The 285,705-nt window shown below is 39.3% G+C and overlaps 13 protein-coding genes and 2 long non-coding RNA genes across 25 annotated transcripts in view; 6 read left to right on the top strand and 9 right to left on the bottom strand.

The window, feature by feature from the left end:
• Positions 1 to 1,849, bottom strand: part of LOC144655111 (E3 ubiquitin-protein ligase TRIM71-like) — a 2,441-nt gene extending 592 nt beyond the window's left edge. The window contains exon 1 of the mRNA XM_078515327.1: positions 64 to 1,849. Coding sequence (XP_078371453.1) covers positions 64 to 1,849 — 1,786 coding nt within the window. The remainder of the gene's footprint in view (positions 1 to 63) is intronic.
• Positions 1,850 to 23,888: 22,039 nt separating this feature from the next.
• LOC144653641 (uncharacterized) lies at positions 23,889 to 39,379 on the top strand. Of its 3 annotated transcripts, none has more exons than XM_078513692.1 (10): positions 23,889 to 24,081; positions 24,558 to 24,638; positions 26,520 to 26,549; positions 26,996 to 27,358; positions 28,985 to 29,002; positions 30,526 to 30,738; positions 32,940 to 33,113; positions 35,540 to 35,911; positions 36,492 to 36,822; positions 37,473 to 39,379. In XM_078513692.1, exons 2-9 carry the CDS (start codon positions 24,617 to 24,619, stop codon positions 36,809 to 36,811), a joined length of 1,512 nt encoding a protein of 503 aa, XP_078369818.1. In that variant the 5' UTR covers positions 23,889 to 24,081; positions 24,558 to 24,616; the 3' UTR covers positions 36,812 to 36,822; positions 37,473 to 39,379. The 3 variants fall into 3 exon arrangements, with proteins under 3 accessions (XP_078369818.1, XP_078369816.1, XP_078369817.1); XM_078513690.1 differs by having other exon boundaries at positions 23,889 to 24,077; positions 37,473 to 39,378; XM_078513691.1 differs by lacking the exon at positions 28,985 to 29,002 and having other exon boundaries at positions 23,890 to 24,077; positions 26,996 to 27,376; positions 37,473 to 39,378.
• LOC144653642 (protein tolkin-like) lies at positions 39,288 to 49,482 on the bottom strand. Of its 5 annotated transcripts, XM_078513696.1 has the most exons (8): positions 49,355 to 49,441; positions 49,110 to 49,175; positions 48,471 to 48,593; positions 46,666 to 47,052; positions 44,774 to 44,791; positions 44,366 to 44,572; positions 43,073 to 43,237; positions 39,288 to 40,315 (listed from the first exon to the last, which is right to left on the bottom strand). In XM_078513696.1, the coding sequence occupies exons 3-8, from the start codon at positions 48,535 to 48,537 to the stop codon at positions 39,981 to 39,983; spliced, it is 1,179 nt and encodes a 392-aa protein (XP_078369822.1). In that variant the 5' UTR covers positions 48,538 to 48,593; positions 49,110 to 49,175; positions 49,355 to 49,441; the 3' UTR covers positions 39,288 to 39,980. The 5 variants fall into 5 exon arrangements, with proteins under 5 accessions (XP_078369822.1, XP_078369821.1, XP_078369820.1 ...); XM_078513695.1 differs by having other exon boundaries at positions 49,110 to 49,482; XM_078513694.1 differs by having other exon boundaries at positions 48,471 to 49,249; positions 49,355 to 49,456.
• Positions 49,483 to 52,500: 3,018 nt separating this feature from the next.
• LOC144655109 (uncharacterized) lies at positions 52,501 to 53,090 on the top strand. Its single transcript, XM_078515326.1, has one exon. It carries the CDS (start codon positions 52,509 to 52,511, stop codon positions 53,088 to 53,090), a length of 582 nt encoding a protein of 193 aa, XP_078371452.1. The 5' UTR covers positions 52,501 to 52,508.
• A 32,186-nt stretch (positions 53,091 to 85,276) lies between these two features.
• Positions 85,277 to 87,891, bottom strand: LOC144655108 (uncharacterized). Its single transcript, XM_078515325.1, has 3 exons — positions 87,747 to 87,891; positions 87,456 to 87,631; positions 85,277 to 85,912 (listed from the first exon to the last, which is right to left on the bottom strand). The coding sequence occupies exons 1-3, from the start codon at positions 87,889 to 87,891 to the stop codon at positions 85,277 to 85,279; spliced, it is 957 nt and encodes a 318-aa protein (XP_078371451.1).
• Positions 87,892 to 93,235: 5,344 nt separating this feature from the next.
• On the top strand, positions 93,236 to 94,841 carry LOC144655107 (uncharacterized). Its single transcript, XM_078515324.1, has 3 exons — positions 93,236 to 93,353; positions 93,904 to 94,170; positions 94,762 to 94,841. Exons 1-3 carry the CDS (start codon positions 93,236 to 93,238, stop codon positions 94,839 to 94,841), a joined length of 465 nt encoding a protein of 154 aa, XP_078371450.1.
• An 8,884-nt stretch (positions 94,842 to 103,725) lies between these two features.
• On the bottom strand, positions 103,726 to 105,193 carry LOC144653640 (uncharacterized). Its single transcript, XM_078513689.1, has 2 exons — positions 104,392 to 105,193; positions 103,726 to 104,222 (listed from the first exon to the last, which is right to left on the bottom strand). The coding sequence occupies exon 1, from the start codon at positions 104,978 to 104,980 to the stop codon at positions 104,411 to 104,413; it is 570 nt and encodes a 189-aa protein (XP_078369815.1). The 5' UTR covers positions 104,981 to 105,193; the 3' UTR covers positions 103,726 to 104,222; positions 104,392 to 104,410.
• A 2,092-nt stretch (positions 105,194 to 107,285) lies between these two features.
• On the bottom strand, positions 107,286 to 109,604 carry LOC144654842 (uncharacterized). Its single transcript, XM_078515062.1, has one exon. The coding sequence runs from the start codon at positions 109,370 to 109,372 to the stop codon at positions 108,626 to 108,628; it is 747 nt and encodes a 248-aa protein (XP_078371188.1). The 5' UTR covers positions 109,373 to 109,604; the 3' UTR covers positions 107,286 to 108,625.
• A 5,159-nt stretch (positions 109,605 to 114,763) lies between these two features.
• LOC144654267 (E3 ubiquitin-protein ligase HERC2-like) lies at positions 114,764 to 177,304 on the bottom strand. Its single transcript, XM_078514349.1, has 57 exons — positions 177,048 to 177,304; positions 175,002 to 175,807; positions 174,325 to 174,607; positions 173,282 to 173,452; positions 171,430 to 171,630; positions 170,958 to 171,112; positions 170,303 to 170,448; positions 169,972 to 170,085; positions 169,448 to 169,619; positions 168,539 to 168,812; positions 167,941 to 168,144; positions 164,708 to 164,933; positions 163,290 to 163,694; positions 162,232 to 162,734; positions 161,830 to 161,866; positions 161,318 to 161,409; positions 160,435 to 160,655; positions 159,568 to 159,824; positions 158,787 to 158,977; positions 157,850 to 158,161; positions 157,025 to 157,198; positions 156,395 to 156,531; positions 155,322 to 155,826; positions 154,758 to 154,944; positions 153,887 to 154,072; positions 152,770 to 152,975; positions 151,880 to 152,033; positions 151,096 to 151,316; positions 150,347 to 150,568; positions 149,476 to 149,686; positions 148,446 to 148,666; positions 147,487 to 147,831; positions 146,319 to 146,609; positions 145,747 to 145,858; positions 145,052 to 145,271; positions 144,085 to 144,418; positions 143,306 to 143,503; positions 142,158 to 142,439; positions 140,942 to 141,258; positions 139,927 to 140,358; positions 139,504 to 139,648; positions 137,746 to 138,471; positions 136,948 to 137,153; positions 136,328 to 136,587; positions 135,212 to 135,456; positions 134,501 to 134,626; positions 134,002 to 134,273; positions 133,252 to 133,450; positions 132,003 to 132,217; positions 121,394 to 121,825; positions 120,540 to 120,774; positions 119,525 to 119,818; positions 118,939 to 119,022; positions 117,921 to 118,338; positions 117,376 to 117,614; positions 116,518 to 116,814; positions 114,764 to 115,787 (listed from the first exon to the last, which is right to left on the bottom strand). Exons 1-57 carry the CDS (start codon positions 177,126 to 177,128, stop codon positions 115,569 to 115,571), a joined length of 14,418 nt encoding a protein of 4,805 aa, XP_078370475.1. The 5' UTR covers positions 177,129 to 177,304; the 3' UTR covers positions 114,764 to 115,568.
• Positions 177,305 to 179,284: 1,980 nt separating this feature from the next.
• On the top strand, positions 179,285 to 180,312 carry LOC144655188 (uncharacterized). The gene is made up of 3 exons (XR_013571042.1): positions 179,285 to 179,375; positions 179,854 to 179,954; positions 180,236 to 180,312. It is a non-coding gene; the product is annotated as an uncharacterized LOC144655188 (long non-coding RNA).
• A 7,496-nt stretch (positions 180,313 to 187,808) lies between these two features.
• On the top strand, positions 187,809 to 200,044 carry LOC144653639 (uncharacterized). Of its 5 annotated transcripts, XR_013570784.1 has the most exons (11): positions 187,809 to 187,934; positions 188,013 to 188,128; positions 188,664 to 188,757; positions 188,936 to 189,035; positions 189,521 to 189,611; positions 189,805 to 189,934; positions 197,192 to 197,263; positions 197,488 to 197,548; positions 198,097 to 198,182; positions 198,325 to 198,390; positions 198,740 to 200,044. It is a non-coding gene; the product is annotated as an uncharacterized LOC144653639 (long non-coding RNA). The 5 variants fall into 5 exon arrangements; XR_013570782.1 differs by lacking the exons at positions 187,809 to 187,934; positions 188,013 to 188,128 and having other exon boundaries at positions 188,510 to 188,753; positions 197,434 to 197,548; XR_013570783.1 differs by lacking the exons at positions 187,809 to 187,934; positions 188,013 to 188,128 and having other exon boundaries at positions 188,511 to 188,753; positions 198,325 to 198,397.
• On the bottom strand, positions 190,620 to 196,922 carry LOC144654133 (uncharacterized). Its single transcript, XM_078514232.1, has 2 exons — positions 196,537 to 196,922; positions 190,620 to 195,320 (listed from the first exon to the last, which is right to left on the bottom strand). Exon 2 carries the CDS (start codon positions 195,288 to 195,290, stop codon positions 190,620 to 190,622), a length of 4,671 nt encoding a protein of 1,556 aa, XP_078370358.1. The 5' UTR covers positions 195,291 to 195,320; positions 196,537 to 196,922.
• A 2,381-nt stretch (positions 200,045 to 202,425) lies between the features above and the next one.
• LOC144654271 (sushi, von Willebrand factor type A, EGF and pentraxin domain-containing protein 1-like) lies at positions 202,426 to 231,733 on the bottom strand. The gene is made up of 35 exons (XM_078514355.1): positions 231,005 to 231,733; positions 230,373 to 230,534; positions 229,859 to 230,017; positions 229,130 to 229,306; positions 228,486 to 228,665; positions 227,818 to 228,006; positions 227,156 to 227,422; positions 226,214 to 226,456; positions 225,354 to 225,572; positions 224,199 to 224,428; positions 223,382 to 223,637; positions 222,137 to 222,301; positions 221,452 to 221,613; positions 220,746 to 220,907; positions 220,061 to 220,230; positions 218,479 to 218,658; positions 217,608 to 217,941; positions 216,834 to 217,001; positions 216,505 to 216,722; positions 215,592 to 215,844; positions 214,955 to 215,209; positions 213,945 to 214,058; positions 212,911 to 213,078; positions 212,304 to 212,429; positions 211,772 to 211,894; positions 211,089 to 211,217; positions 210,254 to 210,433; positions 209,679 to 209,852; positions 208,773 to 208,943; positions 208,199 to 208,375; positions 207,154 to 207,327; positions 206,520 to 206,693; positions 205,240 to 205,572; positions 203,105 to 203,296; positions 202,426 to 202,646 (listed from the first exon to the last, which is right to left on the bottom strand). The coding sequence occupies exons 1-35, from the start codon at positions 231,687 to 231,689 to the stop codon at positions 202,486 to 202,488; spliced, it is 7,230 nt and encodes a 2,409-aa protein (XP_078370481.1). The 5' UTR covers positions 231,690 to 231,733; the 3' UTR covers positions 202,426 to 202,485.
• Positions 231,734 to 240,545: 8,812 nt separating this feature from the next.
• Positions 240,546 to 282,314, bottom strand: LOC144654270 (sushi, von Willebrand factor type A, EGF and pentraxin domain-containing protein 1-like). The gene is made up of 35 exons (XM_078514354.1): positions 281,564 to 282,314; positions 278,764 to 278,925; positions 276,963 to 277,121; positions 274,650 to 274,826; positions 273,615 to 273,794; positions 272,251 to 272,439; positions 270,391 to 270,657; positions 269,401 to 269,643; positions 267,249 to 267,467; positions 266,302 to 266,531; positions 265,210 to 265,471; positions 263,976 to 264,140; positions 262,830 to 262,991; positions 262,367 to 262,528; positions 261,721 to 261,890; positions 260,939 to 261,118; positions 259,320 to 259,653; positions 258,705 to 258,872; positions 258,056 to 258,273; positions 256,909 to 257,161; positions 255,689 to 255,943; positions 255,128 to 255,241; positions 253,747 to 253,914; positions 251,895 to 252,017; positions 251,170 to 251,292; positions 249,839 to 249,967; positions 249,305 to 249,484; positions 249,050 to 249,223; positions 247,193 to 247,363; positions 246,500 to 246,676; positions 245,957 to 246,130; positions 244,599 to 244,772; positions 243,300 to 243,632; positions 241,604 to 241,795; positions 240,546 to 240,841 (listed from the first exon to the last, which is right to left on the bottom strand). The coding sequence occupies exons 1-35, from the start codon at positions 282,246 to 282,248 to the stop codon at positions 240,681 to 240,683; spliced, it is 7,233 nt and encodes a 2,410-aa protein (XP_078370480.1). The 5' UTR covers positions 282,249 to 282,314; the 3' UTR covers positions 240,546 to 240,680.
• A 794-nt stretch (positions 282,315 to 283,108) lies between these two features.
• The window catches only part of LOC144654132 (uncharacterized), a 21,465-nt gene continuing 18,868 nt past the window's right edge, over positions 283,109 to 285,705 (top strand). The window contains exon 1 of the mRNA XM_078514231.1: positions 283,109 to 283,163. Coding sequence (XP_078370357.1) covers positions 283,109 to 283,163 — 55 coding nt within the window. The remainder of the gene's footprint in view (positions 283,164 to 285,705) is intronic.

Genomic DNA, 285,705 nt, shown 5'->3' with positions numbered 1-285,705 from the left:
TTTCATAGTACAAGCAGTCGAATGGAACGAGACCGTTTCTACTTAGTTCCTTTTGGAGTTCACCTTCTGGTGAAAGAATGCGGACTCCACCTTTACAGCACACAATAATATTTCCCTGTTTATCTGATGTCATTCCACCCCAATCTTGATTTTCTTCGTAACAAATCTCTTTAATAAAGTTCCCGTTTGGATTAAACAACAATATCTTATTCATGGCTGCTACATAAATCCTTCCTGCGTTACCAATGCATATTCCACTTGGACAACTCAACAGCTCATGTTCAACAGTTTTGATGAAGTTTCCTTTTTCGTTAAATACTTGAAGTCGGTTATTTTTCTTGTCGCTAACTATAATTTCATTCTTGTCATTAACAGCAACCCCCCATAGAAGTGATTCGCCAGCACCAGTTCCCCTCCCACTGACAGTTTGCACAAGTTTGTAGGATCGATTCTTGACGTGCATGACAAGAAGCTCGAGATTGCTGACATCCTCTCCATTTACACGCGCAGTGACTTCATGTTTTCCTTCCCGTTTTGGAATACAAGAAACCTCGTAGCTGCCATTATTCTTGTTCACAATTTTAGTCTCTCCAGCGAGTGTTCCATCTTCTATCGAGGCCAACTCCACGACAACATGATCACCAGGCGAATATGACTGTTTCCCTTTGGCATTCCGAGTTAAAAGTTTAAATCGGGTTTCCAAGCCCGCACTCGCTTCTTTCAAGTCTTCCACGGTACATTGATTCACTTTTGTGTCAGTTTTGGCTAGGATACCGATTCCTGAATTTTGCATACTGTCACATAAAGCTTTGTTTTTCAAGAAGACAATGTGGAAATCGAAAGTTTCCTTGTCTTGAGTAGATGTGATCAATTCTGGTGCCGGATGTTTTTGCAGTAGCTCGCTTATGGACGCTTTTGCCCTCACAAGATCTGCAGTTGTGCTGAAGTCAATGAAATGCCTGGCTTGTGACATAGTGTCGTCAACCTTCTTGAGATGATCGCGGACTATTGTTTCGTTCTTTGTCACGCGATCTTGTTTGATCTTTGCCTCTTCTTCCACTTTCATAATTAATTCCTGCTCCGATTGTTGAATTTCGTGGATCAGTGATTTTACTAAATCCTGAATTTGTGTTATCACACAGTGAGAATGCTGTTTGATTCCACGCGATTTCGCCTCCAATTCTCGCAAGCAATTAGAGAATGTTTGTCTTTCCTTTTCTGAAGCTTCCAGTTGAGCTGCCATACTGTTCTTCACCGCTGTTGCAGTTACTTCTAAATATTCCACGTCGTGTTTGCCATGTTCAACATCCACACAGTTCTGACACACAGGGATTGCACACATTTTGTAATAAAACTTGAGTGCTTCTCTCTCGTGACCCACCTTCTGACAAAACGCCGGTCGCTTGAGAACGACTTCAACATCCTTTTCTTGAAAATCTTTAAGCATAAGGATGTTGTGATCTCTGTTTGCGCGAAGAATGTTGTGCGCCTCGAGGCAAACATTACACCAAAATCCTGCGCAATGAAAACAATACGACGTTTCTTCGCTCTTCATCTCACAATTTCCACAGGTCACTTTCGAGGTGCTGCATTCTTTGATCGCCAAAGCATCTAAAATATTTTTTGGGTAAGAACAGCTAGGCAGAGATTCCATGGTGCCACTTTCGGGAACAACGATTTCAATCTGGCAGAGCGGACATTTGATCTTGCCAGGGCGGGCGCTAGTTCTCGCTATGTTGTTCAGACATTCAAGGCAGAAAATATGTAAACATGGCAGTTGTTTTGGCTCTCTGTACGGCTGCTCGCACACAGAACAAGTAACTTCTTTCTTTAGTGTTGTTACATCCATTTTAAACCTTAGACTTGACATAAGTCGACTCTTATGAGCGTCGTATTCGCGATAACCAGCGACAAAGTTGCGATAAGCGAGTAAAACTGACTTCTAGAAAGTGTCTGTGTTCTTCTGTCATGGTTTCTCGGAAATACCGGAAATGTGCAGGTGGTGTGCGCACTATGACCGCAATGCATTATTTTGATCAATTTTCAACATGGCGGAAGATTGTTGTGATGCGAGCGGTTTTTCGGGTGAGTTTGATCATCGTTTGCACAACATTCGCTGGCCTTTTCTCTCCTTAAATATTAGATTTGGATAGGTCGGGAATAGGTTAGTTAGTTTTTTGCGTCGAAAGTCTAACATTTTTAAAAGCGTATCATGGTAAATTTGGTCATTTTCTCGAACAAGGTAAAATGGCCGACTTTTCTCTTCGTCTAGTAGGTCGGACGTTTTTGTTGAACACGGCTTTCAGCTAGTGGTGCTTGGCGTAAAATTATAATACAACAAAAGCTTAGACAATTTCCAATATGGGAAACATAATGAACCAGTATGCACCAGTCGATTTACACCGTTTCGACTGAACGAAAATGTCCCTTTTTGAGTGTTAATCGTCTGTGACTTACTTATTCCTTTAGGCTCCTGGTGGAGCAAAGGGCGTCAACAATGCTTCGCCACCGAACTCTATTTGCTGCCGCCTTCTCTGCTGCGTTCCAGCTGATGTTAGCTTTCTTTAACTCCTCCTCAGTTGATCTTCTCCAGCTCTTAGCAGGTCTTCCCACCTTTCTTTTCCCCTGCGGATTCCACTTTAAGGCCTGCTTGGTGGTGTCAGTGCCTGGTTTTCTTAGTGTGTGGCCGATCCAAGCCCATTTCCTTCTTGCTATCTCAGTTGGTATGTGCTCTTGTCCTGTCCTGCTCCAAAGTTCTTTGTTACTGATCTTTTCTGGCCAGTGAATCTTGAGGATCTTTCTGAGGCACTTGTTGACAAAGCTTTGTAGCTTATTTGATAGAGCTTGTGTCACTTTCCAGGTCTCTGAGCCATAGAGAAGCGTAGCTTTTACATTAGTGGTGAAGATGCGCAACTTGGTTTTGGTGGAAATCGAGGAGGCATTCCAGACTGGTCTAAGCATGTTGAACGCCAGTCTCGCTTTACCAATTCTGCACTTCATATCCTCCTCAGTTCCTCCAGTGACTGTGATGATACTGCCTAGATAAGTGAAACTTTCGACATCTTCCAGATCCTCGCCATTCAACTTAATTTTGCCCCGCTGCTTGCTTTTGGTTCGCATTACTTTGGTTTTCTCTTTGCTCACCCTGAGGCCGGTTGTCTCTGCAATCTGTGCCAGGTTGTTGGTTTTGGCTTGCATATGTTGTAGTTTTTGGGAAAGAAGGCATATGTCGTCTGCATAATCCAAATCATGGAGTTGAGTTGTTAGTGTCCATTGGATTCCTGTCTTACCCTGATCTTCTACCTCTCTCATAATCCAATCGACCACCATGATGAAGATCATCGGAGACAACAAACAGCCTTGACGAACTCCTGTGCTCATTTCGAAAGATTCTGTCAGCTTCCCGTTGTGAATGACTTGACAAGATGACGACTCGTATAGGTCCTGTATCAGCTTGATGAACTTTGATGGAATTCCATAGTGATGCATGAGTTGCCAGATGATGTTCCTATCAACACTGTCAAAAGCCTTTTCGAAGTCGATGAAATTCATGTATAATGGAGTCTGCCATTCGTTGGATTGTTCGATGATTATCCTTAGAGTGGCAATGTGGTCAGTGCAGGATTTATCTTTCCTAAACCCTGCCTGGTTACATCGCAGTTGTTTGTCCAGGGCGTCCTTAAGCCTTTCAAGGATAATGCGGCAGAATAACTTGCTTGGGATGGAGAGAAGCATAATTCCACGCCAGTTGTTGCAGAGTCCAAGATCTCCCTTTTTGGGCAGCTTCACCAGATAACCATGCTTCCATTCTGTTGGAACTTTCTCTGCTTCCCAGATCTTAAGGAAAAGTGGATGTAGCATTTCTGCTGTGTTGTTAGGATCGATTTTGAGTGCTTCAGGCGGAATCCCGTCTGGTCCTGCTGCCTTCCCATTCTTCAGTTGTTTCACAGCTCTAACAATCTCTGCTTTGGATGGTGGATGGATGCTGACAGTTAGAAGGGGTCCATTTGTTTCAATAAAGCCTGGCGTAACAGGAGGAGGTGGTCTATTTAAGATGTCATGGAAATGTTCTGCCCATCTCGCCCTTTGCTCTGGCTCTGTGGAGATGGTCCTGCCTTCCTTGTTCTTAACTGGCCTTGTCTGTTTACTTTTCTTTCCTGACATCGTTCTAGTTATTTCGTATAACCTCTTCATGTTACGCTGCCCTGCTGCAGTCTCAGCTTCAGTTGAAGAATTCTTTCTTGTCCTTTCTAGCACTCTTCCTTACCTCCTTGTTTAATTTCCAGTACCGTGATGTTAAGTCCCTTTGTCTGTCCTGCTCTTTGCATCCATTGATCTCTTCCTTAACACCTTTCCTCTGCAGGATCAGAGACCAAGTTTCGTTGGACAGCCATTCCTTTCGGTTACTCGCCCTTCTACCTAGGACTTCATCGCATGACTCTTGCCACGTCTTTTTCAATCCTGCCCAGTGATTGTTGAGATCGTCATCCACAAATTCAAGGGCGGAGAACTTGTTCTTTACTGTGCAATTGAACATCTTCGCTGTTTCACTGCAACTGAGATTGGGGATGTTGTATTTGCAGTGAGGTCTAGCTGAAGGGTCGCGGTATGCCCTAAGTTTCACCTTAAAGGTCCCCAGTAGAAGATGGTGGTCTGAGGCAATGTCTGCCCCTCTCTTTACTCTCACGTCCAACAAACTCGATCTCCATTTCCTGGCAATTGTAATATGGTCTATCTGATTTGCCGTTCGTCCATCGGGAGATATCCAGGTGGCTTTATGAGTGGCTCTGTGGGGAAAAATGCTTCCACCAATGACTAGGTCATTGAAAGCACAAAAATCGGTAAACCGTTCTCCATTTTCGCTCATGCAGCCCAATCCATGGCAACCCATGACCCTCTCCTTTCCGGTGTTGTCAGGACCTATCTTGGCGTTGAAGTCACCCAAAAGAATTTTGATGTCTCGTCTTGGTATGTGATCTAAAACACCTTGGAGACTACTATAAAATTCTTCTTTCTGGTCATCTGCTGCGGTGTTAGTTGGGGCATAACAGTTTATGATGGTGACCTTTCTGCCCTTGGAGTTAAATCTTGCTGTGATAATCCTTGGTGACACTGGATTCCATTCAGTCAAGGCCTTTGCTGCTGACTCGCTTAACATAAACGCCACTCCTTCCGTGTGTGCATGTTGTTCGTCTTCATGCCCAGAGTAAACCAGCTGCTCTCCAGTCGCTAGCGTAACCTGACCTGCTCCATTCCACCTGCTTTCACAGATAGCAAGCACCGCGATGTTATATTGGCGCATCTCGTTTGCCACTTGAGTGGCCCTTCCTGCCTCATACAGGGTGCGGACATTCCATGTCCCAATCCTAGTCCTGCCCTTCATCGTCAAAAGAGTCGTCGGCCGTCTGGCTTCCCGTGGGATTTCACCAGATGGCGTCATGCAGCTCTCCAAAGAGGCCTCTTGTAGAATCAGGCTAGCTGTTGTAAACATTGTTTCCGTTTCTGTAATCGCTCAATCCACTGGTGGGTGATTAGCCCAGTCAGCTTCACCAGGGTCCCCGTTGGCCAGCACGTTTCGGGGTAGGTCCAGGCAGGCCTTCATGGCTACCGTAGCGGCCAGGAGAGTGAAACTCCCCGCCATACTTCGCCCTGCCTGGCAATCCCTTACTTTGCCTGTTTCCACCTCCTACGACGCGGACGTGGGGATTGGACTTATAGGAGGCGTTAATCGTCTGTACTATTGAAGTTTCCTGCGTCGAGTTCAGCACTTTCATTCTATAAATTTCCAATGTTTTTGGAAGGTATGTTGTTTGCTTCAAAATAATTTAATTATGTGTTCTTTGGGACTTAGGAGAATCCAATTTAAGAGAAAAAGTTGCTGTAGATGATCAAGATGAACGTCAAAAGACAGAAAAGAGCACTAGTTTACAGAAGGAGCAAGCGAATTATTTGTTTGTACTGTACTGATTCTTATGTCACGGTTGAATTATAGTTCCTTTTGAACACCCAAAATAATTTTTCAGTCTTTTCCGGTTTATTTAAGGGACTGAGAAGATAATAAATTGCTATTTTGTCAGTCAGCCTTCGAACAAGGTCAAGAGGATCTTATTTTTCTAATGGCAGCTAGTAATCATGCCTACATTGTAAGGTATGTAGCCAGATTAAAAGTGCTAATAGAAACTCGGCTGATATATTTTCTGTTTAGACTTTAGCACTGATTTACTTCAGCCCAGCAGACAATTTTTAATTTGCCTAAGTGAGATTTTTTAGCATCAAATCAAACCCAAACAATGATATCAAACTAATTTACAAGAACACAATTTTTTAAATTAATTTTACTTAATAACTGTATTTTGAAATCGTAGTTAGTTTGTTGCAGGAATTATCTTTGTTGATCATTTGAAGTGTCGTAAAACCAGAATTTTCTTCGATTTACTGCTGCTAAACACTGTACATCAGTCATTATGAGAGCAAAAAATAAATAACTTTTGAAAGCTAAAGAATTTTTGAAATAAAGAATAAGAAATAAGAAACAGAAGCAAAACAATTAGGAAGATTATTAGCTTTAATGGTTAGTGAAAAGTATGCCGTGAAAAGTAATACAAAATAAATCAGGACACGTAACATAAATAACATCAACATGTGACTTACGTTTTCCTCATTTCAAATCAAGGTACGATATACTTGTTCGTAGTGGTTAATAAAGCTAAAGGGTAACCGCCTTGTGAACATTACATGGTTATATTTAGGCTTAGCACATCCTACATCGTGTTTAAATAAAGGTTGCTTATCCAACTATGTTTACAAGCATGATTCTTACCTCTATCTGGCTTTGATGCAACTCCCGTCTAGACACACAAAACCGATATTTTAAACTCCACGCACTGAAGTCTAAGAAAATCTTTGATTCCAAAGATCGAAAACATGTCAAAACTAAGATATACATCGAAAGAATCACAAAAGCGGCGTTATTTTGAACAGAAAGAAGTAATTTTGGCGTTCACAAGAGATCCTCACACGACGGCCGTCATGAGCAAATGATGCGAAACCGAAACAACTACCAGCGTGCATTGCGGTCGTAGCACGCACACCACCTGGGAAATGTGATGATCAGTCAAACAGCCATTGGCTGATTTAACTTTGTTCGTCACGCGAGAATAGGCCTTTACTACTCACGATATATTGCCGCCATGTTTGTCGTCACTTTAAAATGCAAATTAGGCACTTGTTTTTTTTTTTTTTTTCACAAACAAACAAAAAGCAACGATTTTAATCAGAAAAATAAAAATTTCAACTCGCAAAATCTTATTGCCTTGTCATACGAACAATATCCAATGCCTTTTGGCGCACTGCGGCCAAAAGGTTCATAATTCCATTGATATCAAGCTTGCCAAGTTTCAATGAGAACTGAAAAATCCTAAAGGCCGATTTACACGGTACGATTTTGCCGCATGCGACATGCTTACGGCAGGCCTACTACGCGAATTGTTTCGTGTAAATCAAACCTACAACGTGCTTACGACTGTCATAGGCGTGTCGTAAGCTTGTCGCATGCGACAAAATCGTACCGTGTAAACCGGACTTAAAAGACTGACATTGTTTATACTGGGTGCATATTTGAATCACAAGGCTCTAACATCGGCAAAAATCAACGTAATTTCGCGTCTTTCCTCTCCTTTTCGATCTCTGCATTGACTTAACCCTGCCACCATGTGTTTATGACCAGCAGCACACTGATTTTAAGCGGCAATTACTATAATTTACTGCAATATAAGGCTTTACCTTTCTTATTGCCCCCGCAGGGTTTTGGCCCAGAGGCCAAAACCCGAGTAGGCACCCTAGGACTCCCCGCGTGTATACATACAAGGACAAAGAATATTTGTTGAAAAAGTAACAAAATGTGTTTGTAATGGGGGAAGCGTTCTCGATTTGACAAAACTAGGCGCGCACGGTCGTGACGGGTAATATTTTAGCAAGCGCGCACGGTGGTGTCGGGTACTTGCAACCACGAGGTCGCGTTTGGTCACCTTCGCGTTTCGAGCTTCGCCATCTGCTAGCAGCGTTTTGTTTTCCGGTTTTGCCCTACGCGTGTTCACACATTTTTTTTGTTAGTTATACGTCGAAAGATTTCGAGCAATTGGTTTCGTGTTCTTGGCTACGTGCCGGCTACCTATGTTCCAAGCGTTACATTTGTAAGGTTTGCTTTCGGAGGTTTGTTGTATCGTATACATCTTACAAGTTACAACGAGTAATAAACAAACGCGTGAACTTTGTCATGTAGTACAAGGTACAACGTAATTCGTTTCGCTAACAAACTGTCAGATTATTTGATCCAAAGAGTGGGTTGTTTTCTCGAATCTTTGAATGTGCCATATTTTGTTACTCGTGGAATTTTTTAGGCTTTTTGGCCTGGAAATTATTGTAAGTTTATTTTGAATGTTATAAGCCCGGGAATAAGCTTGTGTGCTGTCATCACGAATAATGTGTTATGTGTTATTTCCGCTAGGTGTTATTTCCGCGCACTAGGTAATATATAGAGGATATTACATGGTTGCGCGGAGATATGAAATTTATCTTCGAGTGTTCAAATCGATATCTCACGAGTGAGCGCAGCGAACGAGTGGGATATCGATTTGAACACGAGAAGATAAATTTCATATCTCCAAGCAACCATGTAATATTCTGTTTATTATATAAACCTACTAATTACGATGGTTTTGACGATTTTCCGAAGATTGCCGACCATTTTCCGAAGTTTTCCGAAGATTTGCAAAATATCGTCCGAAGGTCGTACGAATGATTCCGAACATTTTCCGAACTTTTCCGAAAATTTCCGAAGATATCCGAAGATTGCCGAAGATTGCCGAGGAAGATCCGAAGATCTTTCGATTTAATATCGATTTACTTTGGCTCATTCAGCATTGAAACAGGGCAAACTTGTCAGAAAATGTTTCGAAATCGATATCTTCACATCTGAAAATAACGTTATTTTCACGTGTGAAGATATGATTTTTTCGTGCGAAAGATTTCCTGGTATTTCACTGATGTTTATATAATAAAATTCGACTTGAACTTGTGAATATTTTTAGGACGCAACGGTGTCACACAACAAGAAATTCCGCATGACACAGTAAAAAAGAAGCCTAATTGTGCAGTCCATCGGCATTAATAATTAAAGGCGACAAAAAAACAAATTATAAAAAGGCGGGGGCAGCTTTATAGTGAGAACTATTACTAGTAATATAAAGACATGACGCGTTTACCTGGTAGAAAGCGGATCGGAGCGTGAGAGGCGGCTGTATTCGCGGGCTAGCGAAACTGCGTTTAGAAACGAAAGTTTGTTCGCTTATATCTCGCTAAAAATAGCTTCCTTCCAACTGAAATCTTGCGAGCAAGAAGGTTATTTTGCTCTCAGCTTTAAGCTGTGACCTTAGCCTCCTGTACCACCTTACTGAATGGTTTCAGATACACTTGCGCTACACATTGGCATTGTGACTTACCTTTTGTTATTTTTCTCTTCGCAAAAAGAGATCTGTCGTTCAATTAATTGCTGCTTTTCTTTTAAATGTGTCAAAAGTACGTAAAACTTGATTGGAAGTGTGTTCAAAACTCTCCTTGAAAAGTCTGGTCAGTTGCATTTTAAAACCGGTGATTCGTTGGCAATACCCTCTAAATAGCCCTCTATAATCTCTGTTCCCGGGGGTACTCCCATAAATTTCGGATAGGGGTGTGCCGCGAAAAATGACACCCTATTCAAGGGGAGGAGAAGCGTTCCGTGACGACCCACTTATAGCGGCCAACCGCGCACGGGCAAACACAAATCTTTATAAGTTCAGTTCAGTTTTAAGCTGTCGTTTAGCTGACGTTTATTAAAGCTGATAGAATTTAGGTACCCTATCTAAGGATCACACCGGGAACAAAATGCCAAAAGGAACAAAAATGATACCCTATTTAAGGAAAAAGAACCTCAAAAACCATATCCTATCCCGCGGCACATACCTATATAGCCCATATATGGGAGTATCCCCCCCCCCCCTACCCCGCCACCGGGCGTAAAACTGAAAAATTTATGAAAGAGAATCTTCGTCAATTTTCTTTTCGATCATTGTTGAACAAATCGATAAAATCGATACCTAATAACAGAAATCGATCAAAATCGATAATCACAAGAACGCGAGTGATCGATTTCCGATATTAATCGATTGATTATATTCCAGATAAAACGCAGGAACACTTGAGAAAAATTCAAAGGACCCAGCACGTTTTAGTTTGCGCGGGAAATATGAGGCCACTCGCGCGTTCACGCGGGAACTCTACTTTCCTCATTTCTTTAACTTTTAAAGGAACTTCAATGAAATCTTTCCGCAAAATACCTATAATTAGTTCACCTAAAGAGTACTAAAAGAATAATGCTTACCTTACAAGTTTTGAACCGTGGGCATGGTTTCCAAGCACGTGTGTACAGCAACACTTTTGCCGAAGGCGAACGAGTCAGTGTTTCAATCTTTCTCCAGCAAATCCTGAAAGCAAAAAATAAAATTGTAGTAAGTCACAAAAGAGGAACTAATTTAGGTTTCATATTTCGTAGAGAAAACGTTTTTCGTAAGCGAAAAATGATTTTTTTCGTCATGAAATTACACGAATTTCTTCGATGATTTAATACACAAACATAAGGCGATGTTTTAGTCAAATATTGGACTTGAAACAATATTAAGACACTCGCATGTTTGCACCAGTGCGCTTTTGTAACTCGAAGAGTGTTGCTGAAGTCGAATTAAACTTCAATCAAGTTCGCAAAAATGGGAATTCCGAGCCGCTGCTTTCGAAAAACCTTCCGCGTCCTTTACTGATATTTTGCGAGGAATGAAAATTTTTGAAGACGGCGCTTTCCCCGTTCATCACGTGATCATAAAACTCTTCACTAATTGGCTTGTTTAATTGCACAAAGTTGTTCTGTTAGGATTTCTTATTTTTATCTCGTCATTGCAGGTTTTTGATAAAATTTCAGACACGAGACTAGAATATTTACCCTCGGACGTACAAGGGGGGGGGGGGGGGTGGATGCCACCCCCTCTCCCGTAAGGTTTTTTCCCAATTTTGAAAAAAGCATTTACCCTACAATGCTGAACGTCATAAATACAAGCATGTCTTGCCAAAAATCGTCATTTTTAACATTTTTCTTGACTTTTTCCAGTTTTTTCAAACAGAAGTGTAAGATTTGTTTATTTTTACATTCCATAAGCATTCTTTTGCATCAATTTCCGTTATTTTGTGACTTTCTAAGAAAATGTTGAAATCCAAGATGGCGGATCCAAGATGGCGGCTCTTATGACGTCACGTGACGTCATATGACGCACAGCCAATAAAAATTATGTCATCTTGTAGAGTGAGCTAAGGGCTTTCTTCTCAGAGCAAAATAATTTCGCTACGCCTTAATATAACGAAAATTCCGGGGAGGGGTTCCATCCACCCCCCCCCCCCCCCCCCTTGTACGATGATGGGGGTATGAGTTTGCTTGTACGTCCGAGGGTTAAAATATCACCCTTAGTCACGTGTGTTAGTTCTGATTTCTGATTGTAGGCTAAACTGCCTGCTGGCTGTTTAAACACCGAGCGCGTGCTATATAAAAAGCCCCCACTAGAATTTTCTTAGTTTCAATTTTAAATCGTCGTGTCAGAAACAGTCGGTCTTGGAACAGCCGAAGAGCTCCGCAAATTTTGCTTTTTAAATGCGATTTCTGTCCGTCTGTTGGGAATTACTTCTTTCGAAACCAGAAATTGAAAAAAAAAATGGCTGCATTAAATCTGGAAACGCAAAACTATTGTTGCCCACGCTCAAACACAGTTACACTGTTACGATTTAAAAAGCTCAACTGAACATATATATATATAGCTGAACACGTCAATCGTTTCAGTATTTTGTTTCACGGCATAGGTCAAGAATTCAAAGACGATAGGGATGCTTTAAAAACAATCTTTACCTTTCAAAATATCGGCAATCCAGGAGTGTAACTGCCAAAGAAGGCTGCAATCCGGTAAGTGATGATCCTTTACAGTCTGAAACCAGATAAATGCGATGTATTACAAGGGGAGCCAAAAGTACTTAAGCGTGGTTGGAACTGAAATAAAATTAAATACGAGCAACAGAAATTACAATACTAAATGAGTTCAAAACAACACAAACTGAAACCTAAATAAACGAACTACTGGGACTTACAAAAGTCACGGTGTCGGGAAAAGGAAACACACTGAATCCCTGAGCAAACTGCAGCAAAAGAAATGAATCACTGGCTCAACTGAAGAAATAACGTCCAAACTTTACAACGAACTTTCAAAAACTGTTCGCGCCTAGCCTGCGAATACAGCCGCCTCTCATTTGTTCCCGGTGGCTGTATTCGCAGGCTAGTTCGCACCATGCGAAAAAATTAACATACTGCCACACGCTTAACATACCGCACGCAAAAATACATTGTAACTCTGTCTTGATTTAATAAAAGGTGTCTAAAGATTTTGACACAACTCTAGTTCTAAAGACATATTTTTGCAAGAAGCTTTGCATGAATCGACTAGTTGTAGCTCATGTTCAACGTAAATTACTCTAATAAATCTCTTTATGAACCAAAAAGACTGCATTTACGGCATTTTGTTCAAATCATGAATTCTACCAATTTAATTAACTTGTTTACAACATGAAATAACATCAAATGAAAACAAATTTTTAAAGCGCCGGAGCGAGAGATGGACTAAAGCTTTCTAAATCCATGCATGGTCTAAAATGAACTATCAGAAAGCATTTTACATCGACGATCGCTTCATTTTCAACGAATTCGGGATTAAAATAACTAAATAATTCATGACTCAGCGAGACCATTCGGTCATAGTTCATGTCAATTCACGGCCGGAAACCCCGCATATCGAATTGCTGCTGACTATCGAATCACAGGCCGCTCTGATTGCTAGCTTAGCCAAACGGCAAAATAATCATCAAATGAAGAGAATTCTACTCACATAAGGGTTTGAAGTGATTTCCTTTCAACCATCAGCTGCGCTCTTTGCAACCTTTCCATCTTATTCACAATGTAATACCCCGGATGTGGAAAAAATCGTTATAAAGGGAACCAATACCCCCGGACATTACAACAGAATTTTTCTAAGTCTCCAGCCAAGGAAGAGTTCAAGCCGAATATCGCCATGACCGCCTTCAAATCAGCCCTAAAGTCTAGTTCCGAGTCCTAGTTGATGTGGCTGAAGACCTTTGCCGTCTAAAGCAAGCACAACGCTATTTGTACCTAGCAAAACTGTACCGAGTCAAGAGTTCAACCCGTTAAAGCTTTGTTCTAAGGTACAATAACAGCCGACGCAAAACTTGCAAATCGTTAGACTTCCACCTTCATAGGACTTAATGATGTCCTCCGGCAAACTTCCTTTAGACAGCAAAATGAAAAATAGGTCCGCAATGCGTACGTGTGCCTAGGGCTGAAAGCCACTTGTGATTGTAGAAATTGGAAGTCTCCCTCGTACCTCTAATTTGCTTTAAAATATGCGCGGATATTTGTTCGTGTACAGGATTGCTTGGTTAAGAAGCATAACAAATGATTGGTTAATGATTGCCCTTGGTTGTTACCTAAACAATCCTACAAAATTGCTCAGTCAGCTTAAAGTATCTGGAGTGTGGAACTGAGTGTAATGATTATATGTAATTTGTAATAACAAATATTTCAATAAAGTAGACTGTTTCCCAACGTTGTGCCATATCTTTATTAGGCAATAAGAATGATAAACCTAGTATAATGGTAACAAATGATTATTTATGAAATAAATGATCATATAACAGCAATGGTATATGTAAATGTAGTCGAGAACAGAACAGAATGACAGGAACAGCATGAAATAAGTACATGCTGCTGAAATAATGTACGTCTTTGATAGCAAAAACTGAGAATTAGGCAATAAAAATAATAAAATACGAGTATGATACTGAGAAATTATGATCATAACAGGAATGTTTCTTAAAGAACACAACAAAAATAACAGTAACCAAACAAAGTAAATTAATGCTGCCGAAACAACAGTGAATCAAGACACATAAAAACTATGGTACATGTAACAATAACAGGCAGTCGAAGACTGCGTGAGGATGCTGGTAGTGGTATAAAGATATTTTAAAGCAGTGACAGAAACGATCAGAAGACCGTGGTACAAAAAACTCAAAACTTTTAGCGCACCCACCCTCAGTTAACAAAATTTCTTCACCTACAAATATCTCAAAATGAATTGCTGTATTTTATCGAATTTGAATCAGTTCTCCCGAAACTTCGCGATTTTATTAAATTCAACATGGCGAATGCAATCTATTTATGTACCCTATTAAAAATGACATTCTGACCGCGAATAGTGTTAATTTCTGACTTTTGTGGCCTTGATGGAGAAAGTCAGTAACTCAGGTAATTCGAGATGAAATTATTTACGAAACACAGCAGTGTGTTTGAGCAGCGTGAAGCAGCGTAAAATTGGCTTAAAATCGTCCCTTGAACTCGACTCACGATACTTTCAATTGCTTCCATTTAACCTTCAATAAAAAAAAAACTCAATTTCCTTTTTGAAGTACTGTAATAATTCTCAATTCAAAACAAAAAGCGGCTTACCTGAAAGTAAATAACACAAGACGTACGGCTCGCCGTAAAGATGCTTATCGGCTATAACTTTTGTCTTAAATCTTATTAATAAGTTTATATATGTTGCCTAAAATTTCGAACTTTTAAGTTTAAGAGATATAGAAAAATCAAAGAAACTTGAAAGAAATTCTGTTTCAGATTTATTTTCATTCATATCAAGATAAGGAATGTATTTAAAACCGACAAAATAGCGAAAACTTGAAAGACGTGAGATTCCGCTACACAAGCAAATGTTTTGAATTTTGGCTGCTCGCGGCGGCTTTTAATAACCGATTCTTCCAAAAATTCCATCAAAATTCGAAGCAACACTGTACATTACCATTTTGCTTTGTAAAGTGTTCAGAATCCGCACAAAGTCCACGATTACGGCGGTGTCACACTTGATATTGGTTAAGAAGCTCTGAATAGCATCGTTGAAAGCAGTGTACGTAACCATCTTATCCCCAATCTTCATGAGTAGTTGAGAGGAATTTCGCGGTGATCTTCCACGAACCTTCGTCTTTCTTTTTCCCGAACTGAAATTATCTTCAACGAAAATACAGCACCTTTCGAAGAATACAGCAATACACCTCTACAAGTTTTACCAGATCGAACGAGAACGGGTCGACGTATCGCTGACGCAATGACGAAATGCTCTGTTCTGATTGGATCGATTGACAATTCTATTGTTAACAAGAATATCTTCCATCACAAAGTGGTTCGATCACATATTGCCTAGGGGCTAGGCGGCCTAGGCCCTAGGCACAAAAACTAGATCACCTCTGTTCTACAAGTCAGCGCGCGCCATTAGAATTCAAAGTTCGGTAGATATGGCGAGTTGGAGCCTGGGTAAACTAACCAAAAGTAAATGGAAGGGGGGGGGGGGGGGGGGGTAGGTAGGTAGAAGGGATAAAAGCCATGAGTATAAAATTGAAAGCACTTCATTTCCACTGAAAGTAAGCCAAATAATCTCCCATGTCCTTAAAAGAAAAAAAAAAAAAAAAAAAAAAATCTCAACCCCATTCAATTTTCTTGACAGCCAGACTGTAGCCACCTTTTATTAAATCAAGACAGAACTATAAACAGTAAAATAACACAAAAAGGGTTAATGAGAATGCGCTCTTTTCAAACGTGGCATGTTGAATTATCGTTAAACGGAACGGCAGTAAACAAATCCAATTTGAAGCGTTGTCTAAAACCTGATTCTTCAGTAAATAAATATGTACTAAGTTATTCCAGAAAAAGAATTTATTTCTTAGAAAGGCCACTAAATTTGTGTACTTGCAACGCATTTATCTAGAAGATTACCTCGGGGTACGATACGAAAAGGAATCAGCCATTGACCCGACCAGACATGAAAAATAGTAATTTTAGGATTCTTTAAAAGCTTGAGCTACACCCAGATTATTTTATTTTAGGGGATTAATTTAAATTTTAAAGATTATCCCCTCCTCCCCTCGGGGGGGGGGGGGTCTACGAGGATAGACAGCAGTGCCGTCACCTTCCAGACTATTAATTAAACTCCAGCTGGGTTATGGATTCCTGTAGTGAAATGAATAAATTGCTTTATCAGTAGAGAGGAAGCCATTTCCACTCTAGCTGGTTTTTATGCGGGTCCTTTATCCTCGCCAAATTGGAATTTGGAAATGTTGGTTTTTCGGGGATATTCTATTATTTTTCTGCATAGTCCCGCGCGCCCGGCCACATGCCACACCCGAACTGGAAAGGTTGAACAAATTATTGAGCAGGGTTTGGAACGTTACCCACCACAGCGTAACCACCACACAGTGCACCCACCACTGGTGAACCACAACATAGTGCACCTACCATACAGTGCACCCACCACACAATGAACCACCACACAGTGCACCAATTACACATGGCATCCACCACACAGTGTACCCATCACGCGGCGGAACCACCACACAGTGAACCTCCTGACAACCCGGCCTTACCAATCGATGATAAGTGATATTAATCGATATCAATCGATGTCAATTAATCGATTGATATTGGAAATCGATGACCAATCGATGATGTGACTTTTAACATGAACGATTTTCATTGAACGACTATCGCTTTATCCCGGGCGCTTTATGCCACCGCACGATCGGCAGGATCTTTTATTCTGTTTAGCGCAAACTAACAGAATTCAAGTTAAACTTTACAAGAAATCGCCGCGTAGAACACAAGAGCAAAATACTCCTGTGCAGTTAGAATGGAAGACTTCAGTGTATAAACGAAACAGACTAACTTTACATGTTGGGATCTATAAGATTTAGTAGACAGAAATTTATAATTCTTATAATATACAGGGCCGCTATGAACAAGACACCGTTTGACCTTTCTCGCAGCTTTTACTAACTCCCGCGTATCGTATGTCGTTTACCGAAAGTCACGCTACTATTTAACGCAATCTTTGTTGAGAAAATGATGGGAAATCTAACCAAAAAAATTAAAATATAATTGCAAGATTGTTTGCATGATTTAGTGAACTTTTGCGCGTTGACCTTATGTTAGGTTTTTGAAAAAAAGAGATTGCGTACGTCTTGCGTAGCTTTATTTCGAGAAAGCTATGACCTTGTTTTAGAGAGACGTTAGGCGTCGTTAAGTTTATGTTGATTGCTTCAGTTTGATTGAGCGTTTCGTTATATAGACTTTTCAGGGCAATGTTTAAGTTTTTACTCCGGCTTGTTCGTTGTGACATTCTTGCACCATTGTCTATCATACGCAAAGCGCAAGTCTGTGGGTTTTTTAACGCGTTCACTGTTGTATATGCCACTATAGTTCAGGCAAGACCATGGTTCGATCCTACCGCCATCTCAGAACATTATTTCACGTTTCATATAAGTCCGTTGACTGAAGCGGACGGATGATAAAAGAATCAAACAGACCCGGACGACTCCCGGACGACTCCCGGACGACTCCCGGACGCGCACAGACGAAAAACCTCACGGCAGACAACAACGTGAACTAACTAACGCTGATTTTCAGCTATATTTATAATGGGAAACATTACGATACCAGAACATAATAAATGTTAATTACGAAATACTAGACAAGAAACAACGTACAAAAAACAACTACTACGGTAGAACGATCTTCATGTCTACGTCTCTCATGTCATGTTTTTCCTCATTGTCACGCGAACTGTATCCTTTGTGGTGCCCAGTCCTTTTGGTGCACTGTGTGGTGGTTCCGGTGCATTGTGTGGTGGTTCATCCCATGGTGGGTACACTGCGTGGTGGTTCACCCATGGTGGATGAACGTTCCAAATCTATATGAAACAAGAACATTGAGAAGCTTGAGAAGCTTAAAATCGGGCGCTTTGCCTTGAAAGGCAGGGTTCAGTACAGCAGAAACCACGAAGCAGTTACTTAAGTAGCACTCAGTCCGACTGTGTTTGTGTAAGTCACAGGGCTTGCATGAGCTGTATTAGTGTGCATAATATAATATCTAGAACGTTGTCGAGATTGCATTATTACTTAATGACATGATGGTTGCAATTTATAAATGTATCTCACACAATACAAATAAACGATTGAAGTAGACGACTAGACAATGTAAAGTTTTAAGACTTAGCAAAGTGCAGTGTATTGGTAATACTCTAAGGTGCGGTTTCACCTAAAGGTCGTGTGCTTTTCGGTATTTTCCAGGCATTGCACTTTGATGGGACAGTACTACAACTGTTTACCGGGGAACTACTATTGTCAAGAAAATGATCACAACTTGTTGATGAATGATTGAACATTTGTTTCATACCATTACTGTAATAGCAATTGATGAAGGCTTTTAGTCCTGAACCAAAGTATAAGGACTGGGAAATACTGAAACCCATTATCAGCCACCTTAAACGGAAATATCTTGTTGGTGTTTCAAGGAATCCAAGGAAACTTCACTCATCCCATGTATCTATGTATTGCGGTATTTTGTAATTTTTTGAGTGATTTTTGGGGATGTTTGGCAGGTGATAGTTTTTTTAAAAGAATTAGTAAAATTTAGACAACTAAGAAATATTGAAAATTTAATGTGAATTTAACATTGGAATTTGAAGTTAGAAATTGGCAGACGGACACCAAACAGTCCCGTGACATCCTGGAGTGTTTTTGCATGGGGGTCAACTGTGTGATGATGTTTCCATTTTTTCTTCAATCCCCACTGATAAAGAACTGTTGTTGGTGTTATGTTGGTGTTATCACATGTCAAGCCTTTAACAAGGTATGAAAGAACACAAGGATTTAAATTATTCTGGTGCTCAATTTTTGCGTAACTAAAATTATTGTTACTCAAATTCCTGATGGATTCTGTCTTAAACTGTTACGAGCTTAGTATTTCCAAATTATTGCATGTCAATGTAAGGCAAGACAAGACATGCCTTGGTTCTTATGTAATTCTCTTAAAAACACATAAGATATTGACTATAATTTTGTCTGTGCTATGGCAATTCACAGTGGGGTGGTCTTGATGTGTCTTTAACTCGTAGACTGGACTGGACTAGTAAAACGCGGACTAGTAAAACGCGGACCTGAAAAGCGCCTCTAGACACTTCGAATTCCTTGGCCACAATCATCTTACGGCTCTCTTCAATACATAATGTCTCAAAAAAACAGTAACCTCAGAAAGAAGTCAGAAGCAAATAAGGTCGAAAGACCGAATTTGAACATATAACGGCAAATGTTCTAATGTCACGAACGTAGGAGTCGTGTAGGCCCGTCACCTTTATTTACCACATACTGCCCCCAAATTAAAACAGTACCCTCAGAAAGAAGTCAGAAGCAAATAAGGTCGAAAGACCGAATTTAAACATTTAACGGCAAATATTCTAATGTCACGAACGTAGGAGTCGTGTAGGCCCGTCACCTTTATTTACGATTGACTGTTGATTTCTGGACGGGCCCCGTTCTACCTCGTGCGAGCAATACAAACGACTGCACTCAACAGACGTCAAGTAGTGGAAAGAAAGAAACATATGCACACAACTCATAGCATCAATCCCGTTGTTTTAGTAGGGGTTTGCAGAACGAACATGTGCTATACTGCAAAAACATCTCCACGCTAAAACAGACCATAGAGTGCTCAAAAAAGCTAGAAATATGCCGTCGAAGAAACACACAAGAGCTTCAAACACAAATTGTTTCGCTCGCTAAACCGTTTAATTTTATCCGATTTACAAGCGCTTGTTTTACAAGTCCGCGTTCTACAAGTCTGTGCTTAACAAGCCCTCCTTTTACAAGTCCGCGTTTTACAAGTCCGCGTTTTACTAGTCCGCGTTTTACAAGTCCGCGTTTTACTAGTCCGCGCTTTACTAGTCCTCCTTTTACAAGTCCGCGTTTTATCTGAGTCCGCGTTTTACTAGTCCGCGTTTTACAAGTCCGCGTTTTACTAGTCCGCGTTATACTAGTCCGCGTTTTACAAGTCCGCGTTTTACTAGTCCGCGTTTTACTAGTCCAGTCCAGTCCTCGAAATACAGTATCCCAAAACTCCCCGCCCTCTAAAGATAAGTCCTTCACGGTTCTTGTCGTTTTTCGGTGCCTATTCATCTTCGGCATCTTTCTCATCCACCTCTCGTTCTGTCCTGTGTCTGTCATCACACGAAAGAAAAGCTGATTCTCAAAAAATCTGCCACAAAAGGAAATTGACAAAAACAATATGAAAACCATATATCGAAAGTTTCTTATTCTAAAATTTTATCATACGTCTTAATTCAGAGCTACAAAGAAGTTCCTCCTTTTGAGTTATTGATACTGTTCTTACAGTACCTCTTTCCACTAGCGAAATTTTACAAAATTCCTTCGCGGCGAAAAGGTAGCGCGAATCCACAACAGACTCCAATCGAGAGTGGGTTAATTCTAGATTACTATTAATTAACTATTACATCATTCATTTTTAAAATAGTTTCCCAAGCCGACTAAGCTAACTTAACGTCGAGTGTATCTTTCAGTACAAAACATGCCGTTATGACGCCGGAAATCCAGCTCACGCATACTATACCCCGTGACTCACGCAAACCTCCGACTTACGTGCTACTACAGTCATTCCTTTCTAAACATTTTTTTTTTTGACCACCACCGTACCTTTCTACCCAAAAAACTCATGAAACCCGCCCGGTTTTAACCTGTTTTAACCTTTCAAAAATTAGAGCGTTCGAAACTAAATAAGATCCGTAATCACAAACAACATACAGCCGTTTACCAGCACTCTTTAAAACTCCTGAAACCCTTCAAAATCAGGCAAAATAAATCTTTGAAATAACCTTTATCAATGTTTGTTATTTTTTATTCAGTTCTATAAAATGCCTTTCGTACACTACTGTCAAACAAAAATTTCAATTTCCTCAAAGTTTCAAGACAAAAGAATAACAAATATTTCGTGCACAATGTAATTTGATTAAGCCAATATATCACGTCTAAAAATACTTCAAGCAATTCAGTGAAAACCCGTTTTTTTTTCGTATCAACGAAAACCAGTTTCGAATAATCAATACATGAAAATAACAATAAGATCAAAAGGAAGAAAGGAACCTTTCTAATTATTTGAAGACTTTCAAAGCCGTGATATTATGCATCCAATCCGCGATAAAATTTAATTACAACAAAATCCAAGTTCTCATTTTGAAGTCCATTTTTTTCAGTTGATACCTTTATCCAACTTGTGAAAAATTCCATTCAAGTTCCTATTAATACTGTACATTCCCAATGTTTTGCTCAGGTCTTCAGAAGCGTCTTACTAACCAAATCTAAAATAATTCCAAAACATGCTGTACAAACATTCTACTCTTTGTGACAAACAACTTGACGACCAATTGTTCAGAAATGAAAATCGACACAGTTCTTCCTAAATAAAAAAAAAGTTTTACGGCGGAATCAGTCTCAAAAAATATACCGCAAGATCACACCCCCATTCATAGTCAGAAACCAGCAAACCATCTAGTTTGCTAAAAAAAAACACTGCGTGACATCAATGACGTTACCTTTTTCATTTACAAAAATAACTTTAACTTGTCAAAGTAAGTGCAATTTCACAATGGTGAATATCAGTACAGTATGGGACCCAGTTCTCGGCCGGATCCAGTTCTCGGCCACTTTGTGTTTAACGCGTTTTTTCACACTCCAGTTGAATTAAAAGAAAAAGGTAATTCCTTCAAACGATAGACTGATTCATGTGCTTTAAGTATCTTGAGTTTGATCGTTCAATTCGATATAGAAAGCTCACACGTCGAGTTTACGCGGAGGTAGGTGAATTTGCATTCCCGAAAAATTTGTTTGTTTACGGCTCCTTAAAATTCATGGATGTAGTTAAATTCGTATTTTATCCAAAAGCCCCCACCATACCAGCTAATTTTTGGCATGTGAAACGTAGAATAATTCAGCTTTCTGCTTTAGTTAACTTTTCGTTGAACCGTTGTATTTTTTGGTCTTAATTTACTTCGAAATTTTTTCTTGCGACGTTTGCGTATTTGCCAGTTCTCGGCCACCCTGCTCGCTATCACAGCTTAGCGCTTGATTTTTAATATAATTTCATCTGCTGCTGCCAGAATGAACGAAATAAATGTTTTAAAAATAAAGTTCAATCTTATCTCTAAGTTTTAAGCTGACTCTTGTCTTGTCTATTATTTCTATAACACTTAAATCTTTCAAGACCTTTTCACTGCAAAATAAACCATCTAAATGCACGGGTCACACAATGCGGTTTTGCCAGAACCTGCACATAAGCAACTAGGCGCGTTGAAATCCTTCTTTTCTAAAGTAAAACAAAGCCTCATAAAAATAATTTGGGATCGATATAACATAAATAGGTTTACAGAGTGATTTTATGACTATGAAAATTAATTGAGCATTTTTTTTACAGATAATTACGCACAAGCTTTTTAGTGGCCGAGAACTGGGCCAAGGTGGCCGAGAACTGGGCCCACAAATGGAGCGTTTATTTTTATTATTGCTCGGGCAAATTAATTTTTGACCGGTCGATAGCTTTACACCAAAAAGCTGAATAATGTAGCTAGCTCTAGGAGAAATTTTAAGTTCCTGCGGTTCTTCTGAGGTAAGAAATACAAGTTTACGTCAAAAGTGGCCGAGAACTGGGCCCCATACTGTACTTTGCCCATGGATGTAGTTAAATTCGTATTTTATCCAAAAGCCCCCACCATACCAGCTAATTTTTGGCATGTGAAACGTAGAATAATTCATCTTTCTGCTTTAGTTAACTTTTCGTTGAACCGTTGTATTTTTTGGTCTTAATTTACTTCGAAATTTTTTCTTGCGACGTTTGCGTATTTGCCAGTTCTCGGCCACCCTGCTCGCTATCACAGCTTAGCGCTTGGTTTTTAATATAATTTCATCTGCTGCTGTCAGAATGAAAGAAATAAATGTTTTAAAAATAAAGTTCAATCTTATCTCTAAGTTTTGAGCTGACTCTTGTCTTGTCTATTATTTCTACAACACCTAAATCTTTCAAGACCTTTTCACTGCAAAATAAACCGTCTAAATGCACGGGTCACACAATGCGGTTTTGCCAGAACCTGCACATAGGCAACTAGGCGCGTTAAAATCCTTCTTTTCTAAAGTAAAACAAAGCCTCATAAAAATAATTTGGGATCGATATAACATAAATAGGTTTACAGAGTGATTTTATGACTATGAAAATTAATTGAGCATTTTTTTTACAGATAATTACGCACAAGCTTTTTAGTGGCCGAGAACTGGACCAAGGTGGCCGAGAACTGCGCCCACAAATGGAGCTTTTATTTTTATTATTGCTCGGGCAAATTAATTTTTGACCGGTCGATAGCTTTACACCAAAAAGCTGAATAATGTAGCTAGCTCTGGGGGAAATTTCAAGTTCCTGCGGTTCTTCTGAGGTAAGAAATACAAGTTTACGTCAAAAGTGGCCGAGAACTGGGCCCCATACTGTACTTTGCACCGTAAGCTTTTTTCTCTGTCCTTCCGCCGAAGCAAAAAAACACAACCTGATTACACATTAACCCAAAAGTCGACCAAGTGTGCCTGCAACGATTTCCTGTCAAAACTAAAATGAAAACCATTGCGGTATGCGTCACCCGTAGCGGTTTTGTAGCAACCCCGAGCTATCCCCGTCTTTTTGGCCGCGCCAGGAGACTACGCTCTAGGACGACCAAAGGGTAAACCTTAAATCGGCCACGCCCGATTAATTATTTCTGAATTTCAGCTGCTCTTACATGAGAGAGGCCCTGGGTACGAGGCTGGTAGAAGAACCTGTTTGATCAGCGGAGATTAGCAGAAGTTGTTGGGGCGCGGATGCGGAGAATTTTCTTATTCGGGTTTGACACTTCTCAGCCAACTGCTTTGGTAAATCTACAAGCTGTTTAGATAGAAGTTGCTCCGGAAGAAAAGATAGCGGTCGAGGATTACTCAAGCTATTCTGTTAGACTCGTAATACAACGATCGCGGTGAGTGAAAATTCAGTGAAAATTCATCGCTTCAGCTGCACTACTACTGAAGCAGTTGCAAGCCTACAGATCGACACTGCACAGTTAACTTAAGCTTATCTAAAGCAGTGAAAGTTTTATGAGCTTCAAGCACAAACGATCCCGTTTGTGCTATAATTTTGTCGAAGCCAGCTTGTTTCTCCTTTGTAAGCAACTTTGCATAAATTTAATGATTTTCGTATTGTTTGGTAATAAACTTTTCAGCAGCTAGGCGACTGTCGTAGGAACTAGAATTTTTGAATCTATACCAGGTGTTTCTAAATATTTTATTATATATAGTCATATCTTTGGTTGAACACTCCGAAGGATCGGTGCGAATTATTATTAATTTGCTCTAAGTTTAGCATCTGCGTGTTGGCTTATTTATTTTGATGCTTAATTTATTTAGACATGAAATTCGAAAATGAGAGCTTATGAAAGTGGTTCTCTTTTAATATACAGATATCATTCCCGACGGAAGTTTAGTGTTCTGCAGTTAATTTTTACCATCCAGGATCACGATGTTTCTTCAACTGCTAACAGGTAAAATTATCTTCTTTCGAAGCTTTTAAAAGCTTCCCTTCTCTATAAATAATTATTGCTATTAATTTTGGTATGCAGAAAAAATGAAGTGTCAATATAATAATTTGCTGAGTCACTAAACTTATGATTAGAATCTGTGGTATTTTTAAAGATGCATAGCTAAAACTAATCAACTTTTCTGGATGACAAATTAATAAACCCGGCTTTTCATGCCACTTGCTTTGATAATTAAGTGAGTCTATGGCAGAAATTATATCCCTTGAATTGAAGGTTGGTTCACACATAATCGCCCCAATCGTTTCTATTGCCTCTGTCACTTGAAAACGTTTTCTTGAGATCAGGGCGATTGTATGAGAACATTTAAATACACAGACGGTCGCTAATGTCTACTGCAATAATTGGGGCGAGTGTGATTGTTTGGATTGCCTGTGTTCTATCTTTCTAGCTTCCCTTTCCCTTCTTCACAGTAAAACTGAAATAACTGAGAAGATAGGAGGCCACCGTTTTGCTCTTTCAATGAAGTCTGCCATTGTGTTGGATCTAAAATGATTGGTTTTTTAAGGTCTTTGCTCATACCAGGCATTGGGACGATCATAAATGAGAACCCCCGATCCCTGAAGTCTAGTTGCTTCAATCGCTTACGATCGTCTCAGTATTTGCAAATGATGGATCATATGTGAACCAGCCTTTATGGAACATTGACCTTGTTAATCATAACAATGGTTGAGGTTCAAAGTAAATGTAAGAAATGGACAGACTGTCCGTGATGAAAATATAATGGCCAATTTTGATGACGTCTAAATTTAAATTTTTATGGTGATTTCAAGGTCTTAATCAAAGTCTCTTCGAGGTACTGACTTTTTTTTTTGCATGAAGTATGAGTCAAAGGTTTATCCTGTGCATTTTTCTTCGAACTTATCATTACAGTTGCTTTGTAGTTTAGTTAAACATTTTCCTATCTTCGCGGAGGAAATGCAGCCATATAATTTTGTCAAAAATGGCTCGTCCCCGCCGGGTATTTATACACATATTCCTCAACATTACACAAATAAATAGTGCAAATTTCACCGAGATCTGACAATTCTATACTTTAAAATTGCAAGGACCTTTCAAGGCAGTCGATTGCGGCAGCGAAATTAGCAAATGAAACAGCAAAATATGCGTTTGACGCTTTTGTTTTTGCCAAGCCATATTTGAATTGTTATAGGTAGACCGCTGTTCAATGTGTTCAAGGCCGTAACGTTACGATTGCTCCACGAAAAAGCACAAAAAAATATGGATATTTCCGACTACTGTCGGAGAAAACATTGTGGCGTAAACAAATCAATACACTCATGTTGCGTTTTGTCTGGGCTCTGCGAGGGTCGGATATCAAGACAGCTTTTTCGTGAGCTTAAGAAGGATTAAACAAAAGCCATATATACAGTGAATGCTTTCGAATTATATTTGAAGATGATACAAGAACATCCATTGTACCTCAGAACCTATTTAGAGTGGCACACTAGGTTAGCACACTTTTATGTACAAAATAAGACTTCCCCACAATTTTGGCCTACCAGTTGTCACTATTTTCATCTTTTTTAGTTAAATAATGACTGTGTGCAGCATCATGTGCATGTAGGCTTTTCTTTTCAAAAAATTTCACTGAATTTTTTAAAATTATTATACAGATTTTTGAAATGTGCACGTTTTACAGTCAACTCTGGTTAAAGCGGACATGCTCGGGGCGTCGTTAAGTGTCCGTAATAGCGAGCGTCCGCAATAGCGGGGTGTCCGCAAGGCGAGAGTTGACTGTACATGTATATGGAAATGCTCACCTGTGCATAACAGTAACACAAATTGAAATATTACATTTTGTAATTTATTCTTCTCTTTTGACAGGGCTGTCGTTGTTGAAAGTTGTGCTTGGAGGTATTAGATACTTGACTTGACGTATATGCAGTATTGAGTTTTAAAATAATAATTATTTATTCACAATCTCATAGACTCACTTTAAAATTAAGTTCAATCTGTAATATTTGAATATTATCCCTCAACTGTAAACGATCCCACAACTGAAGATGATCGTTGGAACGATCGAAACATGTCTTGCAAACTAAAAGTTGTAATATATTATTATTGTACATTGTACAAATAAAAAGGTATAACTATAGTATATTCACATGTCGCATCGCCATTTAAACCCACAATCAATTTGGACCTTAGTTAGCGAATTCCATAAGACAGCTACCAGTAAACTATGTCCCTTTTCAGTTTTATAATAACACTGATTAATTTTATTTTATATTTTATCATTTATTTACTGTGTTTCAAATTAAACTGTTAACTATTTGTTATTTTTACCCATTCAATTCCAGCTTTTTGTGACAAAACATATACTTCTTCTTCTGGAAGAGTGGCACCGTTTTCAAAGGGTTCTTATGACAACAACCTGAACTGTCAGTACGACATTAAAGTTAATTTTGGCTATGGCATCAAGCTGCAATGGGCAATATTTGACGTTAAGGGTAAAATGCCAAATTGTTATGATGATTACATAGAGATATACATTGGATGTCAAAGACGCTCCATTGGACGATACTGCTCTGATAACCTCGGTAAAAACCACCTTTTCACTGTGTACTCACCCGACAACTGCTTGCGTATCAAGTTCCGTTCTGACAACTCTGGTACTGGCGATGGGTTTGAAGCCCAGTATTCCACATTCTCTCTGAGTTCTGGTAATTTTTATGAGCTTGGTTTTTTTTTACATACATGTATATATTTATATAGCAATAGTTAACAACTATATATTCACTGAAGTGGAGGTGGCTAGTAGTGAATATTTACTAAATCGCGAAGCGGCGAGGTAAATATTCACCACTAGCCACCAGCATTGAGGTTAATAGTTGTTTTAGTATATTTTAAAAGAGTGAGATAATATAGCCCAACAGGATGATTTTTGAGTAGTTTATTCCTGTCAAAGATTACTGCAGTTTTCTTGTGCGCGTTGCTCAGAGGTGCATAGCAAAGGATATTCAGAGTTTGAGTAGCCAATCAGCGCATGCCAAAAATGCTATCCACTGTTTTAGTATATACTAATGCATAAATTCTGACAGGGTATGGCCAATAAATTAAGAGTAGGCTTATTTCATCTCCATTTGGGTTGTCAATTCATCACCATTTTTTTTCCCTCCAACTTGGAAATAGAGCCAGCTTGCATACTTAACCTTTAACTGAAAGAAACCCACAAAATGTACTAGGGTTTGAAGTTAACGGTTGTCCTATTGTCCAGGGAAACCAAAATTATGATGGAGCAACCAAATTGTGCTGAGTGGCTGCACAATGGGCAACCCAATCTGCCATGGCATTAGTCCCTATTAATAAAGTTGAATAAATAAAAATTTTAACAGCTTGTTGTCTTTTAAGAGTTGGAAGGTTTTTCTCTCTCCAACTCTTCCTTTTGGACAATAGTTAATCCTGTTGTGCTTTAATCAGTGGTTGGTACCTGTAAACGTAGTCCATGATGCACTAGTGAGATCTGCTCTGTGATGCCGCCTTGTTAGTTTCTGCACTGTATCATAAGTTGTAACCGTGGGATACCAGGAAGTGTATAATCCATGGGGAGACCCCTCCTTACAATGTACATGTAGATGGTTTCATGTACAAAGAGCTGCATGCACCGTACATGTTAACATCCAAGCCAAAACTAACTTTCACAGAACTACATGTATTAATTTAAAGAATAATTTTATAAAGCCATTGAAAACAGGTCATAATCAGGAGTGCAATTTCCTTAACATGTTAGTTTAAATTGCTAATTACACTTACCGTATTTTCTCAAATAAATGCCCCCGGCGTCTATTTCAAACTTGACTTCGTGAACCCGGCGTTTATTTGAAGCCGGCATTTAATCCGGGCCCGGCGTTTATTAAAGGACTGCAATTTTCTGCCAATTTTTCAGATTGATTTATTGTTACCGATCTTCAAAACCAAGGGGCAGTTTGTCAAGGTGGGACGATTTTTCTCTTCGTTCTGCCCCGAAAAAGTGTCCCTGGGTATATATCCAAAGGTGATTATTTCCCAAAGGTGCACTATTACAGATTGGATAGTTTATGTTGCAATCGAGATTTGGGACAAACAGAATATATTTACTTGTTAGCCTGACCTCAAATAAACGCCGGTACCTCGAACAAACGCCCCCGGCGTTTATTTAAAAACTAGCAATTTTGACCCGGCGTTTAAACAAGGCCGGCGTCTAATCGGGGTCCGGCGTTTAAACGAGAAAATACGGTATCTAGTATTTCTCTTTATGTGAACTGTTTCCCACTGTCAACACTGATTGGGTTTGTTTGTTTTAATTACAGGTACATTTGGTGTCGGGGGTAAGTGGTCAAATTACTTCTAGATCAACTGGGGTAATTAAACTTCTGTTCACATTCTGTGGATATATGCCAATAATTGGCATATAATTGGCATATAATTGTAGTGTTACAATTATTGTAACACTACACAAATAATACCTGCCAACTGAGAGATTGTGAGATAATGTGTGAGATTGTTGTCTCCACCTTACTCTGATTTCTGAAGATGTTTTGACTATTTCTGCACATATACCCATGGTGATTGTTTGAGAAGTGTGAGAATGAGAAATGACGTTCATTTACTGGCCTATTTTTGTCAAAATTGAATTAAATTAACACTAAATGGGTTAAATTATGAGCAAGAAAATGATCTAGATTTGTCAGTCAGGTGTGAGCAATCTGCTCACGCATAATACGTAAGAGTTGGTAGTTCTAACAAATTCGCCTGGTACATGTTAAGATAATTTTCCTCTTTCATAATTAAATGTATCGTTGTTTACTATACAGTGTGTACAAGCAGGTCATTACAAAGTGTGAGGTAATCAGGCATGCGTTCCATTCCCGGCCCGTTAGCCTAAATAGCACTTTGATTAGCCTAAATGGCACTCCGGTTAGCCTACAGTTAGCTTACTAGGTGGCTTACAGTTAGCCTTTTTATTTGGAGTAGGGATTTGTGCCTTGCTTGCATGCCTCACTGTCTTGCCTCCCATGCCTTGCTACCTTGCCTCACACGCATAGGCGTACGGGCACCTTCGGACCTGGGGGGGCGGACACCTTATTGCCCGAAAAAAAAAATAGACTTTCTCAAGTCCGCAAGCTATGTAAAGGTAATTGCAATTAAATCAAACTGAGGGATCACGCAAAATTTGCGCAAAAAATTGACCATGATTATAGCAATTTGCGAGAGAAAACGAAAACAGATGAATGAGAAATTTGAACTTTTGAACCACAAAATTCAGTATATATTTTCAATATGTTTTTTCTATAGATGTAATTCGTTTCGAACGTAATGTTGAGATTTGTCGGCTTATTTTCTATTCTTTCTCTAGGCTTGTTGCCCGAAATCTAAGCATTTTGCCCGAAAAATTTCGGCACTGAAGGGGCTGCAGCCCCCCTCGCCCCCCCGCCTCGTACGCCTATGCTCACACGCCTTGAAACTCTGTACATTCACAAGCAGTATTTTACTGGTGAAGTTTTAGTAATGGCAGCTAAAAAAATCCTGGGGGTAACCTGCTGTTGAACAAGCAACCCATCCAAAGAAAAAAAAATAATTAATTTTAAAAAGTTTATAAGGAGACAAAAGTTTATTATTTAATAAACAATAATGTTTTAAGGTGTCCTTATTCATCAATATTTCATCTTTAAGGTACGTAATCAACTAAATCTGAGATAGGGGTGGATAAAATTTTCAAGAGTGCATGAGAAGAACCTTGTTTACAAGTTTAGCACATTTACTTGTAGATACTGAATAATAATAATGTCAACCAGTGTAACCATTTTTGTGACTATGATTATTATTATTCTGAACAATTTCATTTAAACAGGGGAATGTTCACCATACACTGAGAGGTACCCCAAGACATTCTCTTCAGCTTCTGATGTTATCAGTTCTCCAAATTGGCCAGAACATTATCCAGACTTAAGGGACTGCTATTGGAGGATTGACGTTCCAAGCCAGAAAAACATTAAAATCGCTTTCATGGATTTTGATTTAGAGTATGATTTTGGGTGCGATGATGACAAAGTGAAAGTAAAAGGTACATGTATGACAATATGATGATAATTTAAATTCTTTGATTGAAGGCTCAAATCTTACTCTTTTGTCTAGGGTAATGACTGGATTTTGTTAGCGCAATTTCTGGGATTGAAGTTGACGATTTATTTTGGCTTTGGATCTTTCTTGAGTAGTTACATGTATGTTTAATAACTTCAGTGACATTACCGTCGTTTGCACCTAAGCGTGAACACGAGCCGCCGAAACATGATCTAATTGGGTATCAAACGTGGCATGATTGGTCATCAAACATTTGAAGTTTAGCAGACCATAACGGCAACTTTCACGCCGAAACTTCAACACATTCCGGTTTCGAAACAGTCGAAATGGCGGAAAGATTGGATGTCAAGACTTCCTTTGACAAATTGATCCTGATCTATGTCGATATGCATTTGCAGGTTCACTTGAATCACTTCTGGTGCAAAGTTTCCCCTGTTCTCAGTGTTTATGGTGAGCATTTTGAGCGTGAAAGTTGCCGTTACGGTCTGCTAAACTTTATTTGTTTTGTGACGAAACATGCCATGTTTGATACCCAATTAGATCATGTTTTGGCGGCTCGTGTTCACGCTTAGATGCAAGCGACGGTATTTTCAATGAGAGTATTTTCACAAATTTAATAGAACAGAGCATTATGAGCATTCTCTAACAACATACATGTTACTGAGTGTACAAATCAAGCTGTACAATATATTGGAGAACCTGTAAAATGTTGTTAGTGGAAAAGTTAAACAGACTGATTATCGGTACGATTTTGGCATCTGAAATTTGGGTAGCCTGTAGTGCAGGTACCGTAAACACCCGCGTATAAGCCGCACCCGCAGATAAGCCGCACCCTGAGTTTAACAACTCAAATATTGGAAAAAAAGTTTTTTGAAAGTAAATCAAAGAAAATCCAAAGTCGAATCAAAAATCCAAAGTTGAGTCTTTAGGAAGTCTTCTTCATCGAACGTAAACTCAATGAACATTGAAACAGAAAATACTTCAGTCTTATCCACAATTTGAGCTCTTTAATATAATGAAAACCAACTTTGACATATTATGGGTGATCTTTTTCTGGCATTTGTTGACAGGTATTTCTTCATTCAAAGCAGTTTTTCCATAGATTTTTGTGTGACAACAACAAGAACTTGCGTTTGCAGAACGTTCGTAGCTTAGTAACCAGGCATTTGATCGGACGCGAAATATGGGACTAGGGAGATAACGTAAAGCAAAACAAGATGGCGATGGAGGCGTTCGTGTTTCGTGGCTATCATATCGATCGACAAATTAAAGAGATTTGGGAGCCATCTATTGAAGAAAAAGTTGTTGCATAATGAGATTTTCGTAATCAGTTCGACAAATTTTTCATCAAAGTGCAAAATGAGAGAGAAACAATTGGCCATCTTACTCGTGAATACTCGTGGTATTTTCTCGCTCGTAAAAGTATCAATATTACTGTTAAAGTTATAGGCCATTGTCGACACTGCAAACAGTATTGGAGCTGTCAAACTTGCAAAAGCAATGACCGGTACTCGCTTGTAGTTTTAGGTTTTTTAATTTACATAATTTTCCATAAATTAGCATCAGTTTACAAAAATTTACGGCACCTTTTCCGAATGTTCCCGCAGATAAGCCGCACCCCCGCTTTCGAGCGAAATTTTTTGGAAAAAAGGTGCGGCTTATCTGCGGGTTTTTACGGTATTTATTGTGGGTGTGATCTCGAGAGTATTAGCTCGCAATCAAGTAGTTTCGCCGCCATGTCTTCATCTTTTCCCAATCCTCTCCCTAATACAAATGCAAGATGGCGTTCACTGGATCAAAATGCGTTCACTTGCTATAAAAATACACCTGTATTGCAGGCTAAAATTTAATTTGGGGGGCTTTTTTTTAGGGTGGGGGTACAAGTTGGGATGGATTTGTGTAGAGTTGTCTATTAAGGCCCCCTGGGTCCTGAATAGTGCACCCTATACAATTGTAAAAATGTAAGTATTGTTATTATTATGTAGACCTGTGAAAAGGGGTTTGACTGCATACTTCTGTTCTTTAAAACCATTTTAAGTTTTCATGAATTCGTATAACTTTTTTTTTTTACTATTGTGTTCGGATGCATGTCACCTTAAGTTTGTTGAGTTTGAGTTTGATGTTAAAAAATAATGTTTATTATTTATATTTAATAAGTGGCTTATTTTAAAATTCTTTTTGTAGAGGGATATAGTAGTGATTCATATGATCGATCCAGCACAATAAAGGATTCAATGTGTGGCAACAAGAACCCATTTTACTTTACTTCAACTAAGAGGCGAATTTGGATCAGGTTCAAATCTAACAGTTTCAGTAGTGATCGCGGGTTTGTGGCCGGCTACATCATGTATGATACATGTAAGTGCTCCGTCTTTTTTTTTCCATAATGTTTACTTTTAAAGAAGAGCTATGTCACGGGGATTTTGCAGATTTTTGGTATTTTTAATTCGGCAATTAATGGAAGGCAACTTAACCCATAAAATCATTATCTTTGAACATCTAAACATTTATTTGTGGATAAAAATCAAGCTATGGCTATAAAAATCTATTTTTTTGAAGATGCATGGAAACATCTTGAAAAAGTAAGCCTAACTTTTTCAAGTTGCAATCTGTTTCCATCCAAGCCATCCGCAGCCAAAGATGCTCGTTAACAGCTTCGTCCCCAGGCCATACCGCGCTATGCGAGTGAGCGGAGGAGGACTGGAATCGAGTGCGATAGCGCGAGGCCTGGCACAAAATGGCAAAAAGTCCAGTTTAAAATATACGTTTTTTTGCGAGGAAAAGGGAATATATCTGGTTCACGAAAAAACTGCATTCCTTTTGAACATTTGTGGACCATTTTAGATGGCGGAGACAAACTGTTATGCCGTTTTTTTCTGCCTTGCAGAATGGTATTTATAGTCGTATTAAAGTCAAGAAAATTATTGTGTTATCATTGCTTCCGTTCACTACTCGTAGTGATACATGTATCTAGAGCAATGGCTTGCCTCTTAGAGCTGATAGGACGAGTTCCCTGTGGTAAGCAAATTACGTTCGCCAGGTACTAGTAACTGTGCTAGTTTTATTTAAAATGGGCGTCAATCTCAATGTTTATAGAGCTAGGGTCAGGATTTTCGACCTTTGTTGTTTACAATGTGTGAAAACAAAGAAACAATTAAGCTTACTTGAGAGAAGAAGGCTAATCCCCTGATGCATGTAAGCTTGTCATTGATTACTTGTAATTTCTTATTTCACCTTTTAGGCTGATCTTGGTAATACTGAGTAATAATCTAACTCTCGTAAACCGAAACTTTATTTGATCTTGTTGCAGCCTGTCTTTTTCTTGTATACTCTGGTTAATTTCGTTAGCAGGAGATGTTAATCCAAATAACATTGGATTAAGGGAATTTGGTACATTATAGAGTCTCACAAGTCTGTATGCAGAGAGAAGTTGAATCTGTTAAACAGCTGAGTTGACACACATTACAACTTGGTGTCGTCACTGAGGCGAATTGCAGCGTCTGTTTCCTAGAAAACAAACCATTACACCTGTCAGCTTTCTAACTTTCTGATAAGTAGCTTTAGTCATATATTTTGCTACTGATTCTTCGAATAAATAGTTACGACTTCACTTACCTTGAAGAAAAACTGCAAAAAACATTTCGAATTCAGCGAAGGCAAAGGAACAAAGAAAGCACACACGGAAGCTCAGTTGAAAATACTGATCATGGATTACCAGCTCTGAGCCTGTTATCTTTTCACCGCTGTTGTTGTTGTGTTAGCGAGAAGCAAAAATGCTCATCATACAACTTTCGGGAACTTTCCACGAACGGCCACTATTTTATCTCCGTTCACCAACAGAGAAATCGATCGATAGAAGCAGCTCCCCTCTGCAAGTAACAGTAAGTGGAACATACTCTTCAAGCTCTTTAGATGGAACAATTTGCTGCGCATAAAAATTGATATTTAATTATTTTTTCTACCGAGTTTACTGGCAGACATGAATGAAGGAATTACAGCCTAATTCTGTCGTGTTTAAGTTCTTCAAGAAGTTGATTGAAGTTCAATCGTTGAATAGGCTCCGCCATTTTGGATTTGCTGTTTATCGCCAGGCGTCCTAGGCGAACTTTCCCGACAAGCTTGGCGGGTGACGTCACATCCAAATTCGCCGGGGACGACTGCGAGAGAGGCTGGCTTGTTAACAGTTTCAGTGCTCTAATATAGCAATTTTTAATAAAAAAATTGACTGTCATTTTTTAGGTTACCTGTGACACAAATATAAATTTTGGCTGTTCAAAAATCTGGTAAAATGCGTGACATAGTCATATTTGTTTGGGTAATTATTATATTATTAACAATTTAAGTGATTGAAATCTTAACCATGACCATTCTGTAACAGGAAAGTAAATTTATCACATGTAACATCAGTGTGAAAATAAAGTCCTTTCTAAAAGTCCATGATAAATTATTTTTTCAGCATGTGCAATTTCTTGAGCATTGATTTGTAATAAACGGCATGGTAAACATAGTCTTAGAAGTGCAAGTACCACTTGGCTTTGCCTTGTACATGTGCTTCTGCCCCATGGGCTTCAGCAATGTTTCATCCCACATGCTGAAATAAATAAAAAATGCATCGAAATACACTTTGATGCACTACTGTAATCAACTTTTTCTTGTAAATGTTTTTTCAAAGTGATGGTGTTAGGCTTACGTACATACATGTATGTGCAGATTAGTGAAAGACTGATCAAGGGAGCAAGAAGCCATTTCAAGTAATCTTTGCTTTCTTGTTCTTATTTCAACAGCATCTTCAGGATCATCTTCAGGAAGCAGTGGCGGCAGTTCTACAGTTGGAATTGTTGTTGGCATCATTATTGTGTTAGTCGTTGTTGGCTGCATTTTCTATGTGTTTGTTTACAGAAAGAGATTAGCCAGGAGGCAGCAGCAGCAACACGCTGGTGTAGTAGCACATGTTACTGCGCCACCGCAACAAATGACTGTACATCACCCTCCTCCACCACCTCAACCAGCAGGCTATGCCCCTCCTCCACAAGGCTATGCCCCTCCTCCACAAGGTTACGCACCTCCCCCACAGCAAGGCTACATGCCACCGCCTCAACCAGGTTATGCACCACCACCCTACAGCCAGGTTGCAGGGGCACCCTACCCACAACAAGGTTAGTTGACCAAAGGCTTGTTCTGTGTGAATGTTCTGTACCAAGGATGAACATGTACTATTTATGTACAGTGTACTCCTAATCATACCTAATGCTACTAGTTGTGAATAATTATTGTTGAGGCTATTCCTCAACAAAAGTCTTCATGACAAGTCCAAGTCCACCATTCCTCTTTTTCAAATATGTAAGACCATGATGCTTGGGTAGTTTTTCATGAAAGGAAAAATCGCACGTGGTGAAGTTCTTGTGTCTTGTGTGTTTAACGCTGAAGTTGTGAATTCTTACCGCTTATACCGAGTCCTTTCATCATGTGTTTATAACGCCTCGTCACAAGGTTTCAATCCAGATGAATGGTCGACATTGGTTGTTGTGTAGTTGCATTCTCATGGACATTAAACTCGTTGTGTTTGTGAACGCTGTTCCTTTGTTTCTCCACCGCCTTATATGTCCAGCCTGGACAATTATATATTTTTTTAGGTTTTATTATTGTTTAGTTCTTAGTTGCACTTGCTGGAAAGACCTCAGAAAGCTGCATATGCACAATGACAAATCTCTGTGATTGTACATTTTCATTACACAGACAAATCTGGACCCTACCCCGCTGCACCACCAGGGGGTGCACCACCATACCCCCCTGGGCAACCGGGTGGAGTTCCTCCTTATCCCCCTGGACAGCCTGGAGCAGCACCACCCTACCCCCCTGGACAGCCTGGAGGAGCACCACCCTACCCCCCTGGACAGCCTGGAGGAGCACCACCCTACCCCCCTGGACAGCCTGGAGCAGCACCACCTTACCCCCCTGGACAACCTGGTGGAGTGCCACCCTACCCTACTGAGCAGCCACCTGGAGCACCATCAGCACCACCTCCTTCAGGGACAGCACCATACCCCCCTCAGTAATCGACCATCAAGTAAGTTTATCTCATCCCTTTGAAGGAAAAATCTTTCGACTCCTTTAACTTGCAATTAACAAACATCATAATCTAATGTATCTTTAACACTCAAGATACTAATTTTACTGATACAGGTCTACCTATTGATGTTACTTTTCAAAATGTAGTGTACTGCTACTAAACATTTGCGTTTTACCAGGAAGTAACAAGTCGATAATTTCGATAGTCGATAAAATTCGATCGTTGTCGATCGAATTCGATACTAATCAATCGACACTTATTGGAAGTCGATAAAAGAAGATCACACAATTTCTTGTGATTTGACTTGTTCGATCTTAATCAGAAATACAAAAAACGTCATATGGCGGGAGACAAGACTACAGTTGACGCGCACACTTACTTGAATGTCGTGGTCTTACTTGAAAGACGTGTCTGCAATTTTTGTCGATAAAATCGATAATCAGTTAAAAATCTTGCGATTATCGACTTTTATCGACAAATTAAACTTGTCGATTGACAAATATCGAGTACTTTCGATTTATTGACTACGTTTTCGATGATCGACTTTGATCGACTTGTTACGTCCTGGTTTTACACACAAGGTGTGCAAATTTTCCGTTTTCTTAAACGTTCAAAACATTCATTTCTTTTTTCTTATTTTATTGCAGACCGTGTTGCGTGACTGTTCTGTCATCGTGGCCGTCCATTGTAAAAACCTGAGGACTTAGAAACTATTAGGACTGCCACAGAATGATTTTTAAATACAATTTTGTTTCTTACTTTCAGTCGTGTTGAACGTGGATAAAAGAAATATTGGTTGAAACAGTCCATGTTAAACAGTTCCTTAGTTTGAGTCGACCAAAACTAGAAAAAAACGTGCTCAACACGTTTGAATATATATTGACTTGTGTCAGACATGTACAGGACCTTGTAAACTCAACCCTTAAACTTAGCTGGGAGGCAGTTTAGTTTTACTTTCTAGTGAAACTACATTTATGTAATAATCTACTTTAAAGTAACGAACGTTTGAAATTGAAACAACTGGCGCTTTGCGCGTTGGACCCTGTGTGACTCTCGGCGCACAAAAAGTCGGAACAAAGAAAATTGATTTAGATCCAATTGATTGTTGGGCTCTGCGACCAACTAAGATTTGCTCCAACAAAGGGCAACTTGCAATAATTACTACAATATTCGATGCTTCTGATTCGATCAGTTGATCTGGTCGTTTGCATTAACTATAGAAAAATAGGAACAGTATAAACTAAATTATCTCGGATTGCTGTGCAATAGGAATGTAGGTTGTTGTCAGTCTTCTTATTTCAACTTGAGAATTACAGGGAGCTAATACATGTACTTTCTTGTAACAAGTATCATAAACTATAACAAATATTAAAATCCGAAGGCGGGAGGCGTCAAGTGTTCAAATTTTTTACCTTAGCGTGATCGCCAACTTTTATACGCTCTTATCGAATTTAAATATTCTGATGAGAATCCAGGAGAGTTTTTGATCGTTTGGCGGGTATCTCTTAGCTACTCTAATCTCGTCTGACCACGTCATCAGTCATTGAGCGCACAAGCGCTGGCGTTTTTGAACCGCGGCAACCGGAAGTTTTTTTTTTCCTTTTCTTCCCACCCTCCCCCTTTGGAAAGCTCTCGTCTTAGTACTTATAGCTTAACGTTGTTGACGTCGATAGAACAAGCCATAGATGAGAACATTCCGGTTGCCGTCTTTGTCTCAAAACGCGTGACTGCTAACTCTCGCGTTGCTCTGGCCCGTACCTGACCAATTGGCGATTCTCGTTCTCGGTTGAGTTTTGGTGCATTTTTTATCAGGGACTTTCAGATCGGGGTACGAGATCGAGTACGACCTTCCCAATTCGAATTTCAATTCAGTTGCGATCCCCACCCCCCTCCTGAACCCCCTACTCCTCACTTATGCCGACCAGTTGAATACATGTAGGAGATTATCGGTGCGAGATTGGTGTGAAATGTGATAATTGAAAGCATAAGCACTAGGTTTTAAAAGTCGTACTCGTACACCGATCTGAAGCTCCCTATTGCAAAGACATTGACGGTATTTGCGTGTAAAAAGAAAAATACCTGCTGAAGTTTTATTTGTATTGTCAGATAGAGCGGTTTTCACTTGAGTGTCGAAAGTTAATTGCGTTTGCTTTGGTTTGCATTTCTACGCTTAGTGATTGGCTTAAAAATCTCGCACCACTTTCTCAGCCAATCAGAACCAAAACCAATCGTGACTCGCTCGCGCACGTTTTCACGCGCTTTGTGCCGGTTACATGTATTTGCTTCGAGTTTTGATTGGTTCACTAAATTGTTTGTGTCCTTTGTGATTGGCCAGAGTAATTACTTTGGTTTTGGTTTTACGGCACTCAATTTAAAACTGCTCAATCATCATTTGTATTGAAATCATTATCATCATTTATATTGTAACCTTGATTCATCATAATAAGAGCACTATGCTGAGATCATTTTTGTTTCTGTATTTTATTGAAATGTTTGTAGCGTGCACTTAATAAAAATTTATGCAAACGTTACAACTTTGTGCAAACTGTAACTTGCTCGATCGCTTGCTGTGAGGTATGGGTGCAGTGAACTTAATTACAAGGTGATTTTCACTGTTGAACAAATTCCTGATACATTTTTTTTAGTTTAAGCAGTGAATTTGCTCGGATGACCAAAAAAATAGCATGCCACTTACCCTTTCATTTTGTTATGGTAATTTTGACTTGATTTTAACTGAAAAATAATGTTATGGATGTAAAAACAGTTGCGATTTGCCCACCACCCGAAAGTACTGAAAGTAGTCTTCGCAGCCGTTGCTTAAAACGTCACGCAACGCTTCTTTCAATTCATTACTTGTGGGAGAAACATTGCGTGACGACCCTAGCAACAGAAAGGGACGGACCATTATTTTTTTAAGGGGGAGAAGGGGTTGGGGAATTTTTCTGGGCAAAATATTTGTTTAACCTTCAGTTTGTGCAAGTGTTTTTTTTTTTAAAGATTTTTCTTATCTTTCTTCCTCATGCCTCCACTTGAACGTTTTTTTTTTCTGTCGTTTTTTTTTCTGTACAGGATTTTTTTTGGTAATTGCGAAACCTCTCCCCCTCCCCCCCCCCCAAAAAAAAAAAATAATAATGATCCGTCTCTAAAAGTGATGATCAGATGATTCCTGGTTCGTGGTTTTCGATGATGATAGTTTTCACTGAACCTTGCTTGCCTCTTGTTGCTGCTGTTTGAAAAGTTACATGTTTTGGTTCCAGAACCGCTGGCAGGACTTCGGGCTCATTAACTGATTCCCTTGGCGTTTCCAAATGGAATTCCGGTGCAACACTCTTAACCCTGTAACGTCCTTGTGACAGATTAAAAATAGACTTCTTGTTCAATCGTCTTCTCTCTAGCAACTTTTGGAACAGAGCTTTTCCCGCAAACGCGAAGAGAATTAAAAATATGACGCCAAGCATGATGAGAACTTGAGGCTGGAATTCTGCATCCTCTGTGGAAACATGTTTTCGTAAGGATCATTTTAAAAAGTTAATAGGAGGTAATATGGAGTTCAGCGTCCAGTTTTAACGGAGTAATGGTTAAATAACACCTGCTTGCAACATGTAATTGTCTTGTTACAATACCCCCCATCATACATACATACATCACTTTCGTTTACCCTCGGATTTGAAGAGTAGCTAATACAGCTAATATCTCCGAGCATTTCACAGTAAACACAGTACATCATTTTTGCGACTTTTTTTGCTTGTTTACAAGCGAAAATAGGAGAATAGGAGTTATGTGGGGCAAAATTTGGAACATTCTTGTCATTCTTGTCTACTCTCAAGGGACTTTTTTAATTTCTCAAGGGAATATTTTAATTTCTCAAGGGATTACTTTCCGCTGTGGGTGATCACGCGATCTCGTGGAAAAAACGTGACTTGTCATTTACAAACGTTATATAACGCACGTGTGTCTGAAAGGCGATCTATAAAAAGCGTCGCACAAACAATGAATTGCGTAACTAAAACACGAATAAATAGCCACTAGCACTTACATCGTTTAAAAATTACAAACGTCAAAAATAAACCATACCAAAAAACTTGCTCTTTTCAAAGATATTATTGAAGTTAAAACAAATGCAAGAGATGGGGGCTTCTTTTAAGGCTTCTTTTTTAGGCCAAATTTGGTCGCTACAAGCGCCCATTCTATTTCGTCATCAGCCTAGGTCGTTAGGGACGTGACCTCGCGTTGACAGCAATGTTGCATCACAGGCAGACCACCCTATGTGTTCGTCGTTAATTATTGTTGTTGACATGAGACGAACAAAAGAAATTTTGAAATCTATAAGGGTTACTGAAATAAAGCTCTGGAAATAACATATCTAACTACATTTCGCTCTAAATATCTCAATAAAGTTTAATGAAACGTTTATCGACTCATGTGTTGTATTTCTTCGCCTGCGCGGGCCGTTTTAAGCACTTTTTTAACTGATTTAGCCGGCCGAAGGCCAGTAAGAGAGAAAGAGGAAACAAGGCTTGCAAGTCGGCGGCCGCCAGCAGCGACCTCCTCCACTTCAAACCGGAATTAACGCCAAACTACTGAAAATCTCACCTATCTGACGACGGCTATCGATCGGTGAGTTGTTGCTCTATCTCTTCGCCGAATTTGAACTTCATCCCTCCAATAGTTTCCGAGAAAATCCACGCTAAAATCATGTATACGGCTTTTTGACTGCACAGGATAAACCTTCGACTCATACTTCATGCAAAAAAAGTCGGTATCTCGAAGAGACTTTGATTATATCCCCCGTCATACACCATAGTCCAGAGCACAACACCGGGAACTCCATGCCCTACTCTTTACGATAAGTGTGTGGGTTCTTTTACGTCCCCTGCTGACCACAACACTGAAGATGCAGGAGACGGGGCCTACGGTTTATCGTCCTTATCCGAGAGGACTAGAATATCTAACCATTTGCAGAAGTCGTTGCAAAGGCAGCATATTCTCCTCAGTAATTTTAAGACCATGAGTGTTGGCCCGGCGAGGGTACGAAAAAAAATTTTATATATCATTTTTATATCCCCGTCATACACCATTTAATTTTTGACAAAAAAGTAACCCTTTCGTACACTTTTGATAGAAAATGGTATACCTCTTTCACATACCTACAGAAGGTATACTGCATCTCTTTTCTTAATCTTTTACTTGAAAGAAGCCCCTTAAAAATACTTATAAACAGACTGATCGGTAGTTCTGTGTTAGATATTTTGAAAGGTCATTTGAAATACCTAAATGACAGTTTTCCCTTCCTTTTATATAATTACACCCTGAAAACGTGTTCACACTTGGTGTCCGAGCACTAGTACCTCAGCACCAGGAAAAAATAGCGTCGTGTTCACACTTGGTGCCCGAGCACTAGTACCTCAGCACCGGGAAAAAATAGCGTCGTGTTCACACTTTGTGCCCGAGCAGTAGTACCTCAGCACCAGGAAAAAATAGCGTCGTGTTCACACTTTGTGCCCGAGCACTAGTACCTCAGCACCAGGAAAAAATAGCGTCGTGTTCACACTTTGTGCCCGAGCACTAGTACCTCAGCACCAGGAAAAAATAGCGTCGTGTTCACACTTGGTGCCCGAGCACTAGTACCTCAGCACCGAGAAAATATAGCGTCGTGTTCACACACAAAAAACCACAGTATTCAACTGCCCTAAAGTGCCCGACACAAGGTTTCGACCTTGTACTTGGGCACGGGCACCGTGCCCGAATTATGGAGTGGGTACTTGAAAAAATAGTAAGTTCACATTTATGCCCAGGCACGGTGGGAGGCGCGGTGGCCTAATGGTTAGCGCGCTCGACTCCGAGTCGAACGGCCCGGGTTCGAGGCCTGGCCGGGGCGCTGCGTTGTGCCTCTCTCTACCCAGGTGTATAAATGGGTACCGGCAAATTTACTGCTGGGGGGTAACCCTGCGATGGACTAGCATCCCATCCAGGGGGGAGTAGCAATACTCCTAGTCGCTTAATGCTACGGAAACCAGGATAAGCTCCGGCTGTATGAGCCTCATGGCTCGGAGACAGACTTCACTTACTCAGTACCAAGTGTGAACACAGGTTAGGTACCTCTTTCAGGCGGAGCCTCCCCGTAAAGTCTATTATAGGCATTACTACCAAGATAGCAACGGGAGTTTTAGGGGGTGTAATTTTGTCACTCTCTCTAGCGTCTGATTGTAGCTTATCTTGGCAAAATAAACAAACTATTTCTACATACCAGCACTGTAAGTGACAAATCCAGCCATGAATCCTCGATTTCCGGTGACATGGTTACTTTTGAACTGGATAAATATCGAATCCCCTTCGATTGTTAGTACAAACGGGTCTTTTGTTCCACATTCTTTGGATTTTGTTACAGATCTTCCTCGACTGAAGCCAAATCCTTGAATAAAAACGGTGAAGTTATGCAGTGGTAATTTTTACAACGTGAAATTAAAGATTTCAGGGGTTATCCTGTGAAGTTATATTTACAAGTTTTTTTGTAGCCTGTTGTGAAATTACTTCCGGTGGAAGCAGTAAACATTAAAAGTTTTTGCTTCTGTTCAGAAGTTAATGCATCGCCATTAGAAAAAAAAACAGCAACTGTTTTACTGGAAATGTAATCGTTAGAAATGGCATGTGTAGCCGTAAGGTAAAGAATAACGCGAGGAGAAGCGGCTTTTGGTAATATCCAAACGAAAATTTACTTCTCAATGTGGGGTTAAGATTGCGTGACGAGACAAAAGGTGACTCTGTCGTGCGTAACCTTTATCGGGAACCCTGCATTAAGCCGAGTAGAAATCTTTCTAACTCGAAAGGAAACAACTATTTCGATTAAAGGCAAGCGTCAAAGTTTACCATTTTTAACCAAGCCAAAGCATATGAGTCACAAAGCGCCCAGCCGTCGCGACTGACAAATACAGCATTTCCTCCGCGAAAATAAGAAAAATGCTTGAACTGAAAGACGTTTGAATTCTTCCATGATATGTTCAAACAACAACGCCCAGGATAAACCTTCTTCTCATACTAACTTCATGCAAAAAAGTCGATATCTTGAAGAGATCTTTGATTTTTTCGAGAAGGCAACAACGGCTCTAGATATTTTGTTCTCTTAAATTTTCTGAAGTTGGTATATGTTCAGCTAGTATATCCAAAAAGATACACTTTTTTAACGTTTAAAAGGCTTTTTAAAAATTGCACAAAACGGACACTTATAACGTAAAAACGGTGTTTCTGAAACCTATAGAAAAATTTTCTCGTTGGGTGCCCCTATTATTAAATATCTTTTGGTTCAATTTCAGCCCTGGTACAATCTGATATTTTTCGTTGTTTTGGGGACAGGTATATGTCGTTTTCAGGAGCGTGTTCAGTTTCAGGACGCTCGGCTCTGCAATTTGCCATGAGTGCAAGAGTACAAATTTACTTTTTGCGTCTGGCGGAAAGTTACGAATTATGGGAGATGTCATCCTTTTTCTAGTTAAATGACTAAACAACTGTACAAGTGATAATTATTTCCTTGTTGCTTATTTACCTCCAGTCTTCACCTCTAAAAAGTCAGCTTCTGCGCATGCGTCAGTTGACCTGACGTCAAAATCAAAGAACACCAGCTTGGCATGTAAATCGGTTCTGGTGGTCACGTGCCACACACAGTCCACGTACCGGGGGTAGGGTAGGGGCCAGTGTGGCGAAAATATATTTCCATGTCGTGCATTCGCGTGGTGTTCTGTGCCACAGCCATCTGAAAGATGACGTAAATATTAATTATTTATTAATTATGGAAGATAGTTTTTTCATCAATGCAGACTTATAAAAAGTTGGATTACTCTACTTTATATTTCATTGCTACTTTTAGGCAGCAAAAACTACTTTCGCCTTCATTTACAATAAAGTTGTCAACGGTGATAGGAAAACGGTAATTAAAAATGGTCGATGTACTTACGATTATTCTGAGACACGGCTGAAAGGACAAAGAAAAACACAGCAATGAAAATAAGATCCAATCGTTTTCATTTAAAATAAGTTTATTACGTCTTGGGTAACCAAACCGTCATGTTTCAAAAATTTATGAGGTTTAATGAACTAAACCATTATTAAAACCCAGTACCTGATGACAGTTTCAGTACATAGAGGACGAAGGATAATCCGAATAAGTTCATTGTGTCCAACAATTCAGACCACAAATGAAGATCTTGATAAATAGATTGTTATATTTCGGTATGAACTATACCATCATCAGATTAATAAAATTAACATACAAGCTAGATCTTAAATACTGCGAGTGAGGAGACGAAAACAATAAGTTTACTCAGGAGAATAGATAGAGTTCTCTGCTGGACTTTAGTCCATTGTTTAGGGAAGGTGCTAGGCGTTTGATATAATAAGCCTCTTTGTATAGAAGAAGATTCCAGTTGTGGTCACATTCTAATACCGTTGTATTATCACGGACAACATGGGTGAAGTATTCTTTGTCATTACTGATAGAAGGTGGAGCAATGTCAGTGTTTAAATGCCCTGGCGGCCAATCAACGTACATCGGCAAAACGGACAGAACTCTTTTCGTCCGAACACATGAACACGCAATCTCTGACAAAGAGAGCGCAATTTACAAACACCTGCGAACGTGTAACCATTTACTTTTTATTCGCGATTTATGTAATTTACCGGATAATTTAAACATTGACATTGCTCCACCTTCTATCAGTAATGACAAAGAATACTTCACCCATGTTGTCCGTGATAATACAACGGTATTAGACTGTGACCACAACTGGAATCTTCTTCTATACAAAGAGGCTTATTATATCAAACGCCTAGCACCTTCCCTAAACAATGGACTAAAGTCCAGCAGAGAACTCTATCTATTCTCCTGAGTAAACTTATTGTTTTCGTCTCCTCACTCGCAGTATTTAAGATCTAGCTTGTATGTTAATTTTATTAGTCTGATGATGGTATAGTTCATACCGAAATATAACAATCTATTTATCAAGATCTTCATTTGTGGTCTGAATTGTTGGACACAATGAACTTATTCGGATTATCCTTCGTCCTCTATAAACCATTATTAATTATGTTCATTGTTTCTGTGACACCTCAAAACGACGAGCAGGATGCCCCAATTTACGATCGACGGCCTGTTTACACCTGGCTGGAGAGAGGCACCATGTGCACGATAATAAAATGTTCCCCAGGAACTGTAACCCAAGAACGCAAGGCAGATACAGGGCTAGCCTCGAAGCATTGAGTAAACTTATTGGGGATACGATAAATTAAGAGCGACTGTGAAAGACACAAGAGGGGGGATATGTTGAATACTAGACGGTGTACTTCCTTTATACCATCAAAGTTGCAGATGTTTGTATGGCTACCACTATCTGAAATGTTGCAATATTTGAATGCATCACACGCGGGGATTCTGCCTATAGTGATATATTAAATAGATATATGGGGCGGCTCTGTTCAAAAGGGTTACCTTTTCAGGCTGTAGGTTTATAAAAAGGTAGGCATTTTACGAGCTGGAGTATAAAAGGGTATTACAAAACATCCCCAACAGATCGCTCTTTAAGGGGCTATTCAAGTGAAAAATTAAGAAAAAAATGCAGTATTTCCTCTTTAGGTATGTGAAAGGGGTAACATTAAAACAAAAAATGAAAAAAGGGTAAGGGTAAGGGATTCAAGACCACGGGGTGGAACCTCTTAAAATTGAGCTCCCCCCTTTTCTCTGTACAAACTCGGTATAATAACTCAATTTTTCACACTCAGTCTTCAGTTCTGATATTTCTTTGCGAGATGTAAACGAATAAATCACCAATTTGGTCCAAAAGGTTTACTTACGTCTTGATAGTAAGCGTTGCTTGAAAACAGCTTTGAACACTGCCCGATGTCTCATGCTCAAACCGGCTTCATTTCCGGCGTGAAGCACAATTAGGAGACAGTGATCTGAAGAATATATCACCGGAAGTGAAAGCTGACCGCAAAATCTACCAATGGACTTCGATCTGTTACAACCGAGGAACAATTCCACGTAATTTCCATCTGAGCAGTACGGCATAACAGCCGTGACGTCAAACGAAGTGAACCGCAATTCAACATGGCGAGGCTCGTCGGTTTCTGTCAGCTGAATATTCCACTTACAGGTGTACCCTGAGGAGTCAGCTTGTTTCGGGGGAAGTGCAGGGCTCGTTATTGTTCCGTTTAGACTTGTTACGTTTGTGTAACATCCTGAGAAGGAAAAATACTTTAAATGACCAGATTAAAAGATTATTTGCAGATGGTGGCTGTTTTTCAGACGTTTGTGCCCACAAAATAGATCAAGAGAGTTTTCTGTACCCTTGACCTAGTAACCCCTTTAATATTATAACCCCTCCCCCCCTCGTTTAGAAGTTTTGAGTTAAAAGCCCCTCTCACCCCATCTCAGTAAAATTTATAAAATATAGAAATGATTTTAGAGGCAACCTGTTTCCCTCTTCAGAGTTGCACTTGTCGCGACTGAACATTATGGACATTTCATATTTTCATTGTTTTTACGCATTGCAAGCCTATCAATTGTCATGTGATTAGCAGTTTTGAGAGCGACCTCGTGGTCGCCATGTTGTGAAGCTTGTGAAATAAATGGATGGTTTACGCCAATTTACAGTCCTCATTTTGGTTGTGTTGGACGTTTGAAGCGACTGCACTGTGCAATGAAATACTAGTAATTAATTAAAGTCTTTCTGTGGATGAGATAGCCTAGTTTGAGGTATTGAAATGCATATAGCCGAACTTAATAGTGTCTAAAAACTCTTTTGCGTGTAAAGCAGCTTGTAATGAATAGATCGTACTTCAACGAGAAAGCATTTCAGGTGGGGTTTTAAGAGCTATTCAGTGAATCCTTAAAGGTTCTTAAAATATAATGAGAGTTAATCACGGGCAATTGTTTGCGGAAAATTTAGCTAAAAAAGAAGTGAACGATTTATTCTTGTAGGTGTAAATGTGTTAAATTTTACCGTAGAAAATATAGAAATATACCAAAAGGAGGGAATAAGTAGCTTGTCGCACGCTCTAATTGGGCTATAATCCCAGAACCTACCACTTATGAATCTCTTTTAACTGCGGTATTGGCAAGGGAAGTCTTTTCATCTTGCATTATGTGTTAAAACGTTTTCTGGCAGCAAATAAGATTCATTTATGACAGTCTAATAACATAGGTATTCTAGTTATGACATATGTTTCACAATTTGTTTTGCAGTTTTCTGAAAACATCGCCCTTGACCATCGCCTTTGTCTTACATTTGTTTTCACAGCAAAACACATGTCCTCGTCTAAACGTTTTTTCTTAAATATTTACCGCGATTTGTCTACGAGTCCATTAAATTTCTAATTACATTGAATTGTTATCGGCAAAGTCGCAGTATCTTTTGATATTGACTATGAAAAAATGAAACTCCAGTACTCGTTGCTTCAGTTTTTGATTCAGAATTGTGACAAATTAAAAATTTGTGATAAAAACACCGTTTTAAACTGTAAATTATTTTTTCTCCGCAGATGTTCCAGCAGGCAAAGCTTTTAGTTTATCAGCTGTCAAATAAGAAGTTAGATCTTTTATGTTAGGCACACATCAACAATACTTTAGTTAGAATAGATCAAACAAATTAACATACCTTCAGTTTTGATGAAGAGCCTTGTAAACACAAACGAAAAACAACTCAGAATGCAGACGAAACTCATAAGTGCCCGCTTTCATTCAGCTCGGTGATGCTTCGTGGCAAAATAAAATTCATTTTCTAGAAAAAAGAAACTTTAATGACCTGTCAGTACTTTGCATGCGTAGGTCGTAGAAAACCATTTGAAAACAAGCTGGAACATTCGGAACATTTACGTAATTCAAGTGCCAATGTTGCCCATGAATTCGACGTATTAGAGCGAATAAATTATACCTAGTTGACGTTTAATTTGAAATGTCTTTAATTTATGTCTCAGTACTGATGCTAACCATTTTAATGTTCCAATGGGACTTAGCTGTCCTCGCTCTGGACGCTTGGTGTTGTTTTGTTTTGAAAATTTCATGGTTTATTTTTATAGTTATTATTTCTAACGTACAGCAATTTTTTTTTACTTTTTTTCCTGACTATTCGCATCTTAAGGTGTATAATAGCTCCAAAATTAAAACGTATTTGGAAGAATTAAGCTTGCCTTTGAGGCTAAATTGTTTTTTATTACAACGTATAATTCCGGTTAAGTGCGGGGAGCTTGTAAAAGAAAAAAAAATCAGTCGATAGATAAAAAGCAGAAATTCTTACCGTCATTTAAGCCACCACGATGAACTTCCAACATGTGTCAATTTTATCTCCTTATGTGTCTTTCAACTTAATCGAGAGAAAGTTTTTGATGCGAACAAATGTGCATATGAATTATTTAATGATTTTTTTCACCGGCGTCTCTGTGAATTTTTCATCAGCAAAAATTGTGTTATTGGCAATAACGTACTTAAAATTTAACGACGTCAAAGCATTCATTTTATGGTACTGTAAAGTGACAAATATACCTTTTGATGTTCTTGAGGTAAACTTTTTTGTGTTTTCGTTTTCGCGACCTTACAAGGTTGAGCGCTTGCGGCCGTCACATTTCCAAGTCTACAAAAGACGTATTTTTGTGCTTAATCGTTGACGTCATAGCGGGAGGCACTTGTTTTCAAATGCCATGAACTGAGGAAACTGTATTAAATAAATTTGCATTTTAGTTCTCCGTAGGGGTTTTGACAGGTTATGGACGAACATTATGCCGTTTTCTGAATTAAAACGTTAAAGTTTTAATACGCCTTCAGGTTAAAAAAATATTGATTATAATATAGGCAATTTGACAACTTTTCATACAGTCGAACAGTGATAGGAAAACTGAAAAATCACCAATTATCCGACTGCTTTTTTGAACGAAAATTGCAAATATTTCACGGCGTTTAACAAAGGCGCCCGAAGAGAAAGCAAATTAGCGGATGCAGTCGGTGTGGTAATACGAAGCTGAAATAGATGTTCACATATCCAGTAATTCACCTTCATTTTCAGGTTAATGGCTTTTCTTAATGGAATGCGAGTCACGTATCTAGGTCATGCCGAGCGAATGAAAAGTTTTTCCCCCAGCTAAGAAGTCTCTTCACAGCATCGAAAGCAAAACAGGAACCAGATTAAAAATTTTCTTAATTGATGCCTTTTTTTAAGGTCAGAACACAACTTAAGATCATTAAACGATCCCGCCTTTGTGGGCGTACCACCTGAAACAAATATATATGCCATTTTGTCGGCATCGGCTAACTTCATTAGCGATTTAAACTTACACCAACTAATTTAGATTCCACGAATGCAAGATAAAATTATAAAATTCTGTCTTAAGCCCCGTTTTGTGCTTCTTGGTTCGGTTCATTCACTTGGTTCTCATTCATTCATATTCGGTTCATAACAGTAGGAATCGTCGTACGCTTAAAACTTAGGACACTGCTCCAAATGCAGTAGTCTGTTGCCAGGCAAATATATCCCGCCTTCCCCTGCGCACCCAGCTTTTGTAAAATAAGAGAGAAGTCTGGAAACAAGGTAGGTTTGGAAGTTTGGTAGTGTGCTAGTCAAACTGAAACATAAAAATCAGTCACGAAGAATGAAGGCGGTCAGGAATAAAGTATTCTGCCCCATGCCTCCAATTATAAATTCCCATAGCACCTTTTGTTTGGAACTGGCATTTTCTACTTCATCCGTTTACAATGTGACGCGTGCCAATTAAGAACGAACTTTTTTCCCGAACCGACACCAAGAAAAAACAAGCTGACAAAAATAAACAAACAAATAGACATTCAATCAAACTAAACAAACAAACAAACAATTACTACTACCACTAATAATGATGACGATGATGATGATGATGGTGATGATGATGATGATGACTTTAGCTTTTCTAAATTCCTTGGCCATTGAAGTTTTTAAACTTTGGAAAGAAATATATAAGAGATATACAAGAGATATTCGCTAACATAGAAGAAAGAGGAGACAATATTTACGACATTTATGTGGTAGTTCTTCACGACATTTGTTTGATAATTTATGATCAGCAGTATTGATGGGCAATATGCCTTCCAGGTCATTCTACGATATCGATTCCACTGGAACTATTAGCCAAATACTTCATTGTCAGCACCGTGACTTTAACTAAAGTAAACCAAAGATTTTCGGCAAGAGAGGCGAGTGTTGTAAGACGGTAACAGACGATTACAATAAGGACAGCAAAATTACTAAACTATGACTACAGAAAGGAAATACGACAAATGAACCCATCAATGCCATCATTGCTTAGTTTGGCGGAAGGAATTGTTACTCCAACAAACTCGTTGGACTCACTAAACCATTAATGGAGATAAAGACAATGGAAGTCATTTAGTTGTTACGTTTCGTTAATTGCCTGCAGTAGCTTTGACAAAGCTGAAGGAAACAAACAGAAAACAAATAAGTGCTATTTATTGAACAAGAGTTCATTGCAATGTGACTTAAGAATTCCAAAATTTCGCTTTTGGAGTGGAAACCTTAAAGTTCAGCGAGTTACCAAACTAAAAGCAGCAAAGATGAAATATATAATCACATGTTATTAGAAAGGTGAGGGTGCTAAAAGTTTAAAAAAAGGTCGAGACTTGGGGAGGAATTTTAAGAAACTGACGTAATAGGCATAAAACCTGCTCAGCAAGTTGAGTTTAAATTTAGCACTGAACAACTGGCAGAGAGGAACACGCTTCCTACTGAAATTGTTTCAGTTTGTAAGATTAAAGTTCCATGTAATCCATTTAGAATCTTAGCGAAGGACGAGCAAGGATACCGCAGTACGATAACGCACCAAAGACTTAGCGCTGCAGATTTTTAGAAGATCCCGACGGAGTCAATTAAATTGTGCGAAAGATAACGGATAATCGTGTTATTCGCTCATCAAACTTGAATCAACTGTGGTTAAATGATCTGTTCAAAAATTTCAAAAATGAAGATAATTCCTTTATCTGACTCAGCCAAGAATAGATCGAAGTTGAAGTACGTCAATAAGCGATTTGTCTAACAATAGTCATGTGACGCAGTATTAACTTGATAGCTCACCGAAGACACGAAATATATAACTTCCTCCAAAAGAGATCTGGTTTTTCAAAAAAAATTATATAATAATTGTAATAATTGAATTACAACAAGTTACATTTGGGTTCCTAATAAAATGCTTTATTTTGGTATTAGAGACAAGCACCAAGATTTGGTTTCTAAAAGTCATCAGTTAATGTTTACTCTACGATGACAAAATTTCCATAACGTAATTATAGCAACAATAAATTATTATAGTTGAATGAAGTTAGATATTAACAAACTGTGCCAGAAAGCTTCAAAATATACGCCTGAGTGTTGCGTTTATAATAAAAAATAAATTCAGACAAGTTGTCTCTCTTGTAGTATGTTCATATTTTCTTGCAGAACAAAGCTTAACCACGTGAGTTCACCATGACCAAGCACATCGTGTAGTGATCATGCATGACGTCATCATTTCTGTCAATAAAACGTGGACGTTTCCACTGGCTGTCCACTTGGAAAACTTTCCATCGAAAACTAGACCGCTAAGAAACTATCAAGGATTGTCAGTTGCTAAAATTGGCTTCGTTCGCAAGGGAGAACGACAAAGAAAAAAGTGGAAAGATGTACACGAAAGACAACTTAACATGGAGTAACTGGAGTTCTACGAAGAAGCATTATTTAGCCTATTCAAGGCATCTATGTGTCTCCACGAGATCTACAAATGTTATGGAGAGTAGGCCTTCAACATCATCCAGCGATTCCGAGGGCAAGAGGTTTTTTGGGCCAGGATGTCATGGACCCTATGACGACTTCAAGAGAAGGAATTTAACGCTCAATAGACAAGTGAGCGTTGTAGGCAAAGTTCCACAACAAGTATACAAAATGGACCAGAAATTCCACAAAAAATTTGGCACCAAGTCTGAAATGATAGAAACGCACGCCTTATCACCAACACCGCATCAGGCAAGAAGAAGAGGCAGTCCAACGAATTCAGCATACTCTGGCATAGATGACGATGCAAGCTCGTTGTGTGCCGATTCTGTTTCGTCAATCGCTTGTAGTAGCATTACCCACGTGGACAAACAGGAAAAATGGAACAGAGATGTTCGTAAGTTATCTGACAAGTATGCAAAGTTTGATGCCATCGAAAAGTGGCTACAAAGTCTACCCAAACCTGGTTTAGGAAATCTCTCCAAAATGTAATGTACTTGGCTGGTTCCTAACAACTAAAGCGCAGAGCTGTACCTCGATTTATACCCTCACTGAAGGTGATTTTGTAAATCTCTAATACCCTGCGAGGCCTTGTAGCAAACAAAGCTCAGTAAATGTTATAAGGGCCTCAGTAGAAGCAAGCAATCAAGGAAAGCTGTAGGAATTAACTGGGTCTTCAAGATGGACTTCATCGAAATGATAAAATATATTTTTTAAATAGTTGTTATTAATCACTGACCGTTATTTTTAATGCAAATATGTCTTTGTATTAATCGACAAATGTAAACGTATCAATTTTGATAGAGGCTGCAAAAGTGATCTAGCTGCTTGTCCAGTTTGTAACGAGAGCGAATTAACCGTTTTTTGCATTACACTGGAGCATGGCGAGTAGAAAATACGAACTAAAATTCAACCATTAAATAAGAAGTTCCGGTATAAAAGGGGCTTGGCTTGTCCATTCACACACCCAGTTATCAATGAAGCAACAACGCGTATACAGCTGGCAAACAACCTGCTTCTCGACATATACGACCGTTATTGACCGTCGCTAAGAATGTCTTGTGATATCGTTTTAGTATATATCTTGTTTTGGTTACGGTATGTTTTCTTTATATGGGATTTTGAAACAGTTTAGTTTACAGGACGCCTGGCTGCACAACGTGTCACGAGTTCAGGAGTACAAATTTACATTTTTTTTTCGAAAGGTGTCAATATGGGAGGTAATATCTATTTTATAACGGAATTTCTTGTCACGAAATATTAAGAACCATTCATTGTCAGGTGAAAAGGTTTTTATGTCCGGCTAAATACTTCAATGTTAATGGTTATTAAATTAATCGTTTTTTAATTAAAAAAGCTAACTTTTTCATTTCAAACAGTTAAATCTCACTGTTAACTACAAATTTTGGCAATCGTTCCAAACAAGTAACGCCAATTTCTAAAGTCATGCCATTAAATGTTAGACTTGTATTGAAAGTATTTTAAAAACACGGCCAGAACTTCTGTGTTCGAGACACACGACATTATAAATCCAAGATGTCAAACCATAGACAAATTATACAAACAAACTACATTATTAACTAAAACTTATAACATAACTAAATTATTGCTATTTTTGTATATTTACATGTTGTGAAATTTAATCAAACCCTCTTAGTCTCAGGACTCAGTTAAGCTTAGATACAAAAGACTAGACTTTTGTGGCATTCCATCTCAGATCTGATTAAGTCCTGAAAATTATTCCGAGAAAGATATTTGCCATATGTTACTTGTAAAACATTTATTTTTATTACCAGAAATGAAGATAATGTACATATAAATTAGTCGGTAAATACGTCAGTAGTCAGCCAGTCGGTCAGTCAGTCAGTCAGTCAGTCAGTCAGTCAGTCAGTCAGTCAGTCAGTCAGTCAGTCAGTCAGTCAGTCAGTAAATCAGTCAGACAGCCCGGCGGGGGGGAGGGGGGGGGGTACTCAAAAAAATTTTATACGGGGAGGCTCCGCCCCGAGTTCTAACCCCTTACCCTTTTATATACCATTTTGACAGAAATTGTACCCCTTTCGTATACCTTTAACTGAAAAAAGGTACCCCTTTCATATACCTGAAAGACGTGGCGTGGACTTAAAACAGGACTTTTTCTTCTTATTTTCGTGTAGCGCTTAATAATTTAAAATAATACAGGCATAAATTGCGTCTGTTCGAAATTTTTTAATAAAAGGCCGTTTTAAAAACCTAAATGACAGATTTCTACGCCCTTTCATATACCTAAACTCGTGAAATCCCTACCCTTTTATATACCTGAAGCCTGAAAAAGGTACCCCTTTCGGGCGGAGCCACCCCGTATAGGCCATTATAGGGAGTACCCCCCCCCCCGGGTCAGACAGTCGGTCAGTCAGTCAGTCAGACATTAGTCAGTCAGTCAGACAGTCGGTCAGTCAGTCAGTCGGTCAGGCAGGCAGGCAGGCAGTCAGTCAGTCAGTCAGTCAGACAGTCAGTCAGTCAGTCAGTCAGTCAGTCAGTCAGTCAATCAGTCAGACAGACAGACAGTTAGGCAGTCCGTCAGTCAGTCGGTCAGTCGGTCAGTCAGTTAGTCGGTCAGTCAGTCAGTCAGTCAGTCAGTCAGTCAGTAAGTCATTCAAACAGTGAGTCAATCAGTCGGAGAGTCAGTCGGTTAGCCATCTGGTCAATCAATTCTCTGGGTCAGTTCAGCTAGCCAGTCAGTCAATCGGTCGGTCAATCCACAGTCAGGCAGTCGGTCAATCAGTCAGTCAGTCAGTCAGTCAGTCAGTCAGTCAGTCAGTCAGTCAGTCAGTCAGTCAGGCAGTCGGTCAATCAGTCAGTCAGTCAGTCAGTCAGTCAGTCAGTCAGTCAGTCAATCAGTCAGGAAGTCACTCAGGCAGACAACAGTTCAACTAGTCAGTCGGTCACTCATCTGGTTGGCTGGTTGCTTGGCTGACTCGCTGGCTAGGTGGTTGGTCGGTCGGTTACTTGCTTTCCTTTTTTTTGCTTTTATTAGTTAGTCATTCAATGCGGTCCTTGAGAAAGTGAAGTAATTAGTAACCCTACACACGAGGGAGCCGGTTACACAATTCCCTTTGCTAAAACTCTTTTAGAAACCCTACTCCTTTAATTACTAATCCCTTTTCTTTGCTGACTTTGTCAAAACAACTCACACTTTGACTTTCAAATAATTTTATACTGAGCAGCAGTATTTGTTTGTATACCTGCAGGGGCTGGTGCCAGTAAGATTGCGGAAAAACATTCCTGACCTCTTACAACGTCAGCAGTCATAAAGTATGTCGTCAGGTGTAGAGAGCTACTTCACATAATATTATACTTAAGAACAAAGCTACGAACACAAAACCTGATAGAGAGGAAGCTTGTAAAGGTTCTTGTGTCACAGTCTGCTGCAACACCTTTCCTTACCAAACCTCGATCATGATTTTTGGCAAATGAGTTAAGACCATTGTGTGTTTGATGATGGCTTAAAACTTTACCAACTTCATTGTAAAGCCAGGTAGTTAACTTTTAGAAAATAAGTTAGCTCAATTGCGCCAGTTGTCCTAATTGGGCATTGGTATTTAGCCAAGTGGAACACACTGAAATCGTTGCTGTAAATTTTAATATATTAAAATATCAAAGTACCAGAGAATAGAACAGGACGCCTATTTGCTTACTTATCCACAGAACATGCAGTCGAAACACGAGAATAGGTTTATCATAAAAGATTACAAAGACTTATGCCAACGAAATGTGCCTTGAAAATTACCAGGTCCAGTTTTGTAGTCAGCTTTGGTTGAGTTTTCGACTTTGTCGACCACATAGTTATCCTTCAGTTGTCCGAGTTTAGCGTCTGACATGAGTTAGTCAAGTAGAACATGCATATGCTGTCAGTTCTGTTAAATAACTTTACCTTTTAATTTTACTAAATACTATTAAGATTTGTTTAAAAGGGATACGATTCAGTCCAAGAGATGGAACTGTTGCTATATTTAATAAAAGTTGAGTTTCTTTGCAAGTTTTAGGCTGCATTCATTATGTATGCTACAGGGGGGGACAGAGGATTTTTTTTTCAGCGGCTCATTTTTTTATATCCCCCCCAAGGTCCATACAAATTTTCATAATCCCCCCAAGCAATCAGCCGAAAAATGAATACCCCCCCCCCTCCTCCCTCTCAAGAAATATCAAAATAAATATCTGTATAATAGTACACTACATATGTTTGAAATTTTTAAGATACATGTTTAATAAGAACATCGAGAGAGCTTGGACTGTTTATGTCATACCTATGCCAGCCAGTCTAATTAGCGCGAATTAGGTATAGATAGCTTGCCAGCTCGTGTACGAGTACTACCAGGAGTATTGACAGGAACCTGCATTTCACTGTCACTCTCGTTGACAAAAGCAAAAACCTCATTATCATCATCACTCTCACTATCACACTCATCCACGGATTCATCTCCGCAGTTGCCATCCTCTTCACCCTCGTTTTCCGGCCGTTCAGCATCACTCTTCTCAAGTGCGACATGTGCCATTATTCTCCTTATCTTATCATTTTTCTGAGGTTGCATTAAATGGTTCCATTTTAGATGTTTTACTTTCTATACTGTATCGAAACATTACATCTACAGGCCAGGCACACTACTTAAAAAAACTTCAAAATAGGTACTATAGTCTCTCAGAACACCGTATTTATTCCATTAAGCGCCCTGGGCGCTTAATAAATTTTTGGACCTTGAGAGTGGGGGCTCATTCGAGGTGGGCGCTTATGCGAGGCTGGGCGCTTATTAAATTTTCACTATTTTTCAGTAAATAGTAAGTTTATTTTGCAACGAAACAACAAATAACAACAAAACTTGAAGATGTACCAAAGCAGAATTATAAGTGTTCGCTGAACGTTCCTGTAAAATACTAAGAAAACACGGTCTTTGGGAAACTCTTTTAAGTTAGTAGTACTTTGTCAATTTCAATCTCATTGGGTACATACCACCTACCTTTTTTTAGGGGGGAGGGGGTGGGCGCTTATTCGAGGCTGGGCGCTTATTAACTTTTTCTGCCTTCAGGGTGGGCGCTTATTCGAGGTTGGGCGCTTAATCGAATAAATACGGTAATAGAGGTACCCTTGTTGCCTACAATCCTTGAAAGAAGCTGCTGTACTTATCATTTCTTTTTTCACTTTTTAAAACTTTTACAAAAGCTAGACAGAATCTTACAAAAAATAAGCATCCCCCCAGGAGATATTTAAACAATTTTCATATCCCCCCCTTTTTTTGCTCTAAAAATTTGAGAACCCCCCCTAAAATCCTCTGCCCCCCCCTGTAGGATACATAATGAATGCAGCCTTAGCGACAACTTTCGATCGACCTTACACAACTGTCAGTCAATCACACCCCACCCCTCCACCCCCAGGAAAAAATTGGCTTAATTGTCCAGGTGACGTACGGAAATTTCTCGTTACCATCACAGCGATAAAGAGCCATAAGTGTCACTGAATCCGGGGGGGGGGGGTACTCGCTTTAATGGCCTGTACGGGAAGGTTCCGCCCAAAAGGGGTACCTTTTTCAGGCTTTAGGTATATAAAAGGGTAGGGATTTCACAAGTTTAGGTATGGAAATCTGTCATTTAGGTTTTTAAAAGGGCCTTAATTAAAACATTTCGAACAGATGCAGTTTATGGCTGTATTGTTTAAATTTATAAAGCGCTACATGAAAATGACAAGAAAACGTCGTGTTCTAAGTCTGTGCCAGGTCTTTTTTAGGTATATGAAAGGAGTACCTTTTTCAGTAAAAGGTATACGAAAGGGGTACAATTTCTGTCAAAATGGTATATAAAAGGGTAAGGGGTTAGAGCTCGGGACGGAGCCTCCCCGTATAAAACTTTTATGGGTACCCCCCCGGGCACTGAATCTCCCATAAGTGGCTTATATATTGGTACTTGAGTTAACGACGAACGAGCCAACATCAGATAATGATTCACTTGCAAAGTGCTCTGTTTACATTCATACACAGTCTGAAGGAGTAGAAATCGTGGAAAGAGGAACGCTTTATCTCTCACAAAATACCTGCCACGGCACTACAATTTATAAGAGTTGTTTGTTGATAATTAGAAATGAATCCGAGAGATTCCGTTACAAGGAGTAACTCAAATAACGACGGGAAAATTTCATTAGACTTTTCAAGGCATCTATGTGTCACAACAAGGCTGGCAAGATCTTTCGGAAATCAGAGGCCTTCAAGAAGATTTAGCGATTCTGAAGCCACGAGGCTCCTCAGGCAAACGGGTCAACAGCCATGCGCTGACTCTAATAAAAGGAATGAAACTCTTGGTAGACACTTGAGCATGGAAATCCAGAGACCTCAGAGACAAGTGTACAATGTGGATAAGACATTTCACAGAAAATTCGGCAACATGAATAAAATGTTTGCAACGGATGCTTTATCACTGCCATCGTATCGGCCGAGTAGAGATGAAGTTCCAACAAATTCGGTGCCCCGTCGGATGGACGACGAGGCGAGGTCATTCTGCGATTCCATCTCATCAATCGCTTGTAGCAACTTTGCTAAACCTGATGCGGACAGACAGAAAACATGGACTATTCATAAAAGAAAGTTTCCTGACAAGATTGCAAAGTTTCAAGCCATCGAAAAGTGGCTACAAAATTTACCTGAACCAGTTTTAAAGCCTGGTTCTGAAAGGTTTCCTGAACCTTGATGTACTTGTTCAGATTTTAAGCAAGCTTCATGCGTCTGCAGCTTGCATGACCATGTGGAACATACTATGGACGTACTGAAAAGTTTATGTGAATTATGAATTGTAGGCCGGAACACTGACCACAACAAATAAAACAATTCTCGGTAAATTATACCATCAGAAGATAGGAAACGAGCAAACAGCATCAACTGACTCAGCATATGAAAAAGTTAAATGAGAGTTTGTTATTCTGAGTGATATAAAGGAGCTACGTCAGGGGCATTTTGCGGATTTTTGGTCTAAACTGTTTTGAAATTGGTGATAAGCAACTTTACTTATGAACAACATTATCTTTGAATCGACTTTGAACATCCAAAGGAATATGTAACCTTTATTTGCCGGGAGAGAAACCAAACCACGGCTACATATATCGAGTGCAGCCTCAATTTTTCAAGTTGTAATCCATTTTCATCCTAGCCATCCGCAAACAAATACGCTCGTTAACATTTTCAGTGCTCTAATATAGCAATTGTTAATAAAATTGGGCCATAAGTGTAAGCTTTTCTACGACACAAATGAATATTTTGGCTGTCGAAAAATCTGTTCAAATCCGTGATAAAGCCCCCTTTAATCACCTTTATTTTTATTCCGGATTTATCTTTTAGTTATAATACAAGTGTAAACATGTCAGTTATCAGGAGTTGTTTTCGTTGTGGAATTGGTAAAGACGCCAGAGCTTAATTGCAGTACATACGTCATTACCGCGAGGCATCGTCAGAGTTACAAGTGGGTAATGTATAAAACAAAGTTGTTAACTTACCATTGAGTCACGAAATATTTTAAACCACTGCAAATGATGTCATGGTGAAAATGACTCTTCTATGTGAGCCCAAATACTTCGATGTGATATTGAAAACATTTGCCTCTTTTCAAAACTGATTAGGAACTCAACATACATAATAACTAATGTTATTTGTTATTCTATTTCAAACAATTAAATTTCTTTTTCAGCTGAATATTTCGTCAAGTGTTTTTCAATCAATGATAATTTTTGTCATTTGCCTTATTACAGATAAACGTTCTTTCATCAATTAGAATAAAACTGTTTCTCTCAATTTTTACTTAATTGACTGTAAAATTAAATACAAAATACTTTGAACACCGTGGCATTGACAGTAACTTTAGTACCAAATAACAGGAAGTTTTGCACAAACCCCTTTTTTGCAACGTAACGGTTTGTGATTAGCGGTTTTTTTTTGAAGCATCAACTATATTTGCCAAGTGGGATATTTTGTTTACCTACAGCAGACGTTATTTTACCCAGTTGTTAAGTGGCTTGTTTTTATCCCCCGTCATAAAAGAAGTGAAAAATTGATGAGATAAGTGAAAAAATTGTTGAATTTTGACCTTGCCTTACCTTCTTTTACGTCACCAACGAAAAAAAAAAATGAAATGAAATTCTAAGCTTTCAATTAAAGACGAACTTAACACGAAAAATGCTTTACCTTAGCGCAGTATCTTGTAGCTTTGCGACATATTTGCTAAGAGATTAAATAAGAAAAACACGACTGGGGTTTTTCTTTCTTGTAGAAATATAAAGGCCTCAGGGAATATGTTGTTAGAGGAATACCGTACTCATCAAAGACACAATATTACCGAGTTGCATACGAGAGTCGTCTTTATATGCGATATGCGATATGCGAACAAAATGATAAATGCAAGTCGTTTTATTCTTTCTTCAGTTTCTAGAATGTTATCCGGTAATAATTATCAAGATAAACATAAAAAAATCATTACAAAGAAGAGTCTGTTCAGTTTGCAAACGTACTTTCATTTTGTAGCTCCTGAATTCATATTTCAAAATTTTCATAGCATGATTATGCAGAGTTCAATAAAGTGACTCTGTGAAAAAAGTGAAAATGAACATACCGTGTTTTTGAAAGAAAGCGAATTCCTATACCAATTACCTCCGCTTGCGGTGTTTTGCGGTATATATTCTTATATATATATTGCTTTTGCGGAACAGAGATTTGTGGGTTGTTTTGTGGTTTTCTAGAAGTGTGTAAAGAAACAAGGGCGAACCACGAAACCAACGGGAAGACACGATATGTGATCAAGCGCAACGCTATTGTTCTTTCGACCATAAGGTGGCACTTTTAAGGGAAGGTCATTTAATTTACCACTAAACATATTTTCAATCCCGCAGGAAATGCGAAGAAATCGGGTTAATATGTTTAAATAAAAACTAGAGGAAAGCATTACTTGACCACAATCTATTAACATTGTTCTCAAATGATAAAGCTATCTGTGTTCAATCCATAAAATTGCATTTATTATAGATTTGTGAATATCTATCAGTCGAAACCGAGGCTATTTTCATCATCGCCGAGAAGGGTTGTAAAAGGACAGATGTCAACGAATCCCTCAAGTGGATTATATTGATTCTTGGCGGTGGATGAACCAATAAAACAAACACACTTCATATGCTCATCAAAAGAGCACAGCTAAACAACAATCTGCACTACTAAAGTACGTAGACTGTTTCCATTTGTATTCAGTCTATAGAGCAGTAATATAATGTGATTTCTTCTTTCCTATCATTAAGAAACTTTTATCAATCTTCAGTCGCTGAAATACCACTTTATTTTGGCTTCTTTCCTACAAGAACAACGAGGAAAATAGCCCAGAAGGGAAGTTATGGATAAGACAAGATGAACACAAGAGACTCCTTTACACGGAATAACTGGAGTACTTCGAAGAGACATCTGGACTATTCAAGGCATCTATGTGCCACAATAAGATCTACAACGTTATTGGGAAACAGGACTTCAAGATCGTTCAGTGATTCCGAAACTACCACATTTACTGGCAAAACAGGTCAAAACAGGAATGTAACGTTAGGTGGACATTTGAGCGACGAAGGGCGAGTACCACGAAGACGAGTTTACAATATGGACCAAACGTTCCTCCGAAAGTTCGGTCACAAGAATGGAATACTAGAAAAACACTCTATAGCAGCAGAACCACATCAGACGAACAGAAAAGCTGGTTCAAAGAATTCAGTGCACTGTGGACTGCCGATGAAGATGCCAGGTCGTTTTGTGATTCTGTTTCGTCAATCGCTTGTAGTAGCTTTGCCAAAGAAAACAAAGAGCAAAACATGGCTCGAGATTACGGCATGATATCAGACAAGATTGCAAAATTTAATGCCATCGAAAAGTGGCTGCAAAATTTACCAACTCCAGTTTGAAACCTGGCTCAGGAGAAGTTCTGAACATGTAGTGACTTCGCTAGTTTTCCAAAGCTTACCTTCCAAACTGTAGCTTATCGAGTGGAGCGTGTCACTACATCTCCTTTGAAAACAAGTCTAGTTCAACCGAGATTTTTAGCAAACATTGTTCAGTGGTTTGGTTAAAAAGCAAAAAAAAAAACAAGCTTAAAATAAGCACGAAAAGTTTGCACGCTGTTCATGGGCTTAAAATAAGCACGTCGCTGAGAACTTTAATTTTTATTGCGGTCTAATCACTGGCTTAATAAACCGGAAAAGAACATATGCTGTTTTCGTTAGAGGCTCCAGAAGTTGTTACGTTGTGGGATTTGTATATAAGCTAACTGACTACCGTACGTCGTCATCGCCGTGAAAAAATGCCCGGGAAATAATGTCGTGCACGTATTGTTATCGTAAGTAGATAATCCCGCGGTAAAAAACAAAGTTGTTAACCCACCGTTAAGTCACGAAATATCGATAACTGTTTTCAAATATTTTATCCAGAGTGAAAACGTCTGTCTCTCTTGCGCGACGCAAATACCTAAATGTAATGACGAATTCAAACTTATCTTTTTTAACTTTAGTAACGTAAAGATAGTAAAGATTGAGTGAAAATGGTATTTAATTAAAACAATTATATCTGATTACTACATATTCCGTCAAGTGCTTTTCAGTTAATGACACTTTTTTGGCACTCTACCGCATGCTTCTATTTATAACCCCTTTTATTTCGTAACAATTAGCAAGAATCTGTTTAAAACAATTCTTCATTCAAACAAATGACCTTCAAAATATGAAATACACGTATTTAATCACATAATTACAGAAAAAAGGAAGATTGTATGAGGATATAGCCGGACCGATACCCTCTCTTTAAGAGGACATTTAGAAATGGAAATAAATTAGTGGTTTTGCTGATGGCATAGCTACTAGTATGTTTGCCAGAGTGGCTTTGACCTACCCACATTTGGAATGAATAAAGTCGTCTTTCTTTTACCTGCCTTAAACGTCGTCGAAACGGCCGTGAGCAATAAAGCCAGGGAGAACTTCAAATTTAATTTTCGCGCAATCAACCAAAATTTCTGCAGAAAATTCGGCACCACCAAGAGAAAATATCACGCTAGGATGAAGATAGTGCTAGGATCTTCCTGCGTCCTTGTAAACAGACCCTTAGAAAACTCTGCATACATGCGCAAAATCAAAGCCAACGCGCTGCAACTACTATTGACATTGAATCCGAAACCGCTTTTATAGAGGGTCTGTTAATGGCGGTTTTACATTCCGCAAACCGCCATATATTGTCCTTCCTAGACCGCAAACCACTTTCGTCTTCTCCTAAACACCGAAACCGCACATGATTTCCTGTCCGTAAACCGCCAGAAAATACGAATGTACCCACAAACCGACACTCAAAATTGCCTTCAACTGCCAAACCGCTACGGTATAATAGACCCTCTTTATAACCAAGCATTATCAAGCATAACTTTTGGCAATGTACTGTTGATACAATTTATAACTTGCAAGTTCACCGGTCAGCGATCACGTCCTTTTTCACGCGTGAACACGTGGCCCTTACACCCAGCAATCACATTTTAAAAATATCATTTTATGTTTGTTCTGCTTGAGGCTACATTTTGACTGCCTGCTGCTAATGCAAATTTGTCTCATTCACTTGTTTCAAGCATTGATCACGACAAGTGCGTTTGTTTATAAGTTTTGTTTTCACCAGGACGATTGGGTGTAAACAAAGTCCATTGTTGGTGTAAACACTTTCAACAACAGCATTGCGGAGTTACGATTTTACAAGATTAGTGTGAAAAAACTGTCAAAACTCGGTAACTGTTGGGCATAATATTTACTGGCAGAGGCACTGGTCAGTGGTCACATTCTCTCTCACGTGTTTTCTTGCGCAGCTGATTCAACAGGCACGTGTGCACGTGAACCGCACTCAATGACATAAAATACTGTTTTATGCTGCTACTGCTTCAGGCTATATTTTGCCAAACAACTGCCTCTAATGCAAATTTGTCACATTCACTTGTTACAGGTATCAACAACTGAGTGTGTTTGTTTATTATATGTTTTGTTTTTACCAGGACGATTTAGTGTAAACAAAAATATTGTTGGTGTAAACACTACCAATATGATATTTTGGAATTGTGGTTTTACAAGACTAGTGTTGATAAACTGTTAAAAGTCGAATAAACGATGTAATTATAGTCAACGCCTCCTTGGCTCATTCATGATCTAGAACCTCGGTGATTTTGGGATGTGGGCAAATGAAAAATTTAATTTTCGGTTCGTATGTATTTTTCTTGATTACGCCTCAAAACCCTTCAGGCTAACTCAGATATTTGTTTTCAGTGTCAATTAGGCCTTCAGATTGCATGTGTCCTTTGAATTTTATAATTCAGTGTTGAATTGCCAGTGTTAAATATGAAACTGTAAATTTCACAAGTGCAGACTTCTCTTGTGATTTTCACGGTTTTGCCGAGAGGAATAGGAACTACCATACTGACAGCAGCCCAATTCTCCAAATTAAAAAGACACGGACGATGATATTTTAGCCAACGTAATAATATAAAAATTGGTTTTGAGTAGTACAGACTTACCCTAGCTATTTCGCTGCTTCGTCGAAAGGAATAGAGACGGCAATCTTACAGCGCTCCAATTCTCCAAATTTAAGAGACATGGGCAATGATGATATTTTAGTTGTCTCACCGATTGCCAAACTTACCGTTGTTAGAATTTAATTTGGGTTATAAAGTTCTTACTAAACTAAATGGTGTCTAAACGGTTTCACTTTCATTTGAAAACGGTGTTGATACCAGATGATTGAGACGCACGTTGAATATTCAGATATATACCTAAAAATAAAGATTGCTTTCAAGTTTGAAAACATCCAACAAATACAACCAAAGTTCAGCATTAAATCCAACATTGCCAATGTATATAATATTTTTATTTGTCAGGTTTTATAGTTTAAAAGTTATATACATAACATATGACTTTCCAGGTCCGCTGTGATGGGCAACATAATGGCCTTCTTCTTTTAGGTTATAACCTGGGTGATCAGATCACAAGGACATTGATCAAGAGTGACTATTTTAGAGGGCAAAAATAAAGGCAATAAAATCCATGATTGCAATAGAAACGAAATCAAGACTTCAGTATAGAAATACTTAACCTTTTTTGCGTTTTCTTTGTCCATTTTAAGAAGACTACATTCTGGTTGGAATTCGGGTTCCCTTACAGTCATTGTCATGAACCCAGCTTAACACAGTCTTACGTTTGGAGATGAAAGAGTCGTCTTCTTCGTCCGTTGAAACCGACGGCCGTCTGGACGTTATACTGGAGCACGGAAAACTCGATAGAGAATCACAGAAAGATTTTTCTTCGAAGTTGTCCTTTTCTGTGTTGAGCGCTTTACCCAACCGCGGCAGAAGTGTCCACGTGGCCTGCAGATCGTTGTAAAATGTTCTCGTTTGACTCGAAATGTCACTGTCCCCAGTAAATTCTCCATTCGGATCACTCCACGACCTGTATTTTCTCTCGCAATGTGTGTTCAGATTCACTACGCCGTTTTCCTTCTTTTTTACTCCATTCTCAAAGACCAGCTTTGGAAATCTTGAGCTGCTTTGCAAGTTTCCGTAAGGATTGTTAGTTCTATAAAACCCTGGGTCTGAAATTCTTCGAGGATTACGCACAGGACTAAAGTATGTTGTTTTGCTGTCAAACTTTCTCTCAATAAAGTTTGCTTTGTTCGTCCTCCCTTCCAGCGAAGGATGTCTCACAATCTTTCTATTCAAGCTCATTATCCAGTGAAATCCAGGAATACGCGCGCCTCTTTGTAGCCTTCCTTGATGACAGCAAAAAAATAGACCTCGCTGCACCAACTGCAGTCCGGCTAAGCGCTTCTGCGTGAATGCATGTACGCACGGCTAGCGCGCAATGATATACAAGTCAAATTAAATCACTGAGGTATAACTGCCAATAAAAAACGACGTTGGGGCAAATTTGTTTGACCTTGTTGACAAAAAACAGAGTCAAACTTTTGTTGACAACGACAGGTAGTGAAAAGTTAATGAACCATTACTTCATCTGATAGCAAATGAATGAAAGATATCTGCCTTTTTGACGTCACCCCTGTAATGACGTCAATGGGGTTATTGTTTATTCACGTAACTTGTTATTGAGTGTAACGGTAAACGGGCGATAATTAGCATCATAAAACACCTTCAATAAGCGTGTCTGATGAATTGGAGATTATTGTACATGTTAACTTCAAAGTAATCCAGATTGGAGGCGATATCTGTTAAAACTCAATCGACTTAAGTTGGAAAATACGACGGTACTTGGAGAAACCAAACAAGAATACAATCTTCAGAAGCATGAGGCGACTAACACGCATTTACACTGCTCCCTTAACGGAGACGGAGGTCAAGCTATTAAAATTGGCCTTTCGCATATTTTTGTTCTATGTGATAATAACCAAACGAATCGGAGTAAACCCTCGCTACATATCTCAATTTTGCCTTCATACTTTTGTCGACTTTCAAACGGAGTTTTCTTAATAAATTGAAGTTCTGCTTAGTTATAACTGTAATGAACGGACTGAAATTGAGGAGTGTTGATAAAGTGATTAAATTACTTAATTCACAGTCACTGTTATATTCAATAAATACTTGAAATTTTGCAGGTGCAAGAGCCGTTACGCCTGGCCTAGCAAACTTGCATGTTTCTTGCCTGTTCGTTTCATCTCACTAAAAATACCATTACGCAATCTTTAATATAGTAGAATTTTGGCATTGGCGCAATTCGGAGTGAGGACTCTTACTAGAATGCCTACTAGAATATTATTCCTTTATTTTTTGCCGTCTGGACCTTATCCCAGTTTCGCCAACGTTTATCCCATTTCCACATGTTCGAGTTAAATGAGTCAAGTTTTTACCTTAAAAATGCTTGAAACTTTGCAACGTTTAACGTCGTCTATTGAGGGTGTATTCATACTTAGCCGGTTTGGTGGTTTAAGCCAATCGGTTTGCAGCCATATTCGTATTTATTTGGCGGTTTACAGTCAAAAAATTATGACGGTTTCGGTCTTTAGGAGCAAACGAAAGCTCTTTGTCGACTCTTTGCGATTTAGCAAGAACTAACTGCGTATGACGGCTTGCGGAATGTATGACCCCCTATAATAGATCCTCGATGTTCAGCAAATTAGATTTTGGGAGATATACTGTTTTAATTTGGCGTTTTTTTCCTGTAATTGACTTTCGCTAAAGGACTAAAAGAAAACGCAGGGTGATCTTTTGAAACAAATCATGACTGTAAAAGGCTACGGGTTTGATCCGGCTCAATTATCAGTTAAAATTTTGACCATTTCGCAATTATCAGATATCATGTTAAGCCAAAATTCAGTCAAACTGACTATTGATGGTTTCGATCAAGGTTACGATGGTTGGCTAATTGATATCTACAGCTTATAATCACGTGAGAAAAACCATTGGAGCAAGTCCCACCCTGATGGACATGCAGAAATACAATGTACTAAAATGAAAGCAAGTGCTGACTTATGAACGCTAAGGACAAGTTCCTTGCAAAAACAATATTAAACGAATAAAACATTATAACATTCGTCAAGAAATTCGAAAAAAAAGGTGTTTGGAGTGATATTTGTTGGACTTATGTACATTTTGATATCTGTCTAGAGTTGCGAGGCTACCGTCATATGACCTAAATAATATTAACCTCTCCAAAGACAGTTGTCAGTGATTGATTGAGTGGAAACATTGCTAATATACAAGCGTTTGCTATCTATTCAGTATTTTGCGACAAAAAAATTAACTTGAATTGGCCTTTATTCTTTTTCCCGCCCGCGGCCGGTGGTCCAGGATAAATACAGTTGAACCTTTCAAATGCGGACACCGAGTGGATAGAGCAAAGTGTCCGCATATTAGAGAGGCCTCCACTATGATGTCACTTTTATGTCTTCACTAATAGCTTGAAGTGTCCAGTAACCAAAATGAGGCCAGCACTCGTCTTTTAACTGCATCTAAATTGATTAATATGCAGCATTGAGGCAATATCGTGATCTATCAACCGAGTAATACATTGTGTATCTCAGCTACATGAGCTGTTTACGGAATGCTACATGTAAAAACACAGTCACAGTAATCGGCTGTAGAAATAGTCCCATGCCCCACAAGTTGACGCCTTCCAAAATATATTTATAAAGGCTATGGTAATTTATGTTTTGAGGGTTTCCGCACAGTACTCTATTCCTGACCGCGTTCATTCTTCGTGACTGATTTTTGTATTCAGTTTGACTAGTGAATAGTTTTAGGCCTAAGAAATAAACAATGGGCTTAAAATAAGCTCGAAAAATTTGCAGGTTCCTCAAAAGCTTAAAATGGGCGTTGCTCACTATCCGGCGTAATGTATTATTATCGTGGATTTACTCTTTGATTTAACCGGAAAAGAAAAATTGTCGATTTTTAGAGGCTCCGAAAGTTGTTGAATTTGCCGTGCGTCGTCATGACATCACCGTGAAATAACGGCGTGCACGTATTGTTATCATAAGTAGATAATCCCGCGAGAAAAACAAAGTTATTTACCGAATAAGTCACGAAATATCAATTATTGTCAAATATTTCACTGACAGTGAAAAAGTCTGCCTCTTTGCGCTGCGGAAATACCTAAATGCGATGACGAATTAAAACTTTTTTCTCATAACTTAGGATGAAGAAACAATCAAAATTGGATTTAAATCTTAAACATTTATATCTGATTACCACATATTCCGTCAAGTGTTTTTTTTTTTTTAATTTTAAAACTAATGAAACTTTTTTAAACTCTACCGAAGCTCTTTTAGGCCCTGTTTACAAGAGAGAGGATGATCCTAGCACTGCTCATTGTTTGCTGAGAAGTTAGCTGGAATTAGAGTTTTTTTCAAGATAGTTTTACTGGCGTTTTCCACTCAATGAGCTACAGTTCAATTAAACTCTTTCTTACATGGGAACACTGAATATTCAGCACTTTTCCTGAGCCAGGGATTCAAAGTGAATAAGACAAATTGCATTAATTTTCACTCCTACTACCCCGCTCCGCCTTTTGCTATTGTCAAAGTGTAGCCTGAAACAGTGCCGTTTGTGCCGGGCCGTCCGGATTAACCCTTATAATATTAAATGTCATTACGCTAGTGATATTGACATGCTCAGGTGCTTGTTCAGTCATGTGCACAGGAAAATACGTGGGTTACACCTCAGCGAGTTAATTTGGCTCATATAATATTGCACACTAGCCTCGTGTACTCTCATTCACGGAAAAGCCAGATCGCAGCGGGTGCAGCGAAGTTTATTTCTTTGACGTCATCCGGGAAGGCAGGCAGCAAACAGGCGCTTCTTTTCCTAGGTTTGACTGCATCATGAGCTCAAATAGAAAGATTGTGAGACATCTTTCGCTGGAAGGCAAGTTCGACCACAAAACGACGTACCTCGGTTCTCTGCGAAATCCTCGAAGGATTTCAGACCCTGGATTTTATAGAACTAACAATGCTTTATACGGCAACTTGCAAAGCAGCTCAAGATTTCCAAAGCTGGTCTTTGACAACGGATTAAAAAAGAAAGAAAACGGCGTAGTAAATAAGAACACACATTGTGAGAGAAAATACAGGAGTGATCCGAATGGAGAATTTACCGGGAATAGTGACATTTTGAGTCAAACGAGAACATTTTATAAAGATTTGCCGGCCACGTGGACACTTCTGCCGCGATTGGGTAAAGCGCTCAACACAGAAAAGGACAACTTTGAAAAAAAATCTTTCTGTGATTCTCTATCGAGCTTTCCGTGCTCCAGTATAACGTCCAGACGGCCGTCGGTTTTAACGGACGATGAAGACGATTGTTTCATCTCTAAACCTAAGACTGTCCAAAGCTAGGCTCATGATAGTGACTGTAAGGGAACCCGAATTCCAACCAGAATGTAGACTTCGTAAAATGAACAAAGAGAACCCAAAAGAAGGTTAAGTATTTTTATACTGAAATCTTGATTTTGTTTCTATCATTGCAATCATGGATTGTATTACCTTAATTTTTGCCATCTAAGTTTGTCACTCTTGATGTCCATGTGATCACCCTAATACAAGAAGCGGAGCTGAAGAGTCATATGTTATGTAAATATATATAACTTTTAAACTTTAAAACCTGACCAATAAAAATATTATATACATTGGTAATGTTGGATTTAATGCTGAACTTTACGTTGTATTTTTTGGATGTTTGCAATCGTGAAAGCAATCTTTATTTTTAGGTGCGTTTCGATCAATATATCAACCACACCGTTCTCAAATGAACGTTAAACCGTTTTATTACCATTTAGCTAAGTCAAAGATTATAACCCAAATTCTAACTACAGTAAATTCTACAATCGGTGAGACCACTGAAAAATACTCGAACCTTAATACCTTGGCTGAAATAGCAAAATCAGTGCCCATGTCTCCTAAATTTGGAGAATTGGACCGCTGTCAGTATGGTCGTCCCTATTCCTCTATCTCGACGAAGCAGGAAAATAACAAGGGAAGTCTGCACTTGTGAAATTTACACTTTCATATTGGACACTGGCAATTAAACACTGAATTAAATACACTTGGTATTGAAAGGCCACATGTAGTCTGAAGGCCTAAAATTTTGACGCTTTGCACTGAAAGCAAATATCTGTGTTAGCCTGTAGGTTTTGAAGCGTAATCAAGAAAAATACATACGAACCAAAATTAATTTTTTCATTTGCCCACATTCCAAAATCGCGGAGGTTATAGATCATGAACGAGCCAAGGAAGCGTTGACTATAATTACATCGTTTATTCGACTTTTAATGTTCCCAACCCATGAAGTCAAAACAAGACAACAAGTTCAGTGGGAGAAAAGGGGTAAGGGATGAAGTGCTCGAGTTGCCAATCAGAATCATCAATAGAAATCATGCAGGGTACATGTATCACAGGTTAGTTGGTTGGCAACGAGAGACTGGAATCCTCTCCTTCCTTTCAGGAAGCCCTAGTTCCCAAGAAACTGGGGTCCTAATCTCTAGGACCCTTGGGAACAAACACAACCACATGCCCTGGTTCCCAAGAAACTGGGGTCCTAATCTCTAGGACCCTTGGGAACGTTCCCAAGAAACTGGGGTCCTAATCTCTAGGACCCTTGGGAACAAACACAACCACATGCCCTGGTTCCCAAGAAACTGGGGTCCTAATCTCTAGGACCCTTGGGAACAATCACAACAACCAACAACAGCAACACTGGGGGGGCCCCACTATAAGGGGAAAGCTGACCCTGTGAGGCTATGGGGCAAAAGGGCGAATGGTACAGAGCACTTCATCCCCTCCCGTGGTTTATTAACTATAAGAAAAAACAATGCTTAGTTAAGATGGTCTAAAGCTATTGAAGAAGTTCAGAAGAGACAGTAATCGAATAACAGAATGGTCGAGTTGATACATGCCAGCTCGACACTAAAGTTAACGGTTACATGTATATCAATATCTCAAAAGCAGACACATTGCTCAAGTCCAACAGCTCTAAGCCTGGGCTAGCATACAAAATGATAACAATATAAAAAACAATGTTTCTGTAAGCAGGCATGCTGCTTAAGTCCATCAGCTCTAAACGTAAGTAAGCATACAAAATGGAAATAATAATTATTAGAATAATGTCTATAAATGCGGGCTTGCTTCTTTAGTCCATCAGCTATGGCTAACGTCTAAAAATAATAATAGTAATATAATAAACGCCCTTAACATAGCCGGATATGTGCGTAGAAGTAAAACATTGCCTACATTTTTACAAATACTAAGCTAAAAGAGAACCAAAGAGGGTTGGGTGGGTGGGAATTATTGTGAAAACTCTTTCAGGGAGCTCGGAGAATTTGAAGTAAAACTACTCAAGTCTAGATAAAACCGCATGGCCTTGATTGACATAATAGAAAAGGGGCGATGTGATTGGCCAGCCCGAATAGCGCATCACACTCAGAAGTGAGTTTGACCTTTGAATGTAACGCAAGAGTGGTAGTCTTGCAGCATATTGCGTGACAGATCTGCGTATTAGAATAGAGTGATCTTATGACTTCTCTGAACTCCTTTCATGGTTGTCACATTAACTTTAATTTATATTACATGTAAATTGGCATTTATATTACATATAAATTTGCTTTAATGTTCCCAACCCATGAAGTCAAAACAAGACAACAAGTTCAGTGGGAGAAAAGGGGTAAGGGATGAAGTGCTCGAGTTGCCAATCAGAATCATCAATAGAAATCATGCAGGGTACATGTATCACAGGTTAGTTGGTTGGCAACGAGAGACTGGAATCCTCTCCTTCCTTTCAGGAAGCCCTAGTTCCCAAGAAACTGGGGTCCTAATCTCTAGGACCCTTGGGAACAAACACAACCACATGCCCTGGTTCCCAAGAAACTGGGGTCCTAATCTCTAGGACCCTTGGGAACGTTCCCAAGAAACTGGGGTCCTAATCTCTAGGACCCTTGGGAACAAACACAACCACATGCCCTGGTTCCCAAGAAACTGGGGTCCTAATCTCTAGGACCCTTGGGAACAATCACAACAACCAACAACAGCAACACTGGGGGGGCCCCACTATAAGGGGAAAGCTGACCCTGTGAGGCTATGGGGCAAAAGGGCGAATGGTACAGAGCACTTCATCCCCACAAATACACGAAGTGTATTCCCCATAGACGAACCGCACGAAAATATAAAATAGGTTTAAGTTTACATGTAAATAAGTAGTAGTAGCCCTTCACTCGACTCCTTTTCAGGAGTATAGACTATCAATAGTTTCTCGTCATAGCATCCTGTCCTGTGCATCCTTCTCTAGCTGGTACCAACTCTTGCCCATGGACTCGATCTCTGCTTTTAGCGAACGTCTCCAGGTGTTTCATAGTCGACCTCTCTTTTGACTCCCTTGAGGATTTCAGGTCAAAGCTTGCCTTTTGATGGTACAGGAAGGCATCCGTAAGGTGTGACCTAGCCATTTCATGCACGTAAAGGAGTAGATATATAAATTCAAGACTGTTAATACTAAAATGCCCTATTCATGGTTTCCCTTTGAATGATACAGCACAAATTCAATGAGTGCTGGGAAAAACGGGAATAAAAGACCTTATACAGAGCAAAAGTTTGTTATTCACCACTGGAATTATACATTGCTGACCTAAGAAACATGGCAAGAAGGCAGAACTCGCACAAGAATCAATCAGGGAAGAAGGTGCGAAAAATAAGGCGTATTTGAACAATTTAGACACTTGCGACACAGACATGCATTCATTGTAGATAGAGTAGCTCCTGTTGGATTTATCCTTGTGCCACTAAACTTGGCAGGCTTGAAATGGTTCAATGCTTCTGCATGAACAAAGTAATGTATTCACTACAAAGCAAAATTTTATGTTTTGATCCTAGAATCCTCACTTTTGTATTTCCTGTGACATACTCCCGTAGAAAGTCCTGTTATAATTTGTATTTTATGTCAGGGCCGTCAAGTTCCTAGGCAATTTTAGTGGTAGTAAAGGCAGGTACGCCCCTGTATGTCTTGGATCAAATTCTTGCTACAATAATATTATTGTTCAATTTCCCCTTGAGTTATAACATATTTTTTGTTAAAATGGCAGTGACAATGGCACCTTTAAATACCTCAAATTTCTTGCATTAAATGTAAAACTGTTTACATTTTTAGAATCTTCATAAAGTATTCTTTAAGCTGAGAACTTTCGTTGCTTTGAGTTGTTATTTGTCCTATTTTTACTTTAGTGACAAGGGACGAGAATTCACCACCCTAGCCTCCAGCAAAGCTAAGTTTATGTCGCTCTTCCTCAACTTTGAGCAGCCAAATTATAAAGGGTCTCGTCTACTCAGGTATTAAGACATGACTTCGAACATTACAGAAGATAACAATAGCGAATTCCACCGGTATCTTGTAATTTCCAGCCCTTTAGGCTTTCCGACGGCTGGTGGAAACGGCAGCCTGCAAATTGCTCTAAGTTTCGTTTGTTTTCATATTGAAATCTCATTTAACGCCGGTCTAATATAACGCAAAATAGAATCAGCTTATAAATATTTATACTTAGCTTTTAGCAAGCTCCTGGATCCCACTTGGCCAAGAAGCACCCTAGGGAAATCCGGATTGCTTGTCCAATTTTTTGCTGACCACTTTCGGCGGGAGAAAAGGCGGCGCGCTAGACGAGGCTTGAAAGACATTCACGACGGCCTTGACCCTTGTTGACTGTTCTCCGGCTTGACAAGAGAATAGTATATTCTAGTTGAAGAAATCGTCTTGTTCTTTATAAGTCGTTCATTCACATTAAGCTTACATAATCTCGGGCAAACGAAGGCATGTTGTCTCCACCATACAAATAATGTTTTTGTGAGGTTGCTGTAGTGTCGGGTTAAGCCGCTGTTTGGAGACCACAGGACCTTGAAGCCGAGTCGGTAGAGTGGCCATATTCCGGTAGAGGTAATCTGTTCTGTGTGTGCATATCAAGTTCCTGAGTTGCTGGACCGAATACCTGTTCAGTAGTGCGAGGCCTTCGACAGATCGTACGCACATTTATCTTCGAACGACAGAATAAAATGAGTAAAACCGGAACGTAGTTCGTGGGCAGATACCAGGATAACTCATAAAGTACTGATGGAGCGATGTTGAAGCGAAAAACAATCGAAGGATATCACAGCAATAATAATTATTGTGAAAACTCTTTCAGGGAGCTCGGAGAATTTGAAGTAAAACTACTCAAGTCTAGATAAAACCGCATGGCCTTGATTGACATAATAGAAAAGGGGCGATGTGATTGGCCAGCCCGAATAGCGCATCACACTCAGAAGTGAGTTTGACCTTTGAATGTAACGCAAGAGTGGTAGTCTTGCAGCATATTGCGTGACAGATCTGCGTATTAGAATAGAGTGATCTTATGACTTCTCTGAACTCCTTTCATGGTTGTCACATTAACTTTAATTTATATTACATGTAAATTGGCATTTATATTACATATAAATTTGCTTTAACAGTTTATCAACACTAATCTTGTACATGTAAAATCGTAACCCCACAATATCATGTTTGTAGTGTTTACAGCAACAATGGACTTTGTTACCCTTTATCGTGAAAACAAACTAAAACAAACCTACTTTTAGATACTTGTGACAAATTTGCATTAGAGACAAAATTTAGCCTGAAGCAGTAGCAGCATAAAATAATGATAGTGTTTAAAACAGTTTCAGGGGGCTATGGTTACGTGCACACGTGCCTGTTCTATCAGCTGCGCAAGAAAACACGTGAGTAAGAATGACCACTGACCAGTGTCTCTGCAAGTACCGGGGTAAATTGACGGTATTGAAAGTATATATCATGCCCAAGTTATCGAATTTTGACAGTTTATTGACACTAATCTTTTAAAATCGTACCAAAACGAGATCATGTTTATTGTGTTTACATCAACAATGGACTTTGTTTACACTCAATCGTCCCGGTGAAAACAAAACTTATAAAGAAACACACTTGTCATGATCAATACTTCCCACTTCTTCAAAAATTTACCGGCCCTCCTCCCCCCCCCCCCCCCCCCCAGTAATTAATGACCGCTCCCTTATAACATCTGAATGACACAAATGTGCATCAAAGCTAAAGGCAGCTAGATGTTTGTCAAAATGTAGCTTGAAGAAGTACAAGTAGGGTCCCGTGCTCATGTGCCTATTCAATCAACTGCGCAAAAAAGTGCGGTGTGAGACAACGTGATCCCTGACCAGTGAACCTGCGAGTATCAACAGTATGCATTGCCCCAAATTATTCGTGTCTATAATAAAGTTAGAGCAGTTTCGGATTTAATTGATGCTTTATTGACTTTATCTTCAACTTGAAGATTTCAGTTCCACAGGACTACAACAGAATACACTTAATAACTAAACATTAACATTAACAAGCTAACAACTAACTCTTGGTCGTGAGGGAAAAATTCTCCTCAAGTTCTTTTAGTGATTCATTATAACAGTTTAAAATATCACAGATAAAGTGGGCGCTTAGATTCAAGATATTTTCATCGCACATAGCTAAGATATATATAAAAAGTGCCTTATAATTCAAAAATTTAAAACTGTTATTTATTGAAAAGAGGCGATCCAAGAAGACAAAACTAAGATGAGAAAATGATGAGTGGGTGCATTTCATCAAAAAATGGAACTCGTCACCAATAGATGACTTACAGAATGGGCAAAGTCTCTCATCTCGAGGTATCTTCTTGTATCGACCTGATTCAATAGGCAGTTGATGACTAGAAATCCGCATTTTGGTTATCAAATGCTATTTAATGTAAATAGTAGTTACCATGCTTTGGCTTTGGTTTTGCGCTTGCAGAGCTTTCTGAGGGTCTGTTCTGCAGATTTTTAGGTTAATTGCGTGAAAATTAAATTTGAAGTTCTCCGCATTCAAGCCTACAAAATAGTTCGCTTTATTGCTCACAGCTGTTTCGACGACTTCTAAGGCAGGCAAAACAGACGGCGTATTTCATTTTGAACGTGGGTAGATCACAGCCACTCTGGCAGACATACTAGCAGTTAATGCCATCAGCAAAACCACTAATTTTCGAAATGTCACCCTAAAGAGAAGTTATCGGTCTGGCTATAACTTCATACAATCTTCTTTGTTCTGTAATTATATGATTAAATACGTGTATTTCACATTTTGAAGGTCATTTTTTGAATAAAATAAAGAGATTCTTGCTAATGGTTACGGAATAAAAGGGGGTTATAAATAAAAGCATAATTTCTCCTGTAATAAGGTTACGGTAGAGTGCCAAAAAAGTCAGTGTCATTAACTGAAAAACACTTGACGGAATATGTAGTAATCAGATGTAATTGTTTCAAATTTAATACCATTTTCACTCAATCTTTGTTACTAAAGTAAGAAAAGAAAGGTTTTGATTCGTCATTACATTTAGGTATTTGCGCAGCGCAAAGAGGCAGACTTTTTCACTGTCAGTGAAATATTTAACAACATTTATCGATATTTCGTGACTTAACGGAGGGTTATCAACTTTGATTTTTGCCGCGGGATAATCTACTTACAATAACAATGCACGCACGGCATTATTTCACGGTGATGACGACGTAAGGAAGTTTCGCTAAATCCCACAACGTAATAATTTCTGGAGTCTCTAACGAAAGCAACCTATGTTGTTTTCCGGTAAATTGAGCCAGTGATAAGACCGCAATAAAAATTAAAGTTCTCAGCAATGTGCTTATTTTAAGCTCATGAACAGCGTGCAAACTCTTCGTGCTTATTTTTAGCTTCTTTGTTTGTTTCTAAACCAATCCACTAAACATTGTTTGCAAAGGATTTCGCTTGAATAAGACTTTTTTCATAGGAGATGCAGTGACGCGTTCTACTTGATAAGCTTCAGTTTGGAACTTGGAAGCAAATCTTTGGAAATCTAGCAAAGTCACAACATGTTCATGGCTTCTCAAATCTTTTCCTGAGCCAGTCTTCAAACAGTTGGTGTGGGTAAATTTTGCAGCCACTTTTCGATGGCATCAAATTTTGCAATCTTATCTGATATCGCACGGCAATGTTGAGCCAAGTTTGCCTCTTTGTTGTCTTTGGCAAAGCTACTACAAGCGATTGACGAAACAGAATCACAAAACGACCTGGCATCTTCATCGACCCCACAGTGCAATGAATTCTTTAATCCAGCTTTTCTGTTCGTCTGATGTGGTTCTGCTGCTATAGAGTGCTTTTCTAGTATTCCATTCTTATGGCCCAACTTTCGGAGGAATGTTTGGTCCATATTGTAAACTCGTTTTCGTAGCACTCGGCCTTCGTCGCTCAGATGTCCACCAAATGTTACGTTCCTGTTTGACCTGTTTTGCCAATAAATGTCGCAGTTTCGGAGTCACTGAATGATCTTGAAGTCCCATTTCCTAATAACGTTGTAGATCTTGTTGTGGCACATAGATGCCTTGAATAGTCCAAATGTCTCTTCGTAGTGTTGCAATTATTCCGTGCAAAGGTCTCCCTCGTGTTCATCTTGTCTGATCCATTAGTTACCTCGTGGACTTTTGTCCTCGTTGTTCTTGTGGGAAAGAAGCCAAAATAAATTGGGATTTCAGAGACTGAAGGTTGATAAAAGTGCCTTAATGATAGTGACTTGGTGTGAAAGAAGAAATCACATTATATTACTGCTCTTGGCGGACGCAATATGAATGAAAACAGTTTATGTACTTTAAAAGTGCAGATTGCTGTTTAGCTGTGCTCTTTTAATGGACAAAAGTGTGTTCTTTGTATTGGTAGTCAACCACCGTCAAGAATCATTACTGTCATTATTATCCACTTGAGGGATTTGGTGACATCTGTTCTTTTACAATCCTTCCCGACGATGATAAAATAGCCTCGGTTTCGACTGCAATAGAGCTCTGTTCAGCTAAAGCAATATATATAAGAATATATATATGTCTGAATTTATCAAAACCGGGTCAAAGAAAAGTGACGTCAGTATTCTAGAACATGTACGTTACTGCGCGAATTGGCGTAAGACGCAACAAGAAAGGAAAAAAAAAGAAAGACAGTGCCGAAAGGTAGAGAAGAGAGAGGAGAAGAGAAAAAAAAGACTGACATTCCCTTTAGTTTTTATATCGTCGAGTTTGGAGATGGTTTCTGGCGAGAAAAAAAAACGAGTTTACAGCGATTTGCACTAAAAACGGTGAAAATTTCCTTGACCTGGTTTTGATAAATCCAGACATATATATATCGCAAAACTCCGCAAGAAAGGCAAATTGGTCTACCGTTTCGTTTTCTTTCCTCAATATTGTTCACTCTCGATTCTTTCAAGTAACTGATCACCTTGTTGTTAATAAGTTTTATATTTTGGAGTTTAATTAATAGGAATTCAGAAGCAACAAAATGAAAAATACCTGTAGAGAAACCAGGCTCTTTAGTTAAAATGAATTTTCGTCTTTATCTTATTAATTACAACCGGTTGACATCTTAGACAGAATAAAACGTCTTATATTAGTCATTTTATTCGCATATCTAGACGACTCTCGTGAACCAACGATATCACAATTCGGTAATATTGTCTCTTTGATGACTACGGTTTTTGTTCGTGGCTGGATAGTGTACATCACAGATCATCTTGAGGGCAATTTCTCATTGATGTATTTATTGCAATTGTATGCAAGCAAGTGCCCCTATTTCACCGACAAAAATTTCGTGAGGCCTTTTAATTTACAAAAGAAAGAAAAACTCAGCCGTGCTTCCCTTCCTTGGCAAGTTATAGATACAATATACCACGTACAGCATTTTGCGTGTTCATTTTTAATTTGATAACTTAGAGCATTTTTTTCTATTTCTGTCATTGGTGACGTAAAAGAAAGCTAGGGCAAAGTCAAATTTCAAGAATTACGTTATTTTGTTAAAGATATATGCTTTCGGTGCATCACAACAATCAGTGGTTATTTCATCAATTTTTCATTTCTTTTATGGCGGGGAATAAAAACAGGCCACTTGTCAACTGTGTAAAGTAACGTCTGCTGAAGATAAACAACATATTCCACAGTGACCAATATAGTTGATGCTTCAATAAAAACCGCTAATCACAAACCGTTACGTTGCATAAATAAGGGTTTGTTCAAAACTTCCTGTTATTTCGTACTAAAGTTACTGCCGGGTCAATGCAACGGTGCTATAGGTATTTCTTATTTAATTTTACAGTTGATTAAATAAAAATTGAGAGAAACAGTTTATTTATTTATTAATCAAATTTTATTCTAATTGATGAAAGAAAAACGTTTATCTGTTATAACGCAAATGACGAAGATTATCATTTATTGAAAAACACTTGACGAAATATTCAGCTGTAAAAGGAATTTAATTGTTTGAAATATAATAATATTAATTATTGTGTATGTTGAGTTCCTAATCAGTTTTGAATAGAGGCAAATATAAATATTTAACAATATCGCATCGAAGTATTTGGGCTCACATAGAAAAGTCATTTTCACCATGTAATCGTTTGTAATAATTCCGAATATTTCGTGGCTCAATAGTCACGTTGTTTTAGACATTACCCACTTAAAGAAGTTTTACAATATTGATGAAGCCTCGCGGAAATAACGCATTCACTGCAATTAACAGATTTTAAGCGCTGGCGTCTTTACCAATTTCGCAGCGAAAGCAACTCTTGATAACCGATATGTTTACACTTTTATTATAACTAAAAGATAAATCCGGAATGAAAATTAAAGTGATTAAAGGGGCTCTGTCGCGGATTTAAACAGCCAAAAGATATATTATTAATTAATTAAAAATGATGGTCCATTTTTATTAACAATTGCTAATTTGAGCACTGAAACTGTTAACAAGCGTCTTTGGCTGCGGATGGCTAGGATAGAAGTGATTAAAACTTTTCACTCGATTTTTGTAGCCGTGGTTTACTTTCTCTCCGCAAATTAAGGTTATATCTTCCTTTAGATGTTTAAAGATAATGTTTTTCATGGGTTAAGTTGCCTACCGATAATTTCAGAACAGTTTACACCAAAAATCCGCGAAATCCCCTGACTTCTACTTTAATTAATATCACTATTACCGAACACTTATTTAACTTTTTCATATCCTTAGTCATTTGACGCTTGTGATGGTAAAATTACCGACATTTGTGTTATTTGCTGTGGTTGTTCCGGCCTACAATTCGAACTTCACATAAAGTTTTCACATGGTACGCTCATAATATGCACCACATGGTCATTCAAGCTGCAGACGCATGAAGCTTGTTTAAAATCTGAGCTGGTACACTAAAGTTCAGGAAACTTTTCTGACCCAGGCTTCATAACTGGTTCGGGTAAATTTTGTAGCCACTTCTCGATGGCTTGAAACTTTGCAATCTTGTTAGGAACCTTTCTTTTATGTATAGTCCATGCTTTCTGTCTGTCTGCGTCAGGTTCAGCAAAGCTGCTACAAGTGATTGATGAAATGGAATCGCAGAATGACCTCGCCTCGTCGTCCATCCGACAGGGCACCGAATTTGTTGGAACTGCATCTCTACTCGCCCGATACGATGGCGGCGATGAAGTATCTGTTGCAAGCATTTTATTCTTGTTGCCGAATTTTCTGTGAAATTTTTTATCCACATTGTACACTTGTCTCCGAGGTATCTGGCTTTCCATACTCAGGTGTCTACCAATAGTTACATTCTTTTTATTGGAGTAATCGCATGACTGTTGACCTGTTTGCCTGAGAAGACTCGTGGCTTCGCAATTGCTAAATCGTCTTGAAGGCTTCTGATTTCCCAAAGATCTTGCCAGTCTTGTTGTGACACATAAATGCCTTGAAAAGTCTAATGAAATTTTCCCTTCGTAATTTAAGTTAATCCTTGTAACGGAATCTCTCAAAGTCATTTCTAATTATCAACAAATAACTATTGTTGTAGTGCCATCGATAGCACCAGGTATTTTCGAAAGAGATAAAACGTTCCTCTTTCCACGATTTCTACTCTTTCAGACTGTGTACGGATGTAAACAGAGTGCGTTGCAAGTGAATCATTATCTGATGTTGGCCCGTTCGTCGCAAAGTCAAATACCAATATTGGGATTCAAGGTCAAGTGTTCTTTGATGGTCGTCTTCACCGCAGTGATGGTAACGTGAAATTCAAATACGTCACCTGTACAATTAAGCCCATTTTTCTGGGGGTGGAGGGGTGGGGTGTGATTGACTGAAAGTCTTAAATTTTCGATCGAAAGTTGCCGCTAAAACTTGCCAGAAACCCAACTTTCATTTTTTTTTTTCAGTCTTATTGCAGTTACAACTCTTGGACTGAATCTAAACTACTGTATACCAATCTTTTATCGGCAACGATTTGTTGTCGAAAACTAAATGTTGTCGACTACTGATTCTGTCCGTTGCAAACACTCCCCACATTGTAGTGTTAGTTGTCGATAACTGAGTCAGGAAATAACATTCACTATGCATACTCAAACCACTGACTACTGACAACTCAGTGACGATAGTTGTCTACAACTGAGGGCAACATTCCCACACAAGGGATAAACGGTCGAAAACATAGTTGTCGGCAACTATTAGTTGTCGACAATTTTAAAAGCATTTCCCTTTTTTGAAAAAAAGAAACTGCCTAGCTGTCGATAACATTTAATTGTCGACAACAAATAGTTGTCGACCACAAAATAAATGTCTAGTCTGTAAAGACCATTAGTTCTTAAGTATATGTGAAGTAGCTCTCTACAACTGACGACATACACTGAATGGTTGCTAACGTTGTAAGAGGCTTGGAATGTTTTCCGCAATCTTATGAACACCACCCCCTGCAAATATTTCTGCTCGGTATATTTAGAAGTCAAAGTGTGAGTTGTTTTGACAAAGTCATCAAAGAAGAGGGATTAGTAATTAAATTAGGAAAGGTTTCGAGAGAGTTTTAGCACAAGAGGACTACGTGTACCGTGGATTGATCGTGTAACGTCCTTCGTGTGAGGTGACTAATTACCTGACTGACTGGCTGACTGACTGACTGACTGACTGACTGACTGACTGACTGACTGACTGACTGACTGGCTGGCTGATTGACTGGCTTGCTGGCTGGCTGACTAACTGCCTCACTGACTGACTGATTAACTGACTGTATGACTGACCGACTTGTGTCTGACTGACTGACCGAATTTCTGACTGACTGAACTGACTGACTGAGTCACTGACTGACTGATTGACCGTCTGTCTTACTAACTGACTAATGTCTGACTGACTGACCGACTTTCTGACGGACTGAACTGACTGACTGATTGACTGTCTGTCTTACTGACTAACCGTTTGACTGAGTGACTGACCGAATGAACTGACTGACTAACAAATTGTTTAGCTAAATGACTTCCTGAACTGACTGACTGACCGGCTGACTGCCTGATTGACTGACTGGCTACTGACTGACTGATCAATTGACTGACTGACTGACTGACTAAGTGACTGACAGATTGACCGACTTTCTGACTGAGTGACTGACCTGATTGTAAATAGTTACTGAAAAGCCCTGTGGGGAGCTGACTATTAAAAAAAAGTTTAGTTTACCTCTTGTCTGACTGACTGACTGACTGACTGACTGACTGACTGACTGACTGACTGACTGACTGAACTAACTCAGTGATCATGACTGACTGACTAACTGACTGAACTGACTCAGTGACTGACTGACTGACTGACTGAACTGACTCAGTGACTGACTGACTGACTGAATGACTGAACTGACACAGTGACTGACTAACTGACTGGCTGACTGAATGACTGACTGTATGAACTGACTCAGTGACTGACTGACCAGATGATAACGTTCATCAGCTTAACAATTAAAACTGCTATAAATAGAGGCCCTGCCAAAAAATATAATGTAAAGACCAGTAGATAAAGACCAGTATTCGTGGTAAATAATAGACGATGGGTTTTAATTTTATGCAATTAAGCGTAGATCAATTTTATTTAGACTGGGTTCTTTGTGGTTTGTGGAAAGTTGCTCTCCTCCTTTCCCTTCCTTTTTATTATAAAATATATTTATTATCAATGAAACCAGTAAGGTGTGTAATGCATCCAAAACTCGTTATGGTAGCTTGTCGATTTCGTCGTCGTATCAAGAACATATCAAAAATGACGCTGAATAAATGCTCAAAATTCTTAATCTTTGGTCTAGCTGCCTTCATGGATCCATCATGTCATGCGACCTGAATACTGAATTTGTGACCGTGTTTTTCAACATTCAATTGCGTGACTTCAGAATTTGCCATTAACTATGGAATGATTGCCAAAATTTGTAGTGTCCAGTGAGATTTAACTCTTTGCACTTAACATACGAACACTTTGATTACCGTTAACATTTAAGTTTTTAGACGCATGTAAAGACCGTTTCACCTGACAACGAATGGTTCTTAATATTTCGTGACAAGAAATTCCGTTATAAAATGAATATCACCTCCCATATTTGCACCTTTCGGGTTCAAAATGTAAATTTGTACTCCAGCACTCGTGACACGTTGTGCAGCTAAGCGTCCAGTAAACTGAGCATGTTTCAAAATCCCATAAAAAGATGACATACCGCAACCAAAACAAGATATAAACTAAAACGATATCACAAAATATTCTTAGCAACGGTTAATAACGGTCGTATATGTTGAAAAGCAGGTTGTTTGTCAGCTGTTTACGCGTTGTTGCTTCATTGATAACTAGGTGTGTGAATGGCCAAGCCAAGCCCCTTTTATACCGGAACTTTTTATTTAATGGTTGGATTTTAGTCTGTATTTGCTACTCGCCATATTTCACTGTAACATACGGTAGTTTTGCTCTTTTTGAAAACTGGACAAGCAAATAACTTGTGCAGCCTCTATAAGGATCGATATGTTCACAGTTTTCGGTAAATACAAAGACATATCTGCATTGAAAATAACGGTCACTGAGTGATAAATAAAAACTATTATAAAAATATATTTTAAAATTTCGAAGTCCATCTTGAAGACCCAGTTAGTCCCTATAGCTTTCTTCGCTTGCTTGCTACTACTGAGGCCCTTATCACATCCACTAAGGATTGTATGTTACGGGTCTTGCAAGAAATTAAAGATTTACAAAGTCACCTTCAGTGAGAGTATAAATCGAGGTACAGCTCTGTCGCTTTAATTGTTAGAAACCAGCCAAGTACATTACATTTTGGAGAGTTTTCCTAAACCAGGTTTGGGTAGACTTTGTAGCCACTTTTCGATGTCATCAAACTTTGCATACTTGTCAGATAACTTACGAACATCTCTGTTCCATTTTTCCTGTTTGTCCACGTGGGTAATGCTACTGCAAGCGATTGACGAAACAGAATCTGCACACAACGAGCTTGCATCGTCATCTATGCCAGAGTATACTGAATTCGTTGGACTGCTCCTTCTTCTAGCCTGATGCGGTGTTGGTGTTATGGCGTGTGTTTCTATCATTTCAGACTTGGTGCCGAATTTTTTGTGAAACTTGTGGTCCATATTGTATACTTGTTGTGGAACCTTGCCTGCGATGCTTACTTGTCTACTGAGCGTTAAATTCCTTCTCTTGAAGTCGTCATAGGGTCCATGCCCTGCTTGCCCAAGAAACGTCTTGTCCTCGGAATCGCTGGATGATGTTGAAGGCCTACTCTCCATAACATTTGTAGATCTCGTGGAGACACATAGATGCCTTGAATAGGCTAAATAATGATTCTTTGTAGAACTACAGTTTCTCCATGTTAAGTTGTCTTTCGTGTACATCTTTTCACTTTTTTCTTTGTCGTTCTCTTTTGCGAAAGAAGCCAATTTTGGCAACTGACAATTGTTGAAAGTTTGTTAATGGTAAAGTTTTCGATGGAAATTTTTCCAAGTAGTCAGCGAGTGGAAAGGTCCACGTTTGATTGACAGAAGTGATGACGTCATGCATGATAACTGCACGAGTGTGCTTGGTCACGGTGAACTCACGTGGTTGTTTTCCTACATTTCCGAGAAAGCTACAAATAAAACGGCCAGTAAGCTTTGTTCTGCAAGAAAAAAATGAACCTACTACAAGAGAGACAACTTGTCTAATTTATTTTTTTTATTATATACGCAACACTCGGATGTATATTTTGAAGCTTTTTGGCACAAATCTTAAATTCCAACTTCATTCAACTATAATAATTTATTGTTGCTATAATTACGATATGGAAATGTTCTTATCATAGAGTAAACATTTACTAATGACTTCTAAACCAAATCTTGGTGCTTGTTACCAAAAGGTAGCATTCTGTTACGAACTAAAATCTAATTTGCTACAATTCTATTATTACCATTTTAGTTTTTTGAAAAACCAGATCCCATTTGGAGCAAGTGATATATTTCGTGTCTTCGGTAGGCTATCAAGTTAATACTGCGTCACATGACCATTGTTAGACAAATTGCTTATTGACGTACTTCGACTTCGATCTATTCTTAGCTGTGTCAGACAAAGGAATTAAATTCATTCTTGAAATTTTTGAACAGATCAATTGACCGCAGTTGATTCACGTTTTATGAGCGAATAACACGATAATCTGTTATCTTTTACACGCAATTAACTGACTCGGTCGGGTCTTGAAATTTTCAGGTGTAAGTCGCCGGTTAGTTTCCGTACTGCGGTATCCATGCTAGTCCTTTGCTAAGATTTTTTAATGGTACTTTAATCTTACATAAACAATTTCAGTAGGAAGCGTGTTCCTCTTTACCAGTTTTTCAGTGCTAAATATAAACTCAACTCGCGGAACAGGTTTTATGCGTATTACGTCAGTTTCTTAAAATGCCTACCAAAGCCTCGATGGTTAATTTGGGCGCAATTTCTTTCGAAACCCTAAGTAGCTTTACTTTTTTAATGACATGCAATAATTTATTTTCATCTTTGCTGCTTTTAGTTAAGTAACTCGCTGAACTTTAAGGTTTTCACTTCACAAGCGAAATTTAGGGGTGAAATCAGCTAGTCTGGCGTAACTGTGCACAAGGGAATGATGAACCTAAACTAAAAGTGTATAAAACCTGGCAACTCAAATGGAATAAGTGAATTCTGAAGTCACATTACAACTTGTTCGATAAAAGGTTTTTCTTTGCTCTCTGTGTGTTTCCTAAGGGTTTTCAAAGTTGCTGCAGGCGATTGACAAAACGTAATAACTAAATCACTGCCATTACCGAGTCATTATCTTCATCTCCATTAATGCTTCATTTAGTCCAAAGAGTTTGTTGAAGTAACAGTTCCTTCCGCCTAATATAACTAAGCATAGATGTCGTTGAAGGGTACATTTGTCGCATTTCCTTCCTGTAGCTATATTTTTAGTAATTTTGCTGTCCTTATTGTAACCTCTGTTACCGTCTTACAACACTCGCCTCTCCAGTCGAAGATCTTTGGATTAACTTCGTCTAAGTCACGGTACTGATGGATGGAATCGATATCACGGTACTGATGGATGGAATCGATATCACGTTGAAGGTCTATTGCCCAATAAAACTGCTGCTCATAAACTACCACATTAATGTCGTGACGAACTACCAAATAAATGTTGTAAAGATTGTGTCGTCTGATATTAGTTTGAGTTATTCTATGTTAGAGAATATCTTTTATTCTTGATCGTTTTCAGATAGTCATAATCACCACCATTACCACCATTACCACTGTCGTCGTAGTCGTCGTCGCCATCAACATCATTATCATCATCATTATATGTCTTTCCGCCAGTAGGCGCATAAGGTCGCAACATTCTGTTTCCACGTCGTCTTGTTCCTGGGTACCGCTCTTGCAGTACCATCTCCAGTCAATCTATGCCACCTTCCATCTCTCTGCTTCCATTGCCTTCCTGTAGGTCGTTCTAGGTCTCTGCACTGCCCTTTTACTTTCTGGTCTCCATCTTAACACCACCATACAGGTACTGCATCTATCTCAACTAAGTATAATGGCCTATTAAGTCCAAACGCCTTCTTTATGTTTCATCACAGATACTGTGGACGTGTGTCATTTCGATATATAACTGCTTATTCGCGCAGGACAACTGGTTGTTAGCATCCTTCTCGAGCATTTGAACTGGAATGCATCTAGTTTCTTTTCCTTACCCTCGGTCATTTTTCACCTTTTTGTACCCATGAAGGGTTACTGACTTAACTAGTGTCTTGTACAGTCTCATCTTAGTTTTCTCCCAATGCCCCTTGTGTTTCATAGCTTCGTTGAGCTCTGTCTCTAGCTTTGCTTGACCTGCTTACTTTGGCAACCAAAAGGACAAACACATGAAAAGACAATCCTATACCCCCACCCCTAACTTTAATCGTGTCCACTCATTCATTAGTGACATTTTTTCAAACATGAACCTGTTCTTCCAACCTCGATAATAAAAGGGGTCTGAAGGGGTAATATGTTAACTGGGATTTGCCAAAAATTGCTATACTGGGAAAGTGGGATTTTGATCACTGGGTATGGGATCACAAACAAAAAGATGGGAATGTAACTAGGATTTGGGCAAAACTAGGCTGGGAAATGGGATTTGGGCAAACTTTGGGTAGTGAAATGGGATTTTTACGAAACAAGGTTAAGTAAAAATACAGGTGAACTTACTCACTACTGTACTATCATCAGATTAACTCTAACTAGAGATATCAAGCCTTGTGTTGCTAGGTAAAGGCGCTGCAAACCGATTACGAAAAGAGTTCATTAACTGCTGGAACATCTTTAGTACGAGCGGACGCAGTGGAGTTCTTTGATCTCCTTAAGAGTGTGCCCGTGAGAGAACAGGGCAGAACCAGGTAAAAGGTGATACAGCTCATATCACCGATTTCGCCCAAACTTAGCATAAATGTTGGGTATGGTGAGCTATTTACTGTGACAAAACATCAGCTCAAAATATTTTATTCCCTTCAAGTTATGGCACCTTTTGCAAAAATGGCCATTTTTCACTATTTTATGCATATTTAATTAGATGACTTTGATTGACCAGTTCCACAAGAAAAAAAGACTTCTGAAAATAAAATTCACGGCTTTATATTCTGTGGTTATTAGGCTTTAAGTACAATAATTCACTTCAACCGTCCGATTTGATTTCTTCTCCTCAAACGGTCATTTGGAAGGTACACATTTCGTACTGTTGGAAATAGCCTTTAACTAGTGCCCAATATCTCCCATGAGCAACAACTTATATACATTATTCTTACATGGGTAATGAAATCCATCTCTAAACTTCACAAAAATGCCACAAAATGTCTGGGGACTTCAATATTTTATTAGTATTAAGGAACTAAACACACGTGACCTAACGATTTCTTGCTATTTCATCAAAACTCACCGAAACACAGAAGCCATTTATTTGCCTCAATTTGGCATAAAATCGGTACGAAATAGCTAATTAAGCATAAATCTATAGATAACAATCAAAATATTGGCGAAGAAAAGGCAGTTAGGGCATTTTTCGGAGCGTTTTCAGAGCCGATATAATTCGGCAATGTTGTGATAGCAAATGTAAAAATAGCAGCGAAAGATTTTCTTCAAAAGCTCGCTCAATTCAACATTTAGGCACATCAAAGTTAAGAAACAAGAAACTAATACTACATACATGCCACTTATCGACACACAGATGTTTTCTTTTGAAGGATTTGTTCTTCCTCGCTGCACTTCGATCCTTCGATCGATCTCAATTGACATGTACTGTTGCTTTGAGGCGCGATGAACTTAGCCAATACATCGTGAAAGGTGTAAACAGGTTGTCAATAAAGTCATTCAAAGAGCTGTTCAAAGTTCACGGAAGGACACTTTTCTCAGCCAGTTTGCATGAAATAAATTTAACTGGAAAAGGTATATACTTCATGGTAGAAAGCCACGAGTGCACCCGAGCTATATACCTCATGTAATAGTAATTGTACTGTCGCTTTCTCGGTGTATTGATGGTAGTTATCGCTATTTTTTGTAATTGTTGGTAGTTGTTGGTAGTTGATGGTTATTACTGGCTGTTGTTGGTAGCTACTGGTAGTTGTTGGTTGTTACTAGTAGTTGCTGGTAGTTGTTGGCAGTTACTGGTAGTTACTGGTAGTTACTAGTAGTTGTTGGTTGTTACTAGTAGTTGTTGGTAGTTGCTGGTAGTTGTTGGTTGTTACTAGTAGCTGCTGGTAGTTGCTGGTAGTTGTTGGATGTTACTAGTAGTTGTTGGTAGTTGCTGGTAGTTGTTGGTTGTTACTAGTAGTTGCTGGTAGTTGCTGGAAGTTGTTGGTTGTTACTAGTAGTTGCTGGTAGTTGCTAGTAGTTGTTTGTTGTTACTAGTAGTTGCTGGTAGTTGCTGGAAGTTGTTGGTTGTTACTAGTAGTTGCTGGTAGTTGCTAGTAGTTGTTTGTTGTTACTAGTAGTTGCTGGTAGTTGTTGGTAGTTGCTGGTAGTTGTTGGTTGTTACTAGTAGTTGCTGGTAGTTGCTAGTAGTTGTTTGTTGTTACTAGTAGTTGCTGGTAGTTGCTAGTAGTTGTTTGTTGTTACTAGTAGTTGCTGGTAGTTGCTGGTAGTTGTTGGTTGTTACTAGTAGTTGCTGGTAGTTGCTAGTAGTTGTTGGTTGTTACTAGTAGTTGCTGGTAGTTGCTAGTAGTTGCTGGTTGTTACTAGTAGTTGCTGGTAGTTGTTGGTTGTTACTAGTAGTTGCTGGTAGTTGCTAGTAGTTGTTGGTTGTTACTAGTAGTTTGCAGGTAGTTGCTAGTAGTTGCTGGTTGTTACTAGTAGTTGCTGGTAGTTGCTAGTAGTTGTTGGTTGTTGCTAGTAGTTGCTGGTAGTTGCTAGTAGTTGTTGGTTCTTACTAGTAGTTGTTGGTTGTTACCAGTAGTTGCTGGTTGTTACTAGTAGTTACTGGTAGTTGCTAGTAGTTGCTGGTTGTTATTAGTAGTTACTGGTAGTTGCTGGTAGTTGTTGCTTGTTACTAGTAGTTGCTGGTAGTTGCTAGTAGTTGCTAGTAGTTGCTGGTAGTTGTTGGTTGTTACTAGTAGTTGCTGGTTGTTACTAGTAGTTACTGGTAGTTGCTAGTAGTTGCTGGTTGTTACTAGTAGTTACTGGTAGTTGCTAGTAGTTGTTGGTTGTTACTAGTAGTTGTTGGTTGTTACTGGTAGTTGCTGGTTGTTACTAGTAGTTACTGGTAGTTGCTAGTAGTTGCTGGTTGTTACTAGTAGTTGCTGGTAGTTGCTAGTAGTTGCTGGTAGTTGCTAGTAGTTGCTGGTAGTTGTTGGTTGTTACTAGTAGTTGCTGGTAGTTGTTGGTTGTTACTGGTAGTTGCTGGTTGTTACTAGTAGTTGCTGGTAGTTGCTAGTAGTTGCTGGTAGTTGCTAGTAGTTGTTACTAGTAGTTGCTGGTTGTTGCTAGTAGTTGCTGGTAGTTGCTAGTAGTTGCTGGTAGTTGCTAGTAGTTGTTGGTTGTTACTAGTAGTTACTGGTAGTGGCTTGTAGTTGTTGGTTGTTACTAGTAGTTGCTGGTTGTTATTAGTAGTTACTGGTAGTTGCTGGTAGTTGTTGGTTGTTACTAGTAGTTGCTGGTAGTTGCTAGTAGTTGATGGTAGTTGCTAGTAGTTGTTGGTTGTTACTAGTAGTTGTTGGTTGTTACTAGTATTTACTGGTAGTTGCTAGTAGTTGCTGGTTGTTATTAGTAGTTACTGGTAGTTGCTGGTAGTTGTTGGTTGTTACTGGTAGTTGCTGGTTGTTACTAGTAGTTGCTGGTAGTTGCTAGTAGTTGCTGGTAGTTGCTAGTAGTTGTTGGTTGTTACTAGTAGTTGTTGGTTGTTACTAGTAGTTACTGGTAGTGGCTTGTAGTTGCTGGTTGTTATTAGTAGTTACTGGTAGTTGCTGGTAGTTGTTGGTTGTTACTAGTAGTTGCTGGTAGTTGCTAGTAGTTGCTGGTAGTTGCTGGTAGTCGTTGCTTGTTACTAGTAGTTGCTGGTTGTTACTAGTAGTTACTGGTAGTTGCTAGTAGTTGCTGGTTGTTATTAGTAGTTACTGGTAGTTGCTGGTAGTTTCTGGTTGTTACTAGTATTTACTAGTAGTTGCTAGTAGTTGCTGGTTGTCATTAGTAGTTACTGGTAGTTGCTGGTAGTTGTTGGTTGTTACTGGTAGTTGCTGGTTGTTACTAGTAGTTGCTGGTAGTTGCTAGTAGTTGTTGGTTGTTACTAGTAGTTGTTGGTTGTTACTAGTAGTTACTGGTAGTTGCTAGTAGTTGTTGGTTGTTACTAGTAGTTGCTGGTTGTTATTAGTAGTTACTGGTAGTTGCTGGTAGTTGTTGGTTGTTACTAGTAGTTGTTGGTAGTTGCTAGTAGTTGTTGTTTGTTATTAGTAGTTGTTGGTTGTTTCTAGTAGTTGCTGGTAGTTTTTGGTCGTTACTAGTAGTTGTTGGTTGTTACTAGTAGTTACTGGTATTTGCTAGTAGTTGCTGGTTGTTATTAGTAGTTACTGGTAGTTGCTGGTAGTTGTTGGTTGTTACTAGTAGTTGTTGGTAGTTGCTGGTAGTTGTTGGTTGTTACTAGTAGTTGCTGGTAGTTGCTGGTAGTTGTTGGTTGTTACTAGTAGTTGTTGGTTGTTATTAGTAGTTACTGGTAGTTGCTGGTAGTTGTTGGTTGTTACTAGTAGTTGCTGGTAGTTTTTGGTCGTTACTAGTAGTTGTTGGTTGTTACTAGTAGTTACTGGTAGTTGCTAGTAGTTGCTGGTAGTTGCTAGTAGTTACTGGTAGTTGCTGGTAGTTGCTGGTTGTTACTAGTAGTTACTGGTAGTTGCTAGTAGTTGTTGGATGTTACTAGTAGTTGTTGGTTGTTACTAGTAGTTACTGGTAGTTGCTAGTAGTTGCTGGTAGTTGCTAGTAGTTACTGGTAGTTGCTGGTAGTTGCTGGTTGTTACTAGTAGTTACTGGTAGTTACTAGTAGTTGTTGGTAGTTACTGGTAGTTACTAGTAGTTGTTCGTAGTTACTGGTAGTTACTAGTAGTTGTTGGTAGTTACTAGTAGTTACAAGTAGTTGTTGGTTGTAACTGGTAGTTACTGGTAGTTACTAGTAGTAGTTAAATTAATAGTAAGTCATTTTCATTTCAGGAGAGTCATGATCACGCGAAAGAAAATTGCAAAGCGATATAACGCTAAGAAAGTAATTCCAACGATTATTTATAATGATTTATCTCTTGCAGATCTATGCTAGTAGACAGCAGAAGAATGTCAAACAAAAGAAATGTGATTTACTCTGCTGGGATATTTTCCCAGAAGACCAAAGACTCAAGTTGAAGAAAGGTATGTAATTGCACGTATATTGTCCGTGAGTCAACAAATTTCCTGTTTTTGATAAATATGGAATAGTATTAATTGTGATAATAGTGATCATGGCTATGTTGATAATGCTGATAGTAGACAGAATGATTAGAACAGGGTCTTAACGGGGTAGGGACTCTTAAGGTACACGTTTTTAAAATATTTCGGCTTTTTGACGGCTAACTGTAATTTTCTTTCCGTTACAGTTAACGTTACCAAGGTAAAAGTCAATTTGAAAAACATATTTTAAGGTCTCAGGTCTTCCCGCTAAGTTCTACGAGGCAGTTAAGTCTCAGGCCAAATACCTCTTTGGTTTAGTCGTTACGGTCAACATATTTTATGACTAATGTTTAAAAGTTTTAAATTTTTACGCCTAACGGCTCATTTTTTGCTCATATTACGGCTTATATTACGGTTAACCCAATTGAAACCTCTTAGAATGATGACGATAACTGGTTTCTAGTGACCAAGTATTTTAAGTAATTTCTAAAGAAAAAGCCTTCAATTAAAGTTAAGTAAATTAACATTTCAGCAATGTCCGGTCAGAAAAATGAAGATCCCGCTCCAGAAAATCATACAACAACTATGACCGCCACAGCGCAACCAGAGTCTGAACAACAGACAACTACCACAAATATGCCTGTGGCATCTTCCAATGTCGACCAACAGACAGCTGGTCCAATGGCAGAGTCCAATGACCAAGACACCATGCCAATGGCAGAGTCCAATGACCAAGCAACAGTGGTCGAAGACCACAGCTGTGTGGTTGAAGAACCAAAACAGAAACGCAAGAAGAGAGGTAATTGAAACCAAGTTATTATATAATGGCGTTCTAAATAGTTAAATTTGTCGGCCAAGTAGATTTTAATAAAGTGCTACAATGAGGGAACTGTTCGCATTTTTCCTTAAGCAGTTCTATGACATTAACATATGAAAGAATACGTCATTCGATGTTTTCAAATAGCGCTTTTCTTGCCAGAGGTATTCAAGTTATTAATATGCTAATTGGAGAAGACAAAGATAAAATAAGATAACCTCATATTAATGACCTCGTAGACTAAACCAAATTATAACCTGTAAAAAAGGTTTTTAAAAGGGTTACCAAATATAACAAAAACTTAAAATAAGAAACTCAAACAATAAGACAATTTAGACAGCACCTAAGGGAATCAATGTTCATGTGCTATTTTCTTACTTGCCCAGCATATTAAACGTAGTGACTTATATAATATTCATTATCATGTCCTGAAGAGAACCCTGAAGAGGTTGAAAGTTCTAGACGATGTAAATGTAACTTTTTCACGCTCCAAACGGTTGAAAACAAATAAATCTAGAAGAAAATGAGCATCCCTATACTAATTGCTTTTTAATTTACTTGAATTTTTTAAAGGGCCAAAGGGACAAGCAACACTTACGTCGACAGTGACCCGCAGTAAGGTGCGAAGAACACGACAGAATCTTGAAGACTAAAAGAAAACATTACACGATGATCATAATCAGTGTCCATTGAATACGTTCAAAACTTAAACAATTTTGAAATTATGTGTGAATTTGTCAAAAAAATGGTATTTCGAAAAAATTTCAGCGCTATGGAATCCAGAAAAAAGAAAAAAATATGGTATTTGTGAAAAATGTTAATTTTGTTGTCACTAAGCGTATTTAATGAAATAGGTTCAGTAAACAATAAATACTTCAATTTAGCTTTAGTTGTTGAACAGATCAAGATTTCACCCTAGCGAACTCAATTATTTTTGTTAACAATAAATCCGAATTTATTAGGCGAATATGCATGTACACTCAATGTGTACTCACGAACATACATTTTGCCTTTACATTCTGTCCGATGCCCATAATTTATCATTGATTAATTTGGAAAGAAAACTAGAAAATAATGCATGGTAGGTTTGCAATCATTCAGAACTGAAAAGAATAACTAGGTAAAAACAATTGAATTCTTTATCTGTATTTTAGTTTGTGTTCTGTAGATGAAGTAAGCAGAGTCTCCGTAATAATGAAAGCAAACAACCTAATCCGAAGGAAATAACCTTAATTTGTGACGATTTATCGCAATTTGGATAAAGATTTTAAACGTTCAAATAAACATACCATAACAACAAAGCGTTTGTCTTTTTATAATAAGTTGTAAGCAAAAAAAATTCAAAACCGACAACTAACAGAAACAATCACTAACAACTACCAACAAGAACCTCAAAAAACTACAAGCAACTACTAGTAACAACTAACAACTACTAGTAACTACTAGAAACAACTAACAACTACTAGCAACTACTAGTAACAACCAACAACTACTAGCAACTACCAGCAACTACTAGTAACAACCAGCAACTACTAGTAACAACCAACAACTACTAGTAACAACCAACAACTACTAGCAACTACCAGCAACAACCAACAACAACCAGCAACTACTAGCAACAACCAACAACTACCAGCAACTACTAGCAACTACCAGCAACTACTAGCAACTACCAGCAACTACTAGCAACTACCAGCAACTACTAGTAAAAACCAACAACTACCAGCAACTACCAGTAACTACCAATAACAACCAGCAACTACTAGCAACAACCAACAACTACCAGAAACTACCAGCAACTACTAGCAACTACCAGCAACTACTAGCAACTACCAGCAACTACTAGTAACAACCAACAACTACCAGCAACTACCAGTAACTACTAATAACAACCAGCAACTACTAGCAACTACCAGTAACTACTAGTAACAACCAACAACTACCAGCAACTACTAGCAACTACCAGCAACTACTAGCAACTACCAGCAACTACTAGCAACTACCAGCAACTACTAGTAACAACCAACAACTACCAGCAACTACCAGTAACTACTAATAACAACAAGCAACTACTAGCAACTACCAGTAACTACTAGTAACAACCAGCAACTACTAGTAACACCCAACAACTACTAGTAACAACCAACAACTACTAGCAACTACTAGCAACAACCAACAACTACTAGCAACTACCAGCAACTACTAGTAACAACCAGCAACTACTAGTAACAACCAACAACTACTAGTAACAACCAACAACTACTAGCAACTACCAGCAACAACCAACAACTACTAGCAACTACCAGCAACTACTAGTAAAAACCAACAACTACCAGCAACTACCAGTAACTACCAATAACAACCAGCAACTACTAGCAACAACCAACAACTACCAGAAACTACCAGCAACTACTAGCAACTACCAGCAACTACTAGCAACTACCAGCAACTACTAGTAACAACCAACAACTACCAGCAACTACCAGTAACTACTAATAACAACAAGCAACTACTAGCAACTACCAGTAACTACTAGTAACAACCAACAACTACCAGCAACTACTAGCAACTACCAGTAACTACTAATAACAACCAGCAACTACAAGCCACTACCAGTAACTACTAGTAACAACCAACAACTACTAGTAACAACCAACAACTACTAGCAACTACCTGCAACTACTAGCAACTACCAGCAACTACTAGTAACAACCAACAACTACCAGCAACTACCAGTAACTACTAATAACAACCAGCAACTACTAGCAACTACCAGTAACTACTAGTAACAACCAACAACTACCAGCAACTACTAGCAACTACCAGCAACTACTAGCAACTACCAGCAACTACTAGCAACTACCAGCAACTACTAGTAACAACCAACAACTACCAGCAACTACCAGTAACTACTAAATAACAACCAGCAACTACTAGCAACTACCAGCAACTACTCGTAACAACCAACAACTACCAGCAACTACCAGTAACTACTAATAACAACCAGCAACTACTAGCAACTACCAGTAACTACTACTAACAACCAGCAACTACTAGTAACAACCAACAACTACCAGCAACTACTAGCAACTACCAGCAACTACTAGCAACTACCAGCAACTACTAGTAACAACCAACAACTACCAGCAACTACCAGTAACTACTAAATAACAACCAGCAACTACTAGCAACTACCAGTAACTACTAGTAATAACCAGCAACTACTAGTAACACCCAACAACTACTAGTAACAACCAACAACTACTAGCAACTACCAGCAACTACTAGCAACAACCAACAACTACTAGCAACTACCAGCAACAACCAACAACTACTAGCAATTACCAGCAACTACTAGTAACAACCAACAACTACCAGCAACTACCAGTAACTACTAATAACAACCAGCAACTACTAGCAACTACCAGTAACTACTAGTAACAACCAACAACTACTAGTAACAACCAACAACTACTAGCAACTACCAGCAACTACTAGCAACTACCAGCAACTACTCGTAACAACCAACAACTACCAGCAACTACCAGTAACTACTAATAACAACCAGCAACTACTAGCAACTACCAGTAACTACTACTAACAACCAGCAACTACTAGTAACAACCAACAACTACCAGCAACTACTAGCAACTACCAGCAACTACTAGCAACTACCAGCAACTACTAGTAACAACCAACAACTACCAGCAACTACCAGCAACTACCAGTAACTACTAGTAATAACCAGCAACTACTAGTAACACCCAACAACTACTAGTAACAACCAACAACTACTAGCAACTACCAGCAACTACTAGCAACAACCAACAACTACTAGCAACTACCAGCAACTACTAGTAACAACCAACAACTACCAGTAACTACCAGTAACTACTAATAACAACCAGCAACTACTAGCAACTACAAGTAACTACTAGTAACAACCAGCAGCTACTTGTAACAACCAACAACTACTAGTAACAACCAGCAACTACTAGTAACAACCAACAACTACCAGCAACTACCAGTAACTACTAATAACAACCAGCAACTACTACCATTTACCAGTAACTACTAGTAACAACCAGCAACTACTAGTAACAACCAACAACTACCAGCAACTACTAGCAACTACCAGCAACTACTAGCAACTACCAGCAACTTCTAGTAACAACCAACAACTACCAGCAACTACCAGTAACTACTAATAACAACCAGCAACTACTAGCAACTACCAGTAACTACTAATAACAACCAGCAACTACTAGTAACAACCAACAACTACCAGCAACTACTAGCAACTACCAGCAACTACTAGCAACTACCAGCAACTACTAGTAACAACCAACAACTACCAGCAACTACCAAAAACTACTAATAACAACCAGCAACTACAAGCCACTACCAGTAACTACTAGTAACAACCAACAACTACTAGTAACAACCAACAACTACTAGCAACTACCAGCAACTACTAGCAACTACCAGCAACTACTCGTAACAACCAACAACTACCAGCAACTACCAGTAACTACTAATAACAACCAGCAACTACTAGCAACTACCAGTAACTACTACTAACAACCAGCAACTACTAGTAACAACCAACAACTACCAGCAACTACTAGCAACTACCAGCAACTACTAGCAACTACCAGCAACTACTAGTAACAACCAACAACTACCAGCAACTACCAGCAACTACCAGTAACTACTAGTAATAACAGCAACTACTAGTAACACCCAACAACTACTAGTAACAACCAACAACTACTAGCAACTACCAGCAACTACTAGCAACAACCAACAACTACTAGCAACTACCAGCAACTACTAGTAACAACCAACAACTACCAGTAACTACCAGTAACTACTAATAACAACCAGCAACTACTAGCAACTACAAGTAACTACTAGTAACAACCAGCAGCTACTTGTAACAACCAACAACTACTAGTAACAACCAGCAACTACTAGTAACAACCAAAACTACCAGCAACTACCAGTAACTACTAATAACAACCAGCAACTACTACCATTACCAGTAACTACTAGTAACAACCAGCAACTACTAGTAACAACCAACAACTACCAGCAACTACTAGCAACTACCAGCAACTACTAGCAACTACCAGCAACTTCTAGTAACAACCAACAACTACCAGCAACTACCAGTAACTACTAATAACAACCAGCAACTACTAGCAACTACCAGTAACTACTAGTAACAACCAGCAACTACTAGTAACAACCAACAACTACCAGCAACTACTAGCAACTACCAGCAACTACTAGCAACTACCAGCAACTACTAGTAACAACCAACAACTACCAGCAACTACCAAAAACTACTAATAACAACCAGCAACTACAAGCCACTACCAGTAACTACTAGTAACAACCAACAACTACTAGTAACAACCAACAACTACTAGCAACTACCACAACTACTAGCAACTACCAGCAACTACTCGTAACAACCAACAACTACCAGCAACTACCAGTAACTACTAATAACAACCAGCAACTACTAGCAACTACCAGTAACAACTACTAACAACCAGCAACTACTAGTAACAACCAACAACTACCAGCAACTACTAGCAACTACCAGCAACTACTAGCAACTACCAGCAACTACTAGTAACAACCAACAACTACCAGCAACTACCAGCAACTACCAGTAACTACTAGTAATAACCAGCAACTACTAGTAACACCCAACAACTACTAGTAACAACCAACAACTACTAGCAACTACCAGCAACTACTAGCAACAACCAACAACTACTAGCAACTACCAGCAACTACTAGTAACAACCAACAACTACCAGTAACTACCAGTAACTACTAATAACAACCAGCAACTACTAGCAACTACAAGTAACTACTAGTAACAACCAGCAGCTACTTGTAACAACCAACAACTACTAGTAACAACCAGCAACTACTAGTAACAACCAACAACTACCAGCAACTACCAGTAACTACTAATAACAACCAGCAACTACTACCATTTACCAGTAACTACTAGTAACAACCAGCAACTACTAGTAACAACCAACAACTACCAGCAACTACTAGCAACTACCAGCAACTACTAGCAACTACCAGCAACTTCTAGTAACAACCAACAACTACCAGCAACTACCAGTAACTACTAATAACAACCAGCAACTACTAGCAACTACCAGTAACTACTAGTAACAACCAGCAACTACTAGTAACAACCAACAACTACTAGTAACAACCAAAACTACTAGCAACTACCAGCAACTACTAGCAACAACCAACAACTACTAGCAACTACCAGCAACTACTAGTAACAACCAACAACTACCAGCAACTACCAGTAACTACTAATAACAACCAACAACTACTAGCAACTACCAGTAACTACTAGTAACAACCAGCAACTACTAGTAACAACCAAAAACTACTAGTAACAACCAGCAACTACTAATAACAACCAGCAACTACTAGCAACTACCAGTAACTACTAGTAACAACCAGCAACTACTAGTAACAACCAACAACTACTAGTAACAACCAACAACTACCAGCAACTACTAGTAACAACCAGCAACTACTAGCAACTACCAGCAACTACTAGTAACAACCAACAACTACTAGCAACTACCAGCAACTACTAGTAACAACCAACAACTACCAGCAACTACCAGCAACTACTAGTAACTACAAACAACTACTAGCAACTACCAGCAACTACTAGTAACAACAAACAACTACTAGCAACTACCAGCAACTACTAGTAACAACCAACAACTTCCAGCAACTACCAGCAACTACTAGTAACAACTAACAACTACCAGCAACTACCAACAACTACTAGTAACATCCAACAACTACCAGCAACTACCAGCAACTACTAGTAACAACCAACAACTACCAGCAACTACCAACAACTACTAGTAACAACCAACAACTACTAGTAACTACCAGTAACTACCAGTAACTGCCAACAACTACCAGCAACTACTAGTAACAACCAACAACTACCAGCAACTACCAACAACTACTAGTAACAACCAACAACTACTAGTAACTACTAGTAACTACCAGTAACTGCCAACAACTACCAGCAACTACTAGTAACAACCAACAACTACCAGTAGCTACCAACAACAGCCAGTAATAACCATCAACTACCAACAACTACCAACAATTACAAAAAATAGCGATAACTACCATCAATACACCGAGAAAGCGACAGTACAATTACTATTACATAAGGTATATAGCTCGGGTGCACTCGTGGCTTTCTACCATGAAGTATATACCTTTTCCAGTTAAATTTATTTCATGCAAACTGGCTGAGAAAAGTGTCCTTCCGTGAACTTTGAACAGCTCTTTGAATGACTTTATTGACAACCTGTTTACACCTTTCACGAAGAATGAACCACGATGTATTGGCTAAGTTCATCGCGCCTCAAAGCAACAGTACATGTCAATTGAGATCAATCGAAGGATCGAAGTGCAGCGAGGAAGAACAAATCCTTCAAAAGAAAGCATCTGTGTGTCGATAAGTGGCATGTATGTAGTATTACTTTCTTGTTTCTTAACTTTGATGTGCCTAAATGTTAAATTGAGCGAGCTTTTGAAGAAAATCTTTCGCTGCTATTTTTACATTTGCTATCACAACATTGCCGAATTATATCGGCTCTGAAAACGCTACGAAAAATGTTTTAACTGCCTTTTCTTCGCCAATATTTTGATTGTTATCTATAGATTTATGCTTGATTAGCTATTTCGTACCGATTTTATGCCAAAGTGAGGCAAATAAATGGCTTCTGTGTTTCGGTGAATTTTGATGAAATAGCAAGAAATCGTTAGGTCACGTGTGTTTAGTTCCTCAATACTAATAAAATATTGAAGTCCCCAGACATTTTGTGGCATTTTTGTGAAGTTTAGAGATGGATTTCATTACCCATGTAAGAATAATGTATATAAGTTGTTGCTCGTGGGAGATATTGGGCACTAGTTAAAGGCTATTTCCAACAGTACGAAATTTGTACCTTCCAAAAGACCGTTTGAGGAGAAAAAATCAAATCAGACGGTTGAAGTGAGTTTTTGTACTTAAAGCCTAATTAACACAGAATATAATGCAGTGAATTTTATTTTCAGAAGTCTTTTTTTCTTGTGGAACTGGTCAATCAAAGTCAGCTAATTAAATATGCATAAATTAGTGAAAAATGGCCATTTTTGCAAAAGGTGCCATAACTTGAAGGGAATAAAATGTTTTAAGCTGATGTTTTGTCACAGTAAATAGCTCACCATACCCAGCATTTATGCTAAGTTTGGGCGAAATCGGTGATATGAGCTGTATCACATGTTGCCTGGTCCTCTTATGGACACACTCTTAACTTCCTTGTTGCTTAAGGTAGTTTAAGGTGATGAACAAGCTAACGGATCGATACACCGCGTGAAATAAACGATTGAGGTTGAGACCAAAGGAATAAAACTGACTGAATGTGTGTTTGGTGAAGTACTGTAATGGCTGAAGAACGAGTTTTTTAGCTTTGATTTGAGAACTATGTTTTATGCAGTCCCCTGTTCAACATGTTCAGGGGAACGTTTTATAACTGCGTTCACGGTAGCAAAGAAAACACATAAGGAAATCTTGCTGTTCGCTCACTCAATCAAATCAAAATTTTCAAAGAAAGCTTGTTCCTGTGTAATAAGCAATTCACTCACTTAAACGTGACTGACAAACTTATGAACATAACTTTGCACATAGGCTAAATGAGTATTTCCGTTGTTGACTAATAAGTAAAGGAAGGTTCGGCTTTAATTAATTGGCTCACTGACTCAAGAATCAATACATATATTCTACTTGGACGATTCAAAGAAACAACCTGGCATCAGTTCAAACTTCCTTTCCTGCCGAAGCGAGTGGACGTGCTGAGGATGATGACCTCGTGTGGTGAATTATCTTTTCACACTTTTAGCACTTTGTAACACATCAACCCTGACTCAAAAAAAAAAACTGAACACAACTCTCTCTGATACTTGAGACGGTTTGTGACTTTTATGTTCTATGAGAACAGCCATTTGTTATATTGAGAAACCATAAATAGAAAACAACTCCTTACTTCCTTTGAAAACAAGTTAACATATTTGCACATGGACGTGCAGTTGCATACAATTACACAAACAAAAGAATACAAAACTGATCCATTAAGGTTATATCAGATCTATCTTCTATAAGAAAAGACGATTTTGTCTTTCCTTAAAAACTGTGTACCTTAACTTCTGCTTAACATTTTAGTTGCAGAACCATGCCTCTAGTTAAAGCCTGCATATATAAATATATATTTTTACAATATGCTTTAAATATTTCTCATTTTTAGATATTAAAATGAAATATCATGATTAGTAGAAAGCATAGGAGGTCTAGTAGCCGATCTCTTACTAAATAATAAGAATACTTTGTCGAAAACTTTAGGTAGTGATAAGGCAAGTAATGATGGTTTTTCTTTTAACCGCAGGTTGAATTTAAATGCACTCGACCAAATCTCCTATAAACAGCTCATTTTAATTGTTTGAATTGTAATCGAATTGTTACCACAAAATACTGAAGAACATTCTGGAAACAAAACTTTCTTCCTTTTTCGTTAAAACTATGCAGCTAAATTCCTTAGTAATAATTATCACAAATATCATCTCGTGATTATGGCTATCATTCTTTACCTTGACCTTCTGGAAATTTCGATCTCGTCACTAGAACAAAAGAGATATAGATTTTTTTTTTTACATAGACCCTAGAGCCACAAACAAAAATTGATGTTTACATTGCAGTTATTTTTACATGTTGATATGACTCGTCATCGTCAAAAACGGACGTGGAAAAGTAGACCATAATACAGACTTTAAGTAACCTTGGTCAAACCGTGTTATAACTGATAACTTACTGCTAAGAAATAAAGTTGTTGTAAAGATTTTTTGCGGGAATAGTTTGTTCCAGTTGGCTAGAGATGTACACCACCGTCTGTAATCACAAATTTGAAAAACACCTATGAATTTAAAGCAGTATGAAAACTTGGTTTGGATAAATGATGAAGCCACGATTCAATGGCATCAAACTTTGCAACCTTGTCCTGGAAGTAATATTTGCCTTTCCTCTCCTTGTCTACTTCAGCGTTGGAAAAGTTCAACGTCTGTGATCACAGATGTGAACAACACTTTATGAATGTAAAGCGATCTAAAAACTTGGCTTCGATAAATGTTGTAGCCACGTTTCAATGGCATCAAACCTTGCAACCTTGTCCGGGAAGATATCTTTGCTTTTTCTCTCTTTGTCTACTTCAGCACTGGCAAAGTTACTACAAGCGATTGACGAAACAGAATCGCAAAACGAGCGCGCATCGTCATCAACGTTCATATCATAGCTAAGAACTGAAGTGATCGGACTGTTCACCCAGCGATCCATTTTTGGCGGCAGATCGTGTGTCGATAGCTTTTCGTTCTTGTTGCCGTATTTTCTGTGAAATGAGTGGTCCATGTTGTAAACTTGTTTTTGTGACACTCTTTCGACGCTCGCCAGCTGTTTGACAAACTTTGTATTCTTTTCGTTTAAGTCATGATATCGTCCGAGAGATGTTTGACTAAGAAGGCCGATGGCATCGGTATCACTGAACGATTTGGAAGGCCTTTTGTCCATTGATGCTTTTGGTCTTGCACTACCACATAGATGTCGAGAATAGTCTACGGAATGTGTCCTCGTCCTAGAATGACTCGAGAAATTCCACGTTGTAGAATCCGTTGTGCTCATATTTGATCCAAAAATCGTTGTGGACAACGAAAAGCTTGCTTTTACTGCCTTTTGCAAGTTAAAAACCCTTTTCTCTCACTATAAACCACGTTGAACCACCTTACTACCGCGACAGTTCATCTGGTTATTGTAAGGGTTTTTCGTGTTTCTTTATCGCTAAGGCGTGTTTGAAAAGAATAGAAATTAATTGAAGTGAGCTCTCACCAGAAAAATGCGAGAGAACAAAAGACGGTTCTATATTAAGACTTGGCGGGATCCGTCTTCCGTTACTTTGACAACGGTAGGGGGTGAAGATCAATTAAGCTTCGCCGCTTGCAGCGACTCGAGAGACGCGTGCTAATATCGATGCTAATAAGCAGTTAGTTTAGCTTTGTTTTATACTATATTATGTGTAAGGTTTAGAGGCCAATGTTGAAGCAAATTGCGCTTTCCCAAACTCCATGACTGGAAATTACTTATGTTGGTTAGTAAAAAATGTGTCCCTACCAAAAGATGAGAAATGTTTATAATTTGCTTGAATAAATCTCTGGTCCTGAAACACGCTTTGACAATGTATTTTTTGTTTATCGATACAAGGGCTATTAGAAGTTTTGAAGTTGGTCCATTTTTCTTCTAAGCCCTTCTGTTATACCTTAAGGGTGCTGTTGTTCAGTGCCCCATTTCGACCCCTTTTCCAGTAAACCAAATAGCACTAAATTGTTAAGCTAACTGCGCCACTGTTATTGTAAGATTTACTTCTCTGTTATCTTATGGAATATATTTATGTGATGGCAGGTATAAATAACTTGCAAGTCGACGCAGGTTGAAAGCTTGTGACTACTTGGTGTCGGTTTGACCGGGCCTTTAAATGGCTGTATGATTCTAGTTTTCTACTTCGAGCTTCTTTTCTTTTATATTAATCCGAGTGTTAAGGACCCTACTCAGTAATGAACAAAATAGTTTATTTACACCAGACATGCAAGAATAAGGCCTACACCCAATTTTCCTCAAGGTTCGGCAAAGCTGGAGGAAAGGGGTTGTTTTAACAAGTGATAAGTTTTATTATTAGCCTTTTTGGGATTAATCTTGACTACTAGCTTCAATTTACAAAGTGTTGTTATTTTACTTAAAGTTAAATTTGGTTGAATACAGACAAAACTTGGCGAAACGAAACGAACTGGCAATTAAATCAACAAAGAGTCCACGAGGTAACATGCATATTAAATTGTCTGGCCTATAAATAACTGGTGATGATAGTTTACCAGACCGGAACATAACAAGCCCCAAAACCGCAAATATTGCAGGAACATTAATGAACTTTAACCAGAACCCAAACAAAACACACAGTAAAATAATAGTAATGCAAAAGCAGGGATGGATTGATCACTGATGAAGTAGCTAGAAGTATCGAAACTCCTTCACAAAAACGTTTAGAGTTGATTATTTTTTCACTCTCCTCAGTTCCAAAAGTGTCACTTATAATAAGACAATTATTTCAGTTGTTACTATATATAGTCCGATTTCAAATTTGGAAACAAAACGCCGCATGTGCTTCAGTATACTGGTTTACACCGCCTAAATTCAATCAAACACTTGCCTAATGTTCAGTTAACAACGGACGCGACGGAAGACGAGATCAAAAGATCAACTGATTTATACTGAGAATTTATATCACCAAGCCCTTACGACAAACGGCCATTATAAAGCGATGTAGTGAAGAAATTATTCTACATGACACGAGCGTGGGACAAAGAAAAAAATCTGAGTCCCCGACGGGAATCGAACCCATGGCCTCCCAGATACCGGTTGGGCGCTCTAACCAACTGAGCTACGTGAGACTCGCTGTGAGCTAGGCCATTTACTAGGTTGATAAGTGACACGCGTCCTGCATACTGCTAGGATCAGCAATGTCGAAATCATCAAATTTGTAGTAAATAATAAAGATGGTAGATTTTAAGCTCGGTGATAAATAGTGAAGAAATTATTCTACATGACACGAGCGTGGGACAAAGAAAAAATCTGAGTCCCCGACGGGAATCGAACCCATGGCCGTATGTTATTCTGTAGTCATTGTAACTGTCTGACACAAGAAAATAAAATAAAAAAAAATTAAAAAGGTCAATTCTGTCGATCGCTAAACTGATAAAATAAGTGAGACTACCACTTAAAGTTTCAAACGTGAAAATTTTAATGGCATTTTGAAGTTCGCGAGAGAATTCTAATTTCATTGGCAGGAAATAATTATGAACGGAACAATAGAGTTACGTTAGAAAATTTACAGCTAATATAGTAAGAACTGATGTATTTTAAAAACATCAAGTTATCCCTTAACGATTTAACGAAGAGAAAAGGTTAAATACATAGCAGGATAGAGTATGCAGATATATACAAAAATATAAAATATCATTGCACTTTTCTTATTTTATCCGCTAGTTCGAGCATTTATACCTGATGTGATGTAAACTACTTGTAAACAAGGTCACATACTATTTGTATTTAAACCCAATGGAGCTTTATATTACGATTGTTGTCAATGATTTTTCTTAATCTTTCCCAGTCTTTTTAAAAATAATCTCTGTTTTTGTTTGGTCTATCACATACTCTTTGGTGTTTTTGTACATCATAAAAATGACTTAATAAAACATCAGCATATAATGCAGCTTCTTAAAATTATTCGGAGACTTTCTCATTACGCCGACCGAGTCTCGACAACTTTCAAAAATATACTCCCGGCCTGTAACAGCGCAAGTTCAAGGAAGCACCTCGCGAATTTCGAACCCCACAAATATTCAATGTAGTCTAAATTTTACAATTTTTACAATTTTCTACTATCTTTATCTTCCAGAGTTTACTATGCTTGTTTCGTTGCAGTTTGTTATTGTATCTCATGGTGGATTTCCAATGACGCGTATTTTTTTACGTGCGTGAAAAAATTAGAGACAATGTATGAACGACTTGAGTAAACGTTAACGCAAGTCGTTCATACATTGTCTCTAAATTACGCGTCACTGGAAATCCACCATCAGAGCCGCTTTTTACGCCATCTTGAGGTTTTCTTGAATACGAAATATATTTTATTTTCTACAATGCAAACTGTCCTTTCACCAAAGGTTGTGATTGCATAATTATTAAAGACTGCACTAAATACAAGATCAATATTCTAATTGGTGAGCACGACATAATTACTCAGCGTTCAGCTGTTAAAGTTATTTTTGGCAAAAGAATAAAAATGGGCATTCAACTGGAGAGGTTAATAACATAAGTAACGACCGCATTGCTGGAGTTTTTTAAGTCCTCTAAGCTCGGCCTAATACTGTTAAAAAAAATTTTTCTGATGCCATAGTTCAGTGCACCTCCTTTCGAATTTCATCTCGCAGTTTTCTTTGAAACCAAATGACTCAAAATTCGTCCATTAACTTAACTTGAGCTTGTCGCTCACAATGTGCTGTAAAATCTATTCAATTTACATATTCACAAGTCGAACTAATTACATTTAACCTATGCTTTCCAAAACTGTCAGTCGTCTTTTTCCCTTGTTTTCCACGCGGGTTTGAGTTAATGGTATTCTCATGTACACGAACCTCACTGGCCTGTAGTTGTAAAGGCACTTTAATCAAAAGGCACTCCGGGGCACTGGCAATCAACCAAAAGCTTTAGGCACATCAATCAAAAGCTTTGACTCCATTGACGTGCTTCGGCCTTCTTACCTATAAGAGGGCCGCTACGAACACGTGGAATGGAAGACGGAGTTAATAAATTGTTATTCAGTTCACCGCTTGATCCAGAGTTACAGCTGGGAAGAGCCGGTGGTGAATCTGTTTTGTCTACCTTCAAAACAGGCAAACTTATTCGTCTTTGTCGAGGTCTCTGATTCCCGCCCATATTACCTCCAATATTTTCAAACATCCATCCATTGGCTTCGGTTTGCGTTAATGGTGTAGTAGAGCTCTTCTTTACTGTACCAGGTTCCTTCGTGAACACTGGCATGCGTGCCTCTAAGTTCACTTCACGTTTTGCTACTTCAACTCGTCCACCCTCGAGAAATTGGTCTGGTTTTAAGACCATCTGGGAAGGCAGCGAGGTTTTTCTTCGGCGATGCAATCCAACAAAACCCGTATTAGCTGAGCTTGATATTTCCTGAGTAACTGGCGTATCGCTGGGCGATACGGCTTCCGAGATGGCTGGAGTCATGGCATGTCGTGGAAGGTAACTGCACGCCGAATGCCGGCGACCACGGGTTGTTTTCGCATTGCTTATAGATCCTCCAGCAGTTAACGTTAAGTCAGGGCCTCTCGCTTCATAATTTTGCTCCTTAGTCTCGTTCAAACATGAAGTTTGCTGAAATGGTGAGGTATTCGAGTTCATCACTGTTTTGCAGTCAGCCAATATTAAAAACAAAAAACATGAATTCATTTCGTCACGGACAAGTTGGCCCTTTTATTGTTCTTGCCTCCGGCTATTAAACCACCAATTTACTTCTTTTACTTACAGATACATTTGTCTACCGCTGTGTTGACTCAGTGTGAATAAAATCCTTAAATGATATTAAATTTGAAACGGGCTATTAAACACACAGAAAAACCATAGAAGAGCTAAAGTTCGAGGGGTACTACAATGCATCAATCTAATGTCCTAACACTCCACTATTTTACATAAGTAATCTTAAATGTCTGGCCCACGTTAAGTTGACCTTTTATATTTTAGCTGGGTATAATTAATTTTGCTTCAAGGTCAACCCAGATGTCCTTATCGCCAACAATTGTAATAATGCATTCATGGATGGCTGCATTGTTGTAAAGTTTGGAAAGCGCTACTCAGAAAAATTGCAAAATATGCAATCTCGATTTACGTCAAAAAAGGTTAAGTGTTGCTGTTAGCGTTTTAAGTGATTCTGTATCATTCTATTAGGTCTTCAAATACAAAAAAAAAACTAAATTAATGGATGCCCTGTGATCGCGAACAAAAATTGATAACAATCTTAATTAAACCGTTAATACATCAATAGTATAGCCAATGAAAATACCGTTAACTTGGCGAAAAGGACTTACGTATTTAGCCAAAAAGAATAGATGTCTATGATTGTAATCAGGATTGAAAGTTTTATGGATATGCCTTCGTAACAATAAAATACAGTTATATTCCTCAGTGTAAACTGGTTAAAAAGTGTAAAATCATTTGCAAGGGTTCATTGTAACGCATTTTTAAAAACAAAGAAACGTTGTTTCCAAAGCATTATTGCTTGTAATGTTCATGGGTGAGCAAACCGGTGGGAAGCAGGTGAACAGTTTTTCTTGTTGCGCACCCCTCGCTTTTGGCCAAATAAAGCCGCGTGTTTTAGGTCCGAACCATATATCATATACCATATGCATTAACCAATCCAAAACAATCATGACCCAGCTCTTGCGGATTTCCTTGAGCTTTTTCACGATTGCCCATGACACCATCTGTTGCAGCGAGTCCAGCGGTCGGGAAACGCAGCGGGTCTTGGCGATTCAAGAGCTTGAACCAGGAATTTCTGGTTTCGGTTTGATTATGCGCGTAAAACAAGTTTCAACAGCCAATCAGATTTGGCCGCTATTTTGGCCGGCTTTCAGTCTAGCCCAGAGCCCAGAAGTCTTGATTCTTGGTGCTGACCAAAATGCTGGCAGCCTACGGGGACGAGACTGTTGCGAGACTTCAAGTTGCTCCGATATCAGTTTTTATTTAAAACTAGCAATGGTATATTGCAATTCCTGCGTTTTGATTAACAGGCAATGGTTTACTCGGGCGGATCCAGACCTTCAGCTAAAGGGGGCCGCTTGACTATGAATATTGAATTCTGCGAAGAAAATTCCGGCACTTCAAAGAAAATGCGTTATTTCCAAAAAATAAGGGGAGGCCCGGGCCCCGCGGCACTTCAAAGTGGATCCGCCACTGGTTTATGAGCTCATATACCATTGACCACAAATATGGTAGCCAATACGCGTCAACGAAAACAGCTAGGGAGCTCAAATATTCTTGCAATTCTTTGGGTGTTTTTAATAAAACAATTATTCCACTCGCGCTTGTTGGATATGACATCGTTATAGCCAACTTGGCGCTACGCGCCTCGTTGGCTATCTACCATCTCATATCCAACGCGCGCTCGTGGAATAATTGTTAAGTATAACACTCCTCTAACGCTATTCAGGTAATTTTCCCAGGAAAATCCGCTCGGAAAATTGTGGCCGCTATGTTTTGAGATAGTCCTTTCATTCCGGTTGGTACGCCCGACAGAATATTCTGTACCATTTAGGGTTTCATTTCTGATTTTTGGAAAAACATCAACGTTCCCCATTTTTTAACAGTCATTCAACCGTTTCTTTTTTTCAGAAAACGGTAAACAGTTATCATCTCACGCCAAATTATCTGTTAACCAAGATGCACACTTGTTTTACTTCATGTGACTGCTTGTAATTAACAAATTAAATAAATTTATCCCGCTTCTAGCTGAAGCTAAGAAATGTCTTTGAGTTTAACTTTAATCAGTACAAAACTACCCTTTGTATAACTACTGCCAAATCCACTTGAAATGGCTGTCATATTCTTTAGCTGCGAAGTCGAACTTTGTTGTTTTATTACATGTAAATACAGTCTGACCGAAAGTTTGTCAACCTGTCTCCTAACCCTAAATAAACTCAGATAATGGTGTTTTTAAATGCATTCTAAAAACAGATTTTCTAAGATTTTTTTCCTGTTTAAAAGTTTCGTGATCGTCTCACTCGTGCCATTTACATAATTGTTAGTTTCAGGAATTGAACACAGCCACCAGCAACACAGAAATCCAATGGATTTAAGAGCCGATTGTAGTCGACATTTTATGAAAAACGTGAAAACTCTTCATAAAATTTTTCGGTAGACGCGGTACGCGTGTTTTAAAGATACGAAGGCCCGTTCATACTGAAAATCGTTAAAAAAAAAACTCAACGGCATACACACATGTAGTGTCCATGTTTTATTATATCACGCTTCTTTTCAGATCTGAATGAAAAATTATTGTACAATGTGTACAGCACAAGTTATTTGAATTCGTCAAACGCCAAACCGGCCTGAAGCAATAAGAGGAAGCTATAGTCAAAGCGTCTACACGTATTTGGACCGCTAGGTGTCTCTTTACGCATGGTCTTCAATAATGAAACTCTCGTGCTAAAAATTACGAGCAAGTGATTTTGCAACAGAGTCGTTCGCTGCAACGTACATATTATATCTGGCTAGGCTCGGCCCTCGAACACCTTGTCCATTGTACATTGGCTTTTCATTTCCAGCGATATTTTCACTTCTTAATTCAGGCATGTAAACTTTTTACGATGTATAAGAGTTATTTATTCCACTTCGCTAAGCCAGCGTTTTATGCTGTCATTTTTTGCATAGTAAGCCTGTCGTCTTTCGCCGCGTTTTGTTAAAGGGCTTTCCGTGCTTGTGCACCTTATGGTAGAAACAGAGTCGCAATACGACCTTGTACCTTGGCTTATAGCAGAGCTTTCTCGGCTAAAAATCTGTTGCCAAGTTTCCTCTTTTGGCAAAACTGCGATCCTGTTCGCTACTGCATTGCTTCCATCACCATTATCCTCAGTTTTTTCGGCCTCGGCCGTCTGGTCATCAGCCTCGTTTATTTGACTTCCAAGAGACGTAGAATATTTCCGTAGCCCTTTCGATTCGCGCGTAAACACAGACGGGACGTAGCCCCCAGAAGAAGTTGGATTTTTTCTTTGTCCAACGGCCAAGCAATTTGGTAAAGAACTCCTGCGATCAAGTCTTGATTTCCACAAGTTGTACGATGGAACTTCCGTCGATGAAATTGTCTTTTCATTACGAAACGATAAACTATCTAATCCAAGTTCAGGCGTTGAATCCCTCCTTGCAAAAACACGATTTCTCAAGGTTTCTTGATAGTTACTGTTAGCTGCAAAGTTTCTAGACAATCCTGGCTTGTGGATCTTTGTTTTGGGTTTACTTCCACTAGCGTCCATGTTATTCCGGCCTATGAAATAATTTTACTCCACGAAACAGTACAACGCAAGTTTTGTTTGTTGTTCGATTTTGTGTTGGCCTTTTACAGTGTCCAACGTCAGTCAAGCACTTGAATGGTTTCCTGGCAGCGATGAAGTACGCTATTTTGTTTCTTCGAAGTTTTCTCTCCGATTCGATTCCGTCGCAAATTTCAATAACCTTGGCTGAAAACGTTTGTTCTTAGCGCCTTATTTGCATTTCCAAGTTTTAACGCTTCCTTCATGCAAAGCAATTGCAAATTTAGAAAGGATTAGCGTTCTATATAAAACTGCCACGTATTGGCATCGAATTAATGTTAAAGGACTTTACGCTGTCTATTCCACTTTCTTCAAAGAACTGAAAGGCTAAGTCGGTAAAAACGGAAAAAGAAATCGCCTTCACATGTCGCCTTTAATCATACTACATCAAGGCCGAACGCTGTTCAACAGCCGTAGCTAAATAAACTCAGTGACACAAAATGGGAAAACAGCTTGTGAAGTTTTGTTATTAAATCCTTCAAGTAAACAAACAGTTTTGCAATTGACGTAGAGTTAATTAAAGCTCTTCCAAAGCGAATGTTCATTTTGTGGGCGAAATTGACCAATTAATTTTTTTTGTTGAAATCGACGTTTGCTAAAAATAATTCACCAACACAATTGCAAGTAATATTGTCTGCTATTTATGGCGAGTTCGAAAAAGGCTCTAAATCCTGTTTTTTGTTGTCTCCTTGAGAAATAATCCTTTAATTGTGGATAACCGGTCGAACCGGAACATTAATGTCGGATAGGTTTGCCTGTGTTTTTGCAGTATTCACTAATTTTATTCGGTGTATGGTAGAAAAACAAAGTGGGACAGAATGTGCAACAGCTAATTTGCCATTTTACCTGCCAAAAGCAAACATCGCTTTGTTTAGATGTCATTCCTTTTTCTTAAATTACAGCAGCTTTGTATGCATGGATTAAACAGTACATTCAGTTCGTAGCAAATACATTATGAAAGGGCTTTTTTGTCGGCGTTCTAAGGATGACAATAAACCTTGTCTTGTTCGTGATATTAATTCTCGGAATCCCAGGGGCTACAAGTCGGCGCAAGACGAAGTAAACCGCGCAGCAGAATCGTCGCTCCAATTTTGCTGCTCGGTTTAATTCGTCCCGTCTCGAGCATGGTTCGGTGTAAAATGTTATCGAACACTACACTTACAAATCGAACAAAACTGGACGCTAGGTTGAATTCAATTCCGGCCCGGTCGTATTGGTTAGAAAGGTTGTCTGCGACTTAGTTCGATGCACGAACAAAAGTTGAAACCAATCTTTCGACTCATCAGTTCGTTTTCTGCAAAATAGTTTCGTTCAATTTTCTTTCATTAATACGGGAAGTGAGAGTAAATTTTAAACCATGCACAGGATTCGAAAGTGGTGCAAATAATCGAGCCTAGTTTTCCGGCATTAAGGTCGTTACACACGAGGTTCTAGTCCCTGCGACAAGTCCCCTCGTGTGTTTGCCGACCTTTATGTTTTCAGGGTTTTTTAACAACTTAGCATATATAGAGCGAACTAGAGGCAAGAGTTCTATGCGAGGTTTTTCGTACCTTGGTGTCAAAATGCTCAGGAGCTAACTTTAATATCTGTTAACACATTTAATAAAACTAAAGTCACTTATAGAAAGTTGAGTTAGCTATACTATGAAGCCCATAATGGAAAGGTGTCATATTTGCGGTAATCTGGTAAAACGGACTAAAATCGGATTACGATTCTGGGAATATTCTGTTAAGAGACAAAATGAGGACGACAGACGATATACAACAACATCATTTTTTTATTTAACTTATTATTATTTCTGTCACTCATACTTGCTACACTATTTTAAAACGAGAAAACATTTTATAGAAATAAATTAACCTTTCCCTCGGTCGGTAATAACCCAGATTCAAATAACTTAGTATGCATTATTATAATATTCTCGCGCTAAAAACATCTACCAAACTATCTTCTCTCAAAATTCTAGGCTATCATTTACATTGAAATGTCTTAGTCAACCACAACAAGGGTTTGCAAAATTGCAAACCGACGCCTTACAACAGAATCGCATCTTGGACAAATGCAAACCATCACTTGTTCCTTCAGACAATTTACTATAAGTCCAGTATGAGTGAAATTTCTCTTGCGGTGGTATTGAGCCTGCGACTCAGATGTTCCTTTTGTCACCAGATGGCACACGTGATCCGAGAATGTTCATCACATGATTTAGCCACATCAGTCCGCATTTAGGACAGACCGCCATGATGGTTTTCATATTGTATTGTAAATTTAAACATTGTTCATAAAGGGAGTTAATCGATAATTTTCAGCCAGTTTTTCAGCAGGTTCGCTGATCTCAGACGCGTTAAGAGTTTAACTACACCTGCAGTAATTGTCAACAATCTGGCTCGATAATGACTGAAAATATATTAAAGAATAATTTTGACAGAAACACTTGTGTTGCGATCTGAAATATGAAAACCAACATGGCGGCTTTCGTGAATACAGCGTATTGTCACGCAATCTGTTCATTAGTCTTCGAGCCTCCTGTCACTGTATCTTGAGTAACTTGAAACGGCTCGAAATTAAAAGGCCTCCACATCAGTATCGTATTCCTCGGCCTGTTCGCCCGTGAGGTCGATCCTGGCATAATCGTCTGAATCGATTGACTTGCAAAAGTGGATGGCGTACTTTAGCTTCTCACAAAGCACCCGCTGACAAGAGTATCGCGGCATCTTCAGAAGGAAGAAACAAGTGTAGGATTCGGGCAGGTAGTGGTCTGGGGGAGAGTACTTGTCAAGCACCTGAAACGAAAAGTATACAGTATCCAGGTCACGTTAAAGGGTTTAAGTAGAAACTTGTTTTGCAGTGATTTTTAGTAGGTCAAATTATTCTTCAAACTTTCTCAGACCAGGCAGCTAATACAGTAGTCTTCTTTGAAACCTGTTTCATAAGTTTATGAAAAGCCCTGGATCTACACAGTTATATTTATTTGCTAAAAAATGCGACGTGATAATTATGAGCTAAAACTTTCACTCTTCTTTAGAGAATAAGAGCTAAAACGTTCACTCTTCTTTGGCCCTAAAAAGAGCTTACAAAATGATGACGATGAAGATGATGGTAAAGACAATGATGATGACTTAAAATTATTTGTGCATATGGTCTGGATGGATATATATGTAGTGTTGCATTAATAGTTGTGAAACAACTTAATCTGTTACAACGGTCATGTAATGTTTTGGTCGATAGATCCAGTGAGACCTGCGAAAGTCACAGAATTTACATAGAGAGGGTACAACCAAAACAAAGAAACATTTCTCCCATATCCTGTAAAATTTGAAATTTAGGCATAACAATATTTCAAACAATTCAACGTCAACCTGTCATAAGAGTGGAGGTTCCCTTTAAGGCTTGCTACCTAAAATCCAGTAGGCATTTACAAGTTAACCATTGAAATCTATTCAATTAATGAGCGTATGTGTGCCAGCAAGCAACAACTTGGCATAGTATTTAGGTATTGCATGAAGAGCTTACCTGAAAAACGAAGTCTCTGCCACGGAAATCCACGATAGTTCTCGGGAGTCGAGTTCGTCCCCAAACGAATCGAAGAAACAGGGATCGCTCGGCGTTAGAGAAACTCTCGAGTGTCTCCCAGAACCAACGAACCAATGGGGCGCTAGCGTCCACTCCCTTGTACGTCACCACGGACTTCAACAGGTCCAGAGGAATGTCGGGACTACCGCATACCATCGTCTCCAGTTCAGGGCCGGTAAATAATGAAAGCAAGGGAACTGGAACGACTCGTGCCATGCCTTCTCGAACTGCGGATATCTGAAGGTCAAGAGCACACGATTCGTCAGTCAATGTGAAAACAAGCAAAAGCACAAAGAGCAACAACTTTACTGTGACAAATTGCGTCATAACATTTGTTAACCCAGGACAAGGGAGAATGAGAGCAAAAACTTTCACTCTTCTTTGGCGTAAATTTTTTGTTTAAATTTCGCGAGAGTCGACATGAGTTTCCACTTGCGCACTGCAAACTCCCCTCGGGCTTTAGTGCAGCTGGAATTCAAACGAACCACGAAGCTTAATAAGAGTAGCGCTTTGACAGAGTGTAAGAACTACAATCATTGACAAAATTCGTTGGCACACCCACCCTCTTCCCCCCGTTTCAATGTTAGATAGCCCAAACTCTTTGTGCAGTGCGTTTCAGTTTGCGAACAAAAGTAGGTAGCAATTGAAGGCATTATTTTTGGCATGTTACGCAACATTGTTAAGGGGGAGAGGGGGGGGGGGGGGAATTACTTTATGTTTTTTATGTTTCAAGTAAGAAAAACAGCAATTGCACCAAGGTTATGTCAATGACCGTAGTTTTATCAAATAGACAAATACCTGTAAATCAAACTCGTGCAAGCGATAGTGGAGCGCTAATCTCACATATTCCTCTCTGTTGTCCAGTGTGATTCTCTTGATCTTGTTATGCAGCTGTACCTCCTGACCGCTGGCGCTAGGAGTACTGAATGGCATCTCCATGGCTTCAAACGCTTCACGTTCCATGTCCCGGATGCACATTAGACCTGGTACGTAATCCTTGTCGATTTCAGCCAAGTCGGTCACTCGCAACGACATGCCTGAAAACATAAGAGTATTAGCAGCATGAAGATTATTATATCACCCAGCAAGTTTTTTAACACGTTCTCTGCAAAGGTGCATATCGGAGAATTCAACAAGTTATTCGTCGTTCTGCTGTCTTTGAAGGAGAAAACTTTTTTCCCTCCGACGTCTCCTTTGGATGACCGAGTCGGCCAAAATGATAACGTAACAAAAGGCAAATTAGAGGTTGAGGAGAAGAAGGGAGTCGCGATGTTGCTCCCCTGGTTAGCCTCGTACTATGGCGAGGAAAGGAACACACGATTAACAGCCCGGGTTCATCTTACCTGCAAACTGCTGCCACACAGGCTCAGCAAGATTCAAGCTAAGCGGGCTGCCTGTACGGATAGCAATCCCAATCAACACTCCTAGAAACTTGAACATGCTGAGATGAACAGGAGAAGTGGCATCTGGGTTTAGAATGAAGCAGTCTCGGTTTGCCCCCGACTCGTCTCTTCCGTTAGGTGTCACAATCAGCAGGGGGAGGGAGCCATTTTGAAGCTCGTCACACATCTCTGCGATGGATTCAGAGTAGCCGCCTCCACAGTCGTCCACGCTCTCGCCGATGAACTTGACCTTCCACACTCGGTGAGGAAGGAACAGGCTGTCGGGACCAAAATTGCTCATCTTGGAACAAGCTTGGCCGAATACTGACTTGGAACCGTCCGGGCCGGTTAGACCGCCTTTAGACCGGAACTTCTTGATCTGAAGAGAGGAACGCAAGGAGAAAAGTTAAGTAACCACGCATTGTTCAAATTTTAAGCAGTCGCCCTGGAATAAGGGTTTTAAGGACTACGAATTGTCTTCAAATTGCTTTCAACCTCAATACGAGAACGTCAAATTCAACTTCAAATTCCTTAAAAATTTTATTTAGATCCTTATAACTCCGATTTTAACCAAACATTTAAGTTTGTTGTATTGAGCCAATCTTCTCCTGGAAAATTAACTGAATTAGAGTCCATATGGATAAGTAAGTTGCGTACTAGTGAACCTGATGGCCTTAATAGGGTTGATCCGTGTGCTCTGCGCACCGGTGTTACTTCATTATAGATCTTAACACACCCTATACATGTACTGTACTGTAATATCATGTTACTGATCGTTGCTATTTGAAATGTATCTACACTGACTGACGAGGACCGTTAAGGTCGAAAGGCCTATGTAGTTTATTTAAATCGTAGCTGTATGGCGCTCCAAAATTTGTTCTTTTTAGTATATCTAACGTAAAAATGAGGGTAGAATAGGGATCCCAAAAGAGCCAAAGAGCAAACAGCGAGATAAAAACTTTAATGATACATAACTCACCTGTATTCGGTTTAGTTCTATTACAGGACCGTGTTGCCTGTCACGAACCATAGTTGTTTGAACAACTTTACGGAAAGCTGCCTCCTAAAACGTGATAAACAAAGAAAACGTTATAATTATAACGTCTGAATCTCGAAGAGCCTTTAGTTACAGTTCACTTTCTGAGATTAATTCCAACCATTGTTACCATCCATTTCAATTATTCCTTGCGTATTAAAGCCTTGATTCGTATTCAACACTGTCTCTTTCGTATGAAAACGTATAAGGTAGATGGCGCCTTAGTCCGCGTGATTCGGACTGTGCAACATTGGCGTTCATTGCGCGCAGTTTCCAAGTTGAACCGTGTGTCCATCTATGCAATTGAGGCGTATAACATTGCAGGCAACAATTAAGAAGTAGTGAAACGGTAAAGACGAATCAATGCTGGACAAGTTGTAATTTTGTTGCACGCACTGCTCCAAAACACCCTCTTCGATTCGTGTTACTTCCTGTACGCGCGTTTGTTCTTGAATAACCTAGACTGTATGGTTTCCGTTAGTTGATGCTTTGCTCACGCCAAAAAGACATCAAAATGGCCATTCCTTACCTTCCCAGACGGGATCAGTACACCTCTTAAACCATCCAGCGCTACCAAGGTCTCTTGACCCAGATGATCCTTAATACGAGGCTGCAGGTCAAACAAGGCGATCGACGAACACACAAGCTCGGAGAAGTGATGGAGTAACATAAGGCGATTCCGTAATGCCCCCAGGGGGATCAGCTGTAGGTGGTTAAACTCCATGGGGACTTCCCTGGGGAGGCGACCAGCATTGGCGGGCTTTGTAGTGGACCAGGCAATAGTGTGAGCTGAACCACATGCCACTCGGTTTGTTTGCTTGCCCTGAAAAAGAAACGAAAAAGGTTACGGCATAAGCACCGTTTAATTTAATTTAAACAACCGCTTTCCCAACTGAGTCGTTTTCTACATACTCGCAAGGTTACGAGTGAAAAAAAAGTGTTGTTTTAGGTTAATGGCAGAAAAAGCACTCCTGAGCACTTCAAAAGGTTTTTGTGTTTTCACGGCGCCAAAATGTCATCACTGTTGTTAAACGACTAAAAGTGACTTTGAAGCGAGTGTTATCCAGGCTCCACGCAGTCAACTGTAGTTTTTCTGCCCTTACAATGTATCTCAGTTTTATCGCTAAAATGAACATAATTGTTCGCAGACTCGCTGTTCTGTCTATTAGTTTAACTGCCTTTTTTCAGCATTTCCAAAATCCGAGTTATAATATCTCCTGATTACTTGTTTACACTGAAGTAAGAGTCAGTCTGACCTGTACAGTACTACGTCATCCAGCTCCGGCTCCAATTTCGTAACGCAACGGAATAAACAAAATTTCAAAACGAAACAAAGCGTTAAGTGGGCTCACTCCATTCGATGTTTCGTTCAACATGGGTTGTCCGTTTATCCGCTAATGTTTTGTGTAACACACACGATGTTGAAAGAAATCGCTTCATCGTCGAGCCGGGGCTTTACACATCGCTCTCGCAAGGACAGAAACAAGCGTGGGATGACAGAAGTCTGCTTACACTGACTATGTTAAAAAAATCAGTAGAGTCACCTGTAAAGCTGTGACCAGCCGTGGTCTCTGGATGGCATTTGTTGACCCGTCCCCAAGCTGTCCTTCGTCATTATCACCCCACGTGTACACCTCACCCATGTCCGTGCATGCCACGCAGTGCAGGGAACCTGTTGCTATAGCAACCACTTTCTTGTTTTGCAGGGCTGCCACTCTCTTGGGACGTCTCACGTGATCATCTGAGCCATGCCCAAGGCGGTAGTAGTCGCCTTTACCCCTGAGAGATAAAACAATTTCAGCGCCATGATCAGCACAAAATTCTCTTTACTTCTTGGCATATATTTTTTAACACTTTACTCGGGAGAATTTGCTTACGACCTGCCTTATTGGTCTTGTTAAATACAAGCGAAGTAAAAACCGAAGAACGGACATCAAGGGAAGTAAATAGCCAGATGTAACTGGTGAAAGCGAAGAAAGAGGAAATAAGAGGAACGCCAGACATTAACGCCACGGGTAGAGGTGGTACTCTGCTCTAACCCGGAGCGACTACTAAAGAATCGTAAATAAAAAATAAACACGACTAGTTCAAACTAGTTCCAGTTTTTTCATATTGTATACGCTATACAGGAAGTCGCTTTAAAATCAGAGAGTCATTAGATTCCTACTAACAAAATTATTGCAAAATGCTTCAGTTAATAATAAAAGTGTACATGCAAGTTCAGGTTATTTCGTTTTATGGTTTCAAGGGCGTTAAGCTTCATTTATCTTCCAATAAGACTTATATTTCAACAGCATTGCATTGTCTAACGCCGTAAATAGATCTTCTCGTTAGCAATCATTTAAATTATATTTCACACTCGTTGTAATTGTCAGACACGAATTTCACGTGTACTTACCAAGTATAAACAGCACCAGACTTGGTCAGCGCTACAGAGAACTGTGAGCCACACTCCACCTTGCACACCCCAGCTCTCATAAGTGACTCCACCTTCATTGGAATCTTACACCCGTCACTTCCTCCGCGGCCAAGCTTGCCGTAATCTCCATCACCCCATGACCACACACAGTCATTATCAGTCAGACACAGGGTCTGGGCGTCACCGCTCCCGCAAGCTACGTCTATCACACGCTGTCCGCGTAAGGCTTCCACCAGCTTTGGCAGTACTTGATCGTCGCTGTCGCCATGACCCAGCCGTCCGTACCTTCCCTTGCCCCAGGTGTACAGCTCACCGCTATTTGTGATGCAAGCGCTGTGGGAACCGCCGCACGCGATGTCCACGATAGATTTGCCGCGCAGGGCTTCTATAACGCGCGGACGATCACAGAGGCTACAAATAAAGAAAACGGAGTTTGCAGGATTTCTCGTGTAACTGCTTATATAAGTTGCTCATCACTAAGCTATCTTTTTTAAAACATAGGGTGGGTCAGAGCTTTTCCACGGTTAAGGTTTAACTACTCATTTTGACACTATGCAATGTACAGAGATTGTACCTTTTTGACAAACAATTTTCCAGTACTTTTCAAGGACTCTTAAATTCACATTCACCCTTACAATCCAAGATCTTAATATTATTTCTCCTTACTGTCTGCACATTTCTTAGTTGAGTTTAACAGATTTCCAGGACTTTCTAGGACCAGTAGTCATTTTCTAGGACTTTCCAGTCCTGGAAAGTGCACCAAAAAAAAATTTCGGCTTTCCAGGACCCGTACGAACCCTGAATGTAGCCAAATTCTTTTAAAGCAATTTACTTTTCTTTTCTGTTTGAGGAGAGCGACCAGACTACTATAATGGCAGTAATCTGGGTGAAAGATTTCATTCATTACTCGAGTTTAAAGGAATAAAAACGACTGGACAAATTTATTATAATAATGCAGACAAATAAATGCAGAGAGCCGCCCTTCGTATATCTTTTCCCTTTGTTTTCGGTTTCCCATATGTTGTAAAGCTCTGGAAACTAGTCCAACGATTTCCATATTTTTGTAAATTTCAAGATGTATACGATGACTATGCGAATAGTATAACGAGACAAAAATAAATATGGACTAAAATACATTGTATTCAAACACAAAGCATTTTCTCCCGACATACATTATTATAGGAAATTAGCGCTTGTGTTAATTAAGGTATCTGAAATTAACGTGACTTAAGTGCCACTGTCAGAGAAAGTGTTCCAGACCTTGGAAGTCGGGGTCAACCGATTTTCCTGAAACTTACTGCAGAAGTTGGCCTTGATGAGATATTCTAAAAGCCATTTGGGTTTGGTTTTCTGACTTTTACTTTCAAAGTTCCAGGGGTGGTCCCATATTGAGCCTTCAAATCATGAAAAATCCTGCTTTTGAAGGAGTAAGTTTGCACTTGTATAAAATCAAACACACAAAACCTTTTGACTAAATACTTGTAGGCTGTGATACTACTATAAATGCTCTTTCATTTCATATATGCTGATTTGGCATAGAGGGTTCTGACAGTGTGAGGCATAACACGAAATTTGGCCAACTTTTGATGAGAAAACCACTACCCAAAATTGCCAAAATTTAGATGTTCATATTTTTTAACTGCCTAACTAGAAAAAAAGGACACTTATATCAGGAGTTATCCCAATGCATGTAGAACAAAATTCAGTTGAGAAAAATTTGGGCCGTGTAATGTTTTAGTTCTTTAATGACCCATTTTGAAGCACACCCTGACCTAATTTGCATATTGTCAAAACCAAAAGTTTAGCATTCATACTTATTTTATTTATTGTTAAACACTTTAATTTGCCTTGGCGAGGCTTAAAGTTCTTAGAAAAGCTGTTGTTAGCAGTAATAAGACGAGTAAACATAAATTTTGACTGTTAAAATTAGCAAAAATTAAAAAACACAATACTGAAAAAATCAGTTTGTTCCCCTCCAAAGCTTGTTCCCTAAAATATAATGTGCATACAATACAGGAGTCCGTATAACGTCTACGTAATAGTTTACTATACTAATAAATACACTTCTTTGAAACATATCCATGCTGAACTTGCTAAAACTTAACTTACCAAAGCGTATTAAGGTGACTCGATCGAAATAAATGACGTGCTGTATGCCGGTCAAAAATTTCTAATAACTTCGCCATTTCTGACTCGATTTCCCTGAAACTTTCGCATTTTACTCGAAATTTATCGTAGATTAACACGCACGTCAATATGTCGTTGTAATGATCGCGAGTTTTGCGCGATGTTAACTTTATTAAACACACCAATTTGGATAAAACTGCTATTTACGCAAAACTGAGCGCTAAGATTTCGTTTAAACTACTGCAATTATCTAATTATAACATCTTATTATGACTCTCTAAGTTTCCGAAAAATCGTTGGAACAGAAACCTCGATACAATTTGATCATCAAAATATTAATCTCGGGCAAACTTCGAGGCTTGGAACGCTCAAGCGCTTCCACATTTCGCCCAAAAGTACCGTAACCAAAGACAAAGAAAGTTCAATGCATCAGTTTTGACAGCTCCAAATCACATTCAGCTATTTGCAACGATGAAAAAGTTTGAGCAAATATTATAAACTCACCATTTGCGTCAAAATGTAGGAAGGTCGCCAAATTTACGTTTTTCTAAATTACATGAAAACTAACCGTACGAATTGCTTAAAAGAACCGGAACATTAAATTGAACATCTTACACAAACTTTACGCTGCTTTACGTTTCTGGAGCTGCCTTGATTTGGATGAAATAATGTTTTAAAAAGAAGCACTGCTCCAACTCTCTTGTGAGCACGGCCATGTTGCTGTTTGAATTCTACAACAAACGCTATGCAAATTTCCTTGAAATTGACGATAATTTGAAAAATTTGCATATGGATAAGGGGGGTGCATTGAAAGTGTTCGGTTGCTTCATGTTCTGATGTCAGAGGTGTCCTTAATTTATGCCACATAAAATTTGAAAAGGGTTGGTACTAAAACTGAAATTAAGACATTGTAGTATGTGTATTGTAATTCAAATAACGCCGTCTTATGGCGTAAAATGCACCCCCCTTATCTATGTGTAAATTCTTCAAATGCTCACCAAACCCAAAGCAATTTGCATAGCGTCAACGAAAGAATTCAAACAACAACATGGCCGTGTTTAAAAGAGAGTTGGAGCAGTGCTTCACTTTAAAACATTATTTCATCCAAATCAAGGCAGCTGCAGAAACGTTAAGTAGGACAAAGTTTGTGTAAGATGTTCAATTTAATGTTCCGGTTGTTTTAAGCAATTCGTACGGTTAGTTTTCATGTAATTTAAAACAACGTAAATTTGGAAACCTTACTACATTTTGACGCAAATGGTGAGTTTATAATATTTGCTCAAACTTTTTCCACGTTGCAAATAGCCGAATGCGATTTGGAGCTAACAAAACTGATGCACTGAACTTTCTTTGTCTTTGGTTATGATACTTTTGGGCGAAATGTGGAAGTGCTGGAGCGTTCCAAGTCTCTAAGTTTGCCCGAGATTAATATTTTGATGATCAAATTGTATCGAGGTTTCTGTTCCGACGATTTTTCGGAAACTTAGAGAGTCATAATAAGATGTTATAATGAGATAATTGCAGTAGTTTAAACGAAATCTTAGCGCTCAGTTTTCTGTAAATAGTAGTTTTATCCAAATAGGTGTGTTCAATAAAAGTAACATCGCGCAAAACTCGTAATCATTTCATCGACAAATTGACGTGCGTGTTAATCTACGATAAATTTCGAGTAAAATGCGAAAGTTTCAGGGAAATCGAGTCAGAAATGGCGAAGTTATTAGAAATTTTTGACCGGCATACAGCACGTCATTTATTTCGATCGAGTCACCTTAAACGTTCTTATAGTAAAGGTAAATTTCCATATCTTTGAAAATCGTGCGAGTACAAACATCCTACGGCCAAATCGTATTTCGCAATGATCGCTTCATTCTGCATTTGATAACAGAAGTCCTTAATAGTCCCTTACAATCAAGAAACGTTTCTGAAGCCGCTCAGTTCCTCGCCATTATGCCATAGTTTTGCTATTTTGGTTGCACGCTGTTCATCCGCCATTTTGGATATGGTCGCAAGAGAACTGGGGCGAGAGTCGCCTGGCTGAAAACGTGTGGACCCAACGTTTTTCAAACGAAACTTCCATAGAACTCATTAAGATACCTTTAAAATGTACTGAGAAATTATTTTTGTTTTCAAATTAGCCTCTTTTGACGCTATGTTATAAACTTGTTGACATAATATTAAGACTTTTTCATTTTGGTCGCATTTTATTAGACCTAGCCCCCGAGACCTAGCCTGGGAGGAACAATTGATAATGCGACACAAACCAAATGGCTTATTAAAATCATTCTTATAATGAAATGAAACAAGTATCAACACGTGTTTTATCTCTGGTGTCGAGTGAGGGCCATTAAAATATTCTCTTTTCGGCAGATTACACTTCAATAGGGTATAAAGGAACTACATCACAGTTGAAAAAAATGGCAATTTTTTAAAGTTTTTCGTCATAATCAGGCATTAAAAAAAACATCTGTGTTTTTTCTCAGGTTTTGATAACTTGCAGAATTACTCTGTTGCCATTTTTTATGTGAGAAAAAATATTATTTTTAGACAAACTTCAATTTGGAAGTAATTGAAAAATGGCTAAAAAACCCGTGGCTGATTGCTTGATCAAGAGGAGTGTACGTAAACGGCAGTGTCTCCTTAAAACATGCATGAACTTTTACTCTGCACTCCACAGAGGCCTCTTCTTTAATTTTTTGTAAGGGCTGGGAAATGGGGAGAGGTGAAAAGTTAGCGCGAGCCTGAGGAGTGAAAAACAAAAGCGCTCGGGGACACTGGGAAAGAAGGAAGGAAAAATCAATAGTAGTGCCTTCTGTCCTCAAATCCTAATATAAACGCTAACCATATCCGCATAATGTAATGTCACTTATATTAGAGTAACCGATGCAGGGCTGTCACTAATTTTTCAAGTAGGTGGGGAAATAAAAAATGTAGCCGGGGAACAAGATTTTTCTGTTGTAGGTTGTTGAGGGGGGAGGGGGGGGGGGGGAGGGCTTAGGAAACAACAAAAATTGTTCCTAATACGAATTTGTTTTTATGCGATTTTTACGCCATGGTAACTTACAACTTTCTCTTTCTCGATACCATTCGACAAGAATTTGACAAGTTTTCGAAATTTATCGTTTATTATGGGATTTGAAACGGCCTGACTTGTGACTAATGGCGTGACAGAAAAGAGAAGTTGAGGAAGACTGGGAATGAGTGAAAGTAACTCGTAACATGGCGTCGGGAACGTGTTGGGAACGTCAAACTGGTTTGTTTTTGTTTGTTTTTTTCTTTAACCAAAACCATTGCTTTGAGAAATTCACACAACAAAACTTTCTGCACTTATGTGGAATACTCAGACAAGCCAATGTTTTGTCATACAAAGTACGTGTAATAACGCATACGAGCCCTGTAGGACTGATCTGTGTTTATTGACATGTTGCTGATTAAACAGCATTATTGTAAAACAGGCAAGAGGAGAACACACATAATGTTGCATTAGTTTACAGTTAACTGATCGCCGATTTTATTTGTGTGGAAAGTGTTCATAGTTCAACTATGGAAAGTCCATGTGTGACTATTACTGGGCCACATGCGTCTTGTGCAATGTCCTTCATGCATCATCCAGGTCACTTGTCGATTCGAAAGTGAAATGCTGAAGCCCAAACTGTTGTTTCTTCAGTTAAACATAATCTTACCTTAAAGCACAGCCAGAAGATAAGAAGGGATAGAGTTTTATTCGTTTATCCACTTTTACCCTCCGTTTTTTCAATGACATTTTCACGCGGAGCCGGAATCTCCGACAACAAGAGAATCCGAATGAAAACGTAAACGTAATGCATCAGTCAATTCTAGCAGTACCCATCCCCCCCCGGGCAACCCCGGGGCATTAATATTTGCTAATGTTGCCCGTCCCGAGGGTGGGGCATTTGCGTACCTCGGGTTGACCCCGGGCATTTGACGTGGACAACGTTGCAGATTAGCTAGTTCACGAATGACTAGAGAAGCTCGTGGATGTTCGTGGATGTTTTTAAAGGTATATTTTCTCAATTTTAGATATTTCTTCATTGCTAAGAAGCAACAACTTGTATTATATTCTTATATCACCTATCGAGAGATTGAAAACAATTAACCCGGGAGCGGGGCATTTGCCCGGTTCCTTCATCCCCACCCCGGGAATTTGCCAATTTTTTTTTAAAGAAATGCTAATGCCCGGGGGTTAGCCCGGGGGGGGGGGGGGGGATGGGCACTGCTGGAATTGACTGATGCATAAACTCACCCGCTTTCAAAGGAAGATGACATTGTTCAATATTTACGCGTTTTCAATCACAGCCTCACATGAAATGTCAATCGCTCTCTTTAAAAGGTGACAAATAATTTGAATTAATAAACTATTGGTTTGTTTTTTATTCACAATTCAGTTATTTGATGTATTTTTCACTTTCCATGTTTTGGTTTTGTATCAAAGTAGCCGGGGCTCAAACTCGTTGTAGCCGGGGAAAATCCCCGGCCCCCGGCCCTTAGTGACAGCCCTGCCGATGTGCTTTTTAAGCAAACGGCAATGGCTTGCACGACTCGAGGGCTCGCACATTGTCAAGATTCGATGGTAGGCTCTTACCGATAGTGCTCGTAAAAAAAGCATTAAATGCTTAAAGCAGTGCTCGTTTATTGCCAAAAAAGTGCTAAAATAATGCTAATTTTTTTTTTTTAAAGTGCTCGTGGTTTACATAAAAATGCTCCCTCTTTTCCGATTTTTTTAAACATAGAATATTACATTTTTCAGATTTTCAGTAACATTTTTCATTTTTTTGCCTTGGCTGTCTGTCTTCCATTGTTCCTCGATGAAAACGTGGATGACGCCATCTTGTATCGAGTGTGATGGACTGGGTTTTTAGAAGGAAAACGCTGACCTATCAAATCTATTCCTCAGGCCTCCTCGGCTCCTGTGACTAAAATGAGGGCAAAATGCATCTGGGTTCTGGGAGGCTTTGGACGCCATGAAAAAAGTCAGATTGTGCTTTTTAACACAAAATTATACAAATAATCAGTGGAAAATCCAAAATAATGCTAGCAGTGCTTTTTGGGATAAAATGTAGAAAAAAATGCTCGCGAAGCCAAATAATGCCAAAAAAAGTGCTAGCACTATCGGTAAGAGCCTATACGATGGCGTTTGCCTATAAGGGCCTGTTTACATGGAGAGAGGGTGCCCCGGCTAACCGAGTTACCCGGCTAGAAGGGATGAAACATAGCCCGCCTTAACATGCAGAATTCACAGCCCTTCTACCCGAGTTGAGACAGCGTCAGTAAAGCGTGTCACAGCGTGGGAAAACCATGTAGCTCCAAATGATTGAAGAAAAATATGATTTTTTACTAAATAATCAAGGCTAGCCGTCTTTAAACCTATTTTATTTTGATGTGCAAGCTCTTAGAACTTTACTACGTCCAATTATGGGGGAATTCAATCGAAATTCAACAGTCTTTGGCCGCCAAATTGAAATTAAATTTGTTGTTTCGTGAGTAAGGATAATCATTCCTACGAAAATTTCGAATTAATTAGCTGTTGCTCAAGAAAAATTTTCCAGCCTACAGATAAAACTAATTTGATCCAATTTTGGTCAAATAGCACTGTTTGGGTCCAGAATTTATGAATTTTATGCCAACACGCGCGAAGACTAATCCCGGCAAGCTGGGATAGCCCGGGCATAACCGTTTACATGGCAAAAAGCTATCTCGCCTAGAAGGGTGCCCCGGGCAAGTAGACCGAGTGCCTCGGCAAGGCGGGTTTCCCGTCTTGCATGTAAACGCTTCGATGCGTGTTTTAAAGAAACGTATGGAAAGTTGGCTCGCCCAGGGTAGCTCGGTTGGCCGGGTAACTCGGTTAGCCGGGGAACCCGCCTTCTATGTAAACAGGCCCTAAGTTCTACCCGCTGAACCCACGCAACAAGCCGGGAGGATTTAAACGCAGAAATTAATGGAAAATTAAAAACGTAACTGAACGCTTTATATCCCAGCTACATCATTCAAATTTGTTTGATTAAATATTTTGCCTAGAAGCTAGGCTCCTTCGGATAGTCCATCAGATTCCCATAAGACACTGTAATTTGTGACGGCGTTGCATATCCTTCCAGATGGCGGTCAAAACCGTGACCGGCCTGAAGATCTATTATTCTCGTGTTGTGCTAAAATAATAAATACCGTGAGTCAACTCTCGTTATAGCAACACGCTTGGGACGTCGTCGTTTAGTGTCCACATTAGCGAGAGTCCGTAATAGCGGGATGTGAGGGAAAAAACGTTCAGTAATATAGACTGTTTTTTTAAGAACTGTAACGTGCTCATCAACAGTTCTAGCAGAGAAACTACGCAGTAGCCGTTGGGTACGGAGCATGACAATGGTTGAAGGTTAATTCCGTTTAAGGTAAGCACTCGTCTGGAAGAAAAGGTTGCAGTAGTTTCCTAAATCTAACCTGAGTTGTCGTTTTTCCGTTGTAATTCACCAGTCAGGTCACTTTGACTGCTAAGCTGAAGGGAATGGTGAGCGCACCTTTGACATGCATGTATACGAATGTAGCTATTCTTGCCAACTGCAACTAGGACTGGTTTTTGGTCTTGTGCATCATTGTAGAGTTGTGACAACATTTTGATGTCGATTGATGGCTCTTATCTACACCATATACAATATACATGCTGTTACTTGTTTCTCATCATTATATGAGCATGATTGTCATTTCAATATAATAAAAATTCAAATCAGTACTGCTTTTTGCGAATTTCCAGAGTTAAAACTGTCCCTAAAATCAAACGTTTACCTTTTTTTTACTAGTTCTTCTGGCCGATCGTTAATTTATTTAGCTGTCTTAGCTTAGTGAGGCACACCATTATGATCATTACGTGTATTAAGTCAGTTTTAAACTCGAAAAAAAAAACAGTAGAAATTTTAATTTTTAACGATATGACAGGCGGAAGTTCCAGGAATACGATTCAACATAAATCTAAAAACAAAAACAAAAGCTCTTGAGCCACTGTTGGCCACCTAGTTGATTTTGGGGCCCGTGTCATATGCTTAACAGTCAAGTTCCACCCAGGTCTAATAAAATGTGACCAAAATGAAAGAGTGTCACGATCAGTTCTGTCTTTAAAGTTGAGCAAAGGACTTTTGTTGGAAAAAAACCTCTGAACAGGAAAACTTCATAATGTAAAACGCGTAGGTCGAGTCCACACGTTTTTAGTCAGGCGACTCTCGACCCAGTTCTCTTGCGACCACATCCAAAATGGCGGATGGACAGTGTGCAGCCGAAACAGCAATGGCAAAGAACTGAGCGGCTTCAGAAATGTTATTTGATTGTAAGGGACTATAAAGGAATTCTGTCAACAAATACAGAATGTAACGATCATCAGGAAGTACGATTACGCCGTAAGATGTTTGTACCCGCACGATTTTCAAAAATATGGAAACTTACTTTAAGTACTTGAAGAGCGTTTAATACGCTTTGGTAAGTTAAGTTTTGGCAAGTTAAGCATGGATATGTTTAAAAGAAGTGTATTAGTATAGTAAACTATCACGTAGACCTTATACGGACTCCATTTATTGTATGCACATTATATTTTAAGGAACATGCTTTTGAGAAGAACAAACTGATTTCATCAGTGTTGATTTTCTAATTTTTGCTTATTTTAACAGTCAAAATTTATGTTTACTCGTCTTATTACTGCTAACAACAGCTTTCCTAAGAACTTTAAGCCTCGCCAAGGCAAATTGAAGTGTTTAAAAATAAATAAAATAAGTATGGATGTTAAACTTTTGGTTTTGACAATATGCAAATTAGGTCAGGGTGTGCTTCAAAATGGGTCATTAAAGAACTAAAACATTACACGGCCCAAATTTTTCTCAACTGAATTTTGTTCTACATGCATTGGGATAACTCCTGATATAAGTGTCCTTTTTTTCTAGTTAGGCAGTTAAAAAATATGAACATCTAAATTTTGGCAATTTTGGGTAGTGGTTTTCTCATCAAAAGTTGGCCAAATTTCGTGTTATGCCTCACACTGTCAGAACCCTCTATGCCAAATCAGCATATATGAAATGAAAGAGCATTTATAGTAGTATCACATCCTACAAGTATTTAGTCAAAAGGTTTTGTGTGTTTGATTTTATACAAGTGCAAACTTACTCCTTCAAAAGCAGGATTTTTCATGATTTGAAGGCTCAATATGGGACCACCCCTGGAACTTTGAAAGTAAAAGTCAGAAAACCAAACCCAAATGGCTTTTAGAATATCTCATCAAGGCCAACTTCTGCAGTAAGTTTCAGGAAAATCGGTTGACCCCGACTTCCAAGGTCTGGAACACTTTCTCTGACAGTGGCACTTAAATAAATGCGAATCGAAGGAAAAGTTACTTCCCAATAAAGGAAATTAGAGCAAAAGAGAAGGTAACATATCAAAATGAAGGAAATTCGCGTTAAGCTAAGGTAATACTCACGTTCGACTTCCATGTCCAAGTTTCCCGTCCTCCCCTTCGCCCCAGGAGTACACGTCACCGTCCATAGAGAGCGCCATGGCGTGTTTACCCCCAGAATGCACAGCGACCTTCTTAATTACCACGTGTTGCAGAGATTCGATAAGTCGTACTGACGTCACTGTTTCTGTTCCTCCGAGCCCAAGACGCCCGCCGTGACCATATCCGGTCGCGTAAACCTGTATACAACAGTGGCAAACCAAAGAGGTTAACAGGTACTAAATACAGCAAAAACCCACATATAAGAACCTCGAATTAAAGAACCTGTTATGCTAAAATTTTCATTTTAACCCCCTTTCATAATAACCTATTTAGCCTAAAACTTTCAATAGGTTCTTATTTTACAAAAATGAAGGCACAGATGAAAACACAGAAAACAAATTTTAGTCTAGACATGCATGCTAGTATTTTGGAAAGATAATCTGTATTTTTTTTTTTTTTTAATTTATTTATTGACACACAAAGAACACTACTTACTTAACAAATACATACACTACCTACGATGCTAATTACAAGACATTACTTATTACATTATTTAATATACATTTTATTTTTAAATAATAATATCGCAATAACACGCCTTACAATACCTACTATAACAAATAGCGCTCTTACAAAAAATATTACATTATATTACTATTACATTTTAAAGTTACAATCTATTTACAAAGTTCAATTTTTTACTACTAACTCTAATACTAACTGTATGTATTTTATTTTACTATGAAACGAGAAATAAATAAAAAAATAAATAAATAAATAAATAAATAGATTGCGGCACAACCACTGGGCAGATAAACTGTATGCTGGATATTTAATACAGCAATAATTACGTATCACATATGCCCTGCAGTAGTTATCTGTGCTGATTGCTAGTGCCCCTATCAAATTAAGAACCTATTTAACAACCTAAGTAGCCTAAAATCCCACTAAATACCATTTCTATAAGAACCCATTTAGGCTAAGTTGGAAAAATCTATAGCTTAACCTTTTGACTTCAAGCAAAGCTTCTTTTAATATCTGTAACATTTTCCGTTTTCAAAGTTGCATGAAAATTCTGTTGAATTGCGCAAGCGCTGAATGTTTGATCGCTGGTTGTTCGACATATATTCTTCTGGTCTGTAACGTAACCCTTTCCCATGAAGCAAAGATTGCGGGAGAAACCAGAAATTGACATCAGAAAAACAAGCAAACAAGCAGCAAAACAACAAACCTTTCCCTCTGCTGTCACAGCAAACAGAGTCTGCTCGCCTCCAACGATCTGCACAGGCCTGATAGCGCTGAGTGCCTCGCAAGGCTGAGGGAACTTGACTTTTCCACCTTCAATGCCGCCCAGCTGTCCGCGGTGATTATGACCCCAGCCGTAGATAGTTCCACTTCCGCCCCAGGTTACCGACCAATCAGAAGGGCGCCTGAAAACGAGGCAAAATACATAATGAATCACTCAAAATGGTTTAAGACGGAATCCGCCAGGACTTCGAGTATTAATTGAACAAAATTATCTACCAAAATTATTTACATCTTATTGCAAACTTGAACTGTGCGACCATTTCAAATATCTTATCAAAAGAAATCATTTCTCACAGCACCAAACATCGAAAACAAATTTCAAAGTTCCACTGAATTCCACTGAATCGCTTAAAAGACGATTTTACAAAAAAAAAGCTACACGTGAGATTTTACCTATAGTTTTTATGGTTCTTGTGAACTTTGAAATTTATTTTCCCAGGCTTTGATAAGAAAATGTTGTTGGTGTTATCACGGATAATTACTTACATATTTAGCTTTTAAAAAGGGTAGAAAATAACGCAATGGGATTTAAATTATTCTGGTACTCAATTTTAGCCCTACCAAAATGAATATTACTCGATTTCCTGATGGATTCCGTCTTAAAAACAACGTGTAAGAGCTCCGGGAGCTTGCGATTTGCTACGCAAAATATTACATCTCTAATTTTACTCACTGGTTGAGCCATAAGAGCAGCTGTTCATCGTGTTCCCGTTTAAACACCTTGTGATCACTGTAGTCCACCTCGCCTTCCCGACTTTCTTGCACCATTTCCGAGATTTTCTCCTTCACTTCCGACAGGAAGTCATACGGCAGAGGCAGTCTCAATTCCAGGGATGACGCCACTCGTGACGCCACGCAAAAACGTCGAAACCAGGCCCACTCATGCCCGTCAGCACAGCACGGTAGAACGTCCAGGGCGAGGTCACAAGCAAAGGCGACTAGAACCTAGGATTAGAAGCGAAAACGACCGTAATGTCAGCGTGCGCACGACAGAATAATATACCTTCAGTGTCTTCAGCAAGGAACTAGTTGGTCATTTCACTTTTGTATGTAGCGAGAATTTTTAATCTTAAGTGACTGTACAGCATCACGTGTCACTCTGATATAAACAAAACGGTGCGATGAGTTTTTAACGCCTGTTCTGTTTTCCCTTATACCATCGAGATCCTTACCTTGAAGAAATCGCTGTGAAAAAGATGCTTCCCTCCACGAACAAGCGGTTCTTCGTACTCGTATTGTCTTCGTAAAGTGTCGGGAAGACCTCGGACTAGTTTTCCAAGGGCCGAGGATGCAATGGCCTGGAAAGAAACAAATGAATTGAGAACCGTTTGAAGCGGTTGAGGAAGAGACAAATTATCAGATACAATTTCAAGCAATTTGTCAGAGTATAAAACAAATGGGTTAAGTCTGAATACGAGCCTAGTGGTCCAACAGGCCGGAGCTCATTTACGTTCGGTAGCATGAAGTGTCTAGCAGTATTTCTACTTCCCCCTGGATGGGAAGCTAGTCCATCGCAGGGTTAACCCTCAAGCATTAAATTCACGGGTACCAATTTATACACCTGGCTGAAAAGAGGCACTATGAGAGTAAATTGTCTTGCCCAAGAAAACAATGCAGTGCCAGGCCTCGCACACGGACCGCTCGATCCGGAGTCCAGCGCACTAACCATAAGGACACTGCAACATGTGAAAACCTCGGATCAATTTAGGTTTCTGGGAAACTGCTCACCTACCCCTCCCCAAACCTAACATTAACCCTTACTTATCGCTTTGGGCAAAATGTTAGGTTTGGGGAGGGGTAGGTGAGCAGTTTCCCAGAAACCTAAATTGATCCAAAACCTCTTTAAAATACTCAATACTCATTATCAAAGGTGAAGTACATACCGCGCTCATCCGTTGGCTACCCGCGTGTTTCATTTTGATGAGTGGCTGATCGTACATCAGATTGTAGCCAAACAAGGCGGGAACATCTATTACTGGTCCTACTTCTGACGTCACAAGCTTCCTCAAGCGATGGAGAGCCCACGTTCTTTGACAAGCAGAGAGGGTGTTGAGTTGTGCGCATGCGGATAATGACGAAGCCAAGCGAGGGATCTGGGCCGCGTCTCCGAGAGTTTCAAGTTTGAAGTCTGCAAAAGGCGAACATAAAAACAACGAATTAATATGTACAACACCGAAATGGAAGTGTAAAAACAGACGCCTCACGGCATTAAATGATCAAACAATGAAAACAAAAAAAAACTCCTACTCAATAATGATTAGTTAGGCATAAATCACACCTCAAACAAGTGAAGAACACTGGAGCTCTTCTGGAAACAACTTTAGAAACCTGAGACTCCCGAATTTAAGCTTGTCCATATTGTAGTCCACTACAACCTTCAACATCGTTAAGTCATGCTGATTTCCTAGAAATAGTTCCTGCGTTTGTCCGTTTAATTAAATTTTGCTAAATACTCGCTACGAAACTTCATTTCAAACAAAAATGTCTCCCGGGTTCCATTATTAAAAGTTACAAACAAACGAGATTAACTTTGAAAACTGTTAAGTCTGACGGTTTTTCGAAAACCCATATCACAATCCGTTTTAATCTTCTTCAGTTTTTGTCCATCCGTTCCTTCTTTTGTATTTGCTGTGTTATTGAAATGTTTCTTCACTGGTCTGTGTTAAATGGTTATTTTTATATTTCACTCAATTTGGTGGTTAAATCTAAACTTGGGTGAAATCCGTGACATTGTTCCTTTAAGTATTGTTCTACAATCTCCAACCATTTATGTTAGGTTTCTTTATTCTAAGTGCGTTTTTAAGTTTTTCGAAATTATGCCTAACTAGACAACAATGTCGGCGATGTTCACGTGTACCGCTTTACAAAGGACGCGACATAATATTATATTTGTTTGTGCGATGTTGTGTCCGTGTAGCGTATGCTTCAGTCGTTTGTTTCTGTCTTAGCGTACTGATACATCGCAGCGAACCACTGATCAAAACCTTCCAAGTACTCACCTAGGAGACAGCGGACCAAGTCAATAGACGGTCTGGACTGCAGTGCTCTGTCTGACAGCACGTCACACGGCGCGGCGGCCGGGTGGATTGGGTACACAGTGAATCTCCAGCCCCAACCATTGACTGAGCTGTCACTCACAAACTTCCAACGAAGCTCGTCTCCGCTCATGCGCAGTTCGCTCGACCAATCGGACCACTCGCGGCCGGAACGAACCGAGACCACTCGACCAGTACTGTCCATGATGGTCAGCGGATCATGCCTAAGGGTAATAATGTGGTATAGTGAGATTTCGCAATGGAGAAAGACGCGAAGTTCAATTTTAAGACCCGTAAAAGTACCTATTACATCGCAATCTCCTATCTCGAGTCTTCGTTCCTTACTGCGCAAGCTTGGCGCATCGAGCGACTCTCGAAAGTTCCGTTGCAGGAAAGATTTTGATTGGTTTTGAAAACCATAAAAATGGCCGGAAGTAAAACACAAAAAAGTTCTAATCTTCCACAAGTAAACGTTACTAAGCAATGCGATTCTGCAAGTTTGTATAATGCCATTCTGCAAGCCCATATTAGGACTTTTTTCTCTTCCAACAAAGCTGTCAGTCTGCCTTAAAGCTCTTGTTTACCTTCTCTCCGTGGAACACTGCTTATCAAACTCGACTTTCAGTCCCTCGGCTCCTGGTATCTTGACCACGCCCGTGGTGTTGGTATCATCTGTGTATGGATGACTGCTTTCCTGTACAACGGGCTGAAAACTGCTGTGAACACTGCTGTTATCTGTAGCCACGTCTTCGAGTTCTGTAATGCACAGCTCCAGGAGCATGGAGGCTATCTATAGGTCAACATAAACATTGTCCTTACTAATTGCCAGTGATTGTCTTTACTCTGCAAGGGCTCATGTTTGTTTACTACATTCTCCGACATTTATTTATTTATATTTAATTTGCTCACACGACTTACAAAACTTTACAGTTATTAAGAACAGTACATTACAGTACATCTACTAAAAGGGTCACAAAGAGGAATAACTTATCGACCTTACTTACGTTTACGATACTTCACTTACAAAAATTGCACTTGTTACAATACAGTACTAGCACAAGAATGCATCTCCTTAAATACTTACAATACAGCACAACTTATTTACCTTGCTTACGAATGCGATACTAACATAGCTGCTTAGAGCATTTACAAACTTTACACTTATTAAATTACTGTACTTTACAGAGATAACTATTAAGAATATTTTCATCTCGTAACTCTAAATGTACGTCTTCCTTTTACCAGAAAATATGAGAAAATATGAGAAAATATGAGCTTAACAAATAGGTATTATTCCTTTACTTAACATTATTACCGACCTTCAGTTGGTCGCTCGTTTGTTTGTCAAAAGTTCAAATACGGCACGTTTCTCAACAACTTACCTCTGGTTTGGTTTGAGCAAGCGCCTTCAAGACCTCAGACAACACTTCTTTCCCGTTATCACCAGCTCGATCAGCCACAGCAAGCTTCAACAGCTCGACCAGAAGCCGCGAGTCATCATGTCCCAGACTGCTAGTAAACTCATCCACGCCTTCGATCAACGACTTCCGAGAAACACTTCCACTAGACACTTCAGTGAACGTGACGTCCTCAATAGAGACGGCATCCGAAACGGAAGCCAGAGCAGCAGCTTCATCGTCTTCAGTCTCTGCGGGTTTGGAGTCGCCGCGAATAAACGAATGAGGGTCCATAAGAGCACGCACGACCGCGTCACGGGAGTAAATAATTTGTAGGGCGGTTAAGATATGACCTAATGCTTGCTGCCGTTCGTAATTGGTGTTAAGCGAAAGCACGACTTTTGCCAGAGAAGGCCTGTGCCTGTGCTCTCCGTATTCGTTGCTTTCAGTTTCCGCCGGAACGCTCTGCTCTTGAGAGTCTGAGCCGAGACTTGACGCCCCCAGTGGATCTCGGGACGCAGGGAACATCACGGGCTCGTGCGCAGTGGGTGCCGGGAAGTCCGACTCCGCCCAGGCCATGCTGTGCGAGGAGCCGCAAGCCACACGAGTGATTTTGAATTCTTCAAGGCCCTGGACCAACTGAGGACGGCGGTTGACGGTGGTAGTGCCATTCCCCTGCTGGCCATGGTCGTTATCTCCCCAGGCGTAAACCTTGAGATCATGAAATAAAGCAGTTATAACTGTTAAAATTAATCTAAAAAAGTTAATGCTCGAATGTTTGCGTGTCTGTTAAATCATAGGTGTTTAGCAAATGCTTTTGTAACAAAAAAGGAACATAGAGCGGTTTTCACTTGAGTGTCGAAAGTAAATTGCGTTTGCTTTGGTTTTGAATTACTACACTTAGTGATTGGCTTAAAAATCTCGCGCCACTTTCTTAGCCAATCAGAAGTAAAACCAAAACCAATCGTGACTAGCTCGCGCACGTTTTCCCGCGCTTCGTGCCAGCTACATGTATTTGCTTCGAGTTTTGATTGGTTCACTGGATTGTCTGTATCCTTGGGGTTTGGCCAGAGTTACTTTGGTTTTGGTTTTACGACACTCAATTGAAAACTGCTCTATTTGTTATCTAGCAAGACCAAATATTTGGTGCACTGAAGGAAGTGACAGTTAAACTGCTACATTTAATCTACGCTACACAGTCGTGAAATGAAAATCAAAGTCTCTAAATATACTGCAACAGTATACAATAAATGGCAAATTATCGGAATGAAGCACATATCGTCCTTTAGGGCTAAATCGAAGTATAACCCAGGGGCGGATATAGGGGGGTGGATAGGGTGGATATCCACCCCCCATTTTTCAGTAAAAAAAAATTCGAAATGTCACTTTATTTGAAATAGAAAATAAATAAAGAAAGAAAAATTAGCTCTCGCTCATGTCTGGTTGTTGTTACGCCACGTTTCGCCGTCTGCCGCCACTTAGGGGTAGGGTTAGGGTTAGGGTTAGGCCCTAATGGTCTGCTATCCACCCCCCTTTTGAAATTCTGGATCCGCTCCTGTAACCCTATATGCCTATATTCGGGGAAGGGGAAGCCTGTTTTCAGAGAGCTTTTATGTTAAACGAATCAAACAATTGTGCTAAATTTTCTTCGGTTGAGCTTATTAAGAGAATTTCACACTGATAGTCTGTGCTTAACGCTTAATCGGAGCTCTACGAGCAACAAATCCAATTGATTCGCCCTACCTGTCCTTGCTCTGTTACAGCTAAGCAATGCAAGGCTCCCACAGCAACATCCACTACTTTGTAGTCTTTTAGCCCCTCGACAATCTGAGGCTTACGAACATGCGTGTCATTGCCGTGACCAAGGCGAAAATAATCTCCTTTACCCCTGAAAAAATAACACAATACGCCAACAATTAAAGGATTATGCAGTCGCAAACAACAAGTCTTTCGTATAATGATTATGTTGTGGTTTAAATTTATCTTTGGTTACAAATTTTTCAAACCAGTTTTAATTCTATTTTTCATTGTTCCATATTCATTATCATAACCTGAAACGAAAGGAAATAAAAATCAAATCAAAATTTTAAACCAAAGATAAATTGACACCGCAACACTTACATCGTGTTTACACTGCAAACAAAACAACAGAATTATACTCCTTACCAGGTCCACACTTGTCCCGTTTTTGTAAGAGCGAGTGAAAACTGGGCTCCACACAACACCTTACACACGCCCTGTCCTTTGAGTCTCTCCACAACATGCGGTACGCTGCAGCCCTCACTTCCGCCTCGCCCTAGCTTTCCAAAGTCTCCATCTCCCCACGACCACACACATCCGTCGTCGGTGAGTGCGAGGGTCTGGGCATCACGACTGCCGCATGCAACGTCAATCGCATGATGACCTGACAAAGCTCGAACCTGCTTGGGTCTGAGCTGTGTCTGGTTGTCCCCATGCCCCAACCGGCCATACTCGCCCAGTCCCCATGTGTAGAGCTCGCCCGTGGACAAAACAGCTGCGCTGTGGGAGCTGCCGCAGGAGATTTCCTGTACAGACTTGCTTTTCAGTGTCTCAACCAGTTGAGGGCGGTCGTAGTTCCTAGATTGAAGAAAACATAGACGTACAAATCTTGCTGAAATAGGTACACGTCTGCAGACATCCGTTTTACAAAATAGATGGGAAGGTTTTAGAATAAAACAACCATGCTCGAGTCTCTATTAACGAAAACACGAGGAATGAAAATAAATAAAAGAAAAGTCAACGTATAAGACAGTATTTTGCTACAGTGCAACCGAGATAACGGTCATGTTCGGCGTCAAATTGCCAAATATATCATCCCTTTCAGGGTTCTCAATCGAAATTTCAGCTGCCATTGCTGTGGTGTTTTCACCTGTAACAGGGAACTCCAACTCTATTGAACTCCAATCTATCTACTGCAGTGCATCAGTGACAGGTGTATGGGTTACTGGTCCAACTGAGAACTCTGCCTTTTTCCCCCAAACAGTTAGGATAAAATTGAAAATTCTGTGAAGTCCGTGTACTCCGAGAATAGTGATGTAGTAAGAACATGCGACGGGCACGTGCTAAACCATGCGGCACATACAATTTGTTGAACTTGCTCTAAATAAGAACATGTGTATAAAATATCGTAGACAACACCGCTGTCGACCTCATGACTTACATTTTGTTCCCATGTCCAAGTTTTCCATCCTCCCCCTCCCCCCACGAGAACAGTTTGCCCTCGATTGTGATAGCCATTGCATGGCGACCTCCGGAATGCACCGAGACCTTCTTCACCACGAACTGACTCAGGACCTCAATCTGACGGGGCACCAGTACGTTACCGGAGGTGGGACCTAGCCCCAGGCGCCCATTGGTCGATTCTCCACACGCGTACACTTTTCCTTCAAGTGTGACAGCAAATAAACTCTTGGAACCACCGCAGACTTGCTGAGCTTTGAGAGCTGACACTACATCGGAAAGCATTGGTACTTTTATCTAGAAAGAAAATGTTTATCCATCAGTATAATTATTTCTTAACTGCGATCAACCATCATGGTTTTAAATGACATTTGCGCTACACAAATTTTAATCAATTGCAGATCGGGAAAAGATTTTCGGCAGAAGTGTCGCGGCTACATTCGCGTCCCCAGCACCGTCTTTTAAATTCTTTTTTAATAAAGATTAAGCCAATCAAATCGTGTGTCTTCCAGAGTCACTTGTTTTCGTGCCCCAGGCTCCGCTGGCAAAGAGGGACAGGCTCTGGGAACGAGAATGTTACGGCTACTCAAACTTCCTATTCTCAGACAAAGGCACAGTTAACTTGCTAGACAAACGTATTAAGGTAATCTTAAAGATCAAATTCCTCGCAATCCCCCCCCCTCCCCCCAGCATTTTGTCGGAATGCTTTTAAAGTACACCGGTACCACAATAATACACCTGAATGAAGGGAATGAATGAATTGTCTTACCCAAGAACACATCAAAACGAAACCTGCCAGAGCTCCGTAGTTTTTGTTTCGATTGAGAAGATATATGAAACACTCAAGACAGTGTTTCATCGGCTATTTCAAACACCTCGAATTTCGTCAAAAATACCTCGCTGCGCGTCGTATTTTCAACTCTCTCCTCGGTGTTTGGATAACCCAATGAAACAATTGTCTCTCGTGTTTAACAAATTACATCCATACCACAGGCCATTTACACATCTGAATGAAGAGAGGCACTGTGAGATTGAGGAGTCTTACAAAAGAACGTAACACAACAAAACCGGCCAGATGTTCACACCCGTGGCTCTCGCTACGAAGTCACACACACAAACTATTGGACTAATGCATCTTAAAACAAACGTCAAAACCTTAAACAAAAACACTGCTTTTTAACAATTTTTTTTTTTACCTTGGATCCCTTCAGTCCGCCCAGCTGATCTTTATCATTTAGACCCCACACAAACACCTTGACTTGCCCTTCAGGGGTGGGCTCAGTAGTGGTCGGTTTTCTTCTCAGCGCTCGTCTCTGCCTGGCAGCCTCATCCTCCTCGTCTAACGCCAGGAATGAAAAGCTGGCGGCCACGTCGTCTTCGTCAGCTTTAGCGCGAGCTATCAGAGCGATTCCGTGGATCTTACAATCGATTCCACTGCTCTTACACTGGCGGATGCCTATTTCCAAGAAGCGGTATTCCTGAAAGAGAGTCAAGGCTAATTTAGGATTGAAGCCGCAAAGGTTAAAGACAAAACATACAGGCGAAGGTATGGGATAACTCTGGTAAGAAAAAAAATCTCTTAGTTTTGTTCAAAAAGATTTTTTAACTTATTATGAGAGGAAAGTTGTAGAGCGGGAGGGGGCTTTTGTAGGAAGGAATTGTGTGTTTGAAAATTTGCTGTGCATTTTAACCAGGAAGGCATTTTGTTTCTGCTGTATACAAAAACGCTGAACGATTAAACTCCGAACATAGCACTAACTATATGAAACACGAACAGAAGTCTACAGTAAGAGACTTACAGTCAAACGAAATTACATAAACCTTAATACAATTCTGTGGTCTTAAATTAGGGATGAATAGGGTAATAATCAGAGGGCTTTTTGCACCGTCATTTCCCACATTTTAAAGCGGCTTTGTCGCGGATTCTAAAGATTTTTGAACAGCCAAAATATATATTAGTGCCGTTGGAAATCTTAAAATAATGGTCCATTTTTATTACCAATTGCTATATAAGAGCACCGAAACTGTTAACAAGCGTCTTTGGCAGCGGATGGTAAGGATGGAAATGGATTACAACTTAAAAAGTCGAGGCTACCCTTTTCAAGTTGTTTCCATGCGTCCTCAAAACAAATCGATACTAAGGTTATACCTCCCTTTAGATGTTCAAAAAATGTTTTTCGTGGGTTAAGTTGCCTACCACTAATTTCAGAACAGTTTAGACCAAAAATCCGTGAAATCCCCGTGACATAGCTGCTTTAAAATACGTGGTAAAAGCTAAGTTTTTCATAACATCGTCTTTTTCTATACATGATGCAATCTCGCGCATAGAAGATCAGCCACTTACCTCTTGAGCATCTTCCAGCAGCGTGCACAGAGAATCTGTGGCGCTGATATGCACAGTTTTGATTTCTTTCAAGGACTGAATGCTGTCGCCTGCGGATATGACCACCACTGACGGCATGTAACTACTGTCGGACGGATCCACTTTCATGGTCAGCCGCTGGATCAAAAGATCGGGGTGTAGCTCGATACGAATCCAGTGCTGCAAGAGGAAAGGAGGTTGACACAATGTAAAAGAAAGTTATGCGTGCAGTAAATAAGAAACTTGCTAGGTTACTAAATCATGTGTAGATTAAAGCCAGATCTCACGATTGCTGAGAGTCGCTCTTTACAGCCTGGCAGCGAGAAGTTTGAGGTGTTACATTTTTCTCGCGTTCTCTTTTCGATTTTGCGTCCGACCTAAGGGAAAGCATATTAATCGTGTCGTTTGTTCGAAATCAGTCCCGCAGGTATCGCCGATGTTGTATCCAGGGACGTTGAGGTTTAGTCATCCACCGAACATCGTAAAACGAGTAGGAATCGAATCGAGCACGTAGCTTTGCAGTTGTGTTAGCTAAACTTACATGTTTCCATGCTATACGGTTCACAAAATTACAATCATGCCTGTCTTTTTGAAGTACTATGCCTGCCTTTTCTTTTCGAGTTCCACGTGGTATCTATCTTAGGTTGAACGCACTCCCCTAATCTCTGATTACTACTAGTTTTATTTGAAAATCGCAAGGTAAGTATACTTTCATGAAAAGATGCTGCATTCTGATGTATCTAACTATCTATGCCTCTCACCTTTCCCTGTGACCCTGCGGACTGCCAGTAAGACTCTGTGCCGTCAATCAGCCTTCCCGCCTGACTCTCCCGTGAGGACACCATAAGGCTCTTCACCACTCGGTCCCATTCCTTGACAATGTGCTCCGGCCCTAGTCCCCCGGACAAAATCTTCTTTTTACCCCGCCCAGCCTTGCCAGCATTCACTGGGATGCTGCTGGGTTCTTCAAAGCGGTGGAAGGAATGACGGTGGCTGCGGCGCAGTCTGAAGCACGTCTCGCAGTAGTTGAAGTCAGGACACGTCTTGCATTTGAAGCGAGGACCTTCGATGGGCTCCATGTGGCAGCCGTCGCACCTGGGAAACAAACAAAACGTCCTTACTTTTCTTGCTCATTTAACATTTTGTTTGCTAGAAGAATCTCAGTCTTTAAAAAAGTTGTGATTTTTAAATTTTGTTTGGAGGACAACAAGGAAGGATCTTTGCTGATCTGATCTTACTTTTCCAAAGAGCCAAAAAGTATTTGTGAGACCACGTCACGTCAGAATATCGCTTGTCGCTAAAGACGGAGAGGTTGCTCGAGGTAAAGGGGAAAAAATGCGCAGAAAACACGCCTCAAAATACCCCCTTCCCCACAAAACAACTTCAAGATGTCGAAACCTCATATAAATTAACACAAAATATGTCAATTGTTAATTTTTAACATACACCCCGTCAAAAATAAAAAAAAAATAAAGAAAAACATCTGTCACCCTACGCCCACTGCGAAGACCTAATGACCCTCCCAAACAAATAAACAAACAAACAAACGAACGAACGAACGAACGAACGAACGAACGCACGAACAAATGAACGAACAGACGAACGAACAAGCGAACGAACCAACGAAAGAACGAACCAACGAACAAACCAACGAACCAACGAAAATTTCCATTTTTATACCCAAAATATTACTTCGCTCCGAGAAAAATAAATCACATCAATTCTGACCTGGTACGAGGATGAGTAGCGGGTACCACCTCCATTTCGGAGATCAGTCCAGTCCAGTTGGTTTGCTGTGGGAAGTCTACCTTGACGTCTTTACCGTTTGGACTGATAGACACGACTGTACCCACACTGCCGTGATTCACGGATCCCCACTTGTACTTGGGCGTGGTCACTGAGGGTTTCACACGTACCCGGTCGCCAACTTTGATCATCTCACGCCGGGCTAAAAACAGGAGACAACAATGATTCCAGTCAACAAAACATGTAGAATGTGTGTTACAGTGGAAACTCGATATAACGAAGGTCAAGGGACTGGCAAATATGTTCGCTTTATCGAGGTTTCTTCATACTGTATCGGGGTTCTTTTCCGTACATTTATTATTACAAGGGCGAAGTTCGTTATACCGAAGACTTCGTTGAATTAGACTTCGTGCGTTAAATTGAAGTTCCACTACAGTTTATAATATGGCATCCTAAAAATGGTGTTCCCAGTTAACGCTACCTGAGTAGTGAGATGCGTTGCATAAAAATCTAAATGACAAATGGGAAGGAGACTCCGAATGCAACGAACATTATAGTTCATAGCCAGTTCAGTGTTGTAACTTGTAACTAAAATACCAATAGCAATGATTGCAACGCAGTCCTTTAATTTTCTCGTTATCTAACAGACGGTCAATAAGAGGTGTATATTGCCTTACCAAAAGAGTCGTGTCCTAACAGCTCCACGTGTACATATCTGACCCAGTAGGTACCGTTCTTTTTCTGCCAATCACCTTGCACGTTCAGATCATGAAGTCCGTCACGGTCGAGCTGGAAGCAGAAATAACGGACATAGCCTTTAGATTTCTAAGAGTAATTATAATTTGGGCTGTTATATCCATCGGGCTTTCATGTCTAGATATTTCTCTATTGGATTAATTTGAAAACGTGAATATATTTTCTTAGAAAAACAAACTCATGTAAATCAAAAATAGCATACGTTATGAAACGTTTTGCAGAGGGACCTATCTTAAAACATCAAAAAACATTTATAACTAGAAGATAGCCTGTTGTGTTAAATTCATTGCAAATTTTGCTGCTAACAACGAAAAATATGATTATAAAATTACAATTTGCGACTAAACGGGAGGTTGAAAAATCTTTTTTTTACAAAGCCACGTTTTGAATGGTTTCACTATTTCAGTTCTATTCTTTCTTCAACTGCATCCGAGATGGCGGACTGTGGTTGCCCTAAGAAACAAAACAACAACAACAACAAAACACCTCTTACCTTAATGACCCGGCCTATATCTCCTTCATGCACCTCCTCATATGTTCTACAGCATCGCACCATCATCCCGACCTGTACATTATCTCGCACGTATCTTGCGTATTCATCAGTATTAGAGAAGTCACTGCGTCTCTTGAAGTCTGTGGGTACAGCGATGGCTTCCCCTTCACTCGAGCTGCTGTCTGTATCGCTACTGGAGACTGCATCGCTATCGTCATCGTCCACATCTGAGGAGTCGTCACTAGATGTTAACTCCGGTGGAACGACCTGACGGTCTTCACCCTCAGGAACCTGGTAAGAGGAAATTAATATGTTTTATTATATGGCTACAATAGTACGCGCGCTCTGATTGGCTGCTGAGCGGGCATTTATATAAACTGTATGCTGCGTACAACACACTTATTCCATGAAAGACTATGCACTTATCAAGTGAGTGGGAAATTCGGATGATGTACCGCGATGGGTACCATTTTTGTTATATGAACATTCAACTGGAGGATATTGCTGACAACAATAGACAAAATGAAGGTATCAAAATAATTGAGATTCTTTCTTTGTTTTGTTTGCTTTTTTACAAAAAATAAATAAATACTAGTAAATAAATGGCATTGTCCACGGCATTATCTTTTAGATTGCTTTAAGGCTAATTTATACGCTACGATTACTTCCCTATTTGTCAGCCACGATAAATCGGGAAGCAAATCGGAATATGTGCAGTGCAAGCGCTGCACATGTGTTTTTATAGTTAAAACTTTTATTAATTTATCGTTTGTGAAAGCAAATTGTACTGAAGGGAATAGATTAATTTGTTTGTTTTCAGTTAAAGTACTGCATAAAATTATATATTTTTTGCACCAGTTCTTTTGTAGGTTGCGTTTTCATTCATAAAATCGGGCCCGACACGCAAACTCTGTGAAGCGGTCACAAATTTTTTCCGAATCGGCCACTTTGTCGGATTGGAGTTTCGCGAGCATGGCAGACAAATCGCTCTGACACATCATAGCGTGTAAATTAGCCTTAAAGGACCCCAGTCAGCCTCCGCCATTTTCGATGCCATCGAAATAATGAAAATTGAAACTCTCGTATGTAAACAAAAAACAAAGGAATGGCTGACTAGGGTCCTTGGGGCTTCCTAATGGCAGTTATCAAGTTGTAGACCTCGTCCTACCTCAATATCAGGATGATCAATAAGCCAAGCCACAACTACCTCGGCCCGAGGCTCCTCATCATCCGCCAGCTCTTTCAATGCATACTCCGCTCTACTTCGTGTGAAGCCCATCTCCACAAGCTGCTGAATTAACGGTGGGGTTGGCAGCGGCGGTGGAGTCGGCCTTCGCGTGCGCGCCTTCTTTTTCTGTAGATGTTTAGATTTAGAAGGTTTTTTGCTGCTGGACTGGGGATGAGGCTTTTCTTGCTCGGGCCCATGCCCATTTTCTGGCACGGCCGGAGTGGGAGGCTCGTCTGGACGGCTAGCTTCGTTGGCAAGGAACTGACAAGCGGCAAGAGCAGCGGCCTGACAAAAATTATCATAGTTAGACCTCAGTATTCATATTCACAGCTACAAAAACATTTAGGACGGAATCCGCCAGGCCTAGTTATAATTAGACAAAATTATGTACCAAAATTATTTATATTTTATTACAAACTTCTGTGTAACTGTTTCAAGTATCTTATCAAAAGAAATCATTTCTAACAACACAAACATTAAAAAAAAATTTTTCGAAGTTCCACTGAATCGCTTTATAGACGATTTAACACAATAACTACACGTGAGATTTTACCTATAGTTTACATGGTTCTTGTGAAATTTAAAAATTCAATTTCTCAGGCTCTGTTAAGGAATTGTTGTTGGTGTTATCACATCTACATCTACATCTACATTTATTAAGTTGATAACATCGTTTAAGACATCACATCAACTATAAGAGTACAAAATAACAAAAACAAAATGTACATGTATAAATAAGATATAAAAATACACGGATAATTACTTACATCTTAAGCTTTTAACGCAATAGGATTTAAATTATTCTGGTACTCGATTTTTGTCCATCTAAAATTAATGTTACTCGGTTTTCTGATGGATTCCGTCAAAAAAAAAAAAAACATTTAAAAACTGATACAAACCTCTAACTCTTCCCTGTCAAAAAGCGCCTTGATAGGAGAGGGTTTAATAGCTGAACACATGAGGTGTTGTAAGGAGAATGTACTGCTGCCATCAGAGCTGCTCGCCTGGTGATTCAGGATCTGTCTCAAGTTATCTTGTCTGCTGCAAAGGACACGTGCGGCTTTCAGGAGTCCAAGTGTAATCTGCTGCTGTCTCAGCTGTGATGTGTCCACAACTTCGCCTACACGAGCAAAAACGTTTACACTTTACATTCTGAACTGTAAGAATGCTTAGGTACAAATGTGCAAAATGTTTCTAACGTTTCTACTACGTAAAATGGAGGAATCAACAGCACGCCATAAAAGAACTACTCGATAGCTTTCATTCAAATGGTCATATCATAGGGTTTCATCCACGGACTTAAGTTTGAGTCTTAGAAACGTAAGCACGCTATGTTTTCATACAAATACTTAGGCTAGATTTCGAGTGACGCGTAATTTTTACGTGCGTGAAAAAATTTAGAGGCAATGTATGAACAACATGCGTAAACGTGTACGCAGGTCGTTCATATATTTTCTCTATTTTTTTTTCACGAACGTAAACGCACGTAAAAGAAATTACGCGTCACTGGAAATCCACCTTTAGTAAAACAAAACGTTAACATGGTTATAGAAACGCTGGCCGGGAACAATAGCCCAATTTCGATATTTTAAAATTCAGTCAAAAACAATAGACATCACTACGAGGCTCCGGGGAATAAACCCCACAAACTCTTTAGTTTAGTCCCCGGAGCCTCGTCCTGAGGTCTATTGTTTTAGGCTGAATTTTAATATATCGAAATTGGGCTATTCTCGTGGTTTAATCAGATATATATCAATTTATCTTGAACTCTTTCAAGATAAAACGACTTGAAAAAAAACCTTAACTCTTTTTACATATACACAGTTACTAATTGAAAAGAAAAAGAAATGCAGGGCCAAATAATGCAGCATACGCAAACGAAAATTTTGCACGCCGTGTCAATATTAAAATAATACAAACTGTGCAAACCTCCTGACTTTGGGGAGAGGAGTGGTTTAATAGGTGGACACCTTGAACTCCCCACCCCCTCCTCCCCTGGCACTGCTGGAAGCTGGAAGTTCTCCTGATCCACTTCAACAGTTTTCTTCCCAGTCCCTGCAAGTCTTACGAGTGATGCCCAGATCCCCAGTGCTGCATCCGACATTGGAAGGTTGTCCACGGAAAATGGAACGACTGGTACCTAGAAAGGTAATAACAGATCGAAAGTAGTTCAAATAACTTACACATGTAGTATGAAAAATAAATCCATTGTGCCTAAGAAAATCATTTCCCAGTCTAAATAAGTTTTTAACAGCAGGCATATTTTAAGGTGGTAATTGAAGGCCGGTCCCCCCACAACGATTTTTCGGCCGGATTTGTTCCAAGCAAATGTACACACTGCGACTCGTCGGCCCAATTTTCATTGTCTTCTTTGAATTGCCTGGATGAAAATCGGCCTGATTTCTTAAAGCTGTGGCACTGCAACATCTTTTTTTTTAAATCAGACCGATTTTTAACTGCGCACTCATTTTCCAAACAAATCTGGGCCAAATCGGGCCTACAAATCGTTTCGTGTAAACCGGCCTTTGGCTTTTAAGATTTGACGAAATCCCTAATTTGCTCGTTCATTAAAGTTGATATAGTATAACTTATGGAATTTACCATCTGCATAAAGGTAATAGGTGAGCAAGGAAAGAGCAGCAAAACACCAAAGAGGTTAATAATAACTTAAAAGAATCAAAGATAGCTAACATTGAGAAAGTTTCAGACAGTTAACAAACGATGAACGTGAAAAATTTCGGCAACAATTCTTAAAATGTGACATCTATTCAAGCATTAAACTTGAAAAAAGGGTTCTTACTGGTTTGACTTGTGATATAGAGCATATTTTAGCCTTCTGTTGTCCCTCGCACTGCACGGTTACTTTTCCATTTGGAGCGATTCTACACACTGTTCCTAGTCCCCATTCCTTGTGCTGAACCAGTCCCCCAAGTCTGGGCCTGCTGTCCACGCCACCGATGACCGCTAATACGGCCATCACTGGGCCCTGGTCCATAGGCTCCTGTGAGGTCCCATCTGGTTCCTGCAATGAAGACACGAAACAATAAACCAAATATGGTCTTGCCGCATGAACCAAGAGTACTGGACCTTGCACAATAATCAATACTTTGCGTGCCTTCCATGGAAAGACAATAGTCCAGCACAAGTAAAGTAGCCTTGAAGTAAAGCTTATTGTCTCATAGCGAGTTAAACACCATTTTTTGGTCAGTGCACTTAGCTACAACCAAGCTAGATCTCAGGCAGCCACTCATACTAAAAGGAAACAAATATTTTAAATAAACGTAATGGGCTTAAAAATACCAACTGGCGGAAAGGCAGACCAGTTGGTAATTCACAAGTATGACCGAGGAATTGAGCTCGGGTCTGCTCAGAAACAACTCGGCCAACTTTCGGTTTCAGCGAAGCTTGAACTCGGGACCTCGGCATTTCAAGTCTGGCGCCCTCGTCACTTGTTTATTATTTGACGTCAATTGCAGTATTATGCAAAGAACTATAAAATCAAAGATCAAGTGGATAAAGTGTATGTATAAAGGGCTGGAGAGACCAAACCTGAGTGACTTGTTCTTCTTGAACTGGATTGTCAGTTGTTACCATAGTAACGATACTCTTCAGTTGAGCACTGATGAATTCGTTGACAAGTGGGTTCCAGGCCTCTAAGGAATGAAGCTTCCTTAAAAGTGCGAGAAGCTCCTCGGCCACAGTGCTGCTGTACGTGGCTGATACCGAGGCTGGGATTCTTGGTTTGCGCCTACTTTTACGACTTCTCTCTCCTGAAATACGCAAGTCGAAAATATCAGGAAATGAATGAAGTGAATATTACGCAAGGTGTTACCATCTAAGAATATGCAATTAGTGGCGCTAGCAGTCGACGGAGGGGGGAGAATGGTTCGGGACTTCAAGGTTACTAGTGAGACTTACAAATTAGACTAGTGACATGAGGTTCTTCTTATCCGAACCAGTACAAATGTAATGTAAGAAAGAGGATCGCGTTTTTATGGCTGTCGAAACACCCATACTGTGAATAACAGGGGGGGGGGGGGGGGCGCTGTAAAGGCTAAAATCTCCACTAACTTAAGCCCGGGCAAAACGAGGATGAGAGTTGACTCTCATGAGAGTTTTTGTCAACTCTCTCTACCATCAACTCGGGCCAAACGAGAACGAGAGTCCATCAAACTCTCATCGACTCTCATGAAAAATTTGAGCACGTCAAAGTCGATGAGAGCGCATGTTCCCACTATAGAGTCTATAACGTCCTATATCGAGTGGCTTGCATGTTATGTTACTCAAATTCAGTGACAGGAAAAAATGCAAGAATCTTCACGTTGTAACATACCTGAAGGAGGCTGAATAGGCAGGCTTCCATGACAGGTCATCAAGACTCTACCGAGTAACGAGAATAGTCTAGCCACGACTTCAGACATCCTGGAAGATTCCTTGGTCACATCCCATGATGGTAAAACAGTTCTCAACAAACGCAAGGCCAAGATCTGTAGAATGTGGAAACAAAAAAGTAAGAATGAGGCAATGTGTGTGCGTTTCTACACACTGATTGAGTTTTATACTCAAATCGTAAACCCTCCCGAATGTAAGCCGATGGGTTTATATTTAGTAATAGCTCTCAATGAAAGATGTAACTTCTCCGAGTATAAGCTTCTTGGTAGGGCTTGTTTTGTATTTTACGTAGTTAGAGAATGCTTAGAGCGACTGTAGGACTTGTTTTGGGTTTTTTATGTGGTATTCTTGTATGCACCAAAAACTCTGTCACAGTATCCCGTCCAGATAGATAGATAGATAACGAAGATTACAATCCGAAAATACCCCCTCCCCCCGCCCCGCTCGAAATAAGCTCTCTACGTTGATGGGACTATTTCGAAATCGGACTATAATCGAAATTTCCAATATAATCAAACAGTTAGACTGCTCTGATGATAAAACCAGGTGCTCGTTATATCCGAGTTACGAATCAAATCGGCTCTGGACAAAATCGGATATAGCGAGCTAAATGTTCGGAGCACATCGGACATAAGGAGCTCAATTTTCAGATAACACCGGATAAACCGAGCTAAATCTTTTGACAACATGGATAAAACGAGCCAAATTGCCGTAAAACATCGGGCATAAGGAACCAAATTGTCGGGAACTCAAATCTTCGGAGAACATCGGATAGAAAGGAGCCAATTTTTCGGAACCTAGCAAGTTCCTTTATTCGTGGTTATACGTTACCTGTCGTGGTAAATGGACAGCAGACACTGTGGGTGGTAGTGAGTCGTCATCAGGAAGAGACCCCCGCACCACCCTAAGGAGTAGAGACACCCACTGGGAGGTACTGAGGGAACAACACATGACTGGCGAGACGGCGATACCCCGGATGAATCCTAGCTTGGCCCAGTCTCTGTGCTGCTGGGCCATCACAATGGAGCTGGCTTGACCTTTGAAAATAAAACAAAAATAACAATTATCATAATTGAAACGCCTTATCGAAAGTTAATGGAGGAGGAGCCTTCGAAAAGACCCAAAACAGAGCGAGATGGAGAGCAGTTTCTTTGGATCTATGCTCCACTGGGAGTGTAAAGGAATACGTCAAGTCTTCGACAAGACCTCAATCACTGCGATATTTCAATTACCTCTAAAACACTAGACTCTTCGGGTAACAGCCCTCCATTTTCTCTCATTTTTCTCCGATACGTCGAACGCGCAGAAAGAATAGTGCGAGAACTGGACACCAGCGCAAAACGGGAGCGGGGGGGGGGGAGGGTGGGGTGGCAAGGCGGCTCTCGGGTTATTTTGCGTGGGGGACAGTGAATAGTCTACTATAACATCACCATCTATAAAATGTATTTCGCTATTGTGAATTGCGAAAGAATGAACTGAAATGGTCCAGAAACAGTGTCGAATTGAACTGCAAAAAAGTATTTTTCCTTGAGGTGAAGGTAATGCCTGAACCTTTTTAATATCGAGATAAACTTTTGAAATGAAATGAAAGGTACTCTAACTTTTTAACCACTTAGCCATTTATGTTGCACTTAATAAAGTTTGTACTTTTTTTCTATTGTTACTAGTAGTTGATATGTCTTGTCTGTTTTTTGTACGTGTCAGTGACCAGCACGATAGCATATGCTTCTTTGGTCACTGAGCACAATTTATTTTGGCTCTTATTGTTATATTTGCCTTCTTTTATATTTAATGTATTTTCTGTAAATAGTGTGTAATAGTGTATGATTTTTGTAAATAGTGTGAAGTTAAAAAAAAAATCTGAAATCTTATACTATTTCTGGTTGAATTTTTAGACGTTTCTTTTGCAGAGGATTTTAGTCGGCCTACTTTTGCTAATGATACTAACCACTTGTTCCCGCATCCAAGAGATTGTGCAGGAGACTGCTGACCGTTCTGACACTCTCGATCTGCACGCTGTTGGCATGGAGACCGCAGCCTATCGCCAGGGCTTGTAATAAACACACACATGAGTGGCGAATCAGAGCTGTCGGGTGAATGGACTGGATTTCTGTTTTCTCTTTCTTGGAGTCATCTGGAAAGGAAAATGAAAAAAAAAAATGGTGTTAACGTTTTCTGCTGGCTAAGAAACAAAATCAGCGGAAACGTTTAACATACGCTAGAGCGTGGGACGTTAGGTCAAATGACCATAATTAATAAAAGTAAGACGGAAATTGACAGTTTTTCGGAAACAAGGGCAGACAGAATTAACAACAAAAGGTTGTTTGCCATTTACCAAAAAAATTCCGGAAACGTTGGTCAATATTGCCCAAACAATAAATTTCCAAAAAAATCCCGGAACGTCTTGAAAGGAATATCTAAACGGAAAATGTGCTTACGATTTGTTTTTCTCTACCCTTTCCAGGCCTTTCGCTAGCTTTGACCTGTAAATGCGGCTACGTACTCAGCTCAGTTCAAGACGCTCCGAGTAAATTCTGGTAAATTGAACACGTCAAATCTCAAATCCGTTCAGGATTTTTCCTTACTGTTTGCCAAAACTGTAAACCAACCGGTTTCCCCGTGTTAATAGCAAACAACCACAACGACCAAATTCTGTTCAAATTTTTGTAAAACCCACACATTCTGTGAAACAGACCTCAACAGAAAAACGCATCGAATCGTGTCAGGAGATTTATTTTTTTAAAGTGTGTGGGAATATCAGATGGAGAACAATTTCAGAATACTGAATACGATTATTAATTTATTAACAGCTCTTCTACCTTTCATGTCTTCTTCCTCTTCTTCACTGCTCTCTGGTACAGGAGGCGGCCCCGCTAGCTTTAGGTCATACTTCCCTTCCTTGCCCATGCGGTAGGAGTTGGTGCTGCCAGTGTCCCACTGAATACGCACCCAGCCGTCTTCTCCGAGCTCCCCTATAACGCGGCCCTCACTGGGTGGAGGCCCATCCTGAAGAAAACATGAAAAACAATTCATTTATAGCTTGTTGAGAAAAAAAAAACAACGTCTGCATCGAGGTAAGTGGGCCATACCGCCGGAGCCTTTCCCGGTTTTCCAGCATTAAGCGACTAGGAGTATTTCTACTCCCCCTGGATGGGATGCTAGTCTTGAAATCGCAGGGTTACCCCCAGCATTAATTTGCCGGCACCCAATTATATACCTGGGTGGAGAGAGGCACCGTGAGAGTAAAGTGCCTAGAAACACAACACAACTACCCCAGCCAGGGCTCATACCCTGACCGCTCGATCTGGAATCCAGCGTGTTTAGCATTGTTTCTCCCCACAGGTATAAGTATTTAACACAAATGTGCGGGTAAAGTTATGTACCTGATCGCCCCATTTCCAATCAGGTCCTCGCACCACTCTGGTCCCTATCTTCATTCTCTTGGCCACGTCCGGCCCCGTCATGGGTACGGTGGGGGTTTTCTTGGCAGCCTTGGGCTCATCAATGATTGCAGCCAAAGTGGCGTCTTCCTCTTCAGAGGCTTCACACGGTCCTGCTAAGCGCATGATGGTCTGAGTCAGACCGATTGCGCCTGAATTAAGTATCAGACTCATGTCACTAGCGTTATGTTCTGCTGTCAGGATACCCAGTGTTGCTAGTAGAAATCGTGCCACAGGAAGGGCACCCAGGGACAAGCCGCCGTGAAAATCGTCCGGGGTGGTGTTAGGTCTTGTTTCAGCTCTCTTGAAGGTGTCATCGGCATAGATGATAGCTTCACGCAGTGTGTTGATGGCCCAACTGTTTATTCTTCTGAAAGCTGTTTCCAGGATCACGCGATCGAACGGTGGGATGAGACCGACGTCGGCAGAGCAGTGCGGGACAGCGTTGCTACAAAACAAAGAATTGCATAATCAAATCATCTTACGATTAGTCTTGTTATTAAATGACATTATAGCAAATCCTTGTAAACACAATCGAATAGTTGCCGATTGTTATTATCAAGCCTAATAAAGCGGGGAAAAAGCGCAAATAGTTGAAATTATGCCTAACATGGTTGCCACAGACATAAGTAATTCCCTGACTTTTCCCTGATAAAAAGAAATTTTCATGACCAGATAAATACAAAATGTATAGTAGCAGCCTCCAGCCCCTGCTTCCAAAAATAAGCATTGCTGAGATCACATTGACCTTAAATGTTTCTTCAGCCACATTAGTGTTTTTAATTTCAGTTTTCCCTGACTCCCTTCAAAATGTCAATTTTCCCTGACTTAAAATAAAATTCCCTGCCTTTACCTGTCCTTCAAGATTTTTAGTTTCCCCTGACTATTTTCTGACCTGTGGCAACCCTACGCCTGCTTAAGGACAGTATCTCATATTGTTAGTTTGCACATGCACTGGTGTAGAAAAGGTCGGGTTGATTTTGATCGCGTTGATTTCTTATTAATTTAATACTTACTGCGCTTGTGAGTGAGTAGACAGCAGACCTTGCCAGCCACACAGAATAGAATAGCGAACAGATGGGATGAGGTATTCCTTGGACACAAGAGACAGCAATGTCTCGGCTCCTTCCAATCTGCGTTGACCTCTCTCCATCTGCAGTTAGAAAATAAGCCTCAGCTTAAATTCACTTTTGTCGTGGACTCTCAATTGAATAATCGTACAGCAGCTACATGTATTTGGCCGCTTTGTTATTCCTCTTTTTTTAGGCTCGTTCAACCCATTTCTTTATTACATTTACTCTCTCGACGATTTTAAGACAAAATAGAAGATATATGAAAATGCTATAACGAAGCTGAGGCCCGTTCCTCCACTCTAAAGCCCCGGAAACGTTTCGGGTCCATAAAGCGATTTTTAATTATCTGTATTTTTAAGAACAGAGACGTATAATGGCCTGAAACTTTGTATGAAGGGAACCACTGTTCATACTACTTTTGCTATGGCTTTCTGGGTGAGAAAACTTTTCGGGACTTTCGAGAAACGGGCCGCTGGACAGTAGAGAACATGTTCAGCTAGCACAATTTGTATTCATTTGGATGTCACAAGTTGAGAACTCGTAAAGAAGTGGCCATGGCTAATAATGACTAACCTGCCTGTGAAGACATTTTCTCAGTTTTTCCACATCAACTGGCTCGTCATGTAAAATAAACTCCTTGATGTGATTCATTAACAATGTCTCCGCTGACGAACCAATCATTCGCTCACGAAGCCACTTAACCTTTCGTGCACTGGTTAGGGACACATTCAAAGCTATGTGGTCAACCTGTGAAATCAATAACAACATTGAAATTAGTCCTGGCAAACGCAGAAGGCTGTATTTTATTTTACTTTTCTTTCCAAGGCCAATCGTTTGGAATGCTTCCCTAAAGGTGGCCCACAATAAGTATCCGCTAACTTCGTTACGTTGTTTAAAAGTGATATGCTTCACAACAAAATAGTGCTCAAGGTTGTAGATGTACGCTACGTACATCTAATGGTTTAATGGGACACTGTTATCGATTTAAGCTCAATTTTCAGATGATTACTTACGTAATAACAAAGACAAGTAACAACGAAGTAGTCAATGATAAAAAGATAACGACATAGAATTGCATTGGCTTAATACTAAACGCTTTGAATTCAGCTTTGGCTCAAAATCCTAAAATAAACCGAGCGGCTTTTATTCTTTCCTCGAGAAATAAATCGTTTTGTCGAAACCCTTTTGAAGTCATGGATATTCGAGACCGCCTTGTTTCTCGATCCTTGAGGCTTCATACTCGAGACTCGAGATTCGAACTTCGAGATGCAAGGATCGAGTCGAGACTGACAACTTTCATTTGAGAGTACTGTATTTTGGTCAGTGTCGGCGTTTAGTTATACAATTATAAAAGAAGAAACAAAATGGGCTAGCTGCAATGCTCCTCTAAACCAATACCTTTTTTTTGGTCTTTTGTTCCACATTTTCTTTCTCCTTCAAAGCCTTCTCTTCTGAATGATCCGCATCTAGATGTACAGCATCTCCTTCTTCCCTCACTGCAGGCTTCTCTTCCCCTTCAGATTTCTTTTTCTCTTTGATCATTTGCTGCACAATCCTGGCCCACCGAGGGCGCGTGTTCCGTATCCTAAGACGGGACAGTGTGGACACCTCGCTGGACATCGCTGGATGAAGGTCTGTGAACAAGAATTGACATCTTTCCAGGGCTGGAGAGCAGACTTCTTCATAGGACCGAGATGATTCTTGTCGTGCCTGTAAAAGAACAATATTAACAGTCATAAGCCACCAAGTTTATAACATGCGATCAGGCGTTCTTATTTCTGCAGCGGGAGGAAAGAGAGAAAAAAAATAACGTCTGATACAGTTGTTTGATGAGTCGTCTGTAAAAAGTCCAGAATCTGGACTTTTTTTCTGATTGTTCATGAAACAAAACACAACATTAACAACAAAAGATAACATTCTCTTTCCTCCCGCCTGATCGCAGGTTAGCAAGTTCAAAACAATTATACGCAGAGTTTGGGATACCTAGTAAAATGTTTATCAAGGATTTTGACAGTCTTATTTCACCAAAAACACCTTAGCGTTTCTTTAAATCGAAAAGGTAATTTTATCAAACACTCGAGACAGTGTTTCATCATCGCCATGTATTTTCAGATCTCTATTTTCGGTGTTTGAAAACATTATAAAAACGGTCTCGTGTTTGTGCATTAAAAAAAATGACAAGCGGGTAATCTCAATAAAGAACATCATCCATTGCAACTTTTGATCTGATGCAGCTACAGATGCTCGGAACAAACATTTTTTTTTTAAAAAAAGAAAGGAATCGGTTAGGAAAATTACTATGTTTATGTTATGGATAAATGGTGCAGTAGCTTACCCTAACGAGTGCACACTTGGTCTGATACACAACTTTTAGGACTTCACTGACAGGTTTCGGTACAGTAACAGGAGGTCCGTGTGATGATGAGCTCTGCGAAGGAGCTGTTGTTGTTACATCTTGAGTTGATGGTGACCGAGGAGAGACTGGCGAGTGAACTTCAGCGTCTAAAATACTTAGGGCAGCATTCCCTGTAAAAATCAAAATATCACACTGAGAACAGAGTCAAACAGCTATCATTTAGCTATGTGAGTGTTAAATTTTAAATGTTGTTTCTACTGGTTTTACAGCTCAGTTAGTAAAGTGCTTGTTCCGGCATTGCAAGTGCAGTAGCTTCGAATCTCATAAAGGCTTTTTTCTGTTCTTTAAATTCAATTACCTTTACTTGTCCTTCCCGATAAACTCTAAAATTTTGGACACAACATGTCGAGGCAAACCTACAATAGTTTACACAATTTGTACGCACAACGCCTAAAATACATGTACATGTACATGTAGCCTGACTCCCTAATTCAACAGTAAGGCCCAAAATATAGCAGTGTTCACATTGGGATAAAAATCACACTGATTAGAGGGTAAGAAGAGGGAAAATCACAAAACAAATGTGACGCAGAAATTAGCGCTAATTATAGCAATGTCTGAACGCTATCATCCAAATGTGTACATGCCATTTACATTGTTCATACAAGAAAGCCTGTTACATTCTAGGTACATTGCATCTTTGTAAAAGAAAGAAAACATTCAAACAAATAAAAAACAAACAAATAAACAATAAACGCACCAAGCTCTTGATGTTTTAAGAGGCAAGCCATGAGCATTCTTCCCACTTTCTCTACCGGATGATCAGCAGGGAATTCTATCGGTAAAACAAAGCGTTTTTGTTTGCAGAACCGTTCAACGGCAGAAAGAAACTTCAAAGCTGTCTCATCCTCCAGCTTGCTCTCAGTAAGGGATTGTAAGAATGGTTTTGCCGGATCACCGTGGGAGATCTGACGTGTAAAGAGCTCGCTCTTGTCTTCGGAAGACTCCTTCTCCTTTCTGAAAGAACAATGGAAACAAAAAATAGCAGAACACTCTCAATATCTACATGTATTAACGGGGCAGTACAGAGCGGGGGAATGGAACTTCACGTCGTGCAGCTTGGATTAATAGAGAAGTCTAACTTGAAAAATCTAGTTCAAGGGACCTTAAAATACTGAATAGATATTACCAATCCTCACAGGACTAAAGGAAGAAAAATTTAGAACAGCTCTTACGAACAATAAGCAAATAATTTGGGAAAAAAGAAACGAGAAAATTACAAGGAACGTTTTGACAACCATCATTGTAACTTCAATACACACACAAGCTACTTAGCAACAGACTAGTCTCTGATGGGGTAAATATATACTATTTCATGTACAAATGAAATGTACTGAACAGACATAAACAACACGGATGCGATTGCTTGCTTTACCAGTTTTTTTTTTTTTTTTTTTTTGCTTTTATATAATTACCAGTTTAAAACGTCTTTTATTTGTTTTGCCGCAATTGAATTTCACTGAATTTGTGAATTGTAAGTATTTTCTATCCTACCAAATCCTTGCTACAGGCCCCTAACATTCGTCGAGGAAATAGGAAGAAACACTGTAATTATTTCACAACTTACCTTCCAACATTGCCACCTACTGGTGCAAGGGAGGTTTCCATTCCACCTGAGAAGAAATCACAGGCTAACCATCTCTCGTTCTCTTCTTCTTCAATAGTAACAGGTGTACTGTGTGCCAAGTGACAGGCATACAGTCCAAGCAACAGACCAAGGGTACGCTCGCAGTCGATTAGCGGAGATGATACTGACAGAGCACTGTCCAGAGCAAGCTCTTGATCAGGCTGCAACAGAGAAAATACTGTACGTTTATATGACCTTGATAATAGAGAGATTAAGCATGACGTTATACGGCAAACGGCTAATGCGAGCTTGCCTTTTACTTTGTTACTTTTTTATCGAATTCTATTAAAATTAATCCCGCATAAAAAAAAACAGGGAAAAAATCCCACATTCACGACAAACACAAAACTATTCATTTCCGCATATGAACGCCAAACAGTAGACGGCAGAAGTTGATTTTTTGCCGTTCGCAGTTAAAATAAACATCATGCTTAACCTCTCTAATGAAACAAACGGTAACATGAAGGCTTAAAGATTGGGAAGACGGGCAGATTCTAAATGAAGAAGATAAGAATAGGATATCTTGTGGTGACTTACAGCTGTACATGAGGTCAAAGAACACATGGACTGTTTCAATAGTTTTACATAACCAATTTGACAAGTGTATAGGATATAGGATATCTCGTGGTGACTTGCACAAGCTCTAAGAACACATTGGCGGTTTCAATGGTGCTCACATGAACAATTTGGCATTTTTATTCTGCGGATGACTGAAGAAGCTCGAAGAGCGAAACATAAAAAAGATGTGATGTCTTATTTTTCTGGAAGTTAAGAAAGAACCTTGATTTCTTGATGTGATACATTCAAACTATTTTTTACTCACCTCCACAAATATACCAACAAAGAATGCTTGCATCATTTCCCTTGCCTCAACTGAATGTTTGGTTTCCTCAAAAATTTGAGTTGCATCAGAAGCTGGTTAAAAAAAAAAGACAACAAAACCTTTAAGCACCTCAGACAGACCATTACTGAGTCAACCCAACACTAAACTTCCCTTCTGTTGTGATTGCTAAATTTGTACATGTGTTGTAAAAAAAAAAAAGTACAGCCATTACGGACACAGATACGGCTTTGCGCAAGCTATTGCCTAGCCTGAATTTCAGACGTCTTCCCTTGGTCGCTTACTCTCGAGAGTAAGCGACCAGGAAAAGATGTCAAAATTTTAAATAACCATTTTACAACAAGTAATTATTTATAATAATTCCATTTCGCATCCTCTGTAACACTTGTACTGAAGAAGGAAGAAGTTTCTGCCGAAAATATGTTTATAACCCTTAAAGATGTGCTGTACACCGTGTCTAAATGGCAGATACTCTCGTTGCAATGATAGTTCACCTGCATATGACTGCAGCAATTCCTTTCCACAAGGAGCCTGCAAATAGAGAACATGAATTCTTAAGTTAATAATTTTGGCACAGCAGAAAAGGTTCTAGTTATTGTCAGTAATAACGCACATGGAATGTAGCAGCTGTAGCATGTACACAGAGAGCCATGTCTTAACAAGATTTCGAAGTGTTGCATGAAAATTATGGCAAACACAGCAAAAGATATTAGGGTCCTGTTATTTGTTCAAAATTTCGTCACTTTAGGAAATCTTCTAAATGCGTGGACATTTTAAAAATCAGCTGACAGTTCTCTACTGATTGACAATACTTGTAAGTACTGTTTCCTCTGTAACAACTAGTTACCGATTCTATTGTCTGATTGCAGTACAAAATGGAGTATAGTGGTACATACTTGATCCTTGAAATCCTGTAGATCATAAACTTTTCCATGAATGACAACCCACAGTCCGCCATCCTTGTTATGATTTTCCAGATCTTCAGGTCTTATGAATGTAATATCCCCATCAGCTCTGCGCCGAGCTGGAGTTGGACTGCCTATTCCACCAGGCCAGGCCAGGTCCTCCTCATCTTCCTTCTGCACCCCAGGAGCAAGCCTGTTAAACTTGTCTAACAGGTCAAGCAGGCCACTGATGAGAGGAACTGTCCTAGACGAGTCCATAACACTGGGCATACAGGTCTGTAGCAGAACCATGGCAGTCAGGAATTCAGGCAGTAAGACGCCTGTTAGCTCTCGCTGGATTATTTGGGAAGAGACTACAAAGTGACGAGGACCATTGGATGCCAGTGATGAGGCTACAGGAAGGATCTCACCAGCATGGGTACAGAGTAAAGTGGCATACTTGTGCAGAAGCAATGCAGCACCTTGTTGCTTGGTACTCAGGGCTCTTTCCTCACCTTGGAAAGCAAAAATTAAAAGTCATTAGCATTAAAGTTAAAACAAATGTGATAATAGAAGTACCATTATAGTGAAAAAAGATTCCCATCTACAATGTACCAGTACAGTGCACATCTACCTATTTTTGTCAACATGGAAAGACCACATAAACAGTTCAGAGTGTATAAAGGACAATTGCATGTAGAACTACACAACAAGTCCTACTACATGTACATGAATTTGCTGAACTGTACTGAATCAATGTACAATGTATGGTTCAAAACTTTGCTCTCAATTCAATCCCCACAGAGGAATCCATACTGATGAAATAACTACAGTATACAGAGAACTGCATGTGTTTCACTAATAATAAATAATAATAATTATTAGGCGATGATCAGTTACATATATTCCAATGTCCCATGTACTGAACTTCTGCAGTCGTGCAAGGCAGACCTGAGTGGCAAAAGATACATCCAGCCTTGCACATGAGTATCCTAGTTAGGGCGAAGATTACTTGTACATGTAAGTTTGTTTTTAAACTCTATTGATTTGCATACTATCCCGCAACCAACCTTTAATTAAATACCAGGGTCTATCATCTTCATGATGCAGGAAAAAGCTCCCAATTAGAAGCCTCTGTAACTTCAGAAGTAACTCCACTGTCATTGGGCGTGGTAGAGGGGTGTAAGGCCATTGTAATGTCGGCGGCTTGAGAAATAACTGCTGGAATTCACTTAACACGTGCGCAGACGACGTCTTCAGCAGCTGCTGGGTTAGATGAAGTAAAGGCACATCAGCAATGATGTCCTTGCTTTCGGTTGTCTTTTCTTTGTCGTTTTCTCCAGCACCTTCCTTTATTTCGTTGTCAATAGCTGTCTCTAGGGCTGACTCCAGACTCCCCTCTGCCATCAAGCTGTTGATGAGGAGGTCTGACATGAACTTCTTGCCAGCTGGTGAAGATGTTGGCTTGTCACAAGCTGTTGATAATAATTTTATTTAGTGAAAGTGAAACAACAGTTAGTTGTAGCAAAAGCTGTTTGCTAATTAAAAGTACACACTTGTGATGCTGTTTCTTCTGAAGATTTATTTACATACATGTGCAATCTTGATAATACATGTATGTTCCAAGCCCGGGGGGGGCACTCCCATACATGAGCTATATAGGTATGTGCCGCTGTGAAGGGTATGGTTTTCAAGCAGTTTAGTCTGGGATAGGGTATAGAAATCAGAGAGTTTTGGTCTAGAAAAGGGTAGCATTTGCCGGGAAACCGATCGACGGTATGACGAATATAGTCCAGAAACTCGAAAGAGAAAGAGGCTTTCCTAAACGTAAATAAAATCATCGCGGCATCGTTGTGCACAGATGGTTTGCCATTAAAACACTGGTAATGATACAGTTCTAACAAAATGCAAGTCTGGGATAGGGTAGGGATTTTCAGTGTCTAGTCTAGTATAGGGTTGCAAAAATCAGCTGAACATGGTCTGGTATAGGGTAAGGGCTTCAAATTCCCAGCGGCACACCCCCACCCAAAAATATACCGGGTGCCCCCCCCCCCCCCCCCCGGGGTTCCAAGGTTCTTTTGATTTGGTTTTTGCTTTGTTTTGTTTCTTGTTTGTTTGTTTTTACTTCCAGTCAGTCCACTGTGTTATGAGAACACTACTGACTTTGGTAAGAGCGGCTTTCAATAAAGTGACTTAAAACGAAAACTAAAGTAATTTCTTTGGCCAATTGTACAATTAAACAGTCGATTGAACCAGTCAAGTCTTGAGGCAAAAACATGTAGCCAGTGCAACGAGTGGGAAGTGTGTGCAAGTGAGTCGCGATTGGCTTTGGTTTTACTTCTGACTGGATAAGAAAGTGGCAGGAAAACTGGAAATTAAAGCAATTCAAATGCAAACTAATTTTAACACTAAAGTGAAAACTACATGTACTCTTACTACGACTACATCATACTATCAAAGGCGTGGACATTAAATTCAAATCACTCACTTTCAATCAGCAGCTCTGTTAAAGCCCTGGCTCTTTCCTCTGGTGTTGGCAGTAGCAAGACCCAGCCATTCCTCAGGGCTCCTTGAGCTGCAGACTGCACAGTCTTCAGAACTCCTTTGTTACTGGCTAGTGTGACCACCTGTTGTTTGAGTGACTGAAGAAGCTTACTTCCTACTCCAAGACCTAAATCATCGGCATCCACATTCCCAGTGATGGCAGCATGGAGCTGTCAATGATAAGGCGCAAAAATATGTTTACACATTATTAATAGACTAGTCAATCAAACTGCATCTATATTTAACAAATTTGTATTTGTACTCTTCATTCTTGTGAAATCCAGGAAAACAGCTACAGAATGTTCTACTTTGTTGAAGGTTTGTCGCTGACTGTGTTTTGATGTTATTTTTTCAAGACGTTTCGGCTATTGCTTAAGCCTTCATCAGTTAAAAAATCAAAGCTTTCACACGCGATTTAAAAATAGCAGCACGTTAGCGCGTGCTTTAAAAAAACGTGTAAAAGTTTGAAACAAAAGAAAACGTGGCGCGAAACTCATGCGCGTGACAAGGACTTGTAAACCTCTGGGATGACAGCATGGTCGTTCCCAGAGTGCGTATCCTTTATGGACAACCAGGCTTCCAAAAAGAGTCGCTTGTGGTAATTTCGCTCATGTCCAACTACATTGACGGCATTGAAATCCATGTGGTGATTATTTTCATGTACATGACAGGAGATCTTTTGAGTCATGGTCGAACATGGCCACTGCTCGTTTGTGTTCCGCAATCCGGGTCTTTAATGGTCGCTCCGTTTGACCGTAGTATACAAAGTTACAGTTGGTGCAATTGATTTTGTAAACTACGCCAGATCTTGGGCGGTCAACATCATTTTGAGCCTTTGGGCGCGGAAACAAACTGTTTACAGTTTTTAGCGGTTTGTAGGCGACTTTGATCTCTTGTTTTCTCAAAACGCGGCCAATCTTTTCGTAAATGCCTTGAACATAGGGGAGTACCACAAAGCCATTAGTTGGTAAATCTGCTGGTGGTTTTGACAGTGATCTCTCACACTTGTTAATAAAAGATGGTGGATAGTTGTTCTCGCGCAACACCGACTTCACTCGTTTTGTTTCTTTTCGTTTCCCTTCTTGTTTTGTTTCTTTTCGTTGCCCTTCGTAGCAGTGTGCAAACTACAGATCTCTTATGACACACAGGGTGATGAGAATTGAAGTCAAGGTATCGGTCTGTATGTGTTGACTTCCTGTAGACATTCACCTCAATTCGTGTGCCACTCCTTGTTGTGATAGTATCCAAAAAGGGTAGTCCCTGCTCCGTGGTGTCCTCAAGTTCAACAGTGAATTGTATACTGGGATTTATGGAGTTCAGATGTTGATGAAACTCGTTTACGTGTTCCTTTTTGAGGCATGCGTGGCAGATCACACAAATATGTCCATCAGCAACATCATGAAACTATTAGAATTTGTTCTTAAGCAAAACTATTTCAAACACGATAACATCTACTACAAACAAATCTTTGGATGTGCGATGGGCTCCCCGATCAGCCCTGTTATAGCTGACCTTGTAATGGAAGAGATTGAAGAAATTGCGATCACCACAGCTCATCACCCTCCTAAGTGGTGGTTCCGCTACGTGGATGACAGCCACGCATGCCTCAAAAAGGAACACGTAAACAAGTTTCATCAACATCTGAACTCCATAAATCCCAGTATACAATTCACTGTTGAACTTGAGGACACCACGGAGCAGGGACTACCCTTTTTGGATACTATCACAACAAGGAGTGGCACACGAATTGAGGTGAATGTCTACAGGAAGTCAACACATACAGACCGATACCTTGACTTCAATTCTCATCACCCTGTGTGTCATAAGAGATCTGTAGTTTGCACACTGCTACGAAGGGCAACGAAAAGAAACAAAACAAGAAGGGAAACGAAAAGAAACAAAACGAGTGAAGTCGGTGTTGCGCGAGAACAACTATCCACCATCTTTTATTAACAAGTGTGAGAGATCACTGTCAAAACCACCAGCAGATTTACCAACTAATGGCTTTGTGGTACTCCCCTATGTTCAAGGCATTTACGAAAAGATTGGCCGCGTTTTGAGAAAACAAGAGATCAAAGTCGCCTACAAACCGCTAAAAACTGTAAACAGTTTGTTTCCGCGCCCAAAGGCTCAAAATGATGTTGACCGCCCAAGATCTGGCGTAGTTTACAAAATCAATTGCACCAACTGTAACTTTGTATACTACGGTCAAACGGAGCGACCATTAAAGACCCGGATTGCGGAACACAAACGAGCAGTGGCCATGTTCGACCATGACTCAAAGATCTCCTGTCATGTACATGAAAATAATCACCACATGGATTTCAATGCCGTCAATGTAGTTGGACATGAGCGAAATTACCACAAGCGACTCTTTTTGGAAGCCTGGTTGTCCATAAAGGATACGCACTCTGGGAACGACCATGCTGTCATCCCAGAGGTTTACAAGTCCTTGTCACGCGCATGAGTTTCGCGCCACGTTTTCTTTTGTTTCAAACTTTTACACGTTTTTTTAAAGCGCGCGCTAACGTGCTGCTATTTTTAAATCGCGTGTGAAAGCTTTGATTTTTTAACTGATGAAGGCTTAAGCAATAGCCGAAACGTCTTGAAAAAATAACATCAAAACACAGTCAGCGACAAACCTTCAACAAACTATGTCTTCCCCTGACTACAATTACACTATTTTCAAAAGAATGTTCTACTCTTTCATTAGACTATTAACTATAAAGACTGGTTTTCATTTGTTGGGAAAGTCCTAGAGGATCAGGGATTTCAATGTTTCCCAACTGTCCCAGATTTTGCTGATAACAATTGTTTCGGAAAATCGCCAGTCATCAGTTGCAGATTCCATTTTTATTTGTGAGAGAAGAGGGGGGGGGGGGGGGAGTTGGAGTCAAGCAGAAGGATAGGTTACAAGCTAAAACCATCACCAACATCCCCAACAGTGGAGATTTGAGCTTTCATATGTCGGGAATGATCACCAATCAACTCAGAAATCTGGGACACATGGAGAAAAGATAAACACTCCCAATTTTCCCAACTTGTCGCCAACCATCCCAGATAGTGTCTACGATTTTGCGTTTTTATTAGTCAACAAAATCTGGGACTGTCAGGAAACTGGAAAATACCTGATCGTCTGGGATTTTCCTTACATATGAAAACCAGGCTTAAAGTTACCTGAAGTCTCAAGAGATTCAATGTTGCCACAGCAATACATTCCTTCTCCTGTGGGGGAGGTGGCCAGTCCAAGGCTCCTGTCAGGTCTTCACTCACTCGACGCAGCAGTGCATCCAGATGCTCAAACGTCTTCTTACACACATCCAGACAGAAAGGAAGCCGCAGCCCAACATTCCAGTGACCAGCTGATGACCAGGCAAAACTCTGGAAAATTTAGAAGTGATTAATTCAGAGGGGCATCATAAAATAAAATATAAATTATATAATTATTATAATATGTGTTAATGCCTATCCGTCTGCCTTTCTGGTTCAAATGTGCATGTCTGTCTTTCCATCCATTCAACTGTCTGTCTGTCTGTCTGTCTGTCCAACAATACATTGTGCATCCATACATGTACTTCTGTCTGCCCAATCACCCACCCATCAATGACACAGAAATTAAAACCACACGAATCACCCTTTTGTGAGATGCCATTCTTATCTTGCAAAATGAGATTCGCGTATGGAGAGGTGAGACACTCATCTCTCAAGTGGCTTTAAAAACTGTTTTTCATACACGTGTGAAATGACCCCATACTAGTAGATTAACATCACCTACCTGTGCAGGTCCACAGGCAACCCCAGAGACTTCTTTGCCAGCGATTGTAGAAATAAGAGTAGGCTCTGCCCTCGCAATGCAAGAGGTGTCGCCAAGCTGTCCCTGTTCATTTTTGCCCCAGCTGTAAACCTCACCATCCTCTGTTACTGCCAAACAGTGGACTGAGCCAACAGCAAAGTCAATTATCTTCTTACCACAAAATGATTCAATCATTTTGGGAAATCGCACATGTTCCTCAGTGGCATGGCCAAGACGACTGCCATCTCCTTTACCCCTGGAAGAAACAATTTTTCAAGTTTATTAATTAGCAATACTCTTACATGTAGTTGCCTAATGCTACAGAAACCAGGCTAAGCACCGGCTGTATAGGTCACTGTTGGAGCATGTGATAAGCATCACATATCAGCACTGACACACACAGGTAAAATATGGAACCCCACCTTAATAACAGCTTTCCCATTAATCAGGGTTCGTACCTTTTTTCACAAACAGGATTTTTCCAGGACTTAAATTGATTTTTCCAGGACTCCAAAGTTCACACTAACCCTTTACACTTCCAAGATCTCAATATTATTTCTCCTTACTGTCTGCCATACATTTCTTATAATGTTAGTTCTGAGAATTCTGGTGTTACTTGATATTAACAGATTTCCAGAACTTTCCAGGACCAGTAGTCTTTTTCCAGGACTTTCCAGTCCTGGAGAGTGCCACAATGAAATTCCAGGACTTTCCAGGTTTTCCTGGACCCATACAAACCCTGATTAATATAACCACCACCCAGTTAGCACAGCCATTCAATTTTGACCAAACAAAAGCTCAGTCAGGACAGATGGACCATTGGTGGCCAGCTTACAGTAGCAGGGTTCTGTACTGTACATCAAGGACAGAAAAACTGCCACTTTAAATTACCAAGCAAACAGCTGCCTATCTCTTGTCAGTGCCACAGAAAATTGTGATCCACAGAAGACACGTACAACACCAAGGCTCTGTAATTTGTCAATAACCTTGGGAGCTTTACAGCCATCGCTTCCACCATGGCCAAGCTTGCCATAATCCCCATCACCCCATGACCAGACTGTGCCTGAAAACACACAACAACAACAAATACTGAAATGAAATGAAACTCTCCACCATGGAACACTGGAGGGGGGATGCTGGGTTCATGAAAGGGTTAGGATTGCAAATGTTAAGCTTGGCTGTACAACTGTTTGTGCAAGCTTACACACAGCTACCTGTGTGTAGCTATCCAAGATCCTATTTTATAATAATAATAATAATAATGATGATGATGATGATGATGATTTAATATTATTATCAATATAAGTGGACTTCTAGACACTTGAGTTGTCCAATGGCAGTAAAAACTACCAGACGCAATTCAGAAAAGCACATCCCAGCTCTGCGATGCAAACGTGTACACTAAGTGCACCTACCATCGTCAGCTACAGCTAAGCTGTGAGCATCTCCACTGCCGCAGGCAACATCAATAACATGGTACCCACGTAAGCCATTCACCAACATGGGAACAAGGTGATCTTCACTACTTCCTAAAAAAGACAGATCAAATAATACTTGTAAATTTCAAGTTCATCATTGTTTACCTTCATTAAGTACATTGTGTATGTATACAGCACCTTAAATTCTTACTAAACTCAACTCCCTACCACCGTATCAAGTTTGTTTACACATACAGCTGTACATAAATGCAGACAAATTTACTAACAATTGAAAGTACATTTTGTAGTTCAAATCAATTATTTTTACCATGTCCTAGTCTGCCATAGTTGCCTCTGCCCCAAGTGTAAAGTTCTCCTTCAGATGTTACAGCAGCGCTGTGTGTGCTTCCACAAGCAATTTGAACAACTTGCTTGCCAGCAAGGCCAGTGATCAGGGTTGGTTCATCGCAGAAACTACATGCAAATAAAACCAAACACTGTTATAATTTATTAATAATTAATTTCAACTAGGCACATGTTTTGAACAGCATGTTGTACTAATTATACCCGCTTTCAGTGTTATGTGCATAGTGGCTATCTTTCAAAATCCATCTAAAAGTTCCACATTGTCTTTTTACATGTCGTTTGAAATGAGCCAATCACAATTGATGGATACTAGTGTTTGTTTCAGGCAAATGAACCCCAAGTTAAGAAGGTCTGTGATTGGTGGATTTCCATCCGTCTTGTTTGTTTTGCATTTAGAAAGATGGATGTCAAAAGATAGCTGCTATGCACATAACAATAAAAGCGGGTGTAATCATCCACAGTTGAACACAGCTGGCAAACTCACAATACTGTGACTTATTACAAAGCAATTGAAAGAAGAGTCACTGAGTCAAGTTCAAGTACTTCGCAAGTAAATAAAACTCTCTTAAAAGATTTTTTCACAACTGCACAATCACATGTTATTAAACATGTCTTACTTGTTGTCTCCATGTCCCAGTTTGCCACCATCCCCAGATCCCCAAGAGTAGACCTCACCCTCACGGCTCAGAGCCATGTAGTGTTTGCATTCTGGGTTTGTAGCAATCTTGATTATTTCACACTTTCCAGCCAGCGATTCAATCAACACTGGGCCCTGAAAAATTAATTAATTAGACAAAAATTGATTATTTTTTAAGTTTGAATTAATTATTTTGATTCTGATGGGTTTGAAATGCATCACTTGAAAGCAGTTTGTTGTTGTTGTTGTTGTTGTTTTATTATTTTTTAGCTAATTCTTGTACTCATTACTCTGAAACAGAAGATGATATTGTATAACTGCACAAACAACAGGCATAAAATTATGTATCCACATTGAGAATTAAACAAAAATTGAACAGTAGAAGTACATGACACAGGTGTTCATGTAGACTTTACTACATCATGTATCCATGCCACAATTGTGTCTCTCACCTGTCCCTCTGATGTGTACTGACAAATGTAAACCTTGCCCGTTTTTGTCAGCGCCAGGAAACACTTTTCTGCACAACAGATCTGAGCAATCCCAATTTCCACAAGACTTCCCAACGTTGTGGGCCCTAAAGTATGGCCGGCATTCCCCCATGACAGCCAGCCCCACCCTAACACTTCTTGAACAAGAGCTATGCTTGGAGTCTATGAAAGATAAAATAAATTCATTTCATCAATATACATCACATACATCGTACAGTTGTGTATATGTTTAAGGGCCATAACCCGTAACACCTGTTACAGCTGAGTTTGCTCAATGTTACAGGTGAAGATGTTGATTGGTGTTATGTTACGCCAACATGCAGAGTAAAATGCTACGGGGGATAGATTCAATGTGACTGCTGCTTAACAACTTAATGAAAGCCCTGATCATGGCTTGTATAGATTCAACTGGAAAAAAAGAAGAAATGTAAGCAAATGAAAAATGCTACAAAACTGTGCACTATGTAGTTAAAGGCTAGAAAGCTCAAATCATCAATGGACAATTGATGATTTGTACATTGTAGTGTACATGTATGAAAGTGATAAATTTAATGATCATTGCAGTGAATTTCCAATTTAAGCAATTGGAAATAAAGAAGCCTGAAAAAAAATTCAGGGCTTCAACGGGATTCGAACCCGTGACCTCCGCGATACCGGTGCGATGCTCTACCAACTGAGCTATGTGTGGCTTCAGTTTTCGCCATGGCGTGTTTTAGGACTAGTTTTGATTCAAAAGCTGCTGCTTTCGAGGAAAACGACTTATTCTACGTTCACTGCATTTCAAAGGAGAATTTCAGTGTCACATTGAAGGGATTTACCTGTGTTTCGCTAGTATACAGAGAAATACATGTTAGTGTTATCGAACAATTGGACGAACATCGAAGAGCTCTCGTTCCTGTGACAGTCAAAAATTCAGCTGTAGATGAGTTATTTGTTGCTGGAGTGTTAATAAAGAAGTCCTGTGCTGATCCGAATTGGTTTTCTTACATTTCTTCTTACATCTCTATCGATCTCTAGTCCGTCCGCTTCGCAGCCGGCGGGCTCGTTCGGCATTGTTTACATAATCTGTGAATACATATTTGAGCTTATTATTACGGTTATTTTTCACCAGTTGTAAGCATTTCACTTATTTGAAGAGTACAGACTTTATAAAATTACTTTCAAAATTAGTCATTTTGAATGTAAATATAAATGGTTATGATGACAAAGCGCTCACGAAAGAGCCCAGCGATTGTTGCCTGAAACAGACATCACACATTCGCAGCACGTGGCGCTGGTTTTCGGTCGAAATTTCAGTCATCTTTGATCGCTGAAAAAGTCATTAAGATGCGGGTACTTCTGGGTACTTCTTTGCAAGTACAATAATACGGCCTTCATTATGCTAGCGTGAGACCCATATTTAGTAGAAACCTGCTTATTATCCGAAGAATCGTGAATATTTATGACCTCGTCACGGGTCAGTGAACACTTTGTGAAGGAAAGCTAATCAAAATAAAGGATGTTTTTAACAAACCGCGGTCATAGGACAATTGCAAATCAATGAAAGTATGACAAACAACAAAATAATACAATTTTCTTGCTTTTGACTGGAAAAAAATACGAAATGTGCCATAGAGAAAGCGGCGTTATTTTACGGTGGAATCCGCCATAACTTTGATATTGCGTGAAGTGCGCGGAGAATTGCACCATGGGATACTATTGACACCTCCCTAAGGGCTTACAGTGCTTCTTTTATTATGACCCTTTTGACGGGGTGGGGGGAGAGGGGGGGGGGCAAATAAGGGGTAATGGAGATGGAGAGGTGAGACCTTACCTTTTGATTTGAGGAAACTGGCAGATAAGGAGCGGCAAGTCTGTCCAAGTGTGATACTAAAACAACAGCACAGTGCTGCAGTTCAACAAACTCTGATTCATCTTCTGGGAGAGCCAGGTAACGCAAGAAAGATTCTGTAGGACTCACTTTTGGCATGCTGGATGACATAGCCTACAAGTTTGAAACACAGTTAACTTTTTGTGAGATACTTGTACATTAACATTATCAAAAAATTTTATGTATTCTACAACATGTACATGTACAGTATAATCAAAAGTGGTCTGTTGCACACATGGGATTTTGGAAGGCAGAGTGGCCTACTGGTTAATATGTCAACTGGGCTCCTGATTGAGCAGTCTGGGTTCAAGCCCTGGCCAGGGCACTGTGTTGTGTTCTTGAGCAAGACACTTAACTCTCATAGTGCCTCTTTCCACCCAGGTGTACAAATTGGTACTGGCAAATTTACTGCCGGGGAAGGGGAGGGGGAGTTACCCTGTGATGGACTAGCATCCCATCCAGTGCGCAGGGAGTAATAGAAATGCTCCTGGCCACTAAATGCTACAGAAATCGGGATAAGCTCTGGTCTGATAGCCTAAGGCCACTTAGCTTAACAATTTACCTCACATTTGACAAGTAACATGTAATTCTGGCAGTTTTTTGTTTATGGGTTTGTTTAACTTCGTTTGTTACAAACACTATCATTTGGCCAAATTAAGCATACATTATTTTACCCACTAAAGTAATAAACTCATCAACAATAGACATACATGTAGTTGCCAAGCACAGTCCAAATGGCAAAAGCGCATGTGAAAATGAGTTGAACTCAACAGCCATGCTGTATTTAAAACCATGCGACCCCGTGCAGACCCCCAACCACTACTGACAATAGAAGCTATGCACTGCATGCAGGTGATAAACAGTGCAGTGGTTTTGTTCTTTGTCAGAAGTGACAAATTATTATAAATTGCCATTGCTAACAAAAAGCAAAAGTGTGCACCAGGCACAAGGAGAAATTGACTGATCATGAACATTGGTGAATTTACCTCCTCAGCCAACTTATTTGGTTCCAGAGCCTTATGCGATGCACCAGTTATTTCCTCAAACCGCCTTAGCAAGTGAATAAGTGGAGCAGAAGTGAAACATGAATCGGTATCATTATCCTGTCCACTGTCCCACAGCTCAAGCAATAGCAGGATGACTTCCAGCATGTGCTGAAGGGTGCCACGCTGCACACCAAGCTCAAGTAAGATCCCCAATGCCACATGTTGGTCAGAAACTGGAACAGAGTCAAGTGGCTTGCAGTACACTCTGTCTTCATTTCCTTTTCTAATAGGACAAGATATTAGAATAATTATTAATAATATTTAATAAAAACCATTACAGCACAGTAGTGGCATTGTGATTGCAACTGACTAATGATTGTGTATACAAGTCAAACACAGGGTTTTCCCTTTCTGCAGATAACAGGCAATTTTTGCACTACTCTTGCTCTTTTGGTTTTAGACTTGGTTCTAGACTTGTTATACAGAGTAGCTTCTCCAATTCTTCGGTAACCATAATCCTTAAACAAAGAGAAAAATTAAAATACCTGTAGTTAGAATTATCATTTTCACCTGAAATTCTTACAACATACAGAGACTGCCACTCCAGAGTGGGACTCTTTAGCCACTCGACACGATACTCCGCATCGATCGGATTCCATTATGCAAAGTCAACTTACCCTGCCACCACTGATCGTAGAAACTTTGTCGCACGTTCAACCACCTCTAGCCAAACAGGTGACACAGCTGCCTCATCAAACAAGGTCGCTTCTGGAAGATACTGCAAAGCTTCTAATGCTTCATCAAGAAGTTCACGACACAAGTCAGCATCTTCTCCTGATCGCCAGGCTCGGCGCAAAAAAGCAAATGCAAATGACAGTGCTGCCCTGGCACCTATTCTAGCTAGCCCCAGTGAAGCTTGTTCTGTGTCAGCACGTTTTTTCCTCTTTTTAATAACGCCCTGTTTCTCCTTCTTGGTACCCTTTACACTGACGCTTTTAATTTTATAAGCTTCTCGTTCCCTGGAGAGAGCAATGAAATACCGTCCCAATACAGCTAAACGCTGCTGGAGTCTCATAGCAGACAGTGTTGTGCCTGCCGCTTGGCTTGCAAGCTCTCTTTGCTCAAAAATAAGACCCTGCAGTACTTCTCTCAACTGTTCAGTGTTGGGCTGGTCACCCCACGTCCAAGAGTCCATCAGGGGACCTGCTGCAGGAGGGGCTCTCTCATCTTCCTCTTTTTGTTCCCTGTCTTCTTGGTCCAATTTCTGGCACGGGTCACAGTTACACCCATTGTTAGGTCCACAATGGCCGTCACAGCAGGTACATTTAAGAATGCGGCGACCACAATAAAATTTGCCAGTTTCTCCTTTTTGAGCAGGAATGCCATCGCAGTTGATCTTGACATCAGACGGCTTGGTAGGAATTTCTCCATCTTTAACAAGTTCATTCCATAGTCTTTTTAGACCATCTGGTAAAAATGCAGTCTGGTAGAAAGAAAGTAATATTTCAATAATGCGCAGTTCCAGAAAATATCCATACCAACCCCATGGAAGGTCAGTGGAAATTCTGAGGGGGTGGGGGGCTAAAGCCAAAATTTTTAAATGATGTATGGGGCTTAAAGGGACAGTGTCACCATGATTTAATGCTACTTGAAAATGCCATGACGGTGAACATTGGTACTAATAAGAAGCCAGTAATAATAGCCTGGCATTGCTAAAATGTACTGTATTAATCATGGAAATTGTTTAAGGATGGTAACTGGTTTGGCTACGGACGAATATATATAGCAGTAATGGTCTAAAACTTTGAAAACGTCTGGCAGACATTTTCAAATTTGACAGTGCTTACTTGAAAAAAAAAATCGCTTATACCGGTAAACCATTTGTTCCACTTGTTTACATCTTTTTTTAATGAATTATGCCTTCCTTTGTTGTTTAAAGGCTTTTTTGTTGATCACTGAGTGTACCCTCATAATTCTGTCATAGTTAACTGGAACTTTCAGGGGGGTGTGGGGATTCAAACGAAAATAAACCTTCCGTGGGATACGTATGAATATTTTCTGGCACAACACAAAGTACATCAACTGTTGTGGTGCAAAATATTGTATAGAGGCCTTGAAACAGACCTCAACACTGTCAACACCTTTTACATTGATGTCACTTTACTTACAATATTTTTCCACTAACATATAGTGGAAGAATAATTAATTGATTTAGCAAGATTACAAGATGTCATACACAGTTTACACATATTTGTATACAAAAACCTCAAATATTTCCGTTTAATACAACTTAAACGATAAGTGAAATAAGTAAATTGATAACTTAACACCTGTGTGTAAAATGGTGACATGATGTTTACAGCAAACTTTAAATTTCATCAACAAAGACAATAAATGAGTTAAATGCATGTGAACGGTGGGACAAGCTACATGGGAAGACTTTAGGCAAGACTTAAACTTAAATCTCACTTAAATTTCCTCATTTAACTAACAATAGTGAAACAGACGCCCTGATGTAAGCTTACAGATTAATTTCAGACGGGCATTGCGACTAAAATATTTTCAACCACCGAGAGACAACATGCAAATTTTTTTATTGAAAGTTGTTGCAAAAATTATTACATTGACAAGCTGCCAGGCTGGATGAGAGAGACGCCACGTTCGCCTGGCGTTGTCCTGTCTTAATTTAAATATATTCCCGCGTTTGATTGAATCGTACGTACCTGTATATCGGTCTTCAACCATTTTGTATCAAGCCTGGGTTGAGGTCTCAGCGAAGAGACCGGGTTTGTCAAATTCGGCATCGCTCCGCGTGTGAAATCTCGCGTATTTCACTATCAGCAACAAAGATATCGGAACAAAGTATTCGGCATTTCTTGGCTGATTGTATAGTTCTTTGCAATTAAAGACATCGATAGCGAGAAACAAGCATTCGCCGACAAATTTCAGTTGATTTGGCACGCAAAGTAAGCGTGTGTTGTCAGACTGTGTGCCCTAAAAATATACAGTGACATGTGAAATATGGTAATGACCGCTGGACGAATCTTGTTCCCGAGCCCACGTTTCCCGTCTCGCGCTGAGACGGGAGGTAAGCATGGCGTTCTACGCCAAACGGCAAACACGAGCTTGCCGTTCATTTTGTTACCTTTTTATCGAAGTCTGAAATTAATCCCTCAAAAATGGGGAAAAATCACACATTCACGAAAAACAGTCACAGAACAATTCATTTCCGCGTACGAAGTACGAACGCCAAACGGCAGACGGCAGAAGTTGAATTTTTGCCGTTCGCGGGAAAAATAAACGTCATGCTCAGTATGAACGAAGTACATACAGGTTTACGCAAGTCGTTCATTCATTGTCTCTAAATTTTTTCACGCACGTAAAGAAATACGCGTCAGTGGAAATCCAGCATAAGAGGTACAGGAAGTGGGCCGGGTGGATTTCACTCCCTACCCCCCCCCCCCCCCAGTCTCGTGATGCCGAGGGAAAACCTCAAAACCTCAAGCCGAAAGCGTAGGTTCTTTAGTTATTCGGGGAAGCAAAATACGTTCAATGATCTGACGATCTTCATCAATTTATAATTACATTTTTTTTTAATGAGAACGATACCCGCGAGCATATCAGTTATTTAACTTTTGAACAGTCTGTGAGTATTCCAAATTGAGTTTTTGTTAAAATATCAGCTCTTATTTTTTTCCCACTAGTTTATACAGTCAAAAAACTGTGAAGCTAGAAAAATAGTTTCACTTATGCATTTACCGTAAAATTCATTTACCTATCAGATGCGTCTGCATTTCTATTGCAAAAAAGATGAAAATGCATACCAGTATACAAAGAAAACAGCGCCTGGGGAATAAAAATTCGTCCCGTGTTACCGCTCGTGAAAACACTACCTGTTATGTAAATAAGTAGTATGGAATCATACGCCAATGTGGGAATTTTGCAATTTAACGTATTATTAAATAAATGCTTTGCTGCACGTGAGAAATTTGCACGTTTTTTTTATAATTCACAATTTATATATAGTTAGGCCATTCTAATTATTTATGCGCACCTCAGCCCACTTGCGATTTTAAATTTCGCAACCGTCTTTCAGTTTGCTTCAGCTAAAACCGTTGGACAAAGTTAGATCTACTTCGCGTTACGTTTACCGATGTTCCGCCAGCTTCAAGTTAACGAGTCCGCTTTTAAAGGATACAGCGAGTTTTGCTGACTTTGAACAAAAACTCCGCTTTCAGGAACAAGCTTCTTAAAAGTTGTTCACTACCATGAAACCAAAACTTTGCTTGGCAGGTAAGCGAACGTTCCTTTGACGGCGTAATTTGCACATGTGGCTCTAAGAATCGCCAGCATTTCAGCTTCTGAACTGAATAATTCCTAAGTGTTAGCCGTTAGCCGACAAACTTTCGTGGACAAAACACATTTTTTTTTCAGAAGATCTTTGGAGACTCTTTGGGTACAGCAGTTCAAGTATGTGGCCACAGACATGATAGGAAAGGCAATGAAACACTGAATGCCCGCCTTTTAGAGGTAACTTAAGAGCTGAATTTAGAACTCTTGAAGTTTTATTTGAGACTTAAAAACAAGACTATTTCTGAACATTTTTACTGACACTTTAAAAGCTAATGACCGCGCGAAACACTCTATTAATATTCTTAACATACTCTATCACTTTTCTTTGCATTTCAGTAGAAACTGAAACCGTTGTCTTTCACTTCAATTCAGTAATTAATGGAGTCAAGATAACTTTGAAACGCCGTATAGTTTACGCTTATTCTCTACTTAGAATTTAACACAATCTCAGAATTTTAATAATTAAGGGCTAGATAGTACCCTCTAGGGCGTCATTTACTCGTGTGATTCTCAAAATCTTCAGCTTTTCGGCTACTGAACTTCACCATTCCTAAAAAGTATTCAACAATTTTAATGGACAATATATATTCCTCTTGTTTTTTTCAGAAGATGTTTGCCTACAGTCACCAAGTTCAAGTACATGTGGCCACAGACAAGACAGGAAAGGCAATGAAATGCTGAATGCCCGCCTTATAGAGGTAATTTAGGAGCAAGACTATTTCTGAACATTTTTACTATCACTTAAAAAGCTAATGACTGCGAAACACTTATCATTTTAATATACTCTTTCTCTCTGTTCTTTGTATTTAAACTGCAACCGTACATGTATGTGTTGTCTTTCTACTTGATAATAGCCTGTAAACAGGAGTCAAGATAATTCCAAAATGTCGTAGTGTTATTTCGCTTTTTTCTACATAGTCAATTGTATTTTGAATTGTTCTCATATTAGAATTCAACACAATAATTCGGTAAAGCTAATCTCAGAATTGTAGTTAGGTCTATACAGTAAATTAAAGCCCCCACGAAATTGAAAACCCATTCTTTCTACCCTCTAGGGCGTCACTTACTCGTACGGTTCTCAGAGTCGTCAGCATTTCAGTTAGTGAACTGAAATGCGAAGTGGTAGCCGTCAAACTTTGATAGATAATGTACATTTCATTTTTTTATTATTTTTAGAAGAGCTTTTGAAGACTCTTTGGATACAGCCACCGAGTTCAAGTATGTGGCTACAGACAAGACAAGCAAGGCAATGAAAAACTGAAAGCCGGATTAAAGAGGTAACTTAAACCTTATTTGAAGCCATAGAACAAGACTACTTCTGAAAATTTTGACGTGTCTAAACAAAAATTCTGTAAAAACTAATTTAAAAATAGTAACTACAGGGCTCTACAAGTAATTGAAAGCGCCGGTAAAGACCCGGCGCTCTTTCTATTCTTTTAGGCCAGAGCGTTATCTACTCGTGTAGTTTTCACAATCGTCAGCATTTCATCTAGTCGGAACTTCTCTATTTGTGGTAGCTGAACTTCAAAGGACAACAAACATTTCTTTTTTTCTGAAGATCTTTTGAAACAGTCACCAAGTTCAAGTATGTGGCCACAGATTAGACAGGAAAGGCAATGAAAAACTGAATGCCCGCATTATGTACATTATAAAGGTAACTTAAGGTCGCGGGGGACACCTTAGGCTCATCATTATGCATTTATTTAAAGCGTATGCACGAAGTACAACGACTGACATCGACAACTTTACGAGATATTTATGACTGGACAAAAATATGGGCGCGTGCGCGTGATTTGTAAAAAATCCCTGTTTCTTTGATATTTTAACCAATTTAAAACAACACTTAGCGATATACGTTCATATAGTTTGTAGGAAGTCTTTGAGCTTATTTTCATCTAAATTTGAATATTTCTGCAACTCAGAGTAATCACAAAAATATTCGGCATAAACAATCGTGTCCTGTTTAAAAACGCATTGTTCTTACCATAAAAGCGTGGAATATAATTAGCATAATTACATCTCTCCTTGGCAAAATGATCGTATTTAGGTCGGGACACCTTCGGAAATCTCAAAGTTTGGACTTTTCCGACAATTTTGTGGCAGAGAATACAGCACGGATACAGAACTCCATGACTTGCCACTTCAGATAGGTAAACTATGAATACTGAAGTGTGTCATAACAGAAGCGGAATTTTAAAAGAGCGCTTTTAGAAAGAGGTAGAAGACATTAAATTCAAATTTGCGCACTAAAACCGCCGTAACTTGCTGGCAAACTTTAAATTAAAAAATCCGCATCTGTTATGACACTCTAGAGGTATTGACTGATTAGTTTTTGACAAGATCACAGTGTGCTGTCTCCTACTCGTTCCGCAAACTCTGCCACAAAATCATGTTTTTCCCAATTTGGCACTCACGAGGCTATAACATCGCCGTTAAATGCAATCCACCAAATAAAAGACGACATTCACAATCTGTCATCATTTCTTTGTGTCTCTGTAAAATTTGAGCATAATCGCACCCATAACAGCTGAGAAGTAAGCGTTTTAAAAGATGCAGGTCAAGCAAAATGTCCCTTCATGAATTTATTCATGCTGTAGGTATCCCCCGCGACCTTAAGAGTTGAATTAAAAACTCTTGTCTTATATTATCACCAGATAGATTATATTTTATAGGACTTTTACTGGCACTTTGAACGCAAATGACCGCAAATTACTCTGTCACCTTCGTTTGTATTTTTACTTGAAACTGCAACCGTTATCTTTCTAGTATTTCGCTCATTTTTATAGTCAATTGTATTTCAAAATGTTCACTTATTAGAATTTTAAGCGTAAGCAAAAACGTTTAGGGTGTCATTTACTCGTGTGGTTCTCAGAATCGTCAGCATTTCAGCTACTGTACTCAGTGCACCATTATTTGAAGACGGTAATTTTTGGTGGACAATTGACATTTTTCTTATTTTTCAGAAGGTTTTTGGACACCGACACAAAGCCGCACAAGCGTGCATGGTCACAGCCAATGATAAGACAGGGTCTGTGGAAAATGCCCGCCTTATAGAGGTAAATTGATGGTTTAAAACTCTTCTCTCATATAATTACCAAATAGCTTGGGATTTGCTTTCAGTAAAAGTTGCAAATTGACGATATTCCGTGTCGCTTGTCTTAATTTAAAAATAAAAAAAGTAGTTGAATTGAAGGAAAATTGTTTGTCCTTGTCGGAATTTAAGTTTTTTCAAAAGGGTTGTCGTTTGTCGCGTTTTTATTTTATTTGCTGTCGCTCCTTTTTTGGCCGTGTCGCTCGTCGGAATTTACCCTAGCAGGGCCTAAGAATTTGTTATTACAGCAAAACAACTAAACAGTCAATCCTCATGGTGTTTAATTTTCTTTGATCTTCCAGGTTGGGATACTGGTTGTTGACTGCGTGGATAATTTCTGCTACTCAGGTAACAACTCGTTTTTCGTAAAACTCCTAGATCATTCCAAAACTTTATATATCCCAAGCTGGGTGGAAGGTTTCGCGCGTTCCACTTGGTGCTTGTCTACTTGCATCGCTCCCGAGGAACGGCACAGTCGGCACGGACTCGGTACTATGTACTTGTCTGGTACCACTCCCTATTTTTCATATATTGCACGTAGGTATCATGAGTACCATACGAGTCAAATCAGGACTGATCATGAGACCCTCATGAGTTCTGAATGTTGAGTAGGGTGGGTCTCCTTCCAGCAGGTAGTACTTACCGCAGAATCGACCGGCTCTAGCCCCCAGAGGACTGCCTGTATGCAAGCGGGGATTGCATTACATCTTCTACGACCAATTTTTTTTTTTTTTTTTTTTGAAAAAAAAAAAAAAAAAAATGATCTAGGGTTTACGAGAGCGTGTTGTACTTCTTAGTGTTAAGGAACGTGTGGGATTCAAACCCACAACCTTCGGGTTACAGGTTCACTGCCCTACCATCTGAGCTACAGAGCCATGATGGGAACAGCGCATGAGTGAATCCCAGTTGAGTCACTCATTTATGTGCCTGAGGACTGTTCTATGCTACGATACATTTTTTTTACAAATAAAACAAAACAGGGGCTTCGGTTGGACTTTAAACCCACAATATTATACAGGTCCACTGCTCTACCATCTGAGCTACAGAGCCATGATGGGAACAGCGCATGAGTGGATCCCAGTGACTCACTCATTTATGTGCCTGAGGATTTTTCTAAACTAAAATAAACTGTATATCCTAAAAACTATAACAGAATAGGGGCTTATGTGGGATTCAAACCCACAACCTTCTGGTTACAGGTCCACTGCTTTACCATCTGAGCTACAGTGCCATGATGGGAACAGCGCATGAGTTAATCCCTTTTGATTCACTCATTTATTTGCCTGAGGATTATTCTAAACTAAGGAAAACTGTAAATCATAACCACTAAAACAAAACAGAGCCTTAGGTGGGCTTCAAACCCACAACCTCGGGTAACAGGTATACTGCTCTACCATCTGAGCTTCAGAGCCATGATGGGAACAGCGCGTGAGTGAATCCCAGTTGATTTACTCATTAATAGGCCAGTGGATGATTCTAAACTGAACAATACAACACAAACAATATAAATAACTATGAAATGATTGTTTATAATAAGTACAGCAATTATTCCACTTACGCTTGTTGTTGGCTATGAAACGACCATAGCCCGGTCATCTCATATTCAAAAATTTGCGCGTTTGTGGAATAATTGTTAAGTGTACTAACTTGTTAGCTATAAATCACATTAGACAGGAAGAAGACTGTTGCTGCCCGCTGGCCAGACTGTTATGTAGGGTAAAGTATATGAATATATTGGTTCGATTCTGAGGGAAAAAAAACATCATTCTCAAATTCCAATTCGATCTGGATAGAGGACCCTCATGAAAACCAGTTACGGCTGATGTGGCTTCCTGTCTAAATATTGCGGCCTTTGTTTCTTCCGTCTGACCTCATGGTACAGAGCCAGTGCCAGTGTGACTGCCATGCGAGTGCTTGTGAAGACATGAACCCCTGCCAGTGCTAACGCACGAACCTGAGCGTGTGCCTGTGTCCATTTGGTCAGAGAACGAACTGGCTTTATGTCAGTTGGACTGAAATATCAAATTCAAAGTACAAAATACTAGATATGGCTAAATAACTATGTAGAGGATATCTGATCGATTTGCACAGGTTGGACTTTCTAGCGTAAAAGAAAGGTTGGGATTCGAACCCACAACCAGTTTCTAAACTAAAATACTCTGTACTGACCACTGAAAGAAAATTCAGTGGCTAAGGTGGGATTCAAACTCACAAGCTTCAAGTTACAGGTCCACTGCTCTACCATTTAAGCTAAGAGCCACGATGGGAACAGCGCATGAGTGATTCCCAGTTGATTCACTCATTTAAATGCCTGAGGATGATTCTAAACTGAGATACACTGTAAATCCTGACCACTGAAAAGATAGGATAGGATTAGGTAGGATTCGAAGCGTTTGATCGCTTCAGTAAAACAATTATTCCACTCGTTCTTGTTGGATATGAGATGATTATAGCCGGCCATCTCATATCCAACGCCCACTTTTGTGGAATAATTGTTATGTATACTAACTTGTTAGTTTTGATTTATTACATCAGACAGGAAGAAGACCGTGGCTGCCCGCCAGACCGTTATGAGATTAAAGTATGCTATGAATGGCTGCGTAGGGTTGTGTAGACTGACCGACTGACAAAGTATGGCCATTTAGGCGAGGGGGGGGGGGGGGGATATAGGGTAAAATAAACATCTAGAACTGAAACTTAATATTAAATGGTCATTGTTCACTCTGTAAGGTTATGTAGATTCATGTATGGCTATGCAAGACCACATAGGGCGGAAATAGGGTAAAATAAAAATCTAGAACTGTATCTAAATAATGGTCATGTATCATTCTGTAAGATTATGTAGGCCCATGTATAACAATGAACGGCTTTGTAAGAACATGTTGGGATATATAGTGCTTAATATGTATTGCCGTATGTATGGTCATGTATCACTATGTAAGGTTATGTAAGGCTATTTATGACAATGTATGGCTATGTAACTAGTGTATAAATAATGTTCATGTAAAACTCTGTAAGGTCATGTATCACTATGTTTGGTTATGTAGGCCTTTTTATGGTATATGGTGGTTATGATTGTCGCCTTCCATATCAGTGTCAATTCGGGATCAAAACCGCGGTCTGTGTGCATGCTTTTGTTTTCTTCTTTGTTTCTTTCTTTTTCTTTCTTTGAGTTTTTTTCAGATCTCACAGGTTCAGGAAACTGGTATCCTTTATTTTATTAAAAAAATTTGTTTTTCACTTTTATTGTTGTATTTTTATTCATTTATATCAGTAGTTTGCTGCCGCTGTTGTTGTTTGCAATAAATTGTGATAACTAAACAAATCATATTAACGTTGCAAAGGGAGGAAGGCATGGTGTACAAATATTACATTTATTAGGGTAGATAAATAGGAGTTTTGCTTTACAGGATACGGTCCATTTCGGCTTAGCTCACTTAATTTCCTACAATAAATAATCTTACTTATCTGAAGAAATCGTTCACATAATCTCACATTTTTAACTCGGAAAAGAGTTGTAGTTGGCGAAGTGAATTCACTCCTTCGCTCCATCACTCCTTCACTCGTTTCCTGTTAGACATATGCACGCAATGCGTGCAAGTGTTTTAAGGCCTCTAGAGAATTAGACCTTTTCTCTGATACCTACATTTCTTGTTAAATTACATAAAATTAACATGCTTAGTCACCAACCGAAATATTGTATTAATGTCAGCTTTCTTGAAATAACATTATGATATTTATTCAGCTATAAGCCGAGACCGTAAACCTTTGGTTTTTTAGAACCAGTTAGAAAAAAACTAACCCAAAACACTCAGCTAATTAAAGATGAATTGATTTCAGTACGATTTGGTGAAAAAAAATCGCTCGACTTATAGCCAATGATATTATTATTATTATTATTATTTTTCGTTACCTTCAAATAACAAAAAGGAAAAATAAAAAGAAAGAAATCAATTTGCAACAAATGGGAACTCTATCTCTTGGCCTTTCGGTCTGCTCTCGATCAGTATTTGATGACAATCAAAGTGAAGTAAACAGAAGTTTGGAAAGTTTAACATCATTTGTATTAGCAAACCTTTATTTGTCAGTTTGTTGTTTTCGATTCTTGTTTCATAATAACTTTTCCGAGTTTAGTGGCTTATAGCCACTTTTAGTTATCACATCTGCTATCACATTCGCACAAGCGAACTTCCAACGCCTGTCTCACAAATCCGAACTCAGTAACTCCTAAACCGAGTAGCATGTTTGTTTATTCGATTTAATTTCGAGAAAAAAATATTCTTTAAATGATCGAATCCTCCAAAGACCTCCAAACCGAGTCCTGACATATTGTGGGACTGGGCACAAACTGGACAAATGATCAATCAAAGCAGATCTTCGGAATCTTCGGACATCTTAGGCAGCGTCCGTACATCGTATGCCGAACAGTCCGAACACCTCAGAATACATTCGAAAAACGTCGGAAATATCCGAACAGTCTGAACATCTCAGAATACATACGTAAAACGTCGAAAACATCCGAACAGTCCGAACACCTCAGAATACATTCGAAAAACGTCGGAAATATCCGAACAGTCTGAACATCTCAGAATACATACGTAAAACGTCGAAAGCATCCGAACAGTCCGAACACCTCAGAATACATTCGAAAAACGGCGGAAACAACCGAACAGTCCGAACACCTCAGAATACATTCGAAAAACGTTGGAAACATCCGAACAGTCCGAACACCTCAGAATACATTCGAAAAATGTCGGAAACATCCGAACAGTCCGAACACCTCAGAATACATTCCAAAAACGTCAGAAAACCGAACAGTCCGAACACCGCAGAATATTACATTCGAAAAACCTCGAAAACAACCGAACAGTCCGAACACCTCAGAATACATTCGAAAAACGTCGGAAACAACCAAACAGTCCAAACACCTCAGAATACATTCGAAAAACGTCGGAAACAACCAAACAGTCCGAACACCTCAGAATACTTTAGAAAAACGTCAGAAACATTTATCTTCGAAATTCCGGTTACTGACTTCAGAAAGCTTCGGACATCTTCGGCATCGTCTGTACATCGTTTTCCGAACATCTTCGAACATCTCAGAATATATTTAAAAACGTCAGAATCATCCGTTCAGAATTCCGGTTACCGGCTGAGGACAAAAATCTCATTCATTTATTCTTAGAAATTAATGACTTTGCGAGTATACCCGATTGGGCACGTCGCCACGAACTCATGGCTCAGAGTATATTCCGGTCTTGCACAGACAACTTTCAGCAATCGTCACGACATCTGTAGACATTTTCGACAATTTTCGGAAGTCAGAATTGTGGGCTTATTTTATATTTATACAAGCGCACACATGTTTGCACTGTTTTAGGCTAAAACTCTAATAAAGGCAAAACCACACCACAAACCAATGGCGAGTGTCGAATCTTTTGCAGTCCTGTGTCAGTTAGAAAAACACTTACTTAGAAAAAAAAAAACGATAAATTGATTCCGAACACTTAAAAATTTTCCAAGGGCTAACGGACAATACAAATGTACTGGATCGTTTTGGATTAGTCAGCAAGAATCAAACAACTAATAAAGGTTGCTGCAGGATAATTAAACTATAAATCTGAATATTTCGTCAGGCATGGCCTGACTTCTTCAGGGAATGAACAAATCATTCCCTAAAGAAGTCAGGCCATGTCAGACCGTGCCGTGACTTCTTCAGGAAATGAACTACATAGTTCATTCCCTGGAGAAGTCACGGCACGGCCTGACATGGCCTGACAAGGCCTGACTTCTTCGGGGAATGAACTGCAGAGTTCACTCCTCCAAGAAGCTAAGTCAGGCATTGTCAGGCTGTGCTGTGAATTCTTCAGGGAATGAACTACACAGTTTATCCCTGAGGAATCCTGGCCTGAAGAAATATTGGAAATAACAGTTTATCATCCCAATCCATTATTAGTTGTTGAAAACTGATAATCACAGTAAGAAGAAGAGATTGAGCGAAAATGATATTAAAAATCAAATATATTTGTCCTCTGTTCAACTTATCAATCCCTCACTCCTTGCTGTGCACATCAGTTTGTATTTTGTTCTTCTTATTTTTTCAGGGTTTTGCATGGATCGCCTGGATGACTATCTGTAGCGCTATTTCTGGAAATATATGTGCAAGGTATAGTTAAGCATGGCTACAAAGGGCTATGTTGAAATATGAATGCCAAGTAAATTTGTGATTTGTGTGCGTTCACAGCTTGCAACCTAAAAAGAAGAGAAGACCCTGGGGCGGAAGGAGAGTCTCTTGGGACGACAGTACAAATGATAGATGACCAGCAGTTTCACTTATACATTCAAGATGGCGGACGGACGGTAAGTTATCCTTTCTTGTCTTTCTTGTTAGTTTTTTAGAAAACATTTTAGTTTTCTCTCCGGGAATCCGGCTGGTAAATGTCCCCAGGCTGCATGCATGTTATGTTTCCTCTTTGCGAATTCTGAAGACTGAAGGTTTGTGTTATTTTGTACGAATTGTGACAGCTGGGTATCAGCTCCTCCCCAACTTTTTGTGAAAAAGTACATGTAGAATCCCTTAAAAGTCCAAAAACATTTTCTGCAGATTTCCCTTTTTCTTTGGTTATTAAAATTTATTTCAATAAACCAGTTACTGATTATCATACAAATCTGAAAGAAAGGGAAATAAAAATTTTTAAACCACAACATACTGTATGTGTTATACGTACAAAGCAACATTAAGCCTGAGGTATCTATGGATAGAGATATTTGCTTTAAGTAAGAGTTGTAAATTGAGGTTCAATTGTGTCTTTAAAAATACTTTTTTGTTTACAGGAAAACAACATGGATATGCTATAAATGGTTTATCTGCTTTGTGTTTTCTTTGATCTTCCAGACTGGAATACTGGATGTTGACTTATGGGGCCAAGTATTCCAAGAATGATGAATGTGAAGGGAAAAGGTATATTACGGCAGTGGCTTTAGGGTGAGTCATAATAATGTAAAATTAAAATAAAATTATAGTACTGAGGGTAATGGATGTTTTTGATATCACAGTTTATGATAAGTGGTATAAATATGTTGTTTAAGAGATTGCCTATATATATTGCCTAAGCTTGCATTTTCTCATGATTCATTTTTACTGATCATTTAACCTTTTCTTCCTAGTTGGTTTCCAGTCTAGCTAAACAGACTGTGTCCATAGGTTCCTTGCTTAAGAGCAGAGATAATGTGCTGTGGTGTGAAGATAGAGGACCTAAGAAGTCTGGTAATTTTTTAATCAAATCTGACGTGTTACTTTCAAATTTATGGGACCTGTTTTTGAGGCGAAGGATCTGGGGGCTTGTTCTCAGACTTTTTACTGTACTGTAGTACTTAGGGAAGTGTTCACATCAGTGATGTGTGATCTGAACAAAACATATGGTCACATCTGAGGATTTCCTTCCTTGTTGAACTTAACTGGTGCTGGATCTAGGGGAGTCTGTGGCCTGGTGCCTGTCTTTTACAAGTGTAACCACAAAAAGGCAAAAAAAAAATCATACATTTTTCTATACATGTGAGAGGTTAAATTGTGTCTTAAAGAATGTGTTGAACATTACAGCAAAGCAACATGGATCAGTAAATGGTCATGATCAATCTATGTATATTATCAAATTATTAGGTTAAGTGTCTTCAAGAATGTGTTGTTACAGCAAAACAACGTGGTTCCATAAACAAATGGTCAATCTTCATTGTGTTTTCTTTATCTTCCAGGCTGGATTATTGGATGTTGACTTATGTGGGCAAGTATTCCAAGAATGATGAATGTGAAGGGAAAAGATATATTACACTGGTGTTCTTCTGGGTGAGTCATAATAAAATAAAATTATAGTATACCTGGTTAGTAATGGCCTTTGGATGTTTTTGACTTTACAATTTATTACAAGTGGTATACAATTTTGTTGTCAGAGCTTGCTTATATATTGCTGCTTGAGTTTGTATTTTATAAATTATGCTACCTTTTTACTGATCATGATTATGTGAAATTTTTTTCTTAGTTGGGTTACATTCTGCACAGACAAGGATCAGTGACTGACTTACTGATACGCCAATACATATAGGTTCCTTGCTACCGGTAAATAGCAGAGATGATGCCATGGTGCGAAGATTGAGGACCTTCGACAAATGGTATTTATTCAAATCTGTGTTACTTCTAAATAGTCCATGAGCCAGACCTCAAAATTTTACATTTTGGTACCACTTTGAGGGACCAAACGCCTTATTCATTTTTGGAAAGACACATATCCATGGATGTTAAAAAACATTGATGGACTTGAATGGGATGTAGCTGAGGGGTTAATTCGGCAATAATTTCACCACCCTCTAGAGCAAGGACTAGCAGAAGGGAAGAAAGAGCCGGCACCAATTACATAGTGTTGTGACTTCGTAACAAACAAATCTATAACCCTTACATTTCCTTGATCATACTATAACGAAGATTTAAACATTATCTTTAGATTTATTAAGGGTGCGGTAACAATCGTTTCCATGGCAACCAAATTGTCAGTAAAAAGCCAAGGCCTAATAACTTTGTGCACCATTTATTGACCTTCAGATTTTCCGATCCTGAATTCACTTTTTAACTATGCTGGTACATTGTATCTATCGTATTGAACACCGAAAAGGACTGTTATGCATGTGTTCTTCCTGTGTGTCCTTCCTTCTAGTGTCAAGAACATATACTATACAAAACCTTTGAAAGCACTGAATATGAAAGATCTACCTTGAGCATGAGTAGGCTTCAGAAACTTTGTATCAAATTTGTTACACCTCACTTGATAAACATAGACTACTAGCTGGCAGCATAACAAAGTTAATCCTCATCGCCTGAGCTATCTTCGGAATCAGACTCTTGCCCTTCTAAATTCTCATCTTGCCAATTGTTGCAGTCCTGCAGCCTACAGGTAGTGGTACACTTCAGACCATTGGCTAGGCACTGGCAATTTGGCAGCTTGCATACTGAGGTGCACTTGCAAGAAAGAAACTCTATGACGACATCTGGGGCAGGTGATCCGGTCATCCAGCAAATTGCAAGGTTGCCATCTTCATTACACCATCCATGACCAATTGGATTAGGAATTCTAGGACACGTTTCAAGAGCACGGCGCCACACTCCAGCCTGGTAGTTCGCACGTAGGCTGTGCATGAACAGGCAATCTTGACATGGTGGTAGTTGCCCTGATTCGATCTCTCCCTTCTTGGCTCTAAACAGCTGGTACCGTAGGTCATTCACGGTATTAGATGGACATCGGTTTGCATACAATTTACAGGTAAACTCTTGGAGCACACTGAAGAGTGTACTTGACATCGACCAGTCCTTTCCCAGTTGGCTAAATGCATCTTGGTACTTTCTGTTCTTCTGTACCAGCTTCAAGGCACTGATTTTGCCTTTTCCTCCGAAAGCACTCACAGTATCACACCCAGTGAATGCATGCATTCCGGGAAGTGCACTACACATGTTGTGACCAACAGCAGCAGCAACCTTCAGAACATCAACGAATCTCTCTCTGTTTTGGGTGCCGCACTTGATGAACAAATGGCAGCCAAATGTAGGAGCAACCGAGAGGCAAATGATAAGGACATCCGTATCTTCTGATGCGATGATGACGGAACTGGAATCTTCTGCTGCATGGTTTGCGTGGAGTAACATGCGCGTGTCTGCCTCCTCTTGTGTAGTGGACAAAGCGGGAACTTCACTTGAAGTGTCACTCGTCAGCTTGAAGCATGTATTTTCACATGTGATATACATGACTTTGTCGTGGAGCTTTGATCTCAATGCTTGCTTCTGCCAGTCCTGTGCTAGGAACTTGATCAAGTTGGTTTTACTTTTTGATGACGACAGAAGACGCCTCCACTGCTTGACTTTGTGGCCAGCAACGATTTTGCCAAAGAGAAGACCACTGTCTGACCCACGATTGACACGTTCAGCATTCTTTATGGACTCGTCTTTGTAAACATCAAATACCACATCCACTCGGTAGCTTTCTGACCCAGCACGTAATGCAGACACGAAAAGAGCCTCTGAAAGTTCACCGAAAGTTTTGTTCTCTCCGTGGGCTTTCTGTACAAGACTCATCCCATCGATCACACAGGCTGATGGTCGAGGAATGACTTCTGCCAAGGAAACATTTTTCTCCAGCTGTCGTGCTAAGGTGGCCTTGCTTGTTTTCTTAAGGGTGCCATCACAGTTTCCAAGTGACCATGGTAATGGCCCAAGTGGGTGAGCCAGAACTGAACTCATGTCCAACTTTCTGCTGGTAGCAATGAGTACCATGTGGCCAAATAACTTGTGGTCAGCTTTGAGAATAGCCTCCTTAGTAGTGCCTTTGGCCACTTTCGGTTTGTTCATATCAGAAAATGTTTTCAACTTCTGCTTGGGTAGTGGATCATGAAAGGGCTTCTTTCTGCTTTCAACTCGGTCATCTTGGAAGTGCTTGTACGCTGTTTCGCCAACTTGCTTTGCTGTGAGAAGATCCGTTGCAACATCAGCTGGGGCAACAGTAGCTGTTGAAAGGCTAATCAGCTCGGTCGGCTCACCGCTAAATGGATTTATCCATTCATTTTCCATCAAATCAAGAATGGATTGAACAGCTGCTTCATCCTTTCGAATACGAGATGATTCTAAGTCGTGATGGCTGATGCCAGGTGGCCTGATATCAGTCAGTTCCCGTATTTGTTTCAAGCAAGTGCTTCTGTGCTCTGCTGTAAGGTAATAGCGGCTCAATGCAGCTGGCTTGAGGCTGAATCCTTTGGTTCCTCCGGCAGTTTGTGTGTCCTTGTTGACTGTTTCTTCAATGGTTTGGTCAACTGGTATCCGGCCAAAGGGATTCTGTGTGCCCAACTGTACAGAAAATCCTCCATTCTCAAGCTGGACATGGACATCTGGATGATCAATTGAAAGTCGGGTCATCTCAGTGTAGTAAACGGAGAGGTAACGACTGTAATTCACTCTGTCGTAAGCAAAACACCACGGGAGAACAGCACGGATGGCATACAGATGGAGCATCCAGTTGCCTTCTCTTGAAGATCTAATCAAATGCAGAAGTGTCTCAACCATGTCCATGTACGACATCCAAAATTGTGCCAAATGCCCTGCCTCAGTTCTCAGGAAAGAAAGATAATCCTGATAGAGATCAAACAAATAGGCAAACCGCGGACTGTTGAGAACCGCATCTAGGTTTACCTGCCGATTAACGTTGACAATCAGTGCTCGCGTGTCATCCAACAAGGACTGTAACTCTCCAGGGGAAGCTTGTTTCCCTTCAAACCACTTAAGGAAACCTTTCCAAGCTAGTCTCTGAAGCGCCTCAAATACAAGCTTGTGAAGGCGTATCCCTCGGTTGTACTGCTGGCCATTCAAAACTCGATCTACAGAACCTTCTGTGATGACTTCGGACTCAACAGCCAGATCCCGTAGTCCTGCATCAAGGAAACGCTTTCCAATAACCGCCAGGAAGTTGCAAATTGTGTGAAACGCGCCCATTCTCAGTACAATTGGTTGGAACTTGTCTGGGTGTTTCCAGGTGATTTCTGCTGCCTTTGCATACATGGCTTGGTCGAAAACACACACAATGTCCTTTAGATGAAGAGATTCTTTGATCTTGAGAGCTTGGTTTAACACTTCATTCACTGTGCTCATTGCTGTCGCTGGTGCGTTAATAGTTGGAAGGTAACCTACTGTGTCCTGGTTGACAGGAGTTTTATCTCTCGTCATGATGTTAAAACCAGTCCACCCACTAATGTTCTGCTCAGTGGTGTTAATTTGTCTTGCCATACACCAAGTAAAGTTCTTCATGTTCGCTGTTTTGATGGCATCGCTAGAATCAACTGGTAGCAGTTTTATTTCTGGCGGGCCAACACGCTCACCAGCGTTAAAACTTGGCAAAAGAAACTGTGCTTGTTCGATGCTTCTTTTCTTTTGCTTTGGCATTGTCGTAGCAGGTGTTGGTGCTTCAACTGTGTGTACCATTGGCTGAACCACGATGCCATTTACACGGTGAGATGTTCCACCTCCACTGAGAGTTTCCTCCAGTCGGTCAATGTTGTCAAACGCCAATGTTGTAGGCACACCAGGATAGATGTTTGATGGCAACATAACACCCATTTGCTCATCACTTTCAATCTTTTTCATACACAGTGCAGTTTCTATTTCCTCCAGTTTTGAATATGACACGCCATGGCCAAGCCGGTTTAACAGCTTAATCACTTCCACGTTTCCAGTGAGTGTTTTTACAGCCCAGGGAAGCAGGATGTGCTTGGCTGTAGTACACGACCCTCCGCTTACTGCAAACATGCAGTCTTGGGAAACGGAGTAGATAAACCTATTCACACGGGACGTCATAGGCTTCTCTGTGTCACCTGCCACAAGGGTCTGCAGGAATGCTGTCAGGAGGGGCGTTAAAGGTAGATAATCCTTATCCAACTCATGTGGTTCAGGAGGCCATCCAAGGTGTGCTTCATCTTGGGATTTCTTCAACTCGTCTCTGACGTATAATGCTGTCTTCTTGACCAGTTGTAATGGATCTGATTTACCTTCTTTCATGGACTTTAGCTCTCCTTTCATTCTCATTTGCTCAGCTGCCAAAGTAGTGATCTTTAGGTTATCAGGAATTATAAGGAGTTTTCCATTGTCGTCAGGAAAAATCAACAGACTTTCCCCAAATTCTCCCTCCAATTTACGGCGGATGTGCTTCTTAGTACTGGCTTGTACGTCTTCAACACCATGCGCTTTCATGTACAGAACTAGCTGGCCTGTCAAATCCACCATAGGCAAAACCCGGGGATTCGAAAACAATTCTTCCCTTATGTTAGCAAAGAGCATCTGGTAGGCATCGTCTTCAGCATCTGCATACATCCTGTCCCCATCTTTTCCTTTATCCAGATTGTCGCTGGGTTTATAGTATTCTCGTGTGTAATCGCGGTAGCAAGTCTTGTGATAATGAGCCTCCGCAGCAACCAATTCTCGAGACGTCACTGTTAATATCTTGCTATCCCTCTTGGCAGTGGCCACAGCTCTAACTTTTTCATCTGCACGAAGTTCACTTGCTTGAATAAGTGGCTCCCTGGAGTGTGATCGTTTTATGTATTTGTTGCCTTTGTCACAGAAAATACATATCTTTTGATACACCCGGGAACTGCTGGAAGCTCTCTTAGAAGAAGATAGCTGTTCATCACGAGGGTCTTCGGTCACGGTATTGGCAATCTTTGATTGTAAGCTGTTCAGCGTCTTCTTGTGCGTAAAGGCACTCCTACATTCTCGATGGTAATAAACAGCAGGAACAGCTTCATTGCTGGTCGGCAGTTGTAGGATGGGTTCGAATTTGTGCATTTCTGCTGCTTTTCGAAGGGTGACCCATGATGACTGATCTTTTGGTGTTACTAGTTCTATGCGTGGAGCTTTCACAGAGCATATTACACAGGTTGTAAAGTCAGTGTCAACACGTGCCCTCTTTGAAGGCCTCCCATCTGAATCCGGAGACGACATTTGCCGTTACTGTCACAAGCACGCACATGACTGAACGTTGAAGAAAGAGAAAATTGCGTCATTTAACTACCTTATTACATGAAATTTTCGCGACACGTTAATTTCGCGAATTTCGCGATTCCAAAAAAATCGCGAAATTAAAGTGACGCGAACAATAAGTGTCGCGAACATAACATGAGGCGAAAATTAAGTGACTCACATTATAATAATAATAATAATAATAATAATAATAATATTGAATTTATAGAGCGCTACATCTAATAAAAATCCGTAGCGCTTTACAATAATAACAGATAAAAAATTTAACAATAAATGACCATAATTTACACATGTAAACAAAACGGAAAAATAATAATGATAAACTATAAATCATAGGCCCGTTTAAACAAGAGTGTTTTAAGTTTTTGCTTGAATTCCTCTAGAGAGGCACATAGTCTTAAGTTGTCCGGTAAACTGTTCCATAGTTTCGGGGCAGTATAGGAAAAGGCTCTACAGCCATATGTCAATAATCAAGAAAGAATAAGTCTAGTACCACTGAAGGAAGGAATTATCAATCTAAATGGATTTTGTCGTCAATTGACTCAAGAACAATAACTCATGCACGTACAAGCATGACCTACTTGTAGACATTGTGAGGATCGGACTGCTCTGTTGTTGCTATTGCCGAGATTTAGTCCCGCCCTTGCGTTTTTGTTAATTTTGACGTTATTGTTCCTTTGATGAAGTCGTTTAATTTAATTCAAGGGCATGTTAAATAATACTGCCAAAGAAATATTAATTGTTTCTTACTCAAAAACGCGAAATTAAAGTGATTCAAAATACAAAATTTTCGCAAAATCGCGAAATTTAAGTGTCGCGAAATATGCGCACCTCAAAATCGCGAAATTAACGTGTCGCGAAAATTTCATGTAATAAGGTATTTAATTAGTTTTCTATGAAATGTTGCTAGCCTAGAATTATGAATTACACTGAACGTATAGCTGAACAAGTAAATCGAGTTGCCCAATCTGCCAACCATAATTATTGCCTGTAACAATGTAATTATAAGTCAACTTGATCACTAGGTTCACCACTATGGTACCTGTAAGTTCGTACAGTTTGACATCGATAACCTTTCTAAGTACTATTTTGGCTATAGCACTTCAAATATTACTGCTTTTAAGGTTTTCTTATCTTAGAAACTCGTCAAAAGGCATTTAAACATGATAAATTTGCTTAAAATGCCATAATAGACAGATATACTTACAGTTCTGGCCTCTCAACATTCCGCCATCTTGGATTCCAAGGATACACGTCATGTAAGACATCACAAAATATACTTTCGTTGTTATTTGCTTTTTTATGCGAACGAATGGGATAAATGCAGACATTTTAACATAATTCCCAAACGGAATAGCATTAGTTTACATATTTTATTCAACAGTTGTGAATGTTAGGGAATTATAGGCATTTTGATAAGAAATACATTTCATGGCCGCCATCTTGGATTTTCACTCTCCAGGTGATATAAAAGCCTACGTTTAATGTTGCTTAGCTACAAAGAGGACAGGTCCATCAAAGTTTTTTGGGTTCTACATACAACAGGTATTAATAAAAACCAGGTAGCGTCTGGTCCCTCCACATGGTACCAGTAGGTGGTCTGGCTCATGGACTAAAATTTCTGAGACTAGTTTCGAAAAGAGGGACCTGAGAGTGTGTAATGGGAATTTTTACACCAAATAGCCAAAAAAACTCTTCACATATACCCTACACATACATTTTACTAAGCATTAGTTTTGTTTTCAGTAAAAGTTGTAAAATTGATGTTAAATATAGTACTCAAAAAAGTGTTGTTACAGCAAAACTGCATGGATCCATGCTATAAATGGTCAATCCTCACTGTGTTTTCTTTGATCTTCCAGATAGGTTACTTTTCCAAGAACAGTGAATGTGGAGGAAAAAGACGTAATTACAGAACAGCAGTGTCCTTCTGGGTGAGTCATAATAAAATGAAGTTATAGTATAGTTAAGTAAAAGGTCTTTTGACGGATGTCTTTGACTTCACAATTTATTACTAACAACTTGACTGGCATAAATATGTTGTTCGTTAGAGCTTGCATCCATTGAGTTTAAAGTGATCATAATTTTAATTTTTTTTTCTTAGTTGAGTTTCCGTCTATACATACACGGGTCAAACGACTTGCTGTTGTGTCAATAGGTTCCTTGCTAAATAGCAGAGATGATGCTGTGGTGTGAAGATAGAGGGCCTAACAAAAATGGTATTTATTTCAATCTGTATGCTTTATGTTATTACTATCATTTTGCCTTACCTTACTTATTCTAAAGGTGGTTTAAGTTAGAGCTAGTTTTGAGTTTTGTCACATAAGGGACCCTAGCTGCTAGGGGAGAGTCCTGTGTTGCTTTTCTGAACTGAAAAAATGTCCTATGCTGGAGTTTTATGAAACATACTTTACGTCGCATGACAACACTGTTAGAATTTTGGCAAGAAAGGTTGTGTTTTGTTGCAATTTCATTCAATGTGCTGTTGCTACTTTTGGGCTGTTCCACTTGTGGGATCAGGGCCTGGCATTAGGGAAACTCTGCTGTTATGCCTTTAAACTGTTCACTTAAAGTGTGCCTTCAAATTTTACTGCCTATAGAATAAGTATTGGGCTTTGTTGTTAGCTGTAGTACATCAAATTGTTTTTTTTCTGTGTCAGTTTTTCCTCCAGTTTTACAGTGACCAAAATGTTATCAAGTCCTGTCAGTAATATTAAGTCCTTTGTTGAAAATGAGTGACATATTCCTGTTAATGATTTTGGTGTAGGTGTGTCTTGGAACTAACCTTCACAATCTTCAGAGGGAGTGTTGGAGAACATAAGTGGATTTGTCTGTTGACATCATCATTGCTCTGTAAGTGTTTGTGCTAAATGTGCAGTTCTTTCATGTGACATCAGAATTATTAAGTTTGATTTGATTTGAGTTTGAATGATACACCAGGCTTTATTAAATATTAGTTGTACACTGAAAGTAACATATTTAACCTTTCTTTTAGGAATTCCAAATATGTTTTCAAGATTAAGTGTGGCCTTTGCAAAGAACTGTCATGTGCCAGTATTAGGTAAATTGTATTCTTCAATGTTATTGGTTCATTTACGAAAAAGGTTGCAGGGGCGGATCCAGGATTTTTCTTAGGAGGGGCCCGGGTGCACACTAAGGAATGGCGTAACTGACTGGGGACATTAACAAATTTAAAGAGCAAATACTAAGCTGCAGGCCAGAGGTCATCTTAGGGAGGGTGTGCACCCCTTGCACCCTCTCACTTGATCTGCCCCTTGTTTACTGCCCTTTGTTCGCAATTAATGTTTTTCCAAGTGATCCCATTCAAGTAGTAGCACTCATCTGAACTTCAGTTCTAATTATATCTTTTGCATGCAAATCTTCAGTCGTTTTTTCCTGTTTCTTTGCAGGTTCTACTTCAGAGGATCCCAGTCTAACACAATCCTTAGAAGAAGGCTAAGCCTTTATTGTCTTGTTTGCTAATTCACCAACACTAAATGCAGTAAACACAATCACATCCAACCTGTATGTTAGCAGTGGAAGTCAATGACTGAAAGAACATGCATGTAGTCTGTTGAATAATTGCTGTGTCTGCAGTCCAGACAAGATTCCTGTCTCTATTGACAAACATGGCTGAGATCTAGTGATCAACAACTGGTTTCTCCTAACATTGTTAGTCCATTGTCCATCAGTCTAGTGGCGAGAACAAAGACAATCATCATAGGGGATACTGTCTTGATGTACCACCATTTAATAATATAATTCTCATAATGAACATAAAAAGAAATGTATGGGAATAAGTAAGTACATAAGGAGAACTGATATGTAAAGATAGCACGACTAAACAGCATCTTGATTTGGAAAGATCTCAATTGCATTTACTTTCAACACACATTAATGTAATATATATGTGTCTACAAAACCAGTTTCCTCTCTGACCTATTCAGTTGGTTGCCATAATAGATGTGAATCTGGGATGACTTCATGCATCCATGCATGGAAAGTAAACCTCGTAGCAGCTTCCAAATGACAACTTTGCTAAAAAATAACCAACAGAAACATTGATAACTATAGAAAATAATATAATTTTTAATAAATACTTGAAGAGAAAGTTGAGCATAAAATTACATAACATTTTGATGAACCATGCCATTCACATTTACATTTGAAAATTTTACAAAGGTAAATGTGCAGGGTTAGATGTTCATCAAAACCTTATGTAGTGTGAGCGCTCCTCTTAATCTAAGGTATTTATTCAAAATCTTTAGTTGTTAGAAATAAAAACTAAAATAACTATAAAACAATATTATTTAAAACTAAAAATAAATAAAAACATTTTGGAACTTGATATATAGGTATATTTTTCATATGTGGTTACATGAGGTCATTCCAGATTCAACTCTTACATGGCAACCAACTGAAGAGGTCACAGACTAAACTAGCTTTTTAGTTGCATATTCCTCGTGAATGCGTGTTGAAATTAAATGTAAGTACGGTCGTTCCTGATCGAGGTATTTGTACATTAGATTTTTACCAGGCCAATAAATCTAGTATCCTTTCGCCAACAGTGTATCTAGTATCCTTTATTCAAAATACTCGAAAATTGTAACAGATGAAAGGTCATGAGGCAAATAGAAACAAATGCAAGCTGTATCTAAAGCTGTCTGAATTGTATTTTGTTATGAGTTGGATTGCATAAATAGTATTTTTTAGAACTCGTTGTCATTGATTTATCATCTTAGAGGGGCGAAGGTGGAGTGAAAAAGAAGGGGACTGGGGAGAGGCTAATAATGAACATGAGTCACTTTCGCATGTTTGCATTGCTGGTTTTTCATAAGATTCAATGAAACAAATCAAAGTCCCTTTAGGCTATAAAATCGTGTAATCGTGATAACTTTTAAAATTAATTTTTTTGTGAAATGGAAATAAAGTTTAAAATACGTGACATTTGTCACGCGATTTGCATTACGATTGCACTTCAATATATGTTTAGTTACAATTAAACGTGAAGGGTCCACGTGAAGAGATGATGCAATTTTCACTTGCTTTTTTGGTATTACTGTGCGTTGGCCCTTTCTCATTATTCGTGTGTTTTTTGTTTCCTAATCTGCAATGCTGTGCCTTCTTATTCCTCCAAGCCTAAATACACTAGAATAAGCTGACTATTTCTCTCATTTCTCCTCTTAATGTATCATCCAAATTTAAAAGCGCCCATCCTCCTCGGGCAAACCCTGGGCATTCAGTTACTTTTCTGAAAACCTTCGGTCAAATTCTTCACCGTGTTGTCAGTTTACAAGGTCAAAATGGCCCATGTCACAAATAAGGGCTTTACAGAGCGTCAAATTCTCTACCCTCAGTCTACCAACTACGGTTTTATAAAAAAGGAAAAGGGATACCCGACAAAAAAAACTAATTAGAAACCTCTGATGTGTACTTTGTGTTCATGTAGCGAGCTCTGCTAATACGTATTGTGTCTATTGTGAAGGGTTCGAGTACTGGGCCTGGACGCTTGACCGTGAATCACGCCTGTCACGCCAGTCACATAAAAGTCTGAGGTTTGCGTGAACAAATTAAAGTGCACCAGCCGTTACTCTAATGAAATCCTTTGTTTTTTTTCACTCTACACCCTCAGATAGATTATGTTTAAGCACGACAGAATAATTTTTTATGTGATATGAATCTCAAACGCTTGTATCTGACTGAGAGCGGCAGCGGTAGAGCTCACCACCATATTTTTTTCGCGGTCACCCCTCGCCAAGAGAGCGATAGTCCATGCCCTAACTCTTCCTTCCGCACCTTGAATTTCTCTATAAAAAGCCTCCTTCGCAAACATTCTTTAGGCTTGTCACGCGTACGAGCCCAAAGAACGTCTGCGAAGGAGGCTAACGAGACAGCCGACCGCTCATTCTTGTCTTTAAAAATAAACAGCCGAAGGAAAGAAACTTCCCTCGTCGCGCGTTCAAATCATTTAGAAGATTTATTCCATTTTTCTCCTCAGTTTCCCCTCGAATCTTTCAGTTCGCTTTTTCCTGGCAACAACCAGAAACCCATTGCAAACAACAATTTCTTAAAAACTGTCCGCTACACTTGAAAAAAAGTGAACTGATATGCCGTTTACAGAAGTGTAAGGGCTCATTAATTTTAACGGTTTGTAAAGAAAAGTTGCCCTCCTGGGTCTATAGCCTCGTCTTCTAATTTATGATAAAAATAATAAGTTGCTGTGTAACACTTTGTTCAAGTACTATAAAATGTTTTTTTCATAAAAAGTGCTGAAATGTTGTCTCGTTTTGCGAAACGCTTCGGGAATAACCCCTTCATCAGTCGCAACGCTCAAATTGAAACCGTTAGCAGTCAATGGTTTCAATTTGAACTTTGCGACTGATGAAGGGGTTATTCCCGAAACGTTTCGCAAAACGAGACAACATTTCAGCACTTTTTCTTATTTATGATCCTGGTTACAGACCTCCCGGGGGGGGGTGGGGTGGGGGACTCGCATATGAAAGGGACGGGGATGCTCGTCGGAAATTTTAAAAAGAACCCCTAAAAGACACCAATCTGGGTGTGGCTCAAGCTTTTCTTGACCCCTAAAAGATACCAAAAAAACTAATTATATTTGTATATTTCTTCGTGTGCAAAACGAGACCATTATTGCTAAAAATATTGGCGTTTTGCCCGGAACACCCTAAGCGAGACCAAAAATCCGAAATTTACATTCCTAAGCGAGGCGACGAGCATCCCCGTCCCTTTCATATGTGAGTCCCCTCCTCCCCGGGTTACAGACTTGGTTAAAGGTCGTTTAAATTTCCATGAGAAATATCAGCTAAAAACTTCAAACACTGATTCATTTGACTAAATCGTGAAGACAAGAAGCTCACTTAACTCAGCACTGGGTCTGAAAGTTTGACCACTAAAAATATCTCTAGTATTATTTTTGCATGAAAAGTCTGAGAGGCAACGCGCAGCCTTTGGAAAGGCCGGCCGCGAGTCCCGCCAGTCACATAAACGTCTGACAGGCGTAACTATATGTGACGCACAAACAATCAAGACTGAGGTCAATTAGTAGTTTATTCAAATCCATGAGACACGACAATGCCTTGTCAACAAATGGTCATGGCTAAATGTCACTGGTCATTTGTTTTGATTTTGGTTTACAGCTTTATTTTCCAACAATAATTTGGTACTTCTTGGTGGTCGCTTTGAATCCGGGCGCGGTTCTAACGTAGTTGGACGTGAATTTGAGATACATCTGACCACCGGGCGCTTGAATCGGTTGTAAAGCAAACCTTTCACCATCAATATCAAAGATGAGATCGTTTTCTGTTGAAGAACAAGGTTAAAAAAGAAGAGAACATCATTTGAATAAATATATATTACTACACGACAGTCAGCTATACATATATGGGGAGGCGCGTTGACTTAATAGATAGTGTGTTGGATTAGAGAAAACAGAAACGGCAGGGGGCTAAAAAGGGTTTCAGCGAATAATGTTTGTCAGTATGCACTCAGGGGATTAAGTATCGTCATCATCATCATCATCATCATCATCATCATCATCATCATTGTCATCGTCATTGTCATCGTCATCGTCATCATTATCATCGCTATCATCTATACTTTTCGCACAGGGCGCAGATAAAGTAGCGTACTAAAAGACGGCTTCTACTTAGAGAAGAAGAGCGGTATATTTCAGTAGATATGTCTGCATATATTCATGTCCTTCCCACGACCTAACACTTCCCACATTCCGTTCGTCAAAGGGTCGGTAATTAACTTACGGGTAAAAGAGCTAAGTGAAGAGTATCCCTGCAGGAGGTCATAGCCAGACTCTGTATGGAATGACTCGAACTCAAGCTGGAAAGCTTTGCCGATGTTGAGAGACCACACGCACGTTACGCTGTTAGGATAATCGCTCGGGTAGTTGGGTGACATCACAATTTGTTCCAAGTCGGTAAGTACACCACCACACGCTGTATAGGGATAAAACAATGGGTAATTAAAATACGGTATTAAAGTAGCACTCTACCAGCATACTAACGCAAATGCTGCAATCTGATTGGCCGGTCTATTGCACACTATCAGCGTCCAATAATATGGCGGCATTTTATCGATTCTCCAAAGTTTTGGAGGAAGTCAGTTTCGAAATATAATTAGATAATTCAATTCCCAAGGAGGCATAAAGAAGGACAGTCACCGTTATACAAGTTTTTAAAAAACGTCAAAATTTTTGAATAAACTGATGAGCGCGTGTACACCGCTAAAAGTTGCAAATGACAATTCAGTCCGCGCGCGATTTCGCTAAAGCTTGAAGTTTAAAATGCCAGAATAAGAATTCACTATTTGAAAAAAAATTAGAATTCTATTAGAATCCTGAAACAAATAGATTATTCGCTCTCAATTTCTATGAGGTACGTGATAGTTGATTCGGCCAGCGGCCTTATCATGACTAGAGGCGATTTGTACCAAGAGAAGATTGAACTTATCCTTCAAGTTGTATATCTATCAATTATGATTTTTTCAGCTGCATACGCTATTCTTCTTTTCTGGCAAATCCTGCAGATCATGACTAATACACCACACGAGTACTACGAGCAACATACGGGTAACATACGAGTAACACACGAAACATACGGGTACATACGGGTACATACAGGTAACATACAAGTAACATACGGATACTTACGAGTAACATACGGATACATACGAGTAACATACGGATACATACGAGTAACATACGGATGCATACGAGTAACATACCAATACATACGTGTGTATACCAGTTCCTTTTTCAATTCCCTTTATTTTGTTCTATTTTTCATTTTTATCAGTATGCTCCCCCACCCCCCTTCCCCTTATAAGGTCAATAGCTCAACTTCTTGAATTCACTTACATACGGTCTTACCCGTAACATACGAGTAACAAAAGGACACATACAGGTGCATACCAGTTCCTATTTCATTTCACTTTATTTTATTTTGTTTTTTTATTTTTCATTTTTTTGTTCCTTTTCTTTTGCGCTCGTCACGCAATCTTTTTGGAGGGGAGAGCGATGGAGAAACACGTTACATCTAATGACCAATAATTGATTTTTCGATTATTATTCGATTATTATACTCGTATGTTACCTGTATGTACCCGTAATTACCCGTATGTTTTGTTTTGTTTACTTGTGTTGCATAAAATAAAAATGAAAAATAAAATGAAATGAAATGAACTAGGAACTGGCATGCACCCGTATGTATCCGTATGTTACTCGTATGTTACCTGTATGTAACCGTATGTACCCGTATGTTCCGTGTGTTAAAAAAAAAATAAATGGTGTTTATAGTGGTCATGCACTTAGCTTCATATCTCTACGAGATAGCTAGTTTACAGGCATGCCACTGAAACAGAGGAAACAAATGTTTTTTAATGAACATAACAAGGTTAAAAATCCCAACTGGCAGGAGGCAGACCAGTTGGCTATATACAAAGCGTGGTCGAGGATTTGAACTCGGGACAACCGAGAAACAAATCCAGCTAGTGGCCAGGGCAGGTCTTGAACCAAGGACCTCCGGATTACAACACCAGCGCCCCAAACCACTCGGCCACGCTTGCCTCCTATAGGTTACTCGTATGTTACCCGTATGTTACTCGTGGTACTCGTGTGGTGTATTAGTCATGATCAATCCTGCATGTGTCAGGGCCGTAAACTGATGCGATCAGATTGCATCAATCAGACTCTTATATTACCAAACAGATCCAACCGTGAACATGGAAAACGCTGTACGTTGACCACTTTTTTCAATGGTAACATAATTTTTTTCTGTGCGCAGCGACATTTAAAAAGAGTACACGAGCAAATTAGGCAATAGTGGTATATTTGCATGAACAGCAAATCTTAGGACGATAGTGGTCGCAGTGAATTACTTACTGACTTGCTGGTACGTCGCTGAAAATCCTTCCGAATTCTCGCTACCATCAGAGACAAACCGAACATCAATGGCGTTATTTTCAGACGTGAAGGAGATTGCCTTGCTGTAAACTCCAGACAGCTTGGTAATGAGCTGTTTGGAGACGCCATCATAGATCTCTACCACGTCGTTGCTCTTCTGTGTCTTAAAGTTATTGAATGTCACCATGACCTTCTTGCCTGACGGGACACTGATCTTCCAGCGGCAGTAGGCATTGTCAGGATAGCTGTTGGGGTTGTTTGGAGAGCTAAAGCTTCCAGAGGGACCAACTAGGTTGGAGCCGCACGCCGATGCTGTTGAGAAATGATAATCAAGTTTAAGATGTTAAGATTAGTTCAGACAGGTTATCAATTTAATTTCTTTCCCCTAAGAACCGGCGAGTTAGGTCGAAAAAGTAGGCATACATCACAGGGACGGCGGAGCAATTTTCAAAGTGGGGGGGGGGGGGGGGGGCTAACTAGTGACTTGAAGTGGGGGGCTTAAAAGACCCTTCTCTTAATAAGTCTTTATTTTTTTCGGAAATTCTGGGAGGATTAAAGCCCCCCCCCCCCCAAGTTCCCCCCCGGCTCCGCCGTCCCTGCATCGTGATCTATAAAACCTAGAATCGGCGACAAAAGCCGTAACACTTTCTTTGTAAAATCGACAAACGATATCCAATACACAACTTTTGAAGAGAGCGATAGGGTTGAGTGGGTGGGATTTGCCGAAGAATGCTTTTACGGAGAAAGGTACTTAAAGTTGCCAATATTCTAAAAAATTATAGAAGATAATATATGGCTGCGCGGAGATATGAAATTTATCTTCGAGTGTTCAAATCGATATATAGTGAGCGCAGTGAACGAGTGAGATAACGGTTTTGAACACGAGAAGATAAATTTCATATATCCAAGCAACCATGCATTATTTTGTTTATTATATAAACCTACTAATTACGATGTTTTTGACGATTTTCCGAAGATTTTCGACCATTTTCCGAAGATTTCCGAAGATTTTTAAAATGTTGTTCGAAGGTCGTACGAATGATTCCGAACCTTTTCCGATTTTTTCCGAAAATTTCCGAATTTTTCGATATAATTTGGCCCATTGAGCATTGAAACACGGCAAACTCTGCGATCCGATTGGTCAAAAATGATATCACACATGTGTGGATACCATTTTTATCCACACATGTGTGATACCATTTTTCTCGATTTGCTACCACTCGCTAAACCACTGCAGTTTATATAATAAAGTTACTTACCACCACACTGAGCAACAGACCCAGACCACGTTCCGTCCAGTTGGCACGTGCGACTCCTGTCACCTGACAGCTGGTAGCCTGGGTTGCAGTCGTAGACAACAGTCTTGCCATAAGTGAACTCTGACCCTAGACGCTCCCCATTGGCTGGAGTACCGGGATCGCCGCAATTGATAACTATACGAAAGAATATGAAGCTTTTAATTGGGTGATTAATAGAAATAACCTCTTTAAAAACGAATCACCCGCTCCCCAAATCTCATATTCCCCCAACCCTCCCACCTCCTTTGCACGTTTTCCATAAAAAAAGGGAAATAAAAGAAAAGGGATGCTCTCTCTTTCCACCGCAGAGGCTTCTTCAGTTGGGGAGGGCGGGAAAGGCGAAAACACTTCTCTTCCAGCCCGTACGAAAAAATAAAAGAGGACTCTGCGGAGGATTGAATGATGCTCTTCAAGGATTAAAAAATGACCCTTCAGAAAGAATATAGAAAATCCGCTACCCATAATCCAGAATATTGATATATGGTATACAGTTGCATTCACGAATATATAGCTAGACTCTTACAAACTGATAGACGGCCAATCAGAGCTACCTTGATGACCGTTTTTATAAAAGTTATTATAATTATTAACTCACTTTGGCAAGTTGGTTGTGTTCCATCCCAGTTATTGTTCGTTTGACATGTTCTCGAGCTGGAGCCAACGAGTTTATATCCTTCATTGCACTGGAATTGGACAACGTCGTGATATTGGTAGCTCTCGCCAACCTTTATTCCATTTGCAGGTGTGCCAGGGTTGCCGCAAGAATTCTCTGTTAATAAAAAGAAGAGAAAAAAGGATAAACTTTGACAATAGAGCGATTTTCACTTCATTGTCACTTTGGTTTTGCGTAACTAGTGATTAGTTTAAAACTCTTGCACTACTTTTTCATCAAGTTAGAAGTAAATTAAGCCAAAAAGACCAATCTTGGCTAGCTCATACAGGCTTTCACGTATTTGCTTTAAGTTTTGATTGGTTCGCAAGATTGCTTGTGTGCTCTGTGATGGGCTAGAATGATAACTTTGGTTTTGGTTTTACGACACTCAATCAAAAGTCGCTCTAATAACTTATCTATCTTAATTTGTTTGAAGCGCTGGTAAAGCTTTCCGTTTTTTATTATCTAGAACAAGAAATGGCCGGGAAATCAAGGATGCTCCAAAAATTGTACTGTAATGCAATATTATGGCGCGATAACATCGAGCGAAAAACGGCGGCTTTTAATTTGTTCGATCTCGGAGGCCTGAATTTGTCATCAAAGAGCTGGGTCTGAAGAGGTGAAATGGGAACTGGGATTTGAGCAAATTTTCACTGGGAAAATGAGATTTGGATCACTGGGACTGGGAATCACAAACAAATAAAACTGGGACTGTTATTTGGAAAACTGGGAAAACAATAAGCTGGAAATGGAAATTTATACCCCCCTCCCCCCTTCAGAACCCTCATCAAAAGGTACTTGCTGCCCGACAATTATTAGACACAATTTCAAAAGGGGTATAATCCAGAAATACCCAGAATATTGGAATATAACCGGAAGAGGCCAATTGGACATTCACTTTTTTCTTAAAAAAGCTAGCTCACGTATTCTAGTTGAGGCCTGTCAAGCTAATACATATTTAGAAGGACTGTGCTAGCTTAGAACTTACCGAGACAAACAGCTTGAGTTCCACTCCATGTGCCATCAGCTTGGCATGTCCTTTCTTGGGAGCCTGACAGCTTGAAGTTTACGGCATTGCATGAGAAGGTTACCTTGGCATTGTACGAAAAGTCTGTGCCGTGGATTTGGCCGTTTGGTATTGCCGGGGGTGCACCACAATTTACCACTAAGAGAAATGAGAAAAGAAAAGACCGTGTTTACTGGTGGTTTTACACAATGCTACCACGGTTTGAGATGCATGTTACGTTGACAAATCCGCGGCCAGAAGCTTCTTCTTTTAATTACGTATAAGTGGTAATTGAGACGCATTTCATCAAGAAAATAACTTCAAAGGTTTCAATTTGTCCGTGTCACAAATCACTCGAAAAAAGTTGAAGTTAAGCTCTGTCGACGAGAGTCTTACCTTATCTCTTATAGAGCGATAGTACGCTCTTCCAGTTAGCCAGGGAGCCTGGCCATGTACCTAGGTTTGAATGGTTTTATAATGTATTTTTTTGTTAGTCTGGTAAAGAAATAATCAGTCAACAGACGAGTGGCTATATTGTGTCGTCATGAGTACTTACAGTTACAGGACGGAGAAGGCGAGTTCCACGCTCCTCCTTCACAAATAGCGTAGGACTGTCCAACCAATTTGTAACCAACGTCACATTCAAATCTGATGGTGTCACCATTCCTTCTCTGAAGGCCAATCAGCTCACCATTATCTGGCACTGCAGGCTCAGGACAGTCAGCAGCTACGAAAAAGAAGTTAAACTGGTGTTAAATTAAGTCAATGTCGTCTATGTTTTTCATGCAAGAACACTTACTAAACGGAATAAACATTCTTCTTAAAAAAATGTGTATACAGTCAACTCTCTTAACGGACACCTCTATAAGAGGGACACCTCCATAAGAGGGACACCTCCATAAGACGGACACCTGGTGATGGTCCCTGCCGTTTTCCAGTCATTTTACTGTAACTAAACTCCCTATAAGACGGACACCTCTCGAAAACGAACAACAGACGCTTTGAAACCGTCATCGGACACTTGAAAAGTGTTTTTTTTATCGTGTTTTATTAGTGAAAATACTTCCAAACTTCGTATCGACCTAAAGCAAAGTTAGTCAGCGCCCTAAGGATACGTGTATACCAAGCTTATATCACTAACCACCAACAATAAGGCTTTAACTGACGGGTTACTTCTCTGCTTACGTGTATGGACACTAAAGAGGTCGTTTTCTGCTTACAGTGTTACAGTTTGTAGAAGCTCTCAATTTTTGCTTTAACAAGAAAATACGGTCCTTTTATTATTTTACTCTTGTTGCAGTTAGCAAAGGTTTGTTGCATTGTGCAAAGGTTTACAGTAGCTTTATTATCTCAGAATTACTGGTGTCTTGTTACTTTGACTCGCTGCTGAGCGGACACCTCTCTAAGACGGACAGCTGCGGCCGGTCCCGAAGGTGTCCGTCTTAGAGAGAGTTAACTGTACCAATACAGCGAGGATGTTCTCCACTCCAGGTCCCATCGGCCTGACAAGTCCGTGTTGCTGATCCCACTAGTCTGAATCCGGAATTACACGTGTAAGTGACAACCGTGTTGTAGGAATTCGCTGAAGTGCTTCGTGTTCCGTCTTGCAGGTCACCAGGAAGAATGCATCTTACCACTAAAACAGGAAAAAACGTACAGTGATAAGACTGCACAGAATACCTACAAATGAACTACTCTTCTGATTTCAAGCAAATAATATACAAATCATTTTCTAAAAATAAGCAACACTTGTTATCCAAGCTAAAAGCACAACACATTGTAATTGGACAAATACAATACAATAATGCAATGCAATACAATGCGAGAATAATACAACTTAAAGCCTTTTACTTCGGGAAAAAATAAACCAACAAATTGAACATGAAAAACTGGAACCTCAAAGCCGTATTACCTACAAGAGAAGAAATGCAAAAAATAAGCTAAAGCCCACTTCTTCACAAAATAAATATAACACTAAGCCCCATGTTCCCATTTCCTTTAAAATATTTAATTGAATAAGCTTAGTTTAAGCCTCACCATCACATCGAGGCTCTTTGCCAGACCAAGTTCCATCAGGTAAACAAGTTCTTGTTGAGGCGCCTCTCAGGATGTAACCAACGTTACATTCAAATCTAACGTTACTGCCCACGGTTGATGCAGGGCTGGTAGGATCAAGTTTTCCATTGGCGAGACTTGATATTGCTGAACAAGAGCTCGCTGTGAATGAATAACATATGGCAAGAGAGGATAATGGATAATGCATATGGTCAAATCTCACTCTAACGGACACTTTCGTGACCATGGTCTAGTTGGTTTCCGTTACTCCGTAATAGAGGAAGGAAGTAATAACGGGAGTTACTTTCAGTAATTTTTTTCGCTTGGACTTCAACTCCTAGTAGCCAAGTGTCTACAAGGTGGTGGTTGACTTTATTTCGTTTGATTATGAGACAGAATCTAAATTTTTAAATGTTTTGGAAGGAACCACGACAGAACATTGCGCTGAATAGCTAGTTTACTTGTTTGAGTACTGAATAAAGCGCTGTATGGGTTGCTTTTACAGATTGGTACGGTTTAAAGAACGAGAAAGTGAGCAGACGATATAGGAGGATAGAGTAGAGTGGAGCAAAGATTTCCTATGTTTTGATCTTCAAAAGAAGATACCACATTGCTCGGAATAAAATGAAAACAGTAAGCCAGCCATCCAGTCATCAGTGGAAAGGAAAAAAAGTCAGTCAATCATATAGTATGTAGAATAACAGTCAGTCGGTCGGTCGATAGCACATGTAATAAGAAACATGAGCTTGGGTAGCAGTGCGTCCTGGTGTTAGCTGAACGTTTGCCTGAAATAAATGGTTCTTTACATATTCTCCACCTTTGCATGTTGTTCCATCGGCTTTTAGAGTGTAACCTGGCCTGCAGAGACACTGGCGTCCTAGCAGCGTGTTGACACAAATCTGTTCACAGGGTCCTAAGCCACCATTACTGGAACACTCGTTGTTATCTGAAAGTTGATCCAGGAAAAAAATTAAAATATTGCGCGAACAAAGGAAGTTAATAATTCCACCATCAAAATTTGATGGTAAGGTCATTCTCCAATGAGAAATCCCAAGTTTTCCTTGTTATCTCTCTCGTTTTGCCTGAAAGATAAAGAATCTAATATATAGGTAGGAACAGCAGTATTACTATCGACTTTAGCACCAATGGGCCTTTTGCAGCTAATGGTCACGTGATACAAAATCCGCTTGCTGAAGAGCAAGCTACGCGTTGGGACATCCAAACAAAGAAGAGTCAAGCTTGACTGGTATTGAAGTCGTTTTGTTTTGAATGTCCCAGCGCGTAGCTTGCTATCCAGTATGCGGGTATTGTACCAGGTGACCGATAACCCTTCCTGGTTACCTTTTAGTAATGGCTTCTCTATTGACCTGGAGCCTTAGTGGGCGCGCGAGCACTTTAGGAATTATTTTCATTTTTCTTTATTATGCACCCAGAAAATTACCATCAGCAATCGCGGAGCCACTCAGGTTGCAGTCCATTACATTTTTCAGTTAGTTTTACCTGCGCATGATCTGCCATCTGCCGTAAGAGAGTACCCGTCTGCGCACATACAGCGGTAGCTACCCACACTGTTATGACAGCTCTGCTGGCAGTTTCCGTTGTTCGCCTGGCATTCATCGATATCTGAAATGGAGATATTAATGTTGATGATATACTCTTTGCATAGAACCGTGTTTTTGTTTTACGGAAACTCATTGAAACTTGATAAAAATAAATCATTCATGGAGAGGCCTTCCCTTGAACGTAAAAACACTTGGCAATAATGGTATGTCTAGAGTTTTCTTATCTATGGAGTATCCACAGCAAGGGACGTCGATGTGGAGGTAAGAAGAACCTATCATTTCTGTTTTCTCCTTTGCGTCGTTTTCTCTGTCGACAGGCAGGACCAGACTCTCCTGTGGGCCGACTGGCCGAAATTGTATGTTCTTTCTCCAGGTTTCAGGTTTTTAGGTTTGATTTGTGCATCCAAGACAAGATTTCTTAGAGGGGACTAGAAAGTTCATCTGATTATTTATTTAAGGTATCTTATTACCTGTGCAACTTCCGTCAGCATTCAGTGTATATCCCGCCTGACATTTGCATTTATAACTGCCCAGCGTGTTGACACATGATTGCTCGCAGCTTGCTTGCCCTGGGCCTGTCGTACATTCATCTACGTCTGCAGGAAGAAACAATCAATATTGTCGACGAGATTAGAGATAACAATGTTTCAACTCTCAATTAGAATTTTTCCACTGAATTATTCTCAATATCCATGTATTGTCCGGTTGCTGTTGAACAATCACAGAATGCGCAAAATAGGAAGAGCGGTTTCTAATTGAGCGTACGTCGTTAAACCAAAAAACAAAGTAATCACCTTGACCAATCACCAAAACCAAGAAACAAACAATATATTAAACCAATGAAACTCGAAGCAAATACATGTTGCCGACACGAAGCGCTGGAAAAGGTGTGCAAGTGAGTCACGATTGGCTTTGCTTTTACTTATGATTGGTTGACAAAGTTGCGCGAGATTTTTAAACCAATGACTAACCGTATTTTAAAATGAAAATCCAAAGCAAAGCTAATTACTTTCGATACTCTTTTGAAAACCGCTCCATATTTTCAGATATTGTATAAAATTTATGCAGTGTTCTTACCTATGCATTGTGGAACAGGTGCATCCCATTTTCCACCAACACAGTTCAGCGTTGCCGTTGAGCTGGCCTTAAATCCGGCATTACAAGAGATGGTCATCTTACCACCTAGAGCTAGACTACCACTTGAACTACCATGAGCTATTGCACCCAGGGATGGACAATTCAGAGCTGGTGAATAAATGAAATTTGGTTTATTAACAACAACAACCATACCAACAACAACAACAACAACAACAACAACAGAAAACTGTACTTGGCGCCCCGTTCTAGTCGATAACATTTGTCAGTGAGTGATATTTGACGTCTGTCAGTTTAACGACTCTTTGACGGGTTTCCCATTGGTTGCGTTGTTTGGAAGGCGCAGAGAAATCAAAGTAACAATTTTGTCCAATAAAACTGTTCCTTTTCTTATCCCGAGCTTTACCCGTAAGGAACTAGCGGACCATCGGCTGTGTGCGAAATTAGTAAAAACTCATCCGTGTTCTATTGCAAACAGGTGAATCTGATTGGTTCTCCCACTGTTTTCTTTTCCCTGACAGAACAGAATAGCGCGCGCGTTGCTCTTTAAAAAGACAATTATGCTTGATTTTTGCGTAGAAGTTCGTAAATTGTACGTTTTGGACATCACTGTAATCCTTTAGAGTTTCACTTAAAAAACTACCCTACTCGCCTTCGTGTTCTATGAGCGCTTCTTAGTCTAATTGTTTAATAGACATTGCATCTAGTATAAAGTGAAAATGTGACATGGGCAGGAATTGAAGGTTGGACATTAATTCGGAGTCCAACACACTCACAACTGGTGCACCACGCCTCCAACAAAAAGTCTCGGCAAGCCTGAATTTTTTTCAGGATTTCTTTTCCCAACTGCAGAAGTTGCGTAAAAAGCTGCGACGATCTTGTCCGCATTCATTTTGTTTTATTCCGCAGTTCAAATATGCGTGTTTCATATAATTTTTCATTATTTCAACAAATAGTCAGTTCAGGTTAGTAAAGGACAATTATTGAATGTGGATCTATATGTTCCCGTATCGTACCTGTTTCACAGTGACGACCTTCATATCCCGCTTTGCAGTTACATTTGTAACCAACGGGAAGAGTTTCACATGTACCGTGGGCTCCACACGGGTCGCTGTTACAGGCACTGTTTGCTGTAAAGGTGTAGAAATCAATGAGTTAGCGGCACAATTCTAGCGGGTAGTCAGTTATATGGTACACTCTTTTTTTATAAGAATACAGTTTTTCCGACCCAGGCTGACTATTCTTATTTTTCTGCCAATTTTAGGCTGAAAATATTCTTTTGAACATTAATTCTTAGAAAAAACCGTTTGACATTTCCGTTTTAGCAAGTATTGGGTAATCAATTACAAGTGTTTGGTGTCCAGATCTGTATCGTGTTACATTGTGCACATGTACCGTTGCTTTTCGTTGCAGCCTGGCCGTTTTGGCTTTAAACAAAGCATTCCTCGCAGAGATAAAGTGACGGAAATGAAAGTACCTGATTTTGTTTCAACTTAAAACTATATTCTTTTCAAAATCTCAGCCTCGGGTTTATTCTTAAAATATTCTTAAAAATTCGCAAATTTCAGCCTCGATATTCTTATAAACTAGATTCTTATAAAATAAAAAGAGTGTAATTTAGTTATAATGAACGTCATCGGCTTTGTTCCCAAAGAAAATAAAATTTTATCAAGACTTTTTGTACCGGTCGACGTTCTTTTTTCTCTCTTGGGTAAACGTTGACCCGATATCAGGCGTTTACATGGTTTAGAAGCAAACGAATGGATTTTTATTGCAGAATACACTCTTTAATGGATGAATGAGTGTGGCTGTTGAGCGATAAGGCGCTAACGCGATAATTTTTTCGCGTGTGCGCACTATAGGCAGAACGTGGAATATCTTTTGTTAGAAAATTATCACCTAATATGCTTCGCCTTTTATCGATGTTTGTGTTGAAATACTGATCCTATTATCTCCTTGCTATAGGTTTATCTCAAGTTGCAAAAAAAAAAGAAAGAAAATAAATAAAGAAAAAAAAATCACTTACCGGGACACGTGCAAACAAAACGAACTTTAAAATCAGGGCAGCTTCGTCCCGTTCTTTGGTCACTATTCAAGCACGTGATTCCACTATCTGAGCACGTGCTTGTCAAATTCAACTCAAGATCAGGCATGGATCTTCCTTCAACATCCTGGCAATCGAAAGGACCTGGTCCTGAGCATGCTCCTGCGCGAGTTTCCGCATCTCCATTGCCAGTTGTTGGCGAATCACTGTTAAGCCAGTTTGTCCAACATTTGTTTTCTATTAATAAAAGAAAAAAATCTTAAATTCTTTCTTGCCTTTGGTTGACATGGTTTTAATGTGTCAAAATATCATGATTTCTGTCAGTTTCTGTCCAGTTTTGTCCTTTTGAGATACTTCAAAGAGAACACGAGTTCCTATTCAAGCTCCCGTTGGAGCCTTATGTCATGAGTAGCCTTTTGTTGCTTACTGCGTATTTTCTTTATTGGTGTGAGTTTCATATTGACCCGACCTATCTACCTGTTCCCCAAACAATGATCTCTAGCTTAGCCTCGAAATTTTAATTTTACTGCTAATGGCATCTTAAGGGGTTGCTTTCTTTGGGTACAGTGACAATGGTCTTTTACTACTAGCTTCCTTTTCATAAGATACTTGGGCTTACCCGTTCGTGCCACAGATGGTTTAATCTTCTTTATACCGACATCTGCAGGATCGTAGAAGTCAGACCATGCAATAACATTTCCAATAAAGTTGTCAGCGTGCCGTGCCATGTCAGCAATATCTTGAGCGGGGAGTTCGTAACTCCAAACATTCATCTGGCTCATTTGACCAATAAATGCCTCATTGGCGCTGAAGTTTTGAGCAACTTCATCTTGTTCTTGTCCGAGAACGAAAGATCCTCCAGCTCCGATTACCTAAAGCGAACAAGCATTTGTTCAATTCGACAAGTGCAGGACGGATTAAGGCATAAGTGTAGCAAAGAAGAGGACAGAACACGTTCCCTTCCTTTCCAATCAACCGTCAATGTTAGTCACATTCAAATAAAAGAGGAATATTGGATACAATAGTGATCTATGGTTTAAAAACTTGTTCGATCTGTATATTTGTTCAACATGTAAGTTTTATTAAATGGCGTCAACCTTTCCATCCCGTATTAACCGTTCGACATCCTATTCAACTTGTCAAGCCTGTTCATAAGTTTATCGAAATATGGTCAACCGTCCCGCGGGAGAATCCGCTGTTCATGGGGGCGAAAATGCTTGTCAAAAAATTTGAAGTGAACCCCTAAATGAGACCAATTTAAGTGAATCTTAAGCCTCATCTGAGCCCTAAAAAAATAGAAGTAAAAAGAAAGTAAAAAACGAGCTGTGATGTGGTCGTCAAGTTTTTGAAAGAAATTTTCCAGACTTTATATCTGATTGATCTAAAAACCACGGCGTTTTATTTCTGATCTCTTCACCTGCAAGATACCTTCGCCTTTACGATGGATGAAAACATTGGCGTTCCTTTTAATTTACTCCAAGTGGATACCACACCACCCCCAGGGTCAACTTGCTCTTAAAGAAACCGCTCACCTGTCCCTTTTGAAATGCGTCAGCGGCGACATCGTTTTGTCTAACGCTGCTTCCGTCTTTGTACACTTTCCACGCTCCAGTTGAGCTCTTCCAAGTCAAAGCCACGTGATGCCACTTGCCATCATTCGCCGCCACATTTGTTGAAGCCTTTTGTCCGTTGACCCAAATGTTAAAGCCATTGTAGTCGTGAATCACAAGAGCATTGTCCTCAAGTTTTGCTAAAAAGACAAAAATGTGCATGAGCTCACCGACGTTTTCACCTATTAAGTACTTAATACTTTTTTTGGAGTATTGATTCCTTTTCAAGAGAAACTAATCAAGCGTCATACCTCCATCTTGGACAGCATACGATATGGGAGTTCCCGGATCGAGCTCGGTTTCAGCAACCTTCATCCAGAAAGCGACAGTAAATGCTCTTAACTCCTGACGCATTTCCACGATAGAGGCTCCGCGACCCTGCTCTCTACTAAACTCCATGTCAAAGTTAGTTGAAATTTCTATAACCAAAGACAAGTCATGTAATCAAAACTTAAATTATAGTGGAAGAAAGCCAATGCTGCGGTGGAATAATGCAAAGTTGAACGCAGAATAACATTCCGTTTTCTGAAAATTTGATAGTCTCTTAATGGAAAGCTTATGTCCTGATAGTTTGAGGGTTATAATCAGGATAACCGTGAATCGTAAACTGACCTAAGATTTAGCAGTCAGTCGTCAAACAAGGATGATGTTAAAGTTATATTGAAAGATATTTTCCACTTATCGTCAACCGTCAAATGGCTAAAAATTTAATCGTTTATGGTCAATGTAAACCAGCGATAAACATTTTAATTGTAACAGTCAATCATGAAAGCTATCTCTTTTCTTTCACAACCCATTATGACACTCTCAGAGGTACATTTTTTGACTAATAATCTCAAAGCGCTTAACACCGCTCATAGCGGGACGTATTTAACTGTTTAACGATAAAAACCGTCGACATTTCCCCCATATTTTTCTCATCGAATTTACATCAAACACAATAAAACCCCATTCGTTTGGCATTTTGAAGAATTTTTTCTTACTTTTTATCTTCTTGTTTTAATTTTTGTTCTAGTAACACACACCTGTCTCGCAGTTCGTTCCCTTGAAGGAAGGCTTACAGTAGCATTTATAGCCATTCGTCTGGTCAACACAGTTCCCGTTATTCTGGCACGGCGTACTAGAGCACTCATTGATGTCAACCTCACATTTTGAGCCAGCAAAACCTGCTGCACAGGTGCATTCGTGACCATAACTTGTTTCTGTGCACTTTGCGCCGTTCAGACAGGAGTCTGGGAGACAGCCGTTATCGTTCTTCTCGCATTGATTACCGCTGAAACCTGTAGGGCAGGTGCATTTGTAGGAATTGAACTCGTTCAGGCAGGTTCCTCCATTTTGACATGGTGAAGATTTGCAGTCCTAGGATATTAAATCAAGTAATGTAATTTGAATAAAGGGTGAACAGCAGACATTTAGTCAACCAATGTAACACAGAATGATAATGACATGCTTGACAAAAGGTTTGGTCGAAAGTGTCCAAAAGGTATTGTGATACATGCGAAGGAAAATCCGACGAAAACACAATGTGTTTAAAATTTATTTTATTTTTCTACTGTTCTGATGGAGCATTTTTCCTAATATACGGTTGAATAAGTTTTAACTTTTTTATGAGATATTTTCGTTGAAAAGATTTCGAATTGCTCGCATGTGGAGCAAAGTTGACATGGCAAGCCCTGTTCTTTAGACAAGTCTCCTTGTTGTAAAGCTGGCATGCCAAGTCTTAAACAAAGAATAATGGTCAAGGAAAAACCAGTCAAATGGCCAATGCACGTGTGTATGGCTTTTCATGATTGAGAGACAATTCAGGATACACTTGTCAGCTGACCGTAGGTCTCGAGAATTTTAATTTTAATAGTTATTGGACGTGCAAAAAAGCTGAAAAAGCTTTCAACTCACATTGATTTTGGATTCACAGAACTGCCCTTCGTATCCGTCGGGGCATATGCAGTCATGTCCCTCTGGTGTATCGACGCAGCTTGAGCCGCTGGCACACTTGTCACTGCTGCAGCTGCTCTCCATAACATCACAGTGTACTCCACTGTATCCCGGTTGACAAAGGCAAAGATATCCATTTACCTAAAAGAATAGAGTATTAAAGATCGATCTGTTGTACATTACTTGCAAAAACGTTTTGGACAATTTTGATTTCGGACAAAAAAGGGTCCGGAAATAAAACCTTCTGTAATTTTCAAGCGTCCAAAATATTTACAGTACAGTTTAACTCTTTTATGTCCAAAAACAAACCCGATGTGGGGCAAGGAAGGGTTTTGAAATGGGAGAAATAGTGAAAGCCATGGAAGCTGTAAGCAAGAAACTAGAACCAGATGATCCCTTTGAAGATCGTGTAGCAGATCATTAAGTCATTTTGAGCGTCAAAGCTTTTAGTTTTCTTTACAGAGCGAGCTCTAGTTGAGACACGGCTTGCGTAAAGGCTTGATAGTATTTGTGTTATTTTCGCGGCGGTGTATCTGTTAAACCTTGAGGGTGCAGCAAAACTATCATTTTTACAGATGTTGTTTCAGTCTAATTCGTGTTTTGTTGGCGTAAATTTAACTTTTTTTACGAATTTTTTCCGAAATCAAATAAAAAGTGCCCCAAAAAAAAACGTCCGAAATTTTTCACAAGTTATGTATATTTACCGTACCCAAATTCACCAGTAGCCAATCAGAAGTGCGATCTACTGTCCTGATATCCTACGATATCAAGTCACTAACCTGATATGCCACCATATCACGGTCACTTTGAAGTACAGTAGTGTTACCGTACGATGAATTGAAAAGAGGTTTTACCAATAAAACGGAACCTCGTATTTTAAATTTAGCTGGTGTTTAGTGCGGTCGTAAAAGGAGAAAAACTTTCCCGCTAAAACAAAACTTGAGCGCGCTCGCCAATTGCGCGATGTTTGCTGCTGAGTATTGAGACATTCAGACTGAAACAATGGAGTCGGAATTTTTTCACATTTTTCGCTAAATTTGGATTTGGAAATTTAAAGAATACTAAGAATGAAACTCCAAACAAACAAGTGGGAAAAAAGGCAGAAGAGGAACTTGTTTAAAGTGTTGAAGACCAAAAACGTATTAATACAAGCTAGCAGGTCAACACAATTTGTACTACGTACATGTACCTGGCAAGCATGGCTTCAACAGAGCGATAAATATAACCGGATTTTTGGCTGAATTTGGGTACGGTAAATACCTAATCGTACCTTTTTGGTACGCTTCGGCTGCATATCAGGCTCGTTTGGTCTCGCCATGGGTATTTTAAATATTTTAAATACGAACCATGGCTCGACCAAACTGGCCTGATATGCCACCGAAGCGTACCAAAAAGGTACGATTAGGTATAAATAGTAACTTAAAGTGCACGCGATTTTATTCCTATGGAAACAAGAGGCAATTCAGCAATTTAAACAATATAACACCAGCTATTTTAATGATTTTCACGAAACCTATAGAGGGTGAGATATCGTTCCATATACCTTGTCAACACAAGTTGCGTCTTTAGCACACGGACTTGACACACATTCATCTCCTTCCATGTCACAGTTGGCTCCAGTGAATCCTGGTGGACACACGCATCTGTAACCTTCTGCGGTGTCAACACACTCGGCATCGTTGTTACACGGGCTAGAGGCGCAATCTTGGATGTCTAAATAAAAATATAGATAGAATGTGTCTCATTACACTACTATTTTCTCATTGATTAGCTAATAACCTTCTTAAAAACACATAATGTGCTGAACTTGATCTAGGTGAACACAGATCCAAACTTTTATTTCTCTCTTTGATTAAGTTGCTGTACGTCAAATTTAAGGCTGTAACCATGCTCTTGTCAGAGGGATGGTCTACAGGTCTAATGACTGATAGAAGGTTAAGCGCTTTACGCCAAATATCCTGTTCCAGGCGTTTGGGGTAGTTGGGCCGGAGCAGAACGAAAAAGTAAATTAGCGCGCAAAACGGCGTTCTTCGTTCTAATGCTAGTTCTCGTGCTGCTCTCAGGCTCACTGGCCGAACCCTTGAAACAGGCTATAATCCAGACTAAAAATCGACTGGAATAAAATATCTCGACACAACTTTGTTGTTGTTTTAATGTCGTGCATAACCCTCTCTCAACAACGAATTTATGCTTAGCATTCAATGCAAATGCAGGCCTCTGCTACTTACCGATACATTGGCTTAAAGACGAAGCGCCTTCTCCATAAGTTGACTTGCCGCTGCCACAAAGTAGACAAGACGTTTGCTTTCTGGTAGCTTGATACTTTCCTCGGGGACAAGGCAGGCAGGGCTCAACGCCGGTTTGAGAATATGTACCTGGGGCACATGGCACTAGAAGAAATGAGCCGTGAATCGTGAGTGAGTGAAAGGCGCAGTGGCACTGAGGTTAGCGTACGCGAGGTCTGGATTTAAAGGAGGGCTAGCGGGGGATATTGCGCTGGTGCGGTCTAGGGGAATACCTTACAGTCAAAATACTCAGCGCGTGCCGCCTAGAATTCCGCAATAGCTTTGATTAACGGCGAACGGATTTCATTCGTTTCAAACATTCAAATTTAATTTAATTATTGTAGATCATCCAACCGTGAATACGTGAACCTGTCAAAAATTAACCAATTTGCTAGGCGGCACGCACTGAGTATTTTGTCTGTAAAACTTTCACAGTGCCTCTTTTTACCCAGGGGTATAAAGGAGTCAGCTTCTCGTTGTGGGAAACCTTACATAAATACTGGAGTAACCTGTTGTGATTGATCCACCTCCCAATCAAGAGGAAGTAACAAGTGGCTCCTTGTTGTAGAAACAGGAGTCGAGAATCGTCCTTTGGAGCAATACACTAAAATTAACAAAAGAAAAGTATAGAAGTCTAAGAGAAGCTTACTTCCGCATCCGCTGATCGACTTGGTGCCTTCTGCCAAGGTTACCGTTGAGCCGGGACACTGAGTACATGTGGTCTGACGTAAAAGAGTCTGGTAACTATTGACAGGACACGCCTCACAGTTGGCGAGGCCAGTAGGTGAAAACTCTCCTGGCTGGCAAGCGGCTATAGTGGAAATAAGAAAGAAGTATGTCTGCTAAAAATGTAGCACATTTCGTGAAACAAATATCAGTATAACAAAGGTAGCTAGTTATACAAAATCTTGTCCGTCTTTTACATCTTACTGGCTGCAAAATAGGTTTTGCGCCTCTGTCTAACGGTAGTTTACAGAGTCTACTATGAATTGTAGTCAACCTTATAAGAACTTTAAAACTCTGTTTTAATAATCGGAACCGAGGTTCCAACATTAAGAATGTTTACTTCTTGGTTTTATGCGGAACGACCGTAGTTTTTCAACAACGTTTCATTACAACAATAAGTTTTAGTTTTCCAATTCAAACAGCAAAACAGTGTAAAAATAACCCCACTTTTCACAAATTCACTGACCACTCTCAAATTGTCCTTTTGAACTCTGATTTTCTTACTATTTATTGCCTAAGGCGCGCCGATGGCGATGCTCTGTAATGTAATCTCTTCGCAAACATCATTTGAAAACCCCTCTGTTACAAAACTGGTTTGTTATACGTACCTAGACACTGTGTTATGTTCTTGCTCCCAGCTTCAAGAGTATAAGTCTTCTGGGGACAAACTGTGCACTGGCCCACTTGACCAGTGTATGTGCTGTACGTATTCAGTTGGCATTTTGTACAATTGCTTATGTTGAGGTCAAAGAACGTTCCTGGTGGACAGTTTTCTAATGGGAAAGAAGATCGATAAAGAGAACTTATGAATACTTATGAATAATTACTTATGAATAGGGGGAGCTTTAAAGCACTCTATCGGAGGCATTTTGAAATACAAGCTAAAAATGAGAGTCGAGCAACTTAAAAAAATGTCACCCTCATTGAAATTGGTTCTAGAAAGCAAGAGTTATTATCAGGGCTAACGTTGCAATGTTCAAATGAGTGAAGCAAATCCAAGAAAAAACTACTTTTGGCTCAAGTTGTCGGGAGGACAAATTAAAACAACAGTGAAATAGTGATTCCAGTGTATTGCACTTCCTAGAGTTCCCAGGTCATTTTACATTGAAAACGGAATACCTTAACGCTTCATGAAATTAACGCGAATTTTAAAAATTCGCGTTAATTTAAGTCGCGTTAATTTTTGTTAACGTTAATTTCCGCGCCGTAAATTAAGTGGAGCGTTTATTTCCGCGACCTTAATTTCTATTATTTTGGCCCCCATTTCTTAAAAAGTCCAGACGTTCTAATCTTCAAGAAAAAAGCATTATTTCATCAGGTTGGAAATCTACCGGTATCACTGAAACTGTGAACAACGCCGGAAGCGGTCAGATTCCTTTGCTTAACACCTACGTTTCAGTAAAGTATCACAAACATTGTTCCGTCTCGGATTATATGCCTAGTGTTGAAATAAACTTGTTCCTGTTGTCTCAACAAGTGTTTTTCTTTGTGAAAGTCGCGTTAATTTCCTTCATTTTGAAATGTTACCCTCTCTTTCGCGTTAATTTCTTTTATTGGGAAGTAACTTTTCTTTCGATTCGCGTTAATTTAATTCACGTTAATTTCAAATACCTTAATTAACACAAGGCAGCGTTAATTTCCTATTATAAGGCAAATGGGAAAAAAATACCGTTTTTTTTTTCAACTCAACACTGAAAAGAAACACCGCATGAACGCACAGCTTAAAAAACAGGTGCTTTTGTTACAAACACAAAGCATCCTCTGCGACAGAGACGCCTTAGATTCGGATCAACGAAAGTCCTGTCTGTGCGTAGACAAATCATATTTGGAACAAACCAGTTTGATATACTTACGACATCTTTGGCTGTGGTCCCCCGATTGATCTAAGCCCTGGTTAAGTCCATAAACGCTACCATCGATGCACACTCCAACAGTAGGAGTGTCTGTTACAGTGTTCAAAGTCATGGTCTGTGAGCTGGAAACTTGGATTGTGCTCATTGATGACGAGCTCATCGCCATGGTTACGTTACCCTCCAACGAGCTCTTAGCTTGGGCGAAGTCATTGTTTTGTGTATTCACCAACACATCCAGTTCGATAGTAATAACAGCCTATTAAAATAAAGATCTAAGTTGAAGGTTATCAGGCTATTTTGGTAGAAACACAGAATGACCCGCGGAAAAGCAATAGAGTTTTCAACTCTTCTGTTCATGTCGAGTTTATGTCAGGTAAATTTTATTTTTATTTTCTTATTTCTAGGTAGAATTTGAAGCTGAGCAACTTTAATTTGCAGAAAATTATAAATGGCGAGTTCCTGTCACGAGACTGTACAGTGGTAAAACGCCTTTGTTACGGACTAAAAGTTAAAGCATACTGGCGCAGGAGTGATATAGGGGCTAGTTGGCTGAGAAGGTATAGCCACGGCAAGTTTTAGGGTGTCCCAAATGGTACCTATTTATACAGCCAGTTTAAATTGTGAACAAGCGCCGCCCAATAACGTAACACCAGGGCAGTTGCTAGAGCTTGGGACCACGTCTCATGGATCCTTAGTTTACAGCATTATACTCACGGCCACCGCCCAGTGAAGAGCTACTACAAAGTGAGTCTCTTGGCTAAGGCAGTGGTGTACAGAACTGTGGACGTTTTTATAGCTGCATTATTCCCTGACTTACTTGCACGCTTCTTTTTCTTCTTCTCTGTGTCCTTCCACAAGTAACTCTGATATTATCCAATTCACAGGTTTTCTCCCTTTGGCAGTAATTGGGATCTCCTGCTCCGAAAATTTCGTTAATGCCGATGATGAAATTTTGCTTGGCTTGCAGTTGTACCGCGGGATCCGAGCAGTCTCCGACAAAGTATTGCCACTCCATGCCTTTGCGTGCTGCGCCAGGAACATACTCCTCTGCAAAGAAAACAAAGGTTTCGTTATCAACGAGGGCGCTCCCAGCGCTCGTTAGGAAGCTTGAAAAACAACCACGAGGAAAACGCTTGGGCTGAATTCTTGAAAGTAAATACTACTTAAGCATCTGGCTATTTCTAGTATAGACTTATTGAACTCATAATAATAATATAATAATTATGTGATATCATTTTTGACCATTCATCTCGCAGTTTGCCATGTTTAATTAAATGCTCAACGAGCCAAAGTTTATCGATATTAGACGAAACATCTTCGGATCTTCCTCGGCAATCTTCGAAATTCTTCGGGAATGTTCGGAAAATGTTCGGAAACATTCGTACGACCTTCGGACAACATTTTGAAAATCTTCGGAAATCTTTGGAAAATCGTCGGAAATCTTCGGAAAATCATCAAAAACATCGTAATTAGTAGGTTTATATAATAAAATTAATAATACATGGTTGCTTGGAGATATGAAATTTATCTTCTCGTGTTCAAATCTGATATGTCACTCGTTCGCTGCGCTCACTCGTGAGATATCAATTTGAACACTCGAAGATAAATTTCATATCTCCGCGCAACCATGTATTATCCTCTATGTATTGGCAGCAAAATAACAATAGTCTCTATGCTCTTAGATAAATATTTAAATGGTAACAATTACAAAAAAAAAATAAAAATAAAAAGTAAAAATAAAAAAATGTGTCGTAAATTTTGAAATTGAACAACCTAAGAAAACACTTTTTTAAAAAGGAACGTCTTAACTAAACTTTTAAAACTTGTTTAAGTGCTTGCCAAGCGTATGCCGCTGGGCATAAAGTTCCAATGCTTAGGTGCAGCTACTTGAATGCTCTTACTGGAAGCCAGTGGAGGCGCCCATCCCTAACTTGTTATGTCAATCTTTTAAATCTGTTTAACTGTTACATACCTGTACAATCAGGCCATGGCATTTCCTGTGACACATATGGCCGGTTGTCAAAAACTACCCAGGACCCAGTATTAAAACAGACGTAGAATTGGGCAGGAATTCGGGCAAACTCCTTTTCGATTACGCATGAAGGTGTGCACAGGTCTCCGCCATAAGCATTCTGAAACGTGCAGGATACGAGGCCGTTGATTGGTGGATCGTAGGCTTTGCATTTCACAGCTGCGGAAAAAGAAAAGAAAAAGAATCTTACGCGTTTATTTGGTTGCCTGGGTGAAACACGGAACCACCAGACGGCTGGAAAGAATTTCTGATCCGCAAAGATTGGTTTTGCTCGTGTCTGTGTCCCACTGTGCCCCTTGTCACCTCATCTATCTTACTCCGGTACAACAAGAGCAAAGCTATCAGAGTACCATAATTCATCTTTATAATACGACAATGAGCGGTTACCTAGGTGTTCATGGGTCAGTTGTCAATCAGGTCTTGGAAATTACCTCACTTTACTACTTAAACTTAATCTTTATATAGCGGTCCTGACAAGTTTTTTATTTTTTTTTTTTTTTTTAGGGGGGGGGGGGGGGGTGCGATTGTTTAGACCAATCCTAATTGTCAAGAAACACAATTCTTAAAACTGAAAAACAGCCAAAAAATTAACTGTCGACTAACAAATTAGCAAAAGATTTAACAACGGCTGACATAGTTTGTGAAACATAAACCTTACATTCAGACCCTTTTAAGAGAAACTATTGAAAATACTAGTCCGTTAAATTTTTTATTCACCTTATGAGGCATTGCGTTAATCTACTAGAAAAAGATTGGTGAAGTAAAACATATTCTCACACTGTCTAAGAACACATACTTACACGAAACAACAATTATAAATGTGCAGGAGGCTTTGTTGCCCACGTGATCGCGAGCATCGTATCTAACTTGATACGAACCAACTTGAAAGTCGGAACCGTTGATGGTCTCTGTAAAGACGGTGACATTCTTGCCGGAGTTGTCGCGGTATGTCGGCGGTGGCCAGAAGACTTTAACAGTATTGCCGCTACCTTTCTTAACGACCTCTTGGTTTTGTGGACAGTAGATTGTCGGAGGCTCCTTGTCTAAGTAGAACAAAGACGTCGACACAAAAAACAAAACCATGAGCGTATTTATTAAAAAGAAAAAAAAAACATGATTTATTCAAAGTCAGTGCATTTCATCAACCATGGCTTTTCCAGCACATGAGTACTTAATGGTAAGTTCACCACAAGCGCAATGTGCATTTCGAACAAAATAATCAGAAATGAGAAGTGTCTGCATTCACATAACTACATAAACTCGCGATGTCGTTGAACTATCATTTGGTTTTGACGCACCTGTATTCTAGCTTTCTCGAAAATAAGCCCATGGAAAAAGCTTTTGAAACAAAAGAGCGCCTGGAGATTATTATAGATAGTTAACAGTGAGACTGAATGTGTTTTATTCACTTACACCGCATTAAAATTGGGATTTACATGAAATTAAAGGTGGTTAAATCTGGTGAAAAGTTGGTTATCGAACTTTACACCATCAATTAAATGTTGTTAAAGGTGGCTAAACTGACCTTTACACTACCGTGTGTAAATGTGATTTAAAGTTGGTGTGAAGGAGTCTCTTTATCCGCCTTCACAATTAAGTGTAAAGCTGGAATAAAGGTCAGCTTTAAAAAATGTAAAGTTAGCGTTAAGCTGATTTAATTCCAAATTTACGCCAGCTTTACTTGAGCTTTACACCACGGTAAAATTACGTTTCGTGCTGTGTTAATTAAGAAAGCTACTCACCTTCAACTGTGACTGTAAAGATGCATGACTGAGAGTTGTCACTTCTGTCTGTGGCTGTGTAGGTAATGGTAGTTGTACCGGTGGGAAAGTCGTACGGAGATACAATATTACTCGGCGATCTGACCACCGTTGGGGCAGCATTGGGGTCGTGTAATTCTGAATTATCACTCACAACCGGGTCACTCCAGGTCACGGTCCTAGTTGGCCGCTCGGGGTCTGTGACGTTATTTACATTTGGCGGGCATGTTATAATTGGCGGTTGCTGATCTACAGAATAAATAATGTTTTAATAAAGATTAAATATGAAGCACGGTTGATTAAAATTTACTTAACCTTATGAAATCGTTTCAGAAGGCAAAACACAAGAAGTGTTTCCGTCAATAGGAAACGAAACACCGAATGTGTTCATATCTAAAGAAAATGTTTGGAAAAGACAGTAAGGACAAGGAATAAGCTGCTAATTAGAGAAATTATTATGCCAGCTGCATCTCTGACAGGGCAGTTAGAAACCCTTGGGTTAAAAACACCATCAGCTCTAAGTAGATAAAGCAAATATAAACTGCTCATGTCTGTTTTGTTGAACTTCTTTTAGTGAAAGATACTGCAGGGTGAAAGTTATAGTTAACACCACGTCATAGTTCACCGGACGTAATGAGAAATACCTTCACAAGTAGGAAAGGTTCCTTGCCAAGTACCATCCGCTCCACAAGTTAATGGACTATCTCCAGTCATGACGTAACCGACAACACATCTCATGATACATCCTCGTTGGTAGGGCTGTGGTGTCGTCGTACAGTCCACTGGTTCTACTGTGCCAAACGCCAATCGACGAAGAGCTGGACACTTGCGAGCTAACAGAACAAAATAAAGAATATAGATAATTTTTTTTAGATGTTTATCATTTACCTAAAAGGTCCGGAAATTTAGATTAATGGTAAAACTTGATTGGTTTGCTCGAATGGAAAATCTCTCAAATAAACTGAACTTCATGGAGGGTGTTGTAAAATTCCCCAGCAGGAATATCCGAACGGAAAATTAAAGTGTACGTTCCATTCCCTTTTATCTACCAGTTGCAGGCCTTCTGGCACTTTCAGCCAGTTTATCTGGCTACTCAAATCGGCTCTAGGCATTATGATGAAATTCTGGTAAATGGAACACGCCCATTTCCGCACGGAATTCCCGTTCTGGGTTTTTGCGTACCATTTGCCTAAGCCGTGAACCAAACGGTTCCCCTGTGTAAATGGTCAACAATAATGCCGTTACCTTTCCTTTTTTCTGTCATCAACAGTCATTAGAAATTTATAGTTGTTTTAATATGTTTTTGAGATACCTTCACAAGTGGTTTGTTGTCCTGACCATTGCCCGTCAGCTTGACATGATCTCGTGGCGCTTCCCTTCCGTTCGTATCCCACGTCACATGTAAAGGTGCATGTGTTGCTGTATTCATTTCCTTTTCCAGTGCATGTCTTGGTGCCATAAGCTTGTGTTGGCAGTACTGAGCACGTGATAGCTGTAGAGCATAATGATGAAGAGATGAGAGAACATTACGGACAATTGTATGAACATTCCGGCGTCCAAAATCCATTTTTTAATTATTTTTGGGTTGGCTGGTTCGCTCTTTCATGGGATCGTTCTCACCATCTAATCGACCGTCCCTCCGTCAGTTTCTTTAAATTGTTGGGTTGACAGGTTCGCTCTTTTATTGGTTCGTTCTTACCATCTTATCGCCAGTCCCTCCGTTCGTTCTTCCTTTAATAGTGGCTGGTGTGGTTTCTAGTTAGTGTAGTTGGCTGTTGTGGTTGACAGGTGTGGTTGGTTGGTGTGCTGTGTAGGTTTGGGTGGTTGGTTTGTTTACTGATTAGGTTGGTTGGTTAGTGTGTCCGTTGCTTGTTTGCTTGTTCGTTGATTCATTTGTGCGAATTCTTGTTTTGTTACGTTAACACTAAACATCACTAATGGCAACTGAATACTTACTCTCGCACTGTACAGCCGTGCCACTCCAAGTCTTGTCGCTCTGACATCTTCTGGAACTTGACCCAACCAGATTGTAACCGGAATTGCACTGGAATTCACAAACGCTGTCGTATACGTTGCCACATGCGGCACGGAATCCGCCATTGCTAGGTGCCACAAGTCGCTCGCATTCAACAGCTGAAAATTAAATGCAGTCCGGCAAGGTTCTATCATAAAAACTCATAGATATAGCAACAGGTTTGTGGCTGCTTTTAATTTTCTGCTTGCAAATGCTTTAGGCCTAGTGTAAAATAATTGGCAAAATATAGGCTTAAAGTACTATTTGCTGGAGTTTAGTAAATACAACTTATAAGCAAATCACTCGTTGACAATTTAAGACGTATTCTGCTCAAAGTTCGAGCAATAAGTGCAACAATTAATTACCAAAAATCTACTCATAGCACAGCAACATTTTGTATACTGTTAGAAACATATAACGGTAATTCACTGCTCTTATCGACTCCGCTATTAAATTCTAAAAAAATTCTTGAAAAAAAACGTGCGTTTTAACTAGAATATGGAAACCTCGAATTCGTTTTTCTCACACGGGGTCAGCTTAATGAGAGCTAAAATTTCAATAGGATCTTCTTTTAATTAAAATTGTGCCCATGCTATGAGGTCTTTTGGTGTCTTTATTTGTGCCTTTATTGCTCAAATATTAAGCGAAAACCGTCTTAAAATGATCATTACCTGTGCACGCAATATCTCTTGAAGGATCACCTTCAAAACCAGTAAAGCATTTGCACTGATTGATCAGAATGCTTCCTTCTGACTCAGTGGTGGAATGGGACGGACATGGGAGGCACTGACTCGGGGTCGGCCATTGTTTGTAGGTGCCCCGCATACAAGCTAAAATAAAATGGCAGCAAAAAGGTTGGACGCTGCAGAAAATGATCAATAAAGTCTTGTTTGATTGAGAGACGCTTGAGTGGTCTTGGCTATAGTAGCTAATTATAAATGGAAATCGAAATAGGGACAAAACAATCAAATGCCATGCCCGAAATGTTCCTTTGTGGCTTCAACAAGAACAATAACAACAACAACAACAACAACAACAAAAACAACAACGACAAGACTTGACAAAAATAACAGAGGCGATAACAAAGGCAACAGTAGTCGAAGTAGCAACAGCATTAAAAACAAATACCACAACAACGACGGAAAGGAAATTGCAACAACAACAACATTACTGCCGCAGACTTACGATAACAGTGATTTGGAATTCCACTGCCGTAATACCCTTGTCTGCAGACGCACTGGTATATTCCGCTGACAGTACCGCAGCCGCAGAAAGCATTTTGGTCACACCCATTGCTCGAGGTACATTTGGTGCTGCCCACTTCCATAAAAATCATGTCGTGAGCATCTGTGAAATGTTAATACAGTATTTATATTGACGCACATTAATGACGCTGCCTGGGTCGATGACTTTGTTATAGACTGTGATTTGGGGCATTTTTTTAGTTTTACCTACAAAAGTGTAATATGAATCACTTTGTCTGAAACATAATTTTTCATGGCAAAAGCATGCTGTATGCTTGGCTAACAGAACCGGACGATTTCATTTACTTTGATTCTCCTGAATTGCAGATACAAATTTTAATTGCTATACAAAAAAGTTGAACTCTTCTAATCTAGACATTGATCAGTCATTTTTCCACAGATGTAACCTGAAAATATTGAGCTACAATAACTCCGTTTTTTACAAGTATTTTTTTTTAAAAATGAAGTAATTTTTTTCCAATTTTTTTCCAGCAAGTTGACATTTCATGTTTCTTGATCTTCATAGTCTTATACCTACCTTACATTTACTATTTACTATGTAGTGAGTCTTACCTCCTCTAATGAACAATGCCAGCTCCCTGAACTGCGTGAAGGTGCTGAATCCGAGAACGAGGTCTTTCGAGGTTGCTAACGCTTCTAACTGCCCCTGACTGTAGCCATCAACCCCGACCGTGATCACGTCAACTCCGTAGGTATTCTTAAGCGTGTTCGCATTTGCCCTGGGATCTCCCGTGTTCCAGTATCCATCCGTTATCATGATGGTAACGGTATGGACATTACTTCTGCGGTGATTATTGTTCATAGCGGTTTGTAAAATGTCCGAGCTTCGCTGAAACGCGTCTTTCATATTCGTGGCAGGCGCGTAGCGGTGAGCAACATTGTACTGAAACCTAGGCTTAAACTCACACTTTTGATGCGTTAGTGAAGTTGGGTCGATATCGATATAGTTGATGTCGGTCTTGACATTTTGCCCGAATGTGATAACCGCTACACGTGTGGAATAAGGAGCCACACTGAACTCGTTCAGAAGATTTTCAACGAATATTTTCTCCGAACTGAAGCCGTAATTACTCACACTGCCAGAAACATCCAAAAGAAAAATTATGTCGGACTGACTGTTGTTGTACCTTTGTTTAAAATCTGTAAGGATTTTTGCTTCATCGTCAAAAATACTGGCCTTAACATTAACACCGCAGAAGAGCGCAGCAAAGGCTATGAAGATTAAATTACTCTTCATGTTACCTTACTTTGCACTGCCAACAGAGAATTAAGCTTTTCTTAGAAGGTATGAAGTAAAGCTATATACCCTGCAATCTATATTTACTGCGTATTACTCCAGCTACCTTACTAATTCGTTCAATTTACACACCTGGGATAAGGGCAATTTTAATAAAAAGAATTTCATAGTTAAACATAAAGATTCCTTGTTGTGATTGGTCAAAATCCTCTGATTTTATGACATATATACCCCGCTGCGTGGTATGTGCAATGACTAGCTTTAAGCCAGGCCATATTTGCCATGAAAGCATGTAAACATTGTGGACAGTTGCTTAATGTATTTATTTCTTATTGTAATGAAATAGCTTCATCATCGGCGTTACTTTAGAATATGTAGAATCCAGGGAAACACCTTCTCAATGATGGGTTTTATTTAAAATAAAAGCTCAGGGGTCGTATCGAAGGGTCATGGACAAGTGTTAGATCATATATAGTATTTTGAAGCCTATGCCATGACTACCCCCTAAATTACTCATGTTGACAGTGAGCAAAGGTGCTGAACAATCGCGGCTGACCGGTTTCCTAGCTGTTCATAGTGCCTATGCACATTTGGTTAAAACCACGTTAGCAGCAATTACTAATGTATTGTTAAAAATGTTCTATGCAACGATATTTTTTCTTGAACTCTTGTTATTAGGCTGAAAAATATACTAAAACAAACAACCACCTCCGTCACGGTGATTGTCAGGAAAGATTTACTTCCACCTCGCCACGGCAAATAGTCACCGTTATTCACAAATACTTTGATGATGGAAAGTAAAACATTATCTGTGATTCAGAACGTTTTCTCACGCCCCGCTTTAAGGCTAGGCAGTTGTTTATGCAAATGATTTTCTTGGCTCCAAGTGGACACAATAATGTTTTATCCCCTTGTAAATTACTTTCAAAAAATTTGACTTTGTTAGAACTTGGTTCAAAGAATAATTTAACGAAATGCGAAATAAAAACAAGATCAGTTGTTACAATTTCTTTTGTGGTAAAATATCATTCAAACATTTGTGCCAAGTTAACCAAAGACAAACATTTTTTTTCATAAATGTAACATAGCGCGGCGTTTTTATACCAGCCTATTTTGTAACTCAGGCGACAAATTCAGTTGAATTGCTTCAATAATAACTTTGAATCCAACTTGAATACAATAGTGGAACCTCTAACATAAATCTGAACTCCAGAAAATGAATTGAAGAGCCTCACAGCAGCCAACCAGGATTTTTTTTTTCATTCAGACAGAATATTAAGAAGAATGTTAAAAAGCGCAACATGCTGAAGACAACGTCTTCAAATTTTGATCTTTTTCTCCTTCTGAGAAAAACGATAGGATTTATGTTCTGATTCGTAGGATTCTTAAAAAATACATTGAATCCCAATTTCTCGAACTTCCAAGAAAAAACGAAAATTGGTTCGAGAAATTGGGAGTTAGAGAAATCGGTGGTAAAATGCCGGTGTTTGACTAAGTGAAGCAAACCCAATGGAAAAGACTTTTGGTTGGAGTTATCGGGGAAAAAAGAAAAAAAAAAGCAATGGGAGCTCGAGAAATCGGGGTTTCACTGTATGGCCAATGTTTATAGAAAAAGAAACTTTTTAAACCAGATAGTTCATATTCATTGCTAGCTTATCAGTTCGCCAACGTCTGCGGGGCACTTGTTGTGCTCTCACGGAACGAAAAATTCCCAACGTCAAAATTGATTTCTGTAACATCCAATAATAAGACTGAAACAGTGCCACGCATCATATGCTGACTGACACAGCTGGGGAAGTTTATTTAACTGCAAATGCCAACGTGAAGACTGGAAAGTCAGTTAGGCAAACATTGCCAATCTTGCGTCTGAAGGTTCGCAACTAAGTTTTAAAACATGATTTTTTTAGTGGATTCTCTAGATCTATTTATAAGCTTTATAGAGATGTGACGGACTTTATCTTGAGTTCCCTGATGTTCATCTCTGGAACTATTATCAGAAACAGAAAAATAGCTCAAGCTCAATATTTGTCGGTAAAAATGTATCTCGATTACTTTTTGGTAAATATTTAAGATATCCACCTGGACTTTGGTGACTTATTGTTAAATATATTCTGTGACTTACAGCGTTTTCTCACGCGTTTAGATCAGCTGTTTGGGGAACAAATTTTTCACCTCCTCAAGATAAATAAAAGAGAATTTTCTTCGATATTCTCTTTTTGATAGCTTTCAAAAGGTGTTCCATTCAGTGGCAATGAAAAAAAAACAAAAAAATGAATCGATTTTGCCCATCGACGTGCGCCTTAGCTGAATTTGGTCTTTAAACCTCTTCTGACTATTTAGTTTCAAGCAACGGATACAACTTCAATGTTTATATATGTATATAGTTTTCTTAATCCTATATTTTGTGTTGCGTTTGCCTGACTTACGTCTAATTTAAGCAAAAGGTACAAAATCATGAATTAAAACATTTATTTTCATAGTTTTAATCTCGGCCACGCTTAACATGAGATAGTTTTGCATCTTATTTTAATAATGAAGTTTTTTGTTAAATATATACTTTGATATATTTTGTTTTACAGCAAATATCCGCATTCTTGAAGGAAAAACCAGATATAAAAAGGTACGTAATTCATACTTATATATAATTCACACTTTAAACTGAAAAATTCGTTTGGTAAACATGGAAGCGCTTCTAACGCAACATGTAAGCCAGCAAAAGACCTTTTAAATCATCCGAATTGTCATCTCTTTAAGACTATATAGCGACAGTATGCAGGAGCAACCGATGAAAAGACATACGGTTAGCCGGTTGTAGTTCGACACCTATAGTTAAGGCAGGCTTTCATTACGTACGCACATAACCGATTTGACCTGGCCTTTTTTCTGCTATAATATATTATACACGAAAGGAAGTGCATAACATCAATTTTTTGTTTTAATAAAGCATTCATTTTATCGAGCACTTCCTGCTGTCTTGTGATAAGAACAGCTAGCTTGCTCACAAAAATGGCTTCATTTCCAAATCACTGCTTTTTACTACTGAAAGCATTTTATTATCCCATTCCCGCTTTATGTATATTACACCGAACAGCAAATGGTCGGTAAATAATCAGTCCGCATCCAATAATTCTGAACAGGGAGAACAGTTTTCCTATATTCTTTACAAATGTGTGATTTACTTCTCTGTTTTGCTATATTTTTTCTTTAAAATCATGAATCGTTAGCTCAGGTCTGTGTTTAATTTCCGATCCAAACAAAGGGGCACTATCACGAGAAGTCTTCTAAGGTTTTTGTGTAAACTATGATAGAATTATGAGGGTGCACTCAGTGATCACAGGGGCGGATTCAGGATTTCAAAAGGGGGGTGGATGGCAGACCATTAGGGCCTAACCCTAACCCTAACCCTAAGTGGCGGCAGACGGCGAAACGTGGCGTAACAACAACCAGACATGAGCGAGAGCTAATTTTTCTTTCTTTCTTTATTTTCTATTTCAAATAAAGTGACATTTCGAATTTTTTTTACTGAAAAATGGGGGGTGGATATCCACCCTATCCACCCCCCCTGTATCCGCCCCTGGATCAACAACAAAATCGTTGAACAACAAAATAGGCACCAATTTTTTTCTCAGAGGTGAATAAACATAATCAATGGTTTTTAAATGATTTTCTTCCAAGTAACACTGTCAAACTGGGAAATGACGTCCCGACATTTCCAAGTTTTAGTCCACTACTGTCCTATCCGTCCGTAGCCAAACCACCTTTTAACAATTTTCATGACTAATACAGTACATTTTAGCAAGGCCAGGCCACTATAAGTGGATTTCCAATTAATACCAACACCTTTATTGTATTTTTAAGTAGCACTAAATCACGGTGATGTGGCGCGATTTTGATTTAGCTAGTTGATAAAAAAGTGAACTTGAAAAACGAACAAGTTTTAATTTTCTTTGGCCATATAGTTCTCACTCAATGCAAGCTCTCGTTAAGTTGCGCCCGTATGTTACTGTTCTGGAAAACTATGCGAAATGAAATATATCCTAGTTTATTAAAAGATCATACACCTTGTACAGTTTGTAATGGAGCAAGAATTATAGTTGTCGTCGTCACTGCTAAAGACTTTGAAATTGATAATGCTAAAACTTTACTTGAGCGTTAATATAATAGCGGTAATAGCAATTTCATACTAAGCAAGAACGCTACATGATTGTGCTGAAACGCCAAAAAGAACAAAATAGCTCTACAGAAGGAAGGAAAAATGGGGTGATTTTCTGAGATTAATTTACCGTAAAACGGGCTTTAAATTGATTATATCGTCACGAAAGATTGTAGACGTATCATGCTCTTTGTCTGATATTTTAGTTTATTTCAAAATAATTAAATCGAATTAAATTGGACAGTTGTCAGTTGATTTATAGAGTTGCTTTTCTTATACTTGTAGCCGCTACATGCTACAGAAGTGCTATAAAGCACAGCAGACTTAAGGGGGCGGGGGATCTACCTGCCAGAACCGTTTAAAGTTTATATCGTTAAAATATAAAATGCCACCAAACTTACTTTATCTAAAAAAAGGGAATGACAGGTTATTGGGTACGGAACAAATGTTGCCAAAGTCCCCACTTTTGTCAAGCATGTTTTTCCACATTTTGAATTTGTCTGCTTTCAATGAAAATATTCAACTTTCTTGCAGAACACCTTTTACATTTTAAAATACTTTTAGCATCATTCCTCTTGTTTTGATTGCTTTTGTCCGGTTTCCTGACGTCATAGAAGCTGAACGGCGAGGAGGATGATTCCCTTTATTCAGTCAGTGAATAAGAAACTTATCCAAGTTAGCGCCAAGGGACACAGGGAGCCCTCACATGAGCTATGCGGATTAATAAAAAAAATCATTCTTAAGGAGGCTCGATGTAGTTTTTTTAGCCGAAGGGTGGTTGTTTTAAAACTTAAAATTATCTGGGAAGCCAATGTTCGATTTTTGCCAAAATACACTATAATGATTAAATATGACCAAATGTTAATTTTTTACCCGCCAATTTGTCACAAAGGTTGCCATAGCAACCATTGACGTTTTCTTTTGTTCTCAAACAAGCTTGATTTTCTGGAAATCTAGTTTGACTCTTGATATTCATTTTTTGATATGTTCAAGTATAGTAGATTGACTACCTGTTCACAAAATTTTAGGAAAATCTGTAAGAGCGTTTTAGAGTAAATCAAGAATTAAGTTTTTGGTATTTTCTTATAATTTCCTACAATCGGCAGTCGATATATTTTAACAAATTAAGGCAAAAAGTCTTTCGCTTTTAGTTAATGGTCTTTGATGGTGTAAGTATTTATATTTCAGTGAGAGTAACTGCGCTCAAATAATACGAAACAATTTTAAAGCGCCTATTTTATATTAAAATGGTGTTTTTCTGAAAATATCATTCTTGATTTACTTGAAAACGCTCTTACAGATTTTTCCAAAATTTCGTCAGCAGTTAGTCAATCTACTAAACTTTAATATATCAAAAAATAAACACCAAGAGTCAATCTAGATTTCGAGAAAATCAAGATTGGTTTAGAACAAAAGAAAACGTCAATCGTTGCTATGGAACCTTTGTGACTAAGTGACGGGTAAAAAATCACAATTTGGTCATATTTGATCATTATGGTATATTTTGGCAAAAATCGAACATTGGCTTCCTAGATAATTTTAATTTTCAAAACAACCACCCTTCGGCTAAAAAAACTACATCGAGCCTCCTTACTTGTTATCGTCGCGTTTTTTGCGTTTTATCGGCCATTTTGAATGTTTAATACTCGGTCTAGCAGGTTGGAGGTCTGGAATCGAGAAAAGTGTGGGGTCTAGAACGGAAGAAACATTCGTAAATATTAATTCTCGGGACGACACCCGATCAAACTACGAGTGCTATATAGTGACAAGGGGTGAAACTCTCAGCTTTCATGGTTCGATCTTTCTGCCAGTTGGGGGTCACGGAAGTGGAATACCATCTTACAACCGGAAGTAAAAATGTAACTTGCGGAAGAGACAGCAGTGCGCGCAAAATGGCCTAATATCTTCCCGAGTTGTCAAGTATACATACAAGTATAGTCTAAATACCCCCCAAAAACTCTAAATTTCTAGCTTTAAATCCTTACACATAGTTTGCTTAAAGGAGAAGTTCACTCCAGAATGGCCATTTATTTTCTTTACGCCATTAAAAAGTTTATACAAAAATATGTTATTCACCAAAATTTCAGCTTCCAACGAGCGCTAAAACCCTACGAAATCTTTCTCTAAAGTAGCCCAAAATTCGACAACTGAACGCCGCCATCTTGGAGCTAGTAATGTATGCGTGACGTCAAAGAGCTCAGCCTGAAGTTTCAATACTCAAAACTCCTTGTTTTTTTTGTCAAAATGCCTGTTTGTGCAGCTCCATGTTTCTCAAACAGAGCTCCAAGAGATAAAAAAAACCTTTCACCGTCTTTCAATATCTAAAAGAAAAAATGCTTACGAATGGATTATAAGAATGGGCAGAAACGAAAAATTCCTGCCAAAGCGGACATAAATATTTGTGTGTTCCGAAAACTATACGGAAGCCTGCTTCGAAGAAGATCACATATACAGTCTCCTGAGTGACAATACCCACAAAAAAAGAAAAAGGCAAACGCAATACCAGCCAATGTTACGATTATGCTATTTCACTTTTTTACTTTATTTCCGGGAGGAATTTTAATCAACCAGAGAAACTCTCTGTTATTGTTGTTGACTTCGTCGTATTTTCCTGATTAAACGCGGGTCCCCGATTAAACGCCGGCTTGGTATAAACGCCGGGTCAAAACTGCTAACTTTTAAATAAACACTGGGGGCGTTTGATCGAGGTCCCGGCGATTATTTGTGGTCAAGCAAACAAGTAAATATATTCTTTTCAGTAGCACTGCTACGACAAACTGGTACGGTCTGCTACTTTGGTAATTTTTTATAATGTTCAAGGAAACGTCCGGCGTAAAATAACTAGGATGGATGCTGTAAACAAAACGAAACAGCAATGCTCGTGTTCATGTCGTCATGACTGACGCGAACAGTGGAGGAGGACGTTTATTACCGCGAAGGACATTGGCGACATTGCCGTTTATGGACTTATCGGTTGTTTATGTTCTGTTTGTCACAAATCTTGATTGCAACATGCACGTACCGTATGCAATACTGCAACATTGGTAACATGATCATCCTCGGAGACTCAGAGACAGATTGTCGAGCGGGACGACGAGAAAAATCGACGGTCTCGAAGGATAGGTAATAATAGATCAACCTGAAAAAATTGCAGAAAATTGCACTTCGATAATGAACTCGATCGGACCCCGATTTAACGCCGGAACACACAAATATTTGTGTGCGCTTTTGAGCAATTGTTCTTTAAATATTGAAAGACGGTGAAAACGGAAATACCTTTTTTTGTATTTCTTGGAGCTCTGTTTAAGCAAAATGGAGCTGCACAAACAGGCATTTTGACAAACAAAAGCCACTACAAAGAAACAAGGAGTTTGAGGCTGAGCTCTTTGACGTCACGCATACATTAACAGCTCCAAGATGGCGGCGTTCAGTTGTCGAGTTTTGGGCTACTTCAAAAAAGGATTTCGTAGGGTTTAAGCGCTCGTTAGAAGCTGAAATTTTGGTGAATAACATATCTTTGCATAAACTTTTTATTGGCGTAAAAAAAATTAATGGCCATTCTGGAGTGAACTTCTCCTTTAAATAACTTCGGCGGCGGCCATATATAGTTTGCTATAAACTAGTCAATCGTGCTTTTGTTTGCTTTTGTTTGAAGGCATTCATTTGGTCTGTCTGTTCAGTACCGCCCAGAAGTTGGATACTAAAAGCAGTGTACAAATCTGAAAAAAAATTTCTGCAAATTTACACGTTCTGTAAAAAGTATAGCCTGTATTTTTCCATTCTCGTTGTTGTTTTGCATAGAGCGTGCAGGCAGTGTTCAGCTAATTACGCCTTTTGTTTTGTGACCGTCTGATTTGCAATTCTCGTTTCGGCTTAATGGCGATGAGTTTGAGAAATGGCGGTATTTTCCTCGACAACTAAATTCACAATGACAGAATGGTAGGTATAAAAAAATTAAATCTTGTCCGCGGCCGATGTGTTTTATCGGCAATGATAAACGTCGCCTAGCAAAAGGTTTAATTAGCAACTACCGTTCTACACGTGCACTTGGAACAAAAACAAAAAGAAAAAACTTCCGGAATTGAAAAGCACCAATCAGAACAAACAATATCATTCACTTCCGCCTTAAATCTGTCAATCAATGAATCGAAATTCTTACTTCTGTAACCCCCAACTGGCAGGAAGATGTAACCAAATCAAAGATTTTAAAATGACGCCAAAATAATGTATACCTTAGAAACAATTGGGCAAAAAAAGCTCATGGACGTCTAGTTCAACCTTTCTCCTGTCTCCTGAGTAAATATAGTAAAACTTAGACAGATATTTGGCTGCGAATATTTGTCGAATTTAACGACTGTCATTTACAGTTTCACACCTTGACATAAACGAAGAGATACAAGCGGTTCCGAAGATCTCTCGGTTCCAGTCCTCGTTCAAGCTGACCGCGAATAATTTATTCAGCTCCAGACCACCAACTTGCAGACCGCGTAAAAAGAAAGAAAGAAAAAGACGCGACAAAAGCAGGTAAAGGTTTATTCCTATTTATCCTCTTATCTGATGTGAGGGCCCCCTGTGAAGGGACTAACATACGACTGGGGATAAGTTGTAACACGTTTTGCTTCTCTAAAAGGATATTTGATGCGAAAACATGAACAGTTTTGAATTTTTTAAGGCGTTTAAGGACATGACGCAAAATAAAAATCAAAGTTAATTTTCCTTAGTTTATTCATATCCAAGTCATACAGCAAGGACATTTCAATATCATAGTCTAACGCCACTAAAGTCTTAACATTTCTTCAGATTACGATATAACTCATTTTTTTTTTTTGAGTACAATTTTACTTTCCAACGATCACTTGATATTTCTTGGTAGTTGCTTTGAATCCGGGCGCGGTTCTTAAGTAGTTGGAGGTGAATTTCAGATACATCTGACCACCGACCGCTTGAATCGGTTGCATGGCGAACCTTTCACCATCAATATCAAAGATAAGATCATTTTCTGTAAAAAAGGAAAAGAAAAAAGTACACAAATAATTAAATAAACAAACAAGAAAAAAGAATACCCCAAAAATAAATAAACGAATTAGCAAACAAATGAAAGAACGGTTAAGCAAACGAAGGAATGAACGAACGAATAAATCAACGAATGAACGAACGAACGAACGAAAGAACGAAGGGATAAAAGAAAGAACTAATAAATCAACGAATAAACGAGTCAACGAATGAATCAACAAAAAAACGAACAAACGACAATATGTAATGCACTTTTAAGGTATAAAAAAGCAGTAAAAGGGAAAATAATGTTCCCTGTTTGGTTTGGGAAAAATAAGACAAAAATCTTAAACAAATCCTAGCAACTGTATTTAAATTATAGTTTCTCAAAGTCTTATCAGTTGAAACGAGATTGGTACCTGAAATTTACACACATCAAACGCACAAACTTAATGCCGTCTGTTTTTTGCTACCTTGAAATTACTCAGAATTTATTATGTGGAATACTTTCGGTTGAAAAATGTCACGGATAAAACGCGGGAAGCAATAATGTCAATAAAATAAAACTGCATTTTTTTGGCGTAAGTTGCAGCTAAGTCTTGATTTGTCGAGAAGAATTTTAAACGCTGCATAATAGAAACTGCACTGGTCGTTGCCATAAGCTTGACTATACTGTATGGATCAGTCGGGATGGTTTTGTACTCCCTCCCTCTTTCTCCCCCCTCCCTCACCCCGCTCCTCCCGGGCGCGGGTTTGGCATTTAACTTACGGGTAAAGGAGCTAAGTGACGAGTATCCCGCGAGGAGGTCATAGCCAGACTCGGTGTGGAATGACTCGAACTCCAGCTGGAAAGCTTTGCCGATGTTGAGAGACCATACACACGTTACACTATTAGGATAGTCGCTGGGGTAGTTCGGTGACATCACAGTTTGTTCCAGGTCAGTAAGTATACCACCGCACGCTAAATAGTAAAGAAAAAAAAAAAGGAAAAGAAAAAAGAAAAGCATGGATAATTTTAATTAAACGTAAGTTATGTGATTAAAATACGGTATGTCACGGTAATTTTAGTGATTCTTGTCTGTTTTTTTGTTTCTTGATTAAGGGCTACGAAACATCCAATAGGCTTTATGCATGATAACGTCATATGCTCAAAATTCACCACCAAGCCTCGTTTACGCGAGTTATTCTAAACCCTCTGCCACCTTCACGACGGTTTTCACGTGGGTATTATTTTCATCTTTGCTGCCTTGGGAATTCGTTCATGATAAATTTTGCAAATTTGCACTTAAGCGAGGCTTGGTGGTGAAACTTGCGGTGACGTAAACATGAATAAGGGCTATTACTGACAGCACAATCCCGGCCTTATAGAGCACAAGATGCCTCGTGTCAACAGGATATTCTAAAGCATTTGTTGGCACTATTTTCAAATAGTTTAAACTTCACTTAAAAGTAAAGTTTAGCTCGTTACAATTTATTCCAATGTTGTCCAGTTAGAAACAACATGAAAATCCACTCGGTGTTTTGTTAAATGGCCTAAGCTCACAACGAGTCTCTCGTAGCTCAGTTGGTTCGAGCGCCCAACCGGTATCTGGGAGGCCATGGGTTCGATTCCCGTCGGGGACTCAGATTTTTTCTTTGTCCCACGCTCGTGTCATGTTGAATAATTTCTTCACTACTTCTGCATTGTTTTGAATTTCTATCTTGCTAACAAAACGAAAAAAGTTAAGGCCGGTTTACACGTTATGATTTGTCGGCCCGATTTATCCTAAGCAAATTTACACGCTTCGATTCGTCGGTCGGTTTTCCTTTGCCTATTCAAATTGAAAGGATGAAAACAGTTTTTTCGTATGTTTAAACAACTGTGTGCTTATTTTGGGCATATCTTCATTACGGGCAGCGCAGTGTGGTCTGTTCAGGTGTGATACTCACTAACTCGAATCGACTGCAGATTTTCAAAGGCTTTTCAGAAGCGAAATTATTTTCAGTTTTGAGTTTTATACTGTTGTCTCGGGAAAGGGTCAGTGCGGGAGTTCATTACAATTTAAAGGGACTGTGTCACGACTTAGTTAATTTTGTTATTTAATTTTGTCAAATATATCGCTATGAAACTAAATGTTTGCAAAGAAATTAATTCTATGATTCTAAATTATAAAACCATAGCTTTATTGCAGCCAAATGTGTCTCCCAGGCGTTATAATTTAAAGTTATAAGCAGACAAGATTAACTCGGAAAACTGTTCCGCCGGACGATATTTCAAAAACCCTTATCGCAATCCGTTTCAATCTTCGACACTTTTGGCCATCCGTACCTTCTTTTGCATTTGGTGTGCTATTTAAATATTCCTTCACTGTTTTAAGAGGTTATTTTACATATTTAAACGAATTTGATGGTCATTTCCTATGCCCAAGTTTGGCTAAAATCCGGGTCCACGGTCCCTTTATTTAACATTCATTTCTTCAACTTACTGACTGTCTGGTACGATGCTGAAAATCCTTCCGAATTAATGCTACCGTCGGTGATAAACCTGATATCAATCGCGTTGTTTTCAGAAGTAAAGGAGATCGCCTTGCTGTAAACTCCAGACAGTTTGGTGATGAACTGCTTGGAGACGCCATCATAGATTTCTACCCCATCGTTATTCGCCTGTGTCTTGAATGAATTGAATGTCACCATGACCTTCTTGCCCGACGGGACACTGATCTTCCAGCGGCAGTAGGCATTGTCGGGATAACTGTTGGGGTTATTTGGAGAGCTGAAGCTTCCAGAAGGATCATTAAAACTTGCTCCGCACACCGAAACTGAAAATAAATAAATGAATTCGAAAAAAAATTAACGAAGACGAACTGCGCATACTAGGCACGCCTTATTTTGACTGCGTTTATGTTCCACACAGTATAGTTGAACTCCTATATATCAAGCGGCCACCCTTGGCTGCCTAATAGGGGTTCGTCAGAAATTAGCATAAGGCGTGGTAGAAACTTCACTTTACTTCAAGGAAACCAATAGATCATTACTTCAAGACGATTGTAAGCGTGTGTTTGAATGATTTTGTCAGTCGTCAGTTCAAATTCCGGGCTCTTATCTGTTATCAGGTTGTTGAAAAAAAGGCCAAGCTACGAGTATTAAATTCTTGGTGGTGCCTAAAAATAGGAGGAAACAATAGAAAAATCCTCATTGGACTGGCCGGAAGGTGGCCACAGCCGCTTAACAGAGGTGGCCGCTAAATGGGTGGTTCGACGTTGGTCCATTCAGTTGTTGAAGGAGATTGCCAACAAGGCATATCTCGAAGAACGGCGAGTAAAAAAAAAATGATGAGCGATTTAAATCCATCCTGTACTTATGAGCCATCGTATTTTTTATTTTGGCCGCCTATTTACCAGAATAGAGGCATTATTGTAAATTCCATGCTTTTGAAACCAGGATAAGCTCCGACCTGATCAAAAGAAGATTTTATCTATATCTCGAAGAACGGCGAGTGAAAAGGTTGGTGAGCAATTTAAATTCATCCTGACTTGTACTTATGGGTTATCGTACTTTTCATTTTGGCCGCCTATTTATCAGAATGGAGACATTATTGTAAATTCCACCGCGGAGCTCCGCCTTAGGCTTGCCTTAATTTATATATATCATTTGCCGTGTTAGAGTTCCGGACGAGCGGGTGGTGTTTGGGTCTTCTCAGTATATAGAAGGTAAAAATAAACAGATCTAAATAAGAATAAAGAAAGAAAAAGAGAAACAAGAAATCGCTCTCATAGGCAACTTACCGGCGCACGTGGCAACAGACCCAGACCATGTTCCGTCCAGTTGGCACGTGCGACCCCTGTCACCTGACAGCTGGTAGCCTGGATCGCAGTCGTAGACAACAGTCTTACCAAAAGTAAACTCTGATCCTAGACGCTCCCCATTTGCTGGAGTGCCGGGATCGCCACAATCGATAACTACAGATATCAGAAAAGACCTTACGATGTCAGGAAAATGTATTACCAGATTGTAAATAGGATAATTTTAAACTCATTTATTATCTCGCTGAATTTTCTCAATCAAACTAGTGATATTTTGTGTTTAATAGATCAGCCACTGGGTTGGGCTTAGAGAACTAGACGGCTTGCTCTCCGGTTTTATCAGATTTGCGGATTTCCAATCATACACGAGTTTCTACTAAAACAATCACACTACCTGCCCTCGTTTTCTATGAGCGATATTCAGCTCGGCTACGCCTCGTAAGACTGTTCACAGTACCCTAATTTTCCGTGAAGTTGTAGAGATTGATCGTTGAGTGCGTATGAACATCCCGCAACCCTACCAACGGGTTTTTTGCACTCTCCCCAGTTTTCGCTCGCATTCAGGAACCAAGATGGCGGCCCGTCGCACTCAACGATCGATCTCTTCGACTTCACGGAAAAATAGAATACAATTGTAAATTAGAGACCTCGAAGTTAAATTGATGGAAACCTTTTACCTGGCACTTTCTTACTGGGCGTTTTCTAATTAACAATTAGACTACGAGCCCGAGTTTTCTATGAGCAAATAGTCAACGAGGTGCAGCCGAGTTAACGTTGACTATTGCTCATAGAAACAAGGGCGAGTAGAACCTACAATATTGTGCACTTTGAAGACAAAAATCAAGAAAATTTACCGCTTAAAGAGCTACGCGCGCGCACGACTGTTTTCTATCGGAGATAGATCGATAGATAGATAGAAACTTTATTAAAATGTCATAAACCACCTAGCTGGGGAAAACTCCCCCACTAATACGGGGACATAACAAAAAAAAGGGTTAAAATAAAAGAAAATGCTAAAAAACTATGGCTATTTACAATAATAAAATTTAAATCTAAGTTAAAATATGTTATATAATACAATAATACATAATTCAAAATTCAAAATTCTTTAGGAGGAGCAGAGCGGACAGCCTCTGCACCCATCATCTAATAATGCATCAAGATTGTTAAGATTTCTGATGTTCGTCTTAAAAATACTGAGAGATGTGGCCTCTCTTATGCTCTTTGGTAATTTTGACCACAATAGAAAACAGAATAGAAAACAGTGGGAGAACCAATCAGATTCGCGGATTTACAATAGAACACAGCTGAGTTTCTACTAAACACATTTATTAACTTACGTTGGCAAGTTGGTTGTGCTCCATCCCAGTTATTGTCTGTTTGACATGTTCTCGAGCTGGAGCCAACAAGTCGGTATCCTTCATTACACTGGAATTGGACAACGTCGTGATATTGATAGCTCTCACCAACCTTTATCCCATTTGCAGGTGTGCCAGGATTACCGCAGGAGTTTTCTGTTAAAAAGTGATAATTTTATAAAGAAAAAAACAATATATACCATGACTTTTAAGAAACGACTTGGATACACAGAATTTCGAAGAAGTAAATAGCAAGGCTAAGCATGGCTTATTTGCAAAAACAGCTTGAAAATGGAAAAAAATATAAATCTGCTCTCTAATAGATGTAGCTGAGTCGAAGGTTACCCAGTTCGTCTTTTAGTCGCCGAAGCTGCTACATATGGGAAAGCTGACTTCATTCCTAAATTTCGCAAGCCCAGTTGTTTGAATTCTTATGCTTTGTTTTCACCGACTGCATAAAATCGAAGTGCCGGCCTGACAGGTCATGATATAACAGTGATACAGGCTTGGTAGATTTGCACATACCGAGACAATAGGTTTGTGTTCCACTCCATGTGCCATCACCTTGGCATGTCCTCTCTTGGGAGCCAGACAGCTTGAAGTTTGCGGCATTGCACGAGAAGGTTACCTTGGCATTGTACGAAAAGTCTGAGCCATGGATCTGGCCGTTAGCGATTGCTGGTGGTGCACCACAATTTACCACTGAGGAAAAAATAAAGTTTTTGACTCATGTTATACTGAAATATAATTTTCTGCAGTATTTCCTTTCGGACGTTTTTAAATGCTCTTATATCCAGCATTGAAAACAAGTACTGTTTAATAAGTACTTCGTATTTGACAGGGTATATTCGCCACTATCATATTGCTTTATATCACACGGTACAATTAACTGTGTTTTTGGAGTGAACTTCTATACATAAAGAAATTTTTGCAATACTTATCATAAAAAGCGTGCATCTTATCAGTGGTCACTCCTCAGCATATATCTTAAGATGTTGTATTCATTTTACAAATCGAATTTTCATTTTACAAATCGAAGATGCAATGCATAACAAAGCAAAACTTTTGTGAGTCTAACTAAGAATTAATGGGAAAAGCATTATTTTACCTCTTGAGAGTCTAAGCAGCGAATTAATTGTTGTATTATCACTTTCAGTTTTTATATTTAAGTTTTTAACCTAATAAATGTGGGAAATTAAATGAGCGTTAAGTACTTACAGTTACAAGACGGGGTTGGCGCATCCCAAGCTCCACTCGTGCAAATGGCGTAAGCTTGTCCAACCAACTCGTAACCAACATCACATTCAAATCTGATTGTGTCACCATTTTTCCTTTGGAGACCAACCAGTGTACCATGAGATGGCACGGAAGGCTCAGGACAGTCAGCAGCTGTAAGAAGAGAAAACATTGGCGTTAGCACGAGGCAACAACAACAACAACAACAACAACAAAACAACAACAAAACCTTTATTTATACACGATGGCCACAGGACAATCAATTCTGATGCTATCGACTCAGCGTCCCGCTGATTATAAACAAGTATTGGATGAGGTTTTTGCGATATCCGGAATAATCAAGGTCGAGGTAAGTGTTATCAGCCTCAGGCTTCGGCTTCGGCTGATAACACTTACAGAGACCTTGACTATTCCGAATATTACATAAACCGAATCTAATAATTGTTTTATTATACATTGTTTTCTGGAAAAGGAAGTAATGACAAACGATCTTAACCTGTTTCAAAACTTGTGCTAATTCCGGCTGGTCGTCCTACTAAATCGTGGAATAGTTCCTTCCGGTCCCAATTTTTGTTAGTCATTTTGTGTTTTCCGAGACTTTATTGTCAGCAATTTTTGAACTTTGGTCAAACTAATTTTTGGTTGAAGAAGTGAATCGACGAGCTATGAATTTCCTTGCCGCCAGATGCCTGACACATTGCCTGACACATTGCTCTTGAAATCATGCATTGCGCGCACAACCTACAGATTAGTGAATAATCTGCTAGCAGATTATTCACTAATCTGTAAGTTGCGCGGGGTTGCGCGGATTCCCAGAATTAGCTGTAGGCTCTTAGCCAATGAGAAGACAGCTAGTGACAATAATGTATAATAATAAATAAACTCGGCTTAAAAAAAATGCAAAACGACGAATACATCCATCTCGAAGTGAGCCTTTAGAAAACATGTGTAGGATGTCGAACATGTAGCTGCACATCCCTATTGCCTCGTTTAGAGGAGCTATGTCAAGGAGATTTCGCAGATTTTTAATCTAAACTGTTCTGAATTAGTGGTCGGCAACCTACCCATTAAAAAAGTTATCTTTGAACATCTAAAGGAAGATATAACCTTCATTTGTGGATGGAAATCAAGCTACGGCTAAAAGAAGCGATATTTTGAAGACGCGCGGAAAGAACTTGAAAACGTTAGCCTTACGTTTAAAAGTTGCATTCCGTATCTATCCTAGCCATCCGCATCCAAACATGCTCATCAACAGTTACAGTGCTCAAATATAGCAATTTTGTTTTTAAAAAATGGACTATTATTTTTAGATTTCATGCGACACAAATATAAATTTTGGCTGTTCAAAAATCCGGTAAAATCCGCGACGTAGCCTTTTTAAAGGACCCTAGTCAGCAACACTTTTTTGTATTTTACACGGAGCATGTCTAAACGAAAGAGATCACTGAGGAAATATTAAAGGTGGTAAAACAGACTTCCAGTTACACAATTTACAGCAATGCAATAAGGTTTCGTTTCACCATACAATTTCCATAATTCGATGCCATCGAAAATGGCGGAGGCTGGCTAGGGTCCTTTAAGTTCGTGGACTGAGATACGCATAAGCAAAATGATTTAATCTGATTTGTATTTTTTTTACCTAAAATTAATTTGGAAATTAATGTTTTATTTTTACCTAAACTTAAGCCCAAATCACACCCTTGTCAGACAACTTTATTGTGCTCAAAAACGCTTCAAAGCAGAAATTGAGAGCTGCAATGATAGGTGCAGAAAGTAAATAAAATAAGCTTAAACTGAATCGCTAAACTTCCCACAAAAGTAAGCTTTCATTTTGAGTACCTATACAACGAGGATGTTCTCCAGTCCAGGTCCCATCGGCCTGACAAGTCCGTGTTGCTGATCCCACTAATCTGAATCCGGAATTACACGTGTAAGTGACAACCGTGCTGTAGGAATTCAATGTAGTGCTTCGTGTTCCATCTTGCAGGTCACCAGGAATGATGCAGTTTACCACTAAAAAGAAGAACAGTGATTATCAGGATAACTAACTTATAATCAAGAAGAATGATTTATTTAATTTATTTTTAGACTCACCGTCACAACGAGGATCTTTGCCAGACCAAGTGCCATCCGCTAAACAAGTTCTTGTGGAAGCTCCCCTCAGAATGTAGCCAACATTACAAGCAAATCTGACTTTGCTGTCCACGGTTGTTGCAGGGTTGGCAGGATCGAGATTTCCATTGGCGAAACTTGATATTGCTGGACAAGAACTCGCTGTTGAGGTAGATTCCAAATAATTAATTAGTGAAGAAACGTCAGTCAGTCAGTCTGACAGTCATTCGGTCGGTCGGTCGGTCGGTCGGTCGGTCGGTCGGTCGGTCGGTCAGTCAGTCAGTCAGTCCGTCCGTCCGTCCGTCCGTCAGTCAGTCAGTCAGTCAGTCAGTCAGTCAGTCAGTCAGTCAGTCAGTCAGTCTCAACTGGAAGATGATAAATATAAATAAACCGCCTTGGCGAATTTTAAAAATCTGACTTTTCGGCCGGCGGTTTATTTGTCTTTCACTTGCCCGCTGTCACAGCGCTTGATGTACCGTTCAAAAACGTGAAGAAAAACACGATCGAATTTCACACCTGCACATGATGTTCCATCGGCGTTTAGAGTGTAACCTGGCCTGCACAGACACTGACGTCCTAGCAGCGTGTTCACACAAATCTGCTCACAGGGTCCTAATCCATTGTTACTGGAACACTCGTTGTCATCTGAAAGTTAAGGCAATATACACTGGTTGATTAGGTCTAAGCAAGTGCATTTCGTAAGGCATAATACTGCAAAAGGTGGGGTATTTCTTGGAGTTAGTGCAGAACTATAATATTCAGACATTGAATATTCTGGTGAAATTGCCGTCGTAAATCTTCACGCTAATTTTACTTTTTCGTTCTTATTAAGTAACAGAAGTGACACAACGCAATTTCTACTCGCATGGTATGGATCAGTTCTACAACTAAACATCTGAGAAGGAAACATGAAATTAAAAAAAAAAAGGTTTGATCGACCTTACCAAAAACAGTTCGCTGTTACAACGAAGACCTTGACTTTTAGTCGCTTCTTAGCAATCGTTTCGTATGCACGAATGCGAAACTAGGTTTTACTGAATCCACAGTGATCATGCTTATCACGAGAAGTACCGGATAATTTTGTGCTTTTAAAGGGAACCTCCACTCTGACAACAAGTTGACGTTGAATTGTTGGAAATAATGCCTTAATTCCAATTTTTTTTTTTCAAGACAAACGAGAAAAAACATTAAATAGAAACAAAAAGTGCAGAAGATCATGGCTTTTAAATTGTCCCTGCGCCCCCATTTTGGTTTTTGTGACCGACAATGGTTGCGCAATTGTTTCAAACAATAGATCTTCTGCTTTCTAATAATAGCGGCAACCAAAATTACATGTCATAAAATCCAAAATGGCGGCGCGTGGGAAATTTAAAAGCCATAATCTTTTCCACTTCAGTTTTGTTGCTATTAAATGTTATTTCTTCCTTGCCGTGTAAAAGTTTAATTTTAGGCATTATTTTAAACGATTCAACGTCAACTTGTCGTAAGACAAGTTGACGTTTTCCAAAACTTTGGAACAGTTTGCCTGTTTTTATCCGCTCGTGTGACAATTTAAGTTCTTTTAAATCAAAACTCAAAACGTTTCTTTTTAAAACTTATTACTCTTAGCGATTTTTTACTTTTTATTACTTTTAATGCAAATTTTTAATTTTAAGATTTATTCAGCTAATTTTAACAAAATTTTTATTGATTTTATTATATATATATTTTAAACATTTGTAAAGCGCCTAGAGCAGGCCTGGATAGGCGCTATAAAAATATATTTATTATTATTATTAAGAGTGGAGGTTCCTTTTTAATATCAGCTTTTAATAAATGAATATCTATAACGATGAAAATAATGTTACCTTCGCAAGATCGGCTATCCGAGCTTAGTGCGTATCCTGAGGCGCATGTACAGCGGTAGCTACCCACGCTGTTATGGCAACTCTGCTGGCAGTTACCGTTATTAGAACTGCATTCATCGATATCTAAAACGAAACGAAATCACAGGCATATCAACATTATAATAAATCACAAACAGTGCTTTCGTGTTAATATCTGGCTGGAGAGTTAGCTAAGTTGGTAGAGCGCCGAACTACCCTGCGGGAGGTCTTGGGTTCGAATCCCAGACCGGAGCAAAACACAGGGACTTAAAATAACTGAGGAGAATATGATGCCTTTGCAATGACATCTGGAAATGGTTAGGTATTCTAGTCTTCTCGGATACGGACGATCAAGCGTAGGCCGCGTCTCCTGTTTCTTCAGCGTTACGGTCAGGATCTAAATGACAAAACCATAGCTTCATTTCAACTAATTGTGTCTTCCGGACGTTAAGTTATAAGCAAAAGAGATTAACTTTGAAAACTGTTTAGCCCAACAATATTTAAAAAAACAATATCGCAATCCGTATTAATATCCGTCAAGTTGGTCATCCGTGCCTCCTTTTGTATTTGCTCGGTTATTAAAATGTTGCTTCATTGTTTTAAAATATTATTTTTATTTTTCACCGAAATTGATCGTCATTTCCCATGCCGCTAAATTTGGCTTAAATTTGCGGCACAGTCTCTTTAACTGTTAGATACCTTATTACCTGAACAAGTGGTTCCGTCAGCATTAAGCGAATATCCTGCTTGACACGTGCATTTGTAGCTGCCCACGGTGTTGACGCATGTTTGTCCACAGTTGGCTGCACCTGAGGAACATTCATCTACGTCTGCAGGGAGAGCAATAGATCGATAAATTAATCAATTGATTGATTGATAAATTAATCAGTTAAGTAACTGATTAATGACCTCTTGATTTAACCCAATTTTTAGTATTACGAGTTATTTATAGTAAAACTTGTAAAACTATGCTTGTAACAGTACTGAACAACTCTCTATAAGTGTTCTACTTGAAAATTTGTAATACATTGGACTTACGTATATCTGCTTGAACATTTGTTATATGTGCGTGAAATGAACGATCCAGGAATGAGAAAAGATAATTTTGAACCGTAGGCTCCGTCTCACAAGCCTTGCCCACGTAATAAATTCTATGGAACCCATACACTCTTCGAAAAGAGTAAAGGACGTAGAACTCGGTGTAGTGGTCTATCTCAATTTCACACTCACATAAGGGGAATCATTTCTCATTCCTTCATTGCCTGTAAACTCGTGCACCATAAGCAGTCTGGAAAAGTTCCCCAACCAGTGTAATTATCCCACAAAATCCTCGAGGGGAGTGGATAATAAGATATATGTATATGTAATGTGGAAGTAGATATTGTTACTTTTAGCTTAAACCATTTTTCCAGGTTTTCCACGAGAAAAAAGTTATCATAATTAACAATTATTCTTTGAAATCTCGGTGAATAGCGGCAGAATATTCACCTCGCCGCGGAATTGTTTTAGTATATACACACGAAGTGATCTCAACAACAAGCGATCTCAAAGTTTTCAGAAGGAAACCATTTAAAGTCGTTTTTATTGACCTCTCAATTCATGCGTGGAAAACGTACATATAAGCGGCACTAACCGACATGCGCGAAACAGTTTACAGAATCTTCAAACATGGCAGAAATCTAGTTAATCTTCGATAAAATCCTCGTCACAATCTAGCAAAATGGTCCTTTAACACCACTCAAACCTTCAATTTGATAAAAAAACCTGCTTGCAAAACATTTTGTCCGTTGAATCAAAGCTTTTGGAGTTCACTTGAATTGAAAATTGAAAGAGCAGTTGGCGAAAGATCCACCTGAAAGTTTGGATTATAAGCTTACCCCGGCTGAATGTCTGCAGAACTGTGGTGGAAACTGGATGTTTTCTTGCACAAAGACTTTTTCTGAATATTTGTGGAGGATCTTGGTTGAATAACAATTGATGTTGCTGCCGATAAATCTGCGATATTCATTTCTGCCGATGCCGGGCGAAGAGCGACTGACGGTAAGCAATTGTTTATCATTTTAGTACTCGAGTTGTGTGGACATTGTGCTGCAAATTGCGAAATATGTAGTCTTCTCTTACTTTGAAAACCATCAGGCCAAATTTCTTAGCCTTTTTTTGTCTTTTCTGGTTCATCATCTTCTTGTATTCTTAGTATTTGCGATTCAGAAACGCCTGCGAAACGCGAGTTTACGCCGGCCATTTTGTTTCAGTTTGGATCAAGCGTTATTCACTCCGTAGGAAGTGAATAATGCTCATTAGCCCGAGATAGCGAACCAATCAGATTGCTTGAAACACCAAGATCACTGAGTGTGTATATATACTAACACAAAATATCTCATCAATATATTATAATCATTATAATATTTTAAGCTATATTTAAAAGTATCCGTTGCTTTTGTCAAATCCATACAGTTTTCAAAGGCTTTACGGGTACAATAATGAGTAGTTATTAAGCAATCGGATCGTTCACAGCTTTTTCAGTTCCGATATAAATTTCTCTGTATTTATTGTTCTTACCTACGCATTGTGGAACAGGCCCGTTCCATTTTCCTTCTACGCAGTTGAGTGTTGCCGTTGAGCTGGCCTGGTATCCAGCGTCACAGTGAACAGTCATCTGTCCGCCTAGAGCTCGGCTACCACTGTATTTGCCATGCGCTATTTTGCCCGGGCATGGACACTTCAGAGCTGGTGAGTGAATGAAATGAATTTAATTAAAAATGCCGGCCACTAACGTTTGGGATTTAGATCTGACATCTAGTGAACATGCCTGTTGGAAGTTTAGTAAATGCAGTGCAGAGTAAAGGAAATACAGCGTATTTAATTTCTTTCGGGCTAATTTCGCTTTTGTTGCACGGTTTGGAAGAAGGTCCCGAGAACGTAGGGAACTATTTTATCTTCTTGCGGTAAAGATTATATATTAACACCTATAAATGTGGTTTAGCAACCCAAAGATGAATATTGTCGCCAGAACTATTAAAAAAAAATGCGGGTCAGACTACGGGTAGATAAAGTTTTTTTTTACCACAGACTTTCAATTTCTGCCTTCTCCGTTTGACCAAAAAATGTTTGAGACCACTCGCGGAGAAACCGGGAGTCTTCGAGTTACTTTAAAGCTTTAATGCTTCTGGCTTTATTTTAACAACACAATGCTTTTATGCCATCTTAAATGTACGCCTGCGATTTCAGCGAAACGCTAGCCAGGTGACTAGAAACAAAGTACTTGGATGCAAAGCCCAAACGTACTCAGCTGACTTCCCAAGGCAAGCAAATATGTTCCAATCGAAACTTGAAAAATACTACTGTTTCAAGCGAAAGCTAACCCTGGTTCTAATTAAGGGAGGTAGTAGTCAATTTCGCAAAAAAAAAAAAAAAAACATGTTCACGGGCGAGGTGTTTTTCTAAACGCAAAATATTTATGCGCAAAACAGGGAAGGTATCTAACAATTTAGTTATGCTGGAGCTAATCTTGGCTTGCCAAAACAACCTTTGATGAGAAAAATTCTAGGTAATTTTTTGGGCTCCTTAACACAAATATTCGTTATAGAGCAGTTTTCAATTGAGTGTCATAAAACCAAAACCAAAGCAATTACTCTAGCCAATCACAAAACACAGAGACAATCAAGTGAACCAATCAAAACTCGAAGCAAATACATGTAGCTGATGCGAAGCGTGGGAAAACGTGCAGGAGCGACTCACGATTGGTTTTGGTTTTAGTTCTGATTGGTCGAGAAAGTGGCGCGAGATTTCTAAACCAATCACTGAGCGTAGTAATGCAAAACCAAAGCAAACGCAAATTACTTTCGACACTCAAGTGAAAACCGCTCTAGTTGTCCCTATTTTCAAAGTTTCCATAAGTAGGAACTGTATAAATCAAGCGATGATTATACTTGAACCGTACCTGTATCACAATGTAGTCCTTCGTATCCTTTGTCACAGACACATTTGTAACCAACGGGAAGCGTTTGGCATGTACCGTGGGCTCCGCACGGGTTGCTGCTACAGGCAGTATTTGCTACAAAGGTAGAAATCAACAGGTCAATGGTATAACTGTAATATGTTTTATAGTTTTACTCAAAAAGTAGAAAAGTAGAAACCTTTTACACTCAAACATCGCCATTTCTTTGTATCTGCCTTGCTCTGAGCTACTCCTGTATGTTAACAAGGTTGATTGACATCTCAGATTCCTTATTATACATACTGTATACTTTATATTTTTAGTTTTGTGTGAAAATGAGTAGCTAAAAACTACTAAAACACTAGAAAGTCCACATTTTTTTTATGTTCCCTAATTGTTTTATAGTAAAAAAAGCCCCTCCTTCTAACCCCCCTTCTCTTTACTAACCCCGCTTCATAAAATTTCACGGTATACCGGTATAGTTTTTTTAGGGGCTGATCTAGAAAAATGATCAAAATGATGATGATGACGATGATAACGACGATGTTAAACGGGAGTGCTTACCTGGGCACGTGCACACAAAACGAACTTTAAAATCAGGGCAGCTTCGTCCCGTTCTTTGGTCACTGTTCAAACACGTGATTCCACTATCTGAGCACGTGCTTGTCAAATTCAACTCAAGATCAGGCATGGATCTTCCTTCAATATCTTGACAATCGAAAAGACCCGGTCCTGAGCATGCTCCTGCGCGAGTTTCCGCATCTCCATCGCCAGTTGTTGGGGAATCGTTGTTAAGCCAGTCGGTCCAGCATTTATTGTCTATAAACAGTATAACGAAATGATATTGCAAACAAATTTACATTATGTGACATTTTTATATTTATTTTGTTTTTTATCGTTATGCACTTGTATAGGGATATAGGACTTGTACCATTGCAAATTTTGAATGTGACACGCTTGCCAGCATTTGTTTTGAGCTACTCGCCAGAGCGGTTGGGTTTTCTTTACTTTGAATTTCTCGAGCTCCTTTTTACACAATAACTCGATGTCCTAAATGCTCAAACTTGTTTGTTAATGTTGACAAAAAAGTTGAGTTCCGGTCTAGAAATCCGGAGGTCCTGGGTTCAAGTCCAGTTCTGACCACTACCTGGAGTTTTGTTTGTTTTGTCGGTAGACCCGAGCTCAACTACTCGGCCACGCTTGTAAATAGCCAGTTGGTATACCTCTTGCCAGTTGAAAAGAAACCTTTGCCTACAAATTTGTTAGACTGACTGTAACGGCCTTCACACGACAAACTATTGGCCAACTCTTGTTGACAAACTCAAGTTGGTGTGCGTGAACGACGCAACAACGGCAAACAAGTTGGCCAACTGTTGGCGACAAAATAAAACTTGTCTCTATTCTCACCAACAGTTTGCCAACTGTTGTTGTGTCGTTCACACACACCAACATGAGTTTGCCAACTTTAGTTTGTCGTGTGAAGGCCGCTTTACAATGAAAGATGAAAGAAGTTACAGTTATTTTTCGTGAAAGAATACAGAATGAGCGATGGAATACGAAGAACAAGATGGAACTGAATGAGAAATGTACTGTATAAGAAAGTACATAATGAGACCAAGTTGGGTCACGGATGGTAACCAAAAGACCTAAGATGAGAAGAAACTGGTTAATACCTGGAAGAGGTAAAGTGGAGGCAGAAGGAAAGGCAGGAAAGACTGGATTACCGTATTTACTCGAATAAGCGCCGTACGTTGAGAAAAAATGTCAGTAACAATACCACTTACCAGTTCGTGCCACAGACGGGGAAGTCTTCGATATGCCGTCATCTGCACCATCGTAGAAGTCAGACCATCCGATAACGTTTCCAATAATGTTGTCAGCATGCCGCCCCATATCAGCGATTATAGCATCGGCATGTACGTAACTCCAAACGTTCATCTGACTCATTTTACCAATAAATGCCTCATTTGCGCTAAAGTTCTTACCAACCTCGTCCTGTTCTTGTCCAAGGACGAACAATCCTCCTGCTGGAATGACCTACAACGACAAAAAATATCATTTATTGATTGCAAACTCGTTCCAATTAACCATGATTGCTTGCACCATCAATGCGTGCATCCCCTTTAACAATCCATGCTGGTCAACTAGCCCATGCTATTAAACTAGTCAATTTCGTTATTGGGCTTTTAAATAACAACTCTGCTCGATCAACCTCACTTAAACAGGGTCAAAAGGTCATGTCCATCATTGCTATTGGTAGATTTCGATCCATTTTCAGTGTTTCTGTTTTTCAAGGTTCGTTGGTTGTTGTCATAATTATGATTGACCGTTGGGTTTTGAACTTCACTTTAGTTGGGTTTTGAACTTCACTTCACCGTTCGCGTGTTACCGAAACAAAATATTTTAACATGTAAAACCTTGTTTAAAGGGGCTAGGTCAAGGTATTTAAGGTAATTATAATTATTTTCTTATTGAAAAGACAAAAGTTTCTTTTGGCAAATTCATTTTCCGAGCATTGCGAATGACACTTTCATACAAATTGAGATAAACATAAAAAAAACTCGGGCCGACGTTTTTCAAATTTAACCTAACGTTCTCGAATTTTTCTCATCCATACCCCGTTATGGCCTTTCTTTGTTTCTTTTGAGTCCTTGTACAGTTTTAATTGAAGTCGTTATTGTGATATTTTAGTTAATTCTATATATGACTAGCTTCCAACGCAGTCGTTCTTAGGGGCGACCGCGTTACACTCCTCTCTACGAACGTTCGTGGGGAGGAGTGTAACGCGATCGCCCCTAAGAACGACTGCGTGGGAGGCTAATATATGACCAGTTGGTCGTTGTACGAAATTGCAAAAAATTGCCAATTAAAACGGACTCAAAGACCACTTTATTGACAGATAATCACGCACGTTGCTATGAAACCACTCACCTCTCCTTTTTGGAATGCATCCGTGGAAACATCATTTGATCTAACTTTGCTTCCGTCCTTGAACGCTTGCCACGCTCCAGTTGAGCTCTCCCACGTAAAAGCCATGTGATGCCACTTGCCATCATTCGCCGCCACGTTAGTCAGTGCCTTTTGTCCGTTAACCCAAATGTTAAAGCCGTTGTAGTCGTGAATCACAAGAGCATTGTCCACAAGGTTCGCTGAAGGGAAAGAAAAATTCAGAAACATGTTGATGTTTTTTCGTATTGTCGATTAAACTGCAACAAAAAGACATGCATGGGTCCAGGGTATCAGTAACTTCAGTGCTAGATATCATGATCGTCCAGAAGGGAGCAGAAGTTAAAGTTAGTAGTATTGAAAGTGTCGTTTAGAGTGATCAAGCGAAAACGAATCAGATTAAAGGACTACCTCTCTGTTTGTTGACATTATCCAGTTTTTTATTGGTAATTTGACTACTTTTAGGTCGCAATTGGTCAGCCGAGGTTGCTGTGAAGTGTGGTTCGTATACCTTATCTATTTAGTGAACTTGGCTCAATTGTCTTTTTGACCTCTATAGAGTCCCGAGGGGACTTAACCGGCCTTGGACCTACATGGGAAGGGGAGGGGGATGAATTGTAGTAAAGTAAAATACCTCCATTCTGGACAGCATACGATATGGGAGTTCCAGGATCGAGCTCGCTTTCAGCAACCTTCATCCAGAAAGCGACAGTAAATGCTCTCAACTCCTGACGCATTTCCACGATGGACGATCCTCGACCCAGGGCTCTACTGAACTCCATGTCAAAGTCAGTGGAAATTTCTATGATAAAAGATGACAAACTTTCATAAAAAAAAATGAAATCGACAATTTTTTTGTTGACAAGCAGTCAAGTGTGGGCTGAATTCTGTTCGTTGTTTTATTTCCCTGCTCTATTTTTTAGAAGATGTGGTTAAAGACAAAAAAAAATTCGTTAAGCCGCCTGCGACTTTAAGTAAAGCAGATATCTTTCATTTAAGTCTCGGGTGATTAAACGTTCTTTGTACTATAGGAATTCAATGTAACAGTATGTATTTCACTGTGTACACGCGTGTTTTAGCAGCTTGTTTAATCTCATTACCACTTAGAATAAATTTTAGATCTTGATTAACTTTCTGATTTGATTCGATTTTCTTGTGATTTTGATAGCTTTTGATGTTATGTATCAAATTAATTTGAGCTTTAAAAGGAATGTTCTTTTTATATATATTTTCGTTCGTAAAAAAGTACCTGTCTCGCAGTTCGTTCCCTTAAAGGAAGGCTTACAGTAGCATTTATAGCCATTTGTCTGGTCAACACAGAGCCCGTTATTCTGGCACGGCGTGCTGGAACATTCATTGATGTCAACCTCGCATTTTGAACCAGCAAAACCTGCCGCGCAGGTGCATTCATGACCATAACTGGTTTCTGTGCACGTCGCACCGTTCAGACAGGAGTCTGGGAGGCAGCCATCGTCGTTTATCTCGCACAGATTACCGCTGAAGCCTGTAGGGCAGGTGCATTTGAACGCTTGAAGCTCGTTTACACAGGTTCCTCCATTTTGGCATGGCGATGCTTTACAGTCCTAGTTAATAAAAACAATAACAATATTTACTATTATGTCACCACGGCTCAGGCCAAACGTCGAACTTCACATGAGACGAACAAAATTGCAGTTTTGGTCGACCCAAACAGGTAAAGCTCGACCGCTGGGTCAAAGGTCGAACATAATTTGTCGAACCGACAGTCGAAACAAATTCAGAGATGCAAGAACGAATATCGAGGCTAAAATACATTCACATACAAATTTTTAATTTATTCATTAAGTTTCTTTTTATGAAAAGATGGACGTTTTTCCCACAGTCGATCTTCGAACGTTATATCCGTCTATAGAAGACGGATGACGTGTTGGTCAATCCTAATTCAGTCGGACGAACTCAACTGAGTCAAACGTCGAACTTATCATGAACTTAATTCGCTTAGTTTAGTTCGTCTCATGTGAATTTCGACGTTTGGCCCGGGCCTAAATTAAAGTAGGTCAGACAGTGCGACAATACAACCGATAATATACCTTATGCATGATAATGTCATATGCTCAAAACTCACGATCAAGCCTCGTTTACTCGAAATGTTCTCTATCCTCTGGCACCTTCATGCAATTTACACGTTTTTCATCTATTGCTGTTTTAAGAATTCGTTCATAATAAAATTTCCAAGCTTGTCCATTAAAAGCGAGACTTGGTGGTGAAACTGGCTAGTCTGACATAAACATACATAAGGGCTATTCTATTCTTTCAAAACACATTTACTAGGACAACAGTAACAACAATAACAGCGAAAATAACAACATATCTATATCTAGGGAAATAGAAGACTATTAGCGAAAACCATTTGCCAACCGTTCTGTGATGTTACTACTGTCAGAGTTTTAAAATAAAGAAATGCTAATGACTCGAAATATGGGAGGCGCGGTGGCCTAATGTTTAGTGCGCCGGACTCCGGATCGAGCGGTCCGGGCTCGAACTCTGGCAGGGGGTCCTGGTGTTGTGTTCTTGGGCAAGACACTCTCATAGTGCCTCTGTCCACCAGGTGTATAAATGGGTACCGGCCACATAATGCTGGGGGGTACCATGCGATGGACTAGCATTCCATTCAGGGGGAATAGAAATATTCCTAGATGCTTAATGCTACAAAAACTGGGATAAGCCCGGCAGTATGAGACTTCCCCAAATGACTCGAAACCCGTATTTTTTTGCTGTGACAGTTTCGAAGTATTCCGGGGTATGAGCAAAAATTCTCAAGACGTCCAATTAGGTTTGTAAACCAGAAAAATAATCTTTGACTAAACTATATCAATGCATCCAACTTACGTTGATTTTAGTCTCACAGAACGTGCCTTCGTAGCCGTCAGGGCAGACGCAGATATGTCCCTCTGGTGCATCGCTGCAGGTCGAGCCGCTGGCACACTTGCCACTGCTGCAGCTGCTCGACTTCACATCACAATGAACTCCAGTGTAATCCGGTGCACACAAGCAGACATATCCATTCACCTATAATACAGGATCAATAAAAATATTTTTACCGTACCCAAATTCGCAAGTAGCCAAAAAGAAGCGCGATTTACTGTCCTTATATCTTACGATATCAAGTCACTGACCTGATATGCCAAGATATCATGGCCACTTTCACGTAAAGTAGTGTTACCGTGCGATGAAAAGAAAAGAGGTTTTACCAATAAAACAGAACCTTGTATTTTAAGTTTAGTTGTTGTTTACCGGTCGTAAAAGAAGTAAACACTTTCCCGCCAAACCCGGCTATTCCTGTTGTGCGTTCACCAGTTGCAAGATGTTTGCTGAAGAGTACTGAAACATTCCGACTGAAGTCCAAGTTTCTTAAGCTTCGTTAAGTTTTGATTTTTAAAACGTTGAGAATAAAACTTCATACAAACGAGTCAAAAAACAATAATAATTATTTATTAATTATTAAAGAACTTCTCGCCCGTTTGGCATGTTTGGTTTGGTAGTTTGGCGAGATTGTGTTTCGCCAAAGTACGAGCCATGGCTCTACCAAACTCGCCTGATATGCCGCTAAAGCGTAACAAAAGGTACGATTAGGTATAAATATTTAGATTAGAGTCTGACATGCTTCATACCTTATCAACACAAGTTGCTCCTTTGGCACACGGGCTCGACACGCATTCATCTTCATCTATCTCGCAATTAGCTCCAGTGAACCCTGCTGGACACGTGCATTTGTAGCCCTCTGCTGTTTCAACACATGTGGCATCGTTGTTGCACGGGTTAGACGCACAATCCGCAATGGCTGTGACACAGAAAGACGTGGATTAGCGAAAAATTCATTTGATCATTAAGGTGTTTTGAATAATTTAATCTCAACATTTGTCCAAAACATTTAACAGCGATGCATGTCGAGAAACGGAGAGAGGGATCTTTTTTCTGCCCTTGTGAATTTCCAAGCCATTGTGTCAATTGCGGTTACTATTCAAATTCACTTTGAATTGGTAATGAATGCCCTGGGCGTGAATTAATGATATGCAAATAGTAGTATAAAAGAGAAACACGCGTTATTTCTTTTGTGCACTCTACTTTTTTCCAAGACATCGAGTTGTTGGCTCCCACCAACCGCTCTGCGAGGAAGCCGGTTTGAAGTCTCCGCCATTCCTCCCTGGTGATCTACTGAGCCTGGTTTGGGCTTGTGCCAGGCCAGAGCGATTCCCTATACCTTATCTACATGTCATGAATAACAATACCCAGGGTAGCAAATACACTATTACTCACCGATACACTGGCCAGGAGACGAGGCACCTTGACCATACGTCGATTTGCTGCCATCACAAAGTAAACACGAGGTCTGCTTTATTGAGGGTTGATACGTCCCTTGGGGACAAGGCAGGCACGGCTCAACGCCGGTCTGAGAAAATGTGCCTGGAGCACATGGCACTGAAAGAAATAAAAACTGCGTAAGCAGTTTGCTAAGTCCATATCGCGCTTAACTGCGCAAGATCTAGGCTTAAATAAGCCCAGAGTTGATGCCAGTAAATCTCCTTATTAAGTGAACATATGGTCGCATTTTGAGAAATTAAATGTTTTCGGGTTTCTTCCTAAATAACGCCTGCGAAGTGTACTATTATGGGCTAGCAACTTAAGCTTGAGTATTCAGCATTAAGTGTGTGTTGCAATACTTGGACAAATAGTTTACAAATACGGGTTCGGTAACGAGTAAAGTGAAAGGAAAACTTACTTCCGCATCCGCTAATCGATTTGGTGCCTTCTGCCAATGACACCGATGATCCGGGACATTGAATACACGTGGTCTGGCGTAAAAGAGACTGGTAACTATTGATAGGACACGGTTCACAGTTGGCGAGGCCAGTGGGCGAGAACTCTCCAGCCTGACAAGCGGCTGTAAGAAAAAATAAAAAAAAATGTATTTATCTCTGTTAAATGTTATTAATGTTCTTGGAACGTCCTACGTTGTAGTGACGTCCTAGCAACGTTCTAGTTCTACCAACGTTCGTTGGTAGAACGCTGGACTGCTGTGCGGAAGGTCGCGGGGTCGAACCCCAGACCGAACCAACACCTAAAATAACTGAGGAGAAGGTGGTACCTTTGTAATTGCATCTGCAAATGGTTAAACATTCTAGTCTTTTCAGAAAAGGACAATAAAACGTAGGTCCTGTCTCCTGTCTGTCTCCTCAGTCTTATACCAGGGAACGTTAAAGAACCCACACACTATTCGCAAAGAGTAGTAAATAACTGTATGTGTACAGCGCATTTGAACTTATACATATGGGAGATGCCTTTTATGAATGCATTATTATTATTATTATCATCATGTTCTGTAACTAAGATAACGAAAGATTTATTTTAAGCCTGTTTAGTTTACTATTCTATATGAAATGAAACTATATTTATCAGAATTATCACAATTCATTTATAGGGGAATCTTTGTTTATAATATTTGCCACATTAGCATAAGCACTTCACTGCTACAAAAATATTAATTCTGAATATTAAAAGTGCATGGTAGGATTAACTTTCGTTATAAATACTTTTTCTGTGACGCAGGTTTGAAAACATAAAATTTTTAAAACAATGTATGGGCTCATTAACGCTTTTGTCACCCAGAAATTTTGCAGTTTTTGAACGCTTATATGTCCTTGAATATTGCACACAAAGAGCTGAAAATTTCACCGATAATTGAGTTTCACAAGGTCTTTTAATAACAGGAGTCACTTTGTATATAGCATGATGACTTCTCTACGCAAAAACGTATGTTACGTCGTCAGCAAAGATCGCCCTATTGTTTAAAGTTTTACAAACCTGTATTTCAAACTCAGCCTGAAGTGCTACTTTTAGGAATATGGCATAGCTCTGTTATACGTACCTAAACATTGTGTGATGTTTTTGCTGCCAGTTGCAACTGTATAAGTGTTCTCTGGGCAAACGGTACACAGGCCTACTACACCAGTGGCACTATTGTACGTATCTAGTGGGCACGCTGTGCAATTTTTAATATCGACATCAAAGTATTCCCCAGACGGACAGTTTTCTAAAGTGAATAAAAAAAAGATCGATAAAGAAAAGTTAGCAAGTTGGTTTTCAATTAAAAGCACTTATTTCAAGCTTGTCAAAAAATTATAGGAAATAACAAACAGATAATTAATTAAAAATATCTATAAATATAAGAAGGGAACAGTATTATGGTATTGAATTCTACTCGGTAGTTTAATTACGATAGCGCAACCCCTTGTTTCTCTAAAGGGCCGATGATAAGTTATATTCAAAATTGACAAAAGTAATAATTTCATGTAGTGAAATATTGACAGGAAAGTTGCAGTAATTCATTATTAGGGTCTCATTTTTTAAACGGCAAACAAAACAAAAACAAAAAGAAAACGAAACAACAGCAAGAACAACAACAAAGACGGGTGCACTTCTTTTTAATAGAAATGGTAAAACCTGTCACATAAAACTTCACCATAGCGTTTTTTGATCCCGAAAAAATGATGATCCGCAAAAAAGTATCCAACTATTAGCCCGCTATTTCGGGTTTTTGCAGTCTGTTACAGAGAAATTGCTGCTTCGCCATTTTGCTATCCGGAAAAAGGAAGGCGCGAGTAGTCCATAGAAGTTTCACCAGTTTAGCTTATATAATTTTAATTCTTTTATTTTTTTTACAAGCAAAAATTCCGCAACAGATAAATATTCTCCTAGTTTTGCATAGGCGTTATTATTCAAAAAGTCAAGAGCCTAAAAAAGTTTGGAAACCTATATATAGTGGTACAGTTTTGTTAAAAATTACTATGCTAGTGTACTGAAGGTATAAACATGCAGGCGAAATTATCGTGATGCAATCAGAAACGTTAGATCTCGACTTGAAAAAGTTAAGCTGACTTTCGCAAGTTCTGTCCTTGTGACCTGGAAAAACAGCTTAAAACTAATAACGGCTCCCCACTTTCTCCAACAACATTTTACTTTATATTATCATCTTGATGTTCTTGGCGCATTTCGTGTACGAGCGAGAGTACTTCGCCAATTTTAGTACTTTTTACTGACAAGCAGAAAAATCCCCGTGACAGTGTCTCTTAAATAATGCACACAGTCTCTTGAATACTTACGACATTTTTGGCTGTGGTCATTCTGGCTGGCCCAATCGTAATCTTGATTAAGTCCAAACACGGCTCCATCGAGACACACTCCATAGGTAGGAGTATCTGTTACCGTGTTCAAAGTCATGCTCTCTGTGTCGGAAATTTTGATTGTGCTCATTGACGAAGAGCTCTTCGCTTTGGTTACGTTAGATTCCAACGAGCTCTTGGCTTGGTTGAAGTCATTGTTTTGTGTAGTAACCGAAACATCCAACGTGATGGTAATGACAGACTAAAGAAAATCAAAACAAAACAAAACAGAACCAAAAACATAAACAGATACATTTTTACATCGATGCACCGATAAGCAGATAATACGTGATACGCAAATGCAAAGACAAAACTATAGAAAAAAGCAACTCTTTTTTGGCAAAGAAAAGTTCAAAATAGACGACCAAAATGATGTCTTTCTGGCACAAACAGGACAGCCTCTAAATTATTTGAATCGAATACGTCGTTTTTCTATGGATGAGCTTATTTAGTGCCTTGTCTGGGATAAAAGTTTAACCACTAGAGAAAGTTTAATACTGGGAATTTTTAGACTTCCTAAGGGTTTAGTCTGCTACTTAACATCCTCCCGGGGGGCAGGGGTACTCCCATATATAGGTATTTAGGTCTGTGCCACTATGAAGGGTATGGATTGCAAGGAGTTTAGTCTGGGATAAGGTATTCGAATCAGGGAGTTTTAGTCTAGAATAGGATATCATTTACTGGGAAACTGATCGTAAGTCCTGAAAAGGAATAAAAATTTGGAAGAGAAAGAGGTCTCCCTAAACGTAAATAAAACCATCGCGACAACGTTGTTGACAGATGTTTTCCATTAAAAACACTAAAAACGATACAGTTCTAATGGTTGCAAAATCAGCTCAACATGGTCTGGTATAAGGTAACGGTTTGAAAATCCTAGCGCGGGCACACCCCCAGGCTGTATGAAGAAGTTTTGTGGGAAATACGCAAGGGCGCGATAATGTGACCAAGCCTAATCCGTGAAGGATTAACAAAAAGAGCAATTTAGGGTAAAACAATGCGATTTTCTAAACGTTTGATGCTTTTTAGACTTACTTGTGCATTTCGTCGCTTTCTTCGTTGTACCTTGCCACATTCTATTTTGATGTTTTCCAATGCACAGATTTTTTCCCGCTGACAATAGTCAGGATCGCCGGGTGCGAATTGTTCGTTAAATCCGATGATGAAGTTTTGTTTGGCTTGCAGCTGCACCGCGGGATCCGAGCAGTCTCCAGTGAAATATTGCCACTCCATTCCCTTACGTGCTGCACCCGGAACGTACTCCTCTGAAAAAAAAAAAAAAAAAAAAAACGTTTTACGGTTATTCCCCAGTATTGCATGGCGTATCCCTACTGCGTAAAATTTCACGCGTGGTTAGCGCGTGCACCAAAAATGGCGACTTTTTCTTTACGGCTGGACCTCACCAGAGAGGTAAATCGTTGTTTTCTCGCAAACGAGTATGGTGACCTATCATTAATTCTGTTTTTTTTTTTTATTATTGAGAAGCACTTTTATTTCTGTAGAATAAATATGGACCAATTCTCAGTAAAGAATAAAAAATATTCGTCGAAAATGTGAAGTTAGCAAGCAATCGTGACTATAATCAAGGTGATATGTTACAGCAGTTATTTGGCATAAACAAGGTGCTGTTGCTAAAAACGTGCATAGGCACCACCCCCCCCCCCCCCCCATCTTTATTTCAAAATTTAAGTTGCTAAAACATAACCAATCAATAGGCACACGTTTTAACTTTTTGTTTTGGCATTTAACAGGCGCGGTGCATCTTCGTGTGTCTGATTGTTTTTTACATTAATTAACTCCTTAAGTGGAGGGGGAGGGGGAGGGGAGGAGGTGGACCTGTTCGGCGAAAACTTGAGACTCCCTTTTTTCTTTTTTTTTTAATTGGGTGCTTTTAAAATTAAGGCATCCACATTGCCAGTTAGCTTAGATGCGCGACTATTACTGGAATGTAAGTGACGCACAATGAATATTGGTTTACGTACCTGTACAATCAGGCCATGGCATTTCCCGGGATACAGTCGGACGGTGATCCCAGATGTACCACGTACCAGACGACAAGCAGACATAGAAAGCTGCGGGTATTCGTGCAAACTCTTTTTGGGAGTTACATTGGGGCGTGCACGCCTCACCGCCAATAGCGTCAGACTGAGCGCAGGATACAAGGCCGTTGATTGGTGGATCATAGGGCTTGCATTTCACAGCTGCAAAAAGGGACAAAAATAATTACATTTATTATATAGACGCGAGTGTTTCTAGTCCACCGAAAAAAATAAATCATACGAAACTACATCCGGGACCGTGATGGCGTATTTTCCCTATCCCCACTAGTAAAGATATCTATTACGTCATGTCGCGCCATTGTACGGCTGCAAAACTTTGCCAAATGCCGATTAAAAGATGACGAGTAATAGAGAATTTAAGTTCACTAAAGCCGACTTATAATCGTTCACTAAGGTGCACAAGAATAGAAGCATAAAGAAGAAAACTTCACGACTCAAACCAATTCAAGGAGTTTCTTACAAAGTTGATCAAGGGAGAAATATTTAAGAAATTCCAGCTGCCGAAGTGCAAGGTCTACATAGCGAACTAGTGAGGTATTGTTTTGCCACGAGAACATAATATCACATCTCCTCACCACCGTGTAATATCCTTTATTTGTAATTCGATACTCTGCAGATAACTTTATTTATACACAGTTATTATTTTTTGAGATAACACACTATAGAGATCGAGTAAGTGCTTTCCCTCCAATCTCGTACTCAGAGTCTTCGTTTTTTACTGCCCAAGCTTGACAAAACTTGAGCGACTTTTTAAAGCTCTTTTGCAGGAATGATTTTGATTGGTTTTGAAAACAATGAAAATGGCCGGATGTAAAACACCAAGAAGTTCGTTGGTCATGTTTTTGAAAGCTAGGCATGCACAATTCAACCGGAAATCCGATATTTGGGACTTCCAATCAGAATATTACAGGGTCGCTCGTTTCCCGACCGCTGATTCTGTCTACGAGGTTGCTTTCCTTGTATATTTCGACTCCAGCAAATAAAGTTATTTGATGGCGTGGTAACTAAATTGTGGTACATTTCTTGTGTCCACAGAAGGTTACAAGACATCTGTATTTTAATGTATAAGGTTAAAAATAATTTGTGCTCGCGGACTATTTGTGACATGTTTTTGACTCATCTAAAAGCCACACTTTTACACTGTTACGTATGGAAAACTTTAATTCGATATCTGGGCCCAAGACTCTGGAGCAAGTTAACAAATAAAGAAAGATCGGCTGTCAGTGTCAAGCAGTCTATATATCATTTGTTAATTATCTGTTTGTAAAACTTTTTTTATTTTCATTTTAGATAGTTTTAGTAAGGTGTCCCTATTAGCAGTAGGGGTTCCCCACTACAAGATGTCATAGACACAATAATAAAGTCATTATAATTATTTTTATTATAGTTAAGATCCTGCCGAATCTCGAGTGACGTTTTCGCCGATTAGCGAGCCACTTTGTCAGTGTTACATCACAGGCAGACCACCTTATGTGTTCGTGGTTAATTATTGTTGGTGACATGAGACGAACAAAAGAAATTTTTGAAATCTATAAGGGCTACTGAAATAAAGCTCTAGATATTAAATAACTTAACTACATTTCGCTCTAAATATCTCAATAAAGTTTAGCGAAACGTTTATCGACTCATGTGTTTTATTTCTTCGCCTGCGAGGGCCGTTTTAAGCCACTTTATAACTGATTTAAAAGGCGCTTAAAACGGCCCGCGCAGGCGAAGAAATACAACACATGAGTCGATAAATGTTTCATTAAACTTTATTGAGATATTTAGAGCGAAATGTAGTTTAGATTTTTTAATTTCTAGGGCTTTATTTCAGTAGCCCTTATAGATTTCAAAATTTCTTTTGTTCGTCTCATGTCAACAACAATAATTAACCACGAACACATAGGTTGGTCTGCCTGTGGTTACATGAGCGTCAAAATACCATGTCAGCCAATAATGATGAAAATTTATTTGCTGATTCTCAGGATAAGAAAACGTCATGTATGATTTTGCTCTCATGGGGAAAGAAATTTTGATTGAGTCCAGAACCGTTTTCATTAAAGGAATAAATGCATTACTTTAACGGACTTACAAGAAATGACGATGATAAACGTGCACGACGCTTTGTTTCCCACGTGGTCAGTAGCCTCGTATTTGATTGGATATGAACCAGTTCTAAAGTCAGACCCGTTAATGGACTCAGTGAAGATGGTGACGGCCTTGCCAGAGTTGTCGCGGTATGTTGGCATTGACCAGTAGACTTTAACAGTTGGTGTGCTGCTTTCTTTCTTGACCTCTTGGTTTTGTGGGCAGTAGATAACAGGAGGCTCATTATCTAAATAAATATAAATAAATAAATTACCTTTATTTAGAAACAGCGAGGATCAAAGCTGTAAGCTTGTAAGCGTGTAGTCCCAATCGAATTAGAATTTGGAAGTGTTGGTAATTGTGGAGGGAGGAAAACCGGAGAACCCTGTGAGTAACCCTCGAAGCAAGGAGTAGAACCAACAACAAACAAAACCCACATGTGACGCCGAGACGGGGAATGGAACCCGGGCCGTATTCGTTGGAGGCAAGCGCTCTTACCATTGCGCCATTCCGGCTCCCCTAAATAAACAAACATCGACACACAGAAAAACCAACAGAAAAAAACAACACTGATTTAGCATAAAGTGTTTACTACTTTAACGCAGAGATCGAGATTTCGATTACGTGATGACTATGTATGCTGCAGTTTACTATGGAAAAGAGCAAAAAAGGGCTTAAAAATGTAGCCTACAAGCGACGCTACTTTTCTGTAATTTGGACAGTGTTGCATTGTGGTATAGCAATTCCGAAACCATCGCCTCACTCAAACCTACTCCGCACTCCCCTAAAAATGCGCTTTTACATCTCTGGCGCATAATTGGCGTTTAAGGAGCTTATATCTTTTTTTTTTTGCTGTGTTCAGAAATTTTATTTAAAGTGTGTTCTAATGTAAAGACACAATAGTTTTATGACAAGCTCCCCCCATTTCCTCTCTACTCCCAACACCATAAAGTACGTGAATTATCGATCGACTGAAATAAATTAAAAACCTTACCTGCAACTGTGACTGTAAAAACACACGACTGAGAGTTGTTGCTTCTATCCGTGGCTGTGTAGGTAATGGTAGTTGTACCGGTGGGAAAGTCGTACGGAGAAACGATATTACTCGGAGATCTGACAACTGTCGGGGCAGCATTGGGGTCGTGCACTTCTGAGTTGTCACTGACCTTTGGGTCGTCCCAGGTTACTGTCCTCGTTGGCCGCTCGGGGTCTGTGCCGTTATTTACGTCTGACGGGCAAGTGATGGTTGGAGGTTGTTGATCTGAAAGGAAAACACGAAAATGACGCTCAGACTAGAAAAATGGGAACTCTCAGTTGATTTTCAACTTTAGGTAAATTAACCCTATTCAGACCGGGGGGGGGGAGGGGGGGGGGCTTTTGAGGCCCGTGCTGACTTTGAACTCTTATATCTTTTTTAAGATTTAACCAAACGCTGCCAAACTTTCTGAGTTTTCTTAAAATGTATCTGGCAATAATGTGGTAGGGTTGGATGATGTGTCAGGAACTTGACATCACCATGGCAACGACATTTTGAAAATTTGCGTGTTTCTGTTAATAAAAATCGACTTAAATGGAACTATTTTTTACATTTTTACGGGTTTAAAGCACATTTCTTATCAATTTTGAGTAATTTGCAGTCATTTTGGGTGGTTTTCTGGCATTTTGGAAAAATTCTGAAATCCAAGAAGGCGGATTCAAGATGGCGGCTGTTTTAACATCATGATGTAATTGTCACGTGATGTGACGTCACCATACCACGTGACGTATACCAAAAGAAAGATGTTCGGACATACAATGCATCCTATAAGTTTTATTGTGATTGCTTAAATATTCTGGAAGTTACATTAGGGGGGAAGGGGGGTCTTTCGAAGCCCCCCCCCCCCAGGTCAGAAAAGGTCCAAAAAAGCCCGGTCTAATTAGGGTTAAGGTGGCCTACAATAGTTGAGACCCCCCAATTTTCGTCTTCGGCATTCTATTAAAAAATAAAGCTTGCCAGGGGGTACAGCAAACAACTACACTGTAAGCTAGTAAAGCTGGTTAATCACTCAAATAAAGTGAGTTATTTGAGGCTAACAACTTAAACACTACCCGGTGAAAGTTGTTTTTTTTTGGAAGAAACATTTTTATGCTGAAAAAACCCTTCGTTGTGCTGACAAGTTAAAGTAAATTTGTGCTAACCCTCTTTGTGAATTTGCAATTGTGCTTTTTTTTAAAAAAATTACAAGTTGGCTACCTCATGTAACCAAAAATTGGGGAAAGCAGAGAGTGTGTTATCACTCTCTGAAAGACTGGAATAACCTAGACAGAGACACCAGAAATGCACTTGATTTTGTAAATTTTAGGCGTAGCGTTCTAAGTAGGTTTTTTAGTTAATTCTTCAAGTTAGTTTTTAATAATAGTTTTTAATTCTTAGGTATTTTTCGTTTTATTGTATATAGTCTTATTAAGTATTTTTAATCTTAGTTAGGACCTTTCTGAAAACCACTGTATAGTGAATGAAGGCTTCCTAATAAAAGATTATTATTATAAGTTGAATGAATGAGTTGAGTTGAATCCAAGTTACTTTTTCATTGAAATACTCTCGGGAGGGCATTTCTCTGAAACCTTAGAATTTTTAAGCTATGAGAAAAAGAAAGAAAGAAAGAAAGAAAGAAAGAAAGAAAGAAAGAAAGAAAGAAAGAAAGAAAGAAAGGAAGGAAGGAAGAAAGAAAGAAATCATTGAAAGATTTTACTGGAAAAATGCACTTAAAAAAGATCTAGAGCAACCTGTGTTTATAATTATTAACCCTTCTAGAGCAACCAAGAGGCAAAAAGTGAATATATCAGTAAATAAAAGCAAAAAATTTCAAAGTACCTTCACAAGTAGGAAACGTTCCTATCCAAGTGCCATCAGCACCACATTCCAATGGACTAGTTCCCGTCATGACGTAACCGACAACGCATTTCATGATGCATCCTCGTTGGTAGGGCTGTGGTGTTGTCACGCAATCCACTGGTTCAACTGTACCGAAGGCCAATTGTCGTAGAGCTGGGCACTGGCGAGCTAAGAGGTGAATAATAAAGTTCATTTATCTAGGTAGAGAAACGACTCATCAGATTGCTTAGCGGCAAGTTTAGCTAGAAAACCTATACCTTAAAAAATGAATGAATGCAATGGTCATACGACACATCTGTACGCATGCGCACAGTTTATTACACGTGAAGTGACAACCATGGACAGCTGTTTCATCCTTTTTAGGACTCATCAGCATGGCATAGCCAGGCGTAAGGGCCTCACATAAGATCATAAACCCGCCGTTTAATCCAGAGGCGAAGCAGAAGGTTGCTTTAAACCCCAGCTCCATATTGGAGCCATATGGGAGCTGTGGCTGTCTCGGAAATGCATAAGGAGATGTGGATCCACTAAATCAATAGGGATGCATGTGTGACGACATAAAAAAAAATGTCAAAATAAACCACTGAATGCAATGGTCACACAACACATCTCCACGGTCTGGCCAAGACCTGTACGCATGCGCACAGCCTATTACCCGTGGTGTGGTAGCCATGGACAGCTTTTTCGTCCTTGTTTGAATGATGAGTCCTAACCAGGACGAAACAGCTGTCCATGGCTGCCACTCCACGGGTAATAGGTTGTGCGCATGCGTACAGGTCTTTGCCAGACCGTGGAGATGTGTCGTGTGACCATTGCATATTCAGTGGTTTATTTTTTCTATTCCTTAAGGTTACTATTGTTTGCGGCTACTAATTTTAGCGGTTTGTTTCTGAAAAAAAGGACTCTTTCATTCAGCGATTTTCCAAAAAAATACAAAAATGAGAAGTATCCTGTAAACAATTTTTAAATGGAAATATAGCTTAGATTGAAATAAATGTTCAGTAAAAGAACAGAGTCACTTGAAACTGAACGAGAAAAAAAAAACACTTTTTAGATCGAAAAATATACAATTGAAACTGTCAGAAAATGGGTCCTTGTTAGGAAATTCATGAGAGTGGTCATCCCGGCTCTCTCCCGACCCTTGTTAATTGTTGCCCGACCTTATGACGTTATCATAAAGTTGTACAGGGCCACTTTGTCTAATTTATTTTCCTTTGAAGGGGGGGGGGGGGGGGTGTACCTAATTTAACGCGTATCAAACTGGACCGCGAAAAATTTTAGCGAGTCATAAATTTAGCGACACCTCAACCCGCTAAAATCGCTAAAAAGTAACCTTCAGGTACCTTCACATGTTGTTGCCGTTCCTGACCATTGCCCGTCAGCTTGACATGTTCTCGTAGCACTTCCTGACCGTTCGTATCCCACGTCACATGTAAAGGTGCAGGTGTTGCCGTATTCATATCCGTTTCCGGTGCATGACTTGGTACCATGAGCTTGTAACGGAAGTACTGAGCAAGTGATAACTGTAAAATGAAAATATCGAAGGTAAGATTCCACAAAAACCCATAATATCGTGCTTAAATGTAAACAGTTGATATCCAATGATTATTTCACAGATCGCACATAAGTGGATTCATGTAAAGACGGAATTCACCGGGAAGTCGAGTAATATTTATTTAAGTTGGACAAAAATCGAGTTGCAGAATAAATTTAATCTAATTGCATTTTTTCCTACCCTTAATAAAAGGTAAAGATGTGAGTAGTTATCCGTGATAACACCAACAACAATTTCTTATCAGTGTCTGAGAAAATGAATTTCAAAGTTTACAAGTTATAGGCAAAATCTCACTTGTAGCGACTTTGTAAAATCGTCTTTAAGCGATTCATTGAAAATCAGAAGAACTTCGAATTTGGTTTTCGATGTTTGGTGATGTTAGAAAATATTTCTTTTGATAAGATATTTGAAGCAATAACACAAAAGCTTGCAATACGGTGTCAATAATGTTTGTACATAATTTTGTGCAACAACTACTCGAAGTCCTGGCAGATTCCATCTAAATCTGTGGTATTTATTTATTGCGTATTTTGGTGCGAAATATAATGTCGAGTGCAACACATAAAAAATAGTCTTCTAATTGGCGGACATTATTTAAATTTAGGTACCGCTTCACTAGAGTTAGGATACTAATGATACTTTCAATAAAAATAATACTTATAATACTAAGAAGGTTTAGTGGTGTTATCCTTGGGGATGGCACCAAAATCAACAACAACAACAGCAACGAAAATTGCAACAACTAAAACAACAACAACGACAAAAAGTATACAACGATATTGACCGATATTGACAGCAGCTATTAGGAAAACATGATACTTACCCTCGCACTGTACTGCTGTGCCACTCCAAGTCTTGTCGCTTTGACATCTACGGGAACTCGACCCCACCAGATTGTAACCAGTACTGCACTGGAATTCACACACACTATCGTATACATGACCACATGCTACCTTGAAGCCGCCGTTGGCGGGTGCCAATAGCTGCTCGCACTGAACAGCTGAAAATAAGTAATGGTTATCGGACTCAGTAGAGATCAGCTAGGTTTGCAATTACATGAATGAGTTATCGGACCTTAAAGGTAAAATTAAGGGTGTTTTAGATAGGTTATACCGTTGCTATGGAAGCTTTCAATGTCATGAAAATAGGCATAACTTGTTCACCAGTGATTGGGAAGCTGTTTAATACCATAACAGTTGCGACGACTAAAAAAGAGTCATAGTATTGATCCGTCAAAGTTGAGGTGCTGAAAATGCAGGAAACTGTTTTCAGTCACCTTTAACCGAAATGGATGACATGAATACGTGTTGCCAATAAACATACCCCTGGTCATATATAGAAAAAAAAATTAAAAGCACTGAACCCTACTAAAATAATATTGTTGTTTTGTAAACTGTTGGGTGAATGTAGGGGAATTTTTGGAGAAAAATAAAGGAGTTAGAAGAAAAAAGAAATAGAAAAATAAAAGGTGAGGTGAGGTGGCTGAGGTGCTCTTGTGTAGCCGTTAACTGTCTGGCGGCGCTCCAAAAATATTTTCCTTCCCTCTACCCCTTCTTCAAACCTCTTTGAAAAAATGTTGAAATTAACATTTACCCCCCACCTTATTATCTGATTAATTTTTTCTCACGACGGATGAGATGGGCAAGAGTAAACCCGGTGCAGCATGCACGTTGCCAAGACAACGGGATTGCAAATAATAAAAATTACAGTTTTGAACTGTTTTCGGGATTTTCCGAAGTTCAAATACTTTAACCATGTTGAAACATGGAAACAAAAGACTGTGAACTATCGGAAAAGTAAAAGTACTTGGCAGGCCTCAAAGTGCTTTTCCCGCGTATGTTGACATCACTTACACGTCGTGTAATGATCACGATACATCGTTTGCGGTTACCAAGCTGAACAACTGAACAATTCGCCATATTGATACGGTCAGTGTAAAACGCAGACTGCGGACTGCAGACTGGGGGTAAAATGCAGACTGCAGACCAGGGGTAAAATGCAGACTGGGGGTAAAGTAACGAAATTTGAGTCACAAAGCCTTTTCTCCCCGCCGGCTCCAAATTTGGAAGGAATGAACGTCAGACAACGTTTCGCACGAGCGATCACGAAAATGAACTGGTGATAAATGTCATATAAAATAGATTTTATGCCGACACAAATTTCATCAAATTTAACTTTTTGATACAGCAAAGGCATTTGAAAGATTTTTGTGACACTTAAACTTCAGTTTACAACCATCTACGTTTGTAAACCGGATGAAACTGAACGGTTTAGAAAAAATATTTTTTTACCATGCCGATCACAGCGAGATCATGTTTACAGCGATCATATTATACCGCGGCCACAGCTCTTTCAATGTTTCAAGTGTTTTTAACTGGCACAGATTAAACCCTTCCGCAGTTAAGTTATAAAAAAGGCTTTGCTTCGCCAACCGTCATAATAAAACACCATAAAAATAAAAGGTACAAAGCTTTTATGTTTAGCGAGCGGTACAAATGATGTGACGTATGTAGTTTGTGCGCGTATAAAATTAATTTCCGAAAGGGCACAGGCGACGGTCACAGGCTAAAAGGGCTGTAAACCATTCAGTTTCATCCGGTTAACAGATGCAGAAGACTTGAAATTAAAGGTTAAGTCTCACAAGTCTGTAGAAATTAAAAGTGAAATTTGAACACATTTGTGTCGAAATAAAATTTATTTTAATATCGCCAGTTCATTCACGTGTTCGCTCATGCGAAACGTTCGAACTTTGGAACCGGCGGGAAAAAAGGCTTTGTGAATCGCATTTCGTTACTTAACCCTCGGTCTGCATTTTACCCCTGGTCTGCAGTCTGCAGTCTGCATTTTACCCTCAGTCTGCATTTTACCCCCGGTCTGCAGTCGACTGCAGTCCGCAGTCTGCGTTTTACACTGACCGCATATTGATAACATTTTAAAACAACCTGAAAAAGACCAGTAAAACTGGTCGAAACGTCGATTTTAAAATATTTTATCCACGAAAAATCCCGAAAACAGTTCAAAATTTTAGTACTTCCAAAGATGAGAAGTGAAAGTTTCAGGAATACGATGCAAATTATGGATCGATGATTTTTCACAAGCAAATCATAAGCTAGTTACACGTTTTCTTATCACTTACCCGTGCAATCGTTTCCTTGTTCAGGAGTCCCTTCGAACCCAGTTTTGCATTTACACTGACTGATGAAAATGCTGCCTCTCTGGTCTGTCACGGCATTAAGCGGACATGCGGTGCAGTCATCTGGGGAAGCATATGTTTTGTAGCTGCCTTCGATGCAAGCTTAAACAAAACGACAAAGAAAAACCATGCAAAAGGTAAGGGCTTTTGAAACAAGCTTAACCGGATCTTGATTACCTGTTTATCAGTTGTCGTTATTTTGTTAATACCTATATTGTATGCTAGCATCAACTTTAACATCTTGGGAAGATGTTAAAAGCTACCCTCAAATCGAGAAAAACCTAAAATTAAAAACACCAAATAGGTAATAGAAGCAAAATAAAACCTAGACAAGAATTGTTGATTGAGTTGGCTTACAAATGCAGTAGCTGGGACGGTAGCAGCTCTTGTAAGCTTGTAATTATACTATCCCCTAGTGTAACAGTTGTTATTGTTATGTGGGCATCGTTGCTGTTTCTTTTTTAGGCCTACTCTGGGACCCAAAATCACCCAAAGTCGCCCAAAATCGCCCAAAGTCGCCCAAAGTCGCTCTAAGTATAGATATTCTCTGTAACAATGCTTTATGGTGTACCATGATGATTCCCGTGTACATGTATACCACAACTGTACTTAGGTCGGTCATCTAAAATTGCCTAAAAGGTCAACTAAAATTGCCTTAAGTCACTCAAAATCGCCCAAAGTCGCCTAAAGTCACCCAAAATCGCCCTTAATTTTGGCCAAAATAAGCTAAAATCGCCTAAAGTCGCCTTAAGTCGCCCAAAGTTATGGCGACTTTGGGTCCCAGAGTAAGCCTTTTTTTGTAGCAAGCCATAAATTATATTAGAGAGCTTGTGAGAACTGCTATCCGTGCCCACAAATGGCAAACTTAAGAAATTTATGGATAATATTTTAGGATGCGCCATCCGCCGGATCAATGATCCTTTAAAGCTATTTTTAATCAAATGAAACAGGGCTATATTGCCAGTACAAGTAACACATTGGTTTTATTTTTATAAAGGACACAGTTTATATGCTATAATGTGACCCTGGTTACTTAACACGAAGTGACCTCTTTGAACGCCAAAGAAAATGATCACGTTTATTAGTAGTTATTTCTTACCTTGGTAATTGAACGATAGAACGGTATTGAAAAACGGTTAAATGTTTCTTCTTTTCTAATCGTTCCATTAGTCGTTAACTCATTTTAAGACAACGACAACAACAACAACAACGACGACGACGACTTAACATTACTATTAAACTGCTAGCAACCTCACCACGGAAAGTTCAAGAGATTGTGTAACGGCTGAGTTAAGTTTATTTTATTACGTTTTGGCAAATAATCGCTATTAAACTAAATGTTCGAAAAGAAATTACTTTGATGGATCTAAAAGACAAAATCATAGCTTCGTTACGACCAAGTATGTCTTCCGGGCGTTATAATTTAAAGTTAAAAGCGAAAGAGGTTAATCAACCGTGCAAACTGCTCGGCCTAACAGGACTCTAACAGTATTTCAAAAACCCACATCCCAATCCGTTTCGATCTTCTCCACTTTCCGTACCTTCTTGTGTATTTGCTGTGTTACTGAAATGTTTCTTTACTGCTTTTAGTGGTTATTTTTAATTTTCACCGAATTTGGTGGCCATTTCCTATGCCTAAATTTGGCTAAAATCAGTGACACAGTTCCTTTAAAGTACTGAATAGATTAAAAGTCAGAACTGCAAAATTGAAAATACGTGAATATATTTCATGGGAGAGACTTACGATGACATTGACCTGGAAGGCCGGCTCCGTAATATCCACGGTTGCAGACGCACTGGTATATTCCGCTGACAGTACCGCAGGCACAGAAAGCGTTTCCATCACAACCATTTGCCGAGGTGCATTTGCTGTTGTCCACTGCCATAAAAATTTTGTCATGGGCATCTGTGGAATATAACGACAATATTTTTTATAATAATTTTATTAAAGAGAGAGAGAAATCCTACGGAAGTTGTATTTAAGGGGTATAAACACACTAACAAAACTAACAAAAACGAGAAAACCAAAACTATAAAAGAAATGTTTAAAAACGAATAAAATTTTAAAGGAGATTTCCACATGTATCATTAAACCTTGTAGTAGCACTTTCTAGAAGTGCGAGAATACTGTCGAAACTGGAAAAAATCGCTGATGACTGAGACTGTGCGATACGGTCGAAAGCTCAGCTGAAAGCTTCGCTTGCATTTTTTTAGTCATGTTGAAACAAATTTTTTCAACGGTTAAGCAGATATTGTATATGATGTACTTCGCGATAAGAAATAAGGAGGTAGTTTTAAGAGTACTTGTGCTTCGTATTAACTAGAGAGGTTAACTGAAGCATGAAGTTTATTTTTCCCGCGAACGGAGAATTTCTGCCTTCTGCCGTTTAGCGTTCGCACGGGGAAATGAGTAGTTTTTTGTTTGTTGTGAATGTGGGATTTTTTCCTATTTTTATGAGGGATTAATTTTAGAATTCGATAAACAAGGTAGAAAAATGAAAGGAAAGCTCGCGTTTTCCGTTTGCCGTATAACGTCATGCTTAATCACTCTACTGTCAAATGCTACGTGTAGAATAGGTTTTTAAGCTAAAAAATCAGTTATGTAATGTTTAATAAATGAGCAGTAGTGTTTTATCAAGTTTAAAACACGAGGCGCAGCCGAGTGTTTTAGACTTGATAAAACACGAACTGCGAATTTATTGAACGGCTTAAAAATCGTCTGATGTAGATCAACTCATTCATGCACTAATATTAAGATTTAGGGTTATTTTGGCCTAGAAAATTGGACGTAAAGTTTAGCCGTGTCTTTATCAGATATAAAGACACTCATTAAACATTAATTTCTTTTGTATTTTTTTTATGAATTATTAATGAGGTTTTTAACGCTCATTCATTCATTGACTATGTGATGTTCGCTTTAGTTTAACTGGCCCACCAGTTTGGAAATGAGTTCCAAAAGGATGAAGTTAAACGGAATGTTAAAACCTGTGATTTTTAAAATGGTTGTCGGTGAGATATTAAGGGCATATGTCATTATCGGATATTTGGCTATAAAGAAACCGGCTAACTTTTGTTAAAAGAATAATGCAAATTATCTTATATTGAAACATTTCTATCTTTATGTCATTTTTTTTTAAGGAAGGACAGTTCATAAACTCCATAAATGTTTCATCGGGTAACTGAAACAGTATCTTAAAATTTTTAACTAGTAAGTGCTACGCAGCAAAAACTGTTTTTGTGACATCTTAAAATTTCGCTCTCGGCTGTGAGGGGTACAAACATAGCAATTTTTATTGCTTATTTCCAAGCGGTGGGAATAGAATTGATTATTGTAAAAAAAAGAGTGATAAACGTTTGAATACGATATTAAATTTTTGAAAAAAAATTGAAAGAAAGGAGACAACCACACTACAACACCCTCTCTTAATTTACAAAGGTATAAACAAAAGAACGTTTCGCAATTAAGAGATGTTGTATTCGCGTTTCATGTTGTATTCGTGTCAAACACTTTGCTAACTGCCCTTAAAAAAAATTTTCCTGTTCTAATGAAAAAAGGTGATGGTATTATGGTATGACTAGCTACTTTAGGTTTTACAAAATTGATGACCTCAGATTTAAACCACACGTACGTATAATAAAAAACCCCGTTAAACTTCACTAAAAAACCCGTCTGATTATCTCTCTTTCAAACAACTTGAATATATATCCCTTCTTGCGAAAACTTGGTTTAACTTAACAAATATACGAAATAGCTAGTCAGTCTTTTAGTTCTTAAAAGTTTGTTTAAGAATCGATGGTTATATGAGCATTTTACATTATAGTTAATAGCTAAATAAATTGTGAAGGCAAAAACGAAATACCGGTTTAAAATACTCTGTCAAGTATCACAACGATTAAGAAAACCGGCTGTATCACACAACAAAACATCACCGAGCTATCATAGCTTTTTGTCGATTGCTGAACCGACCAAAGCCTAAGCGGAGTGTTTTTGTGTTTTATCTCCTTTATTCTTTCCTTCTTTCTTTTTTTTTTTTTTTTGCACCGCGCGTCTTCTTTTTAGTAGCAAACAGACAGTTCATATCCTCTATAATCCACTGACGACTTTACGAGTTACTTTTTCTTGAATTCAGAATTCCTTTGGTTTAAATGAGAGCATTAGACTGATGATTTTAATGTTATACCTTTGGTTCATTAACGCCAAGAAAATATTCTGGTTTGGAGTCGTCTTTTCCGGGAAATAATCCTGTAACAAATTATTTTTTTCTCTCTTCTGAATTTTTTTTTGCACCGTTGATTCCTCAAAAGAGAAGTTGATGCTTAAGTTCTAAGTGATTAAGTCCCTTTTTCAAGTTAACGGGCTAAGAAAACGCTCGGGGTTCAAGCCGTCTTTCCCGGAGAATAAATTTGTAAGAAATAACTTTTTCCTCTTCCGAAATTTTTATGTGCCGTTCACTCTTTGAAAGATTAGTCAGTGTTGAGTTAATTTTTAAGTTATATTTCAAGTTCAGTTAACTTTTGTACTATTTTCTAATATAATGCCTTACCTCCCCTAATGTACATTGCAAGTGTTCTGAAATTCGTAAAGCTGGAAAAGCCGAGAACATGGTCTCTGGAACTTGCCAACGCTTCTAACTGCCACTGACTGTAGCCATCAACCCCCACCGCGATCAAGTCAACTCCGTAAGTACTTTTAAGAGTGTTCGCATTGGCCCTGGGATCTCCCCTGTTCCAGTATCCGTCCGTTATCAGTATGCCTACGGTGTGGACATTACTTCTGCGGTGATTATTGTTCATGGCGGTTTGTAGGAGGTCACTGCTTCTTTGAAAAGCGTCATGCATGTTCGTGGCCCAGCCATACCGATGAACAACATTGTACTGAAACCAAGGTTTAAACTCACACTTTTGATGCGTTAGTGAGGTTGGGTCGATATCGATATAGTTGATGTTGGTCTGGACTTCTGCGCCGAATGTGATAACCGCTACTCTTGTGGAATAAGGAGCCATGCTGAACTCGTTCAGGAGATTGTCAACGAATATCTTCTCAGAAGCAAAGCCGTAGTCGCTCACACTGCCGGAAACATCCATGAGAAAAATAATATCGGACTGACTATTGTTGTATTGCGACTTGAAATCGGTAAGGACTCTTGCTTGGTCATCTAGAAGACCGGCATTCACTTTAGCGCCACAAAAGAACGCTGCGAAAGCGACTAAGACAAAATAATTCTTCATGATTTTTTTCCCGCTAAGACAGGCAAGTTGTCCTCAGCGGTAAGAGAAAGGTATAGACGCTCCTCGCTCTATCCACAGTTACTCCAGGCACATAATTAGTCCATTCGGATATCAGGTTTACACACCTGGAAGAGATCATCATTAAACATTACCTGTGATTTTGAAATGTTTTCTCACGCTTTTTACACAGCTGCTTGGGTAAAATGTTTTTCAACTCCAATAAGTTACTAAACGCAAATTTTTTCGAGCTTTCCCTTTCTTAGTAATTTTTGAGAATTCGGTTTTGTTCTGTAAACGTTTATAAGGTTTGTATTCTTCGATTTCAAATAAATTTTTATCAAAAGCCGTTTGCAGGTGACATAAAAATGCATTGGAAACAAAGAAGCTATAAGTAATGCTTTTTCCTTTTTTTATATTTTTATATTTGCGAAACCATATTTTCGCAGCCGCAACATTGTCCATGATTAAATTCGTTTGAACAACATTTTCCCATATTCCAAGTTTAAAAAAGGACAAAACTACTATAATCGATATAGAACATTGCAAATTAACAAGCTCACTGCTTTTAATTAGTTTGTTTAGCTGTTCGCCTGTGCAAGTAATAATCAGCAATAAACCTTTAATGTTTGAGTTTTAATAATGCGCTTGTAACGAAAGTTCAAAACTTAAGTTCTTGATTTTTGAAGATAAAATTCAGCCAAATTTTATTGAAAATCATAAACCATTTTGAACTGTAAATGCAGCCTTTGTCAAACCTGACTACTTTTCCCAAAAAACCAAGCCTCCGCTTATACGTGACTTCAGTTCATTAATTTTGCTTTTTGTAATATTTTGAGCAAACAAAGCAATGAATGACCAATATGACGAAAGCCCCTAAGGAACGAATAAATATTAAAGTTTTTATATTTCTTCCATGTAAGAAAAAATCAAAAACTTACATATTGCTCTCCTGACTGCTATGGGGGGATTAATGTGGAAAAAGATATGTGTGCTTTATCGGTAGCCGTATAAAACGGGTTTTATAATTCGGTTTAAAATTGAGAAAAAAGAAAGAAACGTATTCGAGACTCCAAATAAGAAACACAAAAGTGAACTTTGTCTCAAAGACAACATGACCATGTTTATTTTGTTGGACTTAAAATTCACTTTTTTAGATGAGCTACAGAGAATGGGATTATTCATCTATTGCGGAAAAAATGTTTCTCAACACATGTAAAATGTGATAATTTTCGCATATGAGAGATATCTTTGACGTCACGTTTGCTTTCATGTTTGCCTTATTAAATGATATTTGAACTAAAATTTGTTATACCGCATAATCTGTTTTTACAGACCTTAAAAATTTTCCAACCGTTTAATAAGAATGTCATCGGGAACGTTTGCACGACCTTCGAAGTTATGATAAAAAAGACAAAACAAAAAGAAAAAAAAAAGCTTTGAAACGTGGGACGGAATTTCACGGAAATCGTAATAACTCTATAATTGATATTGCTCATATAATATGTAAGCAAATAGACGTTTGCTTTGTATATGGTAAACTGATATATCTCACAATATTTTTTTAATTATATCTTTTTTCTATTTCTATTCTACGTCAGTGTTGATTTCACGCAATTGTCGAAGAAAAGTCCTAAGAAAAATTATGACCTAAATGTGATGAAAAATAAAACTAACCATGAAATAATAATAAAAAACAGTCAGTACTTTGCGTGGTATCTGAAGTTAATATTTCGCAAATATTGTGTAACTATAACTTGGCATAAATTATTTGACATAGTAATCCACAAACACCGTTTTCGTTTTAATGTTTCCATCACCAAATCCAAAATAGAGCGATATGACTAGTCCCTTAACCAGTGTTCGCGGCTTCTCTTAAAAATATTTCTATTTGTGTCCATAAAGTAGCTTGGAAAGTTTCTAAAAGAGCCCGAAACACGGTATAAAATGTGTTAATTTAAATTAGTTATTCTGATTATGAATGACTCAAAACTGCCCTAGGTCATGATAAAAAAAAATCTATCAAATAGGACAAACAAAATGAATCTCTCGAGAAAATCAAATTTGAGTTCATCTAGATAAATCGTAACCTCACTCTTCTGGTTGTTTTTGCCTTCTTCAAAATAGACGCTAATTTTCCTAGCGTACGAAAAGCGTATTTTCCTTTTAATTTGTTCGCGCTGCAAGTAAACAGACGCAGTCTCTCGTCTTACGAGCAATATCGCGCACATGCCTCGGTTTCACGCTCAAGTCCTAAGTCCACGCCAGGGCGCTCGTGCATTGCGCGTCGCTTTTACAACTCTCTCAGTCTCCGTGTTTGGCAAAGTGATTAAAAAAAAATTGTCTCATGTTTGTTACATAACATAAACACCAAAATAACATTGTATCAAAATGTCCCAATTTTATTTTTGCTCACATTTGTATTAGAATGTCTCAAGTGAGGTTGTCGTTTACTGAATTTTTTCTTCTCCTTTTCTGTATCTAATCATTAGGTTTTCTGTCTTGTGTAACATTTTTCCCAGAACTCATCTGTAAACTACCGTTAGGTGATATTGGTGTTCCTCAATAAAAATCAATCTCATGTACCATATGAACGATAAACAAATTCCCTTGGTGACTGTTACAGAGAAGGTGTGTCTTTTGATCAAACGTGACGTTTTATCGTGGCGGGGCGTTTATTTTTGCGGATTTTGTGAAGCGCCCATTTTCACTGCTGTACCTGATGCTTAAAGTAAAAGAACAATAAGAGTTACAAGTGTTGCTGGATTCAGTTGTGACGATGGTAATGTAAAGAACACATTAGTTCATTTATTTCACTTTAAAGTACCAACTTTTCTATTAAAGCACAATGTATCAGAATATCCCAAAATTAGCTTGTCGTTTACTACATTTTTTTTCTCTTTTCTCCGTATATTTTTACGTTCATCGTTCCTGTTTTTTATTTGTTTGTTTGTTTGTTTGTTAGTTACGATCTTTCTTTGAACTTGTTTTACTTTGTTGATTATTTTATCCCATCAAAAAGAGCGAGAGTCAACGAAAGTTGAGATAAAAGTAGTCAAAACCTTCAGCTATCTTTTTGTGCTTACTCTAATGGGCTATCAAAAAAATTGATAATGCCTAAGATTTCAGAGGAACCGACGTTTAACATGATGAGGTGACGCAGCTTTCGTGCAAAAGAAGCATGTTTGATGCGTCTGCTTGAAGACAGGTAATGTCATGGCATTAACCAGTATTTTACAGCCAAACAGTTCCCTAATTGAAAGCGGAGAACTATTGGCAGAACTGTTGTGTTGTAAAAAAAAAAAAAAAGATTACAGTCGCTCTCTCAGATCTATTACCGCAGTGCTCCAAAGAAAAGGAAGCCTTAAGTCGAACATAAAGCTTGAAATTAAAGTCAGGGCAAAAAAAAAACTTTGCTAGCTATTAGACTTGGCTACAAACGACAAAAAACGAACCACTT

The sequence above is a fragment of the Oculina patagonica genome, chromosome 5 (assembly GCF_052425735.1).
Source record: "Oculina patagonica isolate OP01 chromosome 5, crgOcupat, whole genome shotgun sequence".
Taxonomy (NCBI): domain Eukaryota; kingdom Metazoa; phylum Cnidaria; class Anthozoa; order Scleractinia; family Oculinidae; genus Oculina; species Oculina patagonica.
Note: the sequence above shows the minus strand (reverse complement) of the source record. Positions and strands in the feature narration are given on the sequence as shown.

What these genes read in the sequence shown, in the direction of transcription:
- LOC144655107 (XM_078515324.1), top strand. Translation starts at nt 93,236, where the DNA reads ATGATTTATCTCTTGCAGATCTATGCTAGTAGACAGCAGAAGAATGTC. An exon ending in AAGACTCAAGTTGAAGAAAG is followed by an intron (nt 93,354 to 93,903) that starts GTATGTAATTGC and finishes TTAACATTTCAG; the next exon opens with CAATGTCCGGTCAGAAAAAT. An exon ending in ACAGAAACGCAAGAAGAGAG is followed by an intron (nt 94,171 to 94,761) that starts GTAATTGAAACC and finishes AATTTTTTAAAG; the next exon opens with GGCCAAAGGGACAAGCAACA.
- LOC144653641 (XM_078513692.1), top strand. Translation starts at nt 24,617, where the DNA reads ATGTTTCTTCAACTGCTAACAG. An exon ending in GTTTCTTCAACTGCTAACAG is followed by an intron (nt 24,639 to 26,519) that starts GTAAAATTATCT and finishes CTCTTTTGACAG; the next exon opens with GGCTGTCGTTGTTGAAAGTT. An exon ending in CTACATCATGTATGATACAT is followed by an intron (nt 33,114 to 35,539) that starts GTAAGTGCTCCG and finishes TTATTTCAACAG; the next exon opens with CATCTTCAGGATCATCTTCA.
- LOC144654271 (XM_078514355.1), bottom strand. Translation starts at nt 231,689, where the DNA reads ATGAAGAGTAATTTAATCTTCATAGCCTTTGCTGCGCTCTTCTGCGGT. An exon ending in CACGGCTGTACAGTGCGAGA is followed by an intron (nt 228,666 to 229,129) that starts GTAAGTATTCAG and finishes TATGCTCTACAG; the next exon opens with CTATCACGTGCTCAGTACTG. An exon ending in AACCTTTCCTACTTGTGAAG is followed by an intron (nt 227,423 to 227,817) that starts GTATTTCTCATT and finishes TTTATTCTGTAG; the next exon opens with ATCAGCAACCGCCAATTATA.
- LOC144655108 (XM_078515325.1), bottom strand. Translation starts at nt 87,891, where the DNA reads ATGGTACTGCAAGAGCGGTACCCAGGAACAAGACGACGTGGAAACAGA. An exon ending in CGACGACAGTGGTAATGGTG is followed by an intron (nt 87,632 to 87,746) that starts GTAATGGTGGTG and finishes TTTATTTGGTAG; the next exon opens with TTCGTCACGACATTAATGTG. An exon ending in GAGGCGAGTGTTGTAAGACG is followed by an intron (nt 85,913 to 87,455) that starts GTAACAGAGGTT and finishes AACAATTGTCAG; the next exon opens with TTGCCAAAATTGGCTTCTTT.
- LOC144654267 (XM_078514349.1), bottom strand. Translation starts at nt 177,128, where the DNA reads ATGCCGAATTTGACAAACCCGGTCTCTTCGCTGAGACCTCAACCCAGG. An exon ending in CCAAGTGTGCACTCGTTAGG is followed by an intron (nt 158,162 to 158,786) that starts GTAAGCTACTGC and finishes GTTCTTTTACAG; the next exon opens with GCACGACAAGAATCATCTCG. An exon ending in ACGGGACAAGTGTGGACCTG is followed by an intron (nt 139,649 to 139,926) that starts GTAAGGAGTATA and finishes TTATTTTTTCAG; the next exon opens with GGGTAAAGGAGATTATTTTC.
- LOC144653640 (XM_078513689.1), bottom strand. Translation starts at nt 104,980, where the DNA reads ATGAGCACAACGGATTCTACAACGTGGAATTTCTCGAGTCATTCTAGG.
- LOC144654270 (XM_078514354.1), bottom strand. Translation starts at nt 282,248, where the DNA reads ATGAAGAATTATTTTGTCTTAGTCGCTTTCGCAGCGTTCTTTTGTGGC. An exon ending in CACAGCAGTACAGTGCGAGG is followed by an intron (nt 273,795 to 274,649) that starts GTAAGTATCATG and finishes TTCATTTTACAG; the next exon opens with TTATCACTTGCTCAGTACTT. An exon ending in TTTTACAGTCACAGTTGCAG is followed by an intron (nt 269,644 to 270,390) that starts GTAAGGTTTTTA and finishes ATATTTATTTAG; the next exon opens with ATAATGAGCCTCCTGTTATC.
- LOC144654842 (XM_078515062.1), bottom strand. Translation starts at nt 109,372, where the DNA reads ATGAATTCATGTTTTTTGTTTTTAATATTGGCTGACTGCAAAACAGTG.
- LOC144655109 (XM_078515326.1), top strand. Translation starts at nt 52,509, where the DNA reads ATGTACACGAAAGACAACTTAACATGGAGTAACTGGAGTTCTACGAAG.
- LOC144654133 (XM_078514232.1), bottom strand. Translation starts at nt 195,290, where the DNA reads ATGTCGTCTCCGGATTCAGATGGGAGGCCTTCAAAGAGGGCACGTGTT.
- LOC144653642 (XM_078513693.1), bottom strand. Translation starts at nt 48,537, where the DNA reads ATGAGTTTCGTCTGCATTCTGAGTTGTTTTTCGTTTGTGTTTACAAGG. An exon ending in TTTAGAGGTGAAGACTGGAG is followed by an intron (nt 43,238 to 44,365) that starts GTAAATAAGCAA and finishes TTTTTATTCAAG; the next exon opens with GATTTGGCTTCAGTCGAGGA. An exon ending in ATTTGTCACTTACAGTGCTG is followed by an intron (nt 40,316 to 43,072) that starts GTATGTAGAAAT and finishes ATGTTTCCACAG; the next exon opens with AGGATGCAGAATTCCAGCCT.